Here is a 288358-nt window from a genome sequence, read left to right as displayed (position 1 = left end):
TCTCTTATCTTACTATTGACAGTTCTAGCATTTATATGTACTTGCATATTTTGTCTATATTTAATTACTTGCGACCATGTTTTCATATAAATTGAACACTTACATTTGATTGTTCTTCACTAGCTCCTACCTATATGATACCCACTTTTTTCCTATTCTCTTTATTAACATTTAGAGGTTTTCCTTTAATAAAATCATTTATAAGAGACAAGTCTGCTCAAACCAGGTGTTCCATCTATTGACCTTCCCCAAGCCTCTAGTTTTCAATAAGTATTTTACAGAGGATCATAAAACTGGAAAGGACCTTCAGTGGTGATCTAGTTCAGTACATTGCATTCATGGCAGTACATTGCATTCATGGCAGCACTAAATTTTTATTTAGACCATTTCTAACAGTTGTTAGTGTTTACCCTGCTCTTTAAAAGTCTCGGTTACATAATCTCCCTAGGCAATTTATTTAAGTGATCAACCATTGTGGCAATTGGGAAGTTTTTCATAATATCAAACTTAAACCTCCCTTGCTGCAATTTAAGCCCATTGCTTCTTCTCCTTAACTCAGAGGAAAAGAAGAATAATTTTTCTCCTTCCTCTTAGTAACAACTTGAAAGTTGTTATTATGACTCTTCTCAGTGTTTTCTTTTCCAAACTAAGCAAACCCATTTTTTTTTCAATTTTGCCTCATAGGTCAGGTTTTGTTTTTTAAAACTTAAATACCCAACTGGGGAGGTAAGGAAACAAATTGACAGAGCCAGACAAGTACCCAGAAATACAAGATAGGCCCAACAGGAAAATAGAACACCGCAGATCATCACTGACACCCCTCTAGCTTCAACCTTCCCAGTGCATCACTGACAATCTACAACCTGTCCTGGAGAATGATCCCTCACTCTCACAGACCTTGGGAGACAAACCAGTCCTTGCCTACAGACAACCCCCCAACCTGAAGCAAGTACTCACCAGCAGTCACACCACAGAAGCACTAACTCAGGAACCTATTTCTGCAACAAACCCTGTTGCCAACTCTGTCCACATATTTATAGAAGTGACACCATCACATGACCTACCAACATAAGCTGCAACATTGGGGGTCAGACACCTACACATCTACTAAACATGATATGTACCAACAATTGCCAGCAGTGTCCTTCTGCCATGTACATTGGAGAAACCAGACAATCTCTGTGCTAAGGGATAAGTGCACACAAATCAGACATCAGGAATGGGAGCACATACAAACAGGTAGTGGAACATTTTGACCTCCTTGAACAGTCCGTAATGGATTTACAAGTAGCCATTCTACCATAAAATAATTTTATCACCCAATTCAGAAGGAGACATTGAATTGGAATTCATTTACAATTTTGTCACCATTAACCTATGCTTGAATAAAGACCTTAAGTGGCTATTATATTACAAGGACAATTTCCTTTGATATTCACATTTTTACATCAAATGCCATAAATGACATATATCAAGCTTAATTTGCTTCATTAACTGGTCCGGATGTCAATGGGGCCAAGATTTCAAACCAAGCATGGAAAGTTACAGTTCAAACAGTACAGCAAAGTTGTAACCAACTGTAAACCAGGAGTTGGTTTGGGAGTTGCTATTAAATAAAGTTACTAATTTTATTAAAAGGGTCAATAACACATTTCTCCTATAAACCATTATAAACTATTTAAATAATGTCCATAAACAAAAACTAAAGGCAATATGTTTTAAAGAAAATCAAATTAACATCCTCTGAAGCAGCTTGACTGTCATGACCACCATCATCTCCTATTATTCTATTTAACTGCAAAATTTTGCTATCGGCACATAAATGGTTAGAAATTCTAATAATTCTTTCAACATCTTTACATTCCACACATCAAAAGAATGTAGGGTCAGATAGTACTCCACTACTTACATTTCAGGATTAATGGGGCTAACAGATGGTCAGACATCTGCTCGGGAAGCTGGTGATGACACCCACAGACATCAGAAGTGCTTCTGGTTTTTTGCAATTGATTTATTCTTTGAGACACGTATGTCTGCTTCAATGCTTTCAAGTAAGGATGTAAGAGAGAAGCATGCTTACATATTTTTGAGACTATGATTGTCAGGGGTTCAATTGTCAAGAGAAGTAGGAAGATAATATGGGACAACCTTACTGCATTTCTCCTGCAGAGAGGGAAACAGGCAAATACTAAACAATTAGTGGTTGCTTGTGCAAGTCAAGAATTATATAATAATGATTCCCCTGGGGTGACTGAACTTCATGGAAAGAATGAAATCCCTATCAGATTCTTCTAATATGTTTTTGTTGTGCATTAATACAAAGCATGGGTGAAGAAACATACCAGTCAACTTAACCAGGTACATCCGCCATCCAATGTTACTAAGAGATTTGCTTTAGAAAGAAATCCATCTGGATGGTATGCACTAGCTTGCTGATGGCAACTATGATTACAGCTAGCCGTTGAACAAACTTTAATTATGACTATTAATTAGCAAGATTGGCCTATGTGACATACAGAGGTAGGTAGACTTCCTTCTGATCAAATTATGGTATGCCCACAACTGAGTAACCACATGGCCAAAAATGAATGGTCAAAGACAATGGCTATGTCTATACCTGAGAGTTTTGTAGACAAAACTCACATAGCATCTACACACAAATGCTTTGTCTTCATTAGAGAATTTTGTCAACAGAAGGACCCTTCTGTTGACATAACTCAGGGAGCGTCTACATACATAAAGCATTCTGTTAAGTGTCTAGACAGAACTCTGCATTTGTCTTGACAGTGTTATCCCTTCCAAATTTGAGGAATAATGCATCTGTCAACAGAGTTCTGTTGACAGAAGTGTAGTGTAGACACTTCTTTCAACAGAGAGGGTTTCTGGTTCACTCACCAGGCAACGCTGTTTGCAGCGCTCCCAGTCATCTGTTTTGTCGACAGAAAGCAGGGCAGGCTGGCTGCTCTGTCGATCTACTTTTGTCTGTAGATGCAGTCTGTTGACAGACATTGCTGTTGACAGATGCTCATAGTGTAGACGTAGCCAAAATGTGTTTTGTAGACAGAAACTGTTGACAAAAAAAGCTGCATAGATGCTCCGCAAGGCCCTTTTGTCAATAGAGCGGATCAAAAGATCGACCCATTTTTATGTGTAGACAGGATCTGTTGACAGAAGTTTTGTCAGAACATCTCTTCTAACAGTGAATTCTGTAGACTGATGCTTCTACTGTAGACATAGCCAATGAGTCTAGTTTTGCCTAGATTCACACCTTGGATTGGTTTCAGTAGGGATGCAGGTGAGTGAGTCAGTATCTGTAGTATCAACAGATACAGAGTGTCTCACCCAAATAAAAAATAACCAATTCTGCTATTCTTTTTCCTTGACTGGGGGAATCCTAATTGCACACAATGTTTGAAGATAGCACCAGTTTCTGGGCTTCCTATCTGTTCAGCAGTTGGAAATGTAGTGTCAACATGCTCAAGTTCCAATGGAAGTTCTGAAACTGAAATCCTGAAACCCTAACTAATGAGGATTTTCCTATGGAAAGGCAAGCATCTTAGAGAAAGGGAAATGGGGGGAAAAGTGACTGAATTTGGGATCAAGAGAGGCTGAGAATCAAGGAAAGAAAGGCAGTGATGAGCAGTCACTGACACTCAATAAAATTACATATCTTTAGATAATGTTCATATTAGTACACAATCTCTAGTTATCTATACCGGTTCTATTCAATATCTTCATCAACGATTTAGTATGCTTATTAAGTTTGCAGATGATACCAAGCTGGAAGGAGTTGCAACTGCCTTGAAGAGTAGGCTATATTGTCATATTGATGCAGCTACATCGATGCAGCTGCAGTGCTGTGGACTAGCAATGGTTTGCAGTCATGATGGAAGGGCATAACAAGGATAGGCTCATAATTCAAAATTATCTGGACAACCTGGAGAAATGCTCTGAGATAAACAGGATGAAGTTTAATAAGGACAACTGCAAAGCATTCAACTTAGGAAGAAATAATCAGCTTCATACATCTAACTGTCCAGTCTTGAGGCATTTGTGACATCAGACTGTTTTAAGTTTAAGAACTGATGCAAAATGAGCTTCTTTACACCGAAAACACTAATCAGGAGCCACAATATTTCTCAGCTTGCTTTGCATTTAATTTATGGAGTTATTTTGATTGGTCCAGCACTCTAAAGCTATGTCTATACCATAGTAATCTGTTGACAGAGTGCATCCACACACAAAAGCAGATTGAAAAAGCGATCTGCCCTGTCGACAGAGAGTGGCTGTACTGCCTGGCCCTCTCTTGATGGAACAGCTGACTGGAAGCACAGCAGACAGGGCCGCTTGGAGTGCCCACATGGCTTTTTTTTTTTAATACAGGTTCTGTGAGAAAGGCACTCTGCCTCATGCGGGGAGAGGCAGAAGGCTGTCAACAAAAGTGCCGAGTTCTGTTGACAGAATGTCAACAGAACGCATTTTTAGTCTGGACACTCCATGTTTTTTGTTGACAAAACCCTCTAACATAGAAGTAGTCTAAGTGATCACCTCATATGTTTTTAACTGCTGTTCCCCTTGCTGTTGCTGTTAGTGGACTGGTTCAGGCTAAGTAAGCTCCCATGCAAAACCAACTGTCTTTAGATTCTCTCATTAATGTCACAAACAAATCTGCCCTGCAATATATTATCTAGGAAACCCCTTACCCATGTCTCAATTTCAAGGAAGTACTAGGCCAGTTTTTCAAGATATTGCCTTCAATCCTCATTGAACTCCTCAATTTTCCCATAAATTGCCATTCTTATGTTTTTCCTTGTTTACGATTTATTCAACTACACAGAAACATAAACAAGGGAAACAGGAACACACTATTCGCAGGGTATGCATGCAACTCCAATAAACATTAACAAATTTACACAACTATATGGGGAGGTGACCTTTAGGCTAATGAAGCTAATACCTTTGAAGAGTTGGCCCTTTGCCACTGCATGACAGTTTTAAAAAAGGGTTTTGGTTGCAGCCCTCTCCTGGTAGTTTTCTTAATTAAAACCAATTATAAGAAGTACACTGTACAGTTCTGACTATAGGTTTTTTGCTGATGATTTTTTTAAACAAAAAATTAAGCAGATCATTTTTGTTCAAAACAATGCTTCCATTTACTTCTATCCTTTCAAAAATGTTGTGGCAGCAGTCTTTACCCTGTTAATTTGCATAACTCTAGAATAAAAAAAATTAGTGCATATTTCCACAATAAAGAAAAAAAATCTATATGCCATTCTCCTACGAAAAATGATCATATGCCAATGACAGCTTTGTATTCAATACTATTTTCCCCCATGTATGCTCCATCTTCTGTTTTTTTGATAGAAAGTAAATTGCTGCTCTCTTTTGTATTTGTTAGCCACTGAAGAATCAAGATGGCTGGGAAGGGATGAACTGGCTTTTGGCCCTCTCTGTGAAACATGTTTAGTTGTTTCCAGACACATGGAATTTCTCAAAGCCTTTGAAGATAATATGCATTAACTAGAAGCATGCAATCATAGTAGGTAATCTGTCGTGTCCGACAATGATGTCTTGAGCTTGCATGGGCTCATTGGACTGAGGAGTCCAAGCTTTGAATGGCATGGGTGTTCCCAGTGGGGGCAAAGGAATTGTCCTGGATCTGTTGGTGTGGCAGCTGCTGTTGCTTTCTTCCTCTCATGAGCATCAACGAGGCATATGCATCACTGTTCTTCAAAGTTGTCATACACGTGTTGTATGAGAGCACTCCAGCCTGTTTGGTCTTTTGCATGCTGCTCTAGCTGATCTGGTTTTAAACCCGCATGAGCAATGTTGGCCTTCACGCAGTCTTTATACCTCTTGCGAGGCCTGCCTTCATTCCCTTTTCCCTGGGAGAGTTCACCATAGAGGAGTTGCTTAGGGATTCTTGATGCCTCCATTCATATGACGTGCCCTGTCCAGCAAAGCTGGGCTTTCAGAATCATGGCTTCGATGCTCATGGTTCCTGCTCTTTTCAGGACTTCCAGGTTTGTAACTCTGTCCTGCCATCAAATATGCAGTATTGACCTCAGGCTGCATGCGTGGAGGCGCTCAAGCAGTTTTATATGTTTTCTGTACAAGGTCCAGGTTTCACAGCCATACAGGAGACTGGTCAGGACTACAGCTTTGTACACTTTCAGTTCAGTGGACTGTCGGATATTGTGCTGATTCAGCACTCGCACTCTCAGCTGTCCTAGTGCCCAGCTGGCCTGGCAGATTCTGGCATTGATTTCTTTGTCAAGGGAGCCATCATTGGCTATCACACTGCCAAGGTACTTGAACTCCTCTAGTGCTTTTTACTCTGTTCCTTCAATAAAGATTGAAGCGGGGAGAACAGCAGATCCTGGAGCAGGTTGAAACAGTATCTCGGTCTTTCCTAGGCTGATTGTCAAACCAAAGAGATGAGTGGTATCAGCAAACTTGTTGACAATGAGCTGGAGATCAGACTCCTTGTGCGGCACAAGTGCACAATCGGCAGCAAAAAGGGCTTCAAGGATGAGCCTCTCAATCGTCTTGGTTTTAGCATTCAGACAACCAAGGTCGAAAAGTGACCCATCAAGTCTGTATTTTATGTAGACTCCATGGTCCAGGTCCCTAAATGCGTGGCTGAGGATGCACATGAAAGAGGTTGAATAACACTGGGGGCCAGCACGCACCCTTGCTTCACACCATTGGATATCTCGAATATCTGAAGACTCACCATTTGAAAGAACAAAGCCAGTCATGTCATCGTGGAACAGGTGTGTAAGGTTAATGAATCATCTCAGGCAACCAAGTTTTGACAGGATAATCCACAGAGCTTCTGTGTGATGGTGTCAAACGCCTTGGGCAGGTCTATGAAGACAGTGTACAGATCCAAGTTCTGCTCTGTGCACTTTTCCTGGACCTGACAAACAGTAAAGATCATGTCAGTAGTGCTGAGGCCTGGGTGAAAACCACACTGTGCCACTGGTAGGTTCTCCTCTGAGATGCTGGTGATCAGATGGTTGAGGATGACTCGAGCCACGATCTTCCCAGCAGTACAGAGAAGGGAGATGCCCCAGTAATTTCCACACGCAGCTTTGTTGCCCTTGTTCTTGAAGAGCGAGATGATTGCGGCATCCTTAAAGTATTTGGGCATGTTGTCTTCTTTTCCCAGATGCTGATCAAGATGTTGTGAAAGGCTTCAAGTGACACTGATCTTGCCGCTTTGAAAATTTCAGCAGGTATACCATCCATCCCAGGGGCTTTGCCAGAGCTGGTATGGCTGATTGCCTTTCTGACCTCTTCCATTGTAGGGGGCAGGTCAAGACTGTCCATTGTGGGTTTCTGAGGGATCTGATCTAGGGCCACAGGGTAGACAAGGAGGGTCTGTTGAGAAGGTTGCTGAAGTGCTCTCTCCACCTATTGTTGATGATGTTGTTCTCCCTCAGAAGGGTTGTGCCATCTGCAGACAGGAGAAGTGTAGTACTTGGCTTTGAAGGTCCATATATAGCTTTGATAGCACTGAAGAACATCTTGGAGTTCTTGGTGTCAGCGTAGTATTGGCCGTCATCAGCTTTACTCTCCCACTACTCATCTTGCATTTTGTGAAGTGTGGTTTGCACCTGGCTCTGAAGGTGTTTGAAACTATCATGGTTGGAGATTGAGGACTGATTGTTTTGCCATAGCAGAAATGCATTCTGTTTTTCCTTTAAGATCTTCATTTTTCGCCATTTTCATCAAACCAGTCTTGGTGAACTCTCTTTTTCAGTCCTACTGTTGACTTGGCTGACTCTGTCACCAGGGTTTTGAACTGGTCCCATTTTGTGCTGAGTCTCCGGGGAGAGGTCCTTGGGACGTCAGCACTTCGTGAAGGCAGGCTGAGAATTCCTCATGATGACCAGTATATTGCAGCTTCCCAATGTTGAAGGAGGGTCTGACAACCTTGAGCTTCTTGCGGTGTAGTGGTGTGATGTGCAGCATAAGGACTGATCTGATGAGTCAATGATCAGTCCAGCACTCAGCTCCCCACATGGCCCTGGTGATCTTAACATCTCAAATGTCTCGCCTGCGACTGATGACATAGTCAATCAGGTGCCACTGTTTTGATCTCGAGTGCATCCATGTGGTCTTGTATTTAAAGGCTTGCCTGAAGAGTGCATTGGTAATCATCAGATCATTTTCTGCATGCACGCTCATCAGAAAGCAGACATTGGCGTTCATTTTACCAACACCATGATGCCCCAGCACCCCTTTCCAGGTCCTACACTCCTTGCCGACCCTGGCGTTGAAGTCACCCAACAGGAGAAGCTTGTCACTAGGAGGAGTTGCTTTCACAAGATGGTCAAAGTCCTCACAGAAACTCTCTTTTGCTTCGTTGCTGCTAGTCAGTGTGGGAGTGTAAGCGGTGATGACTGTAACACAGCAAGAGGTGTTGAGGGGGAAGCAGAGCTTGATCAGATGCTCACTGATGTAAGTTGGTAGGTCAGAAAGCTGGTGCAGAAGTGATGTCTTGATGGCAAGTCCCACTCCGTGGATTTTGTTTTCATTTTGAGGCCTGCCTTTCCAGAAGAAGGTGTAACCTCCTTTTGGTTTGCAGATGGATCCTTCCTCTGCCACTCTGGTCTCGCTCAGGGCAGCTATGTCAATGTTATAACATGACAGTTCTCTTGCTATGAGGGCTGCTCTTCTCTCAGGCCTCATAGCATTCTCCCTGTCCAAAAGGGTGCAAATGTTCAATGCTGCAAATATCATCATTCTTTTCACTGTTTTTTGACTGCTGTGAGGGTAAAACTGCCAGCTGCGGCATGCTGGTCATTTTGGTTGGGACAAGCAATTTTTGGGATACCTTTTCTAGTTCACTCCCTCCTTTTGAGGGTGAGCAGTGCTGTTCCTAAAAAGACCTGCTCAGTCGCCTAGGATGCTGCCAAATTCCTCTATTGTCCCTGGGTCAGAGTTGAGCGACAAAAGCCCACAGGCTGCCTACATGCAGATTTGGAGCTACGACTCCCAGTGGTCACCTCCACCTGTTGCTTTGTCCCTCCGCCATCACCGTAGGACTTTGAGGTAGACAGAAGAGATGAGACTGTGCATAGAACCCGTGCGGGAGAATGTTTAAAGTGGAAAAGCCATTGCACAGAGGCAGTTCCACTCTCTCAACCTTAGAAGCCTGGTTCCAGTGGTACAAAAAGTCATCATGGCTGGGACTTCCTGGCTGCAGTGGATGGCCATGCTGTCTTTGATGCCTTGTCATGCCCTTCGCTCTCCACAGAGCGTTGCAGAACCTCCTTCCTGGTCGTTGGATCTTGCTGTGGATCTCATCTACCCAGTCCGCCGAGGCCGACTTTGCATGCTGGGATAGGCAATTCCCTATCTCACCGCAGGTTTCAGACCTGCCAGCTACCCTCACCTGGTTTAGCCCACCTATCAAGGCGGTTTATCGGGGTGTGGCCGCTGCATGCTACAGCTTCTTGGAGCCACAGGTGAGAGCTGGGTGCCAGGTGGGGACCAAAGGTGCACAAACTGCCCCAAAGAGACATGACAAGTCCCCACACCAGTGGTGCTACCCCTCCCTGGACACTCCATACACCCCATGTATGCAATCATACAGCTGTAACTAAGACCCTAATTGGACCTGTACATGGTTTATTTTTGAATATGTGGCAAAAAATAAATTAATGACATAATTTAAGTCCAGGTTGAGTTTGGCAAAGCGATAGTATTTTCTTTGAAACTGAATTAATTTTATATGAAAATTGCTTTGACAAACTTGGAGCCCTATACTTCCCTATTTTTTAAGTCTCTGTTAATAGGAGACCAACATAATATTGTATGAAAAGCTATTAGGAAAAAACCATTTATGCTTGTGATTTTGTCACATAATTATATTTCTAAATATACTATCGCTATTGCTGGGCAACTATCATTTTTTCTCAGATTAAATTTGTTCATGGAATGGATGATAGTTATTTCTCAGTCATTACCACTCATACCATAGCCATTTACCATTTCAACAGTCAACTTTTATTTTGATCTATCCCTATGTTTTAAATCAAATATCTTCCTTTAGCCCTTCACCTTCCTCTTTCCCCCTCAAAAAAGCTAAAATACGTACAAAGCTCAAATACTTTACTTTCATCCCATTTTAATAAGTCAATGAAGAACAAAAAAGAACAACCACCCACTATTTTATGAACAGTATTAGTTTTAAAGTGCTACAGGACTGCTTGTTTTTTGTGAAGTTACAGACTAGCATGGCTACCCATCTGAGTCTTCTTTCTTTATATTTCTCAAAGGCTGTATGGTATGTTCTCGTGCCATCTCTTGTGAGTAATACAAGCTATACAGCTAAGATTGACTTCACTTTATTCTTTGGCCCTCAACTCCTTACTGTGAGTCATTTTGTTGTGTTTTCTAAGAGAGTCTACTTGTGAAAGGATGAAAAGTGATTTTTCCCCCTCCATTTCTAGAGTCAGTGGTTTCCCAGCTACAGGCAGACATATTCTACCAGTCTCTTCTGAAGACAGTGAACCTTAAACAAACTGAAAGAGAAGAGATTATGAGATTATTATTTACATTATAGCAGAAGTTAAACAGACACCTAAGAATACCTAACTACTGCCTCCAAGAGTATGTCATTTATGCAAAATGGTAGATTCGCCTCCATTACAGGAATTGCTTTTATGTTGCTGCAATTTGTGTTACAATATGGTCTGGAGAGGCTCCAAGTAGAGATCAGGGCCCCACTGTGCTCAATGTCATAATGGAAAGATAAAAAAGCCTCAAAGATTAAAAAAAGCCTCAAAAGCCTAGAAATTTTGTAAAATAACAAGGCACTGTTGTATTTAAAAATACAGCCTTGCTATAGAAATGTATTAAAAATAATTAAAAATCATTCAGGGGCCACACACAAGTAAGAATAAAAAAAAACAGAATAAAAACAAAAGCTCATGCTGATGTGGTCCACAATTGAGAAGCAGAAAAAAAAAAAAAGACATTCACCTCACTCATTTAACTCATTCTTCCAGTGCTTCATCTTGGTGGGGCACTTGAGGCTCAAGGCTTCCCTCCAGGCTGGATTCACTCTTCTGGAAGATTGAGGCTATTAGATTTTGTGGGCCCCCTAGGCTTTAGGTCTCCATGGGACAAGAATGTGCAGTGTTCAGGGAGGGGATGTCAGGGAGTGCGTTTGGATAGGGGTGTGGGGTCTGGGTGGGAGGTAGGGTATAGGGGAGTGCTGAGGGTGAGAGTATGGGGTCTGCGTGAGGGTAGGAGGTTTGGGTGCTTACCTGGCACAGCTCCTGCTGGAAAGAGGGTGCAGGTGGCTCTGCACTGCCCTGAACTTGCAGGCACTGAGGCCTGCTGCTAACATGGGCTGTGATTCCCAGCCAATGGGAATGTCAGGCCTGCAGCAGTAACAGAGCTTCCCTGCATGTCCTTTGTGACAGCCGGGGGAGGGGGAACAGTAGCATGCAAAGCACCTTCCTCCTACTGCCAGGCAGAGATAGCCACTCAGGGGCTTTAGTTCCATCTCTCCACTGCTTCCTCCCACCCATCTGGGAAAGTGCTCAGGGTCAGCTACTTGCTTCAGGGATAGAGCCCCAGCACTGGCTTGCCCTGCTGTGGGCAGCAGGAGAAGCTCTGAGCCTCAGAGCAAGCTGGGGCCTAAATTGAGCCATGTGCCATAGGTTCTTCATCCCTGCCACAGAGCAAGAGGTGACCTCTTTTATTGGACCCCCTTTGTCTGACAAATTTTTGAGCTATGCAGAGCTCTGCCTTTGGTTTTGGAAAGGTGCACAGAGATCACAGCGAAACGTATGTTCACACAGTTTAGCTTGGCATGTATTCTATGGGACCTTAACAGTGGTTAAATAGTGGTTGGTTTATTTTGAAATAGGTAAACCTCATTCTACGAGGAAAAGTACCAATTTCAACACAGCTATTTCAAAATAGGTGTTGTTAAGAGGGGGAACAACAGAGCCTATTTTGAAATAAGACGTAGTGCATCCAATGGCTCTATTGCACATAGATGCTGTATTTCAAAATAGCAAATTGCTATTTTGAAATTATTTTTTGTGTAGCAGCGTTATTTTGAAAAAAGTTGTTCTGGAATAGCTCTTCTAAAAAAGCTTATTTCAAAATAAGGCTGCTGTATGGACTTACCCCCAGGAGCACCTGACCTAAGAGTTAACTGGGTGTCCAAAGCACTAAGACGCTGCAAAGTTCTAGCCCCTCACTAAAGCTATAGGTGCTCCACCCAGAGAAACCTGGGACTGCAGCAGAATGGCATCCAGCATCAATGAGGGGATACTGCTAAAGACGAGTGACTCTGACTATTGCGTTCACATCCCAAAGTGGATGGACAGTGGTCAGAAGTAGCCCGGGGCAATGGACACAGATTCACTCCTACGAAGTCCGTTATGTAGGGCCTGGCCTACACAAGACTCTGTGCTGGTCCAGGAAACCCTGGAGGAGTGGGAAGGCCTGGGTCCCTTTTCCTCAGTGCCTTAAGGACTGAGGCATCTTGACTAATAAAGCAAGGGAACAGAAGTCAGGTGTACCAAGCACCTGGCTCACCAACCCCCCTATTACATTGTTAAAATACCATCAATTTGCACATCACTGAAAACCTAAATCAGCATTTCTCAGTCTCTGGCTCAGGACCCCAGAGTGGGCCACTTGTCTTTTTCATGAAGTCAGTGGGGCTGGCACAGACTTGCTGGAGCCCAGGGCCAAAGCCAAAGACTGGACCACAAGTCCCAAGCTGAAAGCCGCATGAGGCCCACTGCCCAGGGATGTGGAGTTCAGGCTTCGTCTTCAGCCTAGGTCAAGGACACATGAAATATGTAAAATGTTTTACTGCTTCATCCATGGGTAACATTCAGTGTTCTCTCTAGGCAAAGAAGCTGAGTTTTAGAGATTTAAAAGCAGCCTGAGGATTTTCTGTGTGAAAGTGAGTAAACATGGCATCTGCACGAATTTTTGGTGCAAGGCAGGATTTTTGTATTTTTAAAAGAGGTGGTGATGCTGCTAGAGTTAGGAGCAAAGGCTACATCTGTGCTTCTGAATCTCACATGGGAAAAGAACTATTCACGTGTGGATCTCACCCTTTATTTTGGGTCCTGGGTGGTGAGTTTCAGCCTTTTCCATGACACTGCTCCTGGTACACAAGACGGAGTTTTGGGGAGTCAGGAATCCGCATTTGAGGAGGAATGGTTTGAGGCAGGAAAATTTGTTTCACCAAATGATGGGGAACACTTGAAAAATTACATGAAGCCCAAAACTTCATTGAATTTTAGTTCTCCCATACCACAGTCTCTAATTCCTATCCCTGCTGACAGGCCCCCAAAGTATGTTTCCATTAAAGCTGTATTATCGAAGAGTAGGAATGTGAAGGGACTTTCAGAAACAGATTTCCCACAATGGACAGAGCTGGGATCCTGAATGTGACAGAAAGAAGGAACAAAACACCCATTTTATTTCACTGTACTGCAAGCCGCTCACTACCACCTTCCAATAACAACTTGGGTAAATTAAGAAGCTAGTTTTCCTCCATAAGTCTGCTCCTCCTATGAGAAGGGATCTTCAGGCACATTATTATTAGCGTACATATAAAGAATACCAATAGACCAAAATATTCAATGTTGAATGTCTACACTCACCTGTCTCCACGGGAAAGTGGTCTAACACATGTAGGACTAATGTGAAACATGAGCTGCGTGGCTTATCTGCCTCTGGAAGCGACAGTTCTTTTTTAGCCCTTTTCACTGTTTGACAGAATAATAATTTAGAATACACATGCCTCACTGCAACAGAAATTACAAAAGACAGACAAGGAAAAAATGTGTTGTACCAAAGAAGCTAATAATAATGGGATGAGAGTCTTCAGACACCTTATTTTAATATAGGGGAAAGATATGATTGAATTTAGCTGAATATTTTCTTTGAAGATATGACTTGAAAAAAAGAGAAGCAGTCCAAAATAATTGTCTATAGAGCCACATGCACAAAAAGATCTTCACATTTGATTAGCCTGGCATATGAGAAGCCTGTGAAAGAGATCCGTGACTCACAGAACTATGAAAAGCAATAGGCACAAAGGTAGGGCAGCCTTATCTTCCCCTAAACAACGACAGAGCAAATATTTGTATGGTGTGATTAAAAAAAAAAACGTTTTGCTACATAAAAAATGCTTTGTACTGATTCAGGGCCAGTTTCTGGCATCCTTACTCACAGGCTACAGCTACACTACAACAATCTGTCAACAGAAGTTACTGTTGGAAGAGACCTTCTGGCAAAACTTCTGTTAACAGATTGTGGCCATACACACAAGCAGACCAAAAGAGCAATCCGCTCTGTTGACACAGAGCAGCCAAATGGCCCAGCTGCTCTCTTGACCGATTGGCCACCTGGAAGCTCAGCAAACATGGCTGTCTGGTGAACTGGAAGCTGTGTGTGTTGACAGAGGGTCTCCCAGAGCATCTACATGGCTTTTTTTGCCAGCAGAAACTGTCGATAAAGGCATTATTCTTCATCGCAGAGAGGCAGAATGCCATTGGTGGAAGTGTTGTGTTTTGCTGACAAAAGACATTTTAAGTATAGATGCTCCGCGAATTTTTGTCATTAAAACCCCGTTTTTTGTCTACAAAACTCTCTGGTGTAGACACAGCTACACTGAACAGTATTTCGCTCAGAGGAGTTCATAATAATTACAAGGCAAGGCCCCCAATTCCTCAACGGCATTTAGATACTTAAATTTCAATTAAAGTTAGGAGCCTACATACCTTTGAGAACCTGGGCTAAAGTACAATTCATAGTGTTTATGTTTTTTCATTTGGTCCATTGAAAATTTTACCTTTAAATCTCAAACTCTTTATGAATAGTCAGTGTCAACACCATTTTGAAAGACATTATTGTCTGCAGGCACCAGAATGGCATACTTCAATATTTTACCCTCACCGGTCACCATTTGGATCACTGCATGAAATAACTTCCTCACAGTGGCCCAAATCTTTGAGCTTTTGATTTCAATGGGATTTTTGCCTGAGTCAGAAACTCAGGATTTGGCCCATTGTGACTATTTTTTCCAGATATATTTATTTCCTTTTTCCAGATCTGCATATAGTTAATGTTGCCTGAAAATTCACATTACAAGATCTTATTTTAAACTTGCTAAAGCATTTTTCATGTCAAGCATTTTTCCTGCCTCCGAGGTGATTTGAATAAAAAAAAAGTTTCAGCAAATATGTTTTAGTTGTTTTCAAGAACAAGATTAGGGAAAAATATATTCAGTCAGTGTTAAGAAAATCCTACAGGATTTTCACTGTGAAGCTCTAGCATTCCCATGCTTTTCAGCAAGGGCTTGAAATCTGAGGTGTGTTTTTTTTCTGCTCCCATAAAAGAACCACTCAAAAGTGGATAACAGGTGAGACTTTGAACAAACTCAGTTTCCACATGTCCAGTAGTACACTTTTAGCTAAATTCTAGGAAGAATCCATAAGGTCCTCCCAGTTCTTCTCATGTCCTGGTGGGGACTACCCCAGAAGATCAGCCTGCTCAGGGTCTATCTTCCAGGGTTTAATTTCATGCTTTGGAATTCTTCACACTCAGGCTGTTTTGAAGATCTGCCTGGGGCCAGGGTGAGTAGACAGCTACGTACAAAATTTAAGGGAGGGCTAAAGGCCTTCCCACCACCCATAAAGGGTGCCCCCCGCACCAGTATGCAGTGATGTGGACGAAGCAGCCTGATTGCTTTTTCAGAACTGGAACTGATCTCCTGGTGACTATTGGAAGCAATCCTGGAGATTTTAATAGGACTTCTTAAGAAAATTACTTTATATCATTTTGGGGAAAAAAATCTTCTAGAGTAGCTTCAATCAGAGTTGGGGAACAGGGCCAACACAACCAACTCTATGCGATTACACAACCCAGGCACCTGCAGAGGGGGCAGGAGTATGGGTGCTCAGCAGGGTTGGAGTGGTCGCTGCTCTTAAGGTCTGGGCAGCCATGGGAACAGGAGCTCTGGTGGCAAGCCCAGAGCTGCAGGGGGCAGGAGTGGGCATAGAAGCTGACCTGATGGGTGAACAGTAGGGATGAGGCACCCTAAGGCTATGTCTAGATTGCAGGTGTTTGTCTAGCAGTCAAGGGGGGTGTCCGTCTAGAGAGGGATCCCTTCGTGGGTGGCAGGGGAGGTTGGCACAGCCTTGTGCCCCATGGGGGCCCACCACACATCTGTAGCTAACACCACCACCCCGGGAGTGGTTGCTGCTGTACATTAGCAAGCATGTCCAGGTGCTGGGTGTGGCACTCCTCAAGCTGTTTGCAGTTATGCCAGCTCCCATGTGGCTAGCTTGCTTCCAGGGGTGGCAGGTGCTGGGAGGCCCCACCCCCCACCCCAGGGCCTGACACTTGTCTGGCCTCCCATGAGCCTGGTAGACAAATGCCGCCTGTGCCCAGCAACTGTCTGCTGGGTCCAAGTGGCACACAGTAATGCTACAAGGGGTTCCATGTGCTGGGACCACATGGGGTCCTGCCTGAAGCGGCCAAGTGATGCCTGCACCCAGCCTCATCTGCACCCACCTCCCACACCCTGGGGAGTGTGACAAATGGGGCACTCCACTGAGGATCCCTCCCCAAGGTGCAAGGAGACCGGGAGGCAGCCTAGCTGTTGGGAACTGAGTCCAGGGTGATGACAAAGCTGCCGGAATCATCAGGGTCCTGCTGCTGCCCCCTGGCTCATGCTGGGAAGTGACATGCTCCTCCCCAAGGATGTGGTGCAGCTCCAGATAGTGGGGACAAGTGGCCAGTTCTGCCCCTGAGAGGCCTGTGGCATCCTGGGACCAGACGTATCCCTCCCACAGTTCTTTGATCTGTGGTGGGGAGAGGGTCATTTGGCCAGGGCCTCAGCCATGCGGCTGTAAATGTCTCTTCTTCGGCCCATAGATACAGGGGAGCATGGATCTCTGCCCTGGACCATGATGGGGCACACCTCTTTGAGCCATTGGGGCTGCTTCCTTGGAGGCATGGGGGGGGTCTCCAGGTGCTTGTGGATCTGCCATGTGGACTCAGTGTGGCTGTGAGGTCATTGGAAACAGCTGTGTCCCACGTGGCTGCTCCCACACACTCAGCTTCCTGCCACTGGGTTCCCTGGGGTTCCTACAGATTTAAGAAGGCTTGTGGGCAGGAACCATAAAGTGCTGATTGCTGTGGACAGGATGTCCACTCGGGCACCTGTGCAGCATCCCAGAAGCATCTTCTGTTGACAGAAAGCCCCCTGGAATGTCCACACCTGCCTTTTGTCAACAGATCTCTCTCAACAGAGGCATTTTTCCTCATTGCGAGAGGCATTCAGCTGTTGACAAAACCACTCCATTCTGTCAACTTACTGTGAATAGAACACACTTTGCAATCTGGATGCTCCATGGGTTTTGTCAACGAAACAGAGATTTTGACAACAAATCCCTGCTGTCTAGACATAGCTTAAGTATGAGATCGTTTGGTAAAAACTACAACAAACTCTTTCATATCTGACAGCCCTGGGACCAGGATATTCTGCATAATAGTGAGGCATACCTAGCAATAAATAACACTAAAGAAAAACAAGTTTAGATATTAAGAAACAAAAATGTATGCAGAGTACTTTATTTACCAACAACAGTAGTATTGTACACTGTAAACTTCTACTGTATTTGCTGTATTTATTGTCACTATACTGCACTTACGGAAAACATAACTAAAATTTACTTATAACTAAAATGCTGGTTATTTGAGAATTCCAGATGATAGAACATGGGTTAAGACACAGTTTACTGTAGCTATGAAATGCTGATCTTATTGAAGTCAATGAGAGTTTTGTAACTGATTTCAGTGGCACCAAAATTTCATCCTATGCACATTTTCTGCACACATCTTTCATCTGTGGAAGTTATTTATACCCACCTTAAAGCTGTTCATAGATCCATCAGAATATTGAGTGGAAGAAATTCTGGAATTCTGCTTCATTTGCCATAGGCAGAATTCTGTATATTCATCTATTTTGCCAAATTATGTTCTCAGTTACTTTGGTGCAAGTCCAAAGTCTAGTTTCATTTCAGTCAAACTTAATTTACACTAGCATAACAGCAACATTTTGTTCACTGTGTATGTATACAAGCACACACATGCATGTGCATATCTTGGTGGTCACCCAATAACAAGTAGGACTTCTCCTATGTGTGACTCTGATTGGTGGCTGATCAGCCTGATTCTAGAGCCGCACATCTTATCACAGAAGGAGCACATGTGGTAGCTGTTGGAAGGGTACAGGGCAGTTTTTGAAGCTCTTTTCTTCTTCTCTGCCTCTCCTGATCTGCATTGTGGCAGGATCTCTCAAATTGTGCCAGCCCCTCACAGATTACCGTTCTCCTCCGGGGACAGTCTTGGGCAAGGTTGTCCCATGTGTTGACACTGATGCTGTATTTTTTCATGTGTGCCTTCAGCATGGCCTTTTGTCACTTCCACTAGTCCCCCAGTGTTCCTTTGTTATTGCTCCAACTTGGAAAACAGAATCTGTTCTGTGAGGCATTGATCAGATATTTGAACCAAATGACCAGTCCAACGAAGTGGTCAATGAATGATAATTGCTTCAATGCTGGTCATGTTCAACTCTTCCAGGATGCTATTGTTCATGAGCATATTCTCCCAAGAGATACTTAGGATTCTCCTGAGGCAGCATTGATGACATTGTTCAAGTATACACAACCCTTTAACAATACCAAGGGACATAAGATGAAACCAAGTAAATATACTTTACAAATCACTTGTCATGCTGTTGTGAGCTTATGGACCATATTTCTGATGTGTAAGCATTTTTGTAATGGGTTAATTTTCTGCTAAAGAGTTCGTGAAACTACAGCACAGAGGATGGTTGAGAAACTATGGCAACTGCTATACATTTTAATTAGAAGTTTATGTGAGAGAAATATGCTGTAGCTGGTACTTGCAAGCCTCTGGTTTAGTTCTTAATTAAGGACTTATTAAAGTAAATACCATTAATGGCTTTCTGGGCCATCCAAACTTATTAAGTAGCACGGATCCTGCCTTGCAAGGGAGGCTTTATTCAAAAATGCTGCCCGTAGAGTTGAAGTGTTAGCAAAATGCCAGATTTATTTGTATTCATTGTCCTTGTCTATTTTTCTATGACCATGCTGTAAGTTATACTGAGTTATAAGTTACAACCTTGCATAAGATCAGCAAAAGAAAGAACTAGATGGCCATGTCCAACTATTTGTTCGATTCTTGGAGTGGAGCCCACTATCCATTAGTGATCTTTTGGCCCTGTACAGCCAGATCAAAAACTAAGGAAGTCAATAAATCAGGAAAAAAAGATTCTGAAAGGGAACTCAGATTCTGTCAAAACATAGCAGGATGGTATAAACAATTGCCACAGACCATGCACAGATCCAGACAAAATAAATCCACATACTTGATTTCCAGCAGCACACCTGGCATCAGCTCTTAGTTTAAAACGTGAATAGAGGAGCAAGCTCTGACTAAGGGAATCACATCATAAATAGTATAATCTCCATGCTTTCTGGTTTGAGAGTCAACCGAACAGCTCTTACTCAAGTGTAGTACTGAATCAGGACTCTGCTGTTCAGCTTGTTGAGAGATCAAAGCTAAGATCTCCAGCCTTTTGCAGGTTCATGAGTTTCGGGTAAGTTGAGTGGTCGCCTTTTGATGTTCACCCAGCACTCCTTTCAGGGAGTTTGGAAATAGCAAGAAAAACAGCTTTTGGCTAGGACAAGAATGAGAAATAGAAAAATTCTGCCAAAAGTAAAATATACAGAGAAACTAAAAAGAGAACAAAAGAAATAGAAAGTTAAATGAATATGTGTACAGCTCAGAAATATTTTAAATAAATTTAAAATCTGGATGATATATTATAACATGCTACACTGTATTCACTGCCCTTAATTTATAAACTTTCCTTTGTTCCTTTATGATAAGCTTCCTAATAGTGATACTTCTAATGCATTAGTTCCTGTGTTGCTTGAGAAGTTTTAATAAAGCAACTCAGGCAGACATAAGAATAAGCTTGAAGCATTTTACTTAATTGAAATTTTAAGCAGTAAAGCATTGGAAGACAGTAAGCTTTATAAGGACTTAGCAGAGCTTTTATCTTATTGAAATGAATTGTCCCCATTTCATATCCAGTTCCACATTATGTAACCCTCTCAGATTTCAAAGACAGAACGATCATCATGATTATCTACTGTGTCATCATGCACAAAGCAGGCCACAGAGCTTCACTCAGATCCCTTCCCCTCTAGGCTATGTCTACATGATAGCCTAAACTCGCCAGTGGTGTAGCTTATTTTGAATGTAGTTCAAAATAGGCTATTTCAGCATTTGGCACTGTCTAAATAGTGCCAAATGTCAAAATAATGCACTATTGCAAGGCATCCCTTACTCCTCTTGCAATCAGTACAGGGATGCCAAGGTAGTATGCCTGTTATTTCAAAAACTATTTTGAAATGATGGGCATGTGGCAAAGACATGGAGTAGCCATTTTAGGATACCTCTGGTATCCTGAAATAGCTCTGCCGTGTACCAATGGCCTCTGACCACCAGAAATATATATGAGTATAAACAATGTAGTACTTGTGGAAGTATGCACTCAAAAAGAGCAAGGGAAATACAGTCTTGACTCTCATGGCAAAAAGCATGATTAACGTACTTGGTGATGGAACTTTCATACCAAGGCAAGGAAATAAGAAAAATAATCAGCTTGTTAAGTCAGCTTGAACTGTTTTAAAAGTATCTTATGAACATGAAAATCATGTGCTTGAACTGTTCTTCAAGTTAACGTGTAGAGAGCTTGTGTTAAAAGATAAGGTGTTGTTTTTTATTGTTTGCTTGTTTTTCAACTTTATACCTAACAGCACACGACCCTCAGCGTGAGCCTAGTTCTATCAGGCAGCTCTCCATTCTGGTAATCATTCAAGAGGCCTTAGAAGACCTCAGCCACTTCTCACCCACGTAAAAAACAATAGCAGCTGTTACAGACAGAGATCGAAGAATAGGGTTACTTTCTCTACATGGGCACACAAAATAGATTTTGTGACTTAGATATATACCCAGTATCCTTTTGAGTTTGTCAGCACTATTGAAGAGATTATGATTTTTTTTATTTTTGGAAATAGCTTTGTACTAAAAGGGTATTTGTAAATAAGCATGCAAAAGGAACTAAAAACATGTACAATTACATTTTTCTCTCGTCTCTGTTTAAAGGACTAAAAGTTTTGGTTATATTTAATTTATGTTTGCATTTAATTTAAACTATATAGTTTAAATTTCTGTCCAATTTTTGGTTAAGTTTTGTGTGAGAATTTTGGGTAATTACAGCATGTGTTCTTTTTATGGGACCTATTTCTTCTACTTTTGGGGAAAAAATTAACATTGTATAATCAGAAGCAATTAAGCCATAAAACTACATCACTCAGAGTTAAGCTGATTCTAAAAATAGTTTACATAAAGAAAGCATAAGAAAAGCATCAATGAGAACGAAACAACAAGAAGTCCTGTGGCACCTTATAGACTAAAAAATATTTCGGAGCACAAGCTTTTTAAGCAAAGACCCACTTCATCAGATGCATGAGTGGGGGGGGAGTCATTTCAGAGGGGTATTTAAAGAGTGTGGTCCCAGTAAAAGGGAGGGCCAGAGCTGACAAGATCTATGCAGTCATGGTGGAAATGGCCCATTATCAGTAGTATGTATCAAAAGAGGAAAAAACAAGTCAGCTCAGACGGGGGGTATGGCCCACTGTCAGAGTCTAATGTGGAGATATTAACACCAAGGGCAGAGAATCTGCTTTTGTAAAGGGCCAGCCACTCCCAGTCTCTGTTTAATCCTTGTTTGATGGAGTTAAATTTGCAAATAAATTACAATTCAGAAATTTCTCTCTCCATTTGAGTTTTGAAATTTCTTTGTTTTAGGACTGCTACTTTTAAATCTGTTACTGAGTGTGCAGGGAGATTGAAGTGTTCTCCCACAGGTTTTGTACATTACCATTCCTGATGTCTGATTTATGTCCATTTATTCTTTTATGTAGAGACTGTCCAGTTTGGCCAACGTAAATTGCAGTGGGGCATTGCTGGCATATGATGGCATATATTATATTAGTAGATGTGCAGGTAAAGGAGCCCCTAATGGTGTGATTGATGTAGGACCTGTGATGATATCACTGGTGTAGATATGTGAGCAGAGTTGTCAGCGAGGTTTATTGCAGGGATTGGTTCCAGGTTTAGAGTTACTGTGTTGTGGTCTATAGTTGCTGGTGAGAATTTGTTTAAGGTTGCCAGGCTGTCTGTAGGTGAGGACAGGCCTGCCTCCCAAGGTCTGTGAGAGTGAAGCATCATTGTCCAGGATAGGTTGCAGATCACTGATGATGTGTTGGAAAGGCCTGGGGTGGGGACTGTATGTGATGGTCAGTGGGGTTCTTTTGTTTTTCTTGCGAGGCTGGGTTTGTAGCAGGTGGCTTCTGAGTACCCATCTGGCTCTGTCAATCTGTTTCCTCACTTCCTTAGGTGGGCATTGTAGTTTGAGGAAAACTTGGTAAAGGTCTTGTAGATGTTTGTCCCTGTCTGATGGATCAGAGCAAATACAGTTATACCTTAGTGCCTGGATGTATATAATGGATCGTGTAGTGTGACCTGGATGGAAGCTAGAGGTGTGTAGATAAGCATAGCTGTCTGTGGGTTTTCAGTATAGAGTGGTATTTATGTGACCATTGCTTATCTGCACAGTAATGTGCAGGAAGTGGATCTCTTTTGTGGACTGGTCCAGGCTAAGGTTGATGGTGGGGTGGAAACTGTTGAAATGAGAATGAAAGTATGAAAACAAACACTCAGGTTATTTTAAAAAATTCTCATAATAGCTGTTTTTTCCTACCTAAGTAATCACAACTGCTCTGACTTAATCAAGAGGCAGAAACAGAACAAACAATACTTATTATTTGTTCAGTCCCTTCTAGCAGAAAGAGTCTAGCACGGTAAAATGTATTTATGGATGATGTTGGAATGTATGTTTTACTACTCATTCTGCTGTGTAATATTACAACCTTCTACAAGTCAAAATGATATAAAAGCACATATTAACTTAATGTGGGGTGACCTGCCAAAAATGTTAGATCAAACAACTAATACCAAAGATTGACTTCTTGAAAGAAGAGCAGCTGCAAATACTTCATTTTATATAATCTTCAAAAGTGATGTGTGTACTTAACTGAGACCAGTGTTAAGTATGCAAATTAAATGACAAAATCAAAAACTGTAACAGCCTTGCTAAATTGGCAAGTACACATTTTCCTGGCTACTGTGTTATCTTTTGCTTAGCCTATAATATACAGATCAGTTTTCAGAGCTGCAGGGAAAATCATTTGTTGAACTTTTTCCCCAGAAATTGCTATGGAACTGAATATTACATAATGCAATATCATGCATGATTGAAACGTCCCTTTTCCCCTTCCCCAAATTGTTTAGAAGTATCTCTCTGAGCCACGAATAAATCAATTCAGCTTAATATTAAGCCTAAATTAATTTGGCAGTTGTTACAAACACTGCTAGCCGTACAGTTATTTGTAAGTAGAGCTGGTTGAAAAGTAGCAAACACGTTTAGCAGAACATCAAAAAAGTTAATTTAAGATTTCTTACAATTTTGAAGTTTTGTTATTTTGAAAAAGAAATTTACTCCCCCCCCCGCCATGCTCCCAGTGGTAGAATGCAAAAAGAAAGACATTTTTAATTCTTTGATTTAAAAAAAAATAATTGATTTTCCTTTCTTTAGTGAAAAATTGTAACTTTTTAAAAAGGAACTATTTCCTGCAAACATTTGTTTTAATGAAAAGGATATTTTATCAGAAGTTTTTAAAAAAAACAAGTAGCTGTATTTGTATATATTTTACAATAACTATTTTTTTTAAATGTTCATTCATGGTTTCTCCACTTCTTTTGTTCTGCGTTTCCTTTTCATTCTACTTTGTCTTACATACCACAGCTCAGTCTGCTCCTTGAGCATAAGATGTTCATACTTTTGATAGCTACTTCACTAGATAGTGACACATCCACACCTATCCCACCAAGTCAGAGTAATGAAATATGCAGTCCCTTCACTAGGAGCCTATCAGAATTCTTTGTTCTCCAAGTAGGGTTTCCAAACCCTGCTTTCTTAGTCTCCCTCTTTATCTTGTTACAGGCAGAGCCCGCGCCTTGTTTCCAGCACAAAAATAAGCCCCTTCCTCCTTTCCTCACCTTTTCAGTAATTTTCAACCCCAGCAAAAGCCTGGTTTTTATGACAATTTTCCCTGTGCTTCAGTGTGTTCCTGGTTTCCAAAACATCTTGAACAACTTTCCCTCCCAGCAATACAGAGTTGTTCTGCTTTCCCACTGGAAGCCAACCTTCTTAGCACTGTCTGTTCTGTACCTCCTACCACCTCATAAGCCACAGCTGAAGGCGTGTCCCTCAATGATTGTAGTCCTAAACATTAAAAAAAACCTCACTATTTACATGCAAAACATTTGCGATATTGGCTTAAAAAATGAGTGAAGGAGGCATTTACCTCCTGATTTTGCACTCACTTCACATCATCAAGATTTTCTTTGTAAGCCTGAGGGGAAAAAATTAATGAAGGCTGAAATGTTTATAATCACATGAATCAGGGAGATGGTACTTTAATGAAAAAAATGTGCTAAAATCATCTGAGATGGTAGCACCTGTGAACATGCTTCAATATTTCGCTGAGCATGAAAATTACACTCTTTCCTTACTGCAGCTTCCCATACCTTCCATCGGCAGATAGGTACTATGTCATAGCCCATTCTTTGGGTCTCCATCTCCAAAGAGCATAGTCTCACTGCACCCTCACTGCCTTGCACAGAACTCTCACAAGAGCTAACTGCACTACTCACTTGACCACTACAATCTGCTGCTGGGGAGGCCTACATAACTGCACTGCTGGGATTTGGTTACCCCTAGAAAACTCACACTACAACTGACCCACAGGAATAAAATCTCAATTATGGGCCACACCCAGCCTCACAGGGAGTCCAGAGGCTTGGAATTTCCCCCTGGAGTCAGAGAAGCTGGTGCTCAAGGCTCCAGACTTTGGCAGGTGCATGTACAGAGGCTCAGGCAGGGCCAGAAATGAGGAGTTCTTTGTGCAGGAAGGGGTTCCAGGCTGGGGCAGAGGGTTTGGGTGTGGGAGGGAGTAACACCTCAATGTGGGGTACAGGCTTTGGAGTGAGGCTGGGAATAAAAGATTTGGGGTGCAAGAGGAGGCCAAGGGGTTTGGAGTACAGGTTTGGGGTCTGGTAAAGGATTTAGGGTGAGGAAGGAGCTTCTGACCAGAGCAGGATTCAGGGTGTGGGGTCCACCTGGATGATGCTTATCTGAGATGACTGCCAGGGAGTGGCACAGTGGGGCTAATGTAGATGCCCTGGTTGCCCTGGTTCTGTGCTGCTCATGAAAGCGGCTATCATGACTAGGCCCTAGGTGGAAAAGCCAGGCAGCTCTGCATGGTGCACACTGCACATGTCCACGGGCACCACACCTATCGCTTCCGTTAGCTGTGGTTCCTGGCCAATGGGGAGCTGGAACAGAGGCTGGGGGCAGAACATGAGCAGAGGTTCCCTGATGTCCCCTGCACCTAGGACCCACAAGGACATACCTTGGCTTCCGCTCATGGTGCAGATATATGTCATGAAACAGATTAAGTCAAGCATTAGGCCAGCTCCAGCCATGGGCCAGAGTTTCCCTATCCCTGGTTATGGATTGCACTAGGCCTCACGTATGGGCTAGGTATCCAGGTGTCCATCTGAGCTGCAATCAATGTTTCCACTAATCTTTTTCATCCCTGTGCAGATTTTTTTCCATCCAGGTGCATCAAGGCATGTGCAAATGCAAACAAAACCCTAGCTGTGGGCACTCTGCTAATCACCTGAATTTGAATCTCTCCTGAGCATCCACACAAGGGCGCAGCTTACAGGAAAGATGGTGGCAAAGCACATACCCAGATGCAGATACTTAGGTTCTTAAGGATCTTCTACAGCAAAAATATAGGTACTCTCTGGATTTAGAAATTCACAGGGTTTGGCAGAAGTTGAGTTGCGGAGATGTGGATTATAGTGACAACTGAAAAGGTTTTAAGCATTTAAATCTGGGCTTTAGGCACCTGAGACTGTTCATGGATCTGATCCCACACACCAGTAAACTGCATTTGAGACAGTCTATAAAAATAGGGAAAAAATGAAAACAAAATGGTCTGCACAGAGAAGTGATCATTAGCTGTGAAATGCCTTAGGTAACCGTATATACACAAGTGGGGTTTTGGTTTTGCTCTGTGAATGACCTGCCTGTACTATGCATGCTCCAAGAATAAACAAAAATATTTAAACATTATTTTTGGTTTCTAACGACTTAGCTTTTGAATCTAGAATGCTATTGTTGTAAAATTTGATTTGCTTTACTCAATGAGCAAGCTAACTCAGTTTTAAATCTAGTTTCCCTTCTTTGGTACTTCTGATAGAAAATCTTTTGCTCTTACAAAAGAAAATTAAGGTCATGTTTGTGATATGAAGTAGGTGACATGAATTTTTGTTATTCTCATATGGAGAATTCTTCCTCAAGCCTCCTGTGTAAAATGATTCATGTAATACACCTCATGATATACATCTAAAAATATGATCCAAAGCACAAACAACAGTAGCTTTGTGTTATGGTCTCTGGTTGTATATAGGAAATTTCGCTTTTAGATGTTATATAAAAGATTTATAAGAACGAAGTGTTTAAATATAAGCCCATGAGTCCGTGTAAAATAAAATAAAATAAGTATTATTGTTCTGCAGAGCACAAAAATAAGCTACAGGTTTTGGTCTAACAATTAACCTCTTAAAATTAGAATGTTGTTTTAAGATATAATTGCATATCAGAATTATATTTGTAGTAAGTACAGGCCTAGTATGAGGCCTTAGGCCTGAACCAAAGTAATGGTCAAAACTTTGCTAACAGAAAGCAAAGTGCAGCTGTGAGCTAAAGGAATGCATTGCTCACAGAAGTTGGCAAAAAGAGGGTTGATGTTGCATAAACATATCTACCTAGCATATTGAAATAGGAACATGGTACCAGAACACCCAACCCTGGAACATTCCACAGATAAGGAAGAACAGGCCGACCCATCCCAGTGACAGGGGCAGAAGGGTAATATGATGGATAGAGTTGTTTTGTTCAAACCATCATGTACAAGGTGAGAGGCGGCACCTGATTGCGTAGAAGGGGTGTACCTCAATACGTCAAGAGTGATGTGTAAATTGTTTGTACCTGTGTATAAGAATGTACTCCTGGGGTGCGGTCTGGGTCCGGCCGAGGGGGCAGTGGAAAGTCCCGCCACTGACTGAGCCGAGTCCATTGACCGTGAGTGCATATTTGTAGTATGCCCTGACTTAGACTAAGAAATCTACAGGGAACTACTACTGTATCCAATACAGCAATAAACCTGGCCAACGAGCCTTCACACCTTACTAGACTCTGTGGTCATTGGGGGTTCTCTTCGAGTCTGCTGTGTCAGCTATCTGCAGAGCTGGGGCAGCACACAGAGGGAACACACGCACACAGCCGAGTGATACATTGGAGAGAGCAGAGCACCACGCTGGTGGCAACTCTGACGACAATATTATGTTTCAAGCACTTAGCAAACATTTATTTGTGCCTAATGAAGGGCAGAATTCTGCATTATTAAACAATCGTTCATTTTTCTCATCTTTTAAAACATAGAAAGCACGATATGCAACCTGTGATTTCATTTAGCACTCAGAGAGCAGCTATACAGGGTAGACCATAGCTTATGGGTTAGGGAAATCAGCACTGAATAGGGGGATCACATTATCATGCAAGTAGAGGATGAAGAGCAGTGGCTGCAGAACTCCAGGATATGCAAAGCAAACGTCCTGAACTGACCCCTGAACTGTGGCACAAGGACACCAGAATGAGAGCTGTCTTCTTGGTTGTGAAACGTGTGGCAATTGTTGTGGGGAAGCTGTTGACTCCCAATTGTTATCAGTCAGTCACAAATCAGTTTGGAATGAGGAAGTCTACTGTTGGGACTGTACTGCTGCAAGAGTTCAGGGCAGTTAATCACCTTCTAGTACAGAGGACCACGACTCTGAGAAATATGCATGACATCATGGCTGGCTTTGTGGACGTGGGATTTCTCAACTGTCATCATCAGCAACCACCACCAGGGGCTTTGTGCCCGTTGGTGTCCAATGCCTCCCTCACTATTTCCTTCCATCTTTCCCTCTTGGGTATGGAGTGGCTTAGTTTCTGTAGACTAGCTCCTCACCAATCTACTATATCATCTACCCATTCTCTGTGGGGTCTGCCTCTCCTGTTTGAACTGTCCATTATGCTGAACACCAGGGTCTTGACTTTTCATTCATTGTTCATTCTGCAGGTATTCCTGAATAGCTGTAACTTCCATTCTATAACCTTCTGCAGCAAGTTCACTTTTGGTTGTAATTCCTCGTTGGTGACCTACTGCATCCATCCTATTCTCAGGATCTTTCTATAACAACTCCTTTCAAATGCAATATCCTTCTCTTCTAATCTGTCTTTATCACCTATATCTCACATCCGTACAGCATGCTGCTGAATACACACATTTTCAAGATGCTCAGTTTCATTCCTAAGCTAATCGCTTTGCTTCTCCAGATCTTATCCATTGCCTTCAAACTCGCTCTTGCTTTCATTATTCTAGTCACTATATTTCCTTCTTACAGTCTAGATCAGGTATCATGTTGCTCCCCAGATACACGAACTTCTCTGTGTTCTCTAATTCAATCCCATCTACATTGATCTTCCTTCCTATTTCCTTATCTCCAAATACCATTGTTTCTATTTTGTCAATGTTCATAATCAGTCCATACTGCTTCCCTTCTTCATTTAGCACCTGCACTATTCTCGCTAGCTTCTCTTCATCTTCCTCAATGATAACTATATCATCCATGAACTTGAAGTTGCTAATTCTTGTCCTGTTCGCTATTATCCCTTTTACATCTTCCATGATCTTGTCCATTGCTCTCTCTCGGTGCATGAAGACGACACTTGGCGATATTGGATCTCCTTGTCTCGTACCTCTACTCATTCTAAACCAACTTCCCATCTCTCTGCACATTCTGTCCACATTGTTATTGATATCCTTCAGCAACTGTATCAGTCTTCTGTCCACTCTGTATGACTCCAACACCACCCAAGTCACTTTCTGATCTATACTGTCAAGTGCCTCCTGAAAATTGATGCAGCAATTGTAGATGTTCTCATTCTTTCGTTGAGCTTTCTCTGCTATCAATGTTAGTGCCAATATCTGCTCTATGGTACTTCTATCTTTCCTAAATCCCACTTGTTCATCCACTAGATGTTCTTTCATGTGCAATCTCAGTCTCTCTATCAGTATCATCATCAGCACCTTGGCTAGATGACTCATTAGGGCAATCGTTCTGTAGTTCTTGCACTTCAACATACTTACTTTCTTGTGTATTGTCACTAGCATGAATCTTGTCCATTCTTTAAGTGCCTTCCCTTCTTTCTGCACTATATTACATAGTTGGTGTATTTCCTGAATCATACATTCTCCACTGTATTTGATCATCTCTTCCATGATCTTATCATTTCCAGGGCTCTTGCTGTTCTTTAGTTGTTTCACTGCTCTTTCTACTTCCTCCTTTGAAACATTGGTCTTGCTGTCGAGGCTTGGCAGAGATATCTCTTTTAAGCCGTGTCTACACATGCCAGCTACTTCGAAGAAGCCTTGCCAATTTCGAAATAGCGCCCGCCACATCTACACGTGGCGAGCGCTATTTCGAAGTTGACATCAATGTAAGGTGGCGAGACGTCGAAGTCGCCATCCTCATGAGGAGATGGGAATAGCGCCCTACTTCAACGTTGAACGTCGAAGTAGGGCACATGTAGCCGATCCATGTCCCGCAACATCGAAATAGTGGGGTCCACCATGGCGGCCATCAGCTGAGGGGTTGAGAGACGCTCTCTCCAGCCCCTGAGCTCTATGGTCACCGTGTGCAGTGGCCCCTTAAAGCTCCCCGCCCCCTGCCTTCCTGTGCAGGAAGCTGAGAGTGCGTGCAGGCAGCAGCCGTAACACGCGGCCAGCCTGCACGCCTCCCTGCAGCCCAGAGACACCCCCCCCCCCGCTGCAATGGCTGCCTGCCAGCCCCCAAGCGCCCCCAGGGCACCCCCCCCAAGGGGAGCCAGGGCTCCCAGCCAGCCAGCCGGGGAAGAGGCAGCGGGGCCGAGATCTAGGACCTGCTGGGTCTCTGGAGCGAGTAGGAGGTGCTCCAGGTAATGGGGACCAAGAGGCAGAACGCGGATGCATTCGCTCGGCTGGCCGAGGGCCTGGCCGCCCCAGGTCACCCTGCCCGCACTCCTGACCACATCAGGAGTAAGGTCAAGGAGCTGCGGCAGGGTTACGCCCGGGCCTGGGATCCAGCCAGCCGATCTGGGGCCGCCCCCGTCACTTGCCCCTTTTACAGGGAGCTCAGGGAAATCCTGGGCCCCCAGCACACCTCCTCCCTGCCGGCCACTCTTGACACCTCAGCCGACGAGCCCCAGCAGGCCCCGGAGGTGGAATCCGCCCTGGAGGCAAGCCCCGCACCCCAGGGGGCCTCCCCACAGGATCCCACCCCTGGGATGCTGGAGGAGGAGGAGGAGGAGGAGGGGGGATCCTCCTCCAGTGACAGGGGGCTGTGGATCATCGTGGCTTCCCGGCGCTCCAGCCGGGCATCTGCCCAGAGGGTGTCCCCCAGCCATGGGAGCGGACCGTCAGGTATGTACCCCCCCGGTGCACACCCCCGGGGTTGAGGGGTGGGGACAACAGACATGACCAGGGCCCTCCACATGCCCAGATGACCATGGCCCCAAGGACAGCAGTGGCATGTCCCTCAGAAGAGTGCATCAGCCCCTGCCCCCCGCAGCACGACGGTGCCATGCCCCATCCCTGGGGATGGGGGGAGCAGAACCTAGGGTCCCCCGGGGGGAGGGGGTGGGACACCCATCAGCAGCAGCAGCAGCATCTCCCGGGGACGGGGAACCAGCAGCAGAAGGGTGCGGGGACAAGGGCCACGGCTCGGGGCCAACACTAACAGCTGTCTCCACTCTTCTTCCCCCCTTGTGTTCCACAGCTGCACCATCGGAAGGCCCAGAAAGCACTGGTGAGGTGTCAGTGGTCCCGGAGAGCCCACCGGGGCCATCACTGCAGGCCAGCCCCTCAGCGGAGCACCGACCAGCCCCAGGGCGGGGATGACGGCGGACCCAGCACCACCACCAGACAGCGATGGACCCCCAGCTGCTGGCGATCCTCCGGTGGCAGCTGGAGGTCTCGGAGCAGTGCCTGCGGGTGGATGAGCGGTGCCGCCATCTGCAGAAGCAGGTGCTGGCCTGGCACCAGGAGGTATGGGGGGCCTTTATGCGCGCGTTTGAGCGCATCATGGACTACCTGGCCCCCCATGCCACGCCAGCCACCGCTCTGCCCGCCCTGCCTACTCCACCCGCTGTACCACCACTGTCTGCCACTGAGGGGCCTTCCGCCGAGGGGGACCTGGGGCCTGCTGACACCCGCCGGCCGTATCTGGTGGTTTGCCCGGCCCCCAGCCAGCCCCGGCCAGGGCTGAGGCCGAGGTGAGGGTCGCACCCGCCAACCACCAGTGCTGGACATTAGGGGGTGAGGGGCCCAGGGGGTGCCTCCCCCTTTGTACATATCCCCCTTATGTTGTATATAGTTTGTATTAGACCCCTGTTATTTTATGATACCTGCCCCCCCATGTAAATAGTTCTCCCCTTCCTTGTGTTCCACTGTTTATCATATAATATATAATATTTATATTTGTAGTAATAATATAATAAGAATTCACTGTTTTGTGGTTTCACGAACAGGTCTATTTTTATTTGCAAGAAAAGTGGGGGGGTGCACTCTTGGGTGCTCTGTGGGGTTGGCATAGGGGCAGGGAGTGTTGGGGAGGATGAGGGGGTGCGGGGGGGGCCTGCCAGCGTTCATCCCATGGCCTGGTCGAAATGGGCCACAGGGCCTCCTGGACCCGGATCCCCTCGGGGTCCACCTGGCGACTGGGGGCAGCAGGTGGCTGCATGTCAGCCCTGCCAGCCTCCACAGCCCAGCCCTGAAGGAATGCCTCCCCCTTGCTCTCCACCAGGTTGGGGAGGGTGCTGCACATGCCCACAATCTGGGGGATGTTGGTGGGGCCCGCATCAAGGCGGGTGAGGAGACACGTCCAGTGCCCTTTGAGCCAGCCAAATGTGCGGTCAACCACCCAGAGCGCGTGGTTCAGGTGCGTGTTGAAGCGCTCCTGGTTGGCTGTGAGATGGCCCGTGTAAGGGTGCATGAGCCAGGGCCGGAGGGGGTATGCCGCATCTGCGACGACGCAGGGGGCATTGTGGTGTCCCCCACAGGGATCTCCCACTGGGGGATGTAGGTCCCCGCCTCCATCCGGTGGCACAGGCCTGAATTCCAGAATACCCAGGTGTCGTGGGTGCTGCCAGGCCAGCCAACATAAATGTCCAGGAAGCAGCCCCAGCTGTCCACCAAGGCCTGGAGGACCACCGAATGGTAGCCCTTCCTGTTCAGGAAGCATCCGCCGCGGTTCTCCAGAGCTCGGATGGGGATATGGGTCCCATCCAGAGCCCCGAAGCAATTTGGGAAGCCCAGGGTGGCAAACCCCGCGATGGTGGCATCCGGGTCCCCAAGCCGCACGAGCCTGTGGAGGAGCAGGGCATTGATGGTGCAGATGACCTGCAGGGGAAGGACATGGGACAGCACCAATGAGGGGTGTGCAGGGTGTGTCTGGCCCTCCCCTCCCAGGGCTCCCCTCCCCTCCCCTCCACCCCCAGGCCGCCTCCCCCTCCCCGTGGGTCCTCTTACCTCCATAAGGACAGCCCCGACGGTGGCCTTGCTGACGCCAACCTGCTGCCCCATGGATCGGTAGCTGTCTGGAGTGGCCAGCTTCCAGACAGCGATGCTGACCCATTTCTCCATGCTGAGGGCACGCTGCATGGCGGCGTCCTGGTGCCTCAGTGCGGAGGTGAGCCACTGGCAGAGCTCCAGAAATGTCTGCCGGCTCATACGAAAGTTCTGGAGCCAGCGGTTGTCTTCCCACTCACCGAGCACCAGCTGCTCCCACCAGTCGGTGCTCATGGGGTAGCTCCACAGCCGGCGGCATGTGTGGCGGCGGGGGGCAGCAGGGTCTGGGGTTGGTTCTTCTTCCCCTGGGGGCAGCTCCTCTTCCACGAATAAAAGGTGATCAGCTGCCTCCTGCATGGCATTGAGCAGGGTGAGCACTGCTCCTGCAGGGGCGGCTGGGTCGACCTCTGGCTGCTGCTGCTGGGGGTCCATAACTGCTTCGGCGAGGTGTGCGTGCCTATGGCTCTGCAAACAGCATGCTGTGCAGGCTGCGTGTGTCTGGGAGGGGCCCTTTAAGGGAGCGGCTAGCTTTTGCCCCGGAAGTGCTAGTCCGCCCTGTGACCCTGTCTGCAGCTGTTCCTGGCACCCTTATTTCGATGTGCGTTGCTTTGGCGTGTAGACACTCCCCTGCAGCGCCTACTTCGATGTGGTGCTGCCCAACGTCAACGTTTAATGTTGATGGCACCAGCCCTGGAGGACGTGTAGACGTTATTCATCAAAATAGCTTATTTCGATGTCGCTACATTGAAATAAGCTATTTCGATGTAGCATACACGTGTAGACATAGCCTTAGTTCTTCAATCAGTTTCTCTGAGACACTTGGGTCCAACTGTGCTTTTTACAGATCGGTGCAATATCTTATCCATCACTGCACAACCTTCTCCTTGCTCACGAGCATCTCATTGTTCTCATCTTTGATCACCATCTGCTTCGGCTGTCACTTCCTATTAATATTCCTCATATTTTCATACACCTTCCTGGTATTACACTCACCATAATACCTCTGTCCATCTTCACACTGGTCCTTTAACCATTTTGCCTTATCCACTCTAGCTGCTTTCTTTACCTTGTTGCATTTCATTCTATATTGCTGTTCCACCCTCTTGGAAGCATAACTTCCGATCATCAATGCTCTTCTCTCGGACAAACTTCAATGTCTCCTGTGTAATCCACTTCTTATGGATTTTCTCTTCTTCCAGAACTATCTGCTCAATTGCCTCTGCCATCACCATGGTTATCCCCTTCAACTCTCTTATCTAGGTCTTCCTCTGTACCTGCATTTCTGATCTTCTCTTTGAGTGCTGCTTTGTAAACATTTCCTATTTCTCCCTGATCTAGCCTTGCCACATCTCTTCTCTTCTTAAAGTGGGTCTTACACTTTCTCTTGAGTTTCATCTTGATGTTCGCAATGACTAGACTGTGGTTCAAGTCTGTATCTGCTCCTTGGAAAGTTCAGCACTGCTGTACTGGTGTTACCCATCTTCTTCTTATAAAGATCATATATCGATAGGAATAGAAACTTCTCAATAATGCTGTAGGTTCTTGTGAATTACTGGGTATTTCACAAACATCAAGATGAGGTGGTCTGGAAAGGTGCCTCAGGCGTACAATCTTCAGGAACACTGGCCTCTATGGAAAGTTGCAGGTGGGGACTTCCTTTCCAGACCATAAAATTACAGTGGGTGAGTGTGGAAATTGCCATTGTGATCCTTGGAGATGCAGTTTATCCCTTGAAGACCTGGCTCATGCAACTGTATATGGGGAACCTGAACACCACTAAGGAGTATCTAAACAACAGGCTGAGCAGGTGCTGCATAGTCGTCAAATATAGGTTTGGGAGACAGAAGACAAGATGGAGGCCTGTCTATGGCAGGATAGACCTCATTGAGGACGATATCCCCTTGGTTATCACAGTTTGTTGAACTTTGTATAAATTTTTGTGAAAGTAAAGAGGAATTGTTTACTTTGGGTGAAGCACTGAGGAACAGCCCTTGGCTGCAGAGTTTGAGCAGCCAGACACTAGAGCTGTCAGCTGTCCTCAAAGGTCTGCTGTAAACATCAGTGGTGGCTGTGAGGGTGCACCTTGAAAATGACACTGAAAATAAACCTCTTTAACAGTTGCTTCCATTCTCTCCCCCATCCAGTGCAACACACACTTGGGAATATGCCTTTAATGCCTGCATCTGGGATTGCAGTAACTTTTCTTTGATGTTGTCAAACAGCAAATAAAAGCATAGAATCTTTCTAAAAATGTGCCTTTATTCATTAGAAAACAGTGCATAAAACAATAAAGTGTGTGCATGCACACCCACCCACACCCACACCCTCAGCTGGTAAGAGAGGTGCTGGCAAAGGGTTACAACTCACCAATATGTACAGACCCAGGCATCAAAATCAAAACTGGGAGAGAGGATGGAGTTCATGGGTAAATGTGGACTCCCAGAGAAGGAAAAGGAACGTGAGGGCATAGAGGGGCCTTACTGGACACAGAATTTTCTATCTGCTGGGGCAGGGAGAGTAAATGAGAGGAGGAGGAGTGGTTTGATGTGCTGCTTCACCAAGCACTTCAGGATCTTAGTCTGTTCCTCCATGACTCAGATCATGTGTTCTGTGGCTTGCCTGTCAAAGACCTGGTTGTCCTTGCAGTTACGCAGCTTCCTTTCCATGCATAGTTCTCGAAGTTTGCACTCACCGATTGATTTAGCACTTCACAAATCACGTCCTTCCTTCCCCCCCCGCCCCCCAGTGGCACTTCTTTACCTGTTGCCACCTCTCCAAGACTTTACACACTGGGGCAGCCAAGGTCTCCGATATTCAGCACAATGTACAAAAAGCCATCTTTTAACACCCATTTCAATATTGAACATTTTACTTGCTAATCCATTTTCCAACATTTCCACTCATGCTGCTTTTGATCCTCACAAACTACACATCTCAGCAAGCACCTTAATTATGGTGAGTGGGGATGGTGGCAGCCACGCATACAAACAAAAGAAATTTTAGGTGAGGCTAGAAAATTCACTTTGTGGAAACGTAGTTCTAATTACTCTACACTTCTTCACTGGTGGGTATCATCCTGGCTGAGATCTCTCTTCTCGAGGTAAGCAAGGAAACCAGCGCATAACTTCTCCAGGCTTGTGGATTTTGCCCTGCTCCATATACAGCCCATGTATGTTCTGCTTTGGTTCCTGCACAAGACATTGATGAATGATATGGGCTTGTGCCCTTCAATAGGGGCGGGAATAAAGCAGCACAGCCATGAAATCTGTTGCAAAAAAATTACAAGTACTTGTCCAAAATGTTGATGGCCTCTCTCTACAGGATTCCACTGAGACCAAGATGAGCATCAACATCCTGCTCAGCGCTATCAATTGGCTACACAGAGATACATGAAACACAGCCAGCCTCCCACTTTTCCACGCCCTTAACCACAAGCTTCACACTCCACAAGCCACATACTCTACAAGCCACCGTCCTTTACCCTGCAACTCATCCCCTGCACAGATTGCACAGATGGGTGATGTCCATCAGCAATGGATAACTGTTCTTGGATGCCAAACACATTTGGTGACCCGGGGGGTGAAGACTCTGGTCTACATTTACCTCAGCCTAAAGGTGTTACTACGCAGCACATCAATGCAACCTACTATATATTATTGAAAGCTTGTCTGTTTGATCAACACTTGACTGTGTACATTTCAACATCTGCTAGTTACATCGCGTGACTGGACACCTGAGTCACATGATATTGTTTCTGATCGTTTAACAGAGGATGTAATTTACAAGGAGGAGGAAGGACTTTTGAATACCAGTTTCCCCTTTATTTTTGTTGCCAGCTTTTCTAATAAATTAAAAAGATTAAGAATTATGTCAAACTAGATCTCATGTGGGAAGTGGGAGAACCCCTGCCTAAATAATGCTATTTTCCTCACCATTAACTCATTTGTGTCCCCATAATCCATTTTTGAGACAGCTCTTAATTTCAAACAGCATGGGCATGCCAGCATATCTAAAAAAATCTGTTACTGTGCATCATGCGTGAGATTAGAATCTGGCCCTAGATTGTAAAGGGAACAGTTGCATAAAGTAGGTATGAATTTTCATAAGAACCATATTTTCTAATATTTTTAACTGTGCAGTATTTTTGCATGAATTATTTTTCCTTCCACTAATGGTAATTATGTTCAGACCCCCACATATGGTAGCTACAAAAATAAACTCGTCTAAAAGTTAAGAACATACAAATGCTTTACAAAATGCAGCAGTCTAAATGTATTTTCAGTTCTAAGTACTTGTCATATTTCTCACACACACACAGCAAACAGTAACGTATTGGTGCTATTAGAAATTAATTCAGAGATTACATCATTTTACTGCAAATTTATTGTTGATTATGTCAAAGAGTCTCACATTAATAAATTAAAACCAAACACAAACAAGTTACCAGAGACCTTAGTTTACAAGAGAATCAAGAGCTCGATCCTATGCTCATTAAAGGCAGTGTCAAAGCTCCCACTGACCCTAGTTGTACAGAATCAGGACCTAAGAATTCAGCAAAAATCTTTCCTCCTCAGCCTCACAATATATGCAGCTATTTCCCTGTCAAATGCTCTTCAGTCCTCTATTTATTAGATACTATCAGATTTATCTGGCACTGCTCGATTCTGTAACTCATTTGAAGTTTTTTATTTTGTTTTGTTTTAAATCAAACAAAAATGTACATGCTTTATGTGAACGATTGTATTTTTCAAACAATTATTTTAGGAGGTTAATTTTTATTTTGGATTTCATAAAAAAAGCATAACCTGTTCAAGTTTTTAGTAAATTTTTAAAATAGGAGTTCCGTCGAGTGCATGCATTTCTTCATCCCTTCATTAGTCTTATTTGCTAAGTTTTAACAAAAAATGGCTAGAGTCAGTTTGGTTTCCAGTAACATCGTCATCTCATTTTCAAACATTAAGTACTGATTTAGCAGTGCCAAAACAGCACACGACGCCAAATTTCACCCTTTTATCTCTTTGCAGGTTTATTGATAAGCAATCTTATTCCAGGTTCACCTATTTTTCTGGCTCTTCTTGGTACAGTCTCTTTCACCATTCACTCAGTTACGTCAGTTTCAAGGACTGTCCTTTATTTGGTGACCGTCTCTTTTTTATTTGGTTTTATGAGAAGCAATCCCACTCCAGACACATCCCATTGTCCTGGAACAACTAAACTCTTACCTTGTTTTAAGTTATAAGAGAAAGCTGTATACTGAATGTGGTGGTCCTACCTCTTACCTTTCAGGAGTTTTAGATCAGACAGACAAACTCTCTACAATATATATAATTATATTGACACGCTGAACTCTAACACCCTTAGCAAAGATGATGTAGATGGTTCATTTTAAAGCATTATTCGCAGATGTTTACAACTCTGCTGATCTTATGCTATTAGGGCTGAAATGTTGCATCTTTTCTATCAGTCCAGATGTTAATTCTCTGAGGAAGTTTGAGCAGAAGACAGTTTAGATGTTTATAAGCAAGGAGAAGTGTTTGCTCCTCGTTCAATTATACATTAAAGCTAATTTAAAAAAAAAAGAGTTTAAAGATATGGGCTTAAGTTCTGGAAGCACAAATGTACTTTTTGACTTGTCCCACATCGTTTTCATTTGGCCAGCATTAACTGGTCTTCTGGAGTTTCTTCTGAATCATTCTATAAGGCTGCATTCTTTCCCCAGCTTCAAGGCAGGGCTTACAAGTGAGGAGAGGTATATATCCCCATTTTCTCATACGCCTTCCCTGGCATTTTCTCCTCCCTGGGCTGGCCCTGATACAGCAAAACATTTAGGCATGTTTCACTTTAAGGAAGTGGGTAGTCCCAGTGAAGTTAAGTACATGCTTAAGTACTTTTATACATCAGGGCAACAGTACTCAGTAAAAACAACAATAAGTCCTGTGCTCAGTAATCACTTTGCTCTCCAGATGCAGGAATGTGACTGACCCTTGGGCAGGGAGGTTTCTTGCTCCCAATTTCCATGCAAGAGTTCTGCCTCTTAAATATTATATTTTCTTTTGCCAGTTTGCCAGATAACAGTGGATTGATATTTAGTTCTTCACTAAATTCAGTGTCTCAGACTCTTATCAATTTGTCCTCATTAACCATAGTTTTGATAAAGAAGTTGCTTCTTTATCAAAAACATACAAATAAACTGGTATACGTACACACCCACCCACACCCACCCACAGGGCTAATCACATTATTAAAATCCCCATAGTTTCCCTTAAATTTTTAGTCCTTCAATCTAAAGAATTTCCTATTTTTTCTAATAATAATCTTTAGCTAATTTGTACTTCATTTCCCCCTAGTTTTCTATTTCTTTCTATCCAATAGCATTTCAGTTCTTCATTTTCTTTATGTTAATGTCTGTGTGGTGAGTTATAGATTGTAAGTACTGGATAAATGTCAAGTATTCTTGCTCATTGTTGTATTTAAAGAACTTGGTTTTTTTTTTCAATTTTCCATTTAACTAAACTCCTGAATCTATGCCACCAAACTTTTGAACCTGAGCCAGTTTTCATCTACTGCCTCTTGCTAATAAATAACGCTGATTTTATTATATTCTTAATTTCAGACTTAAACATTTGCCAGAATTTGTATCCAAAATCCTAGCAATAAATAAAATGTAGGGCCTAATTAAACGTCCTGAGCCTGACTGCTTCTGCATGGTGGGGCACTTTTCAGGCATGGTGGACGGCAGAGCTCCAGCTGGCATCCCTGACAATCAATTGCCTCTCCTCCGATGGAACTCAGTAGTTGGTGAAGCCCCCGGGAAGTGGTCACTGCCCACAGAACCTAGTTTCCCTAAGATGTTCCCCCAGCTCTTGCTCACTGATGCCCGAAAGCTCCTGCTGCTCCCAATGTATAACTCTCTGCGTGTGTGTGTGGGGGGGGGAGGGCGCGGAGACACACAAAGTAAAGGTTCTAGGCTGATGTTCATGTATCACCTCTGGGCAGAAGAGCATCAGGAGAGCCAGAAGTGTTCCATGGTGGGGGTTGGTCCTTGAAAACTGTGCTAACTGGATGCAGAAATGTGGGAGAGGCATGCAACCCTATCCCCATTCTAAACCCTATTTTCCCATCCCTGTGCATATTACATAAATAATACACAGTGGGACTTCTTCAAGAGGAGATTGCAGGAAACCCACATCAGACTGTCCTATACCCTACACGTTAGGGTGCGCATTTGAAAAGTGGTAAATCTGTTCAAATCTTTCTCCACATCATGCAGCAGGGGGAACTGAACTAAGTTCTCTCACATCCCACATGAGTACCCCAACCACTAGATTAAAAATTACAAGTGGAGTTTCCTTCTTCTCCCTTTGGAAATGTTGTGTGAAGTTAGCCAGTGGTGACTGCCCTTCCTTGAAAGAGAGGATTCATGTCTGTGAATCCCAACTGGAGACAAGTGACTCCTCCTAGTCTGGAGTTAGGAACCAAATTCTCTGATAGGAAAAGGCTGTCCCACAAAAGCTCATCACCTAATAAATTATTTTGTTTGTCTATAAAGTGATAAAACAATGAAGAAGCCAGAGACACAGCTAATTGCCCATTAGCAACAGACAATGAACTACGTGAGAACTTGCTTCTGTAAGCATGAGTCTGCAGGAAATGGCTTCTGACTCTGCAGTAACCTGTAACCATGTCACCTGATACTGGACCCTGTATTGATTGCTATTATTTTCCATGGGAAGCCGGGGGGGGGGGGTGGGTGGGTTATACTTGGAACAAAGGACTCCTGCCTTATGCAAACCCGATTTAATGGTGGGGAGTGATGTAATCCTACTTGTCAGTTCTCCCCAGCCATCTCACCCAAGATGATGACTGGAAACAACTAAGACTGAACTGTTCCTGCAACCTTGGGGATGTGACCCTGTCCCTCTGTCTCCATTGACGCAGGCTGGAAAGCCGGGTTCAACAAGACAGGTATAAATCATGCCCATATCAGCTGACAGTCCCCAGGGGGTCTTGACCTGTCACAACCTCCCTCTCTGCTAGCTTGGGGTTTGGACCTTCCATGAGGTTGGTACATACTTACAACTTAGGTACTGTAATGCTAAGCACTGCTGTATCTAAGTTCATTTGTAATTTAGCCCCTGGGCTCCCGGAGACTTTTTTCAGAAACTTCTCAGTGCAATCCTTGGGTTCATTGTGTTCCTGTTCAGGATAAGTATATTAATCTGTTTCTTCATGAAACGTGTCCTACTCACTATTCTGTATTTTATTCACCTATTTAATGAATATTGAGCTCACATTAATATTAATGGACTCAATGACTGATGAATGACAACAAACACTTTTCCTGTCAAATGATCTATTATAACTATTTCAATGCCACTAAAGCCCTGGTTTCTCAGCTTCCTTCCCTGGCATGCTTCCACACCTCTGAAAGGTAGGATGTTGTCCAAAGTGATTCATCTCATGGGCAGGTTCAATAAGATTTCCCATCAGATTCTTATGGCAGCAATATCTTTTTGGGACATGTAAAATGAAGGTTCCTAATGTGATTCTGACACCGTACATTTGTCAGCAGCACTTGTCAGCACTATGCAGTAGTGAATACGGCACAGGCCTAATTTTCTCATCGAAATATGGGGTTGTAGACAGAGTGTGGTGGACACGTTGTCTCTCAGTGAAATGAAGATGGAGGATTATAGAATGAAATAGTTTTAAAAAGTCAGGAAGTCATCACTAAAATGCACTGTGAAAAAAATCTCAGATAAATGTGGGGAAACACACATGCACACAATCCCCACCAAAAAAAAGTTCTAACCCTTATTCAGTGCACGGCAGAGCTGGCATTTAAAAACAGGTTGCTAGCTTGTCCACTGAGTCAAAGGTCTGATTCCACACTACCAACACTGAATATAAGCTAATTGTATCAGCCATTACCTTGATTGGTGGCTGCACTGGGACAGAAGGGGTTAAAAGCCTGTGGGCACAGGAAGCCTCACCCCTCCAGCCAGCCTCCAAGTGCTGAGACAGTTTAAAAAGGAGTAGCTCACTTCAGTCTGGACTGGGTGCTGGAGAAGAAGGACCTGCACTGAGTCTCCAGATTTGGTGCAGCCTGGGAGAGACTGGTGTGGTAGAGCCTGAGGACCCTGAAATCACACGGATCCCTCCAGTGCCACAATAGGTAGGAAATAACCCAGGAAGGTGTCTCCCACCAGACTGACCTCAGCGTGTTGCAGTAGGATTCCCTACTGAGCAAGCGGTGGATAATTTCCCCTCTGACAGGGCACTGGGTCAGGAAGGGCCTGGTGGAGTAGAGTGAGCCTGGACTTCCCTGGCTCCTGCCCTCAACCCCCTAGGTACTACCTACTAGGATGTATTGCTCTGGATCACAGGGCTATTCTGCTGATGCTAGACAGTAGGACATGCTGCCTTTCACTCAAGGGCTACTAGACAGACTTAGGCCACTCTGCCTTGGTGTAATGGATTGATCCAAGACACCTATGGACTGGCAGCAACACAGGAGGCATTCACGCAGCCCTGGGCCCTTGCCTTCATGCGTGTGCATTTGCCACAACACGGCCTAAAAGAAACAAAAGGTGAGAGCTGTGCTTTGTAGCCAATGTAGAACTGTATTTTGTGGAGGTGGGAGTGAAAGAAAAGTAATCTGATGGTTCTCATTAGACCATGAAGGTTTGTTCTTTTGATGGAGCCTACTTTATTTTAGTAAGTTGTAAAAAGAATGCTTAAGACTCCCTTTAATATTTCAAAGGGTAAAGGGTAAGACTCTCTTTACTTTAAATATTGATTTTATACTCTAAAACCATTTTCTATGGGGTAGTGGAGATACAGCCTGTGCATCCAGTGACTCTATTTTGAAATAGGCTCTATGGCTGTGTCTTCACGACAGGGTTTTCCCAACAAAACCAGGCTTTTGTCAGGGAAAAAAAACAAAAAAAAAAACAGGGAGCATCTATATGCAAAATGCGCTTTGTTGACAGTTTGTTGAAAAAACCTGGCACATCCACCAGCAGTGGTAGACCTCTCCCCATTCAGGTATAACGTTTTTTGACAGTGTTCTGTCAAAAAAACAGCTATGTAGATGCTCTAGGGCCCCTTCTGTTGACAGAGCAGTCCTCCATGACACTGGCCAGCTGTAGCAGGGAGGTGCCTTCCCCACCACAATTGTGACTCAGCTTGCATTGAACATATCACCTTTATGAGCTGCATGTTTCATTGTCTTCCTCTTGAATTTGGAGTCCAGTTCAAGGTGTCTAACCTCTTATTCAAGCCCTGCCTTACCTGGCTACTTCCCAGAGTGCATTGCTACCATAAACAATAGCGAAGTTTGGAAGAATAAGACATTTAATAGTAAATGTTGATTTCACTATACATACAGAGAAATCAATAAGAAATTACAGATACACAAAAGAAAGAAAAATGCTACTGGAGTATTTAGCGCATGGTTTAAAGTTATTTACTTCACGTGTTTTGACATGTGAACTTGACAAATTGTGTGTCTGTGTTAAAATTTTCATGTTTTGAATCTCAGCTTCTGTTGTCATTAAATAATAATTTTCTGACCCCCCCTCCATTGTTTGACCCCTCCATTATTTTCTGCTACTGTGAAATTTCAAGAGAAGAAAATCGAAAAAAAATGATTAAAGATAAATATTGGTATCTGTCAACATTATAAAAGATAAAAATCAGATTTTGACAAGCTTAACAAGAGGAGATCAAGTTCCAGCAATGGCAGAGAGTTTCTCTAAGATATATTCAGCCATGTAATTTCTATAAAGTTAGTGGAGAAAGCTATAAAAAGGGATGATTTCTTCATTTTTTAAATACTTCCCCAAGTTCAAGGTTGTGTGTGCAAGTTACGTATTCCAAATTTTGCTCCCTTCTCTAATCTCAATGAAAGCAATAGGTTAAGAGTTCCCATGTGGAAGAAGAGTAGACTGTGGGGTGAGATATCTGCACTGAGGACAGAATTTATTCAACTAAACAACTCAAGGAGGCTATAGTTACACACGTGAATTTTGCTGACAAAACCTCTGTTTTGTCAACAAAACCAGTGTAACGTCCACACACAAAATGTGTTTGGTCAACAGTTTGTCAACAAAACTCAACACTTTCACCAGCATCTTTCTGCTCTCAGCCATGAGGCATAACACCGCTGTTGACAGATTCTGTTGACAAAAAAGCTGTGTGGATGCTCTGTGTGTGGGGGCGGGGGGGTTTCTCTCGACAGACAGGGTTTGCAGAACAATTGACAGCCCTGTCTGCTGTGCTTCCAGGTGCCTGTTTTAGCAAGAGAATGTCCAGGCAGTCCAGCTGTTCTGTTGACAGAGCAGAGCACTCTCCTGTTTGGCTTTTTTGCGTGGCCATGCTCTGTCAACAGAAGTTTTGTTGGGAAATCTCTTCTAACAGTGACTTCTGTTGACAGATCGCATAGTGTAACATTAGCCCAAGCCCTTGAGCCAAAGAGCAGGAACACATCTGTCAACATAGCTACTAAAGCTGCAGAATCAGCAGTAGAGTAAATAATCTGAAACCTCATCAAATATTGCTTTTCCCACTTGGCATCCACATTGAGGGTATGTTTAAACATCAGCCTTATTTCAAAATAAGCCATTCCAGAATCTTTTCCAACAGTAACTTCTGTGGACAGATTGCTGTAGTGTAGCCATAGCCTGTGAGTAAGGGTGCCAGAAACTGGCCCTGTATCAGTACAAATCATTATTAGGTAGCAAAACATTTCTCTCTCTCTCTCTCTCTCTCTCTGTCTATATATATATATATATATATATTTTTTTTTTTTTGCAATCACCACCTACTGTAGCATGGTGCTACCATGACTGATAGATGGAAATCTAATAAATCCAGACAGAGTAGCTAAAAAGTAGAGAGATTTGGCATTGGCTGCAATGGTGTCTTGGGTACAGACCAGGCAGATCTTCCTGCTTATGTGGTCCAATAGCTACAAAGCCACAGAACCCATAAAAATCCAAACCATGCAAACAGTTGTTCTATGGTTACCTGAAAGCAAAGGTAAATTTTAAGAGAAAATTTCTTACCCCAAAATTTCTTTGTCACAGCCACTTAATGTTACCATCAGCAACAATGAGGTTAAACTCCCTTTGGAAAGGAATGTTTTCCATCTCCCTCTTTCCTTTATATATGGCATCAACCACGTGATTACTAGGTACTCATGCTGCTATTGAAAAAACAATTGAGTTGCTTAGAAGCTTTTGGGCAAAGAAGCCCTAAGAATAGCTTTATCTTCTTGGGAGCTTCTTGACACATTTCCTTCCTTCATACTGAATGAAGATTACAAAATAATACAGTGTGAGAAAGACGTATCCTCAAGCTCTCAGAAACAGTACTTTATCTCCCACTAAAGGTAAAGAAGACAAACTTCATATAACATTTAGAAAAGAGACTGCAGGGGCAAGTTGCAGAATTCATTGGTAGACTGCGATGTATCAGAAATGTGGAAACACTATAAAATCCCTCATCTACAGTAGGAATTTGTTCCTAGATACAGATATGACACCTGGGCTACGTCTACACGTGCACGCTACATCGAAGTAGCTAATTTCGAAGTAGCGACATCGAAATAGCCTATTTCGATGAATAGCGTCTACACGTCCTCCAGGGCCGGCAACGTCGATGTTCAACTTCGACGTTGCGCAGCCCAACATCGAAATAGGCGCAGTGAGGGAACGTCTACACGCCCAAGTAGCACACATCGAAATAGGGATGCCAGGCACAGCTGCAGACAGGGTCACCGGGCAGACTAGCGCTTCCGGGGCAACAGCTAGCCGCTCCCTTAAAGGGCCCCTCCCAGACACACTTAGCCTGCACAGCACGCGGTCTGAGGAGCCATAGGCACACAGACCCCAGGCGCCGCAGTCATGGACCCCCAGCAGCAGCAGCAGCAGCCAGAGGTCCACCCAGCCCTCCCGGCAGGAGCAGGGCTTGCCCTGCTCCGTGCCATGCGGGAGGCAGCTGAGCACCTCCTTGCCCCAGAGCAGGAGATGCCCCCAGGGCAGCAGGGCTCAACCCCTACCCTGCAGCACCTCGCCCCCACCCCCCGCCTCACACGCCGGCGGCTGTGGAGCTACCCCACCAGCACCGACTGGTGGGAGCGGCTGGTGCTTGGGGAGTGGGACGACGACCGCTGGCTCAGGAACTTCAGGATGAGCCGGCAGACATTTATGGAGCTGTGCCAGTGGCTCACGCCCGCACTCAGGCACCAGGACACCGCCATGCGGTGTGCCCTCATAGTGCAGAAACGGGTCGGCATCGCTGTCTGGAAGCTGGCCACTTCAGACAGCTACCGATCTGTGGGCCAGCAGTTTGGTGTCGGCAAGGCCAGCATCGGGGCTGTCTTCATGGAGGTAAGCGAACCCACGGGGGGAGGGCAGGGCAGGGCAGGGGAGGCGGGCCAGAGCAGGGGAGGGCAGGGGGGCCACGGCCACGCACACCCTGCTCACCCCTCATTGGTGCTGTCCCATGTGCTTTCTCTGCAGGTTGTGCATGCCATCAACGCCATGCTCCTGCACAGGCTCATGAGGCTGGGGGACCCAGATGCCACCATCGCCGCCTTTGCCACCCTGGGCTTCCCCAACTGCTTCGGGGCTCTGGATGGGACTCACTTCCCCATCCGCGCCCCACATCACAGTGGAGGACGATACCTGAATCGAAAGGGCTACCATTCTGTCGTCCTCCAGGCCTTGGTGGACAGCCGGGGACATTTCCAGGACATTTATGTGGGCTGGCCTGGCAGCACTCACGACGCCCGGGTTTTCTGGAACTCGGGCCTGCGCCGCCGGCTGGAGGCAGGGACCTACATCCCACAGCGGGAGATCCCTCTGGGGGACACTACCATGCCCTTCTGTGTCATCGCAGATGCGGCCTACCCCCTCTGGCCGTGGCTCATGCACCCCTACACGGGCCATCTCTCCGCTAGCCAGGAGCGCTTCAACCAGCGCCTGAACCATGCGCGCCACGTGGTGGAGCGCTCATTTGGCCTCCTGAAGGGACGCTGGAGATGTCTCCTGACCCGCCTGGATGCAGGCCCCAACAACATCCCCCAGATTGTGGGTGCCTGCTGCACCCTGCACAATTTGGTAGAGAGCAAAGGGGACACCTTTTTCCAGGGCTGGGCTGCGGAGGCCGGCAGGGCAGACGTCCAGCCACCTACTGCCCCCAGTCGGCAGGTGGACCCCGAGGGGACCCGGGTCCGGGAGGCCCTGCGGGCCCACTTTGATGAACAGGCCGCGGGGTGAACTCTACCCAGGCCCTCTACTGCCCACCCCTTCCTCCACCACACTCCTGCCCCAACGCCTACACCATGGAGCACCCCACCGCACCCCCCTCCCACTTGTCCTGGACAAATGACAGCACGTACTTGTGGCTGAAATTAAACTTTTTTTTTTTCTTTCCGAACCTTTTTTTTGTAACTGTAAATAAATATTTGAACCAAAAACCAAAAACTATGTACAAACATGTTGAACAAAAGCAATATGTACAAAAATAAAACAATACAAAGAAACAACAGTCCTCAATAATCAAAAGAAAACCAGGGAGGATAAAGGGGAGAACTATTTACATGGGGGGGACGGGGCAAACTGGGGGCAGAAAAGAACAGGGTCCAACTATATACAAGGGGGGGGGCCACGTCCCGGGCCCCTCGCCCCTATAGCCCGGCACCGGGCATTGGCGGCCGGGAGCCCCGCCGCGGTCGCAGCCTGGTCCGTGGCTGGGTGGGGGCGGGCTGAACCGGAAGGTACGGTGGCCGGCGAGTGTCAGGTGGCTCCAGGGGTCCCTCGGCGCTCCAGCCCTCGCCGGTGGGTGGCGGGGCGACGGCGGACGGGATGGCGACGGGCGGAGCAGCTGGTGGTGGGGCTGCAGGACCAGGCAGGGCAGGCGATGTGGCAGCCGGCGCGGCATGGGGGGCCAAGTAGTCCACCAAGCGGTTAAATGTCTCCATGTAGGCCCCCCATGCCTCCTGGCACCAGGCCAGCGCCTGCTCCTGCAGCTGGAGGTGCTGCTCCGCGACCTCCAGCTGCCGACGGTGGATGGCCAGCAGCTGGGGGTCCGTCGCCATCGGCTGTTGGTGGCGCGGGGTCTGCCGTCTAGCCCGCCGTGGGGCCGGTCAGTCCTCGGCCGAGGGGCTGGCCTGGACCGATGGTCCCGGAGGGCTCTCTGGGACGACTGACGCCTCGCCAGCGCTCTCTTCCGGTCCTTCTGATGGTGCAGGTGCAGGACACAGGAGAGGAGGGGGGGAAGAAGAATGGAGACAGGCGTTAGTGTGGGCCCCGAGCAGTGGCCTTTGTCCCCCCAGCCCTGTGCTGCAGGTTCCTCATCCCCGTCCCCGGGAGATGCTGCTGTGATGGATGGGGTTCAGGGGTCCCCCTGCCCTGCACCCCGTCCCCTGGTGGAAGTGACTCTCACTTCACCTCCCAGGGTCTGACAGCAGGAGAGGTTTCTTAGGCCACAGATGCCCAGTTTCTCCCAGGAGTGACAGCACCAGCTGTCGGAAGAGACAGTCCTTCCAACCCATCCTGGGGAGAAGACCCCAAGGGGTGCCCCTCTGGGATGCAGCTTTCCCCCTCCTCAGGCTGGCTGCCTTCCAGCTCTCCCTTCCCCTAGCCTCTACCTGTGGGCCCCGCCCTTGCCCCCCAAGTCCAAGCCAGCTTGGCTCCTCCCTCCTGTTTGTTCAGGGCAGAGGTGTCACCTGCCAGCTGTAGCCCCAGGATCCTCCTTTGCCCCTGGGAGCTATTCGGCTCTTGTTGCTCATACGTAGCCTGAGTCTCCCTTTGGCACTCCCCCCACTCCATCACATGCTGCTGCTGAGGGGTGTCCCACCCCCTCCTCCCGGGGGCCCCTCGAGGTTCCGCTCCCCCCTGGCCCGGGGATGGGGCATGGCACTGTCGTGCGGGGTGGGGGGGGGCAGGAGCTGATGCACTGCTGTGAGGGCCATGGCCCTGGTGTCCTTGGGGCCATGGCCATGTGAGCATGTGGGGGGCCCTGGACACATCTCTCTTACCCCCGCCCCTCAAGCCCAGGGGTGTCCACCAGAGGGGGGTACCTACCTGTCGGTCCGCTCCCATGGTCCGGAGATACCCGGGGGGTGGAGGCCCTGCTGCTGCTCCGGGATGGCAGGAGGAGGATCTGCAGCCCGGATTCTGCGGAGGAGGAGCCCCCCTCCTCCACCTCCTCCTCCTGCCGTGATGTCCCGGGGGTGGCCTCCGGGGGGGGGGCCCCGGGGTGCGGGGCTTGCCTCCGGGGCGGACTCCATCTGCAGGGCCTGCTGGGGCTCGTCGGCTGAGGTGTCAAGGGTGGCCGGAGGGGAGGAGGTGTGCCTGGGGCCCAGGATGTCCCTGAGCTCCCTGTAAAAGGGGCAAGTGACGGGGGCGGCCCCAGATCGGCTGGCCGCATCCCGGGCCCGGGAGTAACCCTGCCACAGCTCCTTGACCTTACTCCTGACGTGGTCAGGAGTGCGGGCAGGGTGACCCCGGGCAGCCAGGCCGTCGGCCAGCCGAGCGAACGCATCCGCGTTCCGCCTCTTGCTCCCCATTACCTGGAGCACCTCCTTCTCGCTCCAGAGCCCCAGCAGGTCCCGCAGCTCGGCCTCCGTCCAGGAGGGGCCCCGCTGCCGCTTGCCAGCCAGGCTGCCCTGGCTCCCCTTGGGGGGGGTCCCCTGGGGGCGCTGGGGGGGCTGCCGGCCAGCCATCGCAGCTGTGTGGGGGGCTGAGGGTGGTGCAGGCTGGCCGTGTGTGGAGGCTGCAGCCTGCACTTTCCCTCAGCTTCCTGCACAGGAAGGGAGGGGCAGAGGACCTTTAAGGGGCCGCTCCACGCGGCCACCAGTGAGCTGAGGGGCTGGAGAGAGCGTCTCTCAACCCCCCAGCTGATGGCCGCCATGGAGGACCCGGCAATTTCGACGTTGCGGGACGCGGATCGTCTACACGTGCCCTACTTCGACGTTGAACGTCGAAGTAGGGCGCTATTCCGATCCCCTCATAAGGTTAGCAACTTCGACGTCTCGCCGCCTAACGTCGAAGTTAACTTCGAAATAGCACCCAACGCGTGTAGCCGCGACGGGCGCTATTTTGAAGTTAGTGCTGCTACTTCGAAGTAGCATGCACGTGTAGACGCGGCTCCTGCAGTGTTAACTTTGGCAAGATTTTCATACCTTGCCATGTGTCTCTTGTCAGTCACTCAATAATGAGTAGGACATCTTCATGTCACCCTCCTGTTTGTTAGTCTGACTAGCCTGATTCTGGAGCCACAGGTCTTATCACAAAAGGAGCAGGTGCTGGTAGCTGTTGAAGGAGCAAAGGGCAGTTTGTGCTGCTCTTTTCTTCTTCTCCACCTCTCCACTGCAGCTGGACCTCTCAAATTGTACCACCCCCTCATGAATTATTGCTCTCCACTGAGGTTAGTCCTCGGCAAGGTTCAACACCAAGGAGTAGAGTTATAGAAAATGGAACGTGATTGGCCAAGTGGTATCTACTGTTGCAACTCACAAACCTGAGGGAATACTCGGTGCTTCTTTGTTGTATGAAGCTGGTGTTTTATTTCTAACAACTTTAACATCATAACATGCAGGCAGGCGCAGCTTTTACAGCCATGCCTTTTTGTATTTTGTATTTCAAGGTTGTGCTGTATTACAGCATGCCATATATCTCAGGCCCTCTGGATAAACCACTGAAGCCCAAATTCACTAAAGTCTATATTTGGCTTCTTACCTGTGGAATTCCAAAGCAGTGCTGAAAAATAATTTTTTTGCTTTGCATGGTGTTCCATGATGAAGGCAGTTTTGATTGAATTTGCCATATAAACAGCAAATGGGTTATGCCTACAGCATTGTAAAACACCAGGTCTTCTGATTTCTGTAGTCAAGAATGGATTCTTCATGTATGGAGTTATGTGACTATCATTTTTCATATTTTTTTTTTTCAGATTTCTCTGCCACTTACTGCTAGGGCTGTTAAGTGTGACAAATAACTGCCTCTGAAGTATCACAAAATCCAAGAATATTATTGGATTAGGGTGATCCAGCATCATCATGTGATTAACTTTTACTGGTGTTAAATCAGGATTTACAAATAAGTCGGCTTGTCCCAATGTGCTTTCAATAGTAAATTGCTGGGAAACAGTTTAAATATTGATGCTTTCATTACAGAAAAAAAAATCTTTTTGGCATTTGTTCAAAATATATATAAATGCTTTAGCATTTTTACCACCAGAATTTTCCTTATTATGCTCAAATAGGATGGATCTATTTTCTGAAATGGATGTTTGTAAAGAGGATATCAGTTGGAAATATTTGGAAACCTATCAAATTAAATGCATTTTAAAAGGACATCTGTGTGCAAGAAGCAATCAACAGTCTTAGCATACTGGCACATTGCATTGTGCTGCAAAGTTGCAGTTGTTGAGCATTTTGTTATGCTAAGAATGTATATCATTCAGCTGTATGATGGCATTGTCAGTCCTAATAGTTACTATAGATGGAATGGATAATTAGTGAGAAAATATGACCTGTATGTGAATCATGAGGCTGAGTGACAGTTTCTGCATATCAAAAAAGAACACTGGCTTGTGGGATTGTGTCCCCCCCCCCCGCCCCACCCCAGAAGCTGAAGGACTATGTACAGGATCTGTTACCAAATGGTGTTTGCAATACAAAAGCCAAGGTTTTGCTGGCACAGACAATGAATCAAGTTGCAACCCTATCCACATTCCCTAGTAGTTTATTTTAGAAATGAATCCCATAAATTATTGAACAGTTGTGCATGATTTAGGCACACTAAATCATTAAAGTTAATTGTGCAGAAATGCTACCTGGCTCATAATCCGCTAGAGTTTTACTTTTCTTAAAACATTTTGCAGCTTTTATTTATATATCTACATTTTAAATTTATTTTAAGTGAAACAGTGTTTATGAAACAGATGGGCTAATAATGTTTCCTTGCTTCAAGAGGAAAAAAATCCATGCAATCTTGCTCATACATTCCATGCAATGTTAATCTCTGATAATCAACATCCGAAAGGGAGGGAGGCGTGTATACATGGCCAAATGGTCTCATATTAAGGAAAAAACTACCCCAAAACATTTTTTTAAAAAGATCTTACGAACTTCTGCCTCTGTCACTATTGAAACATTATACCTGGGAGCAAAAGTTACTTTACTATGATTTAATAACTATGTTAATCCATGTCAAAAAAGTTGCAAGGTCTCAGTGCAGCCTTCATTCAGAAAACATCTGCCATATCAGTGATTCTCAATGACTGATCCGGGAACCAGCGCTGGTCCCTGAGATCTCTGAGACACAGTTTAGAAAGGCAGCAAGTCACTCCATGGTATCATGCTGCTCTATGGCACAAAAGAAGGGAGAAAATCCGTTAGTTGACAATAAGGAAACTTATGGGCTATGGTTACACGAGCAAGTTTTGCCAGGAAAACTCCAATTTTGTCAACAAAACTCGTGAAGCATGCACACACAAAATGGGATTTTGCTACAGTATCTCAATAAAACAGCACGTTTGCTGGCAGCGTTCTGCCTCTAAGATTTGAGGCATAACACCGCTGTTGACAGACTCTGTTGACAAAAAAGCTGTGTAGGCGCTCCGGGGGACTTCTCTTGACAGACAGGGTATCCACAAAACTGGACAAGCCTGTCTGCTCTGCTTCTAGGTGCCTGTTTTGTCAAGAGAGCAGCCTGGTATTCCGGCTGCTCCGTCAACAGACCCAAGTGCTCTTCCAATTGGGTTTTGTGCGTGGCTGCATTTGTCAACAGAAGTTCTGTAGGGAAATCTCTTTCGACGGTCACTTCTGTTAACAGAGTGCTGTAGTGCAACAGTAGCTTCAAAGCCATATATGAATGGTCATAGTACTGAGGTCAGACATCTCAAGTTCAGACAGCTACACACATTTGTGGAACGGAAAGCTGCTGGAGGAAGATGACAAGGCAGAAAAAAAGATATCGGAGGGGTGAGGTACTGTCCTAGACCGATCAGAAGAACTATTCATCCACGGAGGCTACAGTTACGGTCACCTGAACTGCCGGCAGCAGTATACAAACAGGAAGTTTCAAAAATGCAAGTGGCCACTCATTTGCATATTCACTCCCTGGCAGAAGCTGCTGCTGCCTACAGGAAAAAAAGCAGTGTAAATGTTGTTCTGCTGGCGACACCACACCTTTGTCGGCAGCCTCTTAGGCCTGATTTTCTCCAGGTACACAATGCAGCACATTTCAGAAGAAATGAACTGAATTTACATTTAAGAAAAACTCATTCTAACGCTCCAGGGAAATTATGAAGAGACATCTTAGAAAATCATTAAAGACCCAGAGGAGACTTTGCAGAGACTTCCAAAGCTGTTGCTGTACAATGTGATACTTATTTTATCTTCAGTAGGCATCCTTCAGTCTGCATAGACTATGGATCGCGCCCTTTAAAGTTTCAATTGAGGACTTCATTTACAGCGTCTATTGTGACTATAAAGACCCACACGAGAGTGACAGTCCTTGCTGCATCTCTTGCAGATGTAGTGGGTGTCTGGCAAGTCCTTATTGTGCTTTCTGTGCGCTCGCTTCTCCTCTGCTAGCTGTCTGATCTTCAACTCGCCCTTCTGAAGGCCCTTGTGTAACCCCTGCCTCCATCTGCTGCGGTCGTCTGCTAGATCTTCCCAGTTGTCCAGCTCGATGTCTACCTCTCTCAGGTCTCTCTTGCAGACATCTTTGTAACGCAACTGGGGGCGTCTGGAAGGTCTTTTGCCAGAGGCTAGCTCACCATACAGGATGTCTTTTGGAATCCTTCCATCATTCATCCTGTGGACGTGGCCAAGCCAGCGGAGTCGACGCTGCCTGAGAAGGGTGTGCATGGTTGGGATTCCAGCTTGCTCGAGGACGGCAGTGTTGGTCACTCTGTCCTTCCATGATATTCCAAGGATGCGCCTGAGGCAGCGCAAGTGGAAGACGTTCAGCCTCTTTTCCTGGCGGGCATACAGGGTCCAAGTCTCGCTGCCATAAAGGAGGGTGCTGAGGATGCAGGCTCTGTAGACTTGCATTTTGGTGTGAGTGTACAGCTTGTTGTTATTCCACACTCTCTTGCTGAGTCTGGACAGAGTTGTGGCCGCTTTTCCGATCCTCCTATTTAGCTCAGTGTCCAACGACAGGGTGTCAGTGATGGTGGACCCGAAGTAAACGAACTTGTGGACGACCTCTAACATATAGTTGTCAATGCTGATTGATGGGGATTCACCAACATCCTGACTGAGTATGTTCGTCTTCTTTAGGCTGATGGTAAGCCCAAAGTCCTTGCACGCTTTGGAGAACCGATCCAGCAGTTTTTGAAGCTGGTCTTCTGTGTGACACACTACAGCAGCATCGTCTGCGAACAGCATGTCTCTGATGAGGACTTCTCGCACCTTAGACTTCGCTTTCAGTCTTGCAAGGTTAAACAGTTTCCCATCAGATCTTGTGTGCAGCAAGATGCCCTCTGTTGAAGATCCAAAGGCATGCTTCAGGAGGAGTGCGAAGAAGATCCCGAAGAATGTCGGAGCAAGCACGCATCCTTGTTTGACGCCGCTCCTGATTCTGAAAGCATCTGATAATGCGCCGTCATATTGGATGGTTCCTCTCATGTTTTCGTGGAACGACTGGATCATCTTCAGTAACTGTGGAGGTCAGCCTATCTTGTGGAGCAGTTTGAACAGACCATACCTGCTGACCAAGTCAAAAGCCTTGGTCAAGTCGATGAAGGCTATGTAGAGTGGCTTTCTCTGCTCCCTGCACTTCTCGTGCAGCTGCCTTAGAGAGAAGACCATATCAACGGTAGACCTCTCTGCGCGGAATCCGCACTGCGATTCGGGGTACACCCTCTCAGCAATCTTCTGGAGTCTGCCAAGGATGACGCGAGCGAACAGTTTACCAGTGACGCTTAGGAGGGAGATTCCACAGTAGTTGTTGCAGTCGCTTCTGTCTCCTTTGTTCTTATACAACGTTACAATGTTAGCGTCACACATATCCTGTGGAACCTCACCCTCTTTCCAGCACAGGCACAGTAGCTCATGCAGGGGTTCCAGGAGTGTGTCTGCGGCACATTTGATTACCTCTGGTGGTATACCATCCTGACCAGGGGCCTTTCCAGCTGCAATGCTGTCGATGGCTGTCTTCAGTTCATCCACAGTCGGCTCTTGGTCCAGTTCGTCCATTACTAGTAGGAGCTGGACGGCATCGAGGGCTGCGTCAACCACAACGTTCTCGCGTGAGTACGGCTCGGAGTAGTGCTCAACCCAGCGCTCCATCTGTTTGGCTTTGTCAGCGATGACTTCACCAGATTTGGATTTCAGAGGTGCCATCTTGTTCCGGGTGGGTCCTAATACCTTCTTCATACCCTTGTACATTTCTCTGAGATTACCAAAGTCGGCACAGGTCTGAATGCTGCTTCACCAAATCATTAGAAATGTACAATTTAAAGGTACTTTTAGAAGTTATATATTCCTCTGTCTCAGGGCAGATAGATGTATTTCACTTTTCAAGGTTCCTATCAATCATACGTTTCCATGACTCTATGAAGGCAAAATAGGTACCATAAGACCTCATCTTCCTCAGGGCAGAAGAATGCCTCAACCATCCCTGACAGGTGGTGATATAACCTTTTCTTAAAAATCTCCAGTGAGAATCAACAACCTTCCTCGGAAGCCTATTCCAGATCTTAGTTTATAGAAAGTTATGGTTAGATATTAGGAAACACTTTAACTCCCTTGTGGCAGATTAAGTTTATTACTTCTTGTCCTACCACCATGGACAACAGATGATCACAGTATGCCATAACAGTCCCTAACATATCTGAAAACTTATGAAGTCACTCTTCTTTATCTAAGATTAAATATGCCTTTTCTTATAGGTTTTCTAAAACTTTCATAATTTTTGTTGCTCTCATCTAGACTCCACAGTCTGCCATATCCTTCCTGAAGTGTAGTGCCCAGAAATCAAGCATCTGGAAACTCATAATAGGACCAATTAAAAGGCAAAATGGGGAAGCAGCACACATATAATACTTCATCCATCCACAAATTAACCCTATGCACTAGTTTTGGCTGAATTATTTGTAGCAAATGTCTACAGTAAGTTTAGCTACTTTCTCTATTTGCAAATCTCTCATAAATCAATCATATCTGAGAGGGTCTTTATCTGTCACTATTTTCTGGATACTCTAGTTCACATAAAAGAAAGGTATGTGTCCCAAGTAACCATTCCCCAAATATTTGTGTGAGAATAAGCCATTCGCAAACATTATAAATTGTGAACAAAGAGACAAGAATGTGGGTGAATTGACCAATGATCCAAAGTGAATATATGCTTGCAAATCTTTTTATAGAATGTTACCATGTCCTCTATGCACAGAAGTATGGAGGCATAGGCAGACAGAAAACACAGGAAGTGATTTTTTTTTTCTAACCATGGGAGACTACATATGTTCCCAGAAAGAAAAGATGATATTTGTCAACCAGATATTTTCTAAAGCGGATGTTGTGGACTCAGGGGCTACATCTACATGAGAAGGCACTGTCAGAAGAGATTTCCCAGCAAAACCTCTCTTGACAGATTGTGTCTACACGTAAAAGTGGATTGATACTTCAATCCACGCTGTTGACAGAAAGCAGCCACACACTCCAGCCGCTTTGGCAGCAGAAGTGGTCACAAAACTCCAGAAGTGGGGCCAGCATGGAAGGCAAGCTGCTGGCGTGCGTGCCCTTAAAGGGTCCCCCCAACCCACGCTCCCTGCCCATGCTGAGGCTTGCATACCTCCTTGAGGGAAAGCAAAGCTAGTGTAGGGCTCCCTAGCTGGTGGTGTTAAAAGCAGTGCTCACCAGACCATTACGATGCCACAGCAGCCCCCAGGCTTACCCTGGATTGAGGACCAGCTGCTGCTGGTCCTGCCTCTGATCTTGATCAGTGCATTCCACCATACCCTGGTGTCGTGGGTCCAGCCCGACCACCCGACATAAACATCCAGGAATTGTCTGTGGTGGACCACCAGCACCTGCATGATCATGGAGTGACAGCCCTTCCTATTGATGTAGCATGCAGCACTATGTTCCAGGGCCCAGATGAGGATGTGGGTCCCATCAAGCAACCCAAAAAAATTGAGGAAGCCACCCATGAGGGCATCCATGTCAGTGATGTGGATGAGCTTCTAGAACAAGATTGTGTTGATGGCCCGTACCACCTGTGAAGTAGGGAGACCGGACATGCCCATGAGAGACCAGGGGGATAGCACCCTTTAGTTCTGGTGAGCTCCACAACCCCCTCCCTGTCCCTGAGCTTGGGGCCAGACCAGGAAGTGGCTCACCGAGATGGGTCCTGAGACCCCTTTCCTGCATCCTGGGAGGGTCCAGGGGTGTCTCGGTCAGTCTGTTCCATGTTTTTAAAGTGTGCAGAGTGATTGCCAGGGTGTGCTGCTGGGTGTGTGCTGCTGGCCTGCAGCCACACCTCCAGGTCCCTGAACAGGGCTTCTGGGGCTTGCTGTGCCTTCAAATACGGCTATAGGCACAGACCATAGAGCCATGCCTATGGTGGGGCGGCACCTCCTGGCTTCAGCTGGCCAGCGCCATGGAGGACCCCTCTGTCAACAAAAGGCCTGGAGCATTTACACGTCTCTTTTCTCAACAGAACACTCTCAACAAAGGCATTATACCTCAATGGGGGGAGGTATAATTATGCCCACAAACATGCTGGGTTTTGTCTGAAAACTCCCAACACAGCGCATTTTGCATGTAGATGCTCTGCCAGTTTTTCCAACAGAAACCCAGTTTTGCCAAAAAAAAAAAAAAAAAACCCTCGTGTACATGTAGCCAGGGAGACAAGTAAGAGTGCTAGACCTTGTGTACCAATTCTTTCCATGGGTATTCCACGCCCCCCCACCACACACACACATTATCACGATTTGTGACATAGAAGTATTTAGCTGCAAGTGAGAGTAATGTTAAAGATAGTAAGGAGCTGACTCACTACTCAGGCTACCTTCAGAAAAGTGTGTGCCTGTCCATTCTCCTCCCTTATGACCTTTAACCTGGAGTTAGGGTATTGTCCTGGGATGTACAAAGCCTACTTGGAATCTGTATAGGAATTTGAAATCTGCCAGCTCCCATTCTAGCTAAGCACCCAAACCAGCAGGCTATAGCCTCTTCGGGGATGGAGACTCTCAATCTCTCCTACTGAAACTGTTTGAAACTACATAGCTGATCTCCCAGATGAATGTTGTAATCACCAGAGCAAAGATTTTTCTTAGTCTCTCACTATTAGGCCTAGTGAATATTTCATAGACTCCTAGAGCTGGAAGGGACCTCAGCAGGTCATCTAGACCAGCCCCCTGATTCAAGCAGGGTCAATCCCAACTAATTTATCACACCCAGGACCTTGTCAAGCCGGGACTTAAAAACCTCCGGGGATGGAAATATGTATTTAAGTAAAGGTTGAACATCTTTAATTCAGCACCCTTGGGCCCTGACTGGTGTTGAATGAGAAAATTTGGTGGACCACATGAGGTCAATATTGTTTAGTGGCATTACCAACACCATCACTACTTATTGGGCTCTTCGAAGGCATTTCTGGGGAAAATTACAGCTAAACAACAGCACAGAACGCTGATATCCATGGCTGGTGGCTGCAAACAAACTTTATGGGATCAAGGAAAATTTGGTCACACCCATGCTAAGTGGTCGTGCAACTAAAATATGCCAGATTATAGATGTTGCCAGATAAGACAGTGCTGGATCAGAGAGGTTTAATTTATAGTCATACAAATGGAACAGCACCAACAGGAGAGAAAGAAGCTGGCCATTAGGATGCTCACCTTGGAGGAAGCAGATCCAAGTTCAAGTGCCTGCTGGAGAGTGAGAATTCAAACCTGGGTCTCCCACATTGTAGGCAAGTACCCTAAGCACAGGTCTGAAGAATTTTAGGGGTGGAGATAAGGACACATTCACACAGAGTTTTCTGAAGCTAATAGGATGTTTTCAATTCATTGACAAATTCTAGCATTTTTGGAACTGAACATTTGTTCAGATCCTTCAGTTTGCTGGCTGAACTAAAAACAAATCAAATATTTTCCTCCATTGTCCTCACAACAGATACATAGATCAGGAACGATACAGCACACTAAATCGTGAGAGGATTTAAAAGATGATCATATATTTTACCGCGTAATGTTCTCAACAGCAGATATGCAGAAACCAGTATACCAGAAGCCTTTCTTGCCATATCTGATAAAAGGCTGATTTTCAGAGAAAGCATCAGTAGTAGGAATGCAGTCACTGCTTTCAATGATTGATGTGTTCTGTTTTATATACTTTGCTCGTGTCACTGCCCTGATAGCGCTCTCTCTTGTTGGACAATCACCAGTCTGTTGTACTTGGATCTACAATGATGGACCCATATACTTGAAATTTTATCATATATGGGTAGCCTCCATCGAGTGTGTCTGCTTCCAGCCTCTCCAGCACACTTCCTGGGTACAGACTCTCTACCTGGTACCCCTTTATGGAAGGAGGATCCTATGGCTCATTTGTTCCTAGGATCAGGGCTGATACACACTTTCCTCCAGGACTCCCAGTTACTTAAGCACATCATTCCCAGAGCTCCACCTTAGTTTCTTTAGGAACATACATCAGTTGAAACATAGATATAGATTTTGCAGAAGGATTTCTAGAATAATCACTCTACGTCAGAAGTAGCAGTGATACCAATCAAATGCAAAATTAGAAAGACCAATACCCATTTCCCCATTTCTTATGTCTTCACCACTCTTGAGCATTCTGGCAATCTGGTCAGCATTTGTCCAGGACACTCTCACCCTTCTCCTGCACAGCTCCCTGTTCTGATCCTAGTCTGTTCTTCATCTACCCAATGGGAAACCTTCCTTTCATGGCCTTCCATCTTCCCTGTCAAATTACCTCTCTGATGAGCCTTAAATCCCCATCAAGTGATCAAAGGCCCCATCAGGAGGTCTGTTGCTTGGTCGCTGCTCACCAACAAGAGTCTAGACTTTAAAAACTGATTTGTTTTAGACAATAGCTAGTTCTTTCTCAAGTGAACTTCCACTGGAATAGATGCTCATCAAATTAAATGTTTCCAATCTCAGTTCTCTGTTATGTGCTAGAATTCCTCAACATTTCATGCCGTATTTTATTGTATATTGAGGGTACACAGCAAAGGTGATGAGACAGAATAGGTATACTCAAAATAGTGCCAAGAAAACAAGATTGACTTAGTAGTTTGATATAGATAGAAAGTTCATAATAGCTGACATAATCATAAAGGGCACTGGAGACGTGTTGACCAATGGAGTGTGCCCCCTCTGGAGCAAAGCAGGCCTCCACACCTCTCCAAATCTGGGTGCTGCCTAACCTGGGGAAGACAGCAGTCTCTCTGGAGTCTAGCCCACTTCAACAGGGCTGCAGGCAGGTAAAGTGTGCACCCAGGACCTGGACGGGGCCAGCTTGCAACCCAGCCATAGCCCTAGGTGCGGGCAAATATCAAATTCAGTTAGCAGTTCAATGAGCCCATGCCCCGTGTAGAAGCGGGGCAGCAGCCAAAAACAGTTAGGGAGCCCAGACCTTGGTTCAAGGTGGGCAGCAAACACACACAGTTCAAGGGCCCAGGCCCTGGTTCAGGGGGCAGGGCAGCAAACAAACAGTAGCAGTTTAGATCATCCAGGCCCTAGTTCAGCACAGGGCAAAGCACACCAGCAGCAGCATGAGCTGGTAGAGGTGAGGGGCTGCTTCTCCAGGGGTGGAGCTGGGGGGGGCACAAGCCCACCCACTCCACTGCACCCCAGCACAAGGCACTAACAATCATTTCTCCAGGAGCCAGGCAGTGGGGATTCAGGCTGCAACACACCACCATGGGCTCTGGTGGAGAATTCTCCGGGCCGCTTCATACCTCAACCTCCATCGGTGCCTGTTTCTACTCAGAGTCCTTGGGGAGGTCAGGGAGGCAGACATCCTCTGGGTACATGGCTGCTGGCAGGTCCAGCCAGTCAGGCATCTCCACATTGTTTGGGTAGTGGGCAGGAGGCGGGATCATAGGCTCTGGCAGGTCCAATGGCTCAGGGTCACTGGCAGCAGGTAGGATCCTGGGCTCGGTCCTGATCCTTGAGGTAACTGGCAGGGTGGGACCCACTGGTGCAAGCAGGTCTGGGCCCTTGAGGTTGCTGGTAGTAGGCAGGCTCACTAGCTCGGGCTGGTCCTCAGGGCATGGGGTTCACTGAGGGACTAAGGGCCCAGGTGGATCTGGGAACACCAGGTAGCAGGCCAAAGGCAGGCTTGGCTGCGTCCTTATGGTTCGATCAGAGTGGCTGGCCAGTGGCTCTGGCTGTCTGGCATAGACCTTTTGGGTCCTACTTGTGGGAGCCCAGACACAAGCCTCTGCTCTCTCAGAGGCTGGTCTTTTAATGAGTCCTGGGCCCCACCTCAGGCTCTACTGGCCCCAAGTGCTGCTCCCTGGGGGGGGGGGGGGTGGCACAAGTGTTCTGGACCCACCCACCAAGGTCTCTGGAAGGCCTTCTCCACCTCTGAGTCCAGAGGAGGCCACTGCTTCTCACAACAGATACCTAGATGCATCCCCAAAAACATCAGAGCTCATAATCTGCAATCCTGTATTAATGGATGCCTTACTAAAATCGCCCCTTGGAGATTCATACTTGCATACAAATAGAAACTAACCAGCCATTTTAAGAATATTTCCAATCCAACAAATTACAAGTAAACACAGGGCATGCTCATTACCCACTACTCCCAGAATTACATTCTATAAACAAATAAGCCCCAGTATTCTTGGTTTGTTTGGACAAGACAAAAGAAAAGATGTTTGCTGTTGGGGCCTACTGCAGAATGTGGTCCCAACTGTAATGCTCTTTGCACGGTTGCATTTTACTAATTATATCCGCTATCCAGCCAACTTCAGATAGAAGTGGGGGATCAAAATAATGGAAAAAAATCACCTTTCAATTCCGATAATTTGATTGATGTGGACTGTGAAGAAGCTAGTCTCCGTCCACCCTTTACCCACAACAAGAAGCCCTGAGATCCGTCTAAAGATGACTTGCAAACACTATAAAGATGTAAGAAAGACTTGCACAATGCTTTAGAGCTACTGGCTAACCAAACCATTTGAATTCAACAAGAATCATAATAAAAAACACAGATCACAACTGTAAATACTTTCCAAAAATAGAATTTCAAATGGCATGTCCCATCTCACCCATAGTGCCCAATCATGGTGCTCCTGGCCTGACCCCTTCTTTTAGCTTTTCCAAAAAAACTTTTGTATAGAGGGAGCCCAAGCGCTGCAAAGGCCACATCTACACAAAAGACTTTTGCCAGAAAAAAAAACAAACAAACAAAAAAAAAAAAACATGGCTCATCTACAGGGCAAATGCATTTTGTCAACAGTTTGATGACAAAACCTGGCACATCCGCTGGCAGCATTATGCCTCTCCCTGTTCAGGTATAACTCCTCTCTCGACAGTGTCCTGTCGACAAAACAGCCACGCAGACACTCTGGGGCCTTTTTGTCAACAGAGAGGACTTCCATTTTACTGGGCAAACCTGATTGCAAAGCTTCCGGTCAGCTGTTCTGTCGAGAGGGGGCCGGGCAGTCTGGGTGCTCTCTGTCGACAGAGCAGATTGCTTTTTCAGTCTAATTTTACACGTAGACTTGATCTGTCAATGGAAGTTTTGCCAGAAAATCCCTTCCGACAGTAACTTCTGTCAACCAAGGCTTCCCGTGTAGATATGGTCAAAGAGACTGTATATAACTCCATTAATTACATTTTGCACAATTTAATGGGAGTCTTAATGTTACACTTTAACATGCTAATAGGGTAGCATATAGAGTTATAGAAAATTCCCACATAGTATTGTTTTGTGCAAATAATGAACAATAAATTACTTTTGGAAGATAGCTCTGGCTATTCCACAATGTGTTTTTAAATCAATCCTGCTCTGCAAAAGTATGCTGGAGATAAATGCTCAGCAATAGGGTTATTTCCAATCTAAAGTACTTGTTTTACTATTCCACTGTGCCATATCTAAGTTCAGATGGCTCCCAATTTTGGCCAGCAGTGTTGGACTACCTTGCATGAAATGGAATATTATTTTACTGCAAGCTGAATGTAGAGGTAGAACACTCATGCAAGCCAGATTTAAAAAGAGTAACTGAGTTCAAACAGATTTTCAACTTGAATTTCTTTATATAAAACAAGGCAATTTATTTTGCTACTCCAAATGGAATTAAATATCAAAACCCTGTTGACTACTGCAGCTGCACATAAAAAAGATGTTGCATGGATTTCCAGAAATGTTTAATTACATTGTTTAATGTGCACATGAATAACAGCAATCAGATTTGGAAATGAAATGATAAAACTGCTTTGGATAGAGAAAGGGTAATTGGCAGTAGGAGTCTATGCATTTCTACTTACTTTCTGTTGAGATTGATGACAAAAACTGGTTCTGGTAGGATAGTTGTTGGCATACAATATATAATCATGATCCATTTCTCTTTGAAGTCTCTGTCAAAACTGTCATGGACTTCAGGGTATAGAACCAGCTCTTATTTTTGTGTAGCATCCTTCATTTCGTACTCTCCATTAAAAAGTCTTGATTTCCCTCCAAAGCAAGATGCTATTTCTTAGAATGTTAACACAGACAAAATTATGCAGTTTTAGATTCCATTATCAAACAATATGCGCGTGTGTGTGTGAACAAAGCCCACTAAATATATGGGTAAAATACTTCACAGAGAAAGGTAATCATAACTTAAGGAGAAAAGAGGAAAATCCATGTTGCATTACAGACTAGACTTCTTACCTGAGATGGGGCTTCACGGTCTCATGTTAATGAGCAAGAAAACTGAATAAATCACAAATGACAAACCCTCATTGTTGAGCTGAAGCACAGGTAGAACTGGTCCAATGACATAGAAGTCACAAGGCTGCATGCTGGGGTTGTTGGTGATGGCAGCGTTGGGATTCACTGAGCTGATGCTTGTAGAATTCAGCTCATTTGTTGCATTATTAGCCTCTCTGCCTGATGGGTGGTGCTGTAGCCAGCCAGTATCAACGGGGCCTTTCTGACAGCACTTGTGCAGCTGCAGCACAACAGAGATGATGATGGACATTGTGGATGAATGCCCAGTGACTGGGCTTAGCAGTGCTCTAGACGAACTTCATCATGCCCCTAAAGATGCCATTGCTTGCCTAGATGACGATACACATACTAAATAAGTAAACAGTCTCATGACATACACGTGTGGTCATAAGAAAGAGCCTCTATGCTGACGAGCTCACAATCCAAGTGACAAAGACAAAAAAACAGGAAAAACCCACAGGGATGGAAAAGTGAAATTATTTGCTTAAGTCACACTGCAGGTCAGAGGCCGGGAGTAGAACCCAAACTGGAGACCCATACCAGTGTCCTATCCACTTGCAGCAATAGATCTAAAGCGATGGTCGATAAAAACACTGCAGTGTCTGAAGGAAGACAAGGAACAAAGGAATGAAAGAAAGAGTAGCTGCTGCTGGTGTAAATAGCTAGAAATTTTGCTGCAAAGATTAATAAGGTTATTTTCTTTTCAAAACGCTGTGTTTGAATGAATCTGCAGTATGAATAACTGTTTTGTGTTAATATTTATTTTATATTTGTCATAATATGTTTCTGAAATATCAAGACCTTTCCCTTAGCCAGCTGAAATGGAATCAGAATACATTTCAAGTCTGATTGTCCACTCTTTTCACAGGCAAACTCTAATTCCCTTCAGTAGCATTGTTGTCCTTTCTTTTCTTAGCTCTACTTTATCTTTTCTCTGTCACCACATCTTTGTTTTCATATCCCAGGATTTGACCCCTCGGAACAGAAACAGGCTCTTGGTTCTGCATTTGTATGGTGTTTAGGATAATGAAAGGGGCTTTTAAATGCTACCACAACAAAAATACATCAATAATCAGACACTCTTGTAGTAGAAATAGGGCCTGGGACCTGGAGCCTTGTATTGGATGCCTGTTATGAGGCACGAGTCCTGGGAAGTGGTCAAAAGTTAAGTTGTAAACAAGCAGCAGTTGTGTTCACAAAATCTGGCAAGAAAAAGGCTGATACTGCAGAAATTCACACACCTAACAAGTGCTAAGCACACAGCACTCGTGCAAATACATTTCAGAAGACCTAGAAACATCTTAATACTCTAACATCAAGTATTAGATACTAGAACATCTTAATACTTATCCACACGTTCCCTAAAGATAATAGGTATGGACTGACCCATCCTAAAGAAAAGCTCAGGATGACAACATCACAGAGATGTTTTGACCCAATCAACACACACAAGGTGATGGTTAGCTATGTCTGACAGGCATTAACTAACCATGTCAGAGGGTGGCTCTTAACTATATCAGAGGGGCAGGATGTATTGGGGTATAAAGAGGTATCTTACAGGAAGTATCTTTTTCTAGCTGAGGGGGGAAATAGAAATTCCCACCATTCACTGAGCCAGTCCATTTTCATGGGCACACATGCATTATATGTAACAAGTTAAAAGGCAATACACCTGACCAAGTTCCTTCACTACAAACTGAGTCCGTGGTTGCTGGGCAGTACGCTCAAGGTCTACCACGTCAGCTGCCTGTGAAGACCCGGGATGGTGCACACACACATCTAACAACATATTTTATGTTCCACTTTACAACCATCATCATCAGCTGCCTGGACACTGAAGTAGTTGCATTAGGAAAGAGCAAGAAAAGCAGATGTCCTTTCCATTCTATTGAAACTTCATGTTAAGGTTCTTCTCAAGTCAATGATACATTTTCTGATAGGCCTTTACATGTCTAACATTTTATACAGCCTACAGTTAATACTGAAAAAGAAAACAATCTTTTTTTGATGCACAGTATCAACAGGAGTGACTATTCTTGTAGCAAAAGACACGCTTTTCCCTGTGACACCTCTCCACAAGAGAAAAAAATATGATAAATTGTGGAAACTCAAATACAAAAAAGCTATTTGCAGATATTTGTTCATGAGGAGTGCATTCTCTGCACTGCAATTTGTGAAACCATTACCAACTATTCAGATAGAGGCCAGTTTCATCTTGAACATTTTTCAGTGACCTCCAAAAACCATGATTGTCTGAAAATTCAGAACAGATGTATATTCTTTTTTATTTGCTATTTGGTATGACTTTATTCCATCCAGTTAAAAGAGTTTTACCCATATAGTTACAATATCACACACCACAAATAGTGAACAGTGAGAAGCCAAACTCAATGGTACTTGAATAATCCATAGCCAGGACTTTGTCATACAAATTATTCAGCAAGTACTTACACTATCAAATTAAGTGACATCTTTGAGGGAGTATCTTCATATAGGTCTCAATAGTACAGAACTATATCATAACGTGGGTGGTTAACCACAGATTTCCATAGGATGGCAACTTTTTAATTCAAGACACAATCAGGATGCAAGACTTTAGCACTTTTACTCAATAGTTTTCCAGAAGGATATTTTGACTTTTACTTAATTACATTATTTTCAAAGCAGTGGGAGTTTTACTCAAGTAACTTTTGGGGTACTTTTTCCACCACTGGGTCATTAGTGATTTTCATAAAATAAAATAAAAAAAACACAGTGGAAAAAAATATTGTGTTGGAATTTTGTAATTCTATGTGACAGAAGGACTATTCTTTCAGGCTGTGTCTAGACTGAAGATTTTCTGGGAGACTGGAGGTCACTCGGAAGAAGTCTGCCACATCCAAACAATGCGTGTGCTTCTCTAAGACCAGTGTCGGAAAAGCAGATGCATTCTCTTAAATGTTTCTTGAGTTAACAAAAAGAAATAGATTGCCACAGCCAAAGTCATTTGGGAGCTACCTTGCAAAGAAGGATGATCTTTGAGAAGTTGAAAGAAGAAAAGGTTGTATGTTCTATTGGGAGATCTGATTAAATGCCAGTTGTTAGTTTTGATGAAATTGCTTGAAATAGTTATTTACATAAAATTTTATCTGTTTTTAGCTATATGCTGTTGGATAAACTCACAAAACCTTAGAACTTTTCCCCCTAAACAACTTGCAGTTAAAACAAAGAAATGAGACAGATAGATTATGGCAGTACCTCATCCAGAGCACTTCTAAAATGGAAACACATGCTAAATATCAATAAAAGCTTCCTGTCAGATAGCTATAAGGAATGGTGGAAATCTCTTCCCTGGAAACATGTAAAATTAGGTGAGTAAAAACAATAAGAAATATACAGGTTCAATCCCGCATTGGCAGCAAAAAGGATGAGACAAAGTGACCTTGTAGCTCTCCTCTTGCTCTAATTTATGAGTGTATTATTCTGCAAATGTTTGTGGAAGAAGTTTCTTCTGGAAGGGATTTCCTTTGGCAGGATGCCCTGTGTCCTTCTAAAGGATCCCCATCTATACGGCAGCTTTGCTTCCAGAAAGGGATTTTCCAGAAGCGAGATCTTGTGGGGATATGCTAATGAGATGAAAGATATTTTACTCCGTGCCTCATTAGCATCTTTCACTCTGCTTATTACCATGTCCCTTCGGGGGGTGGGGAGTGGCAGTGTAGACCTGGCTTGAGAGTATGGAAGAATTGAGACAATAGAGGTCCATACGGCAGAGAAGTAAAATGACTTATCTACTCTTGGGTATCAATCCTGGATTAGTCCAGGGACCATGTGATCAAAAAAAGCTGCATGATCAATTATGCATTAATTTAGTTTAAAAGAAAGGTGGATGGACTCAATAAAAAGTATTCCTGTCTTTTGAAAACACCACTTGTCATACTGTCCATGTTGGCTGTCATCAAAAATGAATGCACAAATTGTTTCATTTCTAAATCAGTGAGCTCTGTTTAATAGCCTTGCCAGTCATTCTGCCATTCTAAAAATATTTAGCCCTAACAACTGTCCAATAGAGTAAACAATAACTCATTTTGAAGACTAAAAGATGCATATTCAAATGTTAAAAGAAAGTTCCTTTGGAATAAGATGATGCAATTATCACACAGATTTCACTATGGTAACCCAGATATATATCTTTGCTTGACTGAATTGCTTATGGACTTGACATTGATGATAGGAGTAAATTGCCTTTGCCAGATACTTCCAATAATCATAAATCCACACTGCCATCTGTTCATATTTCCATAAAGTCCAGTAATCAGGTTATTAAAAAGATAGGCAAAGATTATTATTAAATAGTACATGATAGATTATTGCCCATTAACTTTTCAAGGCTCATACATGAGCTAGTTAGCAAGTTCAGGTGTGAAATACTGAGGGAGAATCCTGGAGAACGACACTAATCACAAATCAATTAAGAATAAAGAATGCTAAGTGAAAGAGTCTGTTCTGGGATACCAGTATTGTATTATCATCTCCATCAAAGAAGAAAACTAGATAAGAGGTTACAAGCATATATATGTGCCACAGGTAGCACCTCTCTAATCTGACAACCTTGGGTCCTGACCATTGCTGGATGAGAGAATTTGCTGGACCACAGAACTCTTTCATCCAGCAACATCCGTAATCTGGAATGATTTTATTTAGCTGGATAAAAACTCATAGGTGTGGCCAATTTCCTGTGGTCTCGTGAAGTTTGTTTCCAACCACCAGTCCTGGCTCTCAGTGTTCTGTCCTGTTATTCAACTGTAGTTTACCCCTAAATGTCTTCTAAGAGCCCAGAGAGCAGTAGAAGTACTGGTAATGGTGATAGACAAGGTTGACCTTCCATGGTTTAGCAAATTCTCTTATTCAGCACCAGTCAAGTATGCCACAAGCATCTGACACTCTTTTTGATATCATACACTGATGGAATGTATTTTCTGTTATTAAAGCCAGATACAAAATTACTCCATTTCTATGATACCTGATTAACTTGTTTAATTTTGTTTTTGTTGTATATGTTCCTGTTTGGTCTGACATTTTTTGGAAGAAAATGTTCATAGTTATCTGCATAAAAAACATCGTTTGGTGTTCCACTATCTCAAAAAGTTTAAGAAACACTAGTGCATATTTCAGTCTGCACTAACATGTCTTGAACTAACCGCTGATGTGAATTCTGCTGGTATATACTAAGGCTACGTTTACATGGTGGGCGCTATTTCAGGATATAGAGGTATCCCAAAATAGCTGACCATGTCTAAGAAATGCAGCTGTTGTTGAGATAACTGGTGCACTATTTTGGCAACCCCGCACACCTCATTGCATGAGGAATAGGGGATCGCCTCAAAATAGTGCTTTATTTCATCACATGGCACTGTTTAGACAGCAACACATGGCGGAATAGCCTATTTCAAAATCTACTAAAAATAAGCTATACAAATTGTGTAGCTTATTTTGAGGTTAGGGAACTATGTAGATATAGCCTTTTTGTTCCCATTTCAAATAAAATTATGCTAATATGTATGAGGGAACTTTTAGTGTGTACCAGAATGGCCCACACATAATAGCTAGTAGTGCAACCTGCTATGTTAAACTTCTCACCCCATTGCTGCGGGTGAAAACATCACCTAAAAAGCCTTTACACTTCTTATGAATGCAGGGCTCTGAGAATGTACATGTGAATAGCCATCTTTATTTGCTCACACACAAATACATTGTTTTTGCTTGAACAAAATGAGCAACTTCATCTGTGCGTGGCCATTTATGCGCACTTTTACTATTTTTAATTGTCTTTTCCTGATGAGTGTAGTATAACCTCAGTTCCCAAAATAGTGAATATTGAGGACACACAGCACGACTCAGGATTGGGCCTGTAGGGCAATCATGGTTGGGACCTGAAGTCACAAACCTTTTTAGTCACATGAACAAGAATGGCAGAATCTCCAGTTCTGTTTCTAAGGCAGAATCTCTTCTCCTGCAATCCATTTAGGTGGATCTGTATGTTTATAGACATTTAGATGGTAAATGCATCAGTTTACCCAACAGTAAGTTTATACTCACTCCAAGCAGAATACTCAAGACTCTTTAAAAACACTTTATGCATTATCAATCATGTTTATTACAGATGCACCTAAAAAAAATGCCAGGGGCTTCATTGTGCACTGTATAATCGGAGAATAGCAGCTGGTCCCTGCCCTGAAAAGTCTACTATCTATATAGACAAGACAGACATAGGATTGGGGAACTCATACAGATTAGCCAGTTCTACTGGTACTAGTACAAAACACCCATGCAACACGGAGGGTACCTGAAGGATTAAAAGTAGGGACCCCAGCAGTCCTTTATTTTAACAAAAAAATTGTCTGACCCATGCTAAATCCCTATAGGCCTTTTTTGTCCCTTCATTTCAACTACCAGGTTGCGAACTGTGAAAGAGTATGGACTAACCACTGTGGCACCTCCTGGTGGCTGTCCTCAGGATTAGTACTGTTAGTTAACACATCCTCTTCTGGTGGCATCCAGCTCTGTCACTTCTAGTCCAGGGACCCACATTAGTCCCAGAACTGTGGCACCCTCTTCATTACATATACCTTCTGCCTTCCAAGACACCTGCAGTCCATTGGACAGCCATTTCAGTGGCCATCACAGTCAACTGTCAGGATACTTCCTCAGTGGAAAGAAGGCCCAGGATCCTGTAGGTAGTCATCACTTCCTGAATGCCTTTATATGTCCCTAGACTACTCCCCAGTGGTCCCTAGAACTTTCTTTGCCCTGGCCTCAGCCAATTTGTCCACATCTTTTCTGAAATGTTCAGCTCAGAACTGGACACACTACTCAAGCTGAAGAATAATTAATGTGAACTAGATTGGAAGAATTACTTCCTATGCCCTGCTTAGTACACTCCTGCTACTGCATCCCATCATGATAATTTGTGGCATGCTCTTCTGATTGGCTTGTGTGTGTGTGGCTGCACACTGTTGACAGAAGTTTTGTCAGGCAATCTCTTCCGACGGTGACCTCTATTGACAGAGCGGTTATTGTAGCCATCACCTGAGTGTTTGACACTGGCAAGCTGGGTTCACAATTGGACTAGTGAGTACGTAAAATGCTGTATACTGCTCATATGTGATTTGGGAGACATATAATCAAGCTTTCTAAATAAGTGACAAAAAGCAAATGGAAACAATACTATTAGTTTGTTAATAAAGGAGATTATGGAGATTTGGAAGGGACCTGTAGAGAATGAAAAATGGTGTTCTCTCCAGCCCCAAACTCACTCTCCTTGAAAATCTGCTTTTACAAGTATATGTACTTAAAGAGGAGCAAATTGTAGTATTCTGCATAAAACAATCTAGTGCCAGGTATGATAAGGATGAATGAAGAATGAGTTTGTTTATGTTTAGGAATGATTAGTCCTGAAGCATTTAGTTTTGAGAATTGTTTTAACAAATGGAAAGAGGGCTGTATCAATAACTACACTGCACTAGAATATACATTCAGGTGAGACTTATCAAAACATCACCCACTTCTGCTACAGTAAATCTGTATATACCTCAAGCAATTTCAGATACTATTTGAGAGGATTTGACCACACTCCTTTTTTGTTCATTAGTATTTTCTACATTCTGCTTTCAGATGGCTAGATCTGTTTAAAAATGAAATTGAAATGCATGTAAACATTTTTTGAGAAAGAAGTAATTCAGAGGGTCTTAAAATTGCAAAAAATGACAGAGTGTAGGAGGGAACAAGATGAATGAAAGGAGAAGAGGGTAGTACAGGGCAAGGAGGTGAAAAGTTCAGAGCAGCGGAGAAGAGTGTAAGAGACATGGGTATAGACCATCTGACCTCTGAGGTGAAGAGACTGTAAAAGAAGGAGAGGTTCTGAAGCAGACAGCAATCAACACAGAGCAAAGAAAGTCCAGTCAAAATTACAGAAGGTTCTCTGGCTTCTCCAGCTGGCTGATTCCTCCCTGCAATTTTCTCCTTTCAAGGCCACGCGGTTTGGCATGAGCTGCAAGGCCCTTTGCTCAATAAGAACCTGCACTACCTCTAGTTCACCCAAGTGATTTCGGCATTAGTTTCTCTGTGTTGCTTAAGCTCCTGGAGGAGATTGTTACTAATGATTAGTTACTAGATCTGAATGTTGCTATAGGTCACATAACACTGACTGAGGCAGGTTTGCTTACATGTGCTAAATAGTTTGCCACATGTGCTGCAGAGGTGATTAATGATTTCTTGCAACCCACTGATTATTCTTTAGCTGTACAATTAGCTCTCTCTGCTGCATTTATAGTAAGTGATAGGAAAGCAGTGAGCACTCAGGAGGAGTTTGAAAAATCTGTGGTCCCCTGGGGTATTGTTCTTGAATTAACGGGGCTTGTTTAGGTCAGTGCTATTTGGCTACAATGAGGAACCTGTCAACACTATAAACACTGTTCAACTTCCTGAGGATTTTGCAAATTGTCAGTTTTACAAACCATTAGTTAAAAGTGGCATTTCCTTCCTCTTCCATTTAGTTATGGTGACAAAAGGTGCAAAGCCAGGAGCAAAACTTACATTCCTCAAAAAAAAAAAAAAAGGTGATGGTGTTTTAGTAGAATCAACACCTTACATACATTTTACATATATAACTTTATAGAGATAACAGTATATTCCTCTTCTGTAAGGAACTTAAATTTCTTTGTGTTACCAAGGCAATTTAAGCTATGACATGGTTGCCTGTGACTCTAAGTCCCACCATGTGGACTTTTCAAACTTTGGTCTGAATACGAGCTTTCTACAGTCAAGATTTTGAATTAAAAATGTAACCTTCAAAAATGAATCTCCAAACTAGATCCTAAGGCTACATCTACACAGCAGTTTATTTTGAAATAATCCATTCCAGAATAATTATTCTGCAATATCTTAGTTTGAGAAACACTGTTACACATAAGAATGCATTTCAAAATAGCACCCAGCTATTTTGAAATACCATATCCAGGCATATAGTGCCTATTTTGAAATTGTGTTATAGGACACCATTATAGCTTACTTCAGAATAGCGCTATTCTGTGTCTTACCACCACCTATTTCGAAATAGCTATTTTGAAATAGGTATCATTCCTCCTTCAATGAGGTTTATGAAATTCGAAACAACACACCTGCTATTTTACATTTATTTCAAAACAATATGTAGATGCTTGTGCAATTATTTCAAAATAACAGCTAGGGATAATTACAACCTCAGTCATGTAGATGAGCAGTTAGGCATCATCATGGGAAATAAGAAATTAGAAAACGACGTGGTTTGACCAAAGTTTAATGGCACTGAAAATTATTTTTAAAAAAAGTATGGTCATGACACCATCATGATGTCCACAGGGTCGTCCATGTGGGGGATGTGGACACAGCTGTTGCAGTATTTGCAGCACTCGGCTTCCTGAACTGCTTCAGTGCCTTGGATGGGACACACATCGGCATCCATGCAAAAGAACACAGGGCCAGCACCTACATCAATAGAAAAAGCCACCACTTTTAGTAACACCAAAAAATTTACCCTAATAAGTGAAGATTCAGTTTTCAACTTTAGAGAATTGAAAAATGTTTTCTTTTTTTCCCCCAACACATACTCAAAACATTGTATGGAAACTTTCCAAGAAAAACACATTGAAATTTTCACAGGGGAATTACCAATTTCCTTATCATTGTTAGACAGCTCATATGTCCTGAAACTTCACTAAATTCACATCTCCACCATTGGACTAGTTTATTCTAGTTTGTTCCTTCCTGTGTTTCTCTAAGAAACAGCTTTGAAAACCATAATAATTTTAGACTGCAGCTACTTATTTGTCCCTTTGCATATTGATACTACTACTACCAGTTCATTATACATGGATGGATTGTCAGTCAGCCACAGGACCGAGTTAAAAGAGAGCTCTCAATACCAAAGGTACCTATATCATATAATCCCTCTTTATATCCCACAGTGGTGTTTGAGATAGCTTGGGTTATACTTGGTCCCTATCTGAAGGGACCACGAACAGTTCAAAATCCATGTCTGTACAACTCCTCCTCGAAGGACATCCATTAGAGTTCCTTTAAAAAATAAATAAATAAGATAAAATCACAACTCCATACAAAGACTCCCTAGGCATGTCAGATCATCATTAAATAACTATTACCTTTCTAAGTGTTCTGTTTTTATCACCTTGGAATCATGCCACCTTCTTTTTCATTTTGTAATTAATCAACTGACTCCATAAATCAATGTTGGATGAAGGCTTATATGACCTTCATTCTAGCATGCCTTGGTTTATGGAAAAAGTTCAACTCAAGGCCTAAAATATTTTTCACCCTATGCTTTACAGGGAGTCATGATGAAAATTAGGAAATAGAAGCTGAGTCTACATTTGCCCCCAACTTTGAAGAAGGCTTGCTAATCAGGGCAACAGGGGATTACTAATGAAGTGCTGTGGTGAATACACAGCACTTCATTAAGCTAATTCTACCCCCATGGCAACTTCAAAAGGTCAAACTTAGAAGTGCCGGCATGCATGTAGCCATGGGCACTTCAAAATGCTTGTGCTACCTCAAAGTCCCTTTGATGCTTGGAAGTTGCCACAGGGGAGAATTAGCCTAATGAAGTGCTGTGCATTCACCGCAGCACTTCATTAGTAATCTACTGTTGCCCTGATTACCATGCCCCCTTCGAAGTTGGGAGCAAGGGTAGACCCAGTCAGAGTGTGTACCTCCAATTTCAATGCATCACTAAACATAGAACTTTCAAAGGTGCAATAATATAAATTCTATTAACTTACTAAAGAGGAAGTTAATATAATCAATCTTATAATTTTGACAATCTTCAGTTGTATCATGCATTTTCTTGACAGGTATGTTTTCTATGTAATCAACATACTCAGGCTTAAAGATGGAAATATTAACACACAGCTCTGATAGATTACAAAATGTAAACCAGGAATAATCATTAAATGGGTATTCTCCCTGGGAGGTGCCATAAAGATCACTTTCAAATACACTTCCAATATTTTATCATCAGTGACCTAGGAGAAAATATCATCACTGATAAAGTTGCCTGATGATTCAAAAAATCTTAGGAGGGATAAATAATGAAGGGGTCAGGTTACTATTTCAGAGCAATCTTAATAACTTGATAAAATGGGTGATAAGCAGACCCCATGGATTTTAATGCAACTAAACAAATACCTATATCTAGGTATGAAGAACATACTTACAGGATGGTGGACTCAATCCTTGGAAGCAGGGGTTTTTTAAAAGATTTGCAGCTAGAGTGTGGATATCAGCAGATATTTCCAGTTGCTTGGGTTCAGGGAGGTCCTTAATTGTCCTTCCTAGAAGTTTTTGAGGGAAAAGGCCTAAGAGTCATCCCCGGGAATTCAGGGGCAGTGTAACAGTCGGCCATGGGAGGTCAGGGTGCATGAGCTCCCAGTGGCCAAAAGACGAATGTAATCCTGGGATGCATAAACAGGGAAGTCTGGAGTAAGAGTAGAGAGCTTATTTTACCTCTGTATTTGACACTGTCCTTTCTCGCCTTGGAATCTATTATTACGTTACAGAGTTTTTCACTATCAGTCTCAATACAGTTTGCAAAGGAGTATCAGAGGGCCAATCATGTTAGCCTGTATCTGTAAAACAACACGGGGCCCTGTAGCACCTTAGAGAATATGGATTTACTAGAGCAAAAGCTTTTTGTGAGCAAAACCAGCTTCATCAGCTGGACTGGAGTAGAACTACAAAGATATATATATGTAAGAATTACTGAAAAAGAAAGAAATTACCATCCATTGTAAATTAGGGTGATGAGTCATGGTGACTGTGGCCATTCATTATAGCTGATGGGTAGATGTGAATGACCACGGAGGAGAAGTTGTCTCTGTAGAGCATTAAACAATGAATAGCCTCACTGAGACCTAGCTATATAGCTTTGAATTTGCAAATGAGCTCCAATTCAGTTGTTTCCCTTTGCAATTGAATTGTGAAGGGTTGGGGGATTTTTGTTTTGCTCTTTGTTTTTTCCTAGAAGGATGGCTACTTTTAAATCCCTTACTGAACATCTGGGGATGTTGAGTATTTCCCCTATAGGTTTATGCGTGTGCCCTTTCTTGATGTCTAATTTGTGCCTGGTTTAAACGCTGGTGCAGAGACTGTCCAGTTTGTCCAATCTACATGTATTGATATGAGGACAGAGTTGGCAATGGCCTTTGTTGCAGGTATAGGCTCCTGGATTAGTGTTTCTGTACTGTGTCATGCGGCTGTAGGTATTTGCTTCAGTGGGGGGTGGGGTGCGGTCTGGAGGCAAGGACTCCAGTCTCCCAAGGTCTGTGAAGGTGAGGAATTGGTCTCCAGGATAAGGCTTTCATAGGTAGAACCCACTTCATCAACTGGACTGGAATGGAAATACAAAGGCAGGTATATATGTAAGAAAATTACTGCAAATGAAAGAAGTGACTGTCCATTGTAAATGGATACAGACAGCTCCCCAACCTGATGCAAATATTCACCTACAGCCACACAACACAGCATATATTGAAGTGGGATTTACCCCATGAAATCTTATGCCCTACTAAATGTGTTAGTCTTTAAGGTGCCTTAGAATGAGTGTACATTGGCCATGGTTTTATTTATATATATATTTCAGACCAAGATATGTTACAATGTCTCCGTCACATTACATAAGTAAAAGTAAGTCCTTACATAGATGCCTAGTCTTCTTCAGATTTTTTTCTGAGTGGGTTGGATCACCCAGAAGCCAGCTGAGTTGTCAGACTCAAAAGATAGAGAAGATGTATAAAACCATTTAAAAAGTTTTTTCCTCCTCAAGTCACAGGTGCTGGCAGTGGAAATAAGGTAATGGAGGAGTGTGTTATGAGCAAACAATACGTCACTTAGAACTGAGAGCATTCTTTTAATAAGATCAGCATGTGTAGGTGGAGGAGAAAATAAGCAGAAAATGGGAATCCCTAACAACACTTTCAAACAGTTTTCTCCATTACTTTAGTCTTTTCCAGGCTCTCAAGCCAAGAGTACTCAAAACACTTTTGAAAAAGAGATGAATTGTTTACCTGTTCAGCTGAGTCCTCTGCTTCATTTTTTTTTAACCCGTTCTGAGTCCCTGCACCAATTTCTGGACACCACATTTGCCAAGGAGTGATCTTATCCCCCTGAAACTCCCATGCTATATATGCACTTTTATTTCAATAAAATAAATAATAAAAAATGCATTACAGCATTACTCTCACCGCAGTATCCTCCCCATAAACGCAGGCAAAACAGATGTCAGCAGGAGAAACTTATAAACAACCTTTATTCTTGGTGGTGAGTTCCGTGGAAAGGTACACATCATGTGGGGGATTTAGAGGAGAATCTCAGCTGCATTATGATTCTAGGGAGCTTTCAAGTTCAGCCTACTTATCCAGTAATTAGAACTACACCTGTAGTCAGTGTTTATCCATTTTGTGAACACCACTGTCAAAGCTATTGAGCTGACTTCTGTTTGCCACAGCATGTACACTTTTCATCATAAGTCTGCGCACATCTATGAAGAAAAAGCTTTGAAAGCATTCAAATACCACCCCACTGACTGAGAAAGTAGTACACTTTGAGTGTGCAATGTGGGGGAGAGGAAGGGGAATACTGGGGAATACATCGCCACGTCATATTTGGAATGAAATAACTGAAAGTATCCTCAATGTGTATTTTTGGTGATATGCGAGGGTGGCTGGATTTGTGAATGTAATGGAAAAATCCACATGCAAAAGACAATGAAGAGGGATTACAAAAACAGCAGGGCTTTTTAGTGATGTTATAATAGAAAGAAAGTCAGCATAACATTTGATCAAGATATGCAGGAAAACTGATTTTTGTTCTCCTTGCAGATTTGTCTTATGATATATAAGAAGCCAGCAAGAGAATCATATTTCGTATTTGAATTTCACGGAACCTAAGGGGGGTTGGTTTTGTTTGTTTTTTGAGAAATAAAATGATTAAAGGAAAATTGTAAAAAGAAAAAAGTTAACTAAAGCCATTTGTTTGGGTTCTGAACTTTCTTCAACCTCAAACCTTTAACAGTCAGTCCTATTGTTAAATAACGATCAGCAATATATCTTCATAAAAACAGTACTGTGCATTCCAGTGCTGAATGCCATCTCAGAAAACAGTGATTATTATAAAGCAACAACATTAAAAGTGCTTGTTATTTTTTCCTACATCACAGGAGATGAAAAACATACTTTTTTTTTTCCTACATCACAGGAGATGAAAAACATACTTTAACCCTTGATGACAGAAAAACTCTCTACTTCAGGGTCAGAAGCTGATTTCAGTTACACCAGAGTAACCTGGAAATAACTCCTGAGTGTACTGCCTCCCCTCCCTGGAGACTGTTGGCTTCCCTCAGGTACTGTCCCGCTGTTTACAGGCCACCTCTCCTTCAGGACCCCAACCAGAGCAACAAGAATGATTAAAGGTCTAGGGAACATGAGTTATGAAGGAACACTGAAAGGCTTGGGCTTGTTTTGTTTAGAAACGTGAAGACTGATCAGGGACGTGATAGCACTTTCAAGTGCCTATCTGAAGCCGTGTCTACACATGCACGCTACTTCGAAGTAGCGGCACTAACTTCGAAATAGCGCCCGTCACGGCTACACGTGTTGGGCGCTATTTCGATGTTAACATCGATGTTAGGTGGCAAGACGTCGAAGCCGCTAATCCCATGAGGGGATGGGAATAGCGCCCTACTTCGAAGTTGAACGTCGAAGTAGGGCACGTGTAGATGATCCGTGTCCCACAACATCGAAATAGCGGGATCCGCCATGGTGGCCATCAGCTGAGGGGTTGAGAGATGCGCTCTCTCCAGCCCCTGCAGGGTTCTATGGTCACCGTGTGCAGCAGCCCTTAGCTCAGGGCTTCTGGCTGCTGCTGTGGCAGCTGGAGATCCATGCTGCATGCACAGGGTCTGCAACCAGTTGTCGGCTCTGTGGATCTTGTGTTGTTTAGTGCAACTGTGTCTGGGAGGGGCCCTTTAAGGGAGCGGCTTGCTGTTGAGTCCGCCCTGTGACCCTGTCTGCAGCTGTGCCTGGCACCCTTATTTCGATGTGTGCTACTTTGGCATGTAGACGTTCCCTCGCAGCGCCTATTTCGATGTGGTGCTGCGCAACGTCGATGTTGAACGTCGACGTTGCCAGCCCTGGAGGACGTGTAGACGTTATTCATCGAAATAGCCTATTTTGATGTCGCTACATCGAAATAAGCTACTTCAATGTAGGCTTCACGTGTAGACGTAGCTTGAGTGTTATAAGAGGGAGGGAGAAAAATTGTTTTCCTCAGCCTCTGAGGATAGAACAAGAAGCAAAGGGCTTAAACTGCAGCAAGGGAGGTTCAGATTGGACATTAGGAAAAACTTACCAACTTTCTGTGTGGTTAAAAATGGGAAAACATTGCTCAGGGAGGTTGTGGAATCTCCATTACTGAGGATATTTAAGAGCAGGTGAGATAAACATCTATCAGAGATGGTGTAGGTGGTACTTGGTCCTGCCATGAGAGCAAGGGATGGGACTCAATGACTTCTCGAGGGCCCGTCCTGTTGTAGTGTTCTATGATTCTACAGTTCTATGAACCTGCCCCATATGTCCTTATTTCCTCAAGGCCTTCCCAGTGAAGGAGCTGTCTAGACTCAGTTCACAGCTCTTTATAAGTAGTCCTCTTCCCTGCAACTGAGATCAGATACTTTATCTAAGCCTCCATCACACTCATCTGGGGGATTGCTCTCTGGTCACACATGGCTCAGCCTAGCTTTCCAGCCAGCCAGCAATAGATATAGAGAAAAATTCAGACTTACAGGTGTGGCTAACGCAATAGACTGGCTCTGTGCTGTATTTGCTAGATCTTCACAATAAACAATAGCCTTATGTGATCATCTACAACCCCAATTTCACTCACTATGCAACTGTAATAATCATTGTATAAAATACGCCTTGTAAGGTACCATTTCTAAACTAATAACTGGCTAGTCAGTAAAATTATGGTGAAATACTTTGACCAGCATTATGTGTAAAGAACATAAATCATGACTGAAATGTGTTTAGCAGACAAATTGGAAAATGAGTAAACCTGTTTCTCAAAGACAAAGGACAAGTTGATGCCTGTAGCCAGGAGTGATCAAAACTAATGGTCCATTACCTATTGCTGGCATGGAAGTAGGAAGGAGGCAGAGACAAACAGATCTGCATTTTAGCAAACAGAGGTGAAAAGCAACAGCATAATAATTATTCAGGATCCATAGCTCCTAGCTTTCAGCTGGAAAAAACTTTTTATAGGGGTCACTTTCAGAAAAAAGTCATTTCAAAGGGGTGACTGAGTTTTGAAAATGATAGGCAAAGCCAGATCAAGTTATCTTTCCCTGTCCATTTCTTTTTTCACCCAAGATGACGGAAGAAATAGCTGTTGGATCTTTGGAGTGGATGCTGGCCTGAGAGTTTGGTCAGCCAAGTCTAATTTGTTTAGTACTAGGAAGCATTTTACCTTTATTTTGTTGTAACCCCTTCTGATTTCAAGGCCTTAATTTTTGTAATCCCTCAAAGTATATCTTTGTAATTAAATAAACTTGTTTCTTCTTTAATCAGAATTCATCCAGTTTGTGAACTGTGTGCACAACTCTATTTAATGTGGCCAACTCTTGTACGTTGATTCCCTTGGAAGGGCCAAAATATCTCGACAGTCAAGAAGAGGAAAGAACACTGCTAAACATATTTTTGGGGAAATACAGGATTGGGAGTGTGCGGCGGTCACCCTGCAACTAAGAAAAAAAGACTGCTGGTAGCCAGAGTATGAATGGACGGTGCTGACGCAAAACACAGATATATAGTCAATATCTATCCACAACTTATTCACTCCCTAAGCAGCTACCAAAAACTGTGGTGCTAGCAATTGCTATGCATCATCAATAAACAAACCTGTGACACATCAAAAACTGAAACTGTAGCACCAAAACTTAAATAAACTGAACTTTGTATGAAGCATGAGGGCTATGAGGCTAAGTGTGCTGTTCACCATCTAATATATTGAAAATACCACACTTTTTAATTTAAAGGAAGCCATTTCAGACTTTTTGTTCACAATGGCTCAAACTTGAGGATGGACAATGAATCAGATGATTTGTGGCACTCTGAACACATTGAGAAAGAGGGGAAGAAGTGGGAAGTGTTGTCTCCAACGTCCCAGTGTGCGAGAGGTGCAGGGGGGGAGGACAACAGATGGGGGGAAGGACAACAAGTTGCGGGGGGGCACAATGCCACAGATGGAACCTCAGTGGGCCACAGGCTGGGATGAAAGAGGGTGGCTCATACAGCCCACTCACTATTCTTGGTTGCCCATCTTTGCTATCTTCCATAACCCTGTTTATTTCCTAATATCCTAATGTTTTGTGCTAGCAAATTTTCTATTCACAAGAATGTTTATGGAAAGAAAAAGCATCTTTAATATTCTTAAAAATATACAATTCTGCCACATGTACAGCCATGGAAGTTTGGTCCTGATTCAGCAGGTTACTTATGCACATTTGTAACTTGAAGTGCATAAGTGGCCCCATTTAACACAATTCCATATGTGCTTATTTACTTGGATGAATAAAAGGTTCAGGGGACTGCAACATGGAAGGGAAAGGAGGGAATGCTTCCTTGACTTCTCATACAGTATCATGAATATATGCCTGTTCCTCTACTAAAGAGAAATCATGTAAATTTCAGCTTTATCTCCAATATAAAAGAAAACTTATATGTTTAGAATACATCCTTATCTCACTTTATTCACTTCCATTCCATTCTTGCAACTTTCCAACTCAAGAGTCTGACCCATCTAGCCTCACTATTTCCAAGTTTGCTCGTTGTACTGGAATTCCCAGCCATCCATGCAATGCTAATGAAGTGCTTACCGAAACCCAAATAATATTCACTCGTGTATGTATTACATCTTTTTTCTGAATGGTAGTACCTCTAGAAATGTGCATATATTCCCTGTGCAACTGGCCTTAAAAATTCAATTACCTAGCGTTAAAACGAAAACCAAAATATAAGATAACATGGAGACCCCAGTGGTACCTAGAGCCTTTAGTAAAATGAAGCTGAATTTTGCAGATTTTTGAGTTCTGTTGACATCATGGAATTTATTATAAAACTGTATCACATGGGAACATCACAAAACAAAACCCTGAGATTCCACAACATTCTAAACAAGACTGAAGATGTAGCCAAAAGGTTAATTGCTTCTAAGTGGAAATTCAGATATTGCTTTTCAGAAATGTTGCTGAAAACCCAGGGTGTTTGGTTAACTTGAGAAATTAGTGAGCACAGCTTCTTCGATCAATCATTTGTGTTCAGAAAAGAAGTAGCATTCAGCTTGCTTGGAATCTGAATTACTTTTCAACAGTATGGTGCATTTCAACTCAGTTACAAAAATTTCTCACAATTTTTTCCTCATGGATTTCTCCTCCCACTAAGGCAACTTCAGTAACTCTTGTCTGATTCTCTCAGATCGAAAGCCTTATTGTAATTATTACCTGTGCTATGTATGACTTTATCAGAGGCTGAAGAAAATAGCCTACAACATGTTGACACTGTGAAGAAGAATATATGCTTCTTCACTGACACGCTTAAAATTTTAGTAGCCTATGTATTATCTCCTAAGCCAAATGAATGTATTCTGAAACTATTCAGAATTTAATTTCTATTTCTCATCAAAACTGGTGTAGTTATTCTATATTTGTATTTGACATTGTATTAGGCTTAACATTAAATTGGTGGGTTTGCTATGTTACTTGTACCTGATAGCAGCTACCTAATATTGTGTTTCCAATAATGTCCTTATTAAAACAATTAAAACACAAACTTTGCAGTTATTAAAAAATGTACTCAAGAACAATGTACACAAAGCCTTATGCTTCCCTCAAAACAGCATTATGGGCCAGTTTCTGCACTTACTTAATACATTTCAGCTGAATGACACAGAATTTTCACCAATGCCATAGAGAGAAAAATCTCTCCAGTAACTTAGGGCTATTCTGCTGCATCCTTAGTATGTTTAAATTCCAAAGAATATCAATTTGTTACATTGATTGTTCCCTAAAAAGTGCATTATGCATGAGATTGACTTTAGCAAGAAAGGTTCACATATAAAATAAGTGACTTCATGTAAATGGCTTATCTTTGAATAATTGTTTAATAATTTAACTTACTTAACTTTTGTAATTGTACAGCTCATAATTTACTCCAGAATTTACTGCACTGAAAATTTCTTCTTGCCTCTGGCTTGCTTCAGAACTGATGCCCTTGCATGAAAAAAGAGGGTATTTTACTACCATATCAGTTTGGGGACACATTTACAACCAAGGGAAATCAGTCTTCAGATGTGGAGAATATATCATTGTAACCATTCTGCCAAGGGATGTTCTTGTAAGGGTAGATTTTAGAATACATTGACTAAGAAATTATCCTGGCTTGACTGTGCCAAACACTAAGCCCCCTCAAACGTGAAAAACTAGAATTCAGATTTTAAAGCCCTGAAATTACATCTGTAACTGCTCAGTGGTTCATGCAGATAATAATCACCTCATTTAGTATATTAGTAATACAAATATTTACACTGAATCTGTTGACAAAACAAATGGAAAAATTATTAGGAAACTTGAATGAGTTTAAATGAAACACAAAAGTATTTATAAAAATGGAGATGATTATATTAAAACCAGTTGAACTAAAACTATTTTTTCCACAGAGTTTGGTATCAAATTATCTTAAAATAGGAAAATGTTGGGTGGTACATGAGCAAGAGGTGAGAAACATAAGATCTGAAATTTAAAGATGAGTGTATAATGTTAACTCTGCCCTCATCTGCATAGATTATAACACAATATTTGTTGATATGCTATTTTCAATAATTATTTATTGAATTATATAGTTTGCTATTTTAATTATAATTTGTGTTGAGCTCAGAGCTCTAAATGGGAATAGAGCTCCATTGTTCTGGGCTCGCTACTGGCATACGGGATGTCAGTATTTCTCCCAAAAAGACCTTACAAAACAGCATAATATAGGATTCATCAAGATCAAACAGGCTAGAGAAATAAAGTCTAACAAGAAACCATTCCACAAATACATGAGAAGCGAGAGGAAGACCAAGGAGAGAGTAGGATCATTACTCAAAGAAGAGGAATAAACAATGACAGAAAATGTGGAAATGGCGTAGGTGCTTAATGATTTCTTTGTTTTGGTTTTCACCAAGAAGACTGTTAATGATTGGATGTCTAACATAGTAACATAGTAAATTCCAGTGAAAATGAGGTTGGATCAAGGGCTAAAGTTGGGAAAAAACAAGTTAAAGTTAGACAAATTAAATGTCTTCAAGTCACAAATGCAACCCAGGTGCTGACTGAGGAGATATCTAAACCATGAGCTACTATCTTTGAGGACAAATCTGGGAATTACAGACCAGTCAGCTTAATGTCTTACCCACAAAGATAGTGCAGCAAGTAATTAAGCAATCAATTTGCAAGCATCTAGAACAGGAGTCAGCAACCACCGGAAGGTGCGCCAAAAATGGTGCATGAGCTGATTTTCACTGGCATATGAGGCAGAAGCTCAGCTCCCTGCCACCGCCACCTCCTTCCCCCGCCGGCAGCTGGGAGGCTTCCTCAAAGCCGTGCCACCTGTGCATTAACAAAAGACTAGCTAATGCTACAAAACACCACCCAAAGTTCTACATCTTAATTTAAATATTAATGTAAGCTATTACTGATTTTACCAGTGCACCAGCACCAGTTCACAGAAGTCAAAAGTCAAATTTCGGCATTCCACCTCAAAAAAATTGCTGACACCTGATCTAGAGGCCAGTAAGGTGATAAATAACCATCAACTTGGATTTGTCAAGAACAAATCATGTCAAGCTACGCTGATAGTTTTCTTTGACATAGTAACAAGCCTTGGGGCTAGGAAGAAACAGTAGATGTGCTACATGGTTAGTTTAGTAAAGCTTTTAATACTGTCTCCCATGTCCTTTTCATTAACAAACTACGAAAATTTTCCCCAAAGAGTAGTTACCAATAGTTACCAATAACAGAATCATGAAAGTTAATTTATGCAGACATCATCTGTTGCAGTGCCCATATGCCCAAAAGTTTCATGAACCTGATGTTCTCAAAGTGGGACATGGAAAAGCTGAGTATAAGCTTAGCTCAGTATTGTAGGACTTGACTTCAGCTAAGCATCATACAACAGTATCCAGCTTGTTTCATCTTCATCATGCCAGTGCAACAGAACAACTAAGTTTATCTGAATTATCAGAAGGTGAAGCATGAAGTACAATAAACCTATGTAGATGTAACCTCACACTCCACACTAAATAACCATGCCCACCTAAATAAGACACCAGCTACAGTGAAGACCCACAGCAATCATCTCAGCAAACCGGCAGATTTGTTATGAGGTGCTCATGAGCCAACCCTGAGAATGTCAGCTCTTCACACCTTGTATTTGGTGGCAGAGTACTGTGCACCAGTGTGGGGTTAATCATCACCCACCAAACAGATGGGTACATGCTTACATGCCATCATGCACACCATCTCTGGCACCCTACATCCAACTTCACTCCCATGGCTTCAAGTTCTGAGCAATATTGTTCCTCTTCATATTGTTCCTCCAGCTATGTTTGTCATCATGTAGCCTATTATGGTGTCGGATATCAAGGCAGAAACACTCTGGCGACAGGAATGGATATCTGTTCCAAAACGTCCCTCATCACCAACCACAGAATCTGGCTGCCTGGTTGTGACCTACTTTTTCAGCTGAATGACAGAACAACAAGCCTTGGGGCTACCTCAATGCCCACCTCATTTGCCAGACTTTTGGGGAGCAGCTACTTTATACAGTGTCTACTTATGGGGTGGTTCATCTAGAGAATGGAACGGGAGACAAAAAGACTATAAAATGGATACAATATTACCTGAAAAATAATACATTGTATTTTAATTCAGTTAAACATTTCCACACACTAAGGCCTCAATTCAGCAATCCATCACGTCAGCCGTGTAATTAAGCATCTGTCTAAACTTAAGCACTTTGAGACATTTCAATGAAAGTTGAGTCATGCTGGATCAGGGCCATAGGCTGAAATGTTCATTAGGAAGAAGGAATGCACTTCAGCCTATGGCCCTGATCCAGCATGACTCAACTCTTTCATTGAAACGTCTCAAAGTACTTAAGTTTAGATAGATGCTTAATTACTCCGCTGACTTGTGATGGATTGCTGAATTGAGGCCTTAGTGTGTGCAAATATTTAACTGAATCAAAATACAATTTATTATTTCTCAGATAATGTATTATTGTATCCACTCTATAGCCTCTTGTCTCCCATTCCATACTCTGGATGAACACTGCATAAACAGACACTTTATAAAATAGCTACTTTCCATAAGTCTGAGAAATAAGGTGGGCATTGAACTGTCCTCAGAAGGCATTCAGATACAATCTTTGCCTGAGCAAAGGGAGGCAAGTTTACAATGAAGATCACCACCAGAATAGTGACCTTTCACTTATAATGAAGGGGTTCCCATTCTAGGCTCATCATTAATTTTGCATGCAGCAGTATTACATGGGGAAGTGGGACAGAGACATTCTGGCAACAAGGTTCCAGACTATATAGACCTTTACAGCACCCTTTTTGTTTTAAAAAAAAAAAAAAAAAAGGGTGCAGGTACTTAGCCAACTCCCTGGCCCTCTCTCTCAGCCAATCCCATGGCTGGGGCTGCTGAGGTGCCAATACTTAGTAACGGCAAGTACCAGAAGGAAAGAAAGCACTGGACCTTTATGGACCAAGATTAAAAATTTCAATTCCAAAGAAGGTCATCAAGTAACTTTTAAAATTTGCAGATGGCATTATGGAGTCAGAGGAGGGGGTTTCTAGTGCTTTCGGGGGGACGGCCTTAGAATTCAAAGAAACATTGATAATTGGACAATAGTTTATGGTGATTTGATAGCAGCCTTAAACTACCTGAACCGAGTTCCAAAGAAGATGGAGCTAGGCTGGTCTCACTGGTGGCAGAACAAGGAGTAATGATCTTAAATTGGAAGGTGGGAGGTGTTGGTTGGATGTTAGGGGAAAAAAAAAAACCTACTTTGCTAGGAGGGTGGTGAAGCACTGGACTGTGTTACCTAGGGAGGTGGTGGAATCTTCATCCTTAGAGGTTTTTAAGGCCAGGCTTCACAGTGCCCTGGCTGTAATGATTTAATTGGGGTTCATCCTGCTTTGAACAGGAGGTTGGATTAGATGATCTCCTAAGGTGTCTTCCAACCCTAACCTCCTGTGAGTCTATGATAAGAGCTTTGCTGAGTAAAGACATGTCTTCTCAAACTTATGCTTTTTCAAGAATTCTGAAATATCATTCATTGTGAATAAATGCTAAAAATCCCAACACGTTATGGCTGATTGAAGTTTGTAATCCATAATCCAATTCAGGTAACCACCCAGAAATGCAGCCACGAGTCTGTGGAACTCTATATTTTGTTGTATACTGATGACGTGTTAAAAATTTGGCAACTTAATTTGACACAATCAGCTTTAAAAATCATTGTTTTTTTATGGATTCCTATATGACTGCAACTTGCAAAACAAGTTATCTGACTAAAGCAAGAAAGGTAAAATGATTAGTCTTGTCCATCTTATTTGCCCTCACAGGCATGTTCAGCTTTCTGTCGTTTTAAAATTCTCTCAAGTACTGTATTTAGTTTTTGGAATTCAAGTAATTTGCAAGCTCCTTCCCCAATTCACATTTAGGAAGTTATTGACCTGCTGTCTCTTCCTGTTGTTAGTCTTGACAGGTTTGCCGAATTGGTCAGAGTTTCAAAGACAACTATTTTATGCTGTTTCTCATATACAAAGATAAGAAGCTGAAACACAGCAGTCACTTTGAAAGAACCAGAAAGATAAGCAATGAGCAATTCCAACAGAAAACACAGTGGAATACCTCTACCTCTCTCACTAGTCTTGGTAGATAACATTTGAAAACTTTAGTTTACAGTAGGTACAATGGAGAAGGGTCTTTATAATAAGCTTTAAAAACTTTAATATTTTGGGACAAAAATCAGATGAAGTATTCTAATTTGTTAAAAAATTATTATAAGAGAGGGTATCAGGAAAGCAACATGTTTAAATGGTGTTTTCTTCCACAGAATCTGAGTTTTGTTTCGTTTTTTTTTTTTTTTTTAATGTAACACTTCAGGAGAAGGAAGTATCAGCTGAACAATCTTTTGTTACATTCCTGTTCCCTGTAAGGTAATAACTGGAAGATCCTTATTTTTATGGATGGACTTCTTCAAAATGTTCAGATCTTATGTACAGGAAAATTGAATTATAGAAATAGGAAATTAAGAGGAGAGACAGTGATTCAAATTGTGTCTCAGAACAATTTTTTGAAAAATGTAATCAGAATTAAAATGTACTTGTGCCTGGAAGGCTGATAACTTAGCTTCTCAAACTGAATCACAGACCATCCACCATTTGATGGAATTAAAAAACCCAAAAAGGATCTCTCTCCTATATTATATATGAAATACCACTCCAGCAGTTCAGATCTGCATTTGCTAGATCACATCCCTGTTCTGACATTAGAGAAGTTAGGAATTCTGTTCTCTATATAATCCTTTTTTTCTTGCTTCATAACAAGTAATATATTGCTGTAACTAAAGGTATGTTAAGAGGAGATCAGATGAACCCTGGCTAAGACTCCTGTTTTCAATTGGAGCAATTTATTAAAATTGTTGCCTGACTCCAACAGAAATAGATTCCATAAGCCCCAGTGGTGGAAAGTCTTCCAGGAGCATCCATCTCTTATGACCACACTTTTCTCACCAAAAGCATGTCCCATTTCAGTGGTTCACAGCCAGAGATCAGGAGATCCAGAGGGCGGTCCAAGCAGGACCATTGTTTGGCTTACTGGGGCCCAAGGCATAAAGTCAAAGCCCTGCTCTGAAGGGCTGCAGCCTAGGGCCCAAAGCCCTGAAACCTGGGGCTGAAACTGAATGCTGAGTAATGTAGCTATGTGGGGCCCCCAGGTGCTGTGAGGCCCCAGGCGATTACCCTGATTGTGACTCCCACCACTGGCCCTGGCTTTTATATGAAGAGAAATAGTTGATAACAGCAAATGTGGGCAATTCCTACTGGTTCTAAATGAGCTAGAATCCTAAGCTCCATTTTCAAAAGTGACTTAGGCACCTAGGCACTTTTAAACATTTATGTCTGATCTAAATTTCTATTACTACTTTGCTGGCCTTCAAAACAGATTCATAAATTCTTAAAATATAGACAATAGAATAACAAAATGAAGAAATTGTATTCTTAGTACATTAATGGCTCCCAGAAGCTGTCTCTGTAATCCAGTCAAGACAGTGATAGAGAATGCATGATAAAATGATTGACAGATTGTAAAGCCATAAGTTAGCCGAGCATAGATACATTTATTTCAGCTATGCAATTTGCATGGCTAAAATTGCATATCTGAAGTCAACCTCTATGGCTAGTGTAGACATATCCAGAGACTGGGATATAAAGAATTGGTTAACTGAAGCTCAGAGACTGATTTCAGCATGGTTCCATCTGAGGTAAGGCTGTCCCATGGAACAGCTTGCAAGTGTTAGACCATGATTCAGAAAATCACTTAAGCATGCTCGAGTGCCTTTCCAGAACAGAAATGTTTTTAATTGAGGCCAGCTTCACACACTAAGGTTTATGCTAGCTGTGTGCTGACTAAACATTACAGGAGAATCTTCTACTGTTATGTCTTTTTGTTCAAATGGATTTGTTAGTCATAAGATGAATCTTTTCTTTGCATTAGAGAAGAGTAATTAATAAGTATTAGTTATAACAACTTTTCCTTTCATGCACACCATACAAGCATTCCAAAGGTTTTTTGTAAATAATTTTATGCATTTCTGTTTGAAAAAGTCCTATAACAAGTATTTTCCAAATCGGTAAGTGCTTCAGCCGCCTAATCATTTTCGTTTCCCTCCACTGGACCCTCTTCAATGCATCCATATCCTTTCTGTAATGGGGGACCCAGAACTGGAGGCAGAACTCCAGATGTGGCCTCACCAATGTCAAATAAAGGGGATTAATAACTTCTCTAGATCTGCTGGAAATGCTCCTCCTAATGCATCCCAAATTCCATTAGCCTTCTTGCCTTCAAGGTACCACTATTGACTCATATCCAGCTTTTCATCCACTGTAATCACCAAATCCTTTACTGCTGCACTGCTACTTAGCCCGTCAGTCTCAAGCCTGTAACAATGCTTGGGATTTTTCTATCCCAACTGCAGGACCCTGCACTTGTCCTTATTAAACCTCATCAGATTTCTTTTTGTGCAGTCCTCCAATTCATCTAAGACACTCTGGACCCTATCCCTACCCTCCAAACTTTCCCACTAGTTTAGTATCATCCCCAAATTTGCCCATGGTGCAATCCATCCCCTCATCTAGATCATTAGTAAAGATGTTGAAGAATCCTGGCCCTAGAACTGATCCTTGGAGCACTCCCGCTTGAGACCCACCACCAACCAGACATCAAGCCATTGGTCACTACCTGCTGAGCTTCACCACCTAGCCACAGCTTTCTATCCGCCTTACAGTCCATTCATCCAGTTCATACTTCCCTAACTTGTGGGAAGAATATTGTGAGCAATTGTATGAAAAGTTTTGCTAAAGTCAGGGTATATCACATCCATTCCCTTCCCCATGTCCACAGAGCCAATAACCTCATCATAGAAGCCAGTCAGACTGGTCAGGCATGATTGGCCCTTTGTGAATCCACACTGAGTATTCCTGATCACTTTCCCCTCTTCCAGGTGCTTCCTGCACTTGGATTCCTTGAGGATCACCTCCATGATTTTCCCAGCAACTGAGCTAAGGCTGACCAGTCTATAGTTCTATGGATTGTCCCTCTTCGCATTTTTTTTAAGATGGGTACTATATTTGATTTTTTCCAATCATCCAGGACCTATCCTGATCTCTACAAGTTTTCAAAGATATTAGCCCAAGTCTCTGCAATATTTGCCAAGTTCTTCAGTGCCTTTGAATGCATTAAACCTGGACCCATGGATCTGTGTATGTCTAGAATTTCTAAACAGTTCTTAACATGTTCTTTCCCCATGGAGGGCTGCCCACCTCCTTCTCATACTTCATTTGCTAGTGCAGTAATCTGGGAGTGGACCTTGGCTATGAAGAGAAAGACAATAAAAGCATGGAGTACTTCAGCTTTTCCCATGTCCATGAATACCTCACATCATGGACATCCAAGTACTGCTTTTACCCAATTGAAATACCCCTTGCTAGCTAATGACAGTGTTCTGAAGTATATTTTAATTTTAGATTATTGTTGTGTGATGGTTTCAGGGCTTGATGCTAATACTAGTGTTATAGAATGCTAGAAATAATATAAATATGCACTGAAACTTAATGCATTTATTTTCAGAATGAGTAACAAGTGCTTATCTTGCCTACAGTTGGAAGGAATCATGACTCCCTTTCTCAGGGATGCATTGTCTTGCTGTATTGCAGCTTGTAGTGAGAGAGAATAAAGGGCTTCAGATATAAGAATGTTACTCATTCAAATGGATATTGATTTACAATCATTTTCCTTTCATGAATTTTATTTCTTATTTCAGTGAGCATGGATATCAGGCAGAGATGTTTATGTATCATTCAGTGCTCAATCATATAGTTCGCATAAATAATAATAGATAAACCATCGTTGATTATGAATTTTGGTCAACTAGTCCATGTAAAAACTATTATTTTACTCATAGGCATATAATCAATACTTCTGAGAAAGAGAAGATTTCCTTTAGAAATGCTAACGTCACAAGAGTCTTAGGAAACATTCCAGGAAAGCGGACTGAGACAACATATCATTCATTTAAAGAACTGTGTGTGGGGGAAGCGGAGTTGGTGGGAGGTGGGCAGGGTATGGGCAAGGGAGGTAGCTGTTTTGGTTTGTTTTCCAAATGTCCAATAGATCCAGACTGGCCTAAATACATACTTTTAAATGGTTTCTTTGAACACTATCTTGCCCCAATATCTCAAAAGAAATAGCTCAGCATAGATCATATTTGAGATAACTGTTTAAATCCTCCTGAGTATTGTCTAGCTTCTCCTAAATATAACTAGATTTATTTGCACAAGACTATATTCCATATAGCTAGTACTAAAAGGCAGACATTTTATTGATGCTAGGTTTTAATATAGTTATTACACCAATAACTCAGTGAAGGCTTGCAATTTTATGTTTCCCAGATGGCATTTCCACAATGTCTCAGTAGCCAGGAAAAGCTACAACAGCCTGCCCAGTGGCAGATGTTTTCTTTATGCAATTAGAGTGCATGGCAGGAAGTACAGGTTTCTGAGTCAGTAAACTTTTCTTTATGAAGGTTTAACTTTTGTGTAGTTTCAATTGCTTGTGTTAAATATTTTTGAGAGGCTAAGACCTTTATAATGCAAGATGTCTTCGGCATGTGCCATACTGATTAATATACACCCTCAAGATGATGGAACAGGCATCTTTCCTTCATCCTTCTCATATTTCCTTTGTAATCATAGTTCATCATTTGCCCGCTGTGTCTACACTAGCCCCCTTCTTCAGAAGGGGCATGGTAATCAGTCAGAGAGCAGAATACAAATGAAGTGCTGTGATGAATATGCAGCACTTCATCAAGCTATTTCTCCCCACTGCAACTTCGAAGTTGCAAACTTCAAAGCACCAGCATGCCGTGTAGCCGTGGGCACTTTGAAGTACCCATGCAACTTTGAAGTACCCCTACTCCCCAAAATTGTGAAAATGCCATCTGGGAAACAAAATATCAAGCCTTCACTGAGTTACTGGTGTTGTAACTATATTAAAAGCTAGCATCAATAACGTCTGCCTTTTAGTACTAGCTTTACGGAATATAGTCTTGTGCAAATAAATCTAGTTATATTTAGGAGAAGCTAGACAATACTCAGCAGGATTTACAGAGTTTTGGGGAGTAAGGGCACTTCGAAGCTTCCTTAATCCTGCTTCCTGCAACCCCTGGTTGGATCTACCACATGTAGGCGGGTCTTCAGTTGGTGTTGAAGCACCACCATGGCTATTATAACATCCTCCCTTTCCTTGCAGGCAATGCATTGCACATGACTGGGACCTCCATATACCTCAGTAGTCCAAGGCTGTGGTTACAACTCCTTGGAGCCAGGAGTAGCCAGCACAACAAAAGCAGCATTCAAGCAGCAACCAAGTCACATTATTCAAGCTCAACATCCTCTTTCAAGGAGAAATCAAACATTGCAAAGAAACCCTGAACACACCAAATCACAAAAGTTACTCACCATCTATGTTTTCTGATAGGAACATCGACCAGCCTGCATGCCAGCCAAGTTTTGACTTCCTTTGCTGCCAGAATGAGGTAGCTTTACCCAACAGGAAAAAGAAAGAAAAATGAAAGTTTGATCTCTAATCTCTCTTCACACCCTCATCAAGTACAAAAAAGAGTACCGCATAAAACCATCTTGCTCAGCTTTGCTTTTACTGGACCAAAGTTCTTCCTTCTGTACAGCAGGAAAAATGTACACATTGATGTTCACACTCCGAAAAGAATGCTCACCCTATCGTGTAGATTTCAAAATAAGACTGATTTTGCAAGAATATAATAGTGTATGTAATCAGGCACACTCTTGGGGAAGAAGATGAAGCTTTGCTCATGGAAATCAAATTTAACTTTCCTTCAAAGACCATCTACTAATTACAAGTCCTAAAACCCAGTTTTACTTCATAACACACACACCTGCCCCAACCGTTTTAAGCCCTTGTGCTGAGATCCTGCTTTCTGTGTTGCTTCCCTATGACATCACTGGTGAAGCAGAAAAGATTTAAAGCAGAACCAATTAATCTAAAGCTACATTATTTTTGTAGGTGGATATATTTTGAATGTGCCCCAGGTATCTAGACTTGACATTTGCTTTCTGCTGATCATTTCAAACAATGAAAAGAAACAGGCAAGAGTTGGCTGGGAGGAAAAATAATCACTTTTAAGCTATTATTTTCCAATTGCTTCTCTCCCTTACTCTCTTCTCAGCAACTTGGATCAAAAGAGGCTCACGTGAACATATTAAATGAAGTTCAAGTTTTTATAGCCCTTCCCCACTTCCATAAATCCAGTACCAAGTGCTCCAGTGACCTTAGGTCTGATTAAAATCCCATTAAAATCAACTGAAAGATTTGAACTTCAACAGGAGTTCAATCATACCCTAAATTGTCCCTTCCTGACCTCATCAGAAGGTTCTCACTTCATTGCTGTGTCGACATTTCAGCTGAAGATTGAAGAGCATTGCGTAATTTCCTCTTCCTGCTGCTCTCTAATACTGATTCTCGCACATGGCTCATATTGCCCTTTATAAAAATGTTGGAAGATGATGAACTGGCACTTGCAGAGGCTACTAGCAGCACACGAATCCTTTGAAGAGATTCTGTATTGCACCAATAAGATGCAAGGGAGCACAGCGCTCACAGTTACTAATGCAGTTACTAATGCTCAGTTTACACCACCTTTGTGCCTTCTTAATCCTCAGCTATTCTAAATATTGGAGAAACCAGAATGTAACTCCTAAATCTATGTGAGTTATGGAAGCCTCCCTGGGCTGCTCCATGGGCTTCAGGACTGCCCAGAGTCTTTGCAGTACTGACTGCCATGACCCCACCTTCATCATGCCTGTCTCAGCTTCACCCCATGTACCTGGAGTTGTGACTACTTTCTACTGTGTCTGCACTAGGGGAATGGTGGATATGGAGTTTTTAGAGTTCCTTTATGTCATCCCAGCAAATGTACCCATCGTAAACCTCTGGCTGAAGCAGGAGTAAGAATCTCACCCTAGATCTCTGACTTCTATTTGATTATTTTTAATCTTTTGTGATTTTTTAAAGTATAAAAAGCTCATTGCAACAAGCCAAATGCAATGTAATTTTATTCTGGGGTTTCATAATCCAAGGCAGCCCTACAAATCATTTCATAGCTCAGGGATAATACATGAAGTTTCAGGCAGACAAATACCAATTTGTCTTATGAAATAGGCCAGCAATGCACAGATGCACACAAGTCTTCTCTGCACGGAGCTTCTGATGTCTTTTTACTGGTAAAGTTTCTCTGAAGGTAAAGTGTTATCTCAATTAACGACATCCTTTCATTATACCCAGATAGCAATTCAGTTTATACTCTCATGTCCTGGTGCTACTAGTGCATTTACATGGAGCCTTATTGCTTTCAGACTCTGGACTAAGTTCCCACAGTAATTGAGTGTTCTGTACTTACATTACTTTCCATATTCTGTGTAACTGATGTGCATCTATTTTTATTTTACTATTGTGTTAAGTGAACTTACCTTACACTTCTCTGTATTTACAATATTGCAACAGCACCTCTTCCACATTGTACACTAATTACCATTGGGGCACAATATATTCCAGCTTGTTTTCAGTGGGGCCAACAGCCACCATGGGCTCTGTGGCAGGTGGAGGGGAGGGTAGCTGCATGCCCCAGAAGGGGTGGGATCTGAGACATTTAGCTGCCTAGCACTGGGCCCTCCCCCTGCTCCCTCACAGACATGCACAGCCAGAGCAGCACTGCCATGGCACTTCAAAGTGGCCAGAAGCTCTAGCCACTGCAGCTGACAAAGTAACTGTGGTGGTGGTAGATAGAGCTCTGGGCCCATTGAAATGCCTGGCACAGCAGCAAATGCCCCTTTTGCCCTCCCTGTCAGTGAGCCTGCACTTGTTCCCTGAATGGAACACTGATCTAATTCTGGCTCTAAGGCCACTGGCAGAACAGAGGGTGTGGAGGAGACCTGATTAAGGCAATCCAGATGTTAGGCATGATTCACAGCTCCTGTCGTTTCATCCCCATAGCTCAATCTTAGTAGCCACGCACTCCAATTGCAGTGTTAGTTGTCACAGATCATCCCAGCCCCGTTCTAGAAAAGGTACCAGTTCTGAGTGGATCCACCAATAGATCCCATGACGTTCTAAGATTCATAAGTCAGGATGAAACTTGATCACTGTTCCTAAGTCTGCATCATTAAGGCACATTCTCACATCTACCACCTTCCCATTGGAACATGAGTTTCCAGAGTCAAGCTGCATGGAACTCAGAAACCTGTGCCTCCATGCTCCTGAAGCTCCATTTTCTTATAAACTTTCCCTCAGAGTCCCACCTTTCTGTGGGTGCAAGAAACACAAGCTTAGCCAAAGAATTTCTTAACCACAATCAGAAAGTAAGAGATTAACTACAACTGTGACAGGTTACCATATGGAACAGAGCCCCTGAAACAAAATGTTGCTCACAATACTAGATTGCCTGTATTGCATTAAGAATGAATATCACTCTCTGTCAGTGCTGAGAAGCTCCTTTTCTCCCCCAGGAGCAGGATAGCAGAAGAAACATCTCTCCCCTTTACAAAAGCAGGGATGGCAGCAGAGGGCCCTTTCCATATTTGTTCCAATAATCAATGTATGTTTGCCTGGATGGGTGAGGCAGGCATGCTGCACAATTGTCCTCTCACCAAACCACATTGCCAGAGCAACACATTTTGGAGTTAAGAACCAACCGAGATGAAGAGGAGTTAGCACCTTTCGGCTACGTCTACACTAGCACACTACGTCGAAGTAGCCTATTTCAAAGTAAGAACATTGAAATAGGCTACTTTGACACATATCATCTACACATCCTCCAGGGCTGGTGCCATTGATGTTCAACTTCAAAGTAGCGATGGGGAACGTCAAAAGGAGCCGTCCCGGAAGGAAATGCGGAGCGTCCACGTACACAAGCACTCCCTGTTGAAACAAGGAGCCAGCAAAGCCTGCGGATGGGGTCACAGGCTGGACTAGCCCTTCTGAGGCAACACAAGCCGCTCCCTTAAAGGCCTCCCCCCCAGACACACACGGCCTGCACAGCACAAGGTCCACAGAGCTGACAACCAGTTGCAGACCCCGTGCACACAGCATGGAACCCCAGCTGCAGCAGCAGCTGCCAGAAGCACTGGGCTAAGGGCTGCTGCACATGGCAACCACAGAGCCCCAAAGGGGCTGGACAGAGTGTCTCTCAACCCCTTAGCTGATGGCCGCCATGCAGGACCCCGCTTTTTCAATATAGCGGGATGCAGATTGTCTACACACGCCCTACTTCGACATTGAATGTCGAAGTAGGGCACTATTCCCATCTTCAAAGAGGAATAGCGATTTCAACGTCTAGCCGCCTAACGTCAATTTCAACGTCAAAATAGCACACAATGCATGTAGGCGCGATGCGTGCTATTTCAACATTGTGCCAGCTACTTCAAAGTAGCCTCCTAATATAGACGCACCCTTTACGTGTCAGAACAGTCCAGTAATACTATGCAGTTCTGTGTGTAGATTATCTTAATTTATCAACAAATTTAGGCTGCTTCTACACTCACCCCTTCTGTTGGAGATGGCATGGTAATGAGGAAATTCGAAGCAGACTACTAAGGTGCTAATGTGCATATTCAGCACCTCATTAGCATAATGGCACTCACATGAATTTCAAAGTGCAGACTTCGAACTACAGACTGACAGTGTAGATGGGAACAGCTTCAAAATAAGAGCCTCACTTTGACATTCCCTTACTCCGATCTAGTTTTGTGGGAGTAAGGGAATGTTGAAGTGAGGCACTTAATTTGAAGCTGCCCTTAACTACACAGTCAATCTGCAATTCCAAGTCTGCACTTTGAAATTTGTGCAGCCGCCATTATGCTAATGAAGCATATTATGAATATGTACATTAGCGACTCATTAGCCTGCTTTAAATTGCTTCATTACCATGCCACCTCTGATGGGAGGGGGCAAGTGTAGAAGCAGCCTTAGTTGCTAGAGTTTTGAGAGGAATGCTTAACTAACATTGTTTGATTCTAAGTAAAGTAATAAAAAAATACCATCTTTAACAAATTTCATTATATAAAATATTCCTCTTTTGTATGATGGTTTCTTTTTTTAAAGAAACGGAAGATCCATTTAAAACATACTTTTCGGCTGCTTCATGACTTCAAGTCTATATGTAAAAGTCTGCAAACCTGACACTGCTCTCCAGAGCAAAAACAACAAGAAGTCCTTTGGCATCTTGTAGATTAACACATATTTTGGAGCATAAGTTTTCATGGGTGCCACTAGATTTCTTTTTGTTTTTCTGAAGATACAGACTAACTCGACTACCCCTCTGACACTTGTTTCCAGAGCAAGTTACATTTTAAAATGTAATGAGGCTTCTCAGTCCAGATCAAAAATGAACCTGCAGTTTCTTGTCAGAATTCTGTTTCAGCAACCCCAGTCCTAAATCCGCTTTTGAACAATGCTTTACTGAAGTTTGGATTCTTATTAACTACACTATGTGCTGTAAGTAAGGAACTCAGCACACAGAAAAAGCACCAGCAACAAAGAAGAGAGGAGAACTGGACACCGCACTTCTCAAAAATCTTCAGAATTTTTAGCTAGTTTGTATATACTTTATGTTCTAAAATCTTTTTATCATATAAAGTGCTACTGTACAATTATGTTGAATTATTTTCATTGTGTGCATAATACCGGATGCAAACACTTCAGATGTACGTACTTATGTGCCAAAAGTTCATGAGCTAAGCAGTATGTTTTCCATGTGCTGACCCAAACCTCTCAATGTAAAAACTATGCATGAAGTCTCAGACTGTATTTGCTTCCATTTGCTGTATCAATGTAGTGCTTGAAAGCTTAACACAGACTGATTCTAACCACAGAAGAAATGCATAGACTGCACACACCAAGTATCTAAGTTCCATAATTGTCTTTGAGAAGCTGAGTAGCATTGCCTAGAGTGCAAGAAAGTATGAACCAGAAATCATAGGTTAGGTTTGGTTTTGCTTTGGGAAAGGAGAGATGGTGTGGGACAAAGGGAGAATGGAGACTGATAGTATATGCATATCACAAAAAAGCAAGTCTATTCAGCCATAAAATTTCCCTGACTGAGTCACCAGTATGCTAAAAGATCTGTGAGAGAACATCTCAGCAGGTGTAAAATATACTTTGTTAAAAAGATTTACTCAAAATTCTCTCTTAAAAGAATTTCCACTTACCCTTTTACCTATTAGCTTTCATACTGACTTTTTTCTGAGCACATTAAATTTTTATTCAGTACTTTACTGTAGCAAAAAATCCTCTTACCTTTGATGGAAATTTACCTGAATAAAGACCGGTAGATTTGTCACTGTATTAATATAAATAAAATTTTAATATTCATTGATTCTATTATCATTTTTCCCCGAGGATTAAGAAATTCATCAATCAGAATACAGAGGTTGCATCTTAAAACCAGCAGCATATATTAGCTGAATATTATTACAATGCTAGTATGCTATTTTATATTGCACAAAGGTGTACTAATGAATGAATACACACACACGTTTGTTAATAAGGTTTTATATTTTCAGCTAAAAAGATATAACCCCCTAAAGAATGCTGGCAGTTGACAACAGATTCCAAGATTTGGACTTGGTTTTCCCATAATTTTTTAATCTGAATTTCCCACTGCTGTCAGTTCAGAGTTCTGCTTAAAACAGATGGCAAAATCTAGCCCTTGCAGCCTTCTAGTTAGAGCACATTTTTAAAAGAATCATACACATAATTTGTAATTAAACTGAATGGGTAACTCTTTGTAACAATGCTTTAAAGGAAATCAATTACCTTATTAGACGGATGCATGATCCATGTGTAATTATTATTTGTAAAAAACAGAAAAAAATTAAACAAACTAAGTTGACCTGCTGAGTGCATAAATCTCTTAAATTTTTTTATGAAGCCCCCTTTTAAATTCACAAAATAAAATTGTTTGTACATCCCATTTTTGTGCAATTAAAAGATAAACCATGCAATACTACATATTTTTAGTCTGCTTTGCAAGAGCACTGTGAATTGATGGGCCATCATAGATTAATCGGCTATTATAGTGATGTATGGTTTTGGTTATTATTCATCAGTGGTTTTCATTATAGAAATAGGAGTGTGATACTCTGTCGCAAATGTATTTTTCCTCAACTCGTCCTTAAACATTTGAACATGCCTTTTATGTATTAAGGTTTTGGTTGCAAATATACACAGCTGTGATTTTTTGTTTATTTTACTACTGAAATAACAATTAATTTATACTTTTGCATGACTGACAGACCCATAATAAATGGAACAAATGGTAATTCTGTTAGGCTGTATCTACACAGCAAAGTTATTCTGAGAAACAGTCATTATTTCAAAACAACTTTGCAAGAATCTACACTACACATGCTAGTTCAAATTTCATGAACATCATTGCAGGAGGAACAAGGCCTATTTTGAAATAGCTATTTTGTTTAGACAAGGAAATAATAATAAACTATAATGGCTTCCAATGGTTCTATTTCAAAATAGGCACTGAGTATCCAGGCATGGTATTTTGAAATAACTGGGTGCTACATCGAAATGCATTCTTATCTACAGCTGTGTTATTTCAGAATAGCTATTCCAGAATGGATTATTTCGAAATAACACTGCTGTGTAGATGTAACTTTATTGTCCCAAGTTGCGGGAACTGTGGAACCACACCTTTCAGGGAAGCACCATTACCCTCCTGCATAAATGGGAAACATTTTCTGTGCTATCTACCGGGAAGGTGCTCCCTGCACTCCTTTCTGCAGCAATACAGCAGCAGTCATGCTTTCGTGTAGCTGACACTTACAGAGAAGAGTTATATCCAAGCGAATGTCCAAGACCACATTTATTACTGGCCTTTCAAAGGAAGGAAGGATAAGAAGGCTACTTGTGTCTCTCCTTCCCTACCTCTGCATTACTAAATCATCACCCAGTCCTGTCTATTTAATCTTATTTCTCTTTAATGGATGTTTCTAGAACACAGCGAACTAGTAGAATAAGAGTCCAAAGAGGTACAGAATAAGACTTTCCAGACCAGTTTTGTTGCATGGCTAAAAATATTTCAATGTTGAAGTGCAACAAACAGAAAATGTTCATCGTGGAGTATTGCTGACCGAACACAGTTATTAAAGAGCAACTAGACACAAAAGCTATGGGACCAAATTGGCATGCTCTTGCCTAGATGCTAAATTTAAGAACTACAATTTCAAATGTCTTAGGCACCTGGTCCCTCCTTGCACTGGATCATATTAGAGCTAATACAGACGGATTCAGGCTGCTGCAGACATGGATGCTTTATTCCTTATGGATGTAGTTCTTAATTATTAGCTTTTGATCATTGAATACTCAATGTTTTTGGGGGCGGGGGCAGAGGCTTCTTCTTTAGTGGTTTACAAATTGCATTTCAGAGCATTCACTACTCCCTCCTGATCTCCTGCTGCTAGGCTATTTTATCTTTAAAAGAGGTGGTCCCAAAAGCCCATACCTGTCTTTGTCAAGAACTGATGAACTATCTGTAAGTACCACTGACAGCTTGATACATGGGTCACTTGCACATCAGTTTTTCTTGGTGAATTATTAAGCTATTAAAATATAGCTATCTCAGCTTTACCCTGTGCACTTTCACTATGCACTAAGGATGAATAGCTTCAGTAAAGTCTATTATACTAAAGAACAATGAGAATAGTGTATATCTGACTTTTGGATAATGAAAGGGATTCATTGTTTTGTTGGGATTAGTTTGGTATTGTCATTTTGTCCAGATGACTGATTTTCCTCAGGAGCATATATGATAGCTGAATTTTAGTACACTATTACCCATTCTTTCAGTCAACTCATAACCTCTGGCTGAGTTCCTACAGTCCTCAATTCCTGATATAAAGACATCAGTTTCTAGAGAATCCACCATTCACAGTCATTTAAACTCACATGTGTGCTGTGCTGCTGAGGACATTGAAACACACCCGATTTGACTTGGGGGACAATTCCTTCCTGACCCCAAATATGGCGATCAGTTAGACCTGAGCACGTAAGCCAAGCCCAGAAGACAGACAGCTGGGAAAGAATTCTCTGTAGTAAGTCAGAGCCCACCCCAACTAGTGTCCCATCACCAGCCTTTGAAGATATGTGCTCCTAATAATTGCAGATCGCTAAGAGTGGTATGTAGCCAGTCTCAACATGATATCCCATCCATTAACTTTATCAAGTTCAGTCCTGAAGCCAGTTAGGTTTTTTGCCTGCAGTCAAGGTTGCTGTCAGAGAAGGGTGGGAAGAGGCAACTGCCTTGGGCCCAGTGATTCAAAAGGGCTTCTGGGTCCTGGCAACCTGGTCCACTACTGTGGTGTCATAAATGAATGTCTGCAAAGGGTTAAACCCAAAGAGAGCGAGTTCTCTGTTGGCAAGCAGCCAGGTGAGCCAATGGGAAGAGAGAGGGGGATTTTTTGAATTGAAGCAATTCCCTGCTGAGGAGTCTTTCTTTTGTGTGAAAGGAGGAGAAAGACATATTTAAAGCTGAGCAGTCTTAAGGTAAAATGAAGATAATGGTATTTGGAGATTAGGAAATAGGAAGGAAGATCAGCGTAGATGGGCTCAAAATAGAGAACATAGAGAAGGTTCAGGTATCTGGGGAGCAACATGATGTAGGATCTAGATTGTAAGAAGGACATAGCAACCAGAATAGCAAAAGCAAGAGCAAGTTTTGCAGGTGATGGATCAGATCTGGAAAAGCAAAACAATTAGCTTAGAACTGAAGCTGTGTGTCTTGAAATCACATATATTCAGCAGCATGTTGCATGGATGTGAGACATGGGTGATAACGAAAGATTCGAAGAAAAGAATATTGGCATTCAAGGGGGGTGGTTATATGATCCTAACAATAGGATGCATGCAGAAGGTCACCCATGAGGAATTGCATAGGAAGATACAGTGGAAAGAGAACCTACTGCAGAAGGTTATACAATGGAAGATATAGCTGTTCGGGCGTATCTGCAGAATGAACAACAAATGAAAAATCAAGAGCCTGTATTCTGCACAATGAACAGTTTGAATAGGAGAGGCAGACCCCACAGATGATAGGTAGATGATATCATAGATTGGTGCAGAGCTAGTCTACAGAAACTAAGCCACTCCACATTGGACAGGGAAAGATAGAAGGAAATAGTGAGGGAGACATTGGATACCAATGGGTGCTGAGCCCCTGGGTGTTGATGATGATGAGGCTTAAGGGATTCAGTAAATATCTAGGCCACAAGGAGATACGGGCATACAGATATGTAAGTACAATAGAAATGTTTAGTCAGACACAATCAGATTATTTTTTATTTTGGGTTTGGTGCAGGACTTAGGTTGGCTGATGTATACACCCCACCCCTCCATACACTGTAACTTTTAAACTGGTTCCCAGGGAAGTAATCCTCTGTGCTTTAACCTAATGATTTTTTTGAGTTGCTCTGTAACATCTAGCAACCCAGGATGCTTTATCACACAAAGCTTTTGATTTGTTAATAAATCATCTTTTAAAAAAGGGCAACAATTTCACTCGTATATCCTAGAGAATGAAGTGTGTATATGCATGCCCAAGACTGAAAGTTCAGCTGTCAAATTGCATCTTAATTTCTTCCTCTTCATTTACAACCTCTATCCTAAGGGAGGGGTAAGAGCTTGGGGTTATCCAAGAGGGATACATTCAAAGTGTGTCTTCCTGGGTTTTATAGAAGGGGTTTCTCACTTGGACGGTGGAAGCTACCTCCCAGGATCAGGGAACCTTTGACCTTGGGAAATTTTAAGCAGAGGTCTATACAGGCAAGGAATTTTTAAGTTCTTTTGTGGATCCCCACATTCTGCACTCTGAGTGTCAGAGTGGGAATCTGCCTTGACATTCGTCCAGAGCTTTGGGCCCTTTAAATTTTCACTGGAGCTTGGGCAGTACAGTCTGGTTGGGGGAGGTTAGCTTCAGCCCCACCCCTTCCACCCAAGGACCCATCACTTCCATGGGCTCGGATCTGCCCCCATCACCTTGCCCTTTCAGTATGACCTCCTGTTGTCTCCTCTTTAACCAGTTCCTTATCTAGCTTTCAGTCCTTGTGTTTATCCCCATCTTAACCAACATAACTAATAATTCCCAAAAAAAAAGCTTATGCTCCAAAATATCTGTTAGTCTATAGGGTGCCACAAGACTTCTTGTTGTTCTCAAAGCTACAGACTAACACGGCTGCCCCTCTGATGATAATTCCCATGTAGAACTGCATCAAAAGCCTTATTGACAGCTCAGGTAGATTAGTTTTACCATATTCCTTTTGCTTTAAAAATTAGTTATCCTCTCTAAGAAAGACTACTCTCAGAGTGACAGATAATCCCTCATATACATTCTGGTTGCTAGGCTAATGTATTGCCATGACACATCATGGTTTCCACCTTTTCCTTCATTTTTGTGCCAAAAAGCTTGAAGGAGAAGGAGTACCAAGATGGAAGACAAGTTGCCCTTTTGCCAATCCAAGATGGTGATCACAACCAAAACGGCAAATATATACATTTAACTTGTTTCTCTCAAACAGTACAATCAATTCTTCTATGAGGTCTTCACTACTCACAATAGCAAACCTAAAACAGCATCACCTCTTGAAGGTTTGAGAACTATTTGGTAAAGAAAACTGCTGGTTATTGCATCCAGAAAAATCTGAACCCCACAACTATTAGTAGTTGTCCTCAAACACATATCTGGGAAATTCAAATCTTCCATAATCACTTAACCCCAAGTGGTGTTTATTTCAATAACAATATTAAAAGAGGTCTCATTCCATATTCTGATCGGGTGCTGAGGGATCTGTACCATACTACAAGTGCAATAGCATGGGGACCTCTGGTACTTTTTTTCTTCAAAACGCTTTTGACCCAAACAGACTATGTTTTATCAATTCCATTGTTCTAACTTCTTCGCAGTTCACCTCATTATTAACATACCATACTACTCCATCATCTTCACTTTTCACAGAGGTCGCAATGCAGCAGCAAAAAATACATGAGGGAATTTCTTTATATCCTTCCTTCTCAGATTGTGCATTCATGTATGGTTGGACACACCTTTTCCCTAATAGGCCATGTCTATGCTAGTGAGTTCTTTCTAATAATCAGACCCTTTTGCAAAAGAACACATGGAGTGGCCACACACAAAATGAGCTCTTTGGATTTGAAATCAAAAGAATGCAGCTGGTTTTTCTGCAAGCCATCTTCCACTCCTGAATCAGGAACAGCGCCTCCTTTTGAACGCTTCTTTTGGAAAAAAAAAAAAAAAAAAAGCATGTGTAGATGCACCGCAGGCCCTTTTTTCAAAAAAGCAGTCCTCATGGTGCTGGATTTTTCAGTCCCTGTCCTGTTCTTTTGAAAGAGTGGGAGCTGTGTGGACACGTTCTATTGAAAGAGCAGATCGATCTTTTGATCTGCTTTATGTGTGAATGCTTTCTTTCGAAAGAAGATCACCCGGAAGAGATCTTCCAGGAGATCATCTTTGAAAAGATTGCTGTAGTGTAGAAGTGGCCTAAGTGTTTAACAAAACGAAAACTAAAGCAGACGGTTATGGCTGAACTGCTAAGTTTTTAGCAGAACTGTGCTAGTCTTACTAAAAATGTATTCAGTGTCCAGACATAGCAAGCAAAGGAGCAAACTTCTTGTCCTTCATTTTTCTCTCATTATATATGTAGATAAGTTACTTATTCCCATGTTCTCCGAGTTCCCGCCATGAACTGGGGGAAGCTGTGAAAGCTTTTTTCCTAAAGCAATATTGTAGTGTTTCTTTCATTTATCTTTTTATGTTTCATTCGGCATATAGAACAAGTACTGTATAACAAAAACTTGAATGTTAGCACAGTACAATATATTCCTTACTGAAACAAATGACTCTTAGAGAATGGAAAAGATACACCATCATTTCATATATTAGGATTACTCTGTCTTTTATAGAGATAAACAACAGGCAAATAAGGTCAAAGAGCTGAAACGTCGGTAGACCTCTCTTCTTCTGCGAATGCCTTTTACTTCTGAGTGTAGGCATTTAACCATTCTAACAGCTGACTAGTGGCACAGTAGTGCTTGTAAAAATTGTAAAAATTGTAAAAATATAGAAGGGAGCATTGTCTCAGTGCAAACATGCCAGATTTCAACACTAATGAATTCCCAAACTAGTATGTATGCTTTGGTTGATGTACAGCATTAAAAAAAAAACTGTATTTTTACTTTACGTAGGATATCCGCTAAGATATTTGATTGACTGAATTTAAAACACAAATAAAATTGAATATTTTGCAAATGTATGAGGGATTGATATCTTTTCATTCATGATTTTCTTCAAATATTCTAGAATATCAACTAGGTTTGCAAACCATGAGACTAATTCAAACCTCCAAGAAAATTAATGCTCCCCTCGTCCTTTCCTGCTTCTTAACTCCATACCCCAGCCCAGAGCCAGCACCCAAACTCACTTCTAGAGTCCACACCTCATACTCAACCTCCTTCCCAGACCCCGCATCCTCCACACACACCAAAACATCCTTCTGGAACCCACGCCCCAACCCACATCCAAACTGCCTTCCAGAGCCCAATGTGGTACCCCATTCCATGCCAAAATTCTCTTCCAGAGCCCACACTCAAAATCCAAGGGCTTGCACCCTCTCTAGCACCCAAAATTTCTCCCAGAATTTACACCTTACATGACAAACCCCTGGCCCAGCCTAGTGAAAGAGAGTGAGGTTGGGGGAGAGGGAGCAACAAAGAAAGGGATATGATGTGGGTGGGGGCATGACCTTGGACGAATGGGACAAGCCATGACCTCAGGGTAGGGGTGGGGCAGCAAATAAGGTCAAATAAGGTATTTGATTTGCATTATTAGTCACTTTTGGCAACACTCCCAGGCGGGCAAGTAGAAGCACTGGCTGTGCCAGAAAAGCACATCCAGCAGCACAGCTGGCAGCCTACCAGACACCAGCTGGCACCAGGCACTGCATTGCCCAAATGTCAGGTGGACCATGTCCACATGGGTGCAGATTATGCTGCACTGGGGTCCACTGCTTGTTCTGCCCCGGGGCCTGGAATTGCTGCTTGCAGGCCTGTTGTGGAAAGATGAGTGGTGTCCTGATTGTTTTAGCAGAAGTCGATAAATTACCAATAACCAATTTAAATGCACTGGTACATCTTCTTCCATCTGTAAGCAAGATTCTATTTTTCTTATCACAAAAAGTTAGTGTATATAGGGGGCCACAGAATGTGAGTAAACATTCACCCTTCAAGGGAGGGCATGCAGTGTAGAAAAGGGTATGCCAAAATTTAACTCTGGCTCCACCAAGTCAGCGCTAGAGCTGGTTATTTGTATACGCATTCACACATGCCTTTGTGTGTGCCCGTGTGAGCTTTGGGTTTTTTACATTGCTTCAGTGAAAACGTTTTTAAAACAAATGCCTGGTTCATTTTGGAAATGTTCTTATAGGTTTGTTTATGTATTTGTTTATTATTTTGATTTATTCTCTCCCATTACTCACTCTGTCTTTCCCCTAAACACAAAATACACACCTCTATGTTTACAATGGAAGAAAAGTTCAGGTGAAAGTGAAAAAAATAGGCAAATCTTAATGACAGAATTTAAATTTGTATTTTGATTCTTTTGTCAAAGCTACACCTTCCCCAAGAAAATTCTTGAAAAAGTTATAATTATAACATTTTCATTTTTCTTGTAATCTTTTGCAAAAAATAAAATGTAAGCTTTGACCAATCTTTAGCAACACATTTCCAAATGATAGGCCTGCTCATTTCTGGTCAACCTAAATACTTTTGGGGCCACGTGAAATAGTTCCGGCCCCAAAGCTTTTTGAGGATGGAGGATCACCTGTTAATTTGTGCCCACAGTCCAGGTAGACAAATACCTGTTCTCCACCAACTATTTCTCTGGCCAAAGATTGCTAGTTAATAGACCAAGGGTGAGAACATATCCTCTGCTCCAGATCCTTTACATTAGATAAAAGCCCCAGATCTAGCCAGGGAAGGATTCACACGGTGCAGGAACTGAGGAAGACAGCCACAGACTACCTTCTGAGGATTTCTGATAGCGTCTGAGTCGGGAGTAACAGTTTTGGGTAGGAGGGGTATGCGATGGTGGGGCTGAAACATAAACAGCTGCAGAGATTTCAGGAGATACTGTGGCCCATAGGTGGCCAGAACTTTGGGTTCATTTACACAAGAAAATTTACTGGCACTATGATACTGCTACAAACTGAACTGGAAAAGGACAAGCTCTTAGGCATGTATTTGGACTGATTAAGTTTCTGAAGGGACCCAAAAGCAACCCAGGATCAGGCAGGCTCAAAAGATGGATGCAAGTTCTGAGCATTTTTGAAAGTCATAGCAAAGATGTTCACCCCCTACCACCTCCATCTTTATGTCCTCAGGCTGCTTGTAATCTGAAAAATTGCTTTTGATCTGTGCTCACAGAGATTATTAGCTTCCAAAGATTTTGTGAGCACACAGTGGAAACAAGCTGTTGCCTCCCAAGCAGAATATTTTTCTTTGACACGGTCTCATATTTACAGCAATTAATCACTATTAGAATCATGCCTGAATTAATAAGAGTAAGGATAATTTATTTCCAAAACTCATGCAAGATTCTCTCTCTCTCCCTCTGAATTCTTCCTGCTTCATGAATGAAATCACTCATCAGAAAATGGTCATTCGATGCCTGAAATGCAGTGAACATCATGGAGCCTACTGTTTCTTTTTTTTTTTTTCCTGTCCATTGGGCGATGATAGAATACAGACAGTCCTTGGACTTATGACACAATTGGTTCTTGAAAATTGTGTTGTAAGTCAAAATGTCATAACTCGAAATTGTAATACACTCCACTGAAGGACCCAGTACTGTAAACTTAACACCAACATCCACGGTCAAATCAGGTTGTCAGTTCAGCAACATTGTAAGTAGCCTTTGGCTAAGTTGAATGCCATAAAGTACAGACCTGCCTGTACTTCCCAGTTACCACCTAAAACAAGCCTGAAATAAGTACGGTAACGCCACTTCTCACTAATCGACCGATAAAAAATGTTCCTTGAAAAACTGAAAGGAAACCAGGGCCAGTTCCCACAATCTTTTTTTTTCTAGGAAAATTTCAATTTTTTCGGAATAAGAACAGCCATACTGGGTCACATCAAAGGTCCATCCATCCCGGTCACCTGTCTGCTGACAGTGGCCAGTGCCAGGTGCCCCAAAGGGGGTGGATCGAAGACAATAATCAATCAGTTTGTCTCCTGCCATCCATCTCCAGCCTCTGACAATCAGAGGCCAAGGACACCATTCCTACCCTTGGCTTAATAGCCTTTTATGGACCTAACCTTCATGAATTTATCTAGCTCTTTCTTAAATTCTGTTACAGTCCTAGCCCTCACAGTCTTCTCCGGCAATGAGTTCCACAAGTTAACTATGCGCTGAGTGAAGAAGAACTTTCTTTTATTAGTTTTAAACTTGCTACCCATTAATTTCATTTGGTGTTCTCTAGTTCTTGTATTATGGGCACAAGTAAATAACTTCTCCTTATTCACCCTCTTCACACCTGTCATAATTTTATATACCTCTATCATGTCCCCCCTCAATCTCCTCTTTTCTAAACTGAAAAATCCCAATCTTCTTAGCTTCTCTTCATACAAGACCTGCTCAAAGCCCCTAATCATTTTAGTTGCCCTTTTCTGAAGCTTTTCCAGTGCCAGGATATCTTTTTTTTAGGTAAGGAAACCACATCTGTACACAGTATTCAGGATGTGGGCGTACCATGGATTTATATAGGGGCAGTAAGATACTCCTTGTTTTATTTACTATCCTTTTTTAAATAATACCTAACATCCTACTTGCCTTTTTGACTGCCTCTGCACACCGCATGGATGTTTTCAAGGAACTATCCATGATAACTCCAAGATCTCTCTCCTGATTAGTTATAGCTTAAATAGTCCCCATCATATTTTAAGTATAATAGGGTTATTTTTTTCCCAATGTGCATTACCTTACACTTATCCACATTAAATTTAATTTGCCATTTCGTTGCCAAATCACTCAGTATGAGATCTTTTTGAAGTTCCTCACAGTCTGCCTTTGTCTTGACTTTATTCAACAGTTTAGTGTCATCTGAAAACTTTGCCACCTCACTTCTCGCCCCCTTCTCCAGATCATTTATGAATAAATTGAACAGGATTGGTCCTTGGACTGACCCTTGGGGGACACGACTAGTTACCCCTCTACATTTGGAAAATTTACCATTTATGCCTACCCTTTGTTTCCTCTCTTTCAACCAGTTCTCAATCCATGAAAGGACCTTCCCTCTTATCCCACAACAACTTCATTTACATCAGAGCCTTTGATGAGGTACCTTGTCCAAGGCTTTCTGGAAATCTAAGTATACTATATCAACTGGATCTCCCCTGTCTGCATGTTTGTTAACCCCTTCAAAGAACTCTAACAGATTAGTGAGACATGATTTCCCTCTGCAGAAACCATGTTGACTTTTGCCCATCAAATTATGTTCTTCTACAAGCCTGACAATTTTATTCTTTAATATTGTTTCAACTAATTTGCCCGGAACTGACGTTGGACTTACCAGTCTGGAATTGCCAGGGTCACCTCTAGAGCCCTTTTTAAATATTGCTGTCACATTAGCTATCTTCCAGTCATTAGGTACAGAAGCTGATCCAAAGGACAGGTTACAAACTAGTGCAAGTGGTTCTGCAATTTCCCATTTGAGTTCCTTCAGAACCCTTGGATGAATGCCATCTGGTCCCGGTGACTTGTTAACATTAAGTTTATCTATATGTTCCAAAACCTCCTCTAAAATAAACTTCAATTTTTGTTTGGAAAATTTACACTAAATACTTTGTTTTGGGGAGGTTTAACCTGAATTATTACTTTTTAATTTTATTTAATTGACCCAATATATTTACCTTTAAATCAGTTAAAGTAACTTTATTTCCCTAATCATCATCATCATCATCAACCATGGGCTCAGTGCCTGTTGGAAGGAAATAGTGAGAGAGGCATCAGACACCATCTTTCCCTGTCCAGTGCAGAGTGGCTTAGTTTCTGTAGACTAGCTCCACACCAATCTACTTTACCATCTATCCATTCTCTGTGGGGTCTGTCTCTCCCATTCGAACCATCCATTATGCTGAATACCAGGGTCTTCATTTTTTATTCATCTTTCATTCTGCAAATATGTCCAGAGAGTTGTAGCTTCCATTTTATAACCTTCTGCAGTAGGTTCTCTTTCAGATGTATCTTCCTATATAATTCCTCATTGGTGACATTCTGCATCCATCCTATTCTCAGAATCTTTCTATAACAACTTATGAATGCCAATATACTTCTTTTCAAATCTTTCATTATCGCCCATGTCTCACATCCGTACAACATGCTGCTAAATATGCATGTTTACAAGACGCTCAGCTTTGTTCTTAAACTAATTGCTTTGCTTTTCCAGATCTTATCCATCACTTTCAAACTCGCTCTTTGACCCAGGCTTCCTGGAGGCTTACCTATCTCACAACGCAGCGCATACCCTGTTGACCAAATCTTCCCATAAGGCAGGGGTGGGGAAGCTTTTTCAGGTCAGGGGCCACTGGCCCACAGACAATTCAATCAGGGACCACACAAATGAGAATCAAAAAACACCCCTCACTGAGGTGGTCCCAAAGAAACCAAGAAAAAGTTGACGCTCCCTCCCACTCTCTCACATATCAGCGTCAGAGCCTAGGGCAGCCAGGCTAGTACATTTTGTGGGCCCCTCTAGGCTCTGAGGGTGGTGTGTGATGGAAATGAAGGGTTCAGTGTGGGAAGGGGCTGCCAGGAAGTGGGCATGGGGTGGGGAGGGAGGAAGGGTGCAGGAGCAGGCTGGGAATTGGAGGGTCTAGGCAGAAGAGGGAGTAGGCAGCAGCTGGGGGGCCTGAGCAGAAGAAAGCCTGAAGGAGGGTGTGGGGTGCATGTTAAGGTGGAGGTGAGGGGTCTGGGAGACGCAGGCAGGATTGGGATGGGGAGTTGGGGAGGTAGGATGCAGGAAGGGTTTGGGAGTATGTATCAGGATGGGAGGGAGTGAAGGAGCTGTCTGGGCAATGGGGGTGCAGCTTACCTGGGCAGTACTCCAGGACACACATGGCTCTGCACCCCCATCTCTGTTCCTAGGCACCCAGGCATTGCCTTCCACAGTTCTGATTGGCCATCTAGTAGAACGACAAAGGCACTGTGACAGCCTGCTTCCTGCTCAACTCCTGCAGCACAGCCTGTAGTCTGGATCCAGCCTCAGCTAGCCTGATCCAGCCTGCGAAGCTCAGGACTCCCCACACCCTACCCTACCCCAACTCCACCCCACCATGGGCCAGGTACAGGGCGTGGAGCCCTGAGCCCTGATATACACATTAAATACAAATCATACACATTATATGTTGTATAAGCAAATTAAATATTAAGAACTCTGTTATTGTGCATCTTCAAAAATCAAAACAAAGCAAGCGGTCCTGTAGCACCCGAAAGACTAATATTATTTATTAGGTAATGAGCTTTCATAGGAAAGACCCACTTCTCCAGATCTGAAGAACTGGGTCCTTCCCATGAAAGCTCATTACCTAACACATAATATTTTCAGGCTTTCAAGTGCTACAGAACTGATTGCTTCATTCTGTGAAGATAGAGACTAACGCAGCTACCCCTCTGAAACAATTCAAAAATCAAAGCATTCATCTGCCAATTTTCCCCTTCAAAACTATCCTGTATTGTGTCCGACTGCATAGATAAACATCATGTATATTTCTTCTCTCTCTTGAACTTCAGTGCAAGTGTCTGAGATCTGGAGAAATCCTATTCATGGTTTATGCCAAAAACATTTCAAGCCTCATTTCCTGCAAAATGCTGATACTCATCATTACCTGAACTAATTGAGAATCATTATATGCTACTCTAACTAACATCCCCCTGTGATCTCTAAACCTCCTCTAATGTCTTCATGAGAAACAGCACATAGGGAATGTGACTGGGGCATAGAACACACTACAAATATACAAATAAGGCTGAGGGAAGGTATTGAATTTATTTTCAACTTCTTATTAAAAACAGTGTGATTGACACTTTTTGATGTTATTTTAAAAGCATATTGAAATTATGAACATGTAAGTAGCTCAGTAAAATTGTCTGCATATTTATATTTTTGACATAGGATAATTTAGTTTCTACTACTCTGATCATATATAATTTTGATTATTCAGTAAATTTATTAAACAGAAAAACTCTTAGTTGACACTCACTGAGCAACCAAAACACAACATTTTAAGAATTAAGGATTATTAAACAAAAATTTCTACAAAAATTATAAATAAAAATGTAAATAAATTTCCACTTAGTTAGCAAATAAGCATTTTGCAGGAATAACAACATGTCATGTGAAAAATTTGAATTTTCTTCTTCAGTTATATTCCTGATGCGAGGAAATGGTTGTTACGTTACCTTTTTGGATTTTTAAATGAAATGCTTTAGCACTTGAAATAAATATCCTAAGAACTCTTCAGAAACTGAATTTCTAAACATTTCAGTACAGTAAAAATAGAAGTCATTTAAAATGTAAAACACATCAAAACAATTCTTAAGAAATGTGTATTTATATTATAACTAATAATTATACTTACACAACCTTTTTCCCTCCTGCAAATATGCTTGTGTATCTTACAGCAGAATAAAAATTAATAAAAGATTGTTCTCTTGAAACACAAATAAGGGACTGGTCTAATTTTAAAGTTGGGAAGAAAAGGAAACTGATAAAAATAGCTCCCCATCACGAACTAGCAATTTAAGATGATTTTATAAAGGGGACACAAAAGTGAATGGTTTTGGTTTGTTTTCAATGAAGAACTAAAACAAATTGTATATTGGAAGTGGCACAATTCCCACAGAGTAGCATACACCACAGTAAAAGCAGATTTTCTTGTTCACCACGGGCAGAATAGTGGACTCCGAAAGCAGTGAAAGGCATATGAGTTCAGAGTATTAGTCAAAAGAAGGCTTGAGGCACAAGAGTTAAATATCTTTAGGGTCAACAAATTTAAGGCCTTTAAAAAGCAAGAGAACCAACTCAAATGAATCGGTTGTTACATAGGCAGACAACATGAATAATTTAGGATGTGCATTATCTGTATAACAAAGCCCAATTAAATCAAGTGATTGAGATGCACTGACTGCAGTAGACTTTGGATCTCCCCAGCATGAGCAAAATAGCTCCAACCATGCTATTTCACTGTGAATCTGTGTCATGTGAGGAAGGAGACCTATTGAACAAGCTTCAAAATATACATTACAACAAAAGAACCTGGTGGGCAAAGATGACAATTTCTTGATATTTTAAGACAAAAGTGAAGGCACAAGAACAACAACAAAAAAGACCTAAAAACCTCCTCCCAGGCCTTTTCCAAGTTCAACAACATGCTTTTAGCTGTTCCGCAGGCAGCTGTTAGGCTATTTCTATATTTAAGATGTTAAAGAGGATTCTGGAGTCTCTGTAGTAAATCCACCTCTTGGAAAGATGGCAGCTAGGTTGAAAAATTCTTCTGCCAATCTTGTGTTATGTACACTGTGAATTAGGATGACATATCTACATGTCTTATGCTTCATCTGCACTACAGCGATCTTTATGTGACCATACCCAGGCTTCCCCACCCCCTCCTCCCAGGAGATGTTTCAGAGCTTTCTTGCACAGGCATACTACCCAGTCGAGTGTGCCTCTGGGTGCTTGAAGTTGAGGTTCAGGTGCCTCCTCATGTGCCTCGATGTCAGGGTCCAGAAAGTCCCCCAGGTTGTGAGGTGTGCTGTGCCCTTCATGACCTCATGAAGGCAAAGGAGGTCACCCTACCAAGGCTGACTCAGGGTACAGGCAGCCTGCCATGCCCCCTGACCGTCAGGCTCATAGTGATGGGCTCCACACCTGTGGGGCCAGCCAGGAGGCTTTCACATACAAGACCCAGTGACTCCTCCCTGGGCACCCTAGGCAAGCTCCTCTGGGCTGCAACCTCACCCCATCACCCACCCCCACACACAACCCCAAGAGGTCCTTGGGCTCTGGCTGTTGTCCAGGAGACACCCTCCACCTAGGAGCTGCGGCAGGCTCCTGGGACCTCTCTGCAGGCTCTGGGGAGATGGGGGTCTTAGTGGTCATGTGGGGGCTGGCTGGTGACCATTGCGAGAGTCCTGCTGCTGGGCGCTGCTGGGCTCGTGTCTTTGCTGCCAGCACACCTGCTGCCAGCTTCCTGACATGGGATTTGTGGGTCCTTGTGGCTTTAAACACAGCTATTCCTATTAATATTCCTGATCATCTTATACACCTCCCTGGTCTAACACTCACCGTAACACCTCTCTGTCTTCACACTGCTCTTCTAGCCATTTTGCCTTAACCATGCTGGCCACTTTTCCTATCTCATTGCATTTCAGTCTATATTGCTGTTCTGCCCTCTCAGAAACATCCCTTCTGATCTTCAACACCCTCTTCTCTTGGACTAGCTTCAGCATCTCCCACATAATCCACTTCTTATTGATCTTCTCTTCTTCTGGAACCATGTGCTCAACTGCCTTTTCTACTGCTGTGGCTGTCCCTTCAACTCTGTTATGCCGGTCTTTCTCTGTGCCCTAATTTCTGATTTTCTCTTTAAGCACTGCTCTATACGCATTCCCTGTTTCTTCCCCGCCTAGCCTTGCCACTTCTCTTCTTTTCTTGAACTGTGCCTAATTTTCTTATCTTGAATTTAGACTGTGGGGGGATCAGGCTTTGAGAGTTGTCCCTACCCTATGGTGGGTGCCCCTCCCCTGAAGCCCTTCAAGTAGCCCCACCCCCTCCCACCCAGAGTACAGGCTGTCAGGGACAGAGGCGGGGACAGGTTGGGGAGCTGCTCCCCTGTGGCTTGCAGGCTGTTTGGGTGAGGAGCCAGGCTCCAGGATGCTGCACTCCCTCCAGCTGGCCTCCTACATCTGCAGGCTGTCAGGGGGGCAGACTCAAGGGGGCTGCCTTCCCACACAGTCTACAGGCTGTCCGGGTGAGGCCAGGCTCCAGGGGACTACCTCTTCTTCAGCTGCCACCTCTCCCCATCTGCCTGCAATCTCTCCAGGTAGTGCCAAGTTCCACTGTCTTCTCTGGGCCTTCATTATACGCTCCTGTGGCCTGAAGTCTGTCTTTGTCGTGTGGCGAGACAAGCTCTAGAGAGCTAACCTCTCTACAGCTGCCTTCCTGCCATCTGCAGGTGTAAGTGCCACAGGCAGACTTGAATCTGGGACCTCTGGAGTTTAGTGCAGGAGCCTCTACAGTTTGAGCTAAAAGCCAGCTGACTCTCAGCTTAGGTTGTAGAGGAGATTCATTCTAAGTGATCTAGGTATCACTACATGGGACAGTGAACCACACACTGTAGGTATGTGGGTTACACAGGCAATCTGGGTAGGGCCAGCCTGCAGGGGCCTTCCTCTTCTCCAGCTACCCTCCTCCCATGGTCTGCAAGCTGTCTGGCATGGGCAGGCTCTAGGGGCTGCCGTCCCTTCAGGAATCACCCCCCATGGTCTACAGCCTGTTTGGGGTGGCAGGATCCAGGGGCTGCATCCCCTTCAAGAAGCTCACTCCATGGCCTACAGGCTTTGCGGGGAGGGTCAGGCTCTAAGGACTGTCCTCCTCTCCAGCTGGTCCCACAATTATTTGGGTTCCCTGGCCCTGTGGATTCTCCCTCTAGGCTTCGGGGGGATCCTTTAGCTGGGGGTGGTCTTGGGCCTGTCCACTTCCTGGATTCCAAACGGATCCCTCCAGCCTGACTGTCACACTACCTAGAGATTTTTTTCCAGTCCTCACTCCACAAGACAGTGGTTCGAAATCTGCCTCATGTGCCTGCTCCCTCCACAACCCCCTTTTCTGCCCAAAATGCAGTTGCTCTGCCTTGAGCTCAGTGCCTCAACCTCAGTGTCATCCAATTCCCATAACCCAAACCATCAACCGATTTTCAGTGCCCTTATCTCTTGTTCCTCCAACCCTGCCTGATTGCTCCGGGCCCCAATACTGTCTGTTAGAGCCTCTAAATTCTCCAGTAGATCTGGATGATTTATGTATTTGGGAAAAGTCACCTTTCAGGACCCCACATCCTTTTGTAAATTTGGGTCAAATTCAGCAAGTACCTTCAGCATAAACAAACGAACAAACAAACAGACAAAACCCAAAAAACACCTCTATGGACTAGAATAGCAGCTACAGCAAAACTGTGCCTGTGCTGTAAGGACCAGAGTGCGTGGGGTTCCCATAAACCTGGATCTGCTGCATCTCTGCCCCTTCGGATTTTCATGGAGATTTAGCATAGAGATTCCTTACAGAAATCAGGGAATGCCTGCAAGGAGCTTTGTGCAAATACTCTCCAGCAGACACCTGCCCAGCACCTAAGTGCATAGTACTTTTCAGATGTCCTCTGCACTGTGGATAAATTTGACTGTGGATGATTAAGTAGCACCAAAACTTTCCCTGCACACAGACCACGGATGCCTGTATGTCATCTTCACTTTATTGCATATTTACCTTAAAACAGGTTTGTTAATATGGCCTTGGAAGAAAGTGTTAACTTTCTCTGTTGATTTCTTCAAACTCAAATATTTTTACTTGATTTTTGGCTCACATTTACAGAGGTCCCTCAGTTTTGTGCAAATGAAGTCATGTGATTTAACAAGCCACATTTCTCTGACCTTCAGTTTACCTTCTCTTGGGACAAAATTTACAGTTTCACTTGAGAAAGAGAGAGGTTTGTAAAGAGAAGGGAGGGATTTGTTAGCAAACCTGCAAAACAAATTCTGCCTGCAGCTATATTCATAAATCTACCACAGGCAAACCTTTAAGTGTTTTTACTTGCTTTCAAAATTAGCAAAACAAAAACATTTCTAAAGCCCCCTTCAAAACAAATATACCTATATTTGTGTTTAACTTTGAGATGCAGAGCAATGCCATCTCTGGGAAACAAGAGCTGCACTTTGAAATTAAGTATTAGAAGGTGGTGCATTGTTTGGTTGTTTTTTTTTTAACGAAATGCTTGAGAAGAAAAGCAGGGCAACCCTTATACTTTTCTTTATACAACTGTCAATCAAATAAAGCTGCTTTTTGAAGAGAGGGGACAGAAGAGTTACACATTTATCAATCAACATAAAGCTAAACTAGTTTTTAATGACTATAGGTGGTAGAGGTTTTTTTTGTTTATTTCACTCAATACGCTCTATCTTGCATTTAATCACATTAAAGAACAGCCTTCTGTGAACTTGGTAGTGCATCCTTGAAACCTGTCATTTCTTTTCATTGTCCTTTTGATGAGGATGGATGAGGGAAGTGACTACCTGGCCTTATCACAGAAAGCATGCATATAATCTAAAATAAAAACAAAAAAGCAGTCCTTTAACACTTTAAAGAGTAACAAAATAATTTATTAGGTGATGAGCTTTCATGGGACAGACCCACTTCTTCAGATGACAGCCATACCAGAACAGACTCAATATTTAAGGCACAGAGAACCAAAAATAGTAATCAAGGTTGACAAATCAGTAAAATATTATCAAGATGAGCAAATCAGAGAGCAAATCTGCCCCTCAAAGCAGAAGGTTGGGGGGAAGTCAAGATTTAGATTAAGCCAAGTATGCGTAAGAGCCCCTATAATGACCTAGGAGGAGCTACTGTCATCATGAACAGGTCTGACATCATCTCGGGCATTGGCATTCTCACTGAAGGACTGTCTGGTTACGTGGACTCTGTCCTCACACCCTATGCCACCAGCACTCCCAGCTATCTCCGAGACACCACTGACTTCCTGAGAAAACTGCAATACATTGATGACCTACCAGAAAACACTATCCTAGCCACCATGGATGTAGAGGCTCTCTATACCAACATCCCACACAAAGATGGAATAAATGCTGTCCAGAACAGTATCCCTGATGATGCTACAGCATATCTGATGGCTGCACTCTGTAACTTTATCCTCACACACAACTATTTCAGATTTGGCAACGATATATACCTTCAAATCAGCGGCACAGCTATGGGTACCCGCATGGCCCCTCAATATGCCAATATTTTCATGGCTGACCTGGAACAGCGCTTCCTTAGCTCTTGTCCACTAACACCCCATCTCTACTTACACTACATTGATGACATCTTCATCATCTGGACCCATGGGAAGGAGACTCTGGAGGAATTCCACCAGGACTTCAACAACTTTCACCCCAACATCAACCTCAGCCTGGAACAGTCCACACAGGAGATCCACTTCCTGGACACCACGGTGCTAATACATGATGGCCACGTCAATACCACCCTGTACCATAAACCCACTGACCGCTACGCCTACCTTCATGCCTCCAGCTTCCATCCCAGACACACCACACAATCCATTGTCTACAGCCAAGCACTAAGATATAACCGCATTTGCTCCAACCCCTCCGACAGAGGCAAACACCTACAGGATCTCTACCAAGCATTCTTGAAACTACAATACCCACCTGAGGAAGTGAAAAAACAGATCAACAGAGCCAGACGTGTGCCACGAAGCCTCCTACTACAGGACAAGCCCAAGAGAGAAACCAACAGAACACCACTAGCCATCACCTACAGTCCTCAGCTAAAACCTCTACAGCGCATCATCAGTGATTTACAACCCATCCTGGACAATGATCCCACACTTTCACAGGCCTTGGGAGGCAGACCAGTCCTTGCCCACAGACAACCTGCCAGCCTGAAGCAAATCCTAACCAGCAACTATACACCGGACCACAGACACTCTAACTCAGGGACCCATCCATGCAACAAACCTCGTTGCCAGCTCTGCCCACATATCTACACCAGCAACACCATTACAGGACCTAACCAGATCAGCCACACCATCGTGGGTTCATTCAGCTGCACATCTACCAATATAATTTATGCCATCATGTGCCAGCAATGCCCCTCTGCTATATACATCGGACAAACTGGACAGTCTCTACGTAAAAGAATAAACGCACACAAATCAGACATCAGAAATGGCAATATACAAAAACCCGTAGGAGAGCACTTCAATCTCCCAGGCCACACAGTAGCAGACTTAAAAGTAGCTATCCTACAGCAAAGAAATTTCAGGACCAGACTCCAAAGAGAAATTTCTGAGCTACAATTCATCTGCAAATTTGATGCCCTCAGCTCAGGCTTAAACAAAGACTGTGAATGGCTGGCTAAATACAAAAGCAGCTTCCCCTCCCTTGGTGTTCACACCTACAGATCAACTGCTGGTAGTAAGCCTCACCCTTGCTGACTAAGCTAACCTTGTTATCCCCACCCTTGCTCTGGCTTATTTATACCTGGCCCTGCAGATTTCCAAGACCAGCATCTGATGAAGTGAGTCTGTGCTCACGAAAGCTCGTGCTCAAAACCTCTCTGTTAGTCTATAAGGTGCCACAGGACCCTTCGTTGCTATAATGACCTAGTAAATTCCCATCCCGGTTCAAACCTTCCCTCCTGCACACACAACTAGATCCATTGTTTTCAGTCAAGCCCTTAAGTGCAATTGCATTTGCTCTGATCCTACTGACAGAGACCGAAAACTACAAGGTCTTTACCAAATATTCATAAAAAATAAAAAATAAGGTTTGATCCAGGATGGGAATTTTCTAGGTCATTATATGGGCTCTTATGCATACTTGGCTTTATCTAATTCTTGACCCCCCCCTCCCCCGCCTTCTGCCCTTCTACTCTCTGATTTGCTCCCCTTGATAATATTTTTGGTTTTCTGTGCCTCAAATACTGAGTCTGTTCTGGTATGGCTATGATCTGAAATGGGTCTGTTCCATGAAAGCGCATCACCTAATAAATTATTTTGTTAGTCTTTAAAGAGCTACTGGACTGCTTTCTTGTTTTGATAGTATATAGACTAGCATGGCTCTCTCTCTGTTAATAATCTAAAATAGCTCCAGTAGGTCCTTTAAGGCATGAATCACACTGGCCACATGGATCTTTTTTGTTCCTCTGTAGGAAAAGTCTATTTTTCTGTTTCAATGGAGCACAGTGGTAAAAGCAAGCAACTTGGATGGAATTCATTTATCCATTATGGAAAAAAAAAATGGTTTGCTACTCACATTTTGGGCAGTCTAAAGTTGTGCTATGCATTTATGTGATGAGACTGTCAAAGATACAGTGGGAAAAAAATCTAAATCTGCTGAAGTTCTGTAAGCTGATTTTTGAATCAGAATAAAACTTCTATCAAACCTAATAACCCCATTGATTGGCAGTGGTATCGTATGTGTTTCTTAGGCTATGTCTACACTAGCCCCAAACTTCAAAATGGCCATGCAAATGGCCATTTCGAAGTTTACTAATGAAGCGCTGAAATGCATATTCAGCACTTCATTAGCATGCGGGCGGCCACGACACTTCAAAATTGACGCGCCTCGCCGCTGTGCGGCTCGTCCCGACAGGGCTCCTTTTCGAAAGGACCCCGCTTACTTCAAAGTCTCCTCATGAGCAGATGGGAATAAGGGGACTTTGAAGTAGGCGGGGTCCTTTCGAAAAGAAGCCCCGTCGGGACAAGCCGTGCGGCGAGGCGCATCAATTTCTGGGACTGTAACCCAGTAGGCTACTTTGCCTTTGTTTTCTTCACCTGTTTGCATTATTTTGTGCTTTGCATTATATTTAGCAGTAATGCAAGAAACCTACAGCTCTGTATCCAATATGATATATGCTTCAGTAAGTGACCAGAAGGCTCGGGACCTATGAATGTTGCACTGATAACTTCTCTCAGATAAATGACCCAATCAAAAATAGCTCAAAATAGAGTTTAAGAGGAAGTTGTGACCACAGGTATATGATTCAAGAACAGAAGTGTCCTGGAAACAAAGTGGTGTACATAACAGGTATAGGAGATACAAGTTAGGCTGGCCTACTTGCTTGCCTATATATCTTTTCTCATAAATTTCTTATGGGATTAATTGTTTGTTTTATTACAAAAGGTTTTTAGGGTTATATTATATGCTAAATATTTAGAGCATATTTTTACTGTAAAACAACAGACCTAAAGGCCACATGCTGTATGTTAAGCTAGGGCAAAGTTAGCTTACATTTTTGGATACTTTCACTTAAATAGAGGCTGATGAGCTTGACCATAAGGTATGTTTACAGCGAGAATGTGTTAAAATAGGTTGGCATAGGAGCTTTCTTAAGTTCACACCGTGTAAATGTAATGTGTATGCCCCATCTTAGAATTTGGAAAGGACCAAAGCGAGCAGTTAAGACAGAAACAGGAAATGTGATGCCTAATCACAAAAGCGTTGTCATAACGAATTGATGTGTATAATACGTTAAGACCACTGACATCCTAACCTGTAGGAAAATATACTCCAATATCAGTAAGGGGAGGAAATACAAATAAGGAAAAGGGGGTAATCCCCTACTGAATTTGCATCAGACAAAACAATGTCAGCGTAACATATTATAAAAGTGGCATCCCAGCCTAGGAGATGAAGCCCTTGAGAGGTGCCTCAAATATCACCACTGGTGATGATGGAGAAGGTGATGAGGAAGATGATGGCTAACATTTCAGGTTGTTCTGCAGGAGCAGGTGTGAGTATATGGATGTGCAGATGTACATGCTGTATTCTGTTTTACTGAGTTTGGGAGCTTGTGACCATGCTAAGTGTATTAATAAACTATAGCTGTAAATACACAAGAGTTCTTTGGTGAATGCTGAAATTGTGCATCTCAGGGTTCCCAACTGGTACAAGAATCTGCCAACCCTCAAAGTGACAACTGGGCATTCGTAAGGAGTCAGTATAAATTAATACAGAACCTAAAGAACAGACACCTGCAGGAACTATGAGCTGGATCTGAAGCTCACTGACTTTGCTGGGTATGGCCTTCAGCCCTGTCTTGTAAGGTCTTCAGTTCTGTCATATAGATGCGGGAGGGCAGCCACCACAATTCAACCCCCTACCAATATAAATGATACATTGTGGTAGCTCCTTTGCTCAGGATGAAGCTGAAGTTAATTCTGAACCGCTACCACTGGAGGCTGACTTGGTGTTGATTATATAAAGCTAAGGTCAGACTGGCTATTTAGCTTGGTTTACTTATGGAGAAATCCCAGAAGTTCATAGTCAGAAAAAACTGTCCCCCGCCTTCTATCAAATAAATGGGATGGTGGGAGAAAGCGAGAGAAGTTCTCCTTCTCTGTCTCTCCCCTGCCATTCTACAGGACCTCTGTAGACATTCAGAGCTTGTCAGCAGGACTGACAAACTCACTGAGCCCCTGGGAAAGGCAATGGGGGGATGGCTTTATGCCCTTGGAAGGGGCAGGGGCTCAAGCAGAAGGGGCTGGGCTGGGGCTAGCCTCCCTTTGCAGATCTCAGTGTTGCTCAGAATGTGCCTTCCCTATCCTAGGCAGCCTCAGTGTTGCCTGGAGCAACCAGCTGTGGTGTCAATTCAATTTGCTGCTACCAAATTGCTGGGCTCTGAGACAACTGACCCATCCCCCCTGCTCCACTGAGGGGATGAGGCTGGAGCTTATCACCACCCTTAGACCTTCTTCCTTCTGCCAGACATCATCATCTTCACAAGCTCCTCACTGTGCTCTTTGTCCCCTCCTATTCCCCCATCTCTTCTATTTCTTTTCCATCATAATAAAGCTTAAGGGAGACATAGCTACTCTTTCCAGCTCCCGCTGAACACTGCAACCTGGTTGTTGAATGACAGTGCAGTTAACCTGAAATGCAGCTGCTAGTGCTTATCCTCCAGCGGTGCTTCAGAAAGGCAGTCACTGCTCCTGTGCAGAGTTGGCCTGGAGCTCAGAGGCACCTGGTAGCACCCAGGCTGCCTGCCAGCTCACCTTTGCATTGGTAGAGTAAAGATATAACAGCCACAGCTTAAGGGGATTTGCAATATATATACATGTCCAAAGTCCATTGAGTGATGCAAACATAAAACTAGGAATCACAGCTGCTTATGAATGTTCCCAGAGCCATTAGATTGAGGGAAATGGACTGCTGCTTCCTACTGTGTGAGCATCTATAGTCTATTGATGAGAGAGACAATCCCAGAAGTGGCATTGCTGATGCTGCCAAAGCTAACCCTGTGAACTACTACGCAATGGTTTGGACATTGGTCAAGTTTCAGTGATAAACTTTATATATTTTTCCTCTGCTTCTTTGCAAACATGCCTTAATTCGAGCTATAAACTGTCTAATCACAGCAATGGCAGAGAAATGTTCTTCATGGGCAAGAATAGTATGGCTGCATAATGGGTTTTGGAAGCAGGGCTGCATATTAAGAGCAACTATTTCTGAAACTTTTGTTCACATTTACTCTAGTGGGATGGTTTTGAGACTGCCTCAGCCTACTTTAGTAGGAAAGTCATCTAGATTTGTGATACTAAGCTCCTTTTTGCTGTTGTGGTGGTGGTGTTAATGCTAAACGCTTGTAGAGAACCTCTTAGTAACTGTGGTAGATATAAATGAGATAGATGCTATGAAATTTTTACAGAGAAAAGCAAAAGCACCAATTCCTCCTGCTCTAATTGCACCTCTATTTTTCCAGGCAGCTGTGATTCCCTTTCTTTCAGCTGCAAGTCTCTCTTCAGAAGTAGAACGAGTCACTGTGTACTAAGGTCAGGTCTACACTAGACCTGAAAGTCAATCCTAAATATGCAATTCCAACTACAACAATTGCATAGCTGGCACCTACATATCTCGGATTGACTTTCCTGGCTGTCCTCACAGTGGGAGGTCAATGGGAGAAACTCTCCCATCCAGTTCCCTTACTCCTCACAACGATGACGAGTTCCAAGGTCATAGTTCGATTTCACGCATCCCCACCAGGCATGCAAAATCGAACCCTGGAAGATTGACCCTCACCAGGTCAATCTTCTGGTAAGTATAGATGTAGCCTAAGTCACTTATCTCCCTTGAAGTATGAATATTTTGCCTGAAACAAAAGCTTCACAGCACAGGTGCTGAAGAATGACCCAAACACAGCCAATGTTGCTTTCCTCCTGCAGAAACTGCAGACCAGTTCTGATCTCACAGAAGCTGGGGCTGTTTGTTTGTGTGGGAATTAGAGGAAAGGAGTGTTAATGCTTAGATAGTAAAAGAGGGAGGGGCTTACCGTCTCTGAATTCCAAAACAAGGTGAACTTCAGCCTGTTCCAGTGTCATTTCTTGCTGCTTCTTTTCCAGACTATCACAGTGTCACCCCAGGCACTGATGTCAGTCTGTGTTTGCTCTGCACTGTTTGCCTGTCATCATCACCAGCATCATCTAAAGCAAGATATTCCTCAAGGTCAGCATCAGCCTTCCCCCTAGTTCTCTTCCTAAGTATTGCTTCCTCCCAAGTCCATCTCTATCACTGCACTTGCAGATGTGGCAAGATTTCAAGGGTCTTGCAGAGCAGGCAGAGTGAGCAGGATTGTGTTTTATGGGTGATAAGCCACTGGATACTGAGGAATGTTACTTTGACCTTAGAAAAACACATTGCTCCATTTGCAAATTTTGATGACTACCTCAGTCTCTCAAAGCAGCTTCAGTTACAGAAAAGAACACAGCAAAACCCCAAAGGACACACTTCACCTAACATACTCTAGAAGAAGTGAAAGTGCATATATGTATTGGAATGGGTTTGCTCCGGTGGTCCTCTTGCAGTTGGGAATAGTATCAACCAGCTCTGCATACATAGTTAAATTCAAAAGAATCTAATAGGTGAAAAACCCTCTAGTAGCAGTGTCTTAATAAAAGTTCAGAGAGCACCCCCTCCTTTTGAGGGGGTACTCTCTGACAGATGCAGACATACACAGACTTTCACACGTTAGAGTTTTTGCCTTAGAAAATGAATGCTACTAATAATATTGCATCACCCTCTTATTATAAGAATACAACAAAAATCTTCTTGTTTTATAAGTTCTGCTGGAAGGGTATGTCTACACTTGAGCAGTTTGTCAACAGAAGTTTCTGTCAGAAGATATATTCTGACAAAACTTGTGTTGACGGATCACAGCCAGACTGCCAAGCAGATCGAGAGAGCTATCCACTATCAGAGAGTGGCCTGATTGCCCAGCTGCTCTCTTGACAAAAACAGCCAACTGGAAGCACAGCAGACAGGGCTGCCCAGTATCCCAGAAGCCTTGTCTGTCTATAGAGGACTCCCTAGAATGTCCAGACAGGCTTTCTATTGACAGAATCTGTCAAAGGCTTTCTGCCTCACGCAGGAGCTGCAGGATGCTGTCAACAGACATGCCATGCTCTGTCATTTTGCTGTTGACAGAATGCCTTGGGAATGTGGACGCTTTGTGGGTTTTGTCAACAAAATGCCTGTTTTGTTGCAAAACTCTCAAGTGTAGACATAGCAGAAGAAACCATGCCCAGCCATGGAGTCATGCTTTGTTTATCCAGATCTTCTAATGCACAGCATCCATAAGCTTTGCAGCCACCAGCACAATATACTACCTCCCTTTGAGAGTGAGGGAATAATTTTACTAAATACATCAGCAGAAACTGCCAGTCATTAAAATTTACTCTTTAGAAAAAAATCCTTCCCAAAAGACTGAAAGAATGAAAAAAATTCTATGAAGAGCAGCAGAGCAGGCAAAAGTCAGGCTCCGTCTGCAGGGGAAACGGACGGAGCTTTGTGCCCTGCAGCTGTGCTGAAGGATCATGGTCAGCAGAGGACTATGTCCAGCAAGGGGTCACTACTCAGGGGGAGCTCTCTGGTCCCCATTCATAGAATCCCTTCCAATCCCCAACCAGTAAGACAGCTGTGGCAGTAGGAGAACAAGAAAGGAAGAGACTTAGGTCCAGGCCGCTCAGCTACCAACCCCAGGACTTCAGTGCAGCCCAATCAGGTACTTCTGTCCCCACAGGAGGGACAGGTCCTAGAATTTTAAAATCCTTTGGTCTAGGCCAGCAGTTCTCAAACTATGGGTGGCTCTCCCAAAGGAGGCATAAGCTTAGTGTTTTTTTTTTGTTTGGATTTTGCTTGATTGTTTTTAAAACCTCTGGCTGTCTGCCCTGGTGGCTGGAGTTCATGCCAAAGGGTTCTGAAAACCCAGGAAGCAGTGATAAAGGGGACAACCAGAGCCCTTTTGCCTGGGTTCAGGATCCCTTCCTCACATCTAATTCCTCAGTGGATGGCAGCCTAAGCTAAGGCTCTCTAACTGCCCCTCTCCCAGCCTCTCCCCCACAGTCCCTTTCCTTGAAGAGGAGAGGTTCCAACTATCTGCCTAAGGGTGGCAGGAGAAGCGTAAAAGTAAAGATGGCAATGGTATACAATGTAGACAATAGTTGTATAATGTAATAACGTCTTGTAATTTGTTTTATAGGTAAGTAATAGAATACATGAATGTAGCTCAATGAGCACATGTTAAGCAACCGTAACTCTGCTGGCCACCCTGCTCTGGTTAGCAGGAAGGAACAGCCTTTCACGTGATTGGTAAAGATGCATCAGGCAGACTGTGTCTGTATGCAATGTCAAGGCAGAAAGAGATCAGACGGATCTTTGCAATTCAGTGTGATCACACAGTTGCTCTTAGAGATGACTAGAATATAGGTTGTGGTGTAAAAGAGATATAATAAATAATTAAAGATTTGTACTAATGAAAGTTTGTATTAGAATTAGATTGACTACCTTAAAAAGGAAATTCTATCCCTCTGCCTAGGTGAAGCAATTATGTAGTCCTTGGAGGGGGAAGTGAAGGAGTAAAAGGGAAAGAAACATGCATGTTTGAAGAAAGAGAAAAACTTGGAGGTTATCTGGAAGCTGAGGTTACCTCAGCATCCAGATGCTTAAAGAGGGCATTAAGGACTCAGGAGACATGAAGACACTATTAAAGTGGCCCTCAGTAAAAGGTAGGCTAGTGCAGGACAGATAGATGGCCATGGAGTTAAAGGCAAGCACCCTTCACAGAGACAGATAATCCAGCTTGGAACAACACGAGGCACTAACATGCGGATACTAGATGACAAAGAAAACCAACCTCCAGATAAACAGATGTTATGTGAAGGGATTGTGACTGATTAAAAGCTGACAGGGCACAGCACACAGAACTGAATGAAACAGAAGTCCTATAAAAGATGGGGTTCTTGCATGGATCCCCGGGTTTCATCCTGTCAGGCTTGGAACACCAGAAGAACCCCCTGCTCTTCCTCTCCTCACAATCTCCTCACATTATTTCATGAATGAATGATGTGAGCAACTGACTGGTAACTAACATCAACAAGGTGATTTGTGTGTCTGTCCGTCTAACATATATTCCATGAGGGTAAGATTTCACTGAGCACACACCTCAAATCATCTCCCAAAGCAAGACTAGAGGTTCTCCAACAAGGCGATTTGTGTGTATGAGAGAGAGAGAGAGAGATGCACTACAGGCATATGCTAGATGATAATCCTCTGTAATTATTTCAAGTATAACAATGGGGTTGTAAATCTGCTATGAAAAGTGATATTGATTAATATCAGAATATTACTTTTCACTTTGCCACCTTTATTTCTTCACAGGTGCTGCTACACAGCTGGGTGATGGTATAGATACTTGTTAGGGCATAATGATGACAGACAGAAATAACAGGCTTCGATCAAATAAGTTGGAGAACCTCTAGTCTTGCTTTGGGAGATGATTTGAGGCGTGAGCGCAGTGAAATCTTATCCTCATGGAATACAGTGTATGATCAATCCACCTATAATGGGAGATTTGCCCCACCCTGGCTGAAAAGGGATTAAAAGTAGCCCTAAGTAAACTGTGCTGTATGCAACCAATGTGAGAATGGCTGAGAGGAACAGCCAATCAAGGCAAAGCAAGCCCATCTATAAACAGAGCTTCAGATAGAAGGACTAGGTCCCCAAAGGGCTGAGGGAATTGCTAACACACTGGCCAGAACATTTCTGGGCAGGATCGGAGGAGCAAGAGGGAGCTCCAGACTAAAGCCCTGTAACAAGGGCAGGAGAGGCGCTGAGGCTGTGGGGGTGTGTCCAGGGAGGTAGCCTGAGTAGTTGGAGGATGGGCAGTTTGTGGCTGCTAGCTTTAGGATCCCTGCATCAGGGCCTGGATAGTGGGTGCACTCAGGTTCCTCTCCTTTCGCCCCCCCCGCTTGCTGCTGAGGGGAGCGGTCAGTGCAAGGGCTACAGTTCACCCTGAGGCAAGTAGCTAGAACTACAGTTGACCACTGAGGCAAGTGGTTGGACAGCGGAAATAACAGTGTGATGCATGGCTGGAGGGCTGTGATCCTGGAGAGAATATGGGCCACAGAACACAGGTGACAGCAGGTCAGACACCATCTGAAGAGGGTACATTAATTGGTACTGAGCTAATTCCCAAGACATCCAGTAGGAGGTACAAGAGTGATAAGCAGGGCTTTTTACACAGCCATGTAGGATTCTATTTCTCCTACATTTCTAGCTGAAGGGATGATCAAATACATTAATGCTTCAAATCCACCACAAAATACACCCTCTCAGACAGCAAGCACAGACACATTTTCAAAATCTGCTCAAAATCTTCCGAGGGATGTTGAGTAAACATGTAACCACTGAAAACTGGCTCCCATCCCTGCCAGCCTGTTAGAGCCAGGAGGGAGCATTTAAACCACATCTCAACAGTCTCCTGTCTTCCCTCCCTCCCTCCCACTTACCACAACAGGGAGTGGGGGGCGGGCTCATTAGGGATGGCCACTAGAAAGGCAAACTTCAAACTAAATGGGTCAACAGACGTTGCTAAAGGTTCAAACAGGGAATCAGTTTTGAGAGGACCGAGTTCAAATTCCATGTTAGAGCAGGTTTTGTTACTGGATGAAAGTAGATCCTTTCAAAGATGTACAGTTCCTGGCTGGGTGAAAATGGAGTGGGTGCTTGTGGGAGGATGACTGGTGCAGTTAGCCACCAAGTGTATACACAGGAAGCAGACCTGAGGCCCACAAGGCAAACAGATGGTCTAAAACCAGAGGTAATAAGATGCTTCTACTTAGCAAAGTAGTACTTCCTGCTACTGTTATGGGCATCCTGAAGAGGTTTCACGTGCCCGTTCAAGGTTTGACATCCATCCAAGCGCCATGCTGCGAGGTTGAGGTAGTCTGGATTGAGATATCTGAACTCACTTGTGTCCTTGGTCAAGAGACCTGGGAAGGATGGGGTGCTTATGGATGGATGTGCTAACATCTGGAGAAGACTCAGGAATCATAACTGCTTGGTCATTTGGCAGAAACGCGGACACTCACCAGCTCATATGTGACACATTTTCTTCCATTTTTCCTTAGCGCTGCTGTTAACCATTTGGTTTCAGATATTTTGTGAACAATATATACACTGCTAAAATGATCGTCTTAAGTTAAGACCTTTTTTGTCTTTAGTTAAAAACAGGCACAGCTTCTTAATTATTCCTGTTGCTCTAGATAGTTAGAACTTCGCTCCTTTCAGTAAAGTTTTCCTGACATGCACAAGAGCTGAAAGTTAGAACTAATTAACCTGTATGTGAAGTAGCCTTATAGCACTAACACAAAAGCAGATGCATTTTCAATGCCATGTGAAACATAGGCTTTGACTTGAGTTTATTGACTTTTGTGTCATGAATATATTACTTTTCAGCTCTAAAGTTGCTTCAGTAGGATTAGCTTGTGCTAATCACTTGATGATGATGATGTACAGCACTCTGCTTTTATCTGCTTGGTAAACCACCCAGATAAATCCTCTGTCATTTTCTTTTTAGATGGACAGGAAAACTATTTTCCTCCTGTACAAAAATATTTCAATGAAAAGTTTTAATGCCACCAAATTCTGGTGAGTGGGATAAGGCCCCAGTTCATATGATGGAAGGGTGTGGGTATCAATAAAAAGTGTGTGTTAAACCAGTAACAGAGAGATAGCCACGTTAGTTTATATTCCATCAAAACAAAAAGGCAGTCCAGTAGCAATTTAAAGACTAACAAAATAATTTATTAGGTGGTGAGCTTTCATGGGACAGGCCTACTTCTTCAGACCATGTGTCTGTTCTGGTATGGCTATGGTGTGAAGAAGTGGGTCTGTCCCACGAAATCTCACCACCTAATAAATTATTTTGTTAGTCTTTAAAGTGCTACTGGACTGCCTTTTTGTTGTGTTAAACGAGTCACTGAAGCCATTACACCTGTGCTAGCGTAAAAGAGGGAAATTTGTCCATACCACACTTAGGCTACGTCTACACGTGCCCCAAACTTCGAAACGGCCACGCAAATGGCCATTTCGAAGTTTACTAATGAAGCGCTGAAATGCATATTCAGCGTTTCATTAGCATGCGGGCTGCCGCGGCGCTTCAAAATTGACGCGCCTTGCCGCCGCGCGGCGCGTCCAGACGGGGCTCCTTTTCAAAAGGACGCCACCTACTTCGAAGTCCCCTTATTCCCATGACTTCGAAGTAGGCGGCGTCCTTTCGAAAAGGAGCCCCGTCTGGACGTGCCGCACGGCGGCAAGGCGCATCAATTTCAAAGCACCGCGGCAGCCCGCATGCTAATGAAGCGCTGAATATGTATTTCAGCGCTTCATTAGTAAACTTCAAAATGGCCATTTGCGTGGCCGTTTTGAAGTTTGGGGCACGTGTAGACACGGCCTTAGAATTAGCACATTAAATATCCAACCAACATGGCATAGATGATGTGGGTATCTTCACCAAATTAAAAAAGAACCTGTAGTCTTTATGCTTCTTTTTAATTATTAAACAAAACTTTCTCCAAAAACAGCTAAAAATAAGTTTGAAAACACACGGTACAAATATTACCTGAGCTCCCATATTAGATTCTGAGAACATGCTCCAGTGACTCACAGGACAGGGTCAAAACACAGTTAACGCTTCCTAGCAAAGAGAGGAAGAAAGAACCATATAAACATTAGAATTATTATTCTGTTATGGAATCAGCTGCTTCTAGCTTTTTAATGTTAAATGACTCTATGCTCAAGTTGTAGTTATCCCTTCTGAAAATAGAAATAGGATTTTAAAAGAATAATCGGGAATACTTGAAATGAAAGCTGTCATCTCAGGAGGACCCCTCTATCTCTCTTCTCCATCTTCAGAGTGGGTAGATCAATCCCCTTATATCACTAAGAGGAGAGGTCTCTGCAATTTAGAACTCATGCTCCTAAGGGAAAAGGCACAGGAGAATAAAAAATGTACATATTAATATAAAGGCTAAAATTTAACTCGCCAGGACTATTCAGTAACTGAAAATACAAGTAGAGAACTTAACTTCACTATCATATGGAGAGAATCTGCAGTTAAGTATTTTACTTTTTTCATGTGAAATTCTCAGCCACTACCCTAAGTATCAGCTAAAACACAATCAGGAAGGCTAAGACAAAAAAGCTATGTCTACATGTGAAGCCTACATCGAAGTAGCTTATTTCAATGTAGCGACATCGAAATAGGCTATTTCGATGAATAACGTCTACACGTCCTCCAGGGCTGGCAACGTCGACGTTCAACATCAAAGTTGGGCAGCACCACATCGAAATAGGCGCTGCGAGGGAACGTCTACACGCCAAAGTAGCACACATCAAAATAAGGGTGCCAGGCACAGCTGCAGACAGGGTCACAGGGCGGACCCAACAGCAAGCCGCTCCCTTAAAGGGCCCCTCCCAGACACAGTTGCACTAAACAACACAAGATCCACAGAGCCGACAACTGGTTGCAGACCCTGGCATGCAGCATGGATCCCCAGCTGCCACAGCAGCAGCCAGAAGCCCTGGGCTAAGGGCTGCTGCACACGGTGAACATAGAGCCCTGAAGGGGCTGGAGAGAGTGCGTGTCTCAACCCCTCAGCTGATGGCCACCATGGCAGACCCCGCTATTTCGATGTTGCAGGACGTGGATCATCTACACGTGCCCTACTTCGAAGTACGGCGCTATTCCCATCCCCTCATGGGGTGAGCGGCTTCGACGTCTCGCCACCTAACGTCGATGTTAACATAGAAATAGCGCCCAACACGTGTAGCCATGACGGGCGCTATTTCGAAGTTAGTGCCGCTACTTCAAAGTAGCATGCACGTGTAGACACGGCTAAAGCGTAATATGGGGAAATGGATCAGGAGTAAAGGTTTCTGAAAACTGTCCAGTGTTTGGTTTTGTTTATTTTAAACATCTTTCTATTAAAAAGTCACGTTGTCAATCTATCACATCTGTGTGGCAATCATTTACTTTTCAAACTTCAATCTTTTATCTTTTGCATATAGGATGATAAAGACGATAGTTCTGGGTTTCTTACCTTCTGTGGTGAGATGCAGTGGCCTCCCCCTGACTCAGAGGCTGAAGAGACCTCTCAGGGACCTTGGTGGGTGGGCCCAGAACACCTGTGCCCCAACCACCAGAGAGCAGCACCTGGGGTCAGAAGTACCAGGAATGAGCTCGAGGCTCATCATAAGGCTGGCCTCTGAGCAGGCAGAGATCTCTGACTGGGCTTCTGGGAGCTAGAGCCAGGGGACCCTGTCCATACTGCCAGGTGGGCAAGAGCCACCAGCCAGCTGCCCTGACCAACCAGAAGGGCAGGAGCCAAGCCTGTCGTTAGCCAGGTACCCAGACTTTCCTGATCTACTGGAGCCCTCAGGCCTGTGGCCAACCCCACATCCTGAGGCCGAGATGGAGTGCCTGCCCGTAGCCAGCTACCCTGCAGACCCAGACAGGCATCAGCCTGGAGCCCACAACACCGAGGCCTCAGACCTGCTGGAGCCCACAATCCTGCCCCCTGCACGCTACCCAAATGACATGGAGATGCCCAACTAGCCAGACGCATCCTCTGCTACTTACCCAGAGGAGACCCCCCCTTCCTGAGCTGGCCAAACACTCCGAGTGGAACCAAACACTGATAGAGGTGGAGGTAGGAAATGGCCATGGGAATACTCCACCTGAACCCATGGTAGTATGTTGCAGCCTGGATCCCCAGTACCCAGCACACGGTGAAAGCTGTCACTCGGGCCCTGGGCCAGGATGCAGTGGAATGGGAGGGTGTGCGTCCCGCTTCCCCACCCCTGGAGAGGCAGCCCCTTGCCTCTCCTGAGCCACACCACTTTGGTGGGTGACTGTTTTCCTGTCGACTCACCCTGAACCAGGTCCAGACTTCCTAACTCTTAGGCTGCATCTACACAGGAAGTATCTGTCGACAGAAGTGACTGCCAGAAGGGATTTCCCAGCAAAATTTCTGTCGACAGATTACGTCTATACAAAAGCCAATTAGAAGAGCAATCTGCTCTGTCAACAGAGAACAGACAGATTTCCCAGCCCTCTCTCGATAGAATGGCTGACCAGAAGATCCGCAAACAGGGCTGCCTGGTGAACCGGAAGCCCTGTCAGCTGACAAAAGAACCCCAGAGCATCTACATGGCTATTTTGTCGACAGAACACTGTTGAGACAGGCACTATACCTGAAAGGGGAGAGGTCTAATGCTGCCAGTGGATGTGCCAGGTTTTGTCGACAAACCGTTGACAAAACACATCGAGTGTAGACACACTGGCTGTGGCTACACTTAGCCAAAACTTCGAAATGGCCATGCAAATGGCCAATTTGAAGATTACTAATGAAGCACTGAATTGAATATTCAGCGCTTCATTAGCATTAGGACGCTTCTGGCCGTGGCACTTTGAAAGGGGAGGAGGGGAATAAGGGGATTTCGAAAGGAGCGGGGTCCTTTCGAAACGGACCCCCAGGTAGCCACTCCGAGCTGTGCACTTTCGAAAGTGGCGCTTTCGAAGTGCCGCAGCCAGAAGCGTCCTATTGCTAATGAAGCACTGAATATTCAATTCAGCGCTTCATTAGTAATCTTTGCACGACCATTTTGAAGTTTTGGCCAAGTGTGGCCACAGCCATTGTGTTTTTTTCCCAACAAAAACCCAGTTTTGCCAGGAAAAGCCTCCCGTGTAGGTGTAGCCTCACAAAAGAGAAGTTATTTAGATTATGGATGACTTTAGACTACATAAAATTGAATACATTGACAGGTTCAGCCACTAACAATAAATAGTGAAAGCATTCCTGCAAAATCACCAAACAAATGTGTGGAGAAGTTAGATACTATTCAGAGAGGTGCTTCAACCCCTCCTCCCACACCACAAAAACAAATAAACAAATCCTAGCCAAGTAAGATGCATCCTTGCAAAAATCTCTCAAGCTTCCACAAGGAATCCTGCACTCCTGATAGTTTTTTATGCTTTTGGAAATCTCTGCAAAATAAATCAGTCTTCTGCAAACACATAGTAAACCAATTTAAAGGTGAGCTTACAAACCTTTTAGAGCATTAACTAAATTGACTTTGATTCCAACCAGAGCCAAATCTTTGGCAGGTTCCGCTACCCCCAGTGAATATGCCACCTTATTAAACAGGATTCTGATTAAGTAGACATAGCATAGTATCAAATGGAGCCAAGCCAAGCATATGGTATTTCCCATATTATTTGTTAACAAATCGTTTATTGTTAGAGATGAGTCTGAGCCACAAAATATAGCTCTAAATTGAAATTCAAAAGTGTCAAAATTAGGGAGAGTTTGGATCCAGCATCATGATTCAGGCCCATAATAAATTAGATAATGTGAAGAGGATTTCCATAGACTTCTGAAGCAAAGGTATTTCCCTGTTCCTCAGTATGTGTTCTGCTTAGGGCATCTCTTCTATGTCAAGGATATGTCTATCACTCCAACTTAGAACCCAGTTTAGGAGAGCATCCACACTAAGGAAAGCACTTAATATGCTTTACTTTAATCATATGCATAAAGTCCATATAATTCAAATCAGAACATAAAGAGCTTCTCTCAATAAGTGGTTCAAATTGATGGCAAAATTGATTTCACTGGAAGCAGGATCAAGGACTAAATAGCAAAAGGAAAACCACATGCAAGTTGTGTAACAAAAATGGATGCAATAAAAGCCATCAAGACTAAAACCATTCTGCTCTTTGTAAGACAGTAATTGGCATTGAAGACATTTTGTCATTAGCTGGTGACACAATTTTTAACTTGTAACTGACAAATATACTGTACAAAGCTTAATTAAGTCTGCATCATTCCATATTTATCTTCAATGAGCTGTGCATTATGCTGTAATAGCTAGGTCTTTCTGTAACTGACCTATTAATTTGTTTCCATTTACAGGTCCCAAAATTGTTACTCTTCTATCAAGGAGTAACAAGTAAAAGACGAAAATATAAGAAAATAAGTTGTCTTCACTTACACAAGCAAACAGCACTGTAGACTCACTGCACATAAGAAATAAAACAGGCTTTGATTTATCATTCCTCTTACTTGTTGTCCACAAGGAACTAAGAACCAAATTTGGCTGTGCCATAGCTACCATAGTTGTCTCATTGTCTTAGATAAATTAAAATGAAACATGTTGTATTGTTATATTATGCCTGTGTTCTTAAAATATATGAGGTGATCTATGTGCACTTTGCATTCTGTGCTGTAATTTAAATTATATTTTGAAATGTAGAAAATGTCCAAAAATATTTAATGTGTTTCAACTGATGTTCTTTTCAACAGTGTGATTAAAACAGCAAGTAATCTTGATTAATTCTTTAAATTGTGCTTACATTTTTGAGTTAAGCACAAGAGAGAATTGCAATTAATAGACAGTGGTGCTTTAATATAAAGTAAAATACCATTGCCACCACCAGCCAGACTGAGCTGGAACAGAGACAAGTTTATTTCAAGGAAAGTGAGGAGAAGGGAAAAACAGCAGAAGATCCTACTTTCTCTCCCCACCCCCGCACAATCCAGTCACTATTCTTCCCAAATCAACTCTTCTCCCTACAACATACTATCTTCGACCCTATCTTTCATCATTCAAAAGGACAGTAAATCTAAAACCAGTAAGGGAATGGAAAGAGAGCACACACCTGTCAGTGAACCAAGGGAAAGGGACTACGGTGTCCTTCAAGTCCACTCTCATTCTGGGATGCTGAGAATGATCACACCCTTGCACTAAGTCAAAGGGGAAAGGAGCTGGTATGTACTCCTTGTATGAAACCACTGCTCCTTGTGAATGGAGAGGAGCTAATATCCAACTTATTTTAATAAGTTTTATGAATTTTCATAAGATATCATGAATTTCATGCAAACTTTTTAACCAGCAAAAGAACAAAAGTCTTTTGCAGCACATGGTGACTGTATTCTCCGATATATTTTATTCCCGATTTCCCTTCAAGCCAGTAGTGAACAGTCCAATGAAGCTGGAACCAATAACTTTTACATCGTTCTTACAGGGCATCAAATCCTAAAGTGAGCTTTGCCACATGTCTGCATCAGGAGATACTAATTGCCCTCAGGTGCTGGAAAACAGACATTTCTGTAGTTCTTTCTACCCCACATCCATATATGAAGTATGGTGAATCACACCCTTTAAAACAGCAAATGTGAGTGCATGTGTGTGTACTCCCCTACGAACTCCTGCCCGCACATACCGAGCAAGGGAAAATCAAATCAAAAATCCCTGTGAAAAACTGTTAACTTATCACTGCAAGAACATTACAAGTTAGCAGAAAGTTTGTAAAAGAAAACATGGAGCAGTGATTGTGCTGATTTCTTCCAAGGATAGGAATTACTTTTTATCAACCCATAAACCACTATGATTTTCGTTATGATAGTTTATAATTCTCTGTATGGAAAATAAAGTTTCCTATCTTTCAGTAGTATATTAAAATATATAGAAAATATATATGTTGGGTGTCCTTTTCACCATGTTGATATTTATAGACCTTGCAAAAATTAGGTTTTAGAGAAGTAATCTTGTTTTAATCCGAAAAAAAAATCAGTATGGAAACATGGATGTCATTAATTGTTATGAGTCAGTGTTCACCACAGTTATGGGAATCAATAAAAGGTCTGCTCATCATATTAGTGCTCTAAATTATGGTACATCAACTAAACAGAGGGTCTTAATCTTATAAAACTATGCCTTGGTAGCTACAGGATTTAGCTTTAAACAATGATTGAGCAAAAGCTATAATAAAAAGTTAGCTGGCATGCTATAAATTACCATGAGAAACAAGAATGAAACACTTCTGACGTGTGCCAGGTGCTGGATTCAGCCTCAGTGAGATAAGTCAAATTCTGGGTATAAAAAAATAACAACAGGTGCTGGAGGCTTTATTCTGTTCACACAAAATATTACACCAATGTAACAAAATTTACTCTGACTTGTGTGTGTATAAGTGAGAGGAAAGCCAAGTCCTGCTCCCCTACAAATATGGTGTTAATTCCTTATACCTAGTATAAATATACTAGTTTATATCAGCAGATGATCAAGCTAAAGGTGTTCAGAGAATTACATTTCTGAATGACTAAATGTCCATGTAGCTCATGTCACTGAGGTATCTGGGGTCCAACCATTAAAATAAGTTAATGTTAATCTTTTGCTTTTGATCGATTTACATTACATAAACCCACCACAACATTTGTTATGCTTTAGTATAACTGGTATATAAAAAGCTAAAAGCAATGAGGAAAGAATCCAAAATGCATTTGTGCAAAGCACAGGGAAGCTTGCAGAGCACCTTGAAATACAGTGTTTTACAATAGGTACTACAAATAATTAAACATCTGACAAGCATTTGAATCAACTCATAAATTTGTAGCAGAGTTAAAAATTAAACATGTTAAGGCTTTTGCCACTCTTCCACTAATTAAAAGTGAAAATAATGTAATAACTAATAATTTAGCTTATGCATTGACAAGCGTAATTATCAACTTTTATTACAAATTGTAAACTACGACTGTTACTTTGTCAATTTTCCTATCTCTAGTCTTTTGTGTTTTTATGGAGTTTTAAATCTCTGTCACAATGCATGCACATCCTGGTCACGTGCCAGTGAGGCTAGGGTTGCGTAGACACCATGGTACTCCTATGCAGGATCTACTGGCCTCACAGCCTCCATGGCAGGGGCAGCATGGCTTAGTAGCCCAAATCAGTATGGCAGCCTTTCTGAACAGGGCGGTGTGGCTTAGTAGCCAGAGTCAACACATCAGTCCTTCCTTAAAGGTCACTATGGCCTGGTAGCCAGAGTCAGTACACAAGTCCCTCCATACTGGGCAGTGTGGCGTACTAGCCAGGGTCAAGTGGCTGTTACTGGACAAAGGGGGTGGTGCCACAACCTCAATAGGGGGTCTTGTCCTCACCCAATTCCATTGGGCCCAGATCCAGGGCCCTGGGAGTGACAGAGTGGTCCACCGCTAGCTCTGCAGGGAATACCACTGAAACACAAGCTTACTCACCTGGGAGATACCACTTGTGCACCCTCCCTGGATCACTTCTTACCACCTCTTGCGGTGTGGCAATCTAACACGCAAGAGGCCCTTCAGGTTCCACAGTGTCAGCCACTCCCCAGGTTCTGTTAACTGCAGATGTTCATGCCAGCCTCCTGGGTCTCTGGCGCCTGCTGTCAGGGCCTGGGGTTTGTCCATCTCAGGAGCTCTTTCTGGCATCCACCTCAGACTGACCTGAGCTGCTTCCCTTTATACTGAACCAGAACTTGGACCATGCTCAGTAGAGTGGGAGGTGCAGGATTTCCTCCATGCATAGTGTTGGGTTAACCCCTTCTGGCCCAGTGTGGGGTATGCTTACCTCATCACAATCTTAATGTAGCAAATTAGGGACTAATTTAAAATACATAGTGTAAATAAGAGTACCTCCTGCCCTGTGAAGCCCCCTCTTTCTCAAGAACTAACATTTCATAGACATTGATCATGAAAATTACTTAAATACATCATCATCATCAATGTGCTATTGAAACACTTCTCAATATGAGACAATTTAAAGAGCTGTGTCTCCAACATTATAAAAAGCCAAGCAATCTTTCCACATCCCTAATTAATTTCCTCGCTGAAAGGAAATGGTATTGTTGTTCTCATGAAAAAAGTCATATACGAAAATGTAACCAACTGGGAGATACATATTTAAATCTGGTTCATCTGCTTTACAGAGGTCCAAAAGAAATTGGGAAATGTTGGAAGGCCACAACTATAGTAATATTTTTTGTTAATCCGCTCATCCATCCTGAACACTGCCTGGTGCCCTGAACCTTTTCAAATGACTTCACATGAATACCAAGTTATCTATCAGTCCACAGACATTTCAGATTGTATTCTAGCTGTGACCCTTAATTTGTAAAGGTTCGAATACTTGACATAAACCCTTGACAACTGGAAAGACCTTTAAAAATGATCATAGAGGATTTATTTTATCCTCTTCAGCAGACCTTTTATGCCAGTTATTGAAATAATGTGTTTACATTTTCCATGTAACATAGCATCAGTCAGATTGTATTCCACCAAATGATGTGTGACATTACCAAAATTTATGTTGCTGAGTGAAGTGCCAGCTAGAATGTTAAAAATATTTTCATTAAAACATCGAGGAAATGTTAATGAAAAAGAAATTATAATTGAAAATAACCTTATGTGAAAGTGATAATTCTCTATGCTCACTACATTATTCTTTAAAAGTACTAGTTCTGGGAAGTACTATCAACTAATAGAATCTCCTTTCAATACTCTTTGGTTGAAATCAAGTAATATGAGCTTCATCAAAAACCACTGTGGCTGATGACTACACTCCTGCCTATTCTTTATTATAATAGATATAAGTACACATATATATTTTTATTCATGGATTAGCAATTTTGAATTATCTGGTTCATAGATCAGGTATCAGAGGGGTAGCCCTGTTAGTCTGGATCTGTAACAGCAATGAAGGGTCCTGTGGCACCTTCTAGACTAACAGAAAAGTTTTGAGCATGAGCTTTCGTGAGCAAAGACTCTCTTCATCAGAGCTGTAATCATGCAAACCAGCTGGATGATCTCAAGGCAAAAGACCACTCAGTTGTGTTCTAATCACCAAATATAGAATCACAGGAGGACATTTCCCGCTCCTCTCACAAGTAAAAGGGATACATTTGCACAAAGACAGCTTTACACGTTGGTATTATGTGGAGTGTAACTGAGCTTTCATCAATCACTGGACCCCCTAGAATCTAGCATAAACCAAATAAGTATGACCACTAACAACTGCAGGTACATTTTTTTCAGAAAAGGGACACAAATGGAGCAGAAACGAAGGGTCCTGTGGCACCTTATAGACTAACAGAAAAGTTTTGAGCATGAGCTTTCGTGAGCAAAGACTCACCTCATCAGATGCTGGTCTTGGAAATCTTCAGGGCCAGGTATAAATAAGCCAGAGCAAGACTGGGGATAACAAAGTTAGCTCAGTCAGCCATGGTGAGGCTTACTACCAGCAGTTGATCTGGAGGTGCAAACACCAAGGGAGGGGAAGCTGCTTTTGTATTTAGCCAGCCATTCACAGTCTTTGTTTAAGCCTGAGCTGAAGGCCACAAATTTGCAGATTCACTCTCAGGAGTTGAATGGCAATATCCATGACTGTGGAACGAGAGCTGAATTTGAGCTCTACTAAACTACTGGTTAACGCAGCTTGAATGAAACAGGACAGTGAGCTGTCACTAACCCAGCTAAGGAGGGAGCTCTCAGGCAGACAGCTCGTTCAAGTCAGGAAGGGAAGAGGGAGAGATGGCCTCTTAGCGCTCAACTTAAGGAGCTGCGCTTTCCCCTCCCGCTACATCTTATTTCAGCCCCTCCTAACTACTAGATGAAACTGCCAAACTCGTTCCCATATTTATTTTCTTAACAAAACAGGCTACATCCTGACAGATCTCTTATCTAAAGGGCATAGGTTGCATGTAATGATAAAGGGCCTGATTCATCTCTGAGTGATGTAAATCAGCAGGAATTCCAATGACGTCTGCAGAGTTAGGGAAGTGTAAGGCTTATATGCGTTTATGCCAATGCTATGGGCTAAGGGTATGATTCCCCACTTTGCGTCTACTTGCTCACTGTAGCTCACTGAGAGCTAGCACAGGTATAAGTAACAATGTAGCTGTGACAGGGCAGGCAGAAGTGGCACCGCTTCGCCATGCAGCGTACACACCTCTTGATTTCACCCATTTTGCACTCAGCACACAGACATGCTATAGGAGTTGTGTTCCTATTTATACTCACAGAGGCTCTGACTGAGCTACTGCAACTGAGGAAACTGCTCCCCCAGCTTGTACTGTAGACATAGGTTAAGTGAGAGGAGTACAGGAATCCCTGTTATATTTGTAGAAGCATTGTCTCTACCCTTTTTAAGGGCTGTATGGATTATATGTTTCCAAGTCTGGCAGAAAATAAACACTATGGATTTCATTTGCTGAATTGCTGGGCTGCATGTACACTACAGCGACCTTTCAAAAGACGATCTTTCAGAATATCTTCTTTAGAAAGATTGCATCCATACACAAAAGAGTGGATCCAAAGATCAATCCACTCTTCCCATAGACCGTATACACACAGCCCCGCTCTTTTGAAAAAACAGGCCAGAGACTGAAGAATCTGGCACGAGGACTGCTCTTTGGTAAAAAGGGCCCATGGAGCATCTGTGCATGCTTTTTTGAATGAAACCTTTGAAAGGAAGCACTCTTCTTAATCTGGGAGCAGAAAAGGGCTGCCAGAAGAAGAGCTTCATTCTTTCAATTTTGGATTGAAAGAGCTCACTTTGTGTGCGGATGCTCTTTGTGTTCTTGTGGAAAAGGGCCCGATTTTCCAAAAGAAGTTGTTAAAGCTGATGTGGCCTGGTGAGACAGGATTAGTTCACTGGATCATTACTTACCACTCACTATGTAGTGTCCTCTCATACAGCACATGGGAGGTGGAAGGGAGACCAATAGTTTTACTTACATTGTTAAGTTGCTTGAGGAAGGCACTATTTTTTGTTACAGGTTGGTACAATGTTGGGCGTAGTTAAGCCTTGATCTAAGCCTAGTCACTACAACAAACCAAATAAATACTACCACTAATAATAGCAGGTTCATCTTTTTCAGTTAGAAGTATATATCCCTAAAGTACTTATCTGCAAACCAGCTTGGAAATAAATCTTCTATGTTACATGTAGATTTTTCAGAGAAACTTTACAGATATATCAAATACAGCACAAAAAGACACGAGTTCAGACATACTTAAATTTGAGGAGGGAGTCAATGGTTTGTGGGTTTATTTTTTCACAATCTAATTTAACTGGATCATTTTCAACGGTATAGACAAAGTAGTATACCATTCTGTCAGTAAGGGACTGTAGCTTTCAGAGCTAAGACCCCAGATCAGTGAAGGACTTACGCATATGTTTAAAAGTGCTCTGCTGAATCAAGGCCTAAGAGTTGATGTCATTATTTGTTTCCAACTGTCCGTGTATGAGCAATTCTTACCAAAGTCAATTAGTGTTAAGGAGCTAAAGCCTCTTATGCCAGAACTACATTTGGCTCATCTCCTCCAACACTCAGACAATCTTACTCCCCAGAAGCAATTAGGAGTTCAGTAACTCTGGTTCGAGTGTTCACAATTATGATAATCAGTGTAAAATTACCAGGCTGCTGAAATCAAGGAATTATAAAATTATTTCATAATCCACCTAACTAAACTAGCATTCTAAGGATTGGTGTGCACAAACTCCATACAGCTTATTGGTGATGGGAAACTGCACTTCCCAGAAGGACCACCATGGGTCATGGCTGAGGAGTCTACCTGAACCTTCTCAGAGTACAAATAAAGCATGTACCGTAGCTACAACCCTTTGCAGAAGACAGTGGTTTTCAGTTCTGGGCACTGGGATGTAAGGTATTGAATTGCCTTGCTCAGCACCCAGGGACCCTGGCAGCCAGGTAAAGTGGGTCACAATGTGCCCTTTGAAAACCATTGCTAGTCCCACATGTTCTGGCACCATGCTGCACACTGGGAGTGGCCAGTAGCAGGTTTGGTTCCTAGGCATGAGGGCCACAGGACTGGTGCCACTTGGTGAGAGCCACACAGAGCTGCTTTTCCTCCACACCTGCACCTCAACCCTTTGCCCCAGCCCTGAACCCTCTCCCATCTCTCAAATCCCTGTTCCCCAGCTCCACTGGGGCATGGGCATCAACAATTTTCTTTAACTGTGCTGCCAGAAAAAAGTGCTTTCAAATCACTGATACAAGGCATCAAGTTCCAGGTGTGGCAGACACAATCTATGTGAATATCATGGCTTGTATGTTACAAATGTGGGCTAGGATGGCACTGATAATGTGCACCTGGCTACAATTCAGATTCAACTCCCTAAAAGAGGAATAACTAAACTAATTCCACTTCCATCAGAGGCGTGATGGGTCATAGTACTGTTCACAGTAATTATACCATCACTGTTGAATAAAAAGAATATTTACACTCAGTTCACTGGAAATATTGTTCCCCTCCACAAAAAGAATGAACTAGAAAATGTAAAACTAACTTTGCAAAAGGCAGTTTGTATTTAATCCTTGTAGTGAGTCAGTACATTCTGACAACCAACTGCTGGAATTGGACTAAAGTAAAACATTGGAATTGCACTAACCTGAAATATCCAGGTACGCTGAGGGCTTGTTTACACTACCTCCCTACTTCGAAGGGAGGATGGTAAGTAGGGTGTCGGGAGTTTATTAATGAAGTGCTGTGGTGCATACACAGCACTTCGTTAAGCAAATTCCCTCCCACACCCTCCCCCAGCAACTTCAAAGTGTTAAACTTCAAAGCGCGGGCTCGCATCTAGCCGCAGCTCACCCGCTGGTGCTTCGAAGTCCCTTTACTCCTCAAAAACCACAGCACTTCATTAATTAACTCACAACACCCTACTTACCAGCGTCCCTTTGAAGTAGGAATGTAGTGTAGCCAAGCCCTGAGAGAGTTTCCATGTGGGAAGTTAGTACAGAGTAACCAGTTAACTTTAAATTCACACCCTGACTAACGTGCACTAAGTGCCGTTTGCACACAAGCCCTTATACTCACAAAATTAAATGTCAACAAGCTATTTAATTAGTGTCATTAGTTTAAATTCGCAAAGGAGATAAGTGAATTCTAACCACAAGAAGAAAAAAAGCTGCCCAAACCAAAATATTTCTTCCTTCTGTAACGGTACATTATGAAAAAGATTTGGGAGATTAGCGTTTTGGGGCATAGGTACAATTTGTTGGATTTCTTTGCAGATGTGTGTAAAACTGAACTTGAGAGCTATCACAAAGCATTTGTACTAGTCCGAGTTAGCGTACTGCCCTTGGAGCACTTTGTTCAAACAACTGTTTTACAATATTTAAAAAGAAAAATGCTGGGTATTTGGGCTTTTCTTACCACTGCACTGAGGTATTGTGATTCTTTGGAAAGTACACAAACAGTTCCTTCTCCCCTTCCACTCTACCATGTCTTCTATTTTACCATACCACAGAAAGAGTAAAATTAAACTAAGACATGAAACAAAGCTGGCTACTATCTAATCATCCCTGTGTTTATTTGATGCACAAATTCACCTCACTGTCCAATATATATTAACAACTACTTCACAAATGGCTGCTGACCTAAAATAAATTGTGTTCTGGAGTCAAGAAAAAAATAGTATGTGGAATTTCTCAAAACGTTGCTTACAATTTAAAACATGTAATGAAATTAGAGATGGATGGTAAAGGAATGGGGACTCGATATAGGAGAGAAAGTCCACGAAAAACACTTTAGGACATTTTGTTTTTGTGAAAGTTTAACATGAGGAGTTGGCTTTCATGGTGTAAGTGAAGTTGCTGCCACAATTTTTCGCCCACCAATAGCTAGCATGAATTTTGATATTTACCCAAGTATTAGCCTGAAAGAAAACTATGTTGAGAATGTGCGGGCTACGTCTCCATGGCATTCCTCTTGTGAGAGAGGAATGCAAATGAGGGAACCTCACTTTGCAAATGAAGCACTGATTCACACATATCATGCTTCATTTGCATATCTCACGTAATCACACCATCAGGAGAGATTTTCATGGGAAAAAAACCAGCCCAAACCAGCCCTGTAGATGGGGTTCTGTTGGCAAAAACCACCTTCACTGACAGAACACTTACCTCTGAAAAAATAAGGTATAAGGGGTGTGTCAACAAAGGGTTTTTTGCCAACAGAACCCTGCCTACACAGCTGGTTGATTTTCAACAAAATCCAGAAAAAAGTCCACAGGCAGGTTGTACGATAAGGCACTTTCAAATTTATTTTTGATTCTAGGTTTTATTAATTTAAATTTTAAAAATAGTAAATTGAGAATATTAGTTTACTATCTTCGTGCATTCAATCTTTTTTCTTCATACAATAAACCTGCTCAGAAAGTACCAGTATGGATAATTCCTGAAATGTTCATTTTGAAAAATACCACTATCCCTAACTGTCTAATTCACAAACACAAAAAATTAGTCTGCAAACATTTCTTTAGAAGTTACCATTATATCAGAATCTTTTGATAATTACATTTTGCAGCTTTTCAGGTCAACTGAACAAATAGAAAGAGATATATTTCAGGGCTTACTGTCAAAATTTAAGCTGCTTTTAAAACAAAATACTGCAAAGTATTAAGTCACCAGTCCATCCATAAGCATCTAATAAAGCTGCAGGGATAGTTTATTCACTCTCTAAAGCAAACATATTGGGAAAATGGAAATCATAGTAAATTGTCACTGCAGCATTATTTTGTGTAGCTTTCTACATCAAAACTCCAAGGAATTTAGAATTATTAAACCACAGCTGTAACTTTATGTCGATAGTAATAATTTCTTTTCTAAATATCCATTTTGGATTTTCACAGATAGACAAGAAAGTATATGGTGTACTTCAGTGCTTTTTTTTATTTTTTTTTCATTCTCTCTCTCTCTTGTGCCAGTACATGCCAGTACTCTTTTTCACAAAATAGCAATGACTATAAATGGAGCCAGAATTTCACTACTGGAACCTTTAAATTCCTTTTCCCTTTGTTGGACTAGAGTATCTTTTTGTTAGAGGAACACAACATGATCTAATGGAATTCACCACACAGGCTGGCTCCCAGCCAAGAGCTGCAAGGTGCCCTCCACCATCTCCTCAGCCTGGGAGTGAGTACTAGTACCTCTTTAAAAAAAAAAACACAACTGGTGTAGTTATTCCACATGGTTGGTCAGCCTTTCACATGAGACCACCACTGTCTTGGCCAACAGTGGACACTGAACTGGTGACACCTATAGGAAAACCATGAGTTTCTATAGCTTGAGGTAGAGAACCACACTCTACAGCTGGCATTTGTAACATTCACATCCTATGGTGATGTAGGTACAGAGGACTCATCATACACCTAAAGAGTGGATGACACTAACAGAAAGGTCTGATTCTGACCTGCTGCATTATTTTGCTTTGCTTTTTGATTTAGTGTTGCACCTCTACTGACAGGGCTTTCCCACACATTCTGTTACAGCACATGTTGGACCAAAATCGACAGCAGCAAAAGTAAGTATGGCAAGGAGGTACCTGTTCTCTTTCTTTTGCCAGTATGTGGCTAATTTTGGTGCATCCATTAATTCAAATACATTCATTAGTAGATTTTGCCCAAATTCAAGGAGCAGGGATTAAGTAGTAATATGCATAATCTGGACAGGATAATTAACTTTTGATCAGTTGTTAATTTTATTAATGTTTACTTGGGCATTCCAAGATACAAATAGTCTTTAGCAATGGTTCAAATCATCATCAGCATCAGCAGCAGCAGCAGCAGCAAATTAACTGTAATAAAATATGTGACTTCAACATTTTAATTCCTAAATAGCACATCGCATTTGGAGCTAAGAAGAAAGGAAAGTTACCTCGGGGGAGCTCCATAATCCGGTGAGAAATGGTAATGGGCGGCCTTAGGTCTGTTTAATTTTGAAACAGGAGATGGAACCAATTTCCCCACTCCTACACCCCACCCCCACCAGGTTTTAAATTGTGAGCAGAGAAATACATTTAGTAGTAAACCCAAGAGTGTCAGCCACACACTGAGTTACTTTTGTAATTACACCAGACAAAAAGTTGTTGGATGTTTAATGCTTTCTAAAATCATGTTAAGGTATCTAAATGCTGATTATTAAACATCCATATTTCAGTGTCATCTAAATACTGCAACCAGGCTGGTCCCAACATGATAGGTACTATACAGGCACATATTAAATGATGGGCCATACCTCAAATAGCTTACAGTCTAAGAGAAGACATAAATGTTGTTTGAGACAAAAAAAAAAGCAAGTTATGGTGACAGAGACAATGACGCATGGAATTCTTAGCCATTCCTTTATAATGATTACATAGTTCTCTGTCTATCACTAATGAGTATGCTTCACCGAATTCTTTATGGAAGAAATGAATTTTGAGGAAACAGTTGAAAGAAAATGAGGATAATAGCTTTAAAGATTTTAACTAAGAGCTTTAAAATTCATCTGAAAAAGCACAGCAGAGAGCACAAAAGTGCTTGCCAGAGATTTGACTTAGTAACCCTTGAAAAAAAGAACTTGTTAGAGAAAACAATAGGTAGCTTAAAAAGATACCAATAATACAATTCTCCTCTCAGTTAAATGTGTTTAACTCAGAAGTAACTCCCTTGCAGTTACAATGATGCACAATTTGGCATAAATAAGAGGGAACTCGGGCCCTGAGAGTCTAGACACCATACTTGTGAACAGATCAGCTGAGGAATTAGACTTTAGATCAGTGACAATGCTGGAAAACAGTGAACAGGTGTCACTGAATAAAGCTGGTATATCTTTTGTGATCAGGGACTTGCAGAAGTCACCATCTGGAGCCACCAGACCCAATTCCATTCTTTTCAAGACTCTCCATAACTTATGAACAGGACAACAGGGAATGTTGCAATTTTCTAGACCCCCCTGAGTGAATAACTTGAGACTGAATATTCCAGTGTTAAAACAAAAAGTTTGGGGCACTCAATTTAGACTTCCTCAGTAAGCACTCTATGTACTATACGTGGCAAGAATAGGAAGAGGATCATCTTGCTGAAATAATTCTTTCATGAAGTTTAAAAATCCACCATAGAGCCTTTTTCAGAGTCTTCTAGGAGTCTCTTGTTCCAAGGTGTGTTTGAAAGACTTCCCTCCCCCAACACACTTCTTTTTCTGATTCATAATATCACTACTAGAATATTCAGTATTAAAATTCTGCTCTCTTTTACTGCCCTTCTTGATGAAAGATCATAATGGATTTCTGCACTGAGATGATGTTAGCTTTTAATGGCACAGTTTGGCCAACAGGGTACAATTTCCATTCCTGAGTTCTTTAAACATTAGCAGTGTGCTAATGGGCTAGTTTGTATGGATAGCTGCAGATCTTTGCTCTCTTTCAACATTTCCCCTTTTAAGGAAGTGCTAAAACCAGAGACCAATATAATTTTGAGCAATCTCTTTTCATCTTTGTCAGATTAAAGCCTCCACACTTAAAAATGCAAATCAATGACCCAAAATTCCGCAGTATTACTTTTGTCCATTAGACAGATCTTATACAAATACTAATCCTTTTTTTCCTTTGGCACATTAATACAGGTAAAAAGACCAAAAAATAAGTTAATATTGTTGGACAACTACAAGATTAAAAAGCAGGAAGGAGTTTACAGGTGGAAGATGTGAGTTCTGGATTGTTTTACGTATCCAGCCCAGAGCCAAACAGATTAGAGTCATGACACTCTGCATGAGGTAGCAGCCTGCTGCATCTCTTCCTATCTTATGGTTATTCTGTGTTTATGGTTTGGGGTTTTAGAAACAAAGTAATGTAACGTTGAAACCTTCCAAAAACAGTATTTTTTGTTTGTTTGTTTTGTTTGTTTTTTTTTGCTAATTTCTTATGCTGGATACCCAAAAATTTCTGCACTCAAAATCACCTGTTACTTTTGACAACATATGGCAGACATATAGTAGTTTCAACCTAGTCTCATCAGAAATTTCATAAAAAAACATGTCTGTCATTCTAAAAGGCAAATTTCTCTATTTAAATTGATCAATGTGCATAAGTAAAAGTTTTCTGGAGTGTATAGCAGCCACAACGCCTGAAACTACTTAGTCAACTTTATTTCTACCTTTTGTCTTCTATGATAGGAAATTTAGCCTGCACATAGTCTCAGCAATCCCATCCATCAGTTGAGAAAATAGCATTATTCATTAACGGGTTCCTATCTGTCTGTAAAATACTAAGGCAATTAAAGATGACTTGGTGTTTCTCAAGAGATGATTTTCCAGCTAAAAATAAACTACAAGACAGACATCAACTGGCATCATTTGTATAAAAAATTCTACTGGAATGATAATTCAGCAGCTTTCACATGCAAATAAACATACATTTTAATGACTTCAGAAGGATTATAATAAGCAGCTTAATAAATAACTTTTCCTAAATTCAATCTTTTCATTCACTCAGAACTCTTAAGAGAAAACTATTCTGAACATGATTCTTTGGGATCTTGAAGAAATATCATTTAGAGAAGAATTACTGTACAATAAAGTTACAGCAAATAGATATTAAGACACATTGTGAATGAAATTATGCCAATATTTTGCTGATAATCCTTTATAAATTGTCCCTATAACCAACTTTCATAACCATGCTCATTAAGCCTAAAGAAATACAAAAAGTTGCAATGTATGAGATGAGTTTAATTAACATTTCAGCCTGGACCTTTCCATGAACCTAAACTTTTGAAAATAACTGAATTACTTACTACGTCTAGGCTTGTACAACAGTAATTAAAATTACAGCAAAATCTAGTTTAGCTGCAGAACTCTGCAGGGATTTTTCATTGTCTGTCTTCTGCTTACATCACTTAAGTTTAAAAGCGGTTGCACTGTGGACTTAGTAAGACCATGTTTTAGTTCTAAGGCTACCTGATGTTCATTTGCCTCCTGCAACAAAATAAATCTGAGTCAAAAGGAAAAGGGTCAGAGCACCAGCAGTTCATACCACAATTTTGTTTTCTCTTCTAGCCACGTTCAGGCCTCAAATATTATTGTTAATAACTGTAATAGTTTATCTTCCAATGAAATCAAAAGTAAACAATCTAGATCAATCCTTTCAGTTTTGCAACATCTTAAATTCTTAGGGTGGTTATGACTTTTGTGTGTCTACCTTAGATCTTGTAAGCAAAGAATGCATTACCGCGGGACCAACCCATGTTTATAACGTGTTTTACAATATTATGGCAATATGCAATGACATTTTGCCAGAACACAAGAATGCAAAGTCACTGATGATGTAATGATGTAACACTGCAATGACATGGTACCATCACAATAGTACAGGACACAAATGACACGGTACCATCACAATACGACTGCCTTGGCCTCCAGTCAAAACAGATAGGAGTCCGCTAATGCCAAAATCCCAACCTTAGCATTGAGCATAACCTTTAAGAATATTTCATCAGACTAGGCCATGAACTCTAACAAATAATCATCTTCATGTACAAGGTATTATACCTGCTTGATCACATTATTGTTTCTCGAGTATCCAGCATGCTAGCCAATTAACAATGAAGTTAGAAGATGTGCTTCTCAATTCAAATATTTTGCTGTCATTAATTATAACTTACTGACACATTAAACTATGTTATTTCATTGACACTGCTATTGCTGAGAAACAAATTAAGTATTTATAACCACTTAGAGATCTGAGGAAGTGGTTCTTACCCACGAAAGCCTATTACCTTATAAATAAATTTGTCAGTCTTTAAGGTGCTACAGAACTACTCATCACTTCGGCTAAGTCTAGGCTAGCATGATTTGTTGACAGAAGTTTTTGTCAAAAGATATTTTGTGACAAAACTTATGTTGACAGATCGTGACCACATAACCAAAGTGGATCAAAAGTGCAATGGATCAAGAGAGTGGACAGACTGTCCAGCCATTCTACCCTCAAAATGGACAAATGTAAGCTCAATAGACAGGATTGCCTGGTGTCCCAGAAGCCCTTTTTGTTGACAGATATCATTCGACAGGGGTGTTCCGCCTTATGGCGAGTGGGGTACAGCTGCTGACAAAAGTGCTGCATTCTGTCAACTTACTGGTGAAAGAACACCTTTGGGAATCTGGATGCTCTGTGGGTTTTGTCAAGTAAATGTCTGTTTTGTATACAAAACCCTCTAGTCTAGATGTAGCCTTAGACATTTGTGACTATTGAAAAAAATACCAAGATTTCTTAGATTCAGTGTATTCAGAATTTAGTCACTAGCATTAGGTTAGAATTTGTAATGTCTCTTATTAAGTGGGCTTGTCATTATCAACTTTGATTTTTTTCCTTTTTGAACAATCCATTTGAGGAGAATTTCTCTGCTCTACATGGGCACTGGAAAGTATATCCATATAATCTTAGACCACTAATGTATCTCTCTTCAGGGCAGGAGAGTTGTTGCCAGGTCAGCATATGCCATACAGTAAGATAAAATATGGTATTTCCCTATGAAGTGGTTTCATTTTAAAAAATTCTTGCATTCAATTTAAATACAAGAAAACACACTTAAGAGGAAATCAGTAGACCCAATGACATCTTTCAAATTGCTAGAACAAAGTTAAAAGTAAGTAGAAAAGTGACTTGTGCCTGTAAATGCTCAGCCATAGCTGGCTGTGGCATAGTGCCCTAAAGTGACAGTAATCCTTGGTTGTTGTGGTGGCTAGCTTTGCATTATGACAGACATCCAACCAGGTCGTTTTTAAGTCTCACCTCTTCCAACAAACAATAACCTTGCAGCCTCAAGCCAGGTCTTTGGCTTGAGAGCTGAGTCAATAGCTCTTCCAAACTGGTCTCCAAGTTCTTTGCAGCACAATTTTTAGTGGCCAGTAGGATAGCACAGGCACCCCCTCTTCTCCGGGTTTGAGTCAAGGAACCATGCAATAAACAGCAGGAGCTCTCTATTTAGGTCTCCTGCTTCCTTCATGGATTGCATTTCTTAGTCAGCCTGTCTTCAGTTCAGTGCAACCAGCCTCTTCCAGGGCTCACTGTGCACCTACATTCTTCTCAGGCACTGGTATTCCTTAAGGGCAGAGGCTCAGAGGATTCCTCCCTGGAGCTCTCCAACAAATTCCAAGCCAGACGTATGAATTCACTGCCACTCCTTTTGAGTTTGAACTTTAGTCCTTCACAAGTCTCCCCAACTACTGAGCTCTTCAGCTGAACACTGATATGCCAGAGCTGGTTCTTAAGAGTCCTGTGCCTATTTTAAGACCCATCACAAGATTAACTCGCCTGAGCTTTCCCATTTCTCCTTTGCACATCAGACCATTCTCAGCAAGCACAAACTCCAGCTGCCTCTCAGGGGTTTCTCCCTAGCTGAAATTGTTATCCTTTTAATCAACCATAACTCCTTTCCAGGAGGATTAGCTAATTAATATACTTAGTCCCCCTCCAGGTACGAGCAACTGAGTTACCTGATCTTTCAGGCCACTGCTAGCACTCCAAGCATTCGTGTGCGGCTCATACCACATCAAAATGTATTTAGAAACAAAAAATAAATACAACGTCTGCAATCTCACTGTGTGTTTTCTCCTGGCAAATGTGAATATTTTAATGGTGACCACTGTCATTTTCTTCACCATTTTCATTGTTTTCATCAAATTTTTCATTTTTGATGCTTTGGAACTTGGATGCCCAGTTATGCTAGACCTTGTAAAACAGAGTAGTATTAAAAGATGATCCCTGCCCTGAAACATTTATCATTAAAAATATATAAATTATCATGTTGGGTCATATGCATGGCCCATTTAGTCCACTAGCCACACTCTAACACAATTTAATTTTGTCATAATTTCTGCATTAAAAGTTTGAACTTCACCATATCGTGAATACTTTCACTTACTACATATACTTCCTGAACCATTTCTTGTGGTGTGATTACTAAATAACTTGAGATTTCTTTTCTCGTGTGTTTTGGAATGAGCATATGCTAAGAAATAACTGCTTGAAGCATTGAGAAATTGCATCTCTAAAATGTGATGGAATGTGTTTATATTCTGTTAAAGTCACCCATTACTACTGGTGTATTTGACTTATATCTCCCCTAATCTACTTTAGCATTTCAAACTAAGTTTTTTGTTTTGTTTTGTTTTTCTGATCTAGTGACCTGAAGTATATTCCAACTATCATATTAATAAAGAATTGGAATTTGCATCCATACAAATTCTAATTCAGTTATTCAATATCCATTTCTGACATAGTTCCAAAGAGCACGTTCGGTGAGTCTTGAAGTAATAAGATAAATTAAATTCTTCCCTCTTTTTGGAAAGATAAGAAAATATTTCAGTACTAGTGCAACCCAATATTTTATACTGTTAAAATGCAGGATTGCAAGTGTAAAAAGTTTTACTTACCCTAACCATAAGGGCTATAAATATGAATGAAGGGAGCAATCAAACAATTTAACAGTAGAACAGCAATGTTGCTGATTTTCTTTTTCCAGGTTTCTGAGCAGCCGACAGCAGAGGAACACAGTTTATATTTTAAAGCCCCATGGTAATTGAAAATGAGCGCTTTGTTGCTCTTGTCATTGGAGCAAACAGCCTGGGAAACATTTGGGGCCTCACATCAATGCTTTTGACAACAGATTGTTAGATGGAAATTTCCAACAGTGTTACTGCTGAACTTTTTCCATGTTCCCCTACGCATGGAGTCAAGCTTTTCAGTCTCCATCAGGTGAAATCTTTACAGTATTGACATTTCAGGGGGCATCAGTTACTTTCCTGCAATGAGAACAAATCTCTCATCTGGGATAGTTCATGTCATTTTATATTATTATTGAATGAACGTGTGATTGTTTGAGCTGCAATGGGCAGCAGAGGCCAGATGAGACTCTATACTCCGTTACACTTAGAGATTATTCTAGTATAGTTACATTGAGGATATTTAATCACATGAAAATCATGTCTTTTTCTAAGAGCAATAAATTCATTCATAGTTTCCTTGTAACCAATATAATACTGTATTTTATGCAATGTTCCATGGAGTTCAATATTTACCACCTAGGGTTCTAAACTGTGCACAGTGATGTAATGCTTGCTGTCATGTCTCTAGAAAACACACACACACACACACACACACACACACACACACACACACACACAAGTACAGCAAACACAGCATCATAAACTGCAAACAAGATCCACTGACACTGATTTACTGGAAAGGAAAAATGTTTGAAAATGAGTTAATACTTCATTGACAAAGTAAACTAAGAAAATAATCATCAAACGTGACATGATAATGAGAGAGGGCTTACCCCCCCTTTAATAATGGTAAAAAAATGCATGATCTCAGAAGAAAATGAACTGATTTGTGAAAGCAAAATAACAAAATGATGGGAACTGACAATGACAAATCAGCTATCATGGAAAGAAAAAACATTATTTCATCATCACAAAGTTAATTATAAATTTCTCTGTGTCTGAGGGAATGGAATGATATTTAATATGGTTATTTTACTCAACATTCCTAGGTGCATCCTACCTCTTTTCTAATGTCCCAGCATACAATATAAAAAGAAAATTATATTATGCACCACTTGCACTAACAACAATAAAAGCAAAAAGAAACAGCACACAATGTAATTTAATTTCCAAGAGGTATTCAAAATATAAAAAACATTTACTCACTACAGTAACAGAGAGATAACCGTATTAGTCTGTATTCTATCAAAACAAAAATGCATCATAACAAAAAATAAGTCTAGTAGCACTTTAAAGACTAACAAAATAATTTATTAGGTGATGAGCTATTGTGGGACAAACCCACTTTTTCAGACCATAGCCAAACAAAACAGACTCAATATTTAAGGAACAGAGAACCAAAAAGAGTAATCAAGGTGGACAAATCAGAAAAATATCATCAAGGTGAGCAAATCAGAGAGTAGAGGGGCAGAAGGTGGCGGGGGGGGGGTGAGTCAAGAATTAGATAAAGTCAAATATGCATATGAGCCCCTATAATGACCTAGAAGATTCTCATCCCGTTTCAAACCACATGTTAATGTGTCAAATGGGAATATAAGAGAGAGTTCAGCGGCCTCTCTTTCCAAACTGTTGTGAAAATTCCTCTTCAGTAAGACGCAAACTTTCAGGTCATTAACAGAATGGCCTCCTCCACTAAAGTGTTGACTGACTGGTTTGTGAATCTGGAGTGTTATGTCTGTTTTATGCCCATTAATTCTTTGTCTGAAGTCTGTCCAATATACAAAACATCTGGGCATTGTTGGTACCTGATGGCTTATATGATGTTAGTTGAGGAACATGAGAATGTTCCCATGATTCTGTGAATAACCTGGTAAGGTCCAGTGATGGTATTTCCAGAATGATATGTGGACAAAGTTGGCAACGGGCCTTGTTGCAAGGAAAAGTTCCAGGACTGGTGTTCCTGCAGTACAGACTGTGGTTGTTGATAAGAATCCTCATAAGGTTGGGAGGTTGTCTGTAGGAGAGAACAGGCCTGTCACCTGGGGCCTTCTGGAGTGTGGCATCCTGAATAAGGATAGGTTGTAGGTCTTTAATAACGCACTGCAGTGGTTTGAGTTGGGGGCTGTAGGTAATGACCAGTGGTGTTACTATTCAAAAATGCATCATGTAGCACTTTAAAGACTAACAAACACTTATGGGTCTGCCCCCACAAAAGCTCATCACCTAATAAATTATTGTGTTAGTCCTTAAAGTACTACATGATGCTTTTTTGTTTTGATTACTTACTACAAGTACACTCATCACTATGTCAAGTGGATGAAAATCACCTCCTCTGTTGGTTGACATGAGATGCAATATCTTGTACAAAAGGTTTGTTTGAAGACCCACCCTTGCTTAATGGATGGGTTATTATAGGGAAAGTGGCAGCAATACATACAGTTAGCTTGTGTAACATTTTTCACTATAAAAATAAATCCTTCAACATATGCAGCACTCTAGCACCTCCATGGTTTACAGCAGGTCTTTGAAATGTGTTTGCTGTTTTGTTTTTTTTTACCTAATTAGATCAATTGCTACTAGGAAGATCTCCTGAGCTGCATCTCGTTAGCTTTGTTAGCATCAGCAGCATTTTAAACCAGACAGATGAAGAGCCTCCTCTGAAAAAATAATTTGCTTTCCTCCCCAACTCCTCCTTTGTTCACCTCAACAAGGGGTCAGCTGTTGAAGACCATAGGGATACTAAAAGAAAAACTGTCTCCAAAGCCACTGACTCTAACTTCACCGTAGCAGGAGGCAGGCACTGGACAAGCGAGTAGACCTTTTCTGAAATGTCCCTTGACTATTTTAGGAGCTGATTTCTTCCTCACTGATTAGGGACTCTGGTCAGAAAGACTCAAAGCATCTGATTCACTTTTAGTACCTAACTCATCCTCCAGGGGATTGTTTTGTGATTTCTGAATGTTCTTAATGGGGCTGGATTTTCCTCTCTTAGGCTATGGCTATACTGTAGCTGTCACTCAAAATAACGTACATAATTTGTGCAATGCAAATTGCGTAAGGTATTTTGAGTTACCTTATTTATTATTATTCAAAAAGGGGGGCTATTTTGAGGTTTCCTGTACCCCTCTCATTATGAGTGGTAGCAGAAATGGAATACCATGCTCAAAATAGCGCTGTTGTTATGAGCGCAGCATCTAGCCCCAGAGTTGCTATTTCAGGATACTTTTGTATCCAGAAATAACAAAAGCCTAGCCATACACTGAGGAAAAAGAGCTGACACTGGACACCTGTCTCTCCCGCTCTGCCATCTCAGGCCCTTCTTTGCTTGTCTGAAACATGGCAGAGAAGCGGAGATGTGGATGCTACAGTACAAGAAAGATCAGTTTTTCAGATACTTTCTGTAAGCAGCAGCTGTAAAAAGAAAAACTGCTCAAGCAAAACTGACTTAATTCTCATTCCAACTTCCTCCCTGTGGTGGCCCTTTTTCTGATACATTCAATAGGTTCCTCTGTAGTTCAAGCTGGCCTTTGTAAGAGAAGTTTGTGATACTTCTAAGGTTACCTGACACTAGTCTGTGAGTCAAGTGACAAAATGTACATAACTTAAAACTAATTCTGTCACTCAACAATATATTGTTCACGTAGTCTTCTTGATAGTTACTGGAAAAGTACCATAATTAACACTATTAACTGCATGGAATTTAAACAGCATATCAAATGCTCTGTTCCAAGTAATGCACAGCATTAATGACTGGTTAAAATGATTCTGTCAGGAGGAAAGGTTGATTCAGGAAATTAATAGTGAGCTATGAAGGCCTTCACAGCTAGGTTGCCAGTACAAAACCAGATGAACTAGGCAGTAGCTTACATTTGCAAAATGCTGATTATTTAAAGCAGGCATGTCCAACCCGCGGCCTGCGGGATGCATGAGGCCCTGGGCAGCTAGTAATGCGGCCCCACAAGATCGTAAACTTTTAACATTATGTGATTTATATGCATTAACTATATTATATATTTTATATGCGGCCCAAGACAATTCCGCTTCACTCAATGTGGCCCAGGCAAGCCAAAAGGTTGTACACCCATGATTTAAAGGATAAAAATGTGGAAAATAAGTTGGTTTCAGAGATGGCCAGAAGTGATTACCCCCAACTGAAATTTTCTCATGTTTTCATTTAAAACTGAAAAATAAAGGTTACTTCCCTGGAGAGACATTTTTCCAGGTAGATTCTGTATATTCCCACTCTGGAGATGCTCTCTCCAATGCAGCCTGAACAGTAAAATCATAGCTAGCACTAAACACTGGAGAACACACATCTCTCTTGTCCTCCCCTTGCCAAATGTCAAACATTCCAGGATAAGGGTATAAAAGGAGTCAGCAAATCCAGCCACCTTATTTCTTTTCCCCTGCAACCAAGTCCCTTAATAAGTAGGGCTTGAGGAAGTAGAGAAAGTGAATTTGCTGAGTCCACTTTTAAGAATTCTGATTACAGGCAGGCAACGTTCATTTTTTCTTTGAACATTTGCTAAATATTTCCAGTTATGAGACAGATTAACAAGCACTGATTCACCATGATGGATCGTGTAGTCCTAATTAAATAAGGATTGCAGAACTGGCTTGCCAAATTTTGCATCAGATTTGGATTGTAAATGTAAGAAGTAACATTTAATAACTCTGTGGACAACACTCCACATTGCTGCTCTACCTCTCACTATTAGAGGAATACATTTAGAAAAAGTCATATTCATCCTCTCTGGTCTAGTAGGATTTGTTATAATTCCCTCTAGAAGGAACAAACCACTTATGTGCATTGCCAAAGTGGTAGCTTTCAAACATAACAGACAAGTGGAACAAAGCACCATCTCCCAAAGGTTCAAAGGGAAGCTTCATCAACTGTGATAGTACTAAATTCACATCCCAAGATAGCACATGGTGTCTAAGTAGAGTATATAAATTAATGAAGGTCTTTAAGAACCTTTTAACTGTGTCATAAGTAAAATGTGATTTACCATCCACAGGTACAGTGTGCACCAATAAGGCTGAAAGGTGAACTTTCCCTGAAGATCATGAAGGCTGCTTTCTTAAGATACAATAAATCAACAATGGGCAAGCAAGATTAGTGAGTGGGTTGCATGAGTGACTCTCCATCTCAGTGTGCTTCCTGGGCAACCTGCAGCCCACTGGGGTTCCACCGGTGGCCTGCACTCTCCCTGTCTGCCCTCTGCCCCCGCCCCCACACACTTTTTGTGCATTGGGGCACTAGAGTCCTGCACTTACTATTCCTTCCCTTCCCTCCCAGCACTTTCGGAATGCCACAAATCCCCTGATTCATGCTCTGCTTCCATTTCTTCCCCTCCCTCCCAGAGTTTGAATATCCCCAAGCTGATTTGTGGCATCCAAGCTCTGGGAGGGAGGAGCACGGACAGAGAACAAATCAGTGGATTCATGATACACCAAAAGTGCTGGGAGAGAGGGCAGGAGTAGGAAATATGGGCCTCCAGTACCCCAGCATGTGAAAGGCACTTGGGGGTAGGGGAGCATTGGGCTCAGGTTGCCCATAGCCTGTTGTTGTGGCAAATCCAGTATTCATAGCAGAAAGGCAATTCAACCTTGACATGTGAATTAAAACTAGGTAGCACTTTTGTCTAGGCCATGCTGATAATGTCAAAAACTAAATCGGTTTTACCTTGTTTTCTTTTGTTTATCACTCTCTTAATGATGGAAAATAAGGAGAACACATACATGAAGCCGCAACGTCAAGGCATTAGAAACACACCTGATCTTGATTTCTTATGCCTATGCTCTCCAACAGAGTTTGACACTTCCTTTTGTTGCTGGAGGCAAAAAGATATGTGATTGGATTCCCCCATAAATTGAAGAGGTGTGCTACTCTCCCGTATTTCAAAGACCACTTGTGCATTTCACCAGTCAGACTGCTGAAATTCACAGCAAGAGTTTTTCTCCTCCAATACATAGAGTGCTATTGAGTGAACATCTGCTACACCACTTCCCAAGATGCTTTTTCTCTATGCATAATTGTAGGAGAATGAGCGCCATCTTTTGGTTCTGATGATACAATTATATCCTATTGTCTGTGTCCACCTAAGCTATCCTATGTTTGATCTGAAACAGAATTGTCTTTAGACCCACCCAACCTGATTGTGCTGAGGTCTAAAATCCTGATATGTAGATTGTTTTAAAACATCTGATTATTATGCTCTAACAGATTGCTTTTTAAATGGGTTTCCAATCCATTGTAGACATGTGAGAAGTGAGAATTCCTGATGGCAAATGAAGACTGAAAGGTTTAACCTTCATCACATTTGGAGTGACTGTCCGCCAGTGACATTCGCACCTGCTGTGGAATTATCAGATAGTTATCATGTGGTCTACACGTCTTCTGTACTTTTATGCTAACTCATATCAGAGGTCTCCCAGGTGAAGACTAGTTCATGATGTCACTGAAATGATTGATGCCAACAGACCCAGTGAATGAGCAACATGGGAAAGGGAAGATTGGCTGTTGTAGAAACTGGATAAGGAAATACATACACCTTTTTATTTCTATAAACCTCTCCTTTGGGAGAAATGATTTACTAAGGTCAAGCAAGTATGGCCCCTGTGAAAGAGATTCTCTATTGGAATGTAGGAATATTTGTTCACTGTACTTCCTCCTTTTGATGAGAAAGGAAGAGATTCAATGAAAATTGGGAGAAAAATGTGTTCTTCAGCAACTTTAACTATGCATATATCACATTATGAAGCTGTCATGACAAAATAACTACCATTTATGGGCAAAAATACTCTGTTCTAACAAAGTCTGCCACAAAAATAAAAGTTAGTGAACGACCTTCTGATGGAGGGACAGAATGTTGATAAACTTTCGCTAAGAGCAACCTCTTCAGCTGTTTTTCCAAGGAAATAGCTTCAGATATCACATTCAGAAAGTATATGTGGCAGACGTCAGTGAGTATCCTTCATGAGAAAAGATGAGGATCAAAGATTCTCTCTTTGAAGGAAATGGTCTGTTTAGTATGAAGACTGAAGAGATATTGGAACAATTAAGAATGTAAAATCCACAGATAGATCTTTTGGGTGTCCATAGTACTGCAAAGATTTAATCTGTGGCTCCACTAGTCAGATACCGAAGACAATGCCCAACTTCTTTTCCAGCAATTCTTTACCACTATCAGAGAAGGAATGATTAACTGCCATAGCATCATACTTCTCAGCATCACAGTAAAGGGAAAAAAATCAATTAAATTTGTAATAATAAAGGAAAACTTCCAATTCTTCATCTTCCATGATTTGTGCAAAGTCTTAGATTTGACACAAGAACACAGCTTGGAATCAGTGCAGTTAGACATCTTTATCCCTTTGTTTGGGGGGGCTTTTAGTTACACTTTTATCATCAATGGGAATTACTAATAGGAAGATTCTAGAGGCTAACGTATGCAGCTATACAATACAATTCAAGGACTTCCCTCTAAACAATTCACCCATTTCATCTCTGCGGGCAGTAGTTAAGCTTAATCATTCTTCAAGGCAACTTTCCTGTATTTCCCTCAGTAGTTCTACCAGGGCACCAACTTTTGCCTTCCAGGTCTTCATCTCTTGCCTTCCTGGGTGGAGTCCCACCTCTCTCTGTTTCTTCCTACTGGAGTATTACCAGACTATATGGCATATTTCTCAGCAAAGACAGTCTTTCTAACCAGGCCTGCTTGCTTTCTCTTTAAAGACTGATCACAGAGTGATTGCTACATATATAGGTTGCTTCATATTTTGTTCTAAGCAAACCCCCTTCATGCTGAAGTTTAAAGCATGACAGAGAAAAACATGTTAAACAATAAATGCATACATTCCAATAAGCTTACCGAGCATCACCCCATCGAAGGGGCTTCTTGGTGGTTACAAGTCCATCACAGCTACAGCTTAGAATAAGCGCAGTGTAATGAGGCCTCACTGGGCCATCTCCATCAAATGCCCCTATATGAATTGAGGCCCTCTGTGAATGGGTCCTGCCATTTTGTTGGATGAGGAAGACCCTGAGATAGCTAAAAACCCAGGCTTTGATCCAGAAGTCTCTGCATTGTTTAGTCTCTGGAGAATTCAGTTTGAATAAGTATATCTCTCTCTCTCCAGGAGGCTGCAAACACTGATAAGAGAGGGAGTTCATTAGCATTCTCCCTCCTTACTGGAGAGGGTACAAAGAGTACAATAACAATGCCTACCCATTAGCATTTTTAATACAATGTACCCAAAAAGTATTAACATAATTCTATAAGGCTTGATATATTTCAGTGTAGTTTAATTCCATAAGGTTTATTCAGGAAGTTGTCAGTCTGTCTGTCACAATCTTGAGTTCCTCAGAAAATATGTTCATTTCTATTGTAGTCAGGAGAAAAATAGGTATGGGTTTATGGTCAGAAAACTGTGGGGGGGGGCAGAGGGGGAGCTTGATATATGCTATTTTCAAATTCCAAGAAAGAAGGGGGACCCTTCATCTTGTTTTGCATATCAAAAAATTAAATACCCATAGACAAATTTCATTTCCGCATGTTACCTCTAACTTTACAATTCCTTCTTCTTCTTTTCGGAATTGGTTCTCCCTTCTTGTTTTAAATGACCCATATTTCAGCAAAGCCATATCCTTCAAAATATCTGCATTTCATGGATGGAGGGGATCATTTTCACTACATTGTATTCCCTTTTCTGTTACTGACAATACTGAGGGTGTTCACAAAATGCCCATTTCCTTGGAAACACATAGTTGAGATGGCTATGATAATCTGTCCACCTCCTTCTCAACTGCTATAACTCCTGGTTCGATCACCAGCAGATCTGACAAATGAACTTGCGCCTTGACTATCAGTTGCAGTATGGTGTTTGTACTGGTTACTGCCTGTATCATCTCTTTATCACATAGGTTTGCTACCTCTTGCCAGGTCATCCTGACCCAACAATAGCAGTTAAAAAACAAAGCTTCCTAGTTTGACTATGAGAATCTGTATCTAGAATCAATTCTGGTTCAATCAAAAGACTGGTTAGATAAGTCTTTTGAGTAGATAAGTCTTTTGAGTAGATTAACTTGTTGAAGAGAGGATGCATGCTCATGCTTGTCCTAACAGCTGAATCCTTTCTAATGGGACTGCCTCTGGAAACAGGATGACTCTGGAGTAGTTTTCCTTGTGTCATCCTTCTCACTATTTGATCCTTTAATATGTAAATACACAGAGGGTTTCAGTCTCCAGCACTTTCAGCCTGCACAAGCTTTGAAAATAAGTGACCTAGCATGCATTTTTACACATATGCATGCACGCACACACATAAACACACACACTTTAACCAGAAAATTTGCAAGAGTCTATGAAGCCCTTCTGCTACTTACAGATCCATTCACTTTTCAGGTATAGATTTATTTTTTTAACCTAGTGTGCTAAATTAAAAATTGCAAGGCTAGGTTTGCCAAGACGTTGGAAAGGTTTGCTGCTGACTATATCTAATTTTAACCATTCTGCTTATCTTGCTGTATGTAAAGTATTCAAATTGACATTTCTATTACAAGAAGAATGAAATGAAAACAGATAGGCTGCAGCTAAGATTGAGTGTGCTATAGCAGCACACCAATGTCCTTAAGGAATCAGCTATAAAACTCCAGTGGCCAGTTTCCTGAGACAAATTGAGGACAAATGTTCAGCTCATTACATAAAGAACAATTTGACATGTCTCTCAAAAGGACAGGAAAAAACTGATAGATTGTTCGTGGCCAGACGCACAGACTTGCAGCTCATCAGGAGGTAACAGTGGTGCAGATAATGAAGCTTGCAATTGTTGCTAACTCTCTGAGTAGGTTAAAATCTAATTTGTGACAGATATTTTAAGCAGAGCAAGAATGTGCTGCATTTAATGAAATGGAGAATGAAACGATATGCATTAGAGGTGCTGTGAGGCTTGATTAATGCATGCAAAGTGTTTTGCAACTTCAGATGTTATATCTTATAGAGGAATAAAGTATTATTACTTCTCAGATATGCTACTGTTAAGCTTGTGTTAAGCTATAAATTAACCATTACCATTTCTATGTACTCAAGAGTTTACAGGAAACTATACTTAACAGTATTTAGATTTTCTTTTATAATTGACAGCCGTAGTTACATTGAATTTCATATAGTTCAGAAGTTCTGTCAGAAATGTAGGGTTTTTTGAGAGACTGTTTAAAGTGAAGCATTTAAATGCACATATAGGAATTTAAATAAGTGACCTCATTTTCACTGGTACCAAACATCCACAAATCAACCGAACCACTGTGAATCAGAATTGTAGTACTGGAACCTTTATAGTTAAAGAAGTAAGTGTATTCATGTCCAGCATCTTTATTATCCTCCATCCCACTGTCATCACCAAGAGAATCCTAATGTCCTGCTCTAAGCCTTATCATTTAAAAAAAAAATCACTCACCTTTCTGGTTACCAGAGATACCTGAGTAGGAATGAGATTCATTCAGTTTTCCTATAGGCTTTGGATTGTGTTTGTAGTCCACATTTAGGAGGGGACAGAAAAGTAGTGTGCAGCTGTTCTATTATCTTGGGCATACCATCCTATTAAAATAATAACTAATTTTACATTATTAAAATTGCTTTATGATACCAAATGGGTAGCTCTTTCACAATACCTTCAGTTCCTAATATTATTTTAGTCATATAATAGTGAAGTAATGGTATTTTTCTGTCTGTTCCTGTCCACTACAAGAAACATCACATTGTAATGGCCAGGGCCCCAGGAATCATGGCACTGTGGACTTTAAAAAAAAATGTGGAAAATATATAAAGAAATTAAAGGGACACAAGGGTGAATCTGTGGCTAGCAGAGTTGAGGATGAAAGTTTTTAAAACATATTAGCCACAAAAAAAATCCCGACAACAGTACTGATCACTAGATAGAAATAGTAGCACGGCGACAGCATTTTCTCCATGAAACTGATAAGTCGGGAGGATGTTAAACAGAAGCTATTCAAGTCAGACATTTTTAAAACACCACATCAGAGTATTTTGCACTCAGGAGTTTTCAAAGAATTGGATGAGAAACTTGCTATTCAATCCATTTTGAAGCACTAGGGAAGTTCGAGATGATTAGAACAAGCTAGAATTTTTGAAGTTTTTAAAAAGGAAAATATGGTGAAAGTTATTTCCCCTACCCTATTTAACATTTTATTAGTGACCAGAACCAAAATATTTACTAATAAATCTGTTAGATGAAAAAAATTGGTGGACAGATAAATAATGAAGAGATTCATTGATTCAGAGTTATCTGGATCGCTTGGCAGATTGAGCTCAAGTAAACAGCATATATTTTAATATGGTTAAATGTAAATGTATTCAACTAGGAAGGAACAAAGAATGTGGGCCATGCATAAAGAATGGGAAACACTGTCCCTGAAAGCAGAGACTGTGAAAAAGATTTGGAGGTTGTGAAATATAATCTGATGAACATGTGCTCCCAGCATGATGCTGCAGCCAAAGGAGCTAATGTAATCCGGGGATGCACTAAAGTGAAGAAGTTCAAACAGAGAGAGATTAGTTTACCTCTCTCTTTGGCACTGGTGTGATTGGATTATTTTCTTCCAGTTCTGATGCCCACAATTCAAGCAGGAAGTTGATAAATTGGAGAGGGTTAAGAGAAGAGCCACAAGAATTATTAAAGTATCAGACAACATACCTGGAATAAAATTAGATTTTTTTTCCTGAAAGATCTGCTCTAGAAATTATTTTCGGAATATTATATAGCCTAAGGTATACAGACAGTCAGACTGAAAACTCTGTAAATCCCTTTCCCTGAATCAGACAGGGCTACTTCTTCATTATTATCTTCAGTGGGCCTGAGCCTTTTGCCTTTTGAATTACTCCCTGTGAAGTCTAACTATGAGACAACAGACAGCTGCTCTCATTATAAGGATACAGTAGTAAGCATTAGATCTGCCAACTAAAAAAAGCTGTTCAGTGTTTACATGAATGATTTTGTCTGTTCCTAACATAATCTGGCAACAGCGGGTATGAAGTTTTATCTACCACAGAAATGGCATACTTCTTAATCTGTTCTGCTCTGTTCAGACACTTGCTGGCTGCCACTTCCCACAGTTCCCACTGACCAGAAATGGAGAACCATGGCCGAAGGGTGTTGCAGGCAGCCGTATCTGCAGATGCAAGGTAAACAACCTATCTGGCAGCCTGCCAGTAGCTTACTCTGATGAGATGTGTACAGAGCTCTGGCCACAGGTTATCTGCCACTGTTATAAAGAGTGGTTTGTTGATCTGTGGCTTGTCAAACTGGGGTGGGAAATGGTAACTCACACAATCCATCTTTTTACATCCTCAGAAGATCGTTTCAAATTCTTGACCAATGCTTTGGAAAAGCCAAAGACACCAATGTAGTAGAAAGAGATAGCACAAGACATGGGACCTGGTCCAGTAAGAGGTCTGATGACTGAACTAAAGTAGAGGTCAAGCCAGGCTGATGTGAAGCAAAGTGAACAAAAAGCAGGCTGGTGAGAAGAAGTCAGGCCCTGTTATAAAACATACTTGCTTGCATGTTCATAGAAACTGGTAAGAACAGGGCTGGTATTGTGAAAACCCACTTTCTTGATAAGTACTAGGCACAGGACACTTTTCAGAAGGGAGGTACCAGAACACTGTGATGCCAAATATGGTATAAACACACTCCCCAGACATCTTACAAGGACACTCTGATCCCCCACACCCACACACACACTCTTAAAATAAAGTCTGATCACAGGGTAATGGATAGAGATGTTTTGATCCAACCAACAGGTATAAGGGAAAGTTGTTACATACTCCCCTCTTACATGGCTACTTACTTGTTTGTATCAATGCATAAAAAGGAGCCTGAGAGGGAGTGTCTGTGCAAATAAAAAGACCCTCCACTCACTGAGCTGAGGCCATTGCAAGGGACATAGATTTGCTTGTGCAGCAAGGATCCAGGGAGCTAGGACCATGCTCCATCGATAATAAACCTGGCTGGGTGCCTTTGCTACAAACCAAGCCTTCTGGTCTTATCTGACAGTTCGATCAAGGTCTACTATACCATCTATCTCCACAGAGCTGAGACAGCATTGACAAAGAGCACACAAACATATGCAGCCAATGGCCAACTACAGCCACACACAGACACACAAATCACCACAGCCTTTCCACTAGGTCTTTGGAGATAGTGCTCAATAAAAACAGGTAGTATACTTTATACTGAGTCTTGGTATTTTTATTCAAGCTGCTTATTACCACTAGAGACAAAATATGCGCCATGGTAATTTAATTAGTTAGTGCTCTCATGGTCATACGTAGGCTCCAATTATTTCTATCTAAATGCCAAAATATATGAAAATGATAATGAAGGATTAAGAGAAGGAAGATTTCGGTTAAAACACAAAGTACAGAACCTAAAAAAGTAAATAGATAAATCACATGCAAGTCCAAATGCATGAATCCTTCTTATGCCATTTAATGCTATTGCAGTATTTTAATAAACTAACAGCGTGTACTGAAATATGGTTTTCCATTAAAAGGAAATGAATGTGAAAGCCATCTCATCTTCATGGTTTAGTTTAAGACAAAAGTCATATAAGCTAAAACAGGTTTCTGAGTCTCAGAGAAAGATCTCATTATGGATGGGCTGTTTGTCTTATCTATGCCATATGATAAGTATTTATTTATGTTATTTCACCATATTACTCCAATGCACCTTTTCCATAAAGGTTTGATTAACTGATGGAGAAGCAAAAAGGAACTCTGACTCTTAAAAAAACCAAAAAAACAAAAAAAAACAAAACCCTAATTTCTTTAGAATCCTTAAATGTAATTTATACATATGACCTAATCCAATGTTCAGGCTTTAGTTCATTTTCCTGTACAACTTTCACACGCATGCCTAACCTCAGAATTCAAAATATATTAATGAATCCCCTTCTTCAATGTTAATTGGGAAATGTGATGTTTCCCTTACCTGAGGTTTGGAAATTTAACAGTCTGTGTACCTGTCGGCATTTAGACCAAAAAAGAACAAAAGAAATGTAATGAAGTGTTTTAAGCTCTGCAAGAAGAGTAGTATATAATCAAGAGACAGTAACAAATTGCTTGATTATTTTTAATTTAGTTTTTCTGTTAAGCACATGCCATGGCTTGTAACTGTGGCAAGAAAACTATGATCACATAGCTCAATGTAAAGACCAAGGTTGCTGCTTAGTAATCTAATGTAGAATGCCAAATTACAAGCATAGTCACTTAGTTAAACAAACAAAGACCCTTTCCTTATTTAGACTTCATGCTTCTTTCTATCATGGTACCTTAATTTAAGAAACAAAATAAAATTGCATCAATAACACCAAAAAACACACCCAACTGTTATCCATCTATGCAATTACATATTCCAAAATAGTCCAGCCTCAGATATTAGCTGCTGGATGCGACTCTTATCTGCCAGGCCTGTCAGAACAGCGTGTGTTGCCAGGAAGCCTGGAGGGAGAGCTTCTCTCTCAGACCCAAATAATCATCTCCAGGTTCCCCCCGTGGGAACCTTTGGCTCATAGCTCTACCCCGTCCCCACCACTACCCCTCCCTTTGTCCCCTCACTCATCCTTATCACTGCCCAATAAAGAAGAGTATGGGTGTGGTGCTGAAATAACTGTTTGACTGAAACAAGAAGAAACATGTGCAAAGGAAACCATGTAATACAAAACTATTCACAAGAAAGCAAGTGCAAGCATCTTTGAACTATTTACATTGGGAGGATTGGGACAGGGGTGGGAGGTCATCAGTCCATGGAGGAGCATGAATATACTGTTAATGTGTTTATTAATCTGAAACTTTGTTAATAGATTTATTAAAATCTGGAAAAGAGGGTAAAGAGTGAAGTAGCAAAATTTAAGGATGATAAAGATATTTAGGTTAGACAAGTCCAGACAGGAATAAGGAACTTAAATAGATCTAGGTAGGCAGACAACTCATTGGGAACTGAAGAATGCAAAGTTACACCCACGATAACTATAATTTTAGAAAGGGACAGGAGTCTCACTGTAGAGAGCTCAATAAAAACCTTTGCTCAGTGAGCAGGTGTAGTCAAAAAGGCCAACAAGATGTTAGGATACACAAAGGAATATGATTAGAAGTAACACTAAGTATTACAATTCCATTATATAAATCCAAGTTTCACCATTTTCTGGACTATTGTGTCTACTAAGAATCACTCAACCCAAAAAAGATATTTTACAATTATTGTGTTCAGAGAAGGGTAATGGAGAATATGAGTGTGGGGAGAAAAACCCTCATTTGAAGAAAACGATTGAGATTGTGTGCCAGTAGCCAGATATAGAGGACAAAGTCTATAAAATAATGAATGTAACAAAGAAGATAAATCACAAGCTTCTGTTCTTCCTGTTCCATAACTCAACTACAAGGGGACAGTCAATGGTATTGAAAGGCAGCAAAATCAAAACTAATAAAAGAAAATACTTTTCCACATAAGGAATAATCAGGCTTCGGAACATATTGATGTAGGATGCCTTTGAGAGCCAGAATTTAGTAGGTTTCCTAGATATTGTGGATGTTTAAATGGACAGCAGAAATAGTCAAGGTTATAACAATCTTCTAGATATATGGACAACAAATTTTGAAAGGATATAAAACTTCATGCTTTTGTGCTGAAGCCAACCTATAACAATTAGAGAAGATAATAATTCTTTCCCTGGCTGTAAATTTTCCTACATCTACCTACTGCAAAGGTCTACTGCACCTTCCTGTAAAATATCTGTTATTGGCCAGTGAGGGAGACAGGACACTGTACCACAGATCTGATGAAGGATAACTTTGGCTATGGTAACGGTTCCTATAAAATAGTCAGCCATTGTACCATCATTGATTTTTTTTTTTTTTTTAACTTCTGGAAAATTTGACTTTCACCTGAACAAAAGACCTCACTGGATGGCTTAGTGAAGTGTTTAAAAAAAGCCAAATTCTTAGTGTGGAAATGGACACAGGACTTTTTGTTCCAGGAGCACAAGATGGTCATATTTTTCAAATGAGAATGAGATTTGTCAGGAATGGAAATCTCAAATTCACTGAGTCTCTGTGTCTTGCTCTAACGCCAATCTGATCTGTGACAAGGGCAAATTAATTAGCCAAAAGCTATAACTTTGTATCCCACTTCCTGATTCTTATGGGCATTTAGTGCCACAGTTTTTACTCCAGACAAAACTTAATTCAATCCACTTGGAAGAGCTACAGCAGCCATCTTAGAATTACTGCTGTGGTCTGAAAATTATTCATTGAATAAAATATTTTGTGAACTAACAACTTTCTATAAAACTTTCAGCTTGTACTGCAAAGTTCTTTCTTTTCCCTAATTCTTATGAGGTATTAGCAAGAATAGCTATTCTAAAAAGTCAGGATTTTGGAACAGAATTTAGAGGAAATATATAGAAATAAAAATAAGTTAGCATCACACAAACTGTTTCATGCTGTGCTAGCTCCAAACTGACATCAAACTGTTCTGTTCTTTCAGCATCTGCAGTACACTATTGTATAAAACTACATATATAGCAGTATTCAAGAACTTTCATCCAAAGCTGAAGACATAAGTGAAATGTTATCTGGGAGCTGAATATATTTAGTTATACCTCACCTGTATCCCTTTATAAGCAGATGATAATTTTACATTCCTTGCTAGCTTCAGGAGCTGCTGAAAGCTCAAATTCTCTCTCCAGGCTCAGGTCAGAGCCAAGAGCCAGATACTAATCTGCTGTGATTTCGTGTATCTCCAGAATGACTTAAAAGGGCTATTCTGATTAATACCAGATGAAAATCGGGTCTCAAGGTTTTCAAAACTGAGTAGTTATTCTGAACAGACCCATTTCCAGGTGGCCAAGTGGAGACAGAGTTAAGAACTTACCACCTGACAGTCAGTCTTCTTTAAGATGTCTCAGGTTGATACCCAAAACTGAGACATAAAATCACCAATGGGGGGTGTTTTTGTTTTGTAATGTTGGACATGATTTCTTTCTTGATGCTCCTATATCTTTAGCAGCCAGTATCCACTTTGCAGCATTGTCAAGGCATAATTTTTCTGTCCTTTGTCAGGCAAGGGTCCCAGTGAAGCTGACGTCCTTCAGTTAGTTGACAGAGTTTTAAACATCTGCATCTTATTGTACTTTTTGCAGGTCTATCCCAGTGGAAGACATGGCTTATTGGTTACTTTATAATTTTGACTGTTTTTTTTCTTTTTAAACCAAAGTTGTTATATAACTTCTATCTACATTAACGAAATAATTTGGTGATATCCTGCTGATGTTTCTCAATAATAAATCATAATATATTACAGTATACTTAGAACTGGGACAAGACAGTTGTTGCCCTTTACCTAGTAGCCTTACACTTTGGCTTCTCAACACAGATGCAGCTGAGAATACTACTGGATCTCTGAAGATCTAATGTCATACTGGAGTCATGGATATTGTAAAGTCCTATGATTCCCCTGAAAAACTCACTCATCTTCTTTTCTCTGATATCTCACATTCCACAATAGTCTTTACATAATCCTGCACAATAATATCTTGTACTGGTGATATAATCTGCACCAATAAAGAAATGCACACGGATCTGACTGGGGGAAAACAACTTAGCCTTTAATTAGTCTCTCTCTGTTCCTTTAGGTGCTCTGCAAAGAGACACTAGGATCTTGGTGAACAATCAAGTGATCCTTTTTAAAAAGCTAATATTAGATTTGAACAAATCCGTGCATGATTTGGGCCTCTCCCCCACTATCTTCCTAACTTAAAGAGAACTACTATTATCTTATGCAGAGCAGAAAAGAATATTTACATTTCAGAATGCGTTGGAAAACTGACAGAAGTGTGACTACAGAAAGTAGTTATTAAATGTTTATTCTCTCTCCTTATACACCTTTTGCCATATAAAGCATATTTTCAAATGCCACAATCAAAAGTCATTGCTAGATATTCCAGGGCACATTCCTAAAGTTATGTAGCAGATTTAGGAGGCTGCAATTTTTTTTCCTGTCTATATAGCTGTGCTGTGTTTGGTAAACTTTAAATAGACTTTATCTTGGGAGCCCTTCTTCCCCTTGCCAGCCTCTGCACTTTCTCTCTGTGTTGGCAGGAAGGGCCTCGAGTACAGCACTCCATTTCTGTTGTGTATGCGCGGTCAGCCTTCCCCTGAGTAAGGGGTTTAGGCTCATTGCCTTCTCTTGGGGTAAAGCTCAGTCTCTGCTCTTGAAACTCCTCATTCCCCTGTGGTCTCCAGCTTAGTAGCTGTGCTTGGGTGTGTGTAGCCAAGTTTCTCTAGCTCATCTTCTCCCATCTCCTCAGCGGAAGGGTTTAAAAAGATCTCAGGCAGCCCTGAAATGGAATCAGATGACCCTAATTGGTCCAAGGTAGCCCTGTCTCAGCTGATCCTAATCTGTCCGAGACAACAACTCCTTTTCTTATGATCCTGATTGACCTGCAGTAAATTTCTTCCCTAGTTGCTAGGGGAGTAAGCCTTTTACTCCTTGATTGCATGCAGCATGCATAGTATGAATTATGCTAATTTCCATAATGCTACCTTAGCAGTATGTCTGCTCTTTAAACTGAAGGGACCACTCCAGTAGAATCAGTCAATTCCCATTTCAATTTTTGGCTTCTCTGTTGAAACAGATGACTCAGACAGTTGTAGAGATATTTTTTCTTATGTGAACAGTTGTCCACTAGGTACTGGAATGAGCCTCATTTTACATAAGCCTAGAGATAAGAGCTTTGGACCACATTCCCTGCTGCATCCAGAGAGAATTAGAAGCTGTCAGGTACGTGGCTAGGATTCCCTGATTCTCAACCCTGGCTTTGAAACAGTTCAAAGCTGCTCTAAATTGCATCACTTGGCTCTTGTTCCCTATGTGCTGCACACCATCTGCAGGCTCCAGGAATGCTTCTCACTCCAGCCCTTCTCCCTGTCCATGACACTGTTTCTGGAGTAAGGGGCTGCATGGAGTGAGGAGCAGGGAACTATGAGCTAGCAATGTTGGCTCCCTGTGTACTCTCCTGTGTCAGGAATATCCTTATCAAAAGACTTAACAGAGGCTTTCATTGCCTTTGTGCTGCCTGAGAGAGGCAAATTAACTGAAATGGATCAGCTAGTCTCCAGGGCTACGGTTACATTGGAAGCATCTGTCAACAGACGTTTCTGTAAGAAGAGATTTTCCAACAAACATCTGTCAACAGAGTGTGGCCATAACTGCCCGCCCTCTCTTGACAGAGTGGCAAACCAGAAGCTCAGCAAACAGGGCTGCCTGATGAATGGGAATCCCTGTCTGTCAACAGAAGCACCCAAGAGCATCCACACAGCTTTTTTGTTGACAATCTATCGACAAAGGCACTCTTCCTCACCTGAGAGAGGCAGAAGGTTGTCGGCAAAAGTGCCAAGTTTTGTCGACAGACTGTAGACAAAACGTATTTTGTGTGTGGACACTCCATATGTTTTGTTGACAAAACTCTCTAGTATAGCCATAGCCCAAGTGAATCTGTTTTAAAGGCTCATAATCAACATTTAAAACCCAACATTCAATCTCCTTTATTAAAAGTCTTGTCTACACACAAGATTTTAGACTTTGCCTGCATTCACATTTCAAAAAGCTATTTCCCCTCTCCTCCCCTCCACTCCGTTGCTGGACTAGTACCGCCTTTATGAATCTTATAATGCCTTACTGCAGTAAAATTTCCTTTGCTTCTCTTTCATGTTGGGTCTTCTCTGTTTTACTAATCTTTCCTCCATTTTGGTATTTCTTGGGGTCTTGCTACAGCCCCTGTGTTATAATCTTTATTACATTTTGTTATCTTCCATTTAGAGGGTTTTTTCAGCTTTATATTTATTATGCTTCAAAGTACATAATTTTTTTTTGTAAGATCTGATTCTGGAGTCTTTAAGCGTCCAAAGTTCCCAGAACTTCTTAATTCAATTTCTTGCTATTATTATTTGTACCTAACCCTTGGTTAAATTGGGTGTACATGTAGACAAGAGATTAGTTAGGATCAAAAATTAAGAATGATTATGTAAAAGAATGTGAAACACGCAGCCTGGAGGAATCAGTAAAGTTATTAAAAGACTTGAGAGAGATTTTAGTGACAGATGCTTTTGCTGTTGTCACACGGAATAATTAATTATTTGTCTTAACCCATACTTTGGACTGGAGTCTGTTTTTAAAAAAAATGACGGGATAGAATCTTAAAAATATATGATTATGTTGGAGGAAATAATTAGGCAGTTCAAACAGAAAAACTCAGTAATAGAAGAATAAAATATGACCTATTTTAAATAGTTTTCTTACATGACATGGGATGTGTCAGAAGACAAATGAATTTTCTTGTATCTACAGTAAGATTTTCACCTTCAGCCCATCCAGGGGATGATAAATCAAACCCTTTCTACCAGGGCCCAATCCTAATCCTTCTGGTTGGCAACAAGTTTGTGCTCTCTCAAAAAGTACTCCACCAGCACTTCCCCCCATTGCTTCCTACCTACTGATCTCCTTACACAAACTGACAAATCAAAGTACAGAAACCAAACAAATCTAAAGATAAATACCAGACTTCGCAAGTGTACTTACTTACATACTTCAATCCTTGTACTCCAAGTGACGCATAGGTCATCTACAAGTCTCCTTCCCCTCACTCTATCTTGGGGCAAAACTTCTAGCTGACTCCAGGAGTACCCCAGTTGTTGTCCTTCAGTCTCAGTAGATCTTTTCCATGTTGTATGAGGTTTTTCTCTTTTGCATTTTCCTTGCAGATTCCATTTGAGAGCTTGATGGACTATGTTGGATGATGGCTTTCTGAGAATGTGGCCTAGCCATCCCCACTTTCTTCTCTTGATTTGAACTTAAAGTGGTTCTTGTCCTGTTCTGTTCCGAAGCTCCTCATTTGTGACCAAGTCTTGCCATCTGATGTGAAAGATTGTAGGGTGCAAGAAGACATTGTAATGGTTGAGAGTGCAGTCCAACCCCTCTGTGAACCCTCAGAAGAATTCCAAACAGACCAGTCTGTGCAAGGTGAAAAGCTGCAAAACAAATAATCCTGCCAAGGCAAACAGCTGCAAAACAAAGTACGATTGCCAAAACTTCAAGGCTATGCTGGCAGTAGGCCACAAGAGATAGTAAGAGTAGTGCATAGGCAATTTTAAGCAATCTTATGTAAATGAGTTTAAGTTTTATTAATTAGTTAGTGTTAGGAGGCCCGCCACAGAGCATCTCCCCCAAGCGAAGCTCCGACGCATCGGGCTTTCCCCCACTGGTGACTGCAGCGTTTCTGGGGCTCCCATCGCGGGTGTCACACTTTCAATAAACCAAATATAACACTCGCCTTCCGGGTGCAGCCTCGTTTCTGGGGAACCCGAGCCTGGTTGGTTACAAGGATGTACCTCAGGCATCTGTTTATGAATGTTTGCAGCTTGTGATTTGAAGACATTTTAGTATGCCAGGTCTCACATCCAGACAAGAGCACACACTTCACAATTTCATCTTCATGGATATTATTTGTGAACTCCATATGGGATGGAGAATCTTGAATGTAGCTGTTGCTTTCCCAATGTGATGGTTTTGTTGTTGAACTGGTTGATCCTCATGGTTTTTCCCTCAGCAGATTTCTCTCAGCAGTGGCCCCAGGTAGCCGAATCTCCCATCAGTTAGCATCTTTAAGGAGCTAAGTGTGTGTGCCTGTTTACCTCTATTAGTGAGATATTGCTGAGCTGCTCTGCTCCCCTATGAAGCTCATCCTCCAGCCCATGCGTGCTTTGCAGGAGTGGTGAGATGGTACTGCCAGGTGACAAAGTAGCTCTTTAGACACTTAATTTCCAGGCAGCGTTTTTATTGTCCATCACATGCACGTATTAGAGAGTCTTGATTTATGAGTTTAACTCTTTAAATCCTACACATAACAATGGCTATCTAATGTCCCAGATATCATATTTCTAACAGAACGTCATGAAATAAGTCGTAGCGTGACAAGAAGTCCCATTCCCACAAACAAACTCAGTGAACTGGATTCTTTATTTTTCTTCACAATGTTAAAATCTAGATCTGGAACACTCAATTAGTGTGCATTTTCTCAAACACATGGAACATAAGTATGTTTTCTCTAATAAAGAAATATATTAACTCTTCTTGAACAAAAAATTAAAGAATTTTCAAAATACATGCTTTAATAATGGTTTACGATCAGAGAATAATCTCCACCACAGAATGCAATCCAAAACACATTTGGGAGCAGTAAAATACCACTCAACATTAGTTAATAAATCTGCTAGAATGTTTAAGATACCTTTAGCACAACATCTGAATCATCCTCATTTGCATAATTGAACTCCACTGACAAACCCATTGTCTAGAATATCCTCATATAAAGTTCATGGGACCACCATCAAGGTAAGACCTAAAAAGATGTCATTCAGTTGGCGATAAGCAAATTTGAATGGTCCAAGCCCATATTTTTCAACTCAGAAATTTGTGTGCGTGTGTGTTTAGATGTGAATACGATATAACTTATCTCAGTTAAAATGTCAAGTCATACCTTTGGTTATTGCTCTGAATTACTTTAAGCCTGAAATCCAGAAATCAAAATCTTATTTCACACACCAAAAATTGTCCTTCATAAGATAAATTGCTCACTACTATGAAAAATACAAACTGACAATATATGTATAATAAATTAGATTAAATTAATTCAGTTCAATTCATGACACAACTGTATGAACACTGCATGAACTAAATTCAAATACATTTTTGTATTTTGCATCATAGCCTAAATTATTCAGTTTCTCCAATGAGGAACAGATACATTTCCTTATTACTGTATCACTAAAATATTTCCATATACCTCATTTTAATTATCTCACGCTAAGACTAAACTTTCAATTTTTATAAAGACCTGTGCATTGACATTACCAATGCTATTAACAGCCTGTTTCCCTATACGTCACATGCATTAAGTGTGGCAAAAGGTGGTTTGCTTATTACACGTCTTGGTTTGAGAGAAGTCTGACTTACTACTCCATTCTACTTTACAAAGAGAAGCTGCTGAACTCTCTTTCATGTTCAAATTCGACACATTAACACGTGGTTTGAACCAGGATGCAAGCTTTCTGGGACATTACAGGGGTTCTTTGGCCTACTTGGCTTAATCTACTTCTTGACTTCCCCTGCCCCCTGCTTTCTGATTTGCTCACCTTGGTAATTTTTTTTCTGATTTGTCAACTTTGATTACTGTTTTGGTTCTCTATGCCTTAAATATTGAGTCTGTTCTGGTATGGCTATGGTCTGAAGAAGTGGGTCTGTCCCATGAAAGCTCACCTAATAAATTATTTTGTTAGTCTTTAAAGTGCTATTTGACTGCTTTTTTGTTTTGATAGTATATCGATTAACACGGCTCCTTCTCTGTTACTAGTGATACCACACTTCTCCTTATTTAATATTTCTTTAAAATGTGGTTCTATTTGAAAAATAGGATGTACTTAATCATCACTTCACCCAATTTACAGCAGCCACCCAACCAAATTTTTGCCTTTTGGATTGAAAAATAGAATCAAAGTTCAACACAATTTTTAAAATCCCATTTCCTATTTGAGCATTTCATTCCCAGCATGATATAATATAACACCATTCACCAAAAAACCCTAAATGTATTATATGATACATAATATAGTTAATATCCTTAAAATTCAAGCCCACCACCACTTCAATAAAACTATAACATTAGGTAATCAGCATTTTATAACACCAAGTATATCAATCATTACAATTCCATTCATAAAGGGATTCTTTTACTTCACAAAAACAGCATTATGAGCAAATGGATAGAACTCTGACATAATTTAATATATTCTGGCACTATATTCCTTTCAAAGTCTTTACTGTGCATTTAATAAACAATAAATACAATCAATAGGATATATACAACAGACCATTATAGAAGAAAACAAAAGAGAAATGTTGAGTGAGGTGCCATAATAGGAGATTTTATAGTAGTATGGAACTGACTGGGTTACTGCACTGTTTGTTTCAAGTAATTTAAAGATTTGTGGAGGCCTCTTTTGCTGGATTTTTAAGTATAAAATTTTTGTAAAGCAACTATTAGCGAGTATTCATTGGATCTCACTGAAATACACCTTGAACCCTAACTCTCATAAAGATTGCAGGGGAATGCCAGTTACTAGCAACAAGGATGTTAACAACTGTGTCATCTTTCATCCAAGAAAGGACCACTGCAACTAATTTTTCTTCATACATCCAAGTCTCCGACAAATGTTCCATTCCCCTTCCTGGACCTCCATTTCCCCATTCCCTGTGGCTCCCATTTGAAAGGAAATTATAAAATGGGGGGTGGAAAAGCACTGAAACCATGCAATTTTCCAAGAGACAAAAGACAGCTCTTATTAACTTTACAAGGCCAACTATAAATTTTCTAAAACTGTTCCAAGTCCAACAAGACCTTTCCAACCCATCTTTTCCTACTTCCTACAGTTCAGCTGGTACCAGGACTATCACTGCCTGCGTGATGGCAAAATGCACAGACATAGAACACAATCAGTTTGCATTAGTAAATGGTGTTTCAGACAATTTCAGCCCAAGGTGTAACAGTGATTCATCAGAAATCAATAAATTATTGATTTGTAGCCATGTCTTGCTTGGGGACCATTTCAAGGTAAAATGGAACAGGGGATGGATGGAGAGGGGAAAGTCAGAGGAGTATGATGAAGATACAAGTGCAACATAGCATAGACGCAGCAGTGCATGGCTTATTATCCTGACAGGAAGTCAGTGTACAGTACTTCAACTACTGTAAAATCTTCAGATCAGGAATTTTGCAGCAGAGCAATAGCAGATTCTAGGAGGGAGGCTGAGGGTCCCTTTATAACTTGTTGGCCTCACATTCTGGTTCTTGCTGCAGCTCTGGGCCCTCCTCAGTTTTTTTCAGGAGGGTCTTTCAAACTGGCTCTACTGAGTAGATGTCCAGGGCATCTTCTGCAGTCTGTTTCCTCCTCAGCCCAGATTCCATCAGCATCACTTTGGATCAGGACGATGCCATGAGCCACTTCACACTATGTATTAGGAGCCCTTAGCAGCATACAGTTACGGTCCTTGTAGATAGGTCACGTATACCAAACTCTCCAGGAGTGACTTTTGGAGACTTCTGGCCTCTGTGCAGAAGTTTCAAGTACAGAAAAACATAAAGGCCATACTGGGTCACACCAAAGATCCACCTAGCCCAGTATCCTGTCCTCTGACAGTGGACAATGCCTTCCCAGCACTAAGATGACATCTAATTAATTATTTATACAAAATGGAACCATTTCAACAGAAAAGATTAAGAGATCCCAAGCCCAGAGTACCAACAGCCCTGTGGTCAGGTCACTCATGTACAAATAGGAGACCTCAGTTCAAGTCCCTATTCCAAATCACTCAGTGTGGGGATTCAAGCAGGTCTTGTGCATCTAAGCTAAGTATCCTAGCCTCTGAGACACTGGGCATGCTGGGTGCATACATGTCCTACCTCCTCCATAGTCCTGACCTGCTTGCCTCCAGCTGCCTTTTGTGTGGGGCCTAAGCACACATGCCTGAATGTGCCTACCAGGTGGACCCACACCAGTGAGAAAGATGGGAGAATGTCTACTCTGAGAATCATGCCAGGGTTTTCAGTGGCTTGGCAGCTATGAAGTAACACCAATACTTAGCCAATTTTGCTCATGCATATTAACAGAAGCTTAGGTGCTTGGGTTTTAGACAAGTACAGGGCTAGGCATTAAGTGACCTGTAGATTGAGAAATTAGTGGCTAAATGATGACTATAGACATGGAAACAGGTATTTAAGTATCTATGTGCCTTTGTGAATCTAGTTACAAGTTTATAGCCTTGAATAGTCCCCTAAATACTAATCTTTTCCTCTTCTGTATAAATCTTCCTTTTTTCATGTCAGTCCTGAGTATAAATCAGTGTTATTTGTAATTAAGAGGCAAGTATTTAGAATATTAGTACAATATTAGTAAAACATTTAACAATTGAATAGTAACAGAGAGGAAGCCGTGCAAGCCTATACACTATCAAAACAAAAAGCAGTCAAGTAGCACTTTAAAGACTAGCAAAATGGTTTATTAGGTGAGCTTTCGTGGGACAGACCCACTTCTTCAGACCATAGCCAGACCAGAACAAACGCACTGAGAACCAAAAACAGGAAGCAAGGAGGACAAATCAGAAAAAGATAATCAAGGTGAGCAAATCAGAGAGTGGAGAGGTGGAGGGGAAGTCAAGAATTAGATTAAGCCAAGTATGCAGACGAGCCCCTATAGTGACTCAAATGTCCCATCCCGGTTTAAACCATGTGTAAATGTGCCGAATTTGAATATAAAAGCCAGCTTGGCTGCTCTCCTTAGAAGAACGGTGTGAAAGTTCTTTTTCAGTAACACACATACCTTTAGGTCATTGACAGAATGCCCCATTCCATTAAAATGTTGACTAACTGGTTTGTGGATCTGGAGTGTTTTGATGTCTGTTTTGTGCCCATTAACCCTTTGTCTAAGGGAGTTAGAAGTCTGTCCAATAAACTAAAACTATTTTGCTAGTCTTTAAAGTGCTACTTGACTGCTTTTTGCTTTGTTTAACAATTGTCTAATTTCTTTCATGGTGTAATTTCACAAAACGTAACACCTTTGAATCTTTGAATGTATTTAGTTGAACACTTAAGAGACTAGGTAGCCAGTTTGTGTTACCTAAAATTCCTCCTTCGAAGGAGTTTCTGTTACCTAAAATTCATTCAAAATTCCCCTCTTATGATTTTTAGCTGATTGTAAGAAGTCAGGAACAAAGCAAATGAGTTATTCATGAAGACAAAGGGGATCAATCCTACAGACATTACTCATGCAAAACTTCTATTGCAACAACAGAGCAAGACAAGGCTCCACATGTGACATATCAAATGATTTTTAATTTGTACAGGGTATTTTATCATTTTATCAGTGCCATTATTCTGCTTGTTCAAATAGTGCAGGCAGGGTACTTGGAACTGCCTGGAAAGTCATTCTGTCATTCAAAGTGGTACCTTTTAATATTATTGATTTCACATTACTAGTAGGAGCACGATGCCTGTGCTAGCACATTGGTGCATTTCAGGGATTAGCTTTAATAAGATGCACTGTAAGACACCAGCAAGTGTGCTTTGTTTTCACACTCCCCTCTGGGGCACGAAAAAATAGTCTAATTGGAAGAGCTAGTATATTAGCATTGAAGAAAGAGAGGCAGCCACATGTTCACTCCATTTAGCAGCTTTGTTGAACTGTAGACCAAAATCAAAATGCCTTTCATCTCAACCCCTGAATGTTTTTACTGTGTAAATGCCCTCAATAAAAAAAAAAAAAAATCACACTTATGAAGAGGGTGCTCATCCTTTTCCAACGCATACCCCATAGCAAACATGATAACTCAGCCTTTCAATGACAGACTTAATAAAAAAAAAAAAAAGCATCTCATCTTAAATCTACCTTCCTACTTTTTCCCCTGTACCCACCAAACATCTCCTTCTGGGTTTCTTATGCAAATGGATAAACAGGAAACTCTGATGAACCTAGGCTTTGATCTGCAGGTAACTTTCAGATTTGTTCCTCTTCCAGAAATGGCTGCAAAAATATTTCCCCTTCTTTTAGATTTCAAAATAAATTAAAATCTTTTGACCAAAGCATGGAGGTTTTGATTTGGAAACAATACCACGCATTCATGAGAACTGTAATTCAGAGGCCTCATGCCCCTATTCTTTTCTGTTGACAGAACTCTCTGGCTGGCGCATATCATCAGTGTTGTGCTCTCTTGATAAGCTGCTCTGTTGCATCATCTTAACATTTTCTTGGGTGTTAACTCAGTTGTGGTTGTTTTTTTGCTCCACATTTGGAACCTTCTGCTGGTATTGACACAAACTAAATCTCTGATCCTGCATGAGGACTTTTTGGGGAGAACCCTTGCGCCTGTTTCAAGCTTTCTAGGCTTTACTGCCATAATACTGTATCTTAAGATATATCATTTTACAAGGTTGTTCCTGCCACCTGACTGTGAGGAATGATTTTAACATGGCAACTCCCTGGCACACACAAGTGGTTGCTGTAGTTACCAAGCAAATGTTACATTCATAACTCAAAGTCAGCAACTTTAAATCACAGTTTCCCCTCTAGAAACGGCTGAATACCATAGTTATTTCCAATGTCTTCTGAAAATCAAATTGTACCCCACATACAGTGTACACACCTACCTAGCATTCAATTCACGACTGTTGAAGCTATCATTCTCTAATAGGACGACAGGAACCAAGGTCCTCCAACAGGATGAGCCAAGCTTTCTTTTTTATATAAGCCATAGGAGCAAAAGTGCATAAAGAGCTCCACCAGAACTAGAGGAACTGGTAGAACTAAATGTAATTTCTGTTTTTGAAAACATGGCTGTGTTGTACACTTAGGTCCCAGCTTTGCATTTCTATGTGGAACCTCTCTCCATGTAGGCATCTATTAAAGTCAGTTTTTACCTACCTATTGATGTGTTATAAAATTATTTGGCTTTCTACAAAGTGAGAGAGAGGACAGATACAGGGTTTTTTGTTGTTGGTTTTTTTGGGCAGGCTGCTGTTGAAATGCTCTGGGCTGAACGCACTCAATATTTTGCACTATTCAATACTGTAGCAATATTTGAGAGGAGGGACAAATGTGAATAAAATTACTGATTTCAAATTTAATCTCAGAATTAAAAAAATAAAAGCATCTGAAATAATCCTTCATTACTGTCTGACATTGCAGAGCTGGAGTTATATTTGTTCTAGTCTGTGCTGTTTAACATTTAAATTACAAGTGGTCAGAAAAGTTGATACATGGCTATTATTTAACATTTTTCTCATTGTGTCAGACTCCTTAAATTCAAGTCCATTTTAGTGCGCGTCTGAGATGATGGCAGGCAGAGAACGTATACAGCCTTGAGCTGGCACACAGGACCAAGACAGAGTGCTTGTGCTCAGAAAGCAGAAATTCAGGTGTCTAACAGAGCCCTCAATAGGTGAGTGAAGAGTGGGCATAAAGCAAATTATCTTCACACTGGATGCTAAAGATGAGCATGCTAGATCCCGCCAAAAAGATACAGCAACAGCTGCATTTCAGGGACCATTGTAGCTGTATGGGCTACATCTGTACTACCACAATCTTTCAAAAGACGATCTTCCAAAAGATGTTCTTTCGGAAGAGTGCGTCCACACACAAAAAAGCAGATTAGAAAATCAATCCATTCTTTCAACAGAGAGTGTCCACACAGCCCGCGCTATTTTGAAAGAACAGGCCAGAGATTGAATGGGCCAGCACCATCAGGACTGCTCTTTTGAAAAAAGGGCCCACAGTGTGTCTGCACATGCTTTTTTTTTTTTTTTTTTTTTTTTTAAAAGAAGTTCTCAAAAGGAGGCACTCTTCCTGATCCAGAAGCAGAAGAGGGCTCCTAGAAGAAGAGCTGTATTCTTTCAATTTTGGGTCAAAAGAGCACATATTGAGTGTGGATGCTCCATGCGTTCTTTTGAAAAGGAGCCCAATGTTCTGAAAGAACTTGCTAATGTAGACGCAGCCTGGAGTGTCCAGAGAAGTCGTTTTTCTCAGTACTACTTGCTGAAGAGAAGCTGACACATACAGTTTTACTTGAGCAAACTGTATTCCAATACAAATAATAAAAGTCAAGTAGAAGAAGAACAAGAGGAGGAGCTTGGAACAGTGGCAATTTCCATTCAGAAGCCATCTCTCACCAAAAATTTAGTGTGTGTTATCTGCATACGTTCAATTAAGATATTGACAACACAGGCTGTTTTGTACATTTTCAATATCACAGTATGTGGCTTTCAATTGTACCAGCATTTTAATAGAAGAGCCAAATAAATTTCACGTCCTATTGTCTTATTTTCTTTCCAGCAGCGTCAACAAGGCTGTGGATTTGTTGTTACCTCATGAGGAGCCCTATATTATCTATAGTAAAACTCTAAAGACGACAGATGTTCTCTTTTTCAGAGGACAAACACATACGTTTGAGGCTTCAAATTGCTCATTTGAAATATAACATCTCCTGTTGACAATCTTTTCAGGTGACAGAAGAGCAGGAGTGTCATTTTTGGACAATAACATCGTTTTATTATACACCACGTTTTCTTAGTCAAATTGCTGACTTTTTTCTTTTCCATATCACAGGACACCAAGTGACTCTCTTTTCCCCACTTACTGTACATATGAAAATTAGTTTTACAGTATTTGTATTCTTATGATCTTTAATCCTCTGTGTTGGATTTCAAGTTCATGCACTTTCTTGTTTGTAACTGGTATCTATATATGGTAGCCGCAACATTTTTTTGTGCCAATGACACATCTTTCCCTGGTGGTATAGTGGATACACTTGAATGTTGTTTGTGTTCATTTATAAATCAATATCTAAGGAAACTGCTCTTACTGGACTTTCAAGTGCCTACCCTGATAACTGATAAACCATTTACTTCTGCTTCGTTCTCCCCTATTCCCCAGCTAGAATACCTGCTCCCTTTTGCTTGCTACATGCATCCCCAGACAGAAAATGACCTGTGTATGTGCATGTAAGCTGAAAAGTAGCTGTATTGCTGAGGCAACCACTTGCGTACTGCAGGAAGAAGGCATATTTGCTTATTTTTTCACACTCAGGATGCCATTGGCATTTCCTAAAATATAACAGCCTGTAAAATGCTTATCTGTCAGAGTGCTTAAAACAAGCCAATTTTCTGCCCATGCAAGAAGCATCACAGCAAAGATTGACCCATTTTGGAGGAGCGGGGGAAGTTAATTCCTTTAGTTTAATTTACCCCAATAAATCTAGCAATTCTCCAGTCTTTTCCAGTATTATGTTAGAAGGAGCTGTGGTGAAAGTTCATAGCAGTCCTCTATCACCATGCGTAGTCTCCTCCTACCTTAAAACAGTTCATACAGAAATGGACCTTAGAATCTCTAAGCAGAAATGGCTATAATTTTCTTTGAAATATGTTCCTTCACCACCACAAGCTTGCTTTATGGCACCTACAGCATTTTTGCACTATTTTCTTTTTAGGAACTGGCATGTTGACTCTGGGGAATCTCACCCAAGCACTGACAGAAATGGATTTTGCAATATCCATGTAAAAGACGAAGCAAAAAAATCAGGCAATGCTTCAAAGTGACCTCCAAGCATGCCTTTCCCTGATATTAAAATTAGTAAGTAGCCAAAGAGAGGACTGCACAAGAATGCAGTAATTAACTACCTATTAAGTTAATGTGTCACATGATGAAATGTTAGGAAAGAATTATTGAGAACACACTTTATGAGGAAATGGAGCACTAAGTAAGTGACAACAAATCTGGGTTTATGCCAGAAAGGCCAACAACAGATGTGTTTTTTGCAACCCAAATTTTGCAGGGGAAGTACAGGAGGAAACACAAAGAACAGCAGTAAGTGTTAGTGGACTTAGAGAAGGCTTATGACAAGCTTCCGACAGAATTGATTTAATGGTACCTACAATTCTGCAGTCTTCCTCTCACTTGATGGTCACTTGATAATGATTAAGATGTCTTCATGTCACCCTCTATCTGAGAGTGTTGATGGCTGATTTGAGGAATTGTCTTGGGCCGCATATAAAATATATAATACAGTTAATCTATATAAATCACATAATAATGTTAAAAGTTTACGATCTTGTGGGGCCGCATTACTAGCTGTCCAGGGCCACGTGCGGTCCACGGGCTGGACACGCCTGATCTAGAAGCATGGTGCTAGCACATTCTTTTCTTATGCCACTCCTCAATAAAGTTTATGTGGAAGTTTATGTGAAGATACTACACTTACATATATTGTTATTCACTGTTTTAACTAAGTTTTTGACAATTGTTTAGGGACAGTCCTAATTTTTTTCCTTTCAAATGGTGATGGAAACCAAAAATATAGACGCTCTGACACTGAACTGAAAAGATCATTCAGACAGGACCACACACCATTAAGGAGTTGATTATAGGTGACTGACTGCCAGCAATCCCTTCAGAACAGAGGGATTTTTTTTTAATCGAACACATTTGGCTCCATCTATTTATGACAGCTAGCCTGACAATAACATGACTTCTATCAAACTTAGCTTTGGATTTTGCCATTTCAGTCGGTTCATACGAAGCTTTCCAAATGTTTATCCACAAATTATACAAAATGAATAAAAGATTGAAGATACACCAATGACTATCTTAATTGTTTTGCTAAGATTTTTCTACTAACTCAACCCCCTTTGTGAAATATAAGGCTGATTACTACTAAAAATCCAGCATTTGCCAAGAGTTATGCTAGAGAAATTGATCCTGCAGTGAGATGTTGTGCACAATAAAACGATGAATAGATGTATGGGACCTGATCCTTGTCTGATGAGACTGCTGCTGAGCAATCACAAAGTTATGCCAGGCTATTAGAAGGCTAGTGGGATATTGGTAGCTAAGCATATCATCTGCATACAGAAGATTATATTTAAATTCATGCCCCCTGAGGCATAGCTATTATCTGCCCTGCTTTTATCCTCTGGTATTGAGTGTAAGAGAGAAGGCACTAAAAGGATTGAGGCATTTGCTCAGCATACATTTCTACTTTTGTTATTTAACATTATAATGCTCCCACACATGGTTTTGATGAATATCTGTGCACACATTCAGCAATCCATACATTTTACAAGGTATTAGGGGACCAAAGCTACAGTTATAGCTGAGATATTATTTTCACTGTGTTCTGATATGTAGTGCAGGAAATAATGGATCTCAGATGTTGTAGTGTAGTACAGGATCCAAGGGTAAATGCTGAGTTTTTACTGGTGACATCTCTACTTTACATACATGGTCTGTTATGTGGGATCCTAGAGAGTGTGATTACTATAATCAAGCTTTGCATAGAGCAAACAGCTCTGTAATTCAAGGGAAATAATGTAGAATGCATTTAAATTGCTAGGTCTGATATTTTACTGCTGTTGTGCAGAAAACTTCAAATTATTGCTGGAGTTTACCTCCCAGTGCATTTTTCTAAACATTTTAAATGATAAAAACTGTTCACTGCTTATCCTATGCTGGTATAATTGGGGCAGATATTAGTTTTGCACACAAAATAAATATCTAAGATTTCATTTACAAGCAAGTGTGGTTTAGACCTGCACCGCACCACACCACTATGAGAACTCTGCCTGCTCAAACTAGAGCATCTAGCATCCTCTCACCTCTATGGTTGTTTGCTTTGGGTAGGTCTACACAGTAAAGTTATTTTGAAATAACAGGTGTAATTACAAACTATTTTAACACCTACAAAATCCAACCACTGAATAAATAGTGTAAAAGGAAGATGCTGTGTGTGTGCTGTTGACCAGTAATAAATGGGGGCCCGTTTTGGAAGGAATAGGGTGTGGTGATACAGAATTATTTCTCTGAGTAACAGAACTGGGACCTTTTCCAACTATAGCACTATGTCTATACATGTCCCGCCCTTTCAGGAGGGGCATGTTAATAAGGCACCTCGGAACAGATTAATGAATATGCATGTCAGTGCCTCATCAGCATAACAGTAGCCAGTCGCGCTTCAAAAGCGCTGCTTTTGAAATACAGACTGGTTGTATAGAAGCGGGTGCTTCGAAATAAGCACCTTAAGGGAATTTCTAAGTGTGGGGTTTATTTCAAAGCACCTGCGTCTATGCAGCCAGTCTGCGTTTCAAAAGCAGCACTTTTGAAGCACTACTGGCCACCATTATGCCAATGAGATGCTGACTATGCATGTCAGCACCTCATTAACCTGTTCCGAAGTGCCTCATTAACATACCCCTTCCAAAAGGGAGGGGCATGTATAGAGACGACCTAGGAGAGAGAAAAAACAACTTCTGTTCCATTCCTTTTCTCTTTACACACCTTTCAATCTACTAGCTTCTTGTTGTCTTTGCTAGCAAATATGGATATGCACAGTGTCCAAAGTAAATGGGGTCATGATCTCAGCTGCGATTCTTGGGTGCTACCATAATGAGAACTGAACCCACATCTCCAGAAGCTTATCCCAGTGCCTTAACCACACGGTCATTATTCCCTCCTCTCATGCTACCCTTCTCCTATTTGATCATCAGTGTCAAGTTATTGCCTTTTGACCTGACTTTTTCACCTTTATACTAGCATAACATGGTTGTTTTGCCTCTTTTTGCCAGCTGTTTTAGTTATAGCTGATCATTCTAACACTTGCATATCTCTAGACCGCACATATAGTTGTGCTTTAGAGAATCCTATCATGTACGAAAGAAATACTGTTAAATTTTTTTTATCTGAGCCTTCTCAGTCTATATCCCTTATTCTTTTTTACTCGCACGTAGAGGCAACTATGTGAACACCAGCTTTAACTGATTCATGTTCATATCTTTCATCATTTTATCATAACAAGGATGGTCCACATCAAACACTTTTAAAACATTACATCTACAGCCAGATGTGATGATTAGAACTTAAGAATCTCTCTCCCTCAATATTATACTAATAATTTCCACTACTGAGGAAAGTAGGTACATTTACATAGTAACCTATCAAATTTTATTTCTACAAAGCTGATTGCTAAATGATGGCAAACTCATGGGCTATTTCATGCCAAGTGCAAATTTTAAAGTTCGCCTTGCTAAAGAAATGTTAGTAATGTCTCTTCAGAAATACAACTGATAGATTAATTGGGAGTTTGTCTATGTCAGATAGCTGTCCATGGCACCAAAACACCTATAGTGGTATTCTTTCATTTGGAAACAACAAGTTTACAGTTTAATAGGAAGGTCTGAAATCCATTCAAGGGTTCCAGGAGATAGAGAGTGCACCTTTCTGGCACTTTCTGGAGAGAAGAACATAGGGCACTCATACACAGTGACTTTGATGATTTGGTCATCTCTACATTCAAACTGTGGCAAATCTTTGATTATTCTTTCATGCATCAGGGGTGCAACTTCCATGTAGCATCCTAGTAGGGACAATGGTCACCCACTGTCTTCAATAGGGCCCAGTAACGAAGATTTTATATTGCCCCTTTGGCCTTGCAAGAGGAAAAATGTAACTTACTTAAAAGTTTCATAGAAAGTGTTGCATTGTTTCAAAGTTCTTGTAACATCCTCCTTCAGAGGTGAAATGGACATCAATGTTGATAAATAACTGCCACTATCCAAGAGCGTTCTCTGGTAATGTGACAGCTGACACATCTCAGCTACAAAATTCTGTGTAATAAATGTTCAACAAAGGAAGGCAAATAGAAAACAAACTCCTTTTTCCCTAGTCTGTGTCACCTGACCTGGGCTGAACTTTACTAAGTTCAATATTCCTATTGTATGACAGTGACTCAGAGTTCACTGATTTCAATGGCTATTGCTGCATCTCTTAATTCATTTGACCTCTGATAAAGCTCTTCTACTATAAACAGGCCATCAGTTAACTGCATGAGTTAATATATTCTGACATGGTTAAAAAACACATTTTTCTACCAGCTGCAAGTGAGCAACACTCACCCCTAATTCAAGCATTCTATTTTGGTTTTGCTCTTCCTGGGTTGAAAGACATAGATGGGGAAGGCAGTAGGAGCAAGAGGACTAGCTTAGTTCACAGTAGATGGTGAAAAATGGCCAGAAGTAAAGAGACTCCTTTAAAGAAGACTTTTGTTTAAAAAGAAACTGCATATCAGAAATCTTTGAATGCATACATTTATACCTGGGGCACAAATATTTTATAGATACCTGAGCCCACCAATTTTGTATTATACAGGGCTTTTCTTTAAAATTCTGAACACTGCTGGCTTCCCAGGTGACAGATACACTCCCTAAAAGCACCACAACACTGTAATTAAAATGTCAATTATCTGCAGGTTCAGCCCCATGGGTTCAGTTAAATAATATGACATGTGTGCATTATGACCTAGATTTAGACATGTGCACTTGTGTAGCCTGACTTTGGGTAGCCTGTCAATTTGTGTGTTTTCCAATGCATGTTGTACATATGCAATAGTCAAACTGTGAGACATTTTATCTAGCAGAATCACAAGACAGAAATATACTGAATTTGATATATGTGGGTTTCTCAGTTTCTGTTCCATATCATTTTTATTTATTAAGGGTCATATTCTGTCCTCAGCTGTTGGTTTCAACAAGAGTTGTACACTCACATAACCGAGGGTGGATTTTTGTCCACAAAGCAGATAAATCTCCATCTGAACACTCTAAGGGATTGTCTACTTGGCATGTTAGTCTGTTAGCGAGTCATAAATTGTAGTATGCATCAGCACATTGTGCATCCAGCCAGCACACCAACCTCAGGTCTGTGCGACTTACGCCTGCAAACTCAGCATTTGCGAGCCTGTGATGGTGTGCCCAGCCTGCCCAAGAAATCCAGGTCTTGCAACTGTATTGGCATTTCCTTACTGCAACACGCAAACCTGAGTCAGAACTTCAGCATCTTTGGCCACATGCTCTTGTACTTCAAAGTTCCTAACACCCTCACCAGCTGAACCACAACAGAGCTTGGTTTATAGTGGTTTGTGGAAGAACTTGTTTGTCCCATGGATGTTGACCTGCAGTGTTTTGATGTTTCTAGCCTGAAAACATATCCATCTGAGTCATTTTATATTTGATTGCACAGAGAAGCTGGAGCCAACATGGATCCAGACCCAGTGGTGGAAATTTCCCACGTCACATTGTCAGTCCTGTTTTGCAAAATAGGTGGAGCATATGGTGAGCATTTTGGCAGCAGTATTTGAACTGCTGAAGTCATACCTTGGGGGTGAGGAGGGGAAGGATACTAACATGCCAGCTCTGAAGCAGCTGATGCTGTTCATGCCTGTTGCCTTAGCTGCAGATTCCCCCAGTGTTGACCAGTGCTTTTGCAACAACGCCACAAGCACAGACTGGGATCAGACTGTCATGCAAATTGGGGATGACCCACAGTGGATCCAGAATTTCTGCCCGAAGTAGTACATGTTCCAGATCAGCTTGTACCTACCATCCAGTGCCAGGACAACCAAGGAGTGTGGCTCAGGGTCCCATATAGTGGCACATAGACCTCTTGCACAGAGAAATAATGAGTCTTTTCTATAGCCCTAGATGAGAGATAGCCTGTCTTTAGCTCAAACTGTAGAGACTCCTGCACTGAGCTCCAGAGCTCCCAGCTATGAGTGGACCCGTGGGCACTTACGTGGGCTCCTACAGATATTTTCAAATCTCTGCCATTAAATATCTTCAGGTCCAATACCATACTGTTCCCCATCTCTCTGTACTCACATACTTCATCTATAAAAGTAGTCTGATTGCAATCAGCAAAATTACATGAACTGGGGCACAGAACAGGTTCCTTACTTATAAATATTTTTAAATTGCTGCATAGACTTTTAAACTTATAGTTCATCATATGCAGAGAGACAGAAACAACATTCCTTTCCTCATCTATAAATTTAAGTTTCTAATACCATTTCCCTTGCATAAATGCATTTCTAGAACTTCAGATCATAAAGGACTTAGAAGGACAAAACTTTCTGTTGCATATTTAGAGGACAATTTCATGCTGAATCTCAAAATTACAGGTGGGCTTGAACCAAAGTCACCCTATTCAAATATTGACAAAAGACAGAAAAGTTTGTATCCAGACCTAAATTTCATTATTGGTTCCTATAAACAGAGTGGTCCTTATTCAGGTGAACATTCTTCTGCAATTACTGGAAGAAGGACATTCAGGGTTTGGCTCTATATCCTTAGATCATATTCTCATTTGTTTTAGTTATGTTTCTTTTTTTACCTTGTATTTTGTTTCACCAGAAAAGAAAGATTAAAAATCCCAAAGTCAGCACAAAATAGAAGAACAGTCATATATATAACCCTAGTTCTATATCTGGGTCAGGTGAGGGCAGAGCACATGAAGTAACATGGAAGTCAAGATTAAACTACCATAAGTCCCTTATTATAAAAGTTGTGTGGTAACATCACATTACAAATGTCAAACATGTTGCTGCCTATTCAGCAGCAATTTCTGAGAAAATGTAATTAATTATTCCTACCCAGTCCTCATTGATGAGTCTTGCCTTGAAAACTGTACTGAGAAGAAATATTATAAGTCTTCCAATGCCACAACTTAGACTCAGAAATACAAACTTTAACTGTCCTTCATTTCCACTGTTAGGTTCATGCTACATAACAAGCCTTTTTTCCAAAACACTAAAGCAGACAGGTATTATCATATCCACTCTCAATCATTGAGGACCTAGTTCAGACAAGCACATAAACATATACTCAACTTTAAACATACCTACCCCAGGAGACTTTAAACATAGCAATTGTCCAATGGAAGTCAACAGAACCAGACTGATGCACTTACTTAAGGGCTTTTCTGGGCAGAGCACAAATTGGTTGCTGGCTTCAACTAGCCTTTTTCTCCTAAATAATAAGGTATGAAGTAATGTGGAACAGTGGGCCAAATTTGTACGAGTCCTCCTCTGTGTCTACACATGCCCCTTCCTTTCAAAAGGGGCATGTTAATGAGCAGGTTCAAAATACGCTAATGAGGAGCTGCAATGAATATGCAGCACCTCATTAGCATAATGGCGGCCGTGGCGATTCAAAAGTGTGGCTTCTCGAATCACACGTCGCCCGTGGAGACAGGACCTTCCAAAAGGACCCCCCAAGTTTTCAAAAGCCCTTTTTCCAATCACCAGATAATAATCCAAGACTATGGTCCTCATCATACATATCTCATAGAGCTGGAAGGGATCTTTAGAGGTCATCAAGTCCAGCCCCCTGTCCTCTTGGCAGGACCAAGCACCATCCCTGACAGATTTGTTTGTTTTTAAACATATACTTGCCCCTGGAGCCCTAAATGGCCTCCTCAAGAATTTAACTCCCAACCCTGGCTTCACAAAGCAAATGCTCAAATCCCTGAGCTAACACTGCCTACGCCTGCAGAGAGACTGGAAAAATAGCTCTATCTGGTATGAAATATCCTGCTCATCTCAAAGGGATTAATTTACATGAGCAGTGGGGACAATTCAAGTGCCTACAGGATGATTATTTCACTGCTGTTAAAGAACATGGGAAAAGAGAACATCACAGAGCTGTACAAGGTCCTGTAACTGACATATGAGTTTGGGGCCATAAGTCAATGAAGCATGCGAAAGAGCCACCACTTTTGTTGTCCGTATCTGATCTCTGGAGCCAAAAACCTGCAGAGGAGCCCTTACGTGCTCCTGAGCCAAACCAAGAAGCATATCGCAGAAGGATAAACAGTGCATCTAAGCCCAGAAACCATTAGCCCTACAGCTAGGGCTGCAAGGGTCAGGTCAGGTGGTGAACATGAGGTCAGATGGCTTTTTAGCTTGTTTTAGTGGCTGCTTCTGAAGATGGAGATTTGGGCAGGTATCACTTCATTGGTGAAATTCGACTCATATTTCCAATTTTTTCCTAGCATTACCATGTGTTAGACATAATCTTTTTAAATGATAGCTGAGATTCTGCGATTTGACTCAGGAGGCTTTAAAGCACACTATCATGTTGGTGGATATGGGCATCATTCAGCGTTCACTTATCCTCAGAGATGCTCTGCAGTTCCATCTAGCAATGTTGAAATGTGCATTAGAGCCAAGCTTCTATGCTGGTAACCAGATAAGCAAACTTGCAACCAATGAAGGATGTGGTCCTTCACACAGCTAGTAAATACAAAGAGACTTTATATGGATTGATATTAAACACAAAGTTGAAGGTTAAGAAATATATAGAACAGTCTACAACAGTCCAAAGGGTAGTTAGAGGTGTTCTAGACAAGCAAGTGGAGATTATGAAAGTGGCATAAAGCTGTAGCCTGCATCAAGCTGCATCCAGCCCTTTAGCTTTCTCCTGGTGTACAGATGGCATCACAAGATATCTCAGCTATGCTGTTGATATTATGCTCCTGGGCAGTTCCTGCAGGCTGATACAAGAGTGTGCTATAAATTGTACCCAGGACGAAAACAGCCTCGGTCAGCCATGAATTAGTGAACACAAAAAAATGGCAGAAAGTCATACAGTGCATCACTTCCCGACTACCATCATCACATCATGTGCACCCAGCACTGCACTGATTCTACAAATAAATCAGGTCACTGCCATCAGCCACAATACTGGTAGTAATATAGGTTTAAACACAAAACCAATTCTAAACAACAACGTTACAGAGCTAAAAAGAACCCTGGAATGCTGAGGGGATGTATCAGTCACTTAAAAGCATAAAAACCATTGGTTTCAAAAACATATTACACTAACTGAAAGCACTCGGTACATTTCACTGTACTCAGCCACCTTTTAATTAAATTATCTTATGGTAAATATACTGAAACATCCATTGGGAGACAGCATTTCATTTTAGCTTTAAAAGTAAGCTTGCAAAATAGTGCCACCTAATGCTAGAGAGCTAAGGAGCTTCAGATGGTCTCGTTACATAATGTTGTTTCAGGAAATTTGTTTTGCACTGACTGATTTTCTATACAGTACCCTGACATTCTGTAATAGCTTAAACAAAAATAAATTAAGATGCACTTGCCAAGCAACACGAAAAGGTGAAGAACAGTATTACTAGTTCTATCAGGTCTTCTGTGAATGTAAGAAAAGCGAAGTCAGTTTGCTGCAAAACAGTCAAATTGTGAGGGAATAGGACTACTAGGGTATATGTCCCTGTAGTTTGAGAGCCATCTAGTAAACTTGACCATTTGCCATGGATCAATATTGAATAATCACAAGACTCTAAAACTTGATCTGACAGATTCTTAAATATTAAGTTGTACTGTTGCTGCAACCAGAAAGCTCCTTCTTCAACTGTTCTACATGGATGAAAATAATTTCATAAAGAAAAATGCAAACACCAAAAAGTTATACCTGATGAGTCAGGGCTTTATTAACATGCACTTTAAGTGCTTGTTTGGCTAAGCTTACCAGTTGTAAGAGTGACAACACAAGTTACTTCTTCAATCAAAAGCACATCTTTCTTTTAGCATATGGCTTTACACATTTGTTAACGTCATATTTTAAAGTAAAAAATCCCTCCTCAACCTCAATGAACAACTACCAAGAACTCAAATGCAAAGTATAGATAAAAGAGAACATTTCAAAAAAAAAGCTATTATACTGATGAGACAGATCCTGAAGGTAGCAAAAAAGGCAAGATCACTGTTGTTAACATGAGTCAAAAATGGACAAGACAAAGAATAACTTATCCTCTATCATGCAAACCATTTGTCACTTCAAAATGAAGCACAAAATATTAGCAAGTCAGATAATTTTATGAATTGCTATAAAATTGCATTAACAACATCGACCAAGAAGTCGTCATCCGAATTTTGTGCGTGTAGATACCAGCTCCTTTTGTCCTGACTGAAGCGCTCAGAAAAAAAAAAAATCTTATTTCACGTCAAGAGACAGCAAGAGCCTTTCAAAATTTATATTTAGGTAAAGCACCTGTAGAAGATTCCATTCCTGCCAAATCATTGAAAACATTCAAAGCTTTCCCCATAAGCCCATAAAACAACCCTTTGCTTCAGACAGTTTTCATTCCATGTGACAATGTTCTTCTCCAAACTGATTTACATTAAACTCAGAGTGAGATTCCTCACAGAAAATGTTTTCTTAAAACCACACACTATATTCACAACTTTCTTGTATTTGCCATGGACTTGATCCAAAGATTTACTGAAGTCAACTTCCAAGTCGTTTCAGATGGTTTTTGATTCAGGCCTAACTTCTGTAACCATCAAAAAAGCAGTCAGTTTATCCAGCAAGATCAGGTCTTGGGAATAAAATTGCATAGTTAATGATTTATTTATTAATATCACTTGCTCAAATGGCTCTATAGTTTGGTGTTCTGTTTAGTTGAGAAAAAATGGGTGTTAGTTCAAAAAGTAAAATGAACATAAATATAAAATGTGATCAATGACTCAGACTGTATTGCATATTTCTTAAAATACAGCATTTTTTCATACAGTAAGTAAAATCACTAAGTTACATTTTCTCTTGGGATTCTACTGTTAAGCACAGACCCTGTTTTTAGTAACAGAGGGAAAGCTGTGCTAGTCTATATACTATCAAAACAGAAAAAGCAGTAAAGTAGCACTTTAAAGACTAACAAAATAATTTATTAGGTGATGAGCTTTCATAGGACAGACCCACTTCTTCAGACTATAGCCATAGCAGAACAGACTCAATATTTAAGGCATAGAGAACCAAAAATAGTAATCAAGGTTGACATAACAGAAAAACATTATCAAGGTGAGCATGCTAGTCTGATGGCCTTGAGCTCCCTCACATTTACGTGGAGCTAAACAGCCACCACGCTGCCAAGAGCCTGGGTTCTTGGCTGATCCAGGTGTGCTCCCCACCCCCAGTCCAAACCACCCGTTACGAGGGAAAGCGAAGGCTGCTGAGGGGCCAAGGGGACTCCTGTGATGATGACCCCCTTGTCCAACCACCAGTGCAGGGTTGACAAAGTCCATGTCAGCACCGTAACCACCAAGTCTAAACTTGGTTTAAAGTACACAGTGATACTCCAATGGCAGCCGTAGCTGTAGAGGGTGCATCCTTAACCTGGCATGTTGTGGCATGTTGTACCATGAAGTACAAGAAGGTGCACAGTGCCATGTGACCCAGCAAATGCAGGCAGTACTTGGCCATCTTGGTGGGAACTGCCAAGATGTCTCAGATGATGGCCCCCATGGAGCTGATCCTGTCATCCAGCAGGAATGCCCTGGCACACCTGGCATCCAGTCATGCCCCTACAAACTCTATTGACTGAGACAGGACCAACACCAACTTTGCCTCGTTGATCAAGAGACTGAAGCATACAAAGGTTTGACAGATCATCTGTACATGCTGAATCACCTGCTCCAAGGAAGAACCCTTGACTAGCCAGTCATCCAGGTATAGGAAAACCCGCACCCCTTGCCTGCGTAGGTGCACTGCCATGCATTTGGTGAAGACCCTTGGGGCTGCAGACAGACCAAAAGGCAGAACTGTGAATGGATAATGGTTCCTATCTGCATGAACCTGAGAAACCTCCTATGAGGGGGGTAGATTGAAATACACGTCCTGTAAGTCGAGATCTGTGAACCAATCCCTCTGCTTCAGTGCTTCAGCATTGGGAGTATGAGACTCAGGGACATCATATGAAATGTCATCTTTTTCATGAACCCATTGAGACCTCTTAGGTCCAGGATGGGCCTCAAGCCCCCCCTTTGGTTTTGGAATTAGGAAGTACTGAGAATGAAACCCCTGTCCCCTGAACCTGAGAGGAACTTCTTCTGCGACTCCAGAACCCAGGAGGGATTTCAATTACTGCTGTAACAGGATCTCGTGAGGGGATCCCTGAAGAGGGACAGGGATGGGGGGGTGAGAAGGGGGCTACAAAGAGAACTGAATGGCATATCCCCTGTCTACCATACACCATACCCACTGATCTGTGGTGATGCTGCACCACATATGATAAAAGGGGGATAGGCAAAACGAAAAAAGTGAGGATGCTGGAGTGGATAAGATCAACTCAACACTACTGACTGAGCCATCAAAACTGAGGCTTTGGTCCTTGTGAGCCCTTTTGGTGGCCTTGAGGCTGTTGGCTTGAATGGCGCCTGCCCATCCCGTTCCACCTTCAACTGCCATCCCTTTTTGGCTGCAGAAACTGTCTCTGCTGAGGATAGGGTTAAAATGTTTGCGTTGGTTGGCAGGTGTATGCAGGCCCAAGAAGCGGAGGGTGGCCCTAGAGTCTTTCAGACTATGCAGTCTTTCATCTGTCTTATCTGAAAATTGGGTAGGGCCATCAAAGGAGAGGTCCTGGATTGTCTGCTGGACCTCACGATGCAGGCCAGAAACCTGAAACCAAGCCCCCTGCCCCACGTATTGCCACTCCAGAGTCCATAACCCTCATGGGAGAGTCCACAGCACCCAAAGCTGCCTGCAGGGCCATCCTTGAAATCAGTTTGTTCTCCTTCATCACAGCTGTGAAGTCCTGCTTGTCTTCAGGTGGCACCATATCAGAGAACCCAGACAGGGAGCTGATTGTATTATAAGTATACCTGCTAACCAGAACCCGCTGGTTAGCAATTCTTAATTGCAACCCTCCTGTTGAATAGACCTTCCTCCCATAGAGGTCCAAGCATTTAGCTTCTCTGTTTTTCTGGGCGGGGGAACCCTGAAACTCTCGTCATTTTCTATGGTTAGCAGTGTCCACTACCAGAGAGTCAGGTGTGGGGGTGTTCATTGCCCTGGGATGGAACAAAGTACCATCTCTCATTCCTACAGGCCGTAGGAAGGGCAGAAGCCAGGGTGTACCAAACCATTTTAGCCATAGTGGCAATTGTTTTGATTACGGGCACAGCCACCCTGGTGGGGCCTGTGGAGGACAAAGTGTCTGACACAGACAGTTTTCAGTCCATGTGACAATGTTCTTCTCTAAACTGATTTAAATTAAACTCAGAGTGAGATTCCTCACAGAAAATGTTTTCTTAAAACCACACACTATATTCACAACTTTCTTGTATTTGCCATGGACTTGATCCAAAGACTTACTGAAGTCAACTTCCAAGTGGCTTCAGATGGTTTTTGATTCAGGCCTAACTTCTGTAACCATCAAAAAAGTAGTCAGCTTTATCCAGCAAGATCAGGTCTTGGGAATAAATAAATCATTAGCTATGCAACTTTATTAATATCACTTGCTCGAATGGCTCTATAGTTTCAGCACTTCATTAGTAAACTTCAAAACGGCCATTTGCATGGCAATTTTGAAGTTTTTGGCTAGTGTAGACGTAGCCGTTCTGTTACATTTTAAGTTGCAGTATGAAATATTATTAAGCAAACAATTTCTTCCCCTTGATTAATGTAAGAGTTAGATGCATACACAGAGAGAAGATAAATATAAGACTCATGTTCTCCTCTCAATACACTCATGAATAACTGCAAGGCTTTGGGTATGCACATCAACTACACAAGACATGGAGAAAGAAATCCTCTGCTGACCTGACCCTGACACCACTCTCAGAGGGCTGGCATTGGTGCCAACTGAAGACAGAAGAGACACCCAGAAGAAAGAGGCACAACTTGTTTAGGGGAACTGTATATTTCACACATCACTTCTGGGGATCTAGCCTGTATTTGGGGCTAGATGGAAAAATGGAAAATGGGAATAGTAGAGACACCAACAACAGCTCCACAATAGCTGTTAACAGGGACAAGAAACATCGCAACATAGTTTTAAATAGCAAATGAAGATTAATTCTGTACCCAATTGAAATTGCAGGAATCTAGATTACAGAAATGTCATCTTTTGCCAGAGCTAACTGCCTCCTCCCTCTCCTTTGTAAGTCAACAAGCTATTCAGTTCTCAAATTAAGTTGTATCAGGGCCTGTATCTTACTTACTTTTCTGTCCTACCCCAACAGCATAGCGCTCCCTAACCACAAGTCAAAGGGAAAAAGCAGCTTCTACTGAAGCATTAACACCACCTTTTTCAGCAAGAAGGTTTCAGTTGAAGAGCTCTAATCTTAGTACTAATAAGATCTGTCCCTTATTTTGAACAATCTGGCAGAATTACAGCAAGAGATTACTTTAGCCCACACGCTGGCCTATCCATTCTAATCCTCTCCATTAGCCTCCTTTTAGCTTTTAGCTTTTCCATTATATTGCCAATACTTAATTTGTGCCAGGGCTTGCTAGAGATGAGCAGAGATGGGCAGTTCATGGCCCCAGCAGTTCTGGACTTGCCACATCAGTTATAAAAGTTAAAATAAAAAACATTGCTTGAGCACAGCATCTCTTTCATTACACATGAAGCACTGTTTAAAGCTAACATCTACATGAAGAGTACAGTACAGTAAAACTTTTTCCTTAGCTCACTTTTAATAGCTTGTTTGCTTTCTGACCCAGAAGTCCCTGACATCTTCATTAGCATTTTAAAGCTAACATTTTGCCATTGCAAGAGAACCTGAAGATACAACATCAGCATAAACCATTTCTTCAATTTTCAGAGGTAGGCCTTTTAGTGTGTTTCAGAAAAAAACACAACAAGGAGTCCAGTGGCAAGGTTTCATGAGATACAACTAACTTCCTCAGGTGCTTGAAGTGAAAGAAAGGCAGGGACACAGATGGGTGTGCAACATCAGTACTAACTAAATCAGAATTAACAAGAAGCCCTGTGGCACCTTATAGACGAACAGATATTTTGGAGCATAAGCTTTCATGTGCAAAGACCTGCTTCATCAGATAGTTAGTCTGTTCGTCTACAAGGTACCACAGGACTTCTTGTTGGTCTCAAAGATACAGACCAACACAGCTATCTCTCTGATACTAAATCAGGATTGTTGCAGCTCACCTTCAGCAGTGATGAGAAGATACCTGAATGGGAAATTGTGGTAATGGGACAGCCACTTCATGCCTCTATTTGGACCCATTCTGATGGTCTCAAATTTGCATATGAATTCCTGTTCAGTGGTTTTGTGATCTATTATGGTCTGTTTTTGAAGTTTCTTTGCATAAGAGTGGCAACTTACAAGTCAATAACTATGTGTCCAGAGAACCTAAAGTGCTCACCCACTGGTTTTTGGATGTTACTGTTCTTGCTGTCAGATTTGTGTCCATTTATTCTTTTGCATAGAGACAGTCCAGTTAGTCCAATGTACATGGCAGAGGGGCATTGCTGGCATATTTCACATCAGTAGACGTACAGGTGAGTGATAGTCTTTGACAGCTGATGTACAGATGATCCTGTGATGGTGTTGCTAGGGTAGACATGTGGACAGGTTGGAAAGGGGATTTGTTGCAGGGTTTGGTTCCTGGGTTAGGGTTTCTGTTGTAGGGTGTGAAGTTGGTGGTATTTGTTTCAGGTTGTGGGGAGCAGGGACTGGCCTGCTTCCCAAGATATGTGAAAGTGAGGAAACATCATCTAGGATAGGTTGTAGATCCTTGATGATGCGTAACATAGGTTTTAGCTGGGGGCTCTGGATAATGGCTAGTGGCATCCTCTTGCATTTTTTGTTGGGTCTGTCTTATAATAGGTGACTTCTGGTATCTTCAGGGTTAGCTGTAGACAATAGATTGTGAGATGTGTTCTGGATGAAAGCTGGGGGTGTGCAGGTAAGTATAGCAGTCTGTAGCTTTCTGGTATAGAGTTATTGTTAATGTGACCATCATACATTTATTTGCTCCTTAGTGTCCAGGAAATGGATCCTTTGTGCAGATGGGTCCAGGCTGAGATTGATGGTGGGATGGAAATCGTTGAAATCCCAGTGGAATTCTTCAAGGGTCTCCTTTCCATGGGTCCAGATGATGAAGATGCCATCAATGTAGCACAAGTAGAGAATGGGAGACAAAAGCTGAGGAAGCATGTTTCTAAGTCAAACATAAAATGTTGGTGAATTTGGGGTCATGCAGGTACCCATCGCGTGCCACTGACTTGAAGGCATAAATCGTCGTTGTCAGGGGTATGCTTCCTGACAGCTAGTAGTCCACCTTTGGGTGGAATGTTGGAGTAGAGCGCTTCTACATCCATAGTGGCGAGGGTGATGGTTTTGGGAAGATCACCGCTGGATTATAGTTTCCCCAGGAAATCAATGCTGTCTCGAAGATAGCTGGGATTGCTGGGAATATAGGGCCTGAGGAGAGTCTATGTAACCAGACAGTCCCACTGTAAAAGTACCAATGCCTGAGATGATGAGCCATCCAGGATTTCAAGGTTTATGGACTCTGGGTAGGAGACAGAATTGTACCAAGTCTCTCACACAGTAAAGCTCTAAACTTATAAGCCACGGACAAGTCAGTTCCCATTTATATCAAAGACTAGCCTAGGCAGTAATAATCCTTCTTCTGAATCAGATGTTTGTTTGGAGAAGGGTTCAATACAAAACTTTTATTGTTACAGTTCTCTCTTTTATAAGCGGAACACCTGAGTTCTTTGTACAGTATTTGAAGAAAAAACCACATTGAAAGCCCAATATATATGAGATGCAACCACTGAAATATTTAACTCCTCCTTTGCTGCATTATACGTCTTCATATAAGCAAAACAATGGGAAAGGTTTCAGGATCTGGGGAAATTCTTTAGTGAGAAAGTGGCCATGCAAGTTAGCAGCAATTATTAACTTCAATTCTTGGAAGATCATGACTAGCAACAGGGTTTGTTCAGTATGCTTATGAGAAAAGTCCAGCTCTGGAACTGCCACAATAAAGTATAGGTTGTACCTCCCAGCTCTGATACTCTTGGGACCACAACAGTCCCAAACAAGGAAGTATGCCAGACCAGGAATGGTCATTCTGGCCCGTTTACTGCTGGCCTCCAGGCTCTCCCAGGAACCATCAGCCATCTGACTGGGCTTCCCTCATGGTCTCCGACACCACTTCCATCCCTAGCCAACAGACTTGGTTGCAGGACTTGGTTGGGCTCTAGTCTCTGGCCATGTTATGGCTCCACTCCTAGCACCCCAGAGGAGCTCCAGGTCATGAGCTCCCCAGCCACACCACCAACTCTGCTTCTGACCCCTGCTGATTCCCTGGCTGCAATTCTAATACCCCTGCCCGCTGGCTCCCGCCCCCTCCACCACTGGATTCCTGATGGCCCTTGTGGCTTTCTGATCCATGGATGCTGCCAACTGGAGATTCCCAGACCAAAGAGATTCAACCCAAACACATGTCTGTTACAGTAGCAGTCAGGGAGTATTAAACAAAGACAGATGTGCATTTATGTGATGATTATTTGTCAGACAACCTACAAGAGGAAAAATGTGAAAAGTCATTTTTACTGCCTGGACATTTCATTCTAAATTCACCATACTCTTCCTGAGATCTGATGCTGTAACTAGTAGTTATTAGTACCTGTTGAAAGCATTGTTTTATATTAGCCAGGGATCAATTCATAAGTACTGTTAATTTAACACCTACAGGACATAAAGCAGAATTAGTTTCTGGAAAAGTTAAGTCTTGACAAAAATATAGGGTGTCAGAGAACTATAATGAAGAGCAATTCCCCTGTTTTCTGTTCCCTCAAGTACACAAGTAATAAAAGGATGTGGAACATAAAGTAGAAAACTGAGGAGAAATTTGAGTATTATTCTAAATGGAGTGGGAATCACACCTTTGAATGATGCCAGTCAAGCACAAATAAAATGAAACGGGCAAAACTAACATGATTATATATTCAAGCGACAAGGTGGGTGAGGACTCATCACTGCTACAACTATGCTGCATGTGTATATTGTTTACTCAGAGGACACTAAGACTGCAATATCAGTTACAGAGTTCATAATTTCCCTGTGCTGTTCTCCTTGGACTTAGGGTGAAAGGAGCTGAATATTCAGTTACAAAAGTGGCCAATATTCATGCTGAGTATCTCTCCCAGCCTCAGCAGAGCACATAAATCCTAATTTAGTAGCCAAATTCCTTCCTGAAGATTAGCTCACTGATCTTGTAAACCCAGGGTTGTACATTGAATCCTTCATGGGTCTTTAATGTTCTGGGACAGATTAGATTAAAAAAAATCTGTCAGGGATGGTGATAGATTCTGCAGTGAGTGCAGGGGACTGGATTCAATGACCTCTCGAGGTCCCTTCCAGTTCTATGAGATAAAATTAGGACTATTGCTGACAGAAGTCTCACATTAAACTTCCTAAGACAAAATATGACTTGGATTCCTTCCATGTTCTTCTCAATTCCCCGTTTCTTGTTATCTCCATCTTTTCTTAGAGCTACTTTCATGTTCCTTATATTATACCTATGAAGATAATATAATAAACATGCCATAGCCATGCTGCAGACTCCAGCCACTTTAAAAAAAGTTCTCAACAACTCCAAAGTTTCAGCATGTCACTTTGCTACCTTCACCTTTGTTTAGTACATTGAAGTACAAAAACAAAACTCACATACATACATACATATACAGCCAGAGAGTAGGGGAGTCAATAGGGCGTATGTCAGTTTCTGAAATCAGTGTTTCTTCATTCAAATGCCAAAGTCCTTCCCCTGCCAAAGTAGTACTATCTCCTGTTTCTCAGCACCCTACTGAGGGTTGTCTGGAATACATGCATATAGAGAATTTGGGCAGGGAGCACAGGAACAGAGTAGATTCAAGGTGTTCTAGGCAACCAGATTTGCCAACCTCCGTTTTCCTGTCTCTCAACCTGGAGAGCCAACTCGCTGGCCAGTTTCCCTGCATTGGTATTTCAGTTCCCTTCCCAAAGGATGTATTTGACGGTCAACCAGAATTCAACACATGTAAACCGAGCAGCGCCAACTGACCCTTCTTAGTCTTTTTCCTCAGTGTGATTCTCCTATATACCAGGTAGCGGCAAACAACAGCATCCATGTCTTTCAGCGAGAAACGTGGCTGAAGGAATGCTCCCTGGCACAGGATCTTAAATTAAACACACCTTCTTCCTTTTACCCTTCTCCAGCTAAGCTGCTTATTGGAATTTTATCTCACCAGCTGAGATGCAGCTAATGAGTCAGAGTTGGAGGTCTAAACTCAAATGTCTTAAAATGGCATGCACCCTTATGACCTTCCTCCTCAAACCCTGCAAGGAATCTGCACAAAAGGAAATAGCGTGCTGAGAATTCATTGCTCCCATGCTCACCCACACAAACATAAAAGTTTTGTATTTGGCACATACAGTGTTGTACATTATGATGCTACAAAAGTAATGTAAATATATTTATCTTTGTATGGATTATCTTTGCTCGTCTACCTTTAAAGTCCACACAATGCTTGACTCTTTCTAATTCACTGATAATCACTGATGTTTTGATTTTGTTGACATATTTAATTAAAATAAATATTTAAAGAGAACAAATGAATTAACAACGTTGGAATACATTTATCCTGGGGGCGGGGGATACATCATTTATAGGAAATGGTGAGAGAAAAATAAGGATAGCTTTGAATATCAATGTATTCAGAGAAAGTACGTGATTTCCTGTCAATTCTTCTTACATAAATTGTATCCATATTTTTTGCTGTGGGTTCTTGAAAGTGAGCTATTAACATTTAAAAAAGTATGGGTAAACTTTATCCCTCATGTAACTCCATTGAAATTAACAGAATTAACTGAGGTTAATGAAGTTGAAGCAAGAGGAACAGAGGATGCAACAAATGACACTTAATGAGAGAGAATTATGAATACAGGGGCTGTTATCTGCTTTTACGAGAGCTGCCATGAGGCAAAAATCTCTTATTTCCTCTCCACACTTCCCCTTCTCTTTGATAGATTTGTAGGGTGAAATCATGGCTCCACTGAGGTCAGTATGACTTTTGCATTGATTTCAGTGGGACCAGGATTTCACCCACAGTTATATTGCTCAAAAGCTTACTGCAGTTAGTACAGGTTATTTGATATGGCAATTATTTATTATCCTAGTATTTATTCTGAGTCCTGGTATACTATGACGTACATAAATACTATTGTTTCTCTTCTCATATTATAATTTATACAGTATGTGCAATACCATGGCCCTGATCCTACAATTGAAATCCACAAAAATACACTCCAGCGTGCACACACAAATTGTATCCATATTTTTTGCTACGGTTCTTGTGAGTGAACTATTAACATCTAAAAAAGAGAGTTATTTTTATCTCTGGTGTAACTCCATTAAAATTAACATTGACTTCACATGATCATGATTAGGGATCCACATACATGGACAATATCTGCAGGTTGGAAGTTAAAGGAGAATAAAATAATTAATGTCTATCTACAAGAGCTATGGAAATAGATCCTCTGAAGCTAATTTATTATTTTTTGATGCGATAAAAAAATACATGTGATAAAGGTAGTAGTGCTCATGCAATAAACAGATTTCTGTATGGCATTTCACTTGGTAACACGTGATACTTTGATTATGAAATAAGAATTTCTATCATGCTGATTTTGTATCAAATGGACTAAGAACTGGTTTATTAATAGCTCTCAAAGGCTACATCTACACTACAGCAATCCATCAAAAGAATTTCTTCCAGAAGATCACTTTGAAAAAATCTTCCTTTGAAAGATTGCATCCACACACAAAAAAGATCTGCTCTTTCAATAGAGAGCATCCACACAGTCCCCGCTCTTTTGAGAGAATGGGCCAAGGATTGAAAAAATCCAGCACCATGAGGACTGTTCTTTTGAAAAAAAGGGTCCCTGGGGTGTCTACACACTTTTTTTCTGAAAGAATCTTTCAGAAAAAGGCACTCTTCGTCATATGAGAGGGGAAGAAGCCTGCCAGAAAAAAGTGCTGTATTCTTCCAATTTGCACATTTTGTAGGTAGACACGCAGCAGGATTTTTTGAAAAAACTCAGTGGTGTAAACATAGCCAAAGTGTAATTGTCTAAAGGCTATTTTATCACAGTGAGTGTATTTATAGTGGAATCCCACAGGGATGCCATTTAACACTTTTAAACATTACTGAATAAAATCTGCAGATGACACAGACGGAGAGTGGTAGCTAATGAAGAGGAGAGGTCACTGACGTATAGCAATCTGAATCCCTTGTTACAATGAGCACAAGCAAAAATAAATGTATTTCAAAAGAAGCCATGCATTGACATACAAAGAACGCAGCCTGTAATTACAGTATGGAGGACCGCATCTTGGGAAGCAGTGATGGAAAAGGATTTGGAGATGATGATGGATAGTCATCGGCACTTGAGCTCCTACTTTGATGCTGTCACCAAAAGTATTTATGCGGTACTTGGATGTACAAACATAAATAGAGTTTAAAAAGTGAGGTTATATTACCTCTGTATTTGGTGCAGCCACTACTGGATTACTGTATGCAGTTCTAGTGTCCACAGTTGAAGAAAGATACTGAAAAATCAGAGAGGGTTAGAAGCGTAACAGGAATGATTAAGAGGCTGGAAAACATATCGTTCAGTGACAGAGCTCAATCTGTTTGGTTTTTGTCTCTATCAATGGGAAGACTGAATGGTGACTTGATTCAGTTTATATGAGTATATGGGGAACACAAATTTTATAATGGGCTCTTCTATCTAGCAGACAAAAGGCATGAAAACGTTCAAGGGCTAGAAGACTTAGCTTTAGAAATTCATATTAGAATAAAGTGTCCTTTTTAATCATTGGTACTGCTTACCAAGAGCTGTTGAGGAATTTCTGTCACTGGGCATTTTCAATCAGGATTGTGATGTGTTTCTAAGAAACATCAACAACCACCTATCACAATTATCATGGGAAATACCAAAGGGACATGGCTTACTTGCATAACCAACTTCCAGATTATTCTCTGGCTAGGTCCATCAGGTTCTCTGGCTGGATATTCAGGTTACATCCATCATTGGCAATCATATCATGCTATCAAAAGTTTTAATTTCACCCTTATCAACACCCCACATAACAAAATTTCTTAGCACACATGCTTTGGAACTAGTAAGTCTTCCATCCTAACAGTTTGTCCATATGAGGAAAACCCCTTTGAATATACCCTTTTCTGTCTTGTCCTTCCACTTAATATGGAGAAGTTGAATGAAAATCATAAGAATTGAAAACCATCTCCCCATCATCTATTCAACTTTATAGTGTATGCTAGGAAGATGGCACCAACTGGTCCAGTAAGGAATTGGGATGGCAGCATCAGCCAGTCTGAAGGATCAGTCACATCAACGGGAAGACAATTTAATGACACTCTTCACATGTATGTTGCCTGAAGACCTGTGAATTCTAAGGAAGTTTTGACACTGATAGCATAGGCTTTTCTAGACCAGCTGTCATGTTACTGTCACCCATGATGACAGACACTGGGGTGTTATTTTGCTTCCATTCCAACACTAACCCTAGACAATAAGCCCAAATATGACAATAATAAAGGTATTATATTGTTGTTAGTACCAGGCAGTCTTCATTTCCATGGCCAGCTTTAGACCTGGTTATTCTACTGTTGACCAGATTTTTACCTGAACACGACTTTTTGAGACGATAGTTGGATTTTTTAAAAAGCCATACCCAGTACTGTTCATAGAATTTTTTCAGGCCTTTAAGTCAATGCAAATTCTAAGCTATGCTCCAGTTCAAATAGGAATTAATTCAAGGAAATCCTATGGTCTGTGTTATGTAGGCATTTGGACTAGACAATCACCATGGTCCCTTCTGACCTTTTGATCTGTGGAAGTGAAAGCAGGTTCATAACTTGTCCCAGTGCCAGATTCCAATCTCACAGGAAAATAATTGAATATAATACAGTTAACCCTCGATTTTATGGACCCCACTTTAGCAGACTTCAGGAACAATGGACAATCCCATTTTTCTGAAGTTTGCTGGAGTCTGTAAAATCCTAACTCTCCCCCCCAGCCCCACCCCACAAAAAAAAAAGTTAAGGGACTTACCACTGCAGCCTGGCAGTCATGTATGCATACATGCCCCAACCCTGGTGGGAGGAGCATGTAGCAGCTCTCACAGAGGTGATGGTGGCTCCTCCAACCATGGGCAGTGGAGTTCCAGCTGTGGTCTGGCAGCTGCAGCTCCAGTGGTTGCTGTCTGGTGAGTTCCCATCTTTTCTTTTGCGGGGTTCCAGGAGAAGGGGGACTGGGGCTGGGGGAGCCTAGCAGGGGTAAGTGGATAAACTGTTGGAATTAATGGACTTCCAGGATTAACGCACAATCCTCCCCTCATTAATCCACTAAATCAAGGGTTTACTGTATTCAGTTCACCAGCACACAAAATCCAGCAGATATGTATGGTGATGTCACTGAAGCTGGAGTCAGCATTTTAGATTGTAGCATGCTTGTAGAGAATATTGCATGTTACTGCGCATGTTGTGGGACTTATTTATACAGGGTTGAGTCTGTATTTGTCAGTGATGAATGTAATGTTTTGGGGCTAAGGTTTCTTAAAGAAGATTGGATATTTAACTGGACATTTCCTTTTGCTTAATGTTTGTGTAGCGGAACGTTCCCCTAACAAAACATTAACTGTCATGTCAACTAAACATTTTCTTTGAAAGAACGACTAACTCTTCACTAACAAGAAATCAGCTTCTTCTGTGTTCCAAAAATTACATAATTCATTTGGCAGCTTTAACCAGTAATGGATTTCTGTCTCGGAAAAAATATCAAAATTATTTAAAAGTTAAGATGATTATGAATGATAAATGAGCAGATGGTTGCCAATTACAAAGTAAGAACACCATGCTATTTTTAAGTTTCAGTGCCCAGTTTTCTATTTTGTCTTGATAGTGTCTAAACTGATAAATGTTACTGTCTTAAAACAATATCAGGCTCATATTTTTCTCAATATTGTTCTCACTCTGAGTACAGTCCATTAGCGAGGTCTGTACAACAGAAATTAACAATCCAGGGAATTCAGTGTTGGCACGTTGACAAGGTTCAGAAAAGGGCAACAAATTTGATCAGGAGTTTGGAAAGGGTGCCATATGAAAAAATAATAAAAAGACTGGGACTTTTCATTTTAGAAATAAGAGGTCTATAAAATCATGACAGGTGTGGAAAAAGTGAATATGGAAACGTCATTTATTTGTTCTCATAACATAAGAGCTAGTGGTCCGCCAATGAAATCAATGGTTAACAGGTTTAAAATTAACAAAAGGAAGTTTGTCTTTATGAAGCACACAGTAGGCCTTTGGAACTCCTTCACAATGTCCCCTGGCAAGAAGGTCCATAACAGTGTTAAAAGAAAAGTACTAGATAAATTAATGGCTATTAGCCACAATGACTATCAAGGGTGTACCTAGCTCCTGCTTGTCAGAGGCTGGAAATGGATGATAGGAGAAGGATCACTTGATGATTACTTGTTCTGCTCTGTTCACTCCCTTTGGTGCATCTGTCAGAAGAGAGAATATTTGCCTAGCTGGACCTTTGGTCTGACCCAGTACGTCCATTCTTATGTCTGTAAGCTCATTGTATCATTCCATCACTTAGCCATAGTGGTACTGAAGAATCATTACCTTAATGCTAGTAAGAAAATAGCTGAAGAGTAAGAAATGTTATGTAAAGCCTTTAAAGATTATATTTCTGTGGTATGAATGGTGACTACACTTGCAAATGTATGTAACAATTTTGTCTGGATCTCAGGGGAGAAGCAAAGATCACAGGAAGGCAGACTGTCCTGGAAGGACCAGGAAGTTAGTCTGTATGCCCATGGCTTCAATGCTACTAGCTGCAGTTACAGCACCTCCATGAATAGTTCTTATAAATCCAGTTCAGTTGTACAAGCAGGGAATCTTCTTCATTATTACTTTGTTAAAATCGAGCACCTGGTATATGAAACAGCAAAACCAGGATCTTAATGGAAAAATAAAATTACTAGTGTTAAAATATGAAATTAATGAAACGAGGCAAAATGTTTTCTCTCTTAAGGACTAAATCCCTTTCTACAGCCCATCGGATTTTTGTAGGACAATGTGAAAGAGATGCTACATTGCTTGTGTTTTAAAGTGTTCCTCAATTCAGAACAGCTAAGACCTTCCTATCTGTGAAACCAACAGTGTTGTCCCTTTCCCATAATGCTACTGAGGAATGTAAGAATTTTTTTAAAGAGTAATTTACAAAATGTCTTTATTTCGTGCAAAGTACATCAAAGCTTCAGGTGGAGAAAATTTTAACTTGTGCTGAATTTGTTATTTAATTAACTATTTACAGGAATGAGATCCTTGAAATTAAGTTGTTGACATCAGTTTGCCTAGATGTGGTCTTGGCGTCTCTGATTTCTGTTGCATGACTAAGCATTGCAACTTAATTATATACCTTTATGAAGTAATGGAGCAGATTTCTATTCCCATGTAAAATTAGAGCAAACACTGAGTTTACAATGTAATAGCAATACTAATATATATTATGTGATCACTGAATTAAATGCCTAACTTTAATATTACAGAACATACTAACAATATGGTGACAGATCTTTGAAGAGTAGAAAATAAACACTAATGAGTTTAAATGTTTCCATTTTGGAAATACTAGTTTACATATCTGCTGAGTAATTACCTTGTGAAATGGAACAGGAGGAGCATTCATAATTAGGAGTTTAAAGGTACGTACAAAAATAACCAAGGATTAAACTCTCAGTAATAACAAATACTTGAGAATAATAAATTTCCATTACTTCTAGAACTATAGTATACTATTAAAACTCACCTACAAAGATTACACAAAATAATCTTACTATCATGAAAGCACCGCCAGCAAAAATGGGCTAAATAAAATAATACAACATAACAAGAAATTTCACAAACAACAAATGGATTCAATTCTTTTGAGACTAGATTTGTGCCAACATGTATCAATGGCAGATATAGAGCTATAGATAAAACTATTCTTAAGAGAACCGTGAAAATAGGCTGTGCTTCCAAGCAGAGCTGGATGAATACTATATTCATGGAACAATGAAGTTTCTATCAAGCTGAAACTATATGCGAGTTTGACCCAAATTGTTTTGGCTGGGAAAAATGCTTGTCAGGATGCACTGTAGAAAAATAAGGAGTGAATGCTTTATAACCTTTAGTTTAGCACGCTTGAGTGAGACATGGCAGACTCAAGTCTGAATTCCTATTGTGGAACAGAGATTTAAACTCAAATCTTCCCCACACCCAAATGAGTACCCCAAGTCACCAGACAAGAGTATTTGGGGGTGCACTGCACTCATTCTGCCCCACTGAAGCTATTCTACTTTGTATCAAGAACTCTTCACTGAATCAGGGACTTAACCTCTGGTCTTCCCTCTGCCAAGTGAGCATCCAACTATCAGGCCAGAAACTATTCTGCTCTCAGTTTTTCCTGTTGAAGCTGTTCTTCTTTGGCCCAGTTAACATTTATGTATTTATACCAAGAGTGCATATCAGATTCTTCAGCCCAATTATTAAGAAACTCGCCTGAGAGAGAGACGATGTGGATTTAAATTCCTCCCAGAATTAGACAGAGAATATATCAGTTGCTTGTTTGTTTTCTGTTACATAAGAGACTTAAGTATTTGCAACTGAAGAGCAAGTGGCTTGAGGTTCGAGGTGGTTATATTCTTTGGCACTTGTGTTATTTTGTATGTTTCAGCCTATTTGATAAATGTCCCAAATTTAGGATTGACACTTATAGCCAGCCTCAAGAGAGGTAGCCATGTTAGTCTGTATCTTCACAAAACAAAAAAACAGTCCTGTAGCATCTTAAAGCCTAACAACATAATTTAGTAGGTGATGAGCTTTTGTGTAGATCTGAAGAGGTGGGTCTGTCCCATGAAAGCTCATCACCTACTAAATTATATTGTTAGGCTTTAAGATGCTACAGGACTGTTTTTTGTTTTGTACTTATAGCCAGACATAAGAAATTTGACAGAATAATATATACAATTGTTACATTTTGTAATAATTCTTGTAGATTAGACACAGCTATGGAGTTATATCTGCCATGTCAACATACCAATCTTGTGTATGTAGGGCACAACAATATTGATGTCTTCTAAACATCAATCTCTTTGTAGCCACGAGCAACTGTAGGTCATTTTGAAAAGACTTTATAGCCCCCCATTCACTAATGAAAGTGTATGCCACATAGTTTTTACTCATCCAAAAGGGTACTCTTTTTCTGCTGTTATGTTGTGGGTTTAAAAAAATCTGTACATGCACTTAGAGATTAACCTTCAGGGTGCACTGTATTTTGTAAGCAGCACAAAGAATATAAATCAATAGTAGGAATGCTGATTACATACACAATCCCTGTAGGCCAAATCCTGCAGTCTTTGCTCAGCCAAAACCCTCATAGAGGTCAACAGAACGATGGCTGAGTAAGGCCTGGAGGAGATGACCCAATAAAAATTAACTTGTAACCTACTTAGCCTATATTCCAAACGTGAAAGAAACTGGACTCTATCTCACAGCTTATTAAAAGATGTGTCATGTCCAGTTCCCAAGCGGATTTAACTGTCGTTGCTCTCCTGTGCAACAGTGGAATATTTAAAAAAATGAACAAAAAGAAGCATGCTGTCAAATTCATTAAGATTAGTATTTAATATAAACAAACTTTACATATTTGACTTTTAACTTTGTTAACATTTCTAATATTTCTGCCAAAAATCTCTCCCTATTCACTTGCCCTCTTCCTGACAGTTGCCCTGCTATACCACTATGTACATGCAAGATAATGTGTTCACAATACACACAGGGAGCACAAAAAAGTTATCTTCTAGTGCAGCTTGAAAGGAACAAAATAAGGTCAGACTTGAATGTAACAAGACCACATTCTCAGACAGGAAGTGGCAGAGAGCAAAATTGCAGGAACTAAATCACGTTTGTCTCACAGAAGATTGTCCAGCCAATCATTCTGTACTAAGGGCTGCAAACATCATTTTAGAAGAAATTGGCTTCTCTGAGAGATGAAGCAAGAAGCCAAACAGGATTGCAAAAGAAAACCTTAAGTTTCACATGGTGTTTTACTTTGAACTGTATGTTTGGTTTTAAAGCAGTTTTCAGCCTGGAAAAGTTGACCTAACACTCTGTCTCTCTGTGCTCATGTCCAGAAAAAAAAAAATCACAGCTCTAAAGAGGCTGAGGTATATTCCTTGTCTAAAAGTGAGGATTACAATGCCCTTCATGAATCTCACGGTTATCTGCCCTGGAATAGTCCAGTTTATGGACTGACTAAAATCTGGAAAGACCCTATAATTTTCCCTTGAAGTATAGTCCCTATAGTCTAGAGAGCATTAATTAGTTCCCCTTCCTAAAATTTACAATAAGTCCTGTTTGTAACTACTACACATCAAGGTCTGTAAAATAAAAAGAGTAGCACTAGCCACAGCACAAATGAAGCACTATGGAAGAGGTGAAATTTTATTTTTATCTATGGTTTTTGGTTGCACTTTGTGTGCTAAGCCACTTTCCAATTATAAAAGAAGGAACCGTTTGTATTCCAAATAATTCTCAACATACTGACAAGTAAATGAAAGGCCTGGGGTAAGGGCAGTGCTGTCAAAGTGGTTATTAGTTACATCATAGTAAAAGAGAACTAACAAGGTTGTCTTTTGCAATAAATTACAGTTATTTCCAGTTACCCCCTTAAGGCCCCATGTAACAAGGCATACTCCATTCAATCCTCAGATGCCCCAGAAACCTTTGAGATACTCTCTGTTGAGTGAGAACTTTGTGTGATTGATTTCTATTCCTATCACAAACTCAGTCCTGTGCACCAATACTTTATATAGTACTTGCCTATCTTTAGCTCTACCACTCTTTGTCGTTGCTGCACATCCTCAAAAGGCTTGGGAGATTCTTGTTAACTCTTGTCCTTCCTTCTTGTGTTCTTATAGCCATTAGTTGTTGGACTAATTGGCTCACTGTGCCAACCAGAGTCATCAATTACATAACTTGCACACCTCCAAGCAGCCTTTTCCAGGGTTTTAGATTGATGCACAAGTGATCAGATTGCCGACTCACCTGCTAGTTTCCACCATTCTGCTCACATCCTCCTTCAGCAAAACATCCATGTACAGGAATAGCGTAACACGTGTTTCTGTGCTTTGCTGAAATAGAGCCTACATTTTTAAGTATAGAACAGCTGGTTTCCTCACATGAATCATGGTAAGTTTGGATCATTAGCAAAAGGTCGGAATGTTGAGGATGAGCTCAGAGAGGGTATTCCAGGCATAAGGAGCTTTCAGAAAGTGCTCACCAGTCATACAGCCCAGGAGGAGGATCAAATTAGCTGTTATTAAAAGGTGATAATTATGCCAGAAGGGTTAGAATGACCTTTTTTTTTTTTTAAATATCTATGTGACTTTCTACAGAGAATAAAATAGGCAATAATTCTGCATTACTCACTAATGTATTTGTTATACTGGGACATATGATAAGCTACTACTACTTTTTTCATTTCAATTTTCAAGATTTAAAATGTTTTTCATATTTTCATTATTTAATGTATGGCACTAGCCATTCCAGATTTCAGTGGAGATGAAGTTCCTACTGTGCTAAGATCTGTACAGAAACCAGTACCAGATAATCCCTGCCTCAGGGAGTTTACAACCTAAATAGATAAGACAAAGTGTTGAAGGAGTCACAGAAGCACCAGGAAGTGAAGACAGCTCTCCTAAGGTCATATACCAAGTAAGTGCCAGTGCCTGGAATATAACCTGTCTCTACTCAATGCCCTTTCCACTGGATCATATTGCACCTCATATCATGTTGAAGTCTCATGTCACAGTTCTCTCCAAGGTGAATCATAAAATCAGAGGGTTGGCAAAGAACTCAGGAGGTTATGACATCCAACCCCCTGCTAAAAGCAGGGCCAATCGCAATTAAATCAACCCACTAAGGACTTTACCAAGCTGGGATTTACAAATCTCTAGGGATGGAGATTCTACCACCTCTCTAGGTAACCCACTTCAGAGGATCACCACTCTTATAGTGAAATAGTTTTTCCAAATATCCATCCTAGACCTTCCTCACCACTGCAACTTAAGACCATTGATCTTTGTTCTATCATCTGTCACCACTGTGAACAGCTTCTCTCAATCCTTTTTGGAACCCTCCCTTCTGGCAGTTGAAGGCTGCTATCAAATCCCCCTGTAACTCTCAGAAGCCCATATCCCTCAATATCTATTCATAAGTCATGTCCTCCAGCCTCCAAATCTTTTTTGTTGCTCCCGTGGGACTCTATCCAATGCATCCACATCCTTTTTGCAAAGGGGTGCCCAGAATTCAATGCAATACTTCAGGTGTGGCCTGACCAGCAGCAATTAGAGGGGAATAATAAGTTCCATAGATGATCTTGCAATGCTCCTTACTTAATACAGTGCAGTAAGCTAATAGCCACCTTGGCTACAAGAGCAAACTGTTGGCTTATATTCAGCTTCTCAATCACTGTAATCCCCAGGTCCTCAGACCCTTTTCATCAGAATTACTAATAGTTCTCAGACTTGTCAGATGGAAGTGGCTATTGGCACAAGAAAACATGGCAAAACAAAATATGTACAACGTTACATAAGCAGATTGTTTTGTAATAAATATGGTGCTTTTGTGACTTCTGTAACTACATGCAGCAAAAAAACTTTTTAACATGGATGCAGAGTAATTTATTATGTATTTCTCGGCCTGCCCATTTTAAATGCTTGATTTTGCACTTTATAATTTCACATTTGTAGATTATCTGTATTTACATAAGTCTTTTTTTTGTGTACTGGTGTTTTCTTTCCTCTCAGATATTTGATGGTGAGTGTATTTGCAATTCTGGATAACCATGACTGTGTCTAGACTAGCCCCCAACTTTGAAGGGGGCATGGTAATTAGGTTGTTGGGAGATTACTAATGAAATGCTACGGTGCATATGCAGCACCTGATTAGGCTAAATCTCCCCTGTGGCAACTTTGAAGTGTGAAACTTTTGAGGAGCAAAGGGACTTCGAAAGAGTGCAGGCACTTCGAAGTACCAGCACTGCAAAGTTTCACACTTCAAAGTTGCCACGGGGGAGATTTAGCCTAATCAGGTGCTGCATATGCACCGTAGCATTTCATTAGTAATCTCCCAACAACCTAATTTACCATGCCCCCTTCAAAGTTGGAGGCTAGTCTAGATACAGCCCATGTGTAGTGACATAAAGAAGCATAACATGCTAAGCTCCAAATTTGTGTTAATGAGCCACTTTACTTTAGTTGTAAAAATAATAGAAACACCAAGGGTACTCGTATCAAAGCTAATCAGACAAGTGAACTACCCAGAGAAATAAAGCAAATTTTTGTGGTGGCACTAACTAGCCATATCTCCACTGGAGACCCACACCAATAGCATGTGTGCCTAAAGTTAGAAACCTAAGTAAAATTTCACCAGTGTCCAGACATACACAGAGCTTCCATTGACCTTACCATGCTCATAAATTTATACTGTTTGTTTGTCCATAGCTTAATTATCTGCCACTGATTTTTTCCAAAAATAAATCCTTGACTCTCATATCATGTATATTAATATCATCATAAATGTCTATAAATACCTTTCCTTACACCAGCAGTAGACACACTAGTCACACTATTTTCTACAAAATTATCTGGGAATTCTGTATCTTATTTCTGCATTGTCCTAGTGAACTGCTCTGAATCAGAAAAGTAAATTTTCCACATGTAAGTGGGGAACTAGTCCTACTATTGTGGGGAACCTTCCTGCTTTATACACTACCCTGGTGAAATGGGCCACTGAAAGGATCTGACTCTCTGCTCCCACTTCCTTTACCCTGAGGCTTCCCTGACCTCCCCCACTCTCCTGTGTGGCAGAGTCCACGTGACCCCAGCAAGGCTTGGGTGTCAGAACTATAGGGCTCTCTCTTCACAATGAACACTTCCATGACCCACTGATGATTGTATTTGCTTTGAATTGTATGTAATTTATTAAACAACAATTTAAGAATAAGGAAAATTGGAAAAGTTAATGGAAAACATTACTTTGTTCTATGGCACAGAAACACCAAAAAACAGTGCCTCAGGGAACCGATGGGCAGGATCCCCCTGAAAGCTAACGTGAGGGGAAAAGGAGTCCAGGAGAGCTGGCTGTATTTTAAAGAAGCCCTACAGAAGGCGCAGGAACACATCATCCCAACGTGCAGTAAGAAAAGAAAATATGATAAGCGACCGGCTTGGCTTAATAAAGAAAGGTTTGGTGAGCTTAAACACAAAAAGGAAGCTTACAAGAAGTGGAAATTTGGACAGATGACTAGGGAGGGTATAAATATATTGCTCAAACATGCAGGAGTGCAATGAGGTAGACCAAAGCACAACTGGAGTTGCAGCTAGCAAGAGATATGAAAGACAACAAGAAAGGTTTATGCAGGCTTGTTAACAATAAGAAGGTACTCAGGGAAGGCGTGGGGCTGCTACTGAATGGGGACAGTAACCTAATGATAGATGATGTGGAAAAAGCTTCACAGACAAGGTCAGCTCCCAGACTGCTGCATCAGACAGCACAGTTATGTGGATGTGGTGAGTAGCCAGTCAGTGGGGAAAGAACAGGTTAAGAACAATTTAGAAAAACTGGACGTACACAGATCCACGGGGTCATAACTAATCCATCCGCAGGTGCTGAGGGAGCTGGCTGATGTGATTGCAGAGCCACTGGCCGTTATTTTTTAAAACTCCCGCCAACTTGGGGGAGGTGACAAAGGCAAATGTAGTGGCTCTCTTTAAAAAAGGGAAGAAGGAGAATCTGGTAAACTAGACATGTCAGCCTCAGCCCAGTCCCTGGAAAGATCATGGAGGAAATCCTCAAGAAATCCATTCTGAAGCACTCGAAAGAGAGGAAATTGACCAGAAGTAGTCAATATGGGTTCACCAAAGGAAAATCATGCCTGACCAACCCGATTGCCTTCTGTGATGACATACCTGGCTCTCTGGATATGGGAAAGGTGGTGGATGAGAGATATCTAGACTTTAGCAAAGCTTTTGATATCATCTCTCACAGTATTCCTGCCAGCACAATAAAGTAGTATGGATTGGATAAAAGGACTAGTAGGTGGATAGAAAGGTGGTTAGATCACCACGCTCAACGTGTTGTGATCAATAGATCAATGTCTGGTTGCTGATTGGTATCAAGTGGAGTCCCCCAGGGCTAGTTCTGGGGTTGGTTTTGTTTAATGCCTTCATTAATGACATGGACAAGGGGATGGATTGCACCCTCAAACTCTGTGGATGACACTAAGCTAGGGGAAGAGGTAGATACACTGGAGGAGAGGGATAAGGTTCAGAGTGACTTAGACAAATGGAAAGATTGGCCCAAGAGAAATTGGATGAAGTTTAACAAGAACAAGTGCTGTGTCCTACACTTAGGACATAAGAATCCCAAACACTACTACAGGTTGGGGACCAACTGGCTAAGCAGCAGTTCTGCAGAAAAGGACCTGGGCTTTACAGTGAATGAGAAGCTGAACATGAGTTAACAATGTATCCTTGTAGCTAAGGCACCTGACAGAATTTTGGGCTGCATTAGTAGGAGTATTGCTATCAGATCTAGGGAAGTGATTATTCACCTTTATTTGACACTGGTGAGGACACATCTGGAATATTGTGTCTAGATCTGGGCCCTTCCATTACAAAAAAGAAAAAGGATGTGGACGCATTAGAGACAGTCCAGTGGAGGGCAACAAAAATGACTTATGAGAGGCTGAGGGATTTGTGCTTATTTAGTCTACAAAAGAGAAGAGTGGAGTGAGGGTGAGGAGGTGGGGTTTGATGATAACCTTCATCACCTGAAGGAGGATTATAAAGATGATAGAGAGAGGCTGTTCTCAGTAGTGACCATGGCAGAATGAGGAGCAATGGTCTCAAGTTGCAATGGATATTAGGCAAAAGTATTTCACAAGGAGGGTATTGAAACACTGGAACGTGTTACCTATAGAGGTAGTGGAATCTCCACCCCTAGAGGTTTCTAGGTCCTGGCTTGGTAAAGCCCTGACTGGGAAGATTTAGTTGTGTTTGGTCCTGCTTTGAGCAGGGGGCTGGACTTGATGATCTCCTGAGGTCTCTTCCAACCCTATGATTCTATATCAGAGCAGGTCCCAGTCTGTTCCTTTTAGGTCCCAGACTACCTTCTCCGGGCCTGACTGTGCTGCAGGGATACTGCAGATCAGACACTTGCTCCAGGTGGCAGGACCTTTCTTCCCAGTGTCAGGCCCTCCTCAGTCTGGCCTGCAATCTCTGCTTTGCTGCCGCCAGCTCTTGGGCTGCTTCTCTAACCCCCGTCCCTGTGGCTGCAGCCCCCCTCCCAATTTGGATCTGCTCTCTGAGCTGTGTCTCAGGATCTCTGCCTGCAGCTTTTCATCCAGCATGGCTCTGCTGCTGGGCTGTGTCTCTGGCTGAGATGGCTCTCCTCCCAGTTTAACTCAGACATATGTTATCTCCTTAGCTGGACCCCACTCAGTATGACCCAGGAAATTTAGCTGACACAGGACAGGACTCTCCCCAACTACTTACTCCCTCATTGTCCTGCCCACCCTGCTAAGCTGGCTGAGTTGGAGGACTGATCTCTTCCCATTGTTTCTGGGGGTTTGTCAATCTCAGGATCCTGACTTCTCAAAGGTCATTCTCCTTCCTTTGGATACAGGGAGCTAACCAACCAAAAACTCCTGCTGATTTTTAGTACAGGGACAATGGTCCCATCTACATATACAGAGCAGCGCTTTTTGATTTAAATGAAAAGCCTCCAATGTTAATAGGAGTTCTAAAGGTTAGCATTTTCCATGCACTACTGAAAATTCAAACTGTTGTCTTTTAAGATTATCTCTTGCAGAAGAGAGACCACATCAATTATTCCCAAAGGAATTACGATGCTGAATTAATACTATTTATACTAAATAAAACATCAAAGGGGTAGGGAGCAATCTGATGATAAAGTACGCCCCTCACAACAGAGAGCCCCTAGTAATTTCTTCTTTGTTTTCAGTATTACCTTGTCTTCAAGAGATATATGACAGTAATATGGTTATATCACAAAAGAACCATTACCTTCAGAGTAGATGGCATTTGCAATACCATGCCAAATGTATGACTATAAATGCATCATTGTAGAGCGCTAAAGAGCTGTTCAAAAATCAAGTTCCTCAAAGGGAGTATCTTTAATGAATAATTTTATCTGTCATTTTGGTGGATGCAGAGACATTTTGACTCATTATGAAATTAATCCCTTTCCGTAAAACTGGCGAATTAAAAAAAAAAAGACTTCATACATATGCCAAGGTATAGTTTTTCATTTCAAAGCTTTCTGTGTTCTTATCCAAGTGTGTACACCAGCCAGGGATATCAAATTTCTTCTTTTTTCAGTTAAAATCGTAATAAGAGCAGATTTAAAAATCTACAGAAAATCATGCTTTTGTCCATGGCAAAAGCAAACTCACAAGTGTCACCAATATCTCTGCCTAAGTCCCAGCACACATTTGTACCTTGCCTTACCATTAACTAATTTGAGACACTACAGGTTTGGACTTTTCTCCATCAAAAAAAGATTGTAAATTTTAGATTTAGCAGAAAGAAATACATAACATTTTTTTTATATTGGCTCTCCTTTATATAGAGGACTACAAATTTTCTGCAGGTCTCATTTCATCCACTGCAGGGATTTTTTACCTTTTTTCATTTTATTTTGAAATCCACTAGCATTGCAGGCATACTATAAATTAGTCTACAGTCATTAAAAAGCAAATTGAAAGATGGACTGGCAATAAAATCAAAACAGTCATAGTACCATAATAGTAAACTGTCTAATGCTTCTAATTAAAGTGTTAATACCTATTTTGGCTTATTAAGTTTTTATAAACTATGAAACAAGAAACATATCAAGAATTCAGTGATGAAGTATACATACTGCACATGAGATTTAATTCAGAAAGGTGCAAAACCTCTTAGCTACCGAAAAATTAAATGTCATGTACTGTACAAAACACCTTGGGTTTTTCTGGCTTTTCAACTTCACACTAGAAATGGGCTGGGATTAAAGTACCTGATCTGAAAGCATATGAGGAGTCTGAGTAGCATCTGAAAGGAGATCCAACCTATTTTTGATACCTTATAATTATCTCTGCTTTTATTCATGGTGAGCACTGAATGCCTTTTTTAAACAACCTCCCCGGCTCTTCTTATTAACAGTGGTTTCAACTTTAAGCAGACACACCTAGAATGATAGACATTATATCTGAGATCACCTAGTCAACACCCGTCCAAAGCAGGGAAGAATCCTATAACCTAAGCAAGTCCTGGAGACCTTATTGAGGGACAGATCCACCAGTTACCCACTGTGTAGTCCAGGAGCAGCCAACCAGTTAGAGTCCAAGAACAATAATAGCTGTAGATCGATTGTCAAGAGATAGGTATTATATCTATGTCTATTATTTATTTATATAGATTATATATATAAAATGTGGCTCAATGCCTCCCCCCCTCGCTCCAGAACCAGACACCCTCAACTTCCCATGTTTTAACCCAATCCCTTACCTTCCTCCAGAGCTGGGCATACCCAGCTCCAGCTCTAACCCAATTCCCTACCCCTCCATCACAGCCAGGCACCCCCAGCCCCCGCCATCCACTCTAAGCCAATTCCCCCTCCCATCTCCCAGAATCAGGCACCCTCAGCCCCTGTCCTAATGCAACCCCCTCCCCTTCCCAAGAGCCAGGCACCCCCAGGGCCACTTGCTGCCCATCCCAATGCTGGCAACTACTACAGCCATGTGACCACTGCTCCCCATGCACTTCTCCCGCCAAGTGTGTGTGGCGGGGGGAGCGCATGCACAGAGCAGGGGTAAGTACTCCCAGCATGCAGCTTGGAGCCTGAGCTGTATTTCTTTGCTCAAAGAGCCACGTGCGGCTCAAGAGACATGGGTTGGCCAGCCCAGTGTATTCCTTTTGCTGTCAAAGCACTGCTTATGTTCACAAGACAGCAGGTTTTGATTTTCTGTTTTCACTCAGCCTAACTCAAACTGACTTCAAGGGAGTTTGTCTGACTAAGGACTTAAGGCTGAATAAGTCTACGGCCCTGTCTACATGTGCCCCAAACTTCGAAATGGCCACACAAATGGCCATTTCGAAGTTTACTAATGAAGCGCAGAAATGCATATTCAGTGCTTCATTAGCATGCGGGCGGCAGCGGCGCTTCAAAATTGACGCGCCTTGCCACCGCATCCAGACAGGGCTCCTTTTCGAAAGGATCCCGCCTACTTCGAAGTCCCCTTATTCCCATGGGACTAAGGGGACTTCAATGTAGGCGGGATCCTTTTGAAAATGAGCCCCGTCTGGATGTGTGGTGCGGCGGCAAGGCGCGTCAATTTCGAAGCGCCGCTGCCGCCCGCATGCTAATGAAGCGCTGAATATGCATTTCTGCGCTTCATTAGTAAACTTCGAAATGGCCATTTGCGTGGCCATTTTGAAGTTTGGGGCACGTGTAGACATAGCCTACATGGCCTGCAGCTGCAAGCATCCCAGCCTAGGTTAATATACTCAGTCTAGCAGGGCTTGTGGCACTTTGAAGTGTAGGCCTCAGTTTGAAGTTGGGCTGATGGTTTGAAGCCTAGCAAGAAAAGTGGGCACAACTGCAAAGTGCCAACCCCATACCTATTTTAAGTATGGTAGCAAAAGTCTTAGTCTCTCAACCCAAGCTGGGAGTTTTGCTGTCATGAGCAATGTAGGACAGAACTTTAGAGTCCCAGGGCCAGATTTTCAGACATGTTTAGATGCCTAAAGATAAGCCATGTACTTCCCAGTATCCCCATAATAGCCAGCTAACGCCCATCTCAATGAGAGCTAAGCACAACATACTTTGGAAAATTCCACTAGACACCAATCTTCCTCTTTAAAAACTTTGGATAGGACCCAGGATGAGACTTAGTTTTGCAACATAATGTGTCATGGAGCTTAAGTTTTAGGGGCCTAGAAAATCACAGGAGAAACACTAGGATCCACAAAGCTAAGTTAGGCACCTAGACTTCCTATTTAATGCATGTGGACAGAGAGAGGCACCTTAGAAAGCAGCCCACAAAAGCCTGCCAGCTGGGCTGAGAGGTGCCTAAGATAGCCAATGGGAAATGCTGATGAGCAGCAGGTGGCAAAGAGGGCAATCGCCCCATGGCCCAGCATTTCCAAAAGGGCCTCAGAGCTCTGGGCCTCTCTGAATCGCTACAGCAGCACTGCTCCACATGGCTGGGGGTAGGGGAAGTACAGCAGTCCTGATGGCCCACCCCTTGTGACCATGGCCCTGCTACTTCTAGTGGCACAGAGCTGGGTCCCCTTCCTACCTTGCTCCTGGGGCCTGTGGTGGCTGTTGGCCCCACTGCTGATGAGGGGAGCATGTGTTAAATACTCTCACTGAGACATGTACCTAAATCCAGGGTTTAGGGAGGCACCTGCCTTTGCTGGAGATCCACAAATGGGAACCCTTCACTACAGGAACCAGTAGTGATATTTGTCTGCCTCACTTCACACAATGGACAGAGTATGCTTTGCTGCTTACCTTCCAACATTTAGCCCAGTGATTAGAGCACTTGCCAGGGAAGTAGGAGTTCAAGGTTCAATTCCTCCCTCTTTGTCTGAGCAGATCTGAGTAGGGGTCTATCATCTCAGGGGAGTGCTGGGAGCGTGGAGCTACAGGATATTACAATATGAACCTCCCTCACATTCTCCTATTCAAGCTGTTAACACTCTGGATAAATAATGAAAAAATAGTTGGAGAAGGGGACTGACCCATAAGTCTCTTATCTTGCAGGTGGGTGCCCTAACCCCTGTCTGGGGTATTAGAGAGGTGTGAGGACTCTGTCTGGAGGTAAGAACTCTGGGGTGGGGGCATGGATGAGAGGTTCTGGGTGCAGGATACTACACGATGGGGTGGAGAGTTGGGGTGCAGAGGGATTAAGGCTCTGGCCAGGGTTGTAGACTCTTGGGTAGGGCCAGGAATGAAGGGTTTGGGGTGCTGGAAGAGACTGCCTCCTGTACTGGGGGTGGGGTGTGGTGTGGTGAGGTGAGTAGCTGGAAGTTTGGGTCTGGGAGGAAATTCTGGGATGGGACATGGGGATAGGGCATAGGAGGAAGTTTGTGGTGCAGGGTCCCAGTGGCATTTACTACAGCTCCCATGAAGTGGCTGTGAGTTACCTATGTTCTGCTGCTCTGACTGTGGTTCCTGGCCAACGGGAGATGTCGAGCTGGCATTTCAGTGGAGGACTGTGCACAGAGTCTCCCTGGCCACCATTGACCGCAGGGACCTGGTGGACATTTCTGGGAACCATGTGGAAATGGGGCAGGGAGGGAGCCTGCCTTAGCCCCAGCAGGAGGATGAATTGAGGGAAGGAATTAATTAGCAGGGCCTGCAGATCCCCGGAGTTTCCTCACAGACCCCAGATGTCCACAGACTCCAGTTTGAGAAACCCTGTTCCAGTTCAAACAGGAATTGAAGAAGGGAAATCCTAGAGGCCTGTGTCAGGCAGGAGGTAAGTATAGACTATCACACTAGTCCCTTCCGCATCTGTGAATATCTGTACCCCTTGCATGATTTTAATTCTATATAAGAAAAATTGTGCATAGGAACAGATATTTTTCTATGGCTAAAAATCTTTTAGTTGAAGAGTATGATCTAGTTTACGTAACGTTATTATGTTGTCATGGAGATTTCATTTGCTGTACCTTGCTGTTAATAACAAACAGAAGGAATGCTAGTATATTGTTATGCAAAATAATCCCAGGTTTACAGCAAATTGTTAAAGGTATTTATGCACTGCTCTATTCATACCTGGTGTCAAATAAATATGTTACAATACGAACCTTAGCCAGTGACATCTCTTCTCAAAACTGATTCTTCAGGGCTGGAGGGTTCCATTTACAAAAAACAACAAAAATAAGCCAAAAGACAATACAAAACGTCATTTTGGGATTCAAGCTATTGCTATGACCCCAAATGCATTATTCCCCTCTGCCTTGCTATGTAGCTTGACCTAAGCCTCTAAGCAGAAGAGGACCATACAGTATCACTGGAGTCAGTGCTGTAACTACAAAACCAACATTAACTGCTAAAATACAACATGGAGTAAGAAAAAATGTTTTAAAACAGAGGGAAGAATATTAACATAAAGATAAAGCCAGATTTTTAAAGACACACGTGGACAATTGTGAACCTAGCTTACAATGTATTTCTGTACAAATTGCCTGTTACAACTGGTCATCTGAACATGCACCTATCGACTTGCACATTCACGTGCAGTAATTTGGCAAGAATATGCACATTTTGCTAGCCTATAGACTCCAAGCCCAGAATGGACCACCGTGATCATCTTATCTCAACTCTTGTATAAGCCAAATTTCTTATCATAGAACTTCCCCAAAGTAATGCCTAGAGCAGGTTCTTATTCAGTAATCCATCCTCATTTGAAAATCAGACCATAAATGTGAGGCAATGATTTTAATACAATACATTGTTCTTAAAGATAACTATAGAAACTGAACCTCTCTAGTCTGGGACTCTGTGGTTTGGCATCCTAGGGGATCTACTGGGTGCTCTGGGGTTAGAGCACTCAGGGGGATAAACCATGGGAGCAGGACCATGGATGTTGCTGGCCCAGAGAGCCATGCCTGCAGGGAGCCTGGAGCTTGACAGCAGAAAGCCTGGGAGCTGGGTGTGGAGTCAGATGGGCAGGGGCCATTGAGCACAGCAGGAGGCCAGCAGTAAAGAGTGGAGGACAGCAGGGAACAGCAGACAGGTGCAGAGCTAGGTCAGCAGGCAGGAGTGGAGTGGGTCTGGGAGCAGAGGATGGCATCTGGGAGCTCAGTGCCAGGGAGCCTGGCCAGGGCTGGAAGTGGAGCCCAGTAGCCAGGGCCATTGGCCAGGCACCAAGAAGGGAGCCCATCAGGCAGGAGAGGAGCCCAGGACCCACAGCACAAGGGCTGGCATTCACCTCTCTTGGTCTGGCAAAACACCCCATTTCTGGAGAGGTCAGTTCCTGAATGTGCTTGACCACAATAACCCAACTTGTATTACCTTAAGACGGAAAGCAGACAGGAGTAAAATTTCAAATCAGCTTTCACTGATCATCTCTACTAACTTGCCTGTAAATTACAGAGCTTTGTTGCTCTCAGAGGGATGATTTCAGAAATAATGAATGATTTTACTCCCAGAGTATAGTACCACACTCCCTTCACAAGCACAACAATCATGGACTACTTTTGCCATCTGAGGAAGCAACTCATGACCTAATATTTGTTAGTCTTTAAGGTGCCAAAGGACTTCTTTTTTGTCAGATATGCAAAGGGTAACTGTTAGGTTTCTTAAAACAAACAGTCAGGACTTGACTTTAAGACTTTGCCTACGCTTGAAATGCAAAAAACAGCCCTGGCAGCTCTAACATTTCAGTGTGGCTGCAGAAGGGCTCTAATCTACGCTACAGAATTTTGTCGCCAGAAGGGGCCTTGTGTCAACATAACTCAGGGAGCATCTACACACACAGTGTTCTGTCGACAGTCTCAACAGCATTCTGCATTTGTCTTTACAGTGTTGTCCCTTGAAAATTTGATGAATAATGCACTGTCGACAGGGTTCTGTCAACAGAACACACTGTTAACAGACAGGGCTTCCAGTTCACCAGGCAGCCCTGCTCTCAGAGTTTCCAGTTAGCCTTTCTGTCGACAGAGGGCAGGGAAGTTTGGCTGCTCTCTATCGACAGAGCAGATTGCTTTGTTGATCTGCTTGTGTGTGTAGATACACGCTATCAACAGAGCTTCCACTGACATAACTCTGTGACAGATGTTACTGTCAAAAGATGCTTCTAGTGTAGACGTAGTCCTTGGTTTACACAGGTGTTTTACAATAATGTAACTCACTGGCTTTTGGGGAAGGGGTATTCGTCCACATCCATGAGCCAGAAAGTTGCAGCACAGTGAAGTAGCAGTGTAGACTTAGCCTACCAAAATAGCCATTGGCTGAGACTTCCAGAGCAGTGCAGGAGATTTAACTTGCCATTTATAAGCACAGCTATGAAAACTTCAGCTGTTGTTTTGTCTTATTTTCTACCTTAGAAATATGAATTCTTGTCTCCTGCAATTTTTAATGTGCAGAAACCTGAAAAGAAAAATTAGGAGTTTTTTAAATCTAACATTAAGGGGCAGGGATACTGAACCTTTAACAAACATACTTTTTTACTATTTGTTAGAGAATTGAAATAAATACGTGTGACAAAAACAAAGATTTAAATAGTCTGAATAAAAATCACTCTCTCTCTCTCTCTCTCACTTGACCAACTTTTACTTCTTTGGCATTTGAGCATTCATAATGCTATTTGTTTTCCAGTTACCCATAAAGAAATTAAATGAAAAACAAGCAAGACAAGACCAGAATTACTGATATAAACAACAAGGGGTGAAATACTCTCTAAGACTTCTGTTATATGACAAAGTATTAAGAATGCACAAACCCAATTCTTATGTTTGCAGGTTATTTAAATAATTAAAGAAACCCATCAGGTTCTGATTGTTACTGAAATAGACTTGGAACACAAAGGTGTTATTGCAAATAAAATACTTTGTAAGGCATTGGATTATATGCCAAAAATGCAGTCAGAGGTGATTTGCTTTCCCAGCAGCCCTAGCTCTCATTTATACCAGGGGAAGTTTTTAATAGTGAATGATCCAGTAGGTACATCCATGAAATCTACCAGGTCCATTTTAACATTCCATTCACATCAACATTTAATAAATCTAAATCATTACATAAGTGCACTTTACTACACTTAATTTTGCAGCTGGGAAGAAATAGTTGCCACCCCACCCCCACATCCCAGCATTTACTATTGTCTCACAAATGCTCTTCTTATCTACAAAAATTATATACTTGGTTCAACTCTTCCTACTTTTCAATGTTGTCATTAACAAGAAGGGAGCCTATGTTGATTTCTCCCTGTGCAACACTTATTGTAAAACTGTATTTATTGTTGAAGGAAAAAAATGTCTGGCAGAGCCATTAATGTATGACACCTGGATCATAAGGTACATACAGTTGCACAACTGCTCGTGATGAAAATGTGATAAACAGCAGTGACCCTAGCAGACAAAAAAGCAATAGTAATAACACAGTGCAAACCTCAGCCTAAAATCCTACACAAGACAGACACACAAAAAAGCTATGTTTTCTCTTTGTTTTTTTAAATAGTTATAATTGTTAACATTCATGGGTATGTATTATTCTGAGTATTTACCTGTAAACAGTTTAAGATTTTTAAAAAAATAACAAATATTTCAGAATAGAAACCTATAGCTCCCAACTCATTCCACAAGCTAAAGTGATGAGCAGGTGACAATTTGAGAACCCATTTTGGAGTTTCCAAAAGAAGTTGCTTCAAGAATAATTTCCCTTTTCTTGAAATGTTCATTAAAAGAAAAAAATCCACCAAAAGTTGAAAAACTAAAGCAATTAACACAAGACATAAGGATCTCAGGCGGTAGCTGTGTGAAATTGACAGCTCTTCTGTCATAGAATTCCACAGATTTTATTTTTTTACACTTCTGAAATCTCTCTATATGCGGGGCACCTCCCTCTGATCCTTGTATCTGTAGGATTCAAATTCATAGGCCTTGGGTGGAGTGAAAATTCTCCAGGATTGTCCCATATGTAATGGGAATGCGGAAGAAGGATCGTCAGAATTGGAGTGAGAAGGTATTTCATTTCATGGAAGATTTCACTATTTTGACATTTAATTTCATTCTGATTAGGAAAAGCAAAAAAACAAAAAAAAAAAAGAACCTGAATATTTCAAAGTTTCTGTGAGGGTAGAGCTTCAATTCTGTGTCCGTACACCTCATGGAATGTTCCGGAGCAGCAAACCCTGGAAGTCAAGGGGTCCCGTCTTTTTGACAGACTACTTGCTAGGCTGTGCTAGAGCTGTGAAGCCTGGAAGCTTGGGCTCTCCAGCAGCACAGCACCTGAACTGCCACAGAGTCCATTGGGCATGCTGTCAGCAAGTAGGCAGGGTTTGTAAATGTGCCTGGTTTGCAGGGAAACATCATCAAAACCAGACTGCCTCCACTGAATGTTCTGATTTTACTGAATCAGAAAATTTAGGTGGAAAACTGTTTCACTGGAACTTTTCCGCGCTGCTTTAATTATCTTTTGAAATAAATTGTGCTCTTCTTTGGAAACATCCTCGTTCTCTCTTCCGGAAGAATTGTTGAGTTGAAACTGGCAAAACTGTCTCCAATTCTTTCTTTCCAGTGCTGCCTATAGAGTACTGACTCTCAAAATGGATGCCAAGCTATGGTCACCCTCCCTTTTATTATAGTTATATGAGGGGGCACAAAACTTGGTTAGCTTGTAACAGTGTCAAAGTATGGAAAATATTGAGAACAGCTGTTCTAGAAGATATTGCATAGAGATGTTTATGTTTGCATACCCCGGCTTGATAGGGCTTGGAATAACTATTTTCTTTCTCCAGTTGTTCAGTTCCACCTTAAGTATCATACGTAAAATTTTCAAAAAGGAAATAGGAGCTAATCCTCATTTTCAAAAGTAACTAATGGTAGATAGATGTCTAGAGGCTTCTGAAAATTTCACGGGGTACCTATCTTCTCTCTTTAGGTGTTTAAACACATTCAGAAATATGGTTTTTCATCTCATAGCCTACATTTTTTTTCCAGGGATTAGGGGCTGACAACAAAGGGGGTTTTGCCAGCAGAGGCATGTCTATGTGGCCTTTTTATAGCCAGCAGCAGCCTCTGCCATTAGAGAGATCTTGCACGGCTATGCTGATTAGCCATGTGATTACGCAAACTGGAAGTTATTTGCATTTTTGAGAACCCTGCTTAGCATAGTGCTGCCAGCAGCGGTGCTGAAGAAAGGCTCTGTGTAGATGTGGCCTAATAGCAGATTATCCAAAAATATATTACCTTAACCACCTTGTCTCCTGAGTTTTCTTAACAGGACCAATGTTTTCAAATTCCTGTATACATGTCCAAACTTCATGTGAAATATCTGTAAAAGTAACTTCTATAAAATCCACAATTTTTTCAGATGACTTATTTTTACCCATCTTATTCACACCATCACCCAAACTTCCAGTTTTATCACATTTTAACTGTCAACAAACAAAGAGAATATGATTGTAATATTCTGGGGATCGCCCAGACCATTGTCACCACCTGCACTGTAAGTGTCAGATCCTATCCACCAGCAGCCTGCCCACATGGTATATAGTCTCACACGGGCTTCCAGCAGGGTGACAAGATCAGCCCTTTCATTCCTGCTTCTATCTAAATCCATCCTTTCCAATTTCTTAACTACCAGACACATACATTTCCCCTCTGGTTTATCATCCCCAAAGATCTGAAACCAGTTGTCAGCTCTCTTTTGCACATGAAATCCATGCAGTTTGCACAAGAGAGAACTGCATGTGGTTAGAACAAACAAAAAATGTACTCAATAGAAAAAACACAGGATTCAAAGATGAAGCAATAATCGAGAACACACACAAGTTGTCCAGCAAATAAACAAAGACAACCTCAGGCTTTACACTTCCATATTAAATAAAATCCCTTTTCTAACACAAGTTTTCTATTGCTCTTGAGCAGTTTCCCAGTGTACTCCCTAAATCAATGGTTTTCAGCCTTTTTGCTGGTGCAGACCACTAACAAATTTGAATGGAGATTTCTCTTTGGAAATCTTAGACATAGGGTCTGCAGAAGACAGTTGCCCAACCTTCAGGGGGACCCAGCATTTCACAAACATTTTTCACCTAAGAGGTTGTGCCTCACTTCCTGGCTAAAAACTTCAGTGCCAAACCTGTTTCTTAAAAGGTCTTTTTTTTTCCCTTTATTATTTTCTCTCTCTCTCTCCTGGCATGGTCATTCATAGTTATTCAATGTGGAGGAAATATAAAAGGGATTTCTCAGGGCCTTACCATTAATTCTAATAGTCTATCATTGTCTTTTCTGGCCTGTATACATGGCTCATAATAACCATCCAGTTAAGAACATGTTATGCTTTTATAAAACACTCAATACACATTTATAGTACAACAGTACAGTATGCAATTGGGGTCAAGAAGAAGTATTAAACTTTATCTTCTTCCCTTCAGCTGACTGGCCTCCGATAGTCACCATGCTTAAAGTCTGTCACACTGCCACTGAAGATTTGTGAAACCTACACTTAGAAATTAGTTGCCCTAAAGGCAAACTTTCCTGCCAGTTTTGTTAACAGATTATGCTACCAAGTGCCATTTCAGAAAATGCAGCGGAAACAGAAACGTTTCATGTGGATGTAAATAAGGACTGTCCAGATAGAATTTTAGCAAACATTGATAGGTGGAAGGGAAAGAAGTAAAAAAGGAGATGGAGCTACAGCTAGAATATTTATATGGCCAGAACTCCAATCCCTAGCAAAGCTACAGAATAACAGTGTTCGGAGTGAAACATGGTTTTGTTATATTGAAATAATACAAACAAACAACCTAAACATACTCAATGGCTGTGTCTACACTAGCCCAAAACTTCGAAATGGCCATTTTGAAGATTACTAATGAAGCGCTGAAATACATATTCAGTGCCTCATTAGCATGCAGGCAGCCATGGCACTTCGAAATTGCCACAGTTCGTCCAGACACACCCCAACAACTTGGAAATCCCCTTATTCCTACCTGCTGATCCTCTATGAATTCTCTATGAATCCTAGTAGAGGATTATGAACAATGAGTAATGGCAGCATTACTGTTCTGAGAAAAAAAAATTCTTACTAAAACCAATCAAATACAGCTTTGCAATATGGTGACTAATACATGCCTTTAAGATAATAATTTTTTAAAAACCTACCATAATGATGCCAGGAATTATTGAAAGAAGCTTAAAAATACAAAGTTCAGAAATAAATTACATGGAAAAAAATTAACTCTAGAGATAAAACTTGTTCTGAAGGTATAAAAGTAATAAAAATTTCAAGGAACAGGGTTTTCCTGGCATATAACTATATTAACATAATGCACAAGGAAAGAAGCCAGCAGAGTCATAGAATGTGAACATATGATTAAAAAGAGATAAACTAATCATCATTGCCAGAAGTGAAAAGGAAACATCCACAAAACCATATAAATTGTCTCTGCTTTCAAAGGGAACTCTTGCCTGTAAGGACAATTGAAATGTCAAGCAGCTGGAAGAATACATTGCCTCCATGCTGCAGTTGTGAAGCATACCCAGATCTTAGGCCTTATATTTTACGACTGAAGATTATGCTTAAAAATGTCCTTAGCTCCCACAGTCAAATCTAAGCCAGACACCTATTCTGGGAAAATGCTGTTTAAAGGGACCCATACTCTTTCACACCTTTCTTAAGCCATATCTGCACTAGTGACTGTACGTCTCTGGGTCGAGGCATCCATGGTAAGGTGGTCAGTCTGGCTGCAGGTGCAAGTGGAGGAAGCAGGAGCAGTGCTGATACAGGTGATGTGAGTCTTCCTAACCACAGGACTCCCCCCACAGACTCTCAGTTACAAACTTCCCCATTAGCAGCCTCCTGATGGTCACAAGCTCCTGTTGGTCACTTGGCCTCTGGCTTTTAAAGCCTTCTCTCCTTGGACCCTCCTATTTCCCGGTGAGTCACAGAGGGAGGGGCTCAACCCCTCTCCCCCCAGTATTTGGCTCATGATTCTTGCAGTGAATTATTCCGGTATGTTCAATTATGTAGGAAAGTAATTCTTAGCAAAGGTTATTCAACTTATTTCTACATTCTTATTCTAAACATATGCATGTGCATCCACTTTCACTTCCACCTTTAACAAGAGCAATCAATATGGCATACTGTGGATACCACAGATTAATTTTATCCCAGGAAGGGCATATAGGAAGACTGACAACAAAAGATTGTATTAGGTATAATTCATTATTCTTTCAAGAACACTTTAATTATATGCTACATTCAGGCTTGAGTGGCAATAATGACTCCTGAATGTACTCCTTTACCTTTTAGTATGTCCCATCAGATTCTTTGACAAAATAGGCAATATGCATTCCAGAACACTACAGTGAAGGAAGCAGAAATTGTTTGCTATTTCTGAGTTTTTGTAAGATTTCCCCTGGCACCTCATGACAGGCTGTGGTACTGGAAGATATGATCATGGTTTCCTCAGTAAGAGATTGCCATTATTAGTAGAATCTGATGAGGATGACTCTCTGAAAGCACTTACTGACTTTCATCAAGTTAGAAGGGAGGATTGGATCCAAAGTAGGGCTATTAAGTGATTAAAATATTAATCATGCAATTAAAAATTAATCTCAGTTAATTGTGCTGTTAAATAATAATAAGAATACTATCTTCAACACAAACAGAATATACACTCTGTGTAACAACACAAACACACTGTATATAGCAGCACAAACACACACACACACACGCACACACAACGTGCACATACAGTGTAATAATGCAGATACACATACACTCATAGGCTATATCTACACCACAGTGGTCTTTCAAAAGGTGATCTTCCAGAAGGTCTTCTTTCAAAAGAGCCCATCCACACACAAAAAAAGCAGATCAAAGGAGCAATGTGCTCTTTAGAAAGACAGCTTCAACACAGTCCCCTTTTTTTCAAAAGAACGGGCCAGAGATTGAAAAATCCAGCCCCGTGAGGACTGAATTTTTGAACAAAGGGCCCCCAGAGCATCCACACATACTTTTTTCTGAAAGCATCTTTCTGAAAAAGGTGCTGTTCCTCATTTGGGAGAAGAAAAGGGCCTCTGGAAGTAGCACTGCATTCTTTCAGAATGAATTTGAAAGAGCACATTTTGTGTGTGGACACTTGGCTTGTTCTTTTTTGGAAGAGGCCTTGATTTTCCTGAAGGACTTGCTAGTGTAAATGCAGCCATAGTGTATAGAAATACAGACTCACACACAATGTATAGGAACACAGGTGTACACACACACACGAGCCAGGGCAAGAAGTCCATAAGCTGGCAGCCCTACCCACAGGTCACCGGGCCAGAGCACTGGCTTCCCCCAGCACTCCCCATTGGGGATGGGACACTCACTTCCTGTGGCAAAAGGACCAGGCCAGAGCACCAGCATTCACCAGAAGCACCACAAAGCATGTGGGCTACCCCCCCGCCAGGCTCCTGTGCCTGCAAGTCTCCTGGTGGGGCTCCATGCCCACGAGTTAATTGGCAGCCCTAATCCAAAGACAATCACAGAGCCCATTAAAGCCAATATTAATCACCCTCCTTTAGCTCAACAAAAAGAGCACCCTGAATATAGGAAAAAGAGCTAAGGCGCTCTTACAATGCTTGCCATCAGAACAGAGCTGAGCTCTTACAGTAAATGAAGCGTGAGAGTCTCCATGTGCTGAATAGAGCAAACCAACAGGAGCGGTTGTGAGTGTCACCACGAGAGGAAGCAAAGCCGGATTTTCTTGAGAACACAGCTGAATGCTTAGAAATCTCCCTGGTAGCCACTCCAAACACACTGGGTACCTGATCTCTTCTCTGTTCAGGTGAACCATACTGTAATTTGTCCCCACCTCCACACACGCCATGGTGCACCTGATGTATTGGGATACCGCTGATCCCACCAGTTCCACCAGCCTGGGGTTCCTCACCCCAGCCGTGTCTACACGTGCACGCTACTTCGAAGTAGCAGCACTAACTTCGAAATAGCGCCCGTCATGGCTACACGTGTTGGGTGCTATTTCGATGTTAACATCGCCGCGGCGAGACGTCGAAGCCGCTAACCCCATGAGGGGATGGCAATAGCGCCCTACTTCGAAGTTGAACGTCGAAGTAGGGCACGTGTAGACGATCCGCGTCCCGCAACATTGAAATAGAGGGGTCCGCCATGGTGGCCATCAGCTGAGGGGTTGAGAGACGCTCTCTCCAGCCCCTGCGGGGCTCTATGGTCACCGTGTGCAGCAGCCCTTAGCCCAGGGCTTCTGGCTGCTGCTGCTGCAGCTGGGGATCCATGCTGCATGCACAGGGTCTGCAACCAGTTGTCGGCTCTGTGGATCTTGTGTTGTTTAGTGCAACTGTGTCTGGGAGGGGCCCTTTAAGGGAGCGGCTTGCTGTTGAGTCCGCCCTGTGACCCTGTCTGCAGCTGTGCCTGGCACTCTTATTTCGATGTGTGCTACTTTGGCGTGTAGACGTTCCCTTGCAGCGCCTATTTCGATGTGGTGCTGCGCAACGTCGATGTTGAACATCGACGTTGCCAGCCCTGGAGGACGTGTAGACATTATTCATCAAAATAGCCTATTTCGATGTCGCTACATCGAAATAAGCTACTTCGAAGTAGGCTTCACGTGCAGACGTAGCTCCTGTCTAGCACACACACACAGGTAGGGATGCACCTAGTTGTAGAAAGACACACATACTGAAATCATTTCTGCAGGGGAAGTCTCAGCAATGGAATTGCCCAGCAATCTAGTGCACGTGCCTTCTGAGATGCAAACCCAACACCGTACTGTATTGTACTGCATAGAGAACAATACCGGATAAGCTCATGAAATTTGCCCTTTCCCTCAATATGAAAGAAGGAATTTGTGCTCTCCCTCAATGTGCCTCTGATAGGAGTAGCTTTTTGACACCTCACATGATCCACCTTGGTTCGATTACACTTGAGGGTCCACATAGGAGAAATCCATCCTGCCACCTCCATCCCCTTCCATGCCTCTCATGCTGGGACTAGGCAGGAAAGCTGATGCTGGACACTATTAGACAAGTTTTAAGCTAGCTGGGCATTTCTTTCAACAGACATTTCTCAGCTAGACCAGTATAGTCAGAATTTGATTAGCTCAAAGAAGTCTAATAGGATTTGTGATTATACCCAGATCTATACTATCAGTCCTCTTTCAAAGAGGCATGCAAATAAGGGAAATACAAATGCAAATGAGGCAAAGATTTACATATCTGTCACCTCATTTGCATATTATTTGAGTGTAGATGTGGCTCTTTTGAAAGCAAACCCCATCTTCAAAAGAGCCCTTAAAAAAAAAGTCAGAGGTTCTTTCAAAGACAAGGTTTACTTTCAAAAGAGCCACATCTAGACTTTTGTTCTTTAGAATGTGCAAAGGAGGTGCCAGATATGTAAATTTGTGCCTCATTTGCAATTTTGATTTCCCTCATTTGCATATGTCTTTCAAAAGAGCAATGCTAGTGTAGACATAGCTGAAAAGTGCTATCCAGTGTCTTAACTGCAATGTTCTTCCTACAATGAGGTTTACCAAATTTGAAATGATGCACGCGCTCTTTTGAATTTATTTCAAAATAGCATGTCCACAGTCTAGATGACACCGAAGTAATTTCAAAATAATAGCTGTTATCTTGAAATGACTTGGCTGTAGCCTAGATGAGCAGAGAGAACATAGGAATATGTTCTTACCCACTTTTCTCTCTCTGCTTTTTTAATACAATCATATGATAAAAGCAGAAAAGTTAAATGACTTGCTCAATACCACAGAGGGGGCAGTGCCTGAGCCAAAATGAGAACTCAGTTGTGTTTGACTATCAGCTCCATGTTCAGGCCCCTGTACCAGGCCACTAGGCTAACAATTCAACAAAACAATGTTTATGACATTAAGAAGAAAAAGTCATACAAAACAGAACACAAGCCAGCACTCTGTAACCAAGCTATGAATCAGAAACTTGAGGTTTTTTAAAAAAAATCTCAAACCCCTAACATATTAATGTGTTCAAATGCTGGGTTTATTTTACTGTTTCTCTGGTGAATTTTATATAATAAGCTGTATTTGTGGTTATAAAAACGTAAGGCTCTAAACACATAGCAACTACCGTGCACCCCAATTTCAAAGGCTCTGCATGCTCTTCTGGTACATCTACCACACAGGAAAAACTATGGCAGACTGCCAAAGTCATTCTGTTTATAGTCACCAGGATATCATCCATCAAAAGAACACACATAGAACAGCATATTGCCAGTGCAGGCTGACAAACATTAGAAAGTGCTGTACTTATCTAAACATCCAATGGTATCTCTGCATGTAAGATGCATTCTTCCATTTCATTTTACACTGAGCAAACCCAACAGTTCTTGTAATTAACATCGAGAACTACAAACCTGCAGCATGTAATATGGTATTAGTGAAGAGGGACCTGAAATTCCTCCATTCCAGAGAGCTCCAAGAAATGAAAGCTTTGGTCTCATCTAAACTGAGAGAAAGCATGGAGTGCTACACTAGCATTTGCTGTCCTAGTTTTTTTCCCATTTCTGTTCCCTCCTTCCCTGTTGGTCTTTTGTTTGTTTTAAATTTATCTATTTTTGGATGCAGCTCTGCAGCAGGAACCCTGCTTTAATTTGCTTAAGCCTGGTATACTAAGAGGCCATTTACAGAACGCAAGAGGAGTAGGCTGAGGTACACAACTAGACCTGATAGGTGTGTGCACCCTCATATTTTGGAGGCTTTCCAGAGAAGAACCTGCCAAGATCCCACTGCAGAGCCACCCCTGGTGTACAGCGAATTGGGACAGCTGCTCCAGGCTCCGCACCTTGGGAGGCACTGTGGGTCAGCTCGATTGGCTGGCATGGTCAACCCGGGATGTGATGGGTCAGTCCCAGAAGTTACATATTTGTCACTTCTGCTCTGGTGCCAGCTCTAATAAGGATCACGCTGCCCCAACATTTACTTTTTCAGATGTCTAAGACATCATCCACCTGTAGGAACCTTATCTGAAGCAGTTCCTTTTGATTCACAAACACAAATACACAGCTGACCATTGTGCTGTGGAGAGGGAAGATCCAAGGTTGAAATATGACATAACAATAGTGGAGAAAATCCTCTGCAACAGAGTCCACACCCTCTGGGCACGCTATTTTTTTTAAATGTAGGACAAGATAGAAAACAGGAGTTAACTGTTTTATTGGGCCACTACACACACAGATGCTTCAAATACCAATCTTCAGTAGTTCATCCCACAAAGTACCACTATAATGTGCTGTAACCTTTGCATGATGATATGAGGCAGTATGGTTTAGATAAAACTACTCCTCTTGCCAAAATCAGATTCTAGTGGCCTTGCCTGGCCGTAGAAGCAAAATGTGTGAATATCTCCTGTGGAAACTGTGTGCCCAGGAAAGGCCATTGTGAGAGTTGTCTCCCACATCAGTATTAGTTGCTACCCTGCTGATTATTGGAGAACCCACTGCCACCCACAGCTGGCAGCATGTGTTTCTCTTGGTGGTGCATTTCTGCACATGCCTTGGTAAACATAACATTTATTCTGCCCAGGGATGGAAAAAAAGAGAGACCAACTGCTATGAAGAACCAATACATATAATCTGTACAGACCTCATCTCTCTGGAGACAGCGAGTTATGAACATTAGGAACTTTCTTTTCATAATACCACTGCACTAGGCATGTTCAAGATTACCCATCAAGGATTAATTTGCACCTATAGTTGCAGAGGTTTTCAGTCTGAAGCTCTTTGTGAACTATGCACTATCCTGCCACAATCTCCATAAAGCAAAGATGCACCTTTGAAAGTATTTCAGACAAAAATTGGTGACATCTGAAAGGAATAAAGCTAGGTACAGAAAACAATGCCAAATAGACTGTGTCCCTGAGCCACAGAGGTTCAGCCACACACTGTGAAACATTCTGTACATCGGTCTCTATGCAGAAAGAAAGCTGGAGTCAGCATCTCACCCAGAGATTGATTGTACTTGTAATGAAGCCCCTGGAAATCTCTCTTTGCTGTTGTAACAAATTGGAATTTGGAAAAAATAAAACTTTGGGGCTCTATCTCCCATGTTGAATCTCAGATAAGAGATGACTGTCAATATTCTCAGCAAAATGTATTCAGTTTAACATAGCTTTATTTTGTTTAATTTAAAGATTAATAACTGTCATGTGAGTATAAAAATAAAGAGCTATATTTTATGAAGCAACTAGAGAACTTCTTAAACAGAAAGTTCCTACTTATATTGAAATCTCCACTGACAAGACATCCTGGACACCTCTGTTAAGTATAGAAGACAAAAAAAATTATACCCTCTAACCAATCATTTCAGAACTTTGACAGATTTTCTTCAATTTATTTTCACTAGAGCTTAGAGAGAGACTTAAAAATCAAGCCAAGTCTAAATGTGTGTGATACGTTCATGTATATGTATGATTACCACCATTTATTCATAATATATATAAACCAGTGGTGTGCAATAGTAATTCAAGGATCTCCATACTTGTGGTCCTTCCACATTTGCCACAGCACTCCCTCCCTGCCTTAAGTCAATGCCCTCCCACTTCCCCAGAGCCAGGCCCCACCAACCCTCCCCTCCTTCCCCGCTACCTCTAACTGAATATGCCGATGTCCTGCTGGAACCACAGCAGCCACAAGAGTCACATGGCTCCAGGATGGGCCACAGGAGGTATGTCTCTCCAGGCTGAGGCTGCTGGGGCCACACCAGGACCGCAGGAGCAACACTAAAAGCTACAGAAGCTATGCTGGGCCGCAGGAGCAGTGCAGTTCAGGGCAGCAAACACCGGGGCTGTACCAGGGCTGCAGGAGCCTCATTGGGGAAAGAACTGCAGGAGCCACTGCCACCATGCGCTTGAGCGCATGCACAGAGTGGGTGGAGGATATTCCAAGTGTGCAGCTCTGAGGAGACAAAGGCTCCAAGAGCTGCATGCAGCTCCAGAGAGCAGAATCGCCACACCACGGTGTCCTGTTCGCCACCTGTGGCAAGTGGCGAATGTATTGGACACCACGGATATAAATACACACACTTTACATTTTAAGTACCCACTGCTTTTATTTTGCTCTCTCATTTGCACTTGGTCTAGAACCACATTTTGCAATACAATGATATGAACATTGTGTTGCATCACAGAAGGCCATATGCCAGAATGTTATCTGTTATCCACCACTTTCCATCACATATGAAAACATGACAAACACTTTTGTTCTAGTTCAGCTACAGCCTAAATTCTGTCAGCCACTGAGAGATGTAGTTGATGAATCTAATAGTGATGTAGCACCTGTTTTTGAAAAGTGTCTTGAATGCTTCCTTTCATTCTATGTATGAATAAGTACTCAAACTTTAAAAGGTTTGCAGGTGGCTGTAAATCCAGTAGCGTAGTTTCTCAATAACACTGGTCACCAACATCATGCAACACTGAAGCTTCACTGTCTACTGTCATTGCAAAAAGTATTGGGTCACTTAGTACTAACTTTTAGGCAGTGCCTTTTTTGTATTAAAAAAAAAGAGGAGCTGGTACTTAGCCGTTTCTCCAGCCATTCTTATGGATGGGACTGCTGAGGTGCTGGTACTGAGTACCAGCAAGTACCAGCACAATAAACTGCTTTTATCTCCAAAGAATTGACCTGTGCTAAGAAACTGCCTTCTCTCTCTACAATAACAACCTTGGAACAACTACAATCTTCCTAACTATGAAATGGTCAACTGTACAACCGTATGGAGAAAGCAATGAAAGTTGGAGGCAAAACTTCCTCAGCTGCTAGACAAAGACTTTGGAACTCGGTTCTGATGCATGAAAACAACCACAAATTTCCACGTCCAGAGCAAAAGGTAAGCTCACTACTTCAGTGTACCTTTTTACATGTCCACACCAACACCACTAACAAAGAGTAGGTTCAAAAATGAGAGTAAAATTTAATCCTGACAGCTACCTTTCAGAAGGAAACTAATCCATGTTCCTTTACTTTGAGTGAAAAAAATATTCATCTTCATATCAGAGTGCATTAGCTAATTCTTTCATTCTCTGTTTACTGTATTCAGAGCAGGGATGGGAAATAATTTTTGATGGGGGGAGCCCCTCCATGAATTTGGTAAGTGGCTAAGGCCTGCACTTTTCCATGATATTAGTGGAGGAAGTGCAGGGTCTGGAGTGGAGTTTGGGTGCAGAAGGGTGCTTGGGGTAAGAGATTGGGGTGCAGGAGGGGGGTGTGGAGTCTGGGAGGGAGTTTGGATGAAAGGGACAGTTATGACCTGGTGCAGGGATACGGGATGCAGGACAGGGTACAGGGGTTTGGGTTGTAACCAGTGTTCCCTGCAGTGCTTTTTTTGTGCTAGTACTGGGCACCAGCACCTCCACAGCCCCAGCCACGGGATTGGCTGGGGGTGGCAGTGGGGAGGTGGCTAAGTACTGGTTCCTTTGTTTTTTTTAAACCAGAAAAGCACTGGTTCCCTGTAAGCTGAGCACTTACACATTCATCCTGGAGTGATTCAGGTGCCATCCAGCTGATCAGCAGAACACCCACAGCCACCTAGTGGGGGCCACGTGTTTCTATTGGTGGAGCACATCTGCATATGCCTTGGTGCACATAAACTTTATTCACCCATGGATGGAAATATTGGAGGGAAAGTTAGTTGTAACCTAGGGCAGGAGGTGGTTGTGAACTGGGGCAGGGGCGCAAAGGTTTGGATTGCAACCTAGAGTTGGGGGGTTGAGACCAGGAAAAAGGGGTTGGGTGCAGGGTCTGGAGGGGGAATGGGTGCAGGTGGAGAGGCAGAGGGTTAGGATTATGTGGGGTGGGGTTGCAGAAGTTCAAGGGGAGCGAAAGACTTACTGGGACAGCTCTCAGCCAGCAGCCTGCGGCAGACTCTGCATGCTGCAGCCCCAGACCACTCGAAACTGCTGGCTGTTCCTTGTAGCTATCTGCTCCAGACCATGGAGGGGTGGGGGAAGCTTCACAGGTTGCTCTTGCCCCTCCCCAACTAAATCTCTGATCTCCTGTTGGCCAGAAACCAACCAGCCAGAAGGAGCTGAGATATTTTGCAGCTGGCTGCCCTGTGCCTGAGGCAGTCTGCGGGCCACGTTCAGGGGCTTGGCAGGCCAAATGCAGTCCGTGAGCCAAATCTTGCCTATCCCTGACTTTGAAACTTTCAAAAGTACAAGGCACTTCACTCCCACTTACAGCCTTTGAAAATCCCCTCCACTAGTCACATTTCATAACAAAGCATATATTTTAATGGGTTAAATACAGGCGCACGGCATGCAGCATATTAACATGAATTAGCTAACTATCATTTTCAACCAAGGGTTTGATTTCATAGCTATTGCATAACTGCAGTGGCACTAAAACTACTTTTTAGTGTAGGAGTGCTGAGTTGTGTCCCACCTTACAAATGTTCATGGCCCTCACCATCCCAGCCTGAGGTCGCACTTGTGATTGCCAACTCTCCTGGACTGGATGGATCAAATGCCATTGCTGCAAATGGCATCTGGTAGTCTGGTCCAGCAGAGTTGGCAACCTAGCCACAGCTGGAGGTATGGCTTGAGCCCTGGGCTGAGGCTAGAAGCAGAGCCCCAGGCCAGTGGTGAGACCCTGGATGGCAGGCAGCAGGACCTGGGGAGTGGGGGTAGCAGGGTTGGGAGAAACTTGAAGGGGTCACCTGGAGGCCAGGACCCAGGACTGGTGGAGTTAGCAGTGGGTCAGCAGTGGGATGTGGCCCGTGGGCACAGGAATCTTGAAGCAAACCCTCCACACCTTTCCTTCCCACACCCATAAATAGCTGTATTTATCAAATACCTGTGACTGTTTCCCATTTGACTGAATGAATGCACAACTGCAAAATTAGAAGTGTTGTAAACTCTCCAGGGTTGTCCTAGAGTCTCCAGGAATTAAATCTGTCAGTCTATAAGGTGCCACAGGACTTCTTGTTGTTTTTGAAGATGCAAACTAATACGGCTACCTCTCTGATACAGGAATTAATCTTTGCTAAAGTCAAGATAAATCACATCCATTGATTTTCCCCTATCCACAGAGCCACTTATCTCATCGTAGAAACTAATCAGATTGGTCAGGCATGACTTGCCCTTCATGAATCCATGCTGACTAGTCCTGATCACTCTCCCCTCCTCCAAGTGCCTCAAAATGACTTCCTTGAGGAGCCCCTCCATGATTTTTTCAGGGACTGATGTAAGACTGACTGGCCTATAGTTCCCTGGATCATCCTTCTTCCCTTTTTTAAAGATGGGCACTACATTTGCCTTTTTCCAATCATCCGGGATCTCTCCCGATCTCCATGAATTTTCAAAGATAATGGCCAAGGGCTCATCAACAACATATGCCAACTCCCTCAGAACCCTAGGATGAATTAGGTCCTGGCCCATGGATTTATGCACATTTAGCTTTTTTAGATAGCTCCTAACCTGTTCTTTCCCCACCAAAGGCTGTCCACCTTCATCCCATAATGCATCACTTATCGCATTAGTCCAGGAGCTGTCCTTGTCTGTGAAGACAGAGGCAAAGAAAGCATTAAGTACTTCAGCTTTCCCTACATCATCTGTCACTGGGTTACCTCCCTCATCTAGTAGGGGCCCCACGCCCTCTCTGATCACCTTCTTGGTAACATGCCTGTAGAAACTTTTCTTGTTATCCTTCACATTCCTTGCGAGTTGCAATTCCAGTTGCACTTTCACCTTCCTGATAACTGCCCTACATTCTCGAGCTATACGTTTATACCCCTCTCTAGACATCTGTCCAAGTTTCCACTTTTTGTAAGCTCCCTTTTTGTGCCTAAGTTTTCCAAGGATTTCCCCATGAAGCCAGTCTGGTCTCCTACCATATTTACTTCTCTTGCTGTGCATCAGGATGGTTTCTTTCTGCTCCTTCAATAGGGCTTCCTTAAAATATTGCCAGTTTTTCTGGAATCCTTTTCCCTTCATGGTAGCATCCCAGGGGATTCTGCCCATCAGGTTCCTGAAGGAGTCAAAGTCTGCTTTTCTGAAGTCCAAGGTGTGTAATTTGCTGTTTTCTTTCTTTCCTTTGGTGAGGATCCTGAAGTTTACCATCTCATGATCACAGCTTCCCAGCTTGTCCTCCATCTCTACCTTCCCTGTGATGAAACCTCCATGTATGTGTCCAACCAAAAGTGGCAACCCTAAAAAAGTGGGACATTCTTATTCTTCCTTTGTAATTTGGAGTTAAATACTGCCCGTTTTCAAACTATCTGTAACTGTTGTTTTTTACTGAACTGCAACTCTGGAATAATGCTGACAGTTACCATGTGAGCATATCTTCAGTACTTTGCCATTAACCATAACCATGCTATCTGAGAGTAACTCAACCTTCATGGTTACTTGATTCCAATCCTTACGCTTCAAGATGAAATTGATACAAACTGCATGGATTTTTTATGGCATATCCATCATACATTCAAACCCTGTGGTTGACCTCGCTCATCTAATTTGAGGGCAGAAAATTCCCTATATCTCAAACTGCACATACATGAGGTTCTGTATATGTTTAAGTTTCAAATAATATGATTAGAACACTACATGACCTTTAAAATAATAAGTGAAAGCAATTAACTAGAAGACATAAATCTTACCTTAATGGCAGAACTAGTAATGCATTTTGTAATTAATCGACTGAAAATGCTATAAGCTCTCAGTTTTGTGCTGCACAGTGCCTTCCAACCAAATAGCTAATCTTGTTGCAACTGAGGGAAATCCCTTTATCACTTGAATTATCCTTTCAGATTAGTTTGGCAGATAGTGTAGTACTCCACAAAAACAGTCTGCAATGGCTCTAGCAACTAGTATATATTTACGTATTCCAAAACGTATATTTATATATTTTAAACCTAAGAATCAAAACATGTTTTAAATTTAAACTTTAAATTACTGTTATATATAAAAAACTTAATCAATTTACAAAGTACTCTTAAAATGGCCAGCCCTAGGGTTTTTGGCATCACAGGCAAACTGTGACTTTGGCACCCCTCCATTTGTTAATTTGGGGGAAGCAGAACAGGTAGCTAACACTAAATCCCCTGTGTAATCAACTCTGCCTGGCAGGGGGTGGGGAAGAGGCTCTCCATGCTGCCTTTCCCAATCCCCCTCCACTCCCGGCTGCAGGAACAACAGTGCACAGAAGCGTTCGCTGGCAGACTTTTCCTCACCACTCCCTTTAGTTGGATTTTTGGTTCCCCTGAAAGCCTGGCACCTTGGCCAACCACCATGTTCACCAATACGGTCGGGCCAGCCCCGTTTCTAAAATTTGCCATAGGTCACAACTGTCAGTAATTTACGTATTACGAACACAGACACAGGGTTCCACAAAAACATTTGTAGATCCTGACACAAAAGAAAAAAAGCTGTTTATGTGCAAGTGGTGCTTATGTTAAGACTACAGATTTAACAGGAGACATGTAAGGATCCTGTTCCTTCCTGAGTTACCTGTCTGCAGGCAACACTCACCTGTTTGCCTGGGTGCCTGATGTAGTTGATATTAAAGGAGACCCAGGGTATGCCAGTGGTGATGTTGGATATGCAGGAATTCCCTGTTCAGCACTCTGCTGCAGTCCCTTTCTTCTAAAGGCATTCAAAATTTGGTGATGCTCCCAACCAAGCTGCCCCTATCTACTCTCAGTGGTGTGCCTTGGAAATAATGATCTGTGGCCTGGCTCTAACTGAAAATGGCCATTTTAAAATATACAGCTAATGTACTTACATTAAGCTTAACAAACCTTTATTTAACAACTTAAAGAAACAGGGCTTAGAAGCCTATGGCTGAATATAATTTCTAATTTAAATCCACAGTGTGGAGTTGAGTAAAATAAAGTATACAGCTATAAGTTAAACTTAATGGGCATTTACACTGCCACCATTTATCCTACCCCAGAGTGTACACTTCTCTGGATTTCAGAGTCCCACACACTTAGGTGGCCACGCCTGAAGATCTGCAGCCGGAGTGGAGACAGGCCTGTGTGGGTTGTGTGTGTCAGTTCAGCCAAAGCTACAAACTGCATAACACCCTGAAAGCTGGAGCTGGTCCCCCAAATGCTGGCTATTCTGGCTAGATCACTCTGCCTCTTCTCAGACTCAGATTCCGTCTCTCTGCTGTGCTCATTCCCAGGCAACACTCTTCCAAATAACAGTCACAGTTAATCACAGTTTTTTCTCTGTAGGCCCTTCTCAGTCGTCAACTTCAGGCACAGCAAGAGCCTTTCTCCCTCAGGGACAACCACGGACAGCCCCTGAAGCTCCCTAGTTGATCAAAGCCACCTGCAGGCTCTAGCTTCCCAGTGGCAGCTCCTGGTCTGGACAGAGCTCCACACCAACATTCTGGCTCTTCCCTCCAAAATGGAGCCCACCACCTACTCTGTCTACACTGCCTGGAAGAGAAACAGTTCCCCCTCTTTTGCCCCAGATATCACAGGAGTTGTAATCTCTAAGGCTAGATTGCCACACACAGGATCTTCCCGATAAGGGTCAGAGGCTCAGTTAGTCAGAGGGAGCCTACACATAGTAACCATTTTTTTTGTTTGGTTGGTTGGTTGGTTTTGTTTTTTTTTTTAAGGCCTGTTATCTCCTCTGCAAGATGGAACAATAAATTAATGAGTAAAATTATCAGAAAATCTGGACAATGAGTCACAGTGTGAAAACTAATTGCTACAGATGATGCAGCAAAATGAAGCCAATTAAACATTCCAGGGTATCAATTTGTCTGAGGCATCCCCACAACATGTGTGTATCTCAACATCTTTCAAAAAACATGTAAATTTGGTAACTAATTGATTTTGGGATCATTTGAATAAAGCAGACTTTAGAAAACGTGTCTTTAAAACCACCATGTTGTTGGCTGGATTGTTTGATGTCTCAGGAGATCACCATTTCTTAAGAGTACATTTGGAATCGTTTCCCTGAATTACACACAACACCTCCCGGAATCCATTGTGTTAAATGAGGGAACAATGATGGGAGAAGAGCATGAAGTAGTTGTGAAAAGAAGCATAGTGGAGAAAGAAGGTGAAAGACAGAAGTAGAAAGTGATTGTTTCAAAACTCAGCCCTCCCCACAAAGTGCTAAGCTATTCTTTTAGTCACAGTTTGTAGCCATTCAAATTCAGTTTCTAGAGTTGGACGCTGTTCAATATTCCAGACATAGGGCCTGATTCACTGCTATAGTATAGTTAATTTGTGCCCTTCACAGACACCAAGCAGCTACAAGGCTGGCAGTTCGAGACACTGGAAGATTCTTTTAAGTAATGCAACCACCCTGAACTTACACTAATGAAACATCTTATGACATAACTGCATAGTCTGCACATAAATTTGTTTCTATCTATTTATTTAGTGGGAAAGGTGGCAATTAAATTTCTTATGGCTTTGAAAACCTACTATGCATGTAAAACCAAAAGACTTGTCAGTGGCATCCTCTATTCACACACATACTCTGATAAGATGTATTTTTCTCCAAATACAGTGCTGTGCTGATGAGATATATTAATATAAAATAATACTCTGGCTGCATCTTTCACTTCATTCCAGAAAAGTGTGTCAAAATTACATGGAGAAATTCAAATCAGACATGAAAAAGAGCAATAATTCCGCAATGCTGATAATAGGATGTCCCTTCAAAAATATAGTGCAGCTTTCTACCAAAAATGGTACTTAAATATATTTTCAGTTACATGTTTTGCAAACCCAACAGCTGGGTTTACAATTCTAGTTTAATTTGTTTTTGCATATAAATGCAGTCATAGTATATTTCCATCTGCATCAAGGGAAAGAGGGCATAATTTATATAAATTTGACTATTTGCTTCAATGCTCTAGTTACTACATTGCTAACAAACCAAATCAATGTTACCTCACCTACCTTGTCTCAGTATAGATATAATATTATAATGTTTGAAAAATGTTGTTGGTAGCTTTCTGACTTTTAACAAAGTAACCCTGTCTTTGGTGGGTGGGTGAGTCAGAGACTCATCCCATCAACTATTCTTTCCATGAGGACAGCTGCCTAATGTCAAAAACATAATAGTATATATAATACATTAATACAACATGACTGCAACAACTACAAAGGCATCTTCTTACTGAGCATCAGAGGCAAAGCATTTGCCCATGTCATTCTCAAATGCCGGCAAAAACTCACAGATTGGGTCTATCCAGAAACACAATGTGGCTTCAGGGCTGGCAGGTCAACAATGGACATGATTTTCTCACTTCAACTACAGGGGACATGCAGAGAAAAAGAAAAGCTGTTATTCACAGCATCTGTGGACTTAAAGGCATTTGACACAGTTAGTAGATCAGGACTATACAGAGTATTAACCAGAATTGGCTGCCCACCGACCCTACTCAAGCTCATAACATCCCTTCACAAAAACATGAAAAGCAACAGTGCAATATGATGGATCTACATCGGAACCATTTGCAATGTGTTCTTGCCCCTACCCTGTTCGGCATATTCTTCTCAGTTGTACTACATGGTGCATTTCAAAACTCACGCAGCAATGTATTTCTCCACACAAGATTAGATGGCTCTCTCTACAACCTGGCAAGACTCAAGGACAAAAGTAAGGTCAAGAAAGTCCTCATTAGGGAACTCCTCTTCACAGATGATGCAGCTATCATCGCTCATAATGAAGACACTACAGTCACCGATGGATTCTCTATCCAGAGCCTACAAGTGTTTTTCCCTTGACATAAGCATGAAGAAAGCTGTTTTATTCACTCAAGGTATATCTCAGCAACCCAATGTCATTCTGAATAACAGCCCATTAGATGTGGTTCAACAATTCTGTTACCTTGGATCTACTGTCACCACAAACCTATCCATGGACAAAGAACTGAACATCTGAATCAGGAAGGCAGCTATGATTTTTGGCAGACTTACAAAATGAGCATGGAACAATCCTAAGCTGACAGTGAAAACAAAGATACTAATCTACCAGGTACATGTATTGAGTATCCCGATATATGGTTCTGAGGCATGGACCACCTACTCAAAACAGGAGAAAAATTGAGCAGCTTCCATCTTCACTGCCTCCGCAGAATTATGAATATCAAATAGCAAGATAAAGTTTCAAATGCAGATGCCCTGTCAAGATCTGGCATACCCAGCCTCATAGCAATCCTCAACAGCAGAAGACTACGATGGCTTGGTCATATGAGAAAAATGGGTGATGAACATATTCCCAAAGAAATCCTGAGCTAGCAAAGGGATACATTCCATATCCTATTAGTCTCTTTGGGTATGTATACAAAGCAGCATAAATAAGCTATTCCAGAAGAGCTATTCTGGAACAGCTTTTTTTCAAAATAATGCTGCTATATCCAAAATGCATTTAGAAATAGCACTTACCTACTTCACAATACAGCATCTACACACACAAATCTTATTTCAAAATAAGTCATAGTATGTCCAATGGCTCTATTTCGAAATAGGCTCTATTCACCATGGCCTCATCTACACAGCATTCCCCTTCTGGAAGGGAAATGCAAATGAGCAAGAAGCCTTCAGTGGGGAAAGAACAGGTTAAGAACTATTTAGAAAAGCTGAACTTACACAAACCCATGGGAATAAGGAAGAAGGGCTCTTTCGAAAACACTCTTATTTTTCCCCCTAAGGAACCCCATCTACAATGCTGATTTTGCTTCTGGAAAAGTCTTTTCCAGAAGCATGATCATGCAAGAATATGCAAGTGAGGTGCAAGACATTTAAATCTGGGCTTCACTTGAATTTTTGATCTTGCTCATTTGCATTCCCCTTCTGGGAGGAGAAGGCTGTGTACATGCAGCCCATCTAAAACAGCCCCTATTTTGAAACAGATATTTCCCAAATGCGCGTTATTCCTTGTGGAATGAGGTTTTACCAATTTTGAAATAAGCCAACCACTATTTTGAAAGTATTACAAAATAGCAGTTGCATTGTGTAGATGCTAGGATAGTTACTTTGAAATAATGGTTGTTATTTTGAAATTTTGCTGTGTAGGCCTACTCTCTCTCACCCATCTTTAGATATATGATTCTGTAATTTTTATTCTTGTCAGAATAATACATTTTGTCTCATTTTCATGCCATGTTACATAATGCTTACTGCTCCATATTAGTCTATTTAACGTCACAAGTATGAGGCCACGTTTCGGAAGATAGGGGCTTGTTGGAAAGAAATCCAATGGAGAGGACCCCCAAGAGGCATTCCATGCTAACAAATGCTTGTGAAAGTTTGAGGGAGAGGGCAGCCAGAGCTGTGGTTCCCAAATTTTTTACTAAGGCGACCCACCAACTGCTTTGTGCCTTTTTTGGGGACCCGCATTAATCCTGCTCTCCCCCCGCTCCCTCACTCACCCCTTCCTAACCCTTGAACCCAATAATCCCCTTGCTCTCACTCTCTCATTCCTCCAAGCTCCTGTAACCCTAGCCAGCCCTTCTTCCCAGTCACTTCGCTTGCAATCACCATCAGGCTGCTGACTGTTCACTCCATGGCTCTGATCGCATCTTTCATGTGACTTCCTGCAGCCCAGAGGAAGCAAGAGTGAGACTTGAGTAGCAGCATACAGGAAGCAGATGGATCCAGCAACTAGACAGTCAGCAACTTTTCTGTGTCCTGCTCCACTTACACAGATACAATGTCTGGTAACTCCGTGAAGCCATGGCAGGCCTCTTTGATGTTTGTGGGACAGAATTTCAACCATGGGAAGAAACATAAAAAAATAAAGGAACTGACAACTTCAAATATAAGTAAAAAACATATTAGGTGTGTCTACACTAGAATGCAACATCTAAGTAGCAAGCCCAACTGCGAAATTGCGTGCAACGCGCCAGCACACAGCATGTGCTACTTCAAAGTTGAAGTCGAAGTTAGACAGTGAGACGTCCAAATCGCTATTCCTATCAGAAGATGGGAACGGCACCCTACATCAACGTCTAACATTGACACAGGATGCATGTAGAACTTCCGCGTCCCGCTACTTTGAAATAGCGGGGTCCGCCATGGCAGCTATCAGCTGTTAGGCGGAGATGTGCTGTCCAGCCCCTGCGGGGCTCTATGATCTGTGCGTCCAGCAGTTCTTGAAGCCGCATGGACCTGGAAACCCCATAGCAGGAATTTGAGACCATGCAGGCAGCAGCCGTGCCATGAGGTGCCCTGCATGGCCCAGAGGGAGACCACGGCAGCAAGCCAGCCCCCACGAGGACCTCCAGAGCTCCCCCCCGGCCAGGCCATCCCAGGGCTCCCAGGCCTCCAGCCAGCGGGGCCTCTACTGGACCGACTCTAAGCTTCATGACCTGCTGGGGCTCTGGGATGAGGAGGAGGTGCTCCACATAATGGGGAGCAAGTGGCAGAACATGGAGGCATTTGCCTGGCTGGCTGAGGGCCTGGCCACCCGGGGTCATCCTGCCGCACTCCTGACCATGTCAGGAGTAAGGTCAAGGAGTTGCAGCAGGGTTACACCCGGGCCCAGGACTCAGCTATTTACTCTGGGGCTGCCCCTGCCACTTGACCCTATTACCGGGAGCTCAGGACTATCCTGGGCCCCCAGGACACCTCCTTCCCACCAGCCACACGACACCACAGCCAAGGAGCCCCAGCAGGCCTCGGAGCCAGAGTTGGGTCCAGAGCCCAGCCCTGCATCCCCAGGGCCAGAGCCAGGACCCTCTACCCCAGCCATGGAGTGGACCAGTGAGGAGGGAGAACTCGTGCTGGACAAACCCTCCTGCACCTCCAGCCAGGCATCCGCCAGACGGGCCTCCCCGACCATGGCGGTGGACTATCAGATATGTACCCCACAGGGCAGACACCCCCAGGGCATGGGGAAGGGGCACCACATACCCAGCAGACCCCAGCTTGCCAGGGCCTGGGCAGACAATGGCCCAGGAATGGTGCCACAGCCACCAGTGACCATCAGCATCCTCACCCACGGACAGTGCCGTTCCCTGCCCCCAGTGGGAAGGGATGGACCACTGGAAGGGGCCACCCACAGGGCCACTGCATGCACCGAAGGGGGATGGGGACCAGACGCCAATGGGGGGATGGGCCACGGGTCAGGGCTCAGTACTCACAGTCTCCTTCCCCTATTTCCGCAGCCACACCATCCCGGACAGCCCCCCAAGACCATCACCGCCCAGGGGCACCACTGGCACTGGGATGGGTGCACCCCCACCTGGGCCAGAAGTGCACCACCCATGACCCTGAGGTGGCCACTGCCCTACAGCGCCAGGCAAACATCATGGAGCAGAGGCTCCACTTTGAGGAGCAGAAGGCCACTGGTATCGGGAGGCCTGGCAGGACTTTATGGCCACCTTTAACCGGGTGGCCTCCGCCTTCAAGGAGCTGGTGGCCCAGCTGTCCCCCCCACAATGTCCTCCATTCTGCTCTCCCTGCCACCCCATCTGCTACACTGCCTGCTGCCCCACCTGCCGCCTTGCCTGATGTCCTGCCTGCCGCCCCACCCGCCAGCCTTACAAGGCAGGAGCCCACTGGGGCCAAGGACTGGGCCGAGGACCTGCCCTGGCTGTACCTCTCCATCCTCCTGGCCCCCAGGCAGCCTTGCCCCGACTGAGTGGGGGACTGGCCACCCGGACACAGCGGGGATCTCCACCCCCACCCTGGAATGATGGGCTGATGGCTGGCCTGCCCACTTCTCCCCTGTGTATATAGTTGCCCCCCCCCATATATAGTTATTTTCCATGATGCTGTTTGTTATTAGTTTTATATGCACAGAGGTGAGGTTTTTGGTTATTTAAACAATGAAGCAGTTTTATTTTTCAAAAACTGTGTGTCCCATGTGCTTTTGGTGGGGGCGGTGTGCGGGTACTAAGGGTGGTGTGCAGGGGACCCACCAGGGATGGCCTGGGTGGTACTCACTAGGCCCCCGGGTCAAAGTACTCCTGCAGGGCCCCCCAGACCCGGACCCCCTCCCCATAGGCCTGGCAGCTAGGGGCAGCAGCCAGCTGGGGGTAGCCTGTTCCGGCCTCCAGCACCCAGTCCTGCACGAAGGCCTCCTGCTTGCTCTCCACCAGGTCGTGGAGCATGCAGCAGGCACCCACAACCTGGGGGATGTTTGGGAGGTCCATGTCCAGTGTCCAGGCACACCAGGAGGCAATGCCACCGGCCCTTCCGGCGCCCAAAGGCCCACTCAACCACTTGGCAGGCATGGTTCAGGCAGGTGTTGTAGCACTCCTGGCTGTCATTGAGGTCACCCATCTAGGGACGCATAAGCCAGGGCTGGAGGGGGAGGGGCGCAGTCGCCACAAGGCAGAGGGGTACAGTGGTGTCCCCTGGAGGGATCTCCCTCTGGAGAATGTAGGTCCCCACCTTCAGCCAGCAGTGTAGCCCCAGACTGCAGAACATGTGAGCATCATTGGTACAGCCGGGCCAGCCCACCTATGCGTCCTGGAAGTGGCCACGGCTGTCCTTCATGGCCTGCAGGACCACGGAATGATAGCCCTTCCTGTTGATATAGCGCCCGTCACTGTAGTCCGGGGCATGAATGGGAATGAGAGTCCCATCGAGGGCCCCAAAACAGTTAGGGAACCCCATGGTGGCGAATCCCACGACGGCCATGTCCAGGTCCCCAACTCAGATGGCCCTTTGCAACAGCAGGGCATTGAGCGCATGCACGACCTGTGGGAGGGGACATGGGTGCCTGGTGAGGATATGCAGAGTGTGACCCCCACACGGGGCCCCCTCCCCAGGCCCTCCCACCCCCAGTGGGTTCAGGCCCAGGCCTCCTTACCTCTATCACAACAGCCCTGACTGTGGCCTTGCCAACGCCAAACTGCTGGCCCATGGAGCGATACCTGTCTGGAGTGGCCGGCTTCCAGACAGCTATTGCAACCTTCTTTTCGATGGTGAGGGTGCACCGCATCCAGGTGTCCTGGTGCCAGGTGAGCCACTGGCAGAGCTCCATGAAGGTCTGCCGGCACATGTAGAAGTTGCACAGCCACTGGTCTTCTTCCCATTACCCCATGACCAGGTGCTCCCACCACTAGGTGCTGGCGTGGTAGCTCCAGAGACAGCAGGGCACCCGGCAGGGGTGGGGGTAGCAGGAGGACCCGATGGTCCGGGGCATCCCCTTGTGCCCCTGCGGAGGGCTCCCCTGCCAGAAGCTGCTGGGTGGCCACCCGTGCAGTGTCGAGCAGGGTGCCTGCCCCGCAGGAGGTGGCTTGGAGGGCTTCAAGCTGCTGCTGGATGCCCATGTCTGCAGGCTCAAGGTCTGCGAGGCTTGTGTCACCAATGCAGGACTTGTGCAGTGCAGGCTGAGTGTGTCTGGGAGGGCTCCTGTAAGGGAGTGGCATGGTGTTGCCCTGGAAAGGCTAGTCTGCCCTGTGACCCCGTCCGCAGGCTTTCTTGGCCCCTTATTTTGAAGGGGGTGCTTGTGCATGTGGATGCTCTGCTTTTCCTTCTGGGAAGGCCCCTTTTGACGTTCCCTGTTGCTACTTCAATGTTGAACATCATTGACACCAGCCCCAGATGTGTGTGGATGATATGCATTGAAGTAGCCTATTTCAATATTGTTACTTCAAAATAGCCTACTTCAATGTGGCGTCCTAGTGTAGACATAGCCATTGATAGAGTATTCAAAATTCAAACACATACGAACCAACAGTAAAAGGAACAAGTCCAAAGCTTCAGTATAGACTTGCAACAAACTTCAAAATCAGCTCTCTCTCTCTCTCTCTCTCTCTCCCCCTGTAGCCAGACAAAGTCTCCCCCTTACAAGCCAGCTTGCTCGTTGCCCTCCCCCGCCCCACCGAGGAGCACACAGGGCATGGAAGTGGCTGCTGACAGCACAGTCTTTGATGCCCTCATTGAGGCCCAGATGTTCTAGCTTATCGTGACCCTGAGAAGCAGAAAGTACAGCTAGAAGGCTGACAGGCCAGACTGTCAACACAAGAGGGGGGGGACCCTCAGAAATCACCCCAGCTGGCATTGATCAATATGATGCACACACACAATCACCCAGAAGGGGACGTGCCCCGCCTGCACAAAAGAATGTCCTGTACTCCTAAATTGCTTATCTCTTGTCTTACAAGTGCAAACTAAGTAGAAATGTCCTTGTAACAAACTGGCGTCACAAAGACAGACCAGTATGATCTGGCACCATAGGTAAGAAAGAGAATACATAACCCAAAAGGGGTATAAAAGATGGGTCCAGCAGAACTCTAACTTTGAGTGCATTCCACCAACTTCCTGCTGGTCGGGTCAGGTGATTGCCTCCCGAGGTCCACAGCTGGGGACGCCCAACCTCGTATTCGTCTTTCCGCGGAATTGAGTGACCGATCCGGCTTGGCTACACTGGTATCGAGAGACACAGAGAGGGTAAGATACACCCATGCTAGGTCTCCAACTTTTTTGTGCACAGCTAAAGAATTAGAGCTCTGTAACTAGATGTCATTGTGCCAAGATATCATTGTGTTAGATGGTAACAGATATCTTCGTATTGGATTGTAACGTAACTTGTTAACACCTGTACTTTGCTAGCATATAAGAAGTAAACAATAGCCTTTTGTAACCGCACGCTTATAACTGTAGCTTAATAAACTTATAAGTAGTTAAGCTCTGAGCCTGACCCTGTTAACCCTTTTGTCACTGCAACACAGCCAGCACAACAAAAAGAACTTTAACCGTTTGGTTACTACAGCCTGGCCGTGGGTGAGAGTGCTAGGACCTGCCTCCTCTAACAGTAAAAAACTGGGTTGCTTAGGACCCAGGGGAGCACCTCACCGCACATTACCTGGACACAGGCTAACACTCCCCCAGCCCCTTTCTCTCTCTACTGATTAGAAGAGTATTATGGAAAAACCTCATTTTTATGTAATCATTACTGCATACCTTAAAAGGTTAGAGCCATTTCAAATCCTGTTACAAAGCTTCACCTTTTTAGTTTCTCACCCATTTAGCATGTTGCAACAGTGACTCCCCAGATTCCCAAGAGAGAGCTTCTATCAAATACCTCTAGGGTGCAGTACTGTGTGCCTGGCCCACTTCTAGCACTGGCAGGGGTGGGCACCCCACACACACACACGCAGACACCTTGGGGTGCCAGACACACCTTGGACAGATCCAGAGATGCCCTGCTCAGTGTAGCCTGAGTGGAAGATGTCAAAGGCCGAGGCAATCACAAGGGTCCCATTGCTTGAGTCTGAGTCCAACAATGGCTCGGGTTGGGTGGTACAGCTCAACGGACCTGGGCAGCTCTTCATCCTCCTTGGGGTTTGGATCTGGACTGCAGGGAGCTCCTCCACCCCTGTGTTGAGGAGAGTGGGGTGGGGGCAAAAGCTGTCCTTGCCCCCAAGGAGGCTGTGCAGCTCCTTGTGAAAGAGGCAGGTGCAGAGTCTGGCCCTGAACACCTGCCCCTGCTGCAACTTCTTGATTTTGGAGCACACTGGTCAGGATGTCCATGAGCTGCCAACCTGGTGGCAAGCCAGGCATAGGTGGAACAATTCCACCTCTTGCTGGTGGTCCCCCTGAAGACATCCTCATCCCGGTAGAGGTCCAGAAGGTCGAAGAACCTGGACTCTGTCCAGGAGGGTACCCCTTGGCTGGCTCCCTGAGGGTCTCAGAGTGGCCGGGTGTTGGTCAACAGCTCTCGGTAGCTACGATGCATGGCTGTGAGGGTGTGGGTGTGAGCAGCTTGTCTCCTTGCTGCCTCTGCACTCTCAGCTTCCTGCCACAGGGTTTCCAGGACTACCTGTGCCTTTAAAAGAGGCTGGATGCAGAGAGAATAGAGGTCCGATTGTGCTGGCCAAGGCGTCTCCCTGCTCCAGCTGGCCAGTGCCATAGAGGTCTCCTCTTTCGAAAAAAGGACCCCTAGAGCATCTACACACTTTTTTTCTTTTCCCCCAAAAGAACCTTTTGAAAAAGGTGTTCTGCCTCATCCGGGAGCAGAAGAGGGCCACTGCAAGAATTGCCATGCTCTTTTGATTTAATATTCAAAGAATGCCTTTAGTGTGTAGACGCTCTGCAGGTTTTTCGAAAAAGCCCTCTAGTGTGGACATAGCCTATATGTATAATGGTAATTGCTGAATCAAATATATAAAAAGAATTCTCAGTGTTCATAAAATAAGCATTTAAAGGGTGGAACTGATGAAAGGAGACAGAAAAACAGGAGTATTATCACAAGAAAAATGTTTACTTCAGTAATGACTACTAAAATTAGACTTTTAGTAAAATACTAACATATTCGGCACTTAGGGAGTCACTTCCCTGATAATTACACTAACAAGAAAAATAGAGTACATATACATCCGCTAGTTGTACAATCACTGGGCACCTAGATACAGAATATTTTAATGTAAAAGATGTGCTAGCAAGAATAATTATTATTTAAAAGAGTACGTCTTCCTGACAATGGGTTGTAGCATCTTCTTTTTAAGCAGGGATCAGTCACTGTAAATAATTACAATGCCACATTAAAAGTGCTCTCTCTGTAAGGGCCTAACACTAAAACCAGTGAAGTCAAGCCCGTCAGTTAACTTCACTGGCTTTGGATCATAACCTAAATTCCTGCTTTGGGGGGATGATGAAGGGTAGGGAGAAAAGAAATGGTGCTGTCTAGGAGTTCTCAACCAATTTATAAAATATCTGGTTAAAACTTAATATAAATCTATTACACTGACATTTGAGCTATTAAGTAGTATAGAATCCTAGAATCATAGGGCTGGAAGGGACCTCAGGAGGTCATCTAGTTCAGCCCCCATCTAAGTCGTCCCAGCCAGGACCTTGTCAAGCCAAGACTTAAAAACCTTTAAGGATGGAGAATCCACCACCTCTCTAAGCAACACATTCCATTGCTTCACCACCCTGCTGGTGAAGTAATTTTTTCTAACATCTAACTTACTCCTCTCCTTCTGTAACTTCAGACCTTTGCTCCTTGTTCCGCCACCACTGAGAACAGTTTCTTACCAGCCTCTTTAGACCTCCCCTTCAGAAAGTTCAAGGCTGCTATTAAATTACCCCTAAATCTTCTCTTACGTAAAGTAAACAAGCCCAAATCCCTCAGCGTCTCATCATAAGTCACGTGCACCAGCCCCTTAATCACTTTTGTTGCCCTCCACTGAACCTGCTCTAGCACATCCACATCCTTTTCATACTGGGGGGGGGCAGGGCTTAAAATCAGCTTTTATTGGGAAAAATAGGATAGTTAAGAAAACAAAGGAATTGTTTATTTTCAATTGCTCTGTCCTGAAGACAGGTATTAAGACAGATCTCTTATCTTACCTTTTCCATTCCTCCAAAAAAAAATGAACTCAGATATTCTGAGTTCCAATCCAGTGCCATGAATACATGACTGTTCTCCAGCTAACTTGCATCTTGTAACATTTTACTGTGTCAACAACCTCTATTTCCACTAAAGCCACCACAATAGCTGACAACAAAAGAGAAGGATGAGCATATTATCATACTGCTTCTGCTGAAATGATTGCCACTGAAATAGTTAATTTGAGACAATGATGAAACCTAACTATAATATAACTATTCTTTTAGAAGAATGGGAGTCACGACAATGGACACAATAGAACAAAGGGTAGATTTTACTTTCTCAATTTTCATGCGACGAAGATTAAACTAAAAACCTGCCTTTTATTCTACTGGAAATCCTCAAGGTTTGCAAAGTCTTTATAAAAGGCTTGATCAACACGAATATGTTTTACTGGATCACCCTTGCCATATGCTCTCTCTGCCTTATGGCTAACTCCAGAAGATGCCCACATCCACTGATATATTTATGAGGACATCCAATCTACAATCTAGAGGGCAATGCGATTCCCTGAATTAAAGGCGTTAGTATAATCAATGAAAGCCATATACAGTGGTTGGTTTTGCTCCCAACATTTTTCTTGCTACTGTTGTGCTGTGAAAATCATATCTGCAGTTCTGTGCCATAGTTGTAAATAACTCTGACACTCTGGTAAAATGTCTTCTGACAAGAGCAGAAGGTGAGTTGTAAGATTCCATGCCACCACTTTGCCTTTGGTCGCAAAGAGAGAACTAGTACAGAAGTTTACAAAGCCTGTTTTATCCTCTTTCTTGAAGAGGTTAACAATCAGGGTACCCATCATTTCACTGCACATCTCCTCCCTTATCCAGATTTTAAGGATGAGCAGATAAAGCAGCTGAATTAGCTGTGGTCTGCCATTTTTAAAAATTTTAGCATGGATCCCCTTGACTCCTTGCCTCATTTGGACCTGTTGTCTTGTTGTTTTTCCATCTACTTAATGGCATTGTGTACCTTATGCAAATTGGGAAGGTCTCCAAGCTTATCCCTAGGAGGTCATTGGGGGATTCACTCAAAAACTTCATCTACAACCATAGAGTTATGATTAGGATGATCTTCAGAATATTCTTTCCAAAGAAAATTGATGGCTTCTTTGTCCTTCAGAAGTGTGGTTCCATCCTTAGAGTGAAGGGGATTCATGCCATAACAAGCTGGCCCTAGACAATCTGAATGGCACTGGAGAAACCATGTGTGTTGTGGTATCAGAGATATTGGAGTTCTTGCACTCTCTCAGTACAGGATGAATACAACAATTAACATTTTTTCTTGCTCTCTCAAAATTACGTCTTTCAAGTCATCTTCATTGTCCTAGGCAGGAATCAATATGTGAAAAGCTGTCTGGAAGGAGCAGAAACTTTTGACTACCAGACTGGCAGTTCTGTGCTAAACAAGAGTGAGAACTTTGGCATTGACTTAAATGGACTTAGGATGTCACCCTGTGTGTTTGTTACTTTGCTGTCTGACCTGAAAGCTTTATGTGCTTAATTCTACTTATGCTCTATCTACTACCTATAGTCAGCTTAAAAAGCAAGTTCAAACCAAATACTTCAGATATAACTGTACTCCTGTTTAGTAGAATAGATGCCTAAATTCATTTTGTTATTTCACTTTTCCTTAAACTTGTACACTATAAACTCTTTGGCAAATTTAAAGAAAATGTAAAGTGAGAACAGAGTCAACAAGCTGGTGTTACAAATCATGTATTTTCCATCAAAAATCCACAGCTTGCAAGATAATTTATTTAGACCACTGTACTACCATAATCAACAAAAATATTCATCATCATTATTACTTTCATCTGGCAGAAATTACTAGCAGATGTTTTGGAATACTTCCATGTTTATATCCAAGATGTTCAACATTCCCCTTTGAATTCAAAATTACAAAACGATGAATAGCAATCCGATGTTCACAGTACACTGTACTTTTCAATGTGATCTGGATCTAGCTCAAACACAGCTTTCAGGTTGATGGTACCATTACCACTTCCAGGCTAAAACTCAGGCATGTAGATTTGCTTTGACACAAAAAGGTGTATTATTTCGCAGTTGAGTTGGCTTGGCCAATCAGAATGAAGGGAGGCTACTGTTAGTTACTGACCAATGGCTCAATTATTCCTAAACTCTGATTTGCATCATGATTTTATGACTATTTTGCAAAAATACAGAACGCATATCCCTGCTCTGAAGGCATTATTAGTCCAAACATAGGATCTGCTTAATTACCACAGGGGAGATGCTCAGATCATCTAAATGACCACAAGTGCACTGACTTCAATAGCTCTATGTTGATTCACACCAACTGAGCGTATCAGGCCATATTCTTTTATTTCTTCAATACTAAGGACATTATGAAAATGCCTGCATTTTAGGTTGGACCTACTGGCCTCAGACCTACCAAATTATCTAGCAAAAAAAACCATTGCCACCTTAACTTCCACTAGCCAGACTTATATTTAGTGGACTGCTTACTGGATTGAAAAAGAGCAAATCAGCCTCTCTCAGCCAGGAAGGATATGCATGCGCATGATTTTGAGAAGATCAAGAACAGTGATATTAGCAGTGAGGAAAGAATAAAAAACTGAGGCTGCCGCCCTTATTTTGTGTATAAACAGCAGATCTAAAAGCAATAGCCAATCAGAGCACAGAGTGGCTTGACAGAAAGCCCCTCAGAACAGATATACGCGTAACCCCATGTTTCAAATTCATATCACTTCTGGTAATTTTGATGCTGAAACAGTTAACATTTTGTTTCAGCCAATTAGTAAATGTGCGGGAAAAGAACACCTCAGCTTCAGAAAATAAAAACAAAATCAAAACTTGTTTGCTAACTTACCTCCAATACTCTCCAATCTCTGTACCTAATTAACTCCATTAAATAAGTTCATCCATGGTCTTTGGGAGGGGAAAAGAATCCCCAAAAATATTCAGTGATAGGGTTGGTCAAACATTTTCTATCAAAACTGTTTAAGGAAAATTGTATTTTTAACTAAGTGAAAATGTTTATGAAAATGCTCTCCTTTCTGCAGTAGAATTATTTTTTCTTCCAATGGGAGATGTACGTAATCTGTAAGACGAGGAGGGTCATACAACCTCAAGGACAAACGTTGCTAAGTCAAGCACTCTCAGATTAGGAAATGCCAGAGTGAATACTGCCCCATTTGTCATCTTCAATGTATATTTTGTCACTGCTTTTATCTTTGTGAAGCTCCATGTTTCACCAAAACAATAAACATAAAACACAAAGCAAACTGGAAATTATTCCACACTTAAGTAACTGAAATTTGTTTCAAGTTTGGCATGTTTACAAAATAAGGTTCTGACAAAGACAAAATTCTGATGCAATTAACTATAGATTCAATGTGCAACTATTCTTTATAATCAGACTATTTGCAAAAATCCACCCAAGAGGAACAAGTATGAACATACCTCTTGAAGTCCGTAAGTTTTCGCCATATTTTAAGTTAAGAGTTTAGGATACTCAAATATTGCGGGATGATGGTCAGAGTGCTCAGAGCTAGAACATACTGAAAACACTAATTGCCATTCAACAGGTAATTTCAAAATTAAAAAAGTTTGAAATGCAAGACAAAAAAAAAAAATCAACAATCCAAAACGTTATTGAGGAAACATTAAATGATGATTTGTTTCAATTTTTTCTAAGTATTTCCAAGTTCCATGGAGCCTGGCAGCCCACTATGTGCAGAATCAGGCAGCTTAGAGAGCCAGGACACTCAGCATTTCTTTGCTTCCAAGGAACCAAGATCCTGGATGTCTTAGCAATCCAAGCTGAGAGTGAGCCTGCCGGTTGCTAGTTGAACTTCAGCAGAACTTGAAAGTCTTGGAGACCTGATCCCGAGAGGGAGAAATCTAGACTTCTCACCCCCCTACAAGCACCGGAAAGGATTGTTAAGGAATTGGAAGCCTAGGTTTCCGAGGATCCAGGCAGGTGAGATGGTTGTCATCTGAACTTCATCAAAACAGGCTTCTATACATAACCCCTGCATTTTGGCCTATGGTCTCCTACAACAGAATGCAGTGTGAAAAGGAGGGGAGGACAGCTGTGTTTAAGTCCAATATGCCACAAAGTCTATAGTCCTCACACAGACAGAAAATGAGCTCACAACCCCATATGTTTTATGCAATCTAAATTGTGGCCACGTATTTTAGAGGAGGCCCAAGCCTTGTACATTGGTCTTCTACCATTGATTTCAGCGGTAAAAAGATTGAGCTATCAGCACAACAGAGCACACCAGAATATAGTTTCATACTGTTAAGGCCCATAATGAACAATTAGATAATCTAGTCTGATATCCTGTATTCCACATACCATTAATTTCACACAGTTATTCATGTATGGAGCCCAATCATTTATTTATTCTAACTGTGGATGAGAGTTACAGCACTTTGTGGCACATATGTCAATGAAGTGACAAACATGTCGTTCACTGTTTTAGCTGTGATCCGCCACATAGGCTGTTACAGAGAAAGACTGGGATATTTAAATGGGTAGCAAAATTGAAATGCTCACACCTAGTTAACCTCTTCAGTCATGTTAGGGTTACCTTTAAAAAAAGTAACAAGAAAAGCTACATGAAGAGTGAAATATCTTTTTTTTTTTCATTTATGGCAGTAATTGAAGGCATAATAGTGGGTCTATTTTCTTAATGGAAAAGTATTGCATTTTCTTGCAATCTCATCCAATTACAATTTTTATTTAAAAAACAAAAGAAGCAGTGTTTTGAATCTGCCATTAAATAAACTGATAAACTCAAATATGGAGCTTGCTCTTTTGCTGCAAATCAGTGGGCTTGTCTACACTACCACCTTCCTTTGAAGGAAGGATGGTAAGTAGGGTGTTGGGGTGCATAGGCAGCACTCCATTAAGCAAATTCCCCCCCTGCGGCAACTTTGAAGTTTTAAACTTTGAAGTACTGGCACACATCTAGCTGCAGCCCACCTGCTGGCACACTCCATGAGGAGTAAGGGGACTTCAAAGTTGTCCTGGCAATTCAAAGTACTGGGGGGTGCGCCACAGCTAAATGTGTGTCAGTACTTCAAAGTTCAAAACTTCACAGTTGCCGCGCGGGGGGAGGGCCGCTGGGGGGGGGGGTGAAATTTGCTTAATGAAGTGCTGCCTATGCACAGCAGCACTTCATTAGTAAACTCCCAACCCCCTACTTACCATCCTTCCTTCGAAGGAAGGTGGCAGTGCAGACAAGCCCAATATGATTATACCATGGAGTAGAATGGAAAAAAAATAATTCAACATTTAAATCACTGGAAAAATGGGCAACTGTTTCTACCTTCTTGGGTATTTATCTATGGCAATAAGTATTGTCTTTCTTCATTTGTATTTATCGTAAATGTAGCTATATGCTCTCTCTACAGGCACAATTAATAAGAATGCTGTCTGGACACTTAGATAAAGATGATTAAGCTGCAAACACTACAACTCAAGAACTAGTGCTCTTCAAAACTAGTTCTCCTTTCTCAGAGTGTGTGAAAAACTCCTTTTCAGAATGCTCCCTTTAGGAAATTCTGTATTCCCTGCACAAAATTTCATTTATGCGGAAAAGTGTTTGCCAGTACTTTCCTGTATAAAAGCATAAAATTCAGTATAATGGGGGATTTGCATTTAAAAAAAAAAACCCAACTGCCCCATTCAGGACACCACATGGAACACGCACAACAAGTTTTGCTGGAGAAGTAATTGGTTAGTAAAGGGAATCCTGGAAAGCTGGCAAATCTGGGGCAGAGAGAATGTCACAGAATGGGGTAGCCAAACTTACTCACCCTCTGAGACCCACATGCGATAATCGCCAGAAGGTCAAGAGCCTAGCACATCTCCCAGACCTTGGGGCTTTTGCCTTGCAGCTGGGGGAGCGGGGAAGCCTCTTCTTGCTGAGCCCCTGAATCCCAGCAGGTACCTTACATAGTGCTGAAGCCCCTAGACTCTGTTCCCCACTGGGCAGAAGCCCCAAGCCCTCCCTCCTCACTCTGGTAGGCAAAGAATGGAGGGGAGCTCTGTAACCCACACTATCTGTGAGAGATCTACATATGGCTCACTAGCTGCAGTTTGGACATCCCTGTCACAGAATATGATCTATGCTTTTGTGAAGCTGTATAGCAGTAAGCTTGTTCCACTCACATGGGTGGGGGCATATCTTACAATTTCCTTGCCTTTGTGCTTTAGTGTAGTGTTATACCATGAGCATAACCAGTTTAATTCTTTCACAACATTTTTGTATATTAATACTATTACATCGGAAATGGAGATGGCCTAGTGGTAAACCTGGGACAAACTTGACAGCATCCAACCTGCTCTATGGATTTACTTATGGTTTTTGCTTTTTCCCCCGGGCTGTAAATCTCTCAGTTCTCATAATAAGAGAAAGAACTTACACACTGTAAAAACACAGTTAAACAAATGTAAACCTACCAGTCTAAAGCAATGCTGGAAAGACTGGCTGTTGGCAATAGTAATGTTCCATTGTTACAACCAAGGGTTCAAAAAACCCCAAGAGTTCCAGTTTCTGTAAGGTCTCACATAATATACTTATCAATAAACTATGCAAATACAACTTAGATGGGGTACTATAAGGTGGGTGAACAACTGGCTGGATAACTGTACCCACAAAGTAATTATTAATGGCTTTCAATCCTGCTGGAAAAGTATAACTAGTGGGGTTCCGCAGGGGTCTGTTTTAGGACCAGTTCTGTTCAATATCTTCATTAACGATTTAGATATTGACATAGAAAGTACACTTATTAAGTTTGCAGATGATACCAAGCTGGGAGGGGTTGCAACTTCTTTGGAGGATAGGGTCATAATTCAAAAGGATCTGGATAAACTGGAGAAATGGGCTGAGGTAAACAGGATGAAGTTTAATAAGGACAAATGCAAAGTGCTCCACTTAGGAAGGAACAATCAGTGTCACACATACAGAATGGGAAAGGACTGCCTAGAAATGAGTACAGCAGAAAGGGATCTAGGGGTTATAGTGGACCACAAGCTAAATATGAGTCAACAGTGTGATGCTGTTGCAAAAAAAGCAAACATGATTCTAGGATGCATTAACAGGTGTGTTGTGAACAAGACACGAGAAGTCATTCTCCCGCTCTACTCTGCGCTGGTTAGGCCTCAGCTGGAGTATTGTGTCCAGTTCTGGGCACCGCAGTTCAGGAAGGATGTGGAAAAATTGGAGAGGGTCCAGAGGAGAGTAACGAGAATGATCAAAGGTCTAGAGAACATGACCTATGAAGAAAGGCTGAAAGAATTGGGCTTGTTTCGTTTGGAAAAGAGAAGATTGAGGGGGGACATGATAGCAGTTTTCAGGTATCTAAAAGGGTGTCATAAGGCAGAGGGAGGGAACTTGTTCTTCCTTGCCTCTGAGAATAGAACAAGAGGCAATGGACTTAAATTGCAGCAGGGGAGGTTCAGGTTGGACATTAGGAAAAAGTTCCTAACTGTCAGGGTGATCAAACACTGGAATGAATTGCCAAGGGAGGTGGTAGAATCTCCATCACTGGAGATATTTAAGAAGAGGTTAGAGAGATGGCTTTCAGGGATGGTCTAGAAAGTGCTTGGTCCTGCCATGAGGGCAGGGGGCTGGACTTGATGGCCTCTCGAGGTCCCTTCCAGTCCTACTCTTCTATGATTCTATGAAATGTGCAGCTTAATGGAGTGTCAATAGTGCAATGCATAATTATAACTACTCAAAGAAATAGACAGCACGTCAGAAGGGAATTGATATGCAGTACAATTCCAAAATAGGCTCTAGCATTTGATAGGGACGTATTTTACTTAAACTCTCTGTATTTTATATCGTAATAGAACTTTAATTGGTTTTTATATCACTGACATGAAAAATGCATATTAGTGGGGGGAAAGGTTAGCTAGTCACACATACCCAGAAGTACAATTTAGGGCCATATGTTAAGGAAAATAGGCCAGAGTAAAGAAGTGTCAGCAATGATAGGATGCCTCAGCTACTATAAAGCTCATGCCTAATTCATGAGACAAGAATCTTTTACTTCTTTAGCTGTTTTGTGTTTTCTTTCCCTTCCTTTCCTTTCCAAACTTCAGAACTGCTGTCACATAAATATATTCAGTGGAACACAGATGCAGAGAGCTTTGGAACACCCACCGATAATCCTATTTTCACTGATACCATTTTCTTTTATAATCAGATAGTTCTGTGTCTGCCAAGACCAATTTTTGCCATTTTTTTTCCTAAATAGCTTGGCAGAGCAAAGGCATCTGAACTGTTTGACCTTCATAATGGTAGCCAATATGTTCCACTGCATATCCTTTGCTAAAGAGAACAAGCTAAATACTCTAATTTTAGGGATTCCAAATATTTCATGACATTGAAGAAAAAACAATACATAAGTCACATTTGTTTTCCAGTCTCAATACATAGCAACAACAGAGAATATGGAGAGTTCCATGAGTACCCTCAAGCTTTCAAATCAAATTAAAAGTTCATTTAAAATTCCCTGTAATCATCTGATTTTTGTCTGCATTTCTGCTTTACAGACCACAGTTTGTAATACCTTCAGAGAAGCTTGGTATTTAACTAACTGTTTTGTCCTTTTCCATTTTGTAAACATTGATTCATTTGTAAATGGAGCTAGAGTTTGACATGACTGTGTTTAAACAAAGGCTATTCGTACTTATATAGTACCTAACCACACAAAACCAACTCAGTTTGTACAATGGCATTGTTGAAGAGGTCAGTACAGCTCTGAGAACCCTCTCCCGTGCCCCGCCCCTTTTCTGCTAAGCATTCTCTATTAGGACCACATTGGATTGCTATTTATGGATTGCGCTCTGTGACAGAACGGCAAGTGTTTTGGAATCATTCTTGAAGCAAATTTATTCTTGAGATTTTAAGGTCATAAGGGATGAGCGTGATTATCTAGTCTGACCTACAGGGTGTTTGTTTAATTTTAGAGCATTAGACTTTGTTAGGGGGAGAGTGAAACCTTATATAATTAAAATCCAGAAGCCTTTCCTACAAACTTGTAGTCTGGTTGGGGGCCATGGCCCCACATCTTCCATGTCAGTACGCAGGTGTTCCAATCTCATGATACAGGAGGGCATAGTACATGGGGAATCAGCCAGGCGATTGGTGTCATGTGTGCAGCCCTCTCATGAGAACCCAGCCCACAAATACAGTCAGTGCACCCAGACTTAAATCACGGCAGGGCAGCCAACAGTTTGGAGGCTTGGGCCTATGCTCAGGCTAAGCAAGCAGTAAGCTCCAGCCCCAGCTCCGGATGGGGCAAGGCTCAGGTTCAGGCTGAGCCTTTAAACATCCAGGTGTCATAGATCTGGCAGAGAGCTGGCAAGCACAGGAGTTCAGCCTAAGAATAGGGGAGACTATCACCCATGGACTGGGATGGCAGGGTGGCCACAGATACACCCGCTCCATTGAGTCCCAGCCCAGGACCCTAACAGGCAAATCTGTCTGCCACTGGGTCAGCAGGGACCCAGACCACAACATGCTGACTGACTCATGGACACTGTTTCAGTCACACCAGGGTTGGTTACCCCTTTGCTACTTCCTAACTCCCCCTCTGGGCATGCCTGGCTTGGTGGTAAGTCATCTAGGTCAGAGGGGAATGAAGTCTCCATCTGGCCTTGCAACTCCTCCATCTCAAGAGCGTGAGGGGGGGAGCATCAGCCACGTGTACAAGAATGCTGCTTGCTCTTCTTCCTGTTCCTCCACCACCAGAAAGTGAGAGGAACGTACACTCCCTCCCTCTTTGCCTTCCCCTTCAACAAGCGGTGGAATGAAGTCCAACAGTTCTCTTTACATAGACTTGTGCCCATATTATGCATAGTCCTTAATGCCAATTGTAGCTCCCAGGGGCCAGATCCTTACAGACGACATCAATGAAGCATCAGTAAGATGCACCATAAATATGCACAGAAAGCATTACATCTGTTGCAAAAATAAAAAAAAATAAAAAGAATGCTCTCCCTTGATGCTCTTTACTTTGCTAGGAGTCAAATATGTCTCTGTGACTGCAGACATAAGCATACTTCTACCAGACCTTCAACTGGTCTGATAAATGATATAGGATTTTTTCAAATCAACTGGAACAAGTAAGGTAACAAATGATTTCCATTAGCTTCAGTAGAATGGAAACAAAACAGATCAATACAAATGATTTGCAGCCAGTTCAGATAATAAATTTCCTTTTGCCCAGTTCCATCATTTTAAAAGAGAAGCATTTTCCCCTATAGTATGAAAAAAAGTCATTAGAAATTTAGCAATTTGATAATTCCAGTTAGAACAAACTGCCTGTGATTTAAGCTTGGAAAATTTTTAATAAGCTGTTAATTTTATTCAGTAATACACAGCAGTGTTATTTTAAAAAATTGCAAACAATAAAAATGATAATGAACCACATTTTTGGAAAATGGATATTGTCTTTCAGTTACATAAAAGATGTAACAATGCTAAATTTTCCTTATATTCTATTAAAATGAACCATTAATTTGCTTCTGCCATTCCTTATTTATGGCAACTTCCAAAAATAGTTTTGAGGGGTATTTTGGGGACACGGCTTTCTTAGCTTCATGATAAAAGAATAATGGGTTTCATATACACAGAGCTAAAAAAACAGTTAGCTTTTCCTTTCTTGTTCTATTTAGACTCCTAAAATAATTCCTACTGAACAAACTAGAAGTCCAAAACATATTTTACCTACCACATGCTGAGAAGAGAGAGCGACAGCTTTCAAAAGTCACAGTATCAGAATGTTAATCTGTACTTATAAGGATGTCTGTTCAGAATAATTCCCCTGACAACAGCAAAAAAAGTATGAATTGCTTCAGAGCAGACACCTACCTTTCAGAAGCATGGAATATACCTTACAAGAACATGCCTCCTGGGAAATTTCTTTGTAAAGCTAGTCAATTAGTAATTGACTTTGTCTTGAGCTATTAGGACAAGCATCTGATACAATTGTTTATCATCGGCAGTTACACTAGCTACGGTATGATTGTTACTATTGACATTTTTGTCTCTTTGGTATATTCTCTGACTCAACATTATCTTGTGGCAGTAAGTTCCACAGGTTAATTCTTGTTATAAAACAAAAAGTTGCCCACCTTTCAGTTTCCATGGACATTCTCTTGGTTTTTTAATTTATTATTAATATTACAAGAATGGTAAATAACATGCAATTGGCCGCCAGTAGTCCAATCATCAGTTTATATGCCTATCAAGTAATCTCCTATTAGTTTCCTCCCTAAATTTAATTCTCTTATGTCTTTTGTTTTCTTCTCATAGCCAATTTTTTAAGCCTTTAATAATTGCCACTGCCCTTTCCTTAGACATTTTCTGTTTCTATAATGTCCTTATGAGATGAGTTGAATAAAACTGAATAGAGTAATACTTATCTCAACTGTGGTAGCATCTAGGATCCCCCCCAGACACCCGTTTCCTGCCTCTGGTGTGGGCATGTCCACTTCAGTGAGGGACAGCACAACTAGTGCAGGGCTTCATGTCTTTGTGGGTGACAGCTGGCCCCTGGGAGCCATGTCACTGGGGCTCCCTCTGGGCTTGCGGTGGCCCAACACTATCATGCTGCAGCAGCTGCTTAACTTTCTATTAGCTGTCCTCCTCTTCCACACATAGGGTGAGCCCAAGACCACCTTCAGGCTGCAAGACTCTCACACGTGCAGCTATCCCCAGCCCCCCATTGCACAGGGGGCTCTGGAGGCACAGTATCAGTTTGGTCCTGGAGCAGTGGGATGACCAAACAGTGGCTTTAGAACTTTTGCATGCAGAAGGACACCTTCCTGGAGCTGTGTGTGTGGCTCACCTCTGCCTTCTGGAGGCATAACATCCAGCTGTGTCCCACCAACCCCATGAAGAAGCAGGACATCATCGCCCGCTGAATGCTCACCACCACCTACAGCTACCACTCGGTGAGCAACCAGTTTGGCATGGGAAGTCCACCAGTGGAGCCCTCCTCATGGAGCATTCTCAAGCTGCAATCCCTGCATGGGGGAGGGTTTCACCAAAAGGGGACCCTCAAGAAGTGGTGTCAAAGTTATGAGGGCTCCAGTAGGGGGTCAGGGGAAACCCCATCCCTGGGGCACTCAGCTATCCCATACTCACACAGCTCTGCTCTTGGGAGGAGGTTGGCTTCACAGGAGGGGCTCCCAGAGAGCTTGCGAGAGAAGAGGAGAGGAGGGAGCTGGGGCCCCTCACTCAGTCTCTGTCATGCATGTTTGGTCACCTCTCTCTCTGCAGGTCACAAGGGACATCAACATGATCCTGCTGCAGAGGGTCATCCATCTGGGAGAACTTGATGATGTCATGGCTGGATTTGCTGCCCTAGGGCTCCTGAAATGTGTGGGGCCATAGATGGGACCCACCTCCCAATCCGTGCCCCAGAGCATAGTGCAGCCAAGTACATCAACTGCAAGGGTTACTTCTCAAGGATGCTACAGGTCCTGGTCAACCACAGAGAACAGTTCACAGATATCTATGTTGGGTGGGTGGGCCAGGCACACAAAACCTGAGTAATCAGCAACTCCAGCCTGTGTCAGAGGCTGGAGGCAAGCACATTTAACCTCCACCATGAGCTGGTGGTCGGGGATATGCAGATGCCACTGTTCACCATGGAGGAATATGGCCTACCCAGTCATGCCATAGCTGAGGAAGCCATACACCAGAGAGCTAGATCCCAGCTGGAAACTCTTCAGTGCCTTCCTGAACTGTGCCAGGATGCAGGCTGAATGTGCCTTTGGCTGCCTCAAGGCACAGTTCAGGTGCCTTCTTACACACTTGGATGTGGGGGAACGCAACATCCATCAAGTTGTGGAGGGCTTGTTGTGCCCTACACAACATTATGGAGGTGGAAGGGGAGTCTTCCCTCCCAGGGTGGCTGCAAGGGGCAAGCCTATGAGCAACCTAGCATAGGTGCCATCCGCCAGGTCCATCAGAATGGGCTGTGGATCCAGCAGGCCCTGAAAGAGATATCTCCCTCCATAACCCTCTCCAGGGCATGCCCAGCAAGGGCCTCAGACCCACAGCCTTATCTTGTCCCCACCATGACCCCTCAACTATCCCCAACCCCTGCATAATGAAGATGCAGGTGTGGTGAACAAATGACTGTTTTAATAAATAAAAAATAACTTGTGCAAAACAAAGAAACTGCTGTACATAACTATTCACATGAAAGCAACATGCAAAGAACTGCTTATGCCCGGGGGGGGGGCTTAAGATGGGGGGAAGGGGAACCTGAGAGTTTGGAGGGAGGTGGAATTGGGACAGGGAGTGGGCGGGCCTCACAACCTGGAGGGGTGGGGGGCAGCAAACCCAAAAACAGGAGCAGGACCCCAAGTGGCATTGGCCTTAGGATCCCCTCCCATCGCAGGTTCAGGGCCCCCATCAGGGCTAGGCTGAGACCAGAACGAAGGGGAGGTATAGGCGAGGAGGTGCTATGGCGGGGTCTGGGTGGGCAGGGGTAGTACGAGGTCCTTGGAGCAGGGGAGGGGATCCAGGATGCTGTTCGGGAAAGCCGTTGGGCACAGGGTGGCAGGGGCGACCAAGACACCATGTCCTGCCAGGTGCTGGTGAAAGCATCAAAGCAGGACATGAGCTGGTCCATGGCCCATGACTGCCACTCCATAGTGCCCTGGATGGCCCATAGGGCAGTTTTGTGGTCCCACATCAGGTCAGCATGGAGGCACCACCAGTTCCTGCAGCTGCAGGCTTGGCCTGGTGGCAAGGTGGGGGCAACCTGGACCTCGGATGATGTGGGTCCAGTTGTAAGGAAGACAAGGAGGAGAGACAGTGAGTCATTCATGTAACACAACCCCTAAGGCCCTGCACCCCCTGCAGTGACCAAAGGCCATGGGCCAATGGAAAGGGGTGCCATGGGATCAAAGCTACCTGTAGCATGCACAGCAGGCCCTGCCACACAGGGTCTCCATGGTGCCTCTGGAACCATGCTGACCACCGTGCCCCCAACCCTGCTCTTTGGGATAGCAGCCAAGGTGGTGTCAGCTCAAACAACACCTGGAAGGTGGCTTGGCTGGCCTGGAATGGATCCAGAACAAACATGAGACTACAGGCCTCCAGCTCCAGCAGGGGCTCAGGCTGGGATGCCGCCTCACTTTTATGGAGCTATGAAAATGACGATGTTTTGCCTCAGGTAGTGTAATACACAGAAGCCCAATGATTGTTAATGCATGGTAAAAATTCACCTTGCTCAAAAGAGTTACTAACGGCTCCTTCCACAACCAAGATGTGAACATTGACTGGTGATCCCTCTCCAGAGATTCATCTTACAGCAACAGGAATATATGGTTAAGGACCCTAGCTATACAAATCATTTGCAGAAAACACATTTAAAGAAATGTACGATAAATAGCCTTTTGGTTAATATGCAAGCAATGAATAAATAAGTTTAGTAAAGAGATGCTCAGAACAGTATGGCCTTCTTGACTAAGTTAAGAGGTAAACCTAATCCAGCTCTGTTTAAACAGCTACTCCAGTTACAGTAGCAAACTGTTGCATTTTGAGGGGCAATGGGCCCCTAAAATCTGAACTGCACAGGAGAGGGCTGAAAAGTGCAGAGCACATATTCTGGGGAAAATTCAGGGCTGGGACTATGTTGAGTCACCCTGCAAGTAGTAACCAAGGCTGCTGGAAGCCAGAGTGTGTTGCTGATAGACCGCTGAGGTCAATGTGGCTGGATCAGAGCTGTGGCTTTTCACGGATACCTCTGATGTGACCTGCATGCTCTTTGGCTGTTTTTGAGACTCCCAGGTTGGGAGCATCTAAAGCAAAACATCGCGAAGCAAACAAAGTGGCAGGGCAGGTAGTGACACAACCCCTCAATGCTCTGGATTGCCGTCTAAGGCTTGGCCACACTAGGCAGGTAAGTTGATTGTAAAAACACAATTCTTGCTATGGAAATTGCATATCTGGAATCAACTTATCTGCAATCACTTTACCTTGCCACTTCATTAAGGAAGGCCAATAGGAGAGTTTCTTCTGTCATCCTCCCTTACGCCTCATGATTGTGAAGAGTACAGGGTGACTGTCAAGTCCTGATAGGGATGTGCAAAATTGACCTATCAGGTGTGCAAAATCAAACCTGGGAAGATTGACCCTGAATGGGTTGATCTTCCTGGCAATGCAGACATGGCTTAAAATATGACAGGTTCCATGCTTGCATTTTCCCCTGAAAGTCAATTTGAGAGATTCCACAGTTTAGAGGGGAAATAGATGAATAGCTCTAATTTTAGAGCAGTCTGAGCTTACATAAATTCTGATGAACTCCTCATGGGTTATGGACTGGAGGGACTATATATCCTACCAGCCCTTGTACCACTGCCAAATGTGCTTCGCCTGGGTCCTTGGAGGGCTCTCCCGTATGATGGAAATGAGGCTACTGTGGGGAGAAATAGTGCCAGAGAGAGAGCCGACCTTCCCACCCCTATTTCACTGAAGAGTGGGCAGATTCCTGGGAAACAATGCTTCCTGCACCTCAACTCTCAAAGTTTACAGATAATATTAAAATGGGAAGTATAGGAAATCAGATTCAACTCAGAATGCTTTGAAGAACCAGAAACTAGGGGTTTTTTTCCCTTCTTCTGTAGAGCAAAAGGTGGTTGAATATGTTTTTTTTGAAAAGCACCTTTCCTCTCAAAGATGAGAGAAAATGAACCAAACAAGAATAGGCACAAGAGACATTTCCAAGAATATTCTGAATGCAGAAAAAAGTAAATGTACAGTTTCAATGAGGAAGCATGAAGGAAATTAATTTATGATTTGGGATTGCATTTCGGGCTATGATATCTGTAAAAAGTTAAGAACAATGAAGGGATCAAAGACCAGAAGGTACAATGCATCCCATGGAACATTTGTGCATGATCAAGTCCCTTCCAAAAAACCATTTGACTTCCTTTATCAAGAGGATAATTCATCAAAACATGCTTTGAAAGTTAATTTAAATAAAAAGAGCCATCAGGAGAGCTAATTAGGATGGCACACTTTTTCCCTTCCGACCAAGTTCTGATAACTACCCTGAACGAATACGTGATTTACTTCACTAAAGACAGGAGAGAAATTGACTAGAAGCCCAGGATGGTACGTGCTGTAAATTGCATGGAATGGGAACGTTTCTGCATTAATGTTGCAAAAAAATGCAAACATACAGCACCCAATAAAAGTAAAGCAGCTATGCCTCTAACAAAAAGTAACAACAAATACATTCATTTGATTTTATGTAATTGGTTGGAAGGAGAACGCAAAATGTGACAATGAGAATGAATTTTAATACAACAGATTTTGCCATAATGTGCTTTTGTGCTGCATTAAAGCTAATTTTAAATTCATACATACACATACAGGTTGTACCTTTCTAGTCTAGCAATCTCTGGTCTGGCAAGACCCATCGTCTGGCATAATTTTAGTTAGCCAAATGCCCACCTGTCATGGGTGTGGCCAAGTTTCCTGTGGTCCCACAAAGTTTGTTTATAGCCACCAGTCCTGGCTCTCAGTGTTCTGTGCTGTTATTTAGCTCTAATTCACCCTAACTGTCTTATAAGAGCCCAGAAAGCAGTGGGACATTTGCTAATGCTGCTAGACAATATTGAAAACCTGTGGTTTCACAAATTCTCTGGTTTGGCCCATCAGGTCCCCAAGTTGCCAGACTAAAGAGTTTCAATCTCTGTGCATATATGAATATATGTATATTGCTTGGCTCTTTAACTGAAGCAACTTTTTGAAAATAAATGAAAAATGTACATGCTGTTTTCAATTACCCTATATTACAAAATAAGGAAAAAGGAAGTCTGGATTGTGGGTTCAAGTGTGAGGAGGGGCAGGAGGTGGGTGGCTTAGGACAGAAAATTAGCAGGGGCTCAAAGGGGAGAGGATGCAGAAGTAAGGGTAGGGGCCTCAGAACAGGGGGCTGGACGATGGTGGTGTTAATTGGGCCACCAGTGGTGATTAGTGTGATGCTGTTACTCTGGCAGCATCTCCCAAGGGGCCAGGGCAGTGCTCCCTGGTCAGCAGCTCCTCTTGAAGGGGCTGGGGCTATGATCCCTGGCAAGGAACTCTTCCTGGTAGGGGAAGGACTGGAGCTGTGTGATTGTCAGGTGGGGGCTAGGGGCTCTAAAGGACTGGGCCTGGCCTCCAAATGGCCCCCCCGTCCCTGCACTGGTCTGGGAGGTCAGAGCTTTGGGGGCTACCCCCAGTTTCCAGTGGCCCTCTCCATCCTACAGCCTGTTTGGTGGGGTACTGCATGAGCTGCCAAGCTCTGGGGGCTGTCCTGCACCTCCACTGCCTTCTGCAGCCTAATATTTCAAAATAGAGATACTGAGACATGGAATAGAGCTATTTCGAAGTCAGTCTTAATGGGCTTCAATGGGACTATTTTGAAATTGCACAATGGACCCAGAGATGCTATTTTGAAATAGCTGAGTGCTATTTAGAAATGCATTTTATGTGCAAATGCATTATTTCAAAATACAATATTTTGAAATAGCTATTTTGAAATAGTGCTGCTGTGTGGACATAGTCCCAAATAAAGAGTCCTGGCTTATTCATTTAAAAATTGTTCACTGCAAAACTATATGCAGCTGTTTTTAATGTCAGATATACTCTCAACAGTGTCAAATAAATGGAATTTAGAAACAGACATCTCTAGTTACACATAGCGTATATTTTTAAAGGCACCAAGCACTTGCTATTAACATAGTGGAACAGCAGTAGCATTTTAGCAATGATTTAATTCTGTTTTAGCTCATAACAGCTGTTTAGCTTTTCTGTACTCTTCCCCAAACATAATATTTAACTCAAAATGTACAGGGTTTGGTTTGTTTGGTTTCTTTTTGTTGTTGGTTGGTTGGCTGGTTTTTTTGTTTGTTTTTTTTTTTCCACAACTTGCCCCAAATGAAAATGTCTTTCAAAACTATTTATTTGTTTATTTTGTATTCCTGTAAATAGTACTGGGAGTAGAGCACCTAAAATCCATGTAAACAGATATTAATATATACCCTTCATTATTATGACTGGATCTGGGCACCAAGAGCAGAGGGAAAACAACCTTCTCAACCAACATACAATTTGCTCAACTCCTAGCAACCTTCATCCTCCAAGTACAAAATTTCTGCATGCCTGTAGGACAATGTCTGGCTGGGGAATGCAAATACCACCATTTGTATTCCATTTTCTACAAGATAAAGGGAAAATAAAAAATGATCACTCTGCCATATCAGCTTTGCCTTGTAAAGAACCAGTTTAAAATCTATGTCATTTCAAAATGTGGGAGACAGCATCTGGGATTTCACAAACATTAGATCCAAAGGTTGGTGCTCTCATGCTACGTCTAGATTACAGCGATTTGTCGACAGACATTTTTGTCAGAAGAGATCTTCCAAGAAAACTTCTGTTGACAGCCCGTGGCCAAATTGCCAAGCGGATCGCAAGAGCAATCCGTTCTGTCGACAAAGAGCAGCTGGACCATCAGGCCGTGCTCTCAAAAAAATGGCCAACAGGAAGCACAGCAGACAGGGCTACCTGGTGTCCTGGAAGCACTGTCCTGTCAACAGAAGACACCAGCCCCACCCCCCCGGAACGTTTGGACCAGCTTTCTGTTGACAGATCTCTGTCAACACAGGTATTATGCCTCATGAAGAGCGGAATAAGACTGTCAAAAGTGCTGTGTTATGTCAATTTATGGTTGACAGAACGCCTTGGGAGTCTGAGTGGTCCCCCTGGGTTTTGTCGACAAAATGCCATTTTTATTGACAAAACAATGTAGTGTAGACAGTCTCAGTGTGAGGAGCCATTGAGACTTCCCCTGGATATCTCAGGCATGGTATCTCTGTTCAAACTTGGCTGTAAACTAAAGTTCTCCCTCTCACCTAGCACAGAAACCTCTTCTCTTCTCCAGGTGCAATCACATCTGAGAGCACAGGAGGCCTCTCTGATGCAAGACAATGTAATTTACACTTCCATATGCAAACACTAGAGAGTCTCTCTCACTGGTTCTCAGTGCTTACACCTCCAAGTATTGTTCTGGCACATTCAGACACCTCAAGATCCTCAGAGACTATACTTGCAAATATAACTTCCAGTGTTTTTCTTTATTCCTCAAAATGGGGGCTGAACAGACCAATTCACTGGTTTTGTCTAAGTTCTCTGTTTGGTAAATAAAAATCAGGTAATGCTTTCTCAGTTAAAGTGAATAGAGCAAGATTGGAATTAAATTTACTATTTTAAATTATTCTACCTTCAAATAATGACAAATCATGTTTAAGCAGAGAAGCACATATTTTTGCTAGTTTTCAGGCTTTAGTCTTACTAAACAAAAATATGTCCAAGCATCAGAAATTTACTATAATGTACTTGGCCTTAATATAGCACTTTTCACCTGGCAATATGTTAAAAAAGGAGGTAGGAAACGTAAGGTATTTGGTGTGTATGAAGTCCCATGACAGATTCATGGCAGAACCAGTAACTGAACCAAGATTCATGAATCTGAGCCCAATGCCCATATGTTGACACACACTGTCTCCTATAGTAATCATACAGCTACAGGATAGAATATAAAGGCATTATGAGTCTGACTCATATCCACTAACATTATTATGTTGTCACCCTGCTGCCAAAAGGAAATCGATTTCAGCTCCCTGCAGGTCAGTTTCCTCCTTTGGAAGAAATCAGCGACACATCATCACCATAGTTAGTTTATTAATTTATTTAAACCACCATCACCAATCCTTGAACAAAGGTTATCACAAACATACAGTCATTACCTTCTCTGCAATCTCAGCTGCATACCAATGCCCAGTTCACAGGAAGCAAAGCAAAACAAAGAATTTACTTTAGAAAGAGACAGTAAGGCAGGCAGCAAATGCTCAGCATTTGCCACAGTTCCCCCATAAGAATCTCCAGCACAAAAAACTAACAATAATATAGCACTTTTTCGAAAGACTGGGCATTGCTTGTGTGCTTGTAAAAAATAGAATAAATAAAATAAAAAATAAAATAAATCTCTGAGCAGCACCATCATCTCTATTGTTTCTCACCATAACAAAATAAATCCTTTCCTATCGGAAGCCACAGCAATCAATGATCTGGTATGTATTATATCCTTTCTCAACAATTATGGTTGAGCTGAGCGGGTCTTCTGTCAGTCACTAGTTTCTGCTCAGATCAAACCAGAGCAGGACCTTCTCCTCTATGGATACTTGCTTCTGAAGCTCCCTACCAGAGGATGCCCACTCATAATTTAAAAAACAATAAGGCACCTTCATCTGACAAAGCTTATGCTCCAAAATATCTGTTAGTCTATAAGGTGCCACAGGACTCAGACCTTCTTGTTGTTTTTGAAGATACAGACTAAATCGGTTACCCCTCTGATACTCGTCACCTAGTAACTGTCTATTTTTATACTCAGCAAATATGTTGAAATTATAAAGGGTGTTTCCGTTACTGGTGTACAATTATTAGTAGCAGTAAGTGTTCAGGGTTTGGTAGCATCAAAATGAGAATGAATTCCAGAAACTAACCTCAAAACTGAACAAACTGGAAGGGAAGATGGTTGAGCTTTTCATGTTTCATATTCTTGGTGACAACATCTCAGCCAGAACGAACCTTAAGACACTTCATGGTATGAATAGCGAGGTTCTCTATTTCTTCCATTTAGAAATGCCTTACCCATGCAGCTGTGACAGATTTTGATCTGACTGTAAAATTGGTTCCAAACGTATTGCTTTCCTGCTTATGTATTTCTGAAAGTGCAATGACAGCGAACTGGAACAATGAGTCAGCTATTGCTCACCATATGTACCAGATGATAAATATCAAAACCAACATTTTGAAACTGGTTGTAAAAAATCAAAACACACTGGAATTGAAGCTTGTGCAACTATTAAAAGCAGTCTGATTTTCCAAGGAGGTCAGTCCACTGTGCTCACTGATGTCAGTGTTCAGAAAGGGTTTGTTCTTACTGAAGCAAATAGAAACAGGACTCTGAAAAATCAGTTAATTCACTGTCTCTACTTGCAATGCACTGTACTTTCAAGAGAGGAGAAACTAGGAAAAAAATAAATAAAGAATCTATCTCCCATGCAGCAAATTCTCTGGTGGAGTTGTGATAGGTTGAGTCAGAGATCCCCCTGAGACTGTCACCTAATGGGTTGATCATATCACTGAACCCTCTCATTGCCCTCTGGAGTGCTCCACCATCCTGTTCTGCTTAGCCAGAAGCTCTGGTCTCCCACAGCAAAGACACAGAGTTGGGGTAACAGCCCCCTGCCCACACACACACACAGTAACATGGGCACTGAGAACAGCTCAGCTCTAGTAGGGCTCAGTTACAGGGACCTGATAGCACCTGGGTCCACACTCCCAACTGGACCAAAACCCCAAATGAATCCATCTTATTATGTATAAAAGTTCTACACAGAGAAAATTCATAAAATTCACTTTGTTTATCACTGAAAGACATATGTACAGCTGTTACAAATATTTACACTGGGTTTGATGACAATAAATCAAAGTATAAAAAGTAGGGATTTAAGTGTTTGCAAGTAATGACAGATAGGTCAAACTAAGTTATAATCTAAAATAAAATAAAATAAAACAGATAACAAATACATTGAGAAGTTGTTACAAATCATAATTTCTTACCCTAATTTCACATGAAGTCTTCCGAGGCCAGTTCTATCTGACTTGGACACAGCAGCTCATCTACACTGCTGTTTGAGCACTTTTGTTTCCAAGTGCTTTCATATATCCTCTCAGATGAGGTGCAGTCTGTGAATCCAGCTGAAGACAATCAGCATTTGCTTCTCTCTCCGAATTTCCAAAGGGCAGGAAGTCTTTGTTCCATTCCCCCAAACCCTGTGGGGAGGGAAAAAAAAAAAACCAAATTCAAGATGGATGTCAGTATTAGGAGTCATGGTCACATGTCTTTGTAGGACCAACCACTATTTAGACTTATAGGAAACAGTAAGATTATATATAGATCCTTGTCTTAAGCAATGGGCCATTAAGCTCCCCAAGTACTACTAATGACACTCACTGGAAGACCTACATTAATAAACAGGTTTACATTTAATATTTCTAACTTCACATACAAGAAAGATACATGCATACAAATGGGAAATACACATTCATGGGATTATAAACTCTTAAATGATAAGTTATTTGACCCATTTTACATAAAGTGCATTCAAAGTATGCATATTCATATTCAAAATATATTGGTACAATCTCACACCTCCCCTTTGAGGTCAAGGCTGGAGAGTCGGACAGTGTCCAATGTGGAGGCAGTGTGCTCAAACTTTCTGTTTGATGTTGGTTGTGGCTCCATCCAGTGTCATTAAACCCTGCGATGTCATTCATAGGTGTTTTTCACAAGTTCTGGGCTCCTGTTCTCTGGATGCCTGAAAATATTTGGGGGTGTAGTAATGTCCCCAGAATGTAGGTAGTGATGTCTTTTTAGGTGTAGGTCTCTTGGTCTTTAGCCACCAGTGCCAAAAGACAGTGTGTCTTCATTTCCCCTTCTACATAGCAGTGTAGGACTGTAATGCCCTTGCAGCTTTGTATATTTTGCAACAAGCATATATGAGACTGCACATACTTATAGTCAAAAACATATATCTGTAAAAATATGGGGATACTGTGTCACAAGAGTCATTTATCACAGCTCCCAATGAAGCGATAGCAATTTTTACCAGCTAAGACTTCCCCAATATTTTTAAAGCTTTGTTCAGGGAACACGATCTTTTGCCAGGACCACATTCTACGAAAGATAATGCCTGTGACTATGGTCAAAGATTACGGTTTGTATTAAGATTAAGATATCTTTCCTCAAATTTGCATAACAATCCTTTCCATAAAGTTCAAATACCAATTCCAATTCTCCTGAAACCTTAGATCTTTTGCTGAGAAGCAGAGTACTTCATAGCAACAAAAAAGCCTGGCTGAGTTCAGAACAAAGTTAAAGATTTCTGAACAGCAGTGTTTCCTGCATTGGCTGGGGCTCAAACATCAATCAGTGGTACAACAAAGACTATAACATGGTGAAAGTTTCTCAAGTATGTGCAGAAAAAGCAGATTTTGCTTCTTCAGATACATTCAAAGTGGGAGTAAAACTGAAAACAGTTGGAAAAACCTCCCATATCCATTTTCTGCACAAAATAATACGTTTTTTTTTTTCAAATTGCAAGTGACCATTTGCAGAACTGCTCTATTCTACCCCCTGAAATGAGAAGTCTCCCTTAGACTGATAGGTCTAATCAATGAGATTCACAATTTTTTAATGTCTTTATATCCCCAGTATATCACCACCCTGGTCCTACCTATATATATTTTAAAGTAGCACAGAATTGAAAGTTGCAATTCAGAAGATTATGTGGCACATAAACCCCTCCAGTATTTGGTTTCTAATAGTAACAGAGAGTAAACTGTGCTAGTCTATACACTATCAAAACAAAAAGCAGTCAAGTAGCACTTTAAAGACTAGCAAAATAGTTTATTAGGTGAGCTTTCGTGGGACAGACCCACTTCTTCAGACCATTGCCAGACCAGAACAGACTCAATATTTAAGACACAGAGAACCAAAAGCAGTAAGCAAGGAGGACAAATCAGAAAAAGATAATCAAGGTGAGGAAATCAGAGAGTGGAAGGGTGAGGGGGAAGGTCAAGAATTAGACTGAGCCAAGTATGCAGACGAGTCACTATAGGGGCTTGTCTGCATACTTGGCTCAATCAAATTCTTGATCTTCCCCCCCACCCCTCCACTCTCTGATTTGCTCACCTTGATTATCTTTTTCTGATTTGTCCTCCTTGCTTACTGCTTTTGGTTCCCCTGTGTCTTAAATATTGAGCCTTTTCTGGTCTGGCTCTGGTCTGAAGAAGTGGGTCTGTCCCACGAAAGCTCACCTAATAAACTATTTTGCTAGTCTTTAAAGTGCTACTTGACTGCTTTTTGTTTTGGTTTTTAATGTGTTTGAGAAATGGTAGGATGATTACTCTTACAATTGTTCTTGATGCTGAAGGCTAAAGATACCATAAGCTAGTGGGGAGAGGTAGATTTGTAGATTTGGAATGTATGGATAGGGCCCAAAATGGCCTAGACTTATTGTGGGGTTGGGCTAAAGGTAACCTGATGAATTTCAACAAAGACAAGTGTAGACTTTTGCATTTAGGATGAAAGAAGCCCAGGCACCGCTACAGGCTGGGGACCAACCACCAAAGAGGCAGTTCTGAAGAAAAAGACCTGGGGATTACAGTAGACAAGAAGCTGAATATGAGTCAACAGTGGTGCCCTTGTTGCCAAGAAGGCTAAGAGCATATTGAGCGCTATTAGTGGGAGCATCGTCAGCAGGTCAGGAAAAGTGATTATTCCCCTCTATTTAACACTGGTGAGGCCGCATCTGGAGGAGTGCATACAGGACTGCTACAGAAAGGATGTGGACAAATTGGAGAGAATCCAATAGAGCGAAACAAAGATCAGAAGGGGGATGGGGTGCATGACATAGGAAAAAAGGTGGAGGGAATGGTGCTTACTTAGTCTGCAGAAGAGAAGAATGAGGGAGGATTTGATAGCAGCCTTCAACAGCCTGAAGCAGGGTTTCAAAAAGCATGGAGCCAGACTATTTTCAATAGCAGCATAGGACAAAACAATGGTCTCAAATTGCAATGGGTGAGGTCTAGGGTGGATATTAGGAAATTTTATTTCACTAGATGGTGTTGAAGCACTGGAATAGGTTACCTAGAATTACCTCCATCCTTAGAGACTTTTAAGGTGAGGTTTTACAAAGCCCTGGCTGGTATGATTTAGTTGAGGTTGAACCTGCTTTGAGTAAGGGGTTGGACTAAATGACCTCCGGCCATCTCTTCTAACCATAATCTTCTATGATTCTATGATAAGAACAGCCATACTATGTCCAGTCAATAGTCCATCTAGCCTAGTACCCTGTCTTCCAACAGTAGCCAATTCTAGGTGCTTCCAGGTAATGAACCAACTAGGTAATAATCAAGTGATTCATCCCATTGCCCATTCCCAGCTCCTGCAAAATAAAGACGAGAGACACTTCACAACATGATTTCCCATCCCTGCCCATCCTGGTTAATATAAAATTATAATTGATACTTTAGAATATAACTTGAACTGATTGCTGCAAAAAGATGAACCTTTTATCTCTGAAACCACTATACCAAAGTACATGTGAATCAGAGGCATGTGTCCTGGAGAAGGGCCAGTCTACCTGATTTCAGTATGGACAGTGATTATTCAAGATGGTGGCAGGGAACTCAGCTGTGGCAAGTTTAGGATGCAACTGGATTTATCGGAAGAGTTGCCCACATTTTTAATGCAGTATGCACTAAATATGGGCAAACTTTACAAGATGTAGTGCAGGTATTTCTCTTTTGAGGGGGAGTTTAGGACCTGAAAAGTATTTAATCTTAAAACAATGCTGTTCCCTTGGCTTTTTCATTTGCCCACAAAAATCTTACCTGTTGAGAACTTCTATCAAATGGTTATCGTTTTTTGAGATAAGGAAGAGACCAGTTACTTGAAGAGACAGCAGCAAGAATCGGTAATGTCACATTTTTTTCAGGTGGCACAACATTCCAAGGTGTTGTGCAGTTTCAGATACTGGCATGAAAGAAAGATCCCATGCATCAGTGATAAGACCATCCATTTATGCCAAGGAAAACTTTCTGCATCTTGTTGATAGATAAGTGTCTGAATTGCAAGGGAGGCATTCCCTAAAAAGGAATATGAGAGGCCATCTATCATTTTTACTGAGTGAAAAAACTCTTATTACTCACCAGTAATGGATCAAAATCAAACCAGTGATAAACTGGCTACTGCACCAGTGGCAGTGTGACTTAACATGTAGGTAATTTAGGAAAGCAGCAAGTGCTTAAGAATAGTTTCACACCCATTTAAATTTTGACTGGTACATGGCTGCATTAACATTAATTTAGAAATGATACTGCATTCTGCTATTGTAAAATGAAGCTTTGTAATTTTTTTTCCCCACCAATTCAACTGATTATTTGGAATGGCGGGAAGGGGGAATGGAAGCAAGTATAATGGTACTTTACCTGCCCTCGTTTGATGCACAAAATGGGGTTTATAGGCTAAGTAAACATACTACCATAAACTGATGTTTAAAAAAAATCATCTTTTCAACAATTTTGAGCTCAGTATTTGATTTCGGGAGGTGGATAGGGAAGAACAAGATGGGCAAATACAAAGGTGCTGCATGAATAGCTCAGTGGTTTGCACATTGGCCTCCTAAACTCAGGGTTGTGAGCTCAATCCTTTATGGGGCCATTTAGGGATTGTGGCAAACAGAGGACAGGGATGGTGCTTGGTCCTGCTGAGAGGGCAGGGGACTGGACTAGATGACCTCCCAAGGTCTCTTCCAGTTCTAGGAAATGCATATCTCCAATTCATCATCAATTGAAGGTAGGGTTACAGATTAAGAACCTGCCAAATATTTCACAGCAACAGAAACTGCTCTGCGTGTTCCCCAAACTTGTTCATGATCTCAGGCTGGTAAATGTCCAACAAGCTGTGCTCTTCCTCAGATTACAGAAAGAGGAAACAGTTCCTGTGACTCAGGGATGATCTCCAGTTAGAGGCCCTGGCCCTCTCTTTTTCACATGTCATCTAGGTGCCCAGTCCAGTTTCGTTTGCATCTTCACAGTCATCCAGGTTCCTAACCTTCAGCTGTTCCAGCTGCACAGAGGAGTCCATGATGAAATAGAGCTTTGGGCTCAGATGGGTGCTTGGAATACAGTCCAATTCACTGTAAAAGCAACAGGCTGTTGGGGAACCACTCTTATTCTTAGCCTCAGACTTCTAGTACCCCATGTTCAGTCCCTGGCTCGATCTTCTCCCTCCACTACAGTCCAGTTTGCACAATCACAGATTTTTTTCCACACAGCTTCTTCAGTATATCTTCGTGGTACTGGTAAAGTTATGGGCCTTGTTTACCTCAGATCAAACCACCACTAAAATTCAAGTATGGTCATGCGGCCAGGTGAATGTATACTGGTAGGCAGTGCTATCAGAGGCTATTGTTCTGCTGTTTCCAATACTGGAGATGGAGAAACCTAGAAGAACTGTAACCAAGTTGGGACTGTGGACACTAAGCAAGGGATAAGAAGGTAGACTACTTCCAATCAGGCATCATAACACACTTCACGTGGGCAGATGGTAAGGTAATAAGTAGGAAGGTATGGCTGACCAATGAGTTTATGGGATGAAACTGATACCTCAGTTATGGCTGATGGCAACTATTTACTTCATTAATCTCATTATCATGTAGCAACCTCATGCTTTGTCCTATAATTAGCAGCATGATGGTTACTTAGTCAAATAACACTGACAGCAGTATGTGAACGTGTACTGCATTAGAGGGAAACAACATAGCTGAGCATGAACACAGCATGCAGGGAAGGCAAGGTCTCTCTTCCAACCAACACAAAACGATACTGTGTGGTTTGCATCACAAGCACGCCGCACCACGATGCTGTCCCATTTTGTTCAGCTCCAGGATAGTCTAGGTGCTCCACATCCACATCTGTGCCATTTGGGGCACAGCCTCCTCCTGTTCTGCTCCCACCCTGTGGAAACATCTATCATGCACTCCTTCACACTGGTAGCCTTATCCTTCTCCAGTTTTTCCCAATCTAACATCCCATTTTCTTTGCTTTTGCTGAAATATGAAGCCTTGGCTAAGCCAGGACATCACAGCCTGAATTATCCCAGAAACTGTGCACCCAACACTGGGTATAAACCCACTGATGCTAAGGACGTGAAAATTCCCTTCTGAAGATTACTTTAACTGCATCAGAGACAAAAATGGTTCAAAAATCAGTCAGATCCATTCTCTCTCTCCCTCCCTCCTACACATTCACCAATTTCCACCATCATTCCTACTCAGAATCAGCAGTAAAGGATCTGGTATATTTTCTGCTCCTCACTCTTTCATAATCTGTGGCTGCTCTGAGATGACTGTTATAGAAGTACTTCATCATGTTTGGATTTAGTACTTTTCCATCAAAAGAAATGAAAAGAAAAGAAAAAGAAAAGAAAACCTGTGCGACTGAGGATTCCATCACTAGGCCCAAGGCACCCAGCCAGATCTCTGAAAGCGAGTTGGATGGTAGATAAAAGGTAATTATAGTGTAACATTTGCCACACTACATTTAAGTCTGTGTCAGCACTTTCCATACTTTACGAGGTTTATAACTTTATGTGAGCCGATAGCCTGAAACTTGTCAAATGAATCTAGCAAAAAATTATCTGAAATGCAGCATTTCAGTGACACGCCTTGAACTGAGAAATATTACTGCCACATGAGACCTTGGAGTGATCATGGGACGTGGATTAGATATGAACTTGCAAAATAATATATTGGTAAAACAAACAAATCACAACACTTTTCTACCAATGGGTCCCCAAGAATTACCAATGGTCACATTTTCCAGAAAACAAACTCTGTGCGTCAGAAGAAAAGAAAAGCTTAATGGCCGGTAATAATCCTATACTCAGCATTATCAACCTAACAGCAGGGAAGAATGTGAAGGCCACATCCAGGCTACAGATTTACTTGATGTCTAGACTGCAGGCTTTTGTGGACAGAAGTTTGTGTCAGAAGATATCTTCCAACAAAACTTCTCTCAACAGAGTGCATCCAGACACCAAAGCTCATTGAAAGAGCGACCTGCTCTCCTGACAGAGAGCAGACAGACAGATGGGGGACACGCTTAGTAGAAGAGCCACCCAGAACCACCTCAGTCAGGTTTGCAGGTCATCAGTTCCTTCTGAGAGCTGGTGCCAGAGCCCTGAAGAGAAGCACCCATAAAGGGAACCCTCCAGACAGCAATTCCCTGCCCCGATGTGGACTTGAGTACCCCTGTCAGGGACAGCAAAGCTCTCACAGCGTCTGCTGTGCATGCTCTGCTTTTGCAGGCAACACAGCTGGTCCCTGGGCCCCATGCTGCTGGAGCTGCCCCTGGGCTTGCAATCGCCCCACACAGACGTGCTGCTGCAGCTTGTACTGCACTTTCTGGCAGCTACGTTTCTGTTCCTCAGCAAGGTCGACCACAGATCATCTTTGGGGCACTGGTCTTGGCTTCAGGGGCTACACATTTGCATCTGCACCCCTGGACAAGCAGCTCTGGAGGCCCTGCCCCAGGGCATGGAACAGTGGGATGACCAGCAGTGGCTTCAAAACTTCTGAGTGCGCCTTCTTGGAGCTCTGTGCCTGGTTCACTCCCACCCTGCAGACACATGACACACAGCTACGGTTTGCCATTCCAGTGGAGAAGTGGGACGCAATTGCCCTCTGGAACGTCACCGCCTCTGACCGTTCCTGGTCAGTGGGCAACCAGTGTGGCAAGAGGAAGACCACCGTCAGGGCCCTTTTCATGAAGGTAATGCATGCTCATGCTGTAGTCCTCACACAGAGGTGGGA

At 42.2% G+C, this 288358-nt stretch overlaps 1 long non-coding RNA gene across 1 annotated transcript; it reads right to left on the bottom strand.

Moving 5' to 3' along the window:
• Nucleotides 1-73957: 73957 nt before the first annotated feature.
• On the bottom strand, nt 73958-280685 carry LOC142015588 (uncharacterized). The gene is made up of 3 exons (XR_012646196.1): nt 280539-280685; nt 75204-75320; nt 73958-74046 (listed from the first exon to the last, which is right to left on the bottom strand). It is a non-coding gene; the product is annotated as an uncharacterized LOC142015588 (long non-coding RNA).
• Between the last annotated feature and the right edge of the window lie 7673 nt (nt 280686-288358).

This window comes from Carettochelys insculpta, chromosome 7, assembly GCF_033958435.1.
Source record: "Carettochelys insculpta isolate YL-2023 chromosome 7, ASM3395843v1, whole genome shotgun sequence".
In the NCBI taxonomy this organism is placed as follows: domain Eukaryota; kingdom Metazoa; phylum Chordata; order Testudines; family Carettochelyidae; genus Carettochelys; species Carettochelys insculpta.
Note: the sequence above shows the minus strand (reverse complement) of the source record. Positions and strands in the feature narration are given on the sequence as shown.